Source organism: Macaca mulatta, chromosome 15, assembly GCF_049350105.2.
Source record: "Macaca mulatta isolate MMU2019108-1 chromosome 15, T2T-MMU8v2.0, whole genome shotgun sequence".
Classification (NCBI taxonomy): domain Eukaryota; kingdom Metazoa; phylum Chordata; class Mammalia; order Primates; family Cercopithecidae; genus Macaca; species Macaca mulatta.
Window position 1 is genome coordinate 59,234,605 of NC_133420.1, and position 243,793 is coordinate 59,478,397.

The 243,793-nt window shown below is 44.4% G+C and overlaps 2 protein-coding genes across 5 annotated transcripts; both read right to left on the reverse strand.

The window, feature by feature from the left end:
- Window positions 1–19,389: 19,389 nt before the first annotated feature.
- TGFBR1 (transforming growth factor beta receptor 1) lies at window positions 19,390–68,614 on the reverse strand. 2 transcript variants are annotated; one of them, XM_015117216.3, is made up of 9 exons: window positions 68,409–68,614; window positions 43,773–44,018; window positions 40,133–40,375; window positions 34,859–35,089; window positions 30,271–30,438; window positions 28,080–28,236; window positions 26,460–26,584; window positions 25,277–25,407; window positions 19,390–23,881 (listed from the first exon to the last, which is right to left on the reverse strand). In XM_015117216.3, exons 1-9 carry the CDS (start codon window positions 68,503–68,505, stop codon window positions 23,756–23,758), a joined length of 1,524 nt encoding a protein of 507 aa, XP_014972702.1. In that variant the 5' UTR covers window positions 68,506–68,614; the 3' UTR covers window positions 19,390–23,755. The 2 variants fall into 2 exon arrangements, with proteins under 2 accessions (XP_014972702.1, XP_001112621.1); XM_001112621.5 differs by having other exon boundaries at window positions 40,133–40,363; window positions 68,409–68,597.
- Window positions 68,615–103,035: 34,421 nt separating this feature from the next.
- On the reverse strand, window positions 103,036–230,207 carry COL15A1 (collagen type XV alpha 1 chain). 3 transcript variants are annotated; one of them, XM_077965657.1, is made up of 43 exons: window positions 230,062–230,207; window positions 229,585–229,702; window positions 229,407–229,495; window positions 187,233–187,780; window positions 185,980–186,054; window positions 184,113–184,193; window positions 178,105–178,252; window positions 174,286–174,398; window positions 171,650–171,784; window positions 170,189–170,341; window positions 161,125–161,274; window positions 160,573–160,716; window positions 153,729–153,782; window positions 152,013–152,072; window positions 150,707–150,799; window positions 149,413–149,538; window positions 148,447–148,509; window positions 139,875–139,910; window positions 139,318–139,458; window positions 139,054–139,122; window positions 138,203–138,238; window positions 138,009–138,092; window positions 135,673–135,738; window positions 133,850–133,885; window positions 131,545–131,607; window positions 129,043–129,111; window positions 128,909–128,944; window positions 125,883–125,936; window positions 125,722–125,781; window positions 124,201–124,269; window positions 124,064–124,105; window positions 121,514–121,559; window positions 119,288–119,368; window positions 118,777–118,826; window positions 118,556–118,666; window positions 117,523–117,667; window positions 113,986–114,050; window positions 111,863–111,991; window positions 111,672–111,731; window positions 110,867–110,926; window positions 106,756–106,941; window positions 105,151–105,266; window positions 103,036–104,148 (listed from the first exon to the last, which is right to left on the reverse strand). In XM_077965657.1, exons 2-43 carry the CDS (start codon window positions 229,593–229,595, stop codon window positions 103,935–103,937), a joined length of 4,167 nt encoding a protein of 1,388 aa, XP_077821783.1. In that variant the 5' UTR covers window positions 229,596–229,702; window positions 230,062–230,207; the 3' UTR covers window positions 103,036–103,934. The 3 variants fall into 3 exon arrangements, with proteins under 3 accessions (XP_077821783.1, XP_028690861.2, XP_077821784.1); XM_028835028.2 differs by lacking the exon at window positions 230,062–230,207 and having other exon boundaries at window positions 229,585–230,014; XM_077965658.1 differs by lacking the exons at window positions 229,407–229,495; window positions 229,585–229,702; window positions 230,062–230,207 and adding an exon at window positions 198,488–198,813.
- Window positions 230,208–243,793: the final 13,586 nt, after the last annotated feature.

The window sequence follows — 243,793 nt, forward strand, 5'->3', positions numbered from 1 at the left end:
ACTAGACCATATAGATCCACTGAAAATTAAATACACTCCAGCCTGGGGGACAGAGTGAGACTCTGTCTCAAAAAAATTTAAATAAATCTATTTATTGATGGGAATACATTCATTCTACAGTGCTAATTGAGAATAACTAGTTTCAGAATCGTATGCCTAGTATGATCATCTTTTTGTATGTGCATATGTATGTATAGAGAAAAATCTGAAAGTGTTTATCTACCATGTTACACCTTTAACAGTAGTTACCTCTAGGTGGAAATGTTATGGGTCATTTTAATTTTTTTTTTTTTTTTTTTTTTTTTTTGAGATGGAGTCTCACTCTTATTGCCCAGGCTGGAGTGAAATGGCATGATCTCGGCTCACTGCAACCTCTGCCTCCCAGGTTCAAGTGATTCTCCTGCCTCAGCCTCCTGAGTAGCTGGGATTACAGGCACGCACCGTCACGCCCTGCTAATTTTTTGTATTTTTAGTAGAGATGGGGTTTCACCATGTTGGCCAGGCTGGTCTCAAACTCCTGACCTCATGTGATCCACCTGCCTCAGCCTCCTAAAGTGCTGGGATTACAGGTCTGAACCACCACACTGAGCCCATTTTAATTTTTTGTGTTAGCTTTTCAGTGTTCTCTATTTTTCTTCCATTAGCATGGCTAATGAAGGCCTTCTCACGCAGAGTTGAAGATCAAGGACATTAGAATCAGATACCAAGCGTTCTGGCTGGGTCCTGTCCCAGCTCTGAGAAAAGCTGCATCCTTGCATGGCAGCCGTCAGCTGGAGCTGCCCTTCACCCGGAGGCACCCCAATTCCCATAAAGTCACCCTATGGCAAGATGTCAGCAAGTCCTTTTTCTCTTCTGGAAATCATCCAAAAGCAACAATTTTTACTGAAATGTAGAGACAACCTAAATTCCAGGATGAAAACTATTTGGAAGTGCTGCCCAGAGCAGTGGAAATAAAACAGGAGATAGAACAAGGGGAGCACGTGAGGCCGTGAGGGGCTGCAGGCCTCCGAGAGAGCCAGCAAACATAATTTTCTACACTGAGGGCTATTCCCCCAATGTGCAGAATGAATCACTTGTTCAGAACAGTGAGTTCATAGTAGGGGTTATTGTCTAGCATATGGAGATTTTCCTGGACATGGTTTTCTTCTAAAAAGCAGAGGAAAAGGGGCTATAAATGAGAGCTCACCCAAACTAGCTATATTTGCAGGCAGTAGTTTGGGGAAGCAGCAGATGAGAAGAGTGAATTTGTGTGGCTAAAACAAACAGCACTCCCGAGAAAACAATAAACAAAACCCAGCTTATTTCCACTGGCTTGGGAGCAGTAAAGGCTAAACAAACTCACATGCAATACCTTGCATCATTTCAAAATAAAACAAAACAAAAAACCATTGTGCTGGGGACATAGTGGTGAGGCAACTGGTTATACTTCCTACCCTCGTAGACCTCACAGTCTGGCTGGAGGAGCCAGGTGACAGCCAAATAATTCCACGAACCACGAACTGCAAATGCAGTATGGTGGGTAAGAGCTTGGGCTTTGAAGTGATGTAAACCCAGGCTCTAAACCCCCACTCCTCCACCTAACCTCTCAGAGACACTTTGCTCATCTGCAAAATGGGAAAGTATAATATAATAGCACCTGCCTCCGCGGGTTGTTGTGGGGTTTAGAAGACGTCACATGTGGAAGACACTTAGTGCAGTGCCCAGCACATAGTAGGTGCTCAGTAGATGTTGGCTTTGCTATTGTTAATATCACTGGCATGATCAGTAGCAGCAGCAGCAGTAGTTGTAATAGTATGATAAAGAAAAAGCACAAGTTGTTGTAAGAACTTACAATGTTCTTATAAGGGCCTGGAGGAGGGCATGTTTAGATGGTGGTCATGGAAGCTTCTCTGGGGAAGAGCTAGAGGAAACAAAAAGAACATAAGTCCCCACAATTTGCCATAAGTCACCCTGCATGGAGTCTGCGCAGCCCCCTTCACAGAGACACAATTAACTCTACCCACATTAAAGGAAAATTCCTGCCACCCACCCAACACCCTTCTTTCACAAACACTCCCATTCCAAAGATGTTTGGTTACAATTGTATATAGTTTCAAATGTTTTGCATATTACAAAATGAATACAAATGTTTTCACAACATGGAAAAGAACCGGTCTGATTTCCATTGATGTCTCTCCAAGTGGCGACTTTGATTTTCTGCAAGTCACTTTTGAGGACTGTGCTCTCTCTTTTGTAAAGTGCGGAGCTTGAGTTAAATGATTTTAAAAGTCCCTTCAAATACAAAAGTCGTGGGGATGATCCGGATTCCTCCAGTGCGTGGCAGGGGTATTCCAGCTGAGCTTCACTAGCTCTCAGGGGCCAGGAGACCCCTGCCGCCACTGGAGCCCTACCATAGAGCGGAGGGCCCCTCCCCCCACTCCGTTCAGCCTCTCCTGTCAGCAGGTGCAGCAGACTGGCGGGAGCTAATGAAATGTTTACTGAAAAGATTAGCTTGTCAGTGGAGCCTGGACAGATGGCTATTGATCTTCTGCTCATCTGTCACCCCTGTTCCATCTGAGACAAGGTGCAGGAGCAGGCTCTCTCTGATCCGGAGCTCAGGCAGGGGCTCAAGCCCCAGGTACGCATCCCCAGTGGCACACAGGAAAAGATGTTCACAGTGTGAGAAGGTCTCTTAGATCTGTGGCCTGGTCTGAGCAGTCCCTGGGTCACTGGAAACCCCCACCTCTTCTCTGTTCAATGGTTCAGCTGTGGGATGCTAGCAATAACGTAGGAAATGTCAGACCTGAGTTCAGATCCTACCTCAATTATTTTGTGAGCTTATACCCTCTAAGACTCCATTTTTCTTACCTATAAAACAAGGACAACACCACCTACCTCACAGAAGTATGATGAGACTAAGGAAATTAGGATATCACAGTTCTAAGAACCAACACCATTGAGAGAATGTTTGTTCTATTTGTTAAAATGAAAAAGTTGAGGCCAAGATTAGAACACTTGCAGAGTACAGGAATTTTCCCAGTGTGTCATGGCCCTGAGTGGTCTTGAGGAATCTGGCTTTATGATGTTCTAAGGAGCTTGACCTTACCTCGAGGGCAACGCCATGCCACTGAAGGGCATGGCCTGATGAAATACGAGTTTAGCAAGGTAGCTCTGCCTTTAGGGAGGTAAGACTGGAATGTGTCACAGTTAAAGTAGCGGGAATGGGAATCCAGAGGCTTGCTGGAGATATAAGAAGGTACAAGGCTTGAAGAGTGATTGATTGATTGATTGAACATGAGAGGTGGCAGCAGGAATGACTCCCCTGGGCATGGCAGCACTTTCAATGACAGAGAAGCCCTGAAGTAGAAGCAGTATAGGGGAAGCTAATGAGCTCCTTTTGAGCATGGCGAGCGTGAGACGCCTGCAGCACTCCCGAGTAGGAGGACTCCCAGGCCGTTGATGGAGTCTGAGGCTCAGGAGTCAGATCTGGCCCTGTGTAGAGATTTGGGAGTTGTCATTGTCATCATCTTCCTCCTCTTCCCCTTCTTCCTCATCTAGTTGGTAACAGAGCCACAGAGTGGATGAGGTCACCCATGGAGAATATGTGACCAGAAGAGAAGGGGCCAGCACAGAAAATCCTGTGGGAACCGGCGGAAAGAAACGCCTGGAAAACACAGAGTGCTATCATGGAAGTCAAGAGTTTCGGGGGGAGGGAGGGAGGGAGTGGGCAACAGCAGAAAATCCTAAAAAAAGGTCATATAAAAAAACACAAACAAAAACCTACACAGTGTCTCCTGGACTTAGTAACAAGGAGGTTGTTTTAAACTTGAGAAAGGCAGTTTCTGTGGGCAGTGGAGGGCCAAAGGTCAACTATGGAGAATTGAGAGTGGGTGGGAGGTGAGAAAACGCAACCTGTGGAATGTCCCTTTGGAGAAGCTCCACACCAGCTGGAGGACCATGGGGGAAAGCAGGGCCGGTTTAGGAGGGGCGTCCCCTGAGAGCCCTGTGCTGTGGGAAGGATGCAGGAGAGAGTGAGCGAGTGGAGACCTGCGGAGAGAGAATGAGCCCGAAGGAGCCTGGAGAGGCGCGAGACCAGAGTCCAGATACAGATTAGGGGTTGAGGCCAACTCTACAACCAACTACCACCAACAGGCAGGCCCTGTAGACAGGGCAGGCTGAGCCCCAGAGGGGGGAGGGGAAGCTAAGCAGGCCCCTCCTGGTGGGCTTGAGTTTCTCAGGGAGGGAGGTGAGGTTGTCTGGTGAGGACATTAAGGCAAGTCAGGAGGCTGTGAAACAGTTGCCCTGGGGAATGAAGGGTACTGGCCAGGGGTCCCCAGAGCTGCCAAATGAGGAGGAGACCACGGGTATGCACAAGAAAGGAAGCCTGGGCTCAAGGGACACCCAGGGTCAAATGGGCAGGACCCTCCATTTCTCGGCTGGGGGTGCAGTTGCCACTCAACCCAACTGCACAAGTGGGGAGGGACAATGGAAGAAGGCCTTCGGGGCTGCCTGGAGACACGGCAGCTGCTCTCCATTTGTGAGAGGGAGCCCCCTCCTCTCTGTCGGTCCCTCCCTCTCTTCTCTTAGAAGCATATCCCTTTCTAGTCGCCCCCCCCACCCCCCCACCGTATCCCCCACCCCCCCCACCCCCCCCACCCCCCCACCCCCACCGCCCTCCCCTACCCACCCACCCCCAACCCCCCGGCTTCATGCAAGTCTGCATCCTGAGTGCCTGGCATCAGGCACAGAGACCAAAGAGGACAGCATGTCACACACACACACACACACACACACACACACACACACACACACAGAGGACAGGGTGGACAGGAGTGCCAGCCAGGAGGCCTCCAGCTAGTGTCAGGCCCTGGGACCCTGAGGCCTTTCTCTGCCTGTTTCCCCATCTACACAATAAGAAGGCTGTCCCCAGGAATCCCTAAGTCCCCTGGCCAGTGCAGACATTCTAGAGAGTGAAGATTTCTTTATGAGTGTGTTTTTCATCTGAGCTGCTGGCAAGGGAGGGTAGGGAGGTGTGGTGCAGGGCTGAGCTCAGAAACACAGACACGGAGTTAACCACCAAACTGTCTAAACAAGATCTGAATGGAAACGCTGCCCTGTTAATTAATGGCTGCTTTTGAGGTTATTAAGTTAGACTGGGTAGGTGTGTGGCCTTTCTTTCTACTGCCCTTCCAATTAACAGGCACTTTGCTTGGTAAATGTTAATTTAGAGTAATTGGGCGTGCAGAGGAGGGGAGTGCAGGCAGGGGAAACAATGGTCCCTCTACTGTAGGTTAATTGCTAGTAAACGTTGTTCCCGGCAGCCCTGGTCCCAGATGAGGATGATTAATGGCCATGGAGTACTGGCTGAAACCCTCAGGGGTCAGCAGAACTGCGGCAGGTTTAACCCCTCAGTGACCATGATGAGGGCCAAATCCCAGTGACTCCTACTGGGTTTATGAGCAAGAGACCTTGAGGTGTGCTCCTCACCTGTGAAAGAGGCTATGGGGTCACTTCTTGCAGGTAAGTTAGGAAAGTCAAGCACCAAGTTGGCAAAAAAAAAAAAAAAAAAATGCTTCATTCCACTGATAGACGGAATAACTCGTTGCAGCTGTGATTACCCTGGGGTAGTATCTTCTATGGAAATAACATTGATTTCCAAACAACAACAACAACAAAACTCCAACGCCCCCCACTTAGCCTCTGCTGTCAGACAATCTGTTTCAGCCAAGTCAACCTGTGACAGTCAGTATGATGTGTGAACTCGTGAACAGCCCCATATTCAAGCAAATGCTAGTCTAGGAATTGCTATGAAAGTATATTGTAGATGGCATTAAAGTCAGTTGACTTTGGATAAGGAAGATTGTGTTGGATAACCAGGGTCAGCCTGATTCAATCAGTCGAGCAGGGCCTAGGCCTTCCTGAAGAAGAAATTCGACCTGTAGACTGAGGCCACAGATCCTGTCCCAGAGCCCCAGCCTGCCTTTCCTGATGGCCTGCTGGGTATGGTGGCTCATGCTTGTAATCCCAGCACTTTGGGAGGCCGAGGTGGGCGGATCACCTGAGGTCGGGAGTTCAAGACCAGCCTGGCCAACATGGTGAAACCCATCTTGACGAAAAGTACAAAATTAGGCATGGTGGCGCATGCCCATAATCCCAGCTACTTGGGAGGCTGAGGCATGAGAATTGCTTGAACCTAGGAGGCGGAGGTTGCAGAGAGCCCAGATGGTGCACTCTGTCTCAAAATAAAAAAAAAGAAAAGAAAAAAGAAAAGAAAAAAGTAGATAGGATCACATCAACTGAGAAAGGACAAAGGTAAACCACAGCCCCAAACACCAGGACCAAGAACTTTCCTTCTCCAGGGAGCCCTAGAGAAACCCCAAACTCAGAAACAAGAGACAGAAAGCAAGAGTAGGCCATAGGATAACCATCAGAGTAACTGAGCAAAGAGCTGCATTCACAGTGGCTGGGACATTCGGGGTCCCTCCTTTCTCCCTTCCCCTGCTCAACATATGCTCAACCTGTAAAGGAACAACTAGTGGTAATTTTGCTCTTTGGGTCCCTAGGACCCAATCATTATTCTTAAAAAATGTGAGTGATCTATTGAGGAAGGGATCCTAATACAGGTGTCTAAAGTCAAGAGAGAAGCAGAACAAGAACAGGGTTGGGAGTCTATGTAGGCCTCCCCAACAAATATATATGGCAAGTTGGGGGTGAGAAGGTGTATTACTCCTTTCTCACGCTGCTAATAAAGACATACCCGAGACTGGGTAATTTATAAAGAAAATAGATTTAAATGACTCACAGTTTAGCATGGCTCGGGAGGCCTCAGAAAACTTACAATCATGGCGGAAGCAGAAGAAAGTATGTCCTTCCTCACATGGTGGCAAGAGAGAGAATGAGTGGCAAGTGAAGGGAGAAGCCCCTATAATCATCAGGTCTCATGAGAACTCACTCACTATCACGAGAACAGCAGGGAGGGAAACCGCCCCCGTGATTCAATTACCTCCCACCAGGTACCTCCCAGGACACGAGGGGATTATGGGATTACAATTCAAGGTGAGAATTGGGTGGAGACATAAAGCCAAACCATATCAGAAGGCATGGAGGAGTGGTAGAAAGTCCTCTGTCCAAGAGGAAATTATAGCTAAATACTCCAGTCCCTTATTTAAATACCTCCTTACCTTGGCAGGCGTGGGCATTCCAGGCTGCCTGCTGCAATCTAGAGATGAGCCTGCTGACAACATGGCCCAGCCACTCAAGGGGACCTGAACTGGCCCTCCCCTTCCAGGGAGGCGCCTCTTGTGGAAGCAGGCCACACCAGCTGTCCATACAGAGTAATCTAATCCTTCATTTAGGAAAGTGGATGGAAAGCCATGGAGCCCCAAATATTTGAGGAAAACCAATAGCACAACCAAGTTGAACAAACATGAGTAAGCACAATGAGTTATCCTGGAAAAAATAAGATGCAGTAGGTAATGTTAAAGATAAAACCCTAATTAGTATCTTTGGAGAGATTTGAGAGAATGTGAAATCTCCAAAACAAGAGCCAGCTGCCATAAAAAAGGAGTCATCGGAGAACAAGAAATAATTTCTAGAAATGTAAAATGAGGGTCAAAATTTTAAAAATTCAGCAAACAGGAATAATAGAATGGCCAAGACTAAAAGCCAGATCAGTTGTGTGGAAATCAATGAAATCTCCAGAAATATAGAAAAAAGTCAGTGTAGTAAAAATGAAAAGTCTAGAAACAGAGGAAAGATCCAGGAGACTAACATCCATCAATTCAGTAGGAGTTTCAGAAGGAAAGAAAAAAAATCAGAGAGGTAGTAGGGGATAAAGTCAAAGACATAATAGAAAGTTTCCCTGAGCTGGGAAAAAATACAAGTCCTCAGATTGAAAGAAGTCACTAAGTACCAGGCAGGATAAATGAAAACAAAATCCATACCTAGATACTTGTAGAAATTTCAGAACCCCAAGAAGAGTGAGAAAGTCTTAAAAGCTTGAATATTAGAAATGAGAATTTAATTAATTTCAGACTTCCCACCAGAAATACATTAAAAATCATGCCTTTAAAACTCCAATGGAGGCTGGGTATGGTGGCTCAAGATTGTAATCCCTGCACTTCAGGAGGCCAGGGCGGGCAGGTCACTTAATGCCAGGAGTTCGAGACCAGCCTGAGCAACATGGTGAAACCCCATCTCTACTAAAAGTACAAAAATTAGCCAGGCGTGGTAGCACATGCTTGTAATCCCAGCTACCCAGGAGGCTGAGGCAGAAGAATCACTTGAACCTGGGAGGTGAAGGTTGCAGTTAGCTGAGATTGCACTATTGCACTGCAGCCTAGGAGACAGAGTGAGACTGTCTCAGAAAATAGAAAAGAAAAAAAACTCCAATGGATTATGAATTTGAGCCGAAATTATACTCAGCAATGCAAGGAAAGTTTATCATGTGTGCACTCAAATGTAAAAATTACTCACGGAAGTACTTGTGCAAAACAAAGGGAATGAAAGAATGAGATTTCAAAAAAATGAGACTAAAACAAACAAAAAAAATGATAACTGAATAAAAGTGAGGAAAGTAAAAACTACATTAAAATTTGAATTTGAATTCAAAATAAGATTTGAATGTTGACAGTTGTGTGGCTGGTATTAAATACATGGAATATTCCTTCTTTCTCTATAGATTTTATCACACTTTGTTCTGCAGTGATTAATATTTACATAACCACAATATGGTAAGTGCTATTTTTATTCGGTTTAAGTATTCAGGCCTAGAAGACTTGACTATAGTTCCAGAACAGAATGTAAATGTTATGGGAGGCCGAGGTGGGTGGATCGTTTGAGGTCAGGACTTCAAGACCAGCCTGGCCATCATGGTGAAACCCCGTCTCTACTAAAAATACAAACATTAGCCCGGCATGGTAGCCAACATCTGTAATCCCAGCTACTCGGGAGGCTGAGGCAGCAGAATTGCTTGAGCCTGGGAGGCGGAGGTTGCAGTGAGCAGAGATTGTGCCACTGCACTCCAGCCTGAGCAACACAGTGAGACCCTGTCTCAAAAAAGGAAAAGAAAAAAAAGAATGTAAATGTTATAAGCCATGAAAGTGGGAAGAATGTTGATCATATATGTTGACGTGGAAGAACAAACACTATGTAAAGAAGCAAATGTAACATGCAGAATAACATGGTTAATATGACCCCATATATATGTGTCATATATATGAACATACAGATAAATAACAGTTGTATATATAAACATACAGATATATAATATTTACATATATAAACATACAGATATATAACATTTGATTATAAACATACAGATATATAACTTTTATATAGAGTCATATTATCCACACTATTCTGCATTTATATATATAAATGCCATATATCTATATGTTTTATAACTATATGCATTTTTATATGCATAGCAAAACACCTGGAAAACTTTCATTCACTTTTTACTTTCTACACTTCTGTAGCTTTTGAAATTTTACAACCATGAATAATTATTATAATTAAAAATGTTAAATAATAGAATACTAGCTTGAAGATTTACCAAATTTTTAGCTAGCCTAGGAGATACTGCTTTTGGTAAGGCCTCAAGAAAAATAGTCTGATTGAATAAAGAACTACATTTAGTAGAACTCAATCTAAAGCTAGGTAGAAACCTCAACTCTTTTCTAATATGAAAACAAAACAAACCAAAATACTCCCGCAGACCAGAGACCGAAGAAAGATCAACACTGCCACCTATTGAGGATTTATTGGAGAACAGGCAAAGTTGAGTTTTTATTTTTAAACAAATTTTGAGATCTTTTGAGATCTGCACAGTCCTGAAATCTGGGTTATCTTTCACCAGGCACATGGATTCTTAGCCATAGAAGTGAGGAATCAGGATCATACTGAAGGATGCTTGGGAAGGTATGAGTAACAGTTTAAGATACAGACTCTGCTCAGCCTAGTAAAGAGCCTACCCAAAGGGACTTGGTCTCAGTTTCTCACTTGCTGTGCTAGAGGACAAAGGCTGAGAGTGTGGGACCCCAGCAGACACGTGGGCAGGAGATATGGGCTAACATATGTCACTCTGCTAGAAAGAATGCTTTGTTACTTTCCAAAAATAAGATACTGTTCTGTGAAAACAGTGGATGCACCCTGCTCACTGAATATGTATCAATAGAGGAGCGCTGTGACCCTCCATCCTGGAAGTTACAGAATAACATCTGCATTTCTGAGGGAGTTAGATTACAGTCAGATTATCTGCATGCACTCATGTGTTCGACAAATACTTATTGATGCCCACTCTATGTTAAGTACTATGCAAGGCCCCTTCCACCCAGAGTCACAGATCCCATTCGACTGGCTTTTGGAATGACTCAAACATAGCCAAGGCATGAGATAGTCCAGGGGGAATCAAGCTCTGTATTTGGTGACCCGTCCTGAACCCAGCCTGCAGTTGGCAAGCACCGAATGTCCGTATCAAACTTAACCATGCTTAGGACACGTTCTTTTAAAAGGTAGGCAGTGGCTGGGCATGGTGGCTCCTGTAATCCCAGCACTTTAGGAGGCTGAGGCGGGCAGATCAGGAGGTCAGGAGTTCGAGACCAGCCTGGCCAACATGGTGAAACCCCATCTCTACTAAAAATATGAAAATTAGCTGGGCGTGGTGGTTGGCGCCTGTAATCCCAGCTACTCAGGAGGCTGAGGCAGGAGAATCACTTTAATCTGGAAGGCAGAAGTTGCAGTGAGCCAAGATCTTGCCACTGCACTCTAGCCTGGGCGAAAGACTGAAACTCCATCTCAAACAGAAACAAACAAATAAACAAACAAAAACCGTAGGTAGTGCGATCTGATGAACCAAACTCTTGTTCATTTTTAAAGGTTGACAATGAGACACCATCTCACACCAGTCAGAAAGGCTCTTATCAAAAGTCAAAAACTAATAGACGGTGGGGAGGCTGCAGAGAAAAGGGAATGCTTGCACACTGCTGCTGGGAATATAAAGTAGTTCAACCACTGTGGAAAGCAGTTTGGAGGTTTCTCAAAGCGCTTAAAACAGAACTACCATTCAACCCAGCAGTTCCATTACTCAGATACCCAAGGGAAAATACCTTGTTCTATCAAAAAGACACTCACATGTTTATTGCAGCACTATTCACAATAGCAAAGGCATGGAATCAGACTAGGTGCCCATCCACAGAGGACTGGATAAAGAAAATGTGTTACATATACACCATGAAATACAATGCAACCATAAAAAAAAAAAAAAAAAATCATGTTCTTTGCAGCAACATGGATGCAGCTGGAGGCCATTAACCTAAGCAAACTAACACAGAAACAGAAAACCAAATATGGCCTGTTCTCATTTTATAAGGGGGAGCTAAACACGGGGTACACATGGACACAAAAATGGGAACAACTGACACTGGGGACTGTGGCACGGGGCAGGTAGGAGGGAACAGGGGCTGAAAAACTACCCATTGAGTCTATGCTCACTACCAGAGTGACAGAATCAGTCATATCCCAAACCTCAGCTCACACAATATAACCATGTAAAAAATCTGCACATGTACACCCTGAATCTAAAAAGTTGAAATGTTTTTAAAAATCACATAAAAAGGAACTAACTTGAGAGAATAGATAAATGAATAAAGGTTGAAAATATGAACATTCTAATTTCATTCAATCATTGGTTAAAAAAATAAATGTAAGAACTATATTAGAATCACAAAATAATAGAGCCAGAAAGACTTCCAAAATGACCTGGATCACTCTGCTCATAAGCTGGGCTGAGGTCTAAATTTCTGTGAATAAGAACTCTGGTATTCATTTAGGAGAACAGTACAAGAAAAGAAATATAAAGAGATGAATAATGCGTACAGGATTTATTATACAGCCAATGTGCAATAAAGAGAATGCAAAATTGAGAATAATTATCAAGAATGTAAAAATATTTTTTCACTTTATATAATTCAAATCAGAAGATCCCAAACTTCCATCTTACTAAAAGGTACTGGGTTCTGACTAAGGAGAGCTCATTGTTTTAAAAAGAATGCCATCAAATATGAGAAAAATGTAAATGAATAAAAGGACAATGGAAGTAGTTGATGGAATAAATAAACAGAATAGCAAGGGGAGGCCAGAGATTGGTGGGGCGGTAAGAAATCCCTTTATAAAAAAAAGTCTGTAGGCCTTGCATTTGGGGAGCCCCAGGACGAAGGACTCTCCTTATCTATGAGTAAATATCCATCTCCATTGTGACATTCTGTTAGATTGGTTCATATTCCTTTGGGATTACTTTAATTAGATGTTCGTTCATTCAACAAGTTCCTCTTAGTGCCTGCTCTGAGCCAAGTCCTGGACTAGGCAAGAGCTTCACAGAAATGAATCAGAGTTCCTGTTCTCCAGGCATTCATAGCTAGTTGCAGCAGCAAGCCTTGTAACAGAGACGTAAAATTAATACAAGGGCTTAGAGGGAAGCATGTGTACAAAATGATGCGGCATTGGAAACAGTGTGGTGGGAGTCATTTAGGGAAGACCCCTAAAAGTTTGGACAAAGCACCCCAAACATGCCAGACTCCCGGAGCATCCAAGGACCCAGCAAAGTTAGCACTCAAATAAGTACTGAAACTATTTTGTTAATATTTACGTTAGGTGCTTGGAAAGGGAAAGGCATAGAAACCATCTGCTTCTCTCAAGGGGAAGAGAGGGAGAGCAAGAGTCCTAAACTCCCTAAGGGGATTAAAACAGGAATGAGGCGCAATGAGATGAGGCAAGGGATTTGGAAACGCAGCGGAGGATCAATGATGCGCCAGCAGGCAGGATGCGCAACAATCGTGAAGGAAACGCCTTCCGACCTGAGCTTTGGGGTTGATTCAAGTTAGCAAGGCAGAGGAGAGAGAAAAGTGCAGTTCCAGCGGAGGGCGGAGCCTAGCAGAAAGGCAGGAAACAGGGTGCATCGGGACATGCAGCATGGTGGACACACGGAGTATGGTGGTTGGCAAGAATGGCAAGGTGAGACCTGGTGCAGTGGATCACGCCTGTAATCCCAGCACTTTGGGAGGCTGAGGTGGACGGATCACCTGAGCTCAGGAGTTCAAGACTAGCCTGGGCTACATGCTGAAACCCCATATCTACTAAAAAATACAAAAATTAGCCTGGGGTGCTGGCGGATGCCTATAGTCCCATCTACTCGAGATGCTGATGGGGGAGAATCACTTGAACCCAGGGAAGTCAAGGTTGCCCGGAGCTGTGATTGCACCACTGCACTCCAGCCTGGGCGACAGAGAGAGTCCCTGTGTAAAGAAAAAACAAAAAGCAAACAACAACAACAAAAAAACTGGCAAAGGCGAGTTTTACTTTTTTTTTTTTCTTTAACAGATTTATTGAGGTATAGTTTACACACCATAATATTTAGCATTGCCTGTGCACAATGAATGATGTTTAGTAAATTTACAGAGTTCTGCATCCATCACCAAAATCAAGCTTTGAAACGTTCTGTCACAGGTAGAAGGTCGTAACTGCAAGTTGTCCAGATTCCTGGCGTTTTGAACAAAGAGTTGAACGAAACGCCCAGCAAAGCAAAGAAAGAATGAAGCAACAAAAGAAGGAAAGCAGGGATTTATTGAAAACAAAAGTACACTCCACAGTGTGGGAGCAGCCTGAGCAGCGGCTCAAGGGCCCGAATACAGAATCTTCTTTGCTCCAAATACCCGCTAGAAGTTTCCCATTGGCCACTTCATGCATACTTCGTGTAAATGAAGTGGTAGTCCGCAATCAGTCTGATTGGCTGCAGAAAGCAGCCAACAAGAGGCTGAAGTTACAAAGGTCACACTCCTGTGCAAACATCTGATTGGTAAAGGCAACCAATCAGAGGCTAGGATGAAGTTACAAAGTTATACTTCTGTGCAAATGAAGACTGACTCAGCCCACAATCAGTCTGATTGGTTGTGGACGGCAACCATTCAGAGGCTGGAGTTAAGTCACAAAGTTGCAAAGGAAGACTCCACTGGTACTCAGTCTGATTTGTTGCAGACAGATTTCCCGTCTGCAGCCTCCGTCCTTTTGTTACTTAGGCGTGGAAAGTTAGGGTTTTCCTTTCAACTTAGTTCTAGGAAGTCAGGGTGAAAGAGCCTTAGGTTCCCTGCCTCCAGACCCTATTCTCCTGCCTCAATTTCCATCATCCCAAAAAAGTTCCCTCGTGCCTTTTTGCAACCTTTTCATCCCACTTCTTTCACTTAGCTTGAGGGCTTTGAGGTCATCCACATTGCAACAAGAATCAAGCAGTCTTGTAAACCATGGTATAAATACCCCACTTTTTAAATATCAGTTCACCAGTTGATGGACATTTAGCTTGTTTCCATTTTTGACTAGTAGGAATTATGCTGCTGTGAATATTCACCTACAAGTCTTTGTGTTGACTTATGTTTTAATTTTTCTTGGATTAGAGTTGCAAGATTTAGCAAGTTAAAATACAGGATGCCGAATTAAATTCAAATGTCAGATAAACAATACTGTTTTTAGTATAAACATGTTCCATGCAATATTTTGGACAAACTTATACTAAAAAATTGTTTGTTTTTATCTGACACACAAATTTAACTGGGCCTCCTGTATTTTATCTGGCACCTCTACTGATACCTAGAAATGATATTACTGGGTTACATAATAGGTTTCTATTTAACCTCTTAAGATACTGCAATCTGTTTTCCAAAGGGAGTGTTTACATTCCAGCAATATGTGAGATTCATCTTTTTCTCATCTTTATTTACACTTGGCTATCTGTCTTTTTAAAAACTATAATCATTTGAGTGTGTGAGGAGTGGTTTCTCATTGTGGTTTTAATTTCATCAAGTCTTTATAAAGAATTATGTTTATTAGCCATTCACATATCTTCTTGGGAAAATGTCAAATCTTTTGACCAATTTTTATTTTTACTTTTTTTGTCACAGCCCTACACATAATTCATGGCATTCAGAACCTCACTTTATCAACTGTTGCCAAATTACCATTTAAACATTAATACCCAAATACAGAATTTAGAACATTATTTTACATTTTAACTCTACCATCCCCAATCTCTGAGCAATGAATTTGTTCAACAGTTTTTAATTGGGCCATTTGTATTCTTACTGAATTGTAAGAGTTCTTTATACATTCTGAATACAAATCTCTTATCAGATGTATGATTTGCAAATACTTTATCCCAGTCTTTGGCTCATCTTTTCATTCTCTTGTTTTTTAAAGCCCCAAATATTTTAATTGTTGTGAAGTCCAATTTATCAACTGGTTTTTAATACATTTTGCTTTTGAAGTCCTATTAAAATCATTGCCTAACCTAACATCACAAAGATTTTCTCCTGTTTTCTTCTAGAAGTTGTATAGCTTTAGCTCTTACCTTCAGGTGCATAATGAGCTGAGGGTCTAATTAACTTTCTCCCTTTTTTTCTTCCTTTTAAAATACAGATATCCCATTGTCTCAGCACCATTTATTGAAATGACTGTCTTTTCTCCTGTTGAATTATCTTTGTGCATATCTTGAAAGTCCGTTGGTCGTCTGTGAGGGCTTATTTCTGGACTCTTAATTCTGTCCCATTGCTGTATATGACTGACTGACTGTCCTTGTGTCAATAAACACTGTCTTGATTATTGTGGCTTTACAGTAAGTTTTGAAATTGGGTAAGGTAATTCCTCTAATTTTGTCCATTTCAAAATCATTTAGGCTCTTTTAGACATTTTGCATTTCCATGTAAGTTTTTAGGATCAGCTTATGAATGTAAAGAAAAATATTTCTGGAATATTGCTAGGGATTGAGTTGAATCTATAGAACAATTTGGGGAGAATTGCCATCATAACACTGTTGAATTCTCTAATCCATGAGCATGGAAGTTCTCATTTACTTAGATCCTTTGATTTCTCTCGGCAGTATTTTTTTCAATTAAATAAATGTTTACTATATTCTATTTGACGCTATTCTTAGTTTACTTTCGAAGGTACTGTTTATTGCTAATATAATGTCAATTTTTAAATATTGATCGTGTATCCTACAACCTTGCTGAATTTATTAGGTCTCTTAGCTTTTTTTTTTTTTTTGAGACGGAGTCTCGCTCTGTCACCCAGGCTGGAGTGCAGTGGCGCGATCTGGGCTCACTGCGAGCTCCGCCTCCCGGGTTCACGCCATTCTCCTGCCTCAGCCTCCCTAGTAGCTGGCACTACAGGCGCCCGCCACCTCGCCCGGCTAATTTTTTTGTATTTGCGGTAGAGACGGGGTTTCACAGTGTTAGCCAGGATTGGTCTCCATCTCCTGACCTCGTGATCCGCCTGCCTTGGCCTCCCAAAGTGCTGGGATTACAGGCGTGAGCCACCGCATCCGGCCAGTCTTGCAGCTTTAAAAATTTTTTTTCCAGTGGATTCTTTAGAATCTGACAGGTAATATTACTTAATAAAGACAGTTTTACTTTTTTCCCCAACCTAATGTCTTTCTAGTCTTTTTGTAGGGAGAGGGAATAGGGATTGGATAGAACCTCCATGACAACATTGAATAGAAATGATGAGAGGATGTTCTCGACTTGCTCCTGATTTAAGGAGAAAAGTATTCTGTCTTTCACCATCAAGTAGGTTGGCTGTGAGATTTTTATCGATGCCTTTCACTAGGTTGAGGAAGTTGCCTTCTATTTCTAGTTTTCTGAGTTTTCATCATGAATGGGTGCTGAATTTTGTCAAATGTTCTTTCCTGTGGCTATTTAGTTATCATAATAATAAGGATTTTATTGTTTCTTCTATTAGTATGGTATAATACTTCGATTTTTTGATGTTAAACGAAGCTTACAGTCCTAGGATATGACCCATTTGGTCCTGGTGTACAAATTATTTTATCTGTTGTTGGATTCAGTTTCCTAATATTGTGTTTTAAGGGTTTTTGCATCTATCCCCACTGGCTTTAAATACTTTTAAAGTATAGGTATTTAAAAGTGTAAATTTCCCTTTAAGCAGTGAGTTAGCTGTACACTATAAATTCTGACATGCTGTACTTTCATTTTCATTTAAAATTTTAGAACTTCCTTTGTGACTTCTTCAATACATGGGTTTTTAGAAATGTGTGATTTAATTTCCAAATATTTTGGGATTTGCAATTTTCTTTCTGTTGACTTCTAATTTAATTTAAACATGGTTGGAGAACATACTTTCTACTATTTCAACCCTTTTAAATTCAGTGAGGCTTCTTTTATGAAATAGTATGTGGTTTCCCTTGGAGAATGTTCCATGTGCACTAACAAAGAGGATGCATTCTGTTGGTGGTGGGTGGTGGTGTTAGGACAATTTGGCTGACAGCATTCTTTTATATGCCTGTGATTTTCAATTGAGTCGTTCTATCAATTATAGTAGGTGTCAAAATCTCCAAACATTAAATTGTCCATTTCTCCTCTCAATTCTATCATTTTTCTCATTATTTTGGGGTCCTGTTAGGTGCATATACATAACTGTTACATCTGATACATTGGCTTTTTAAAGTATCCTCATTTCCAGTAACATTTCTTGTCTCAAAGCCCTCTGTATTAATATAGACATTCCAGCTCTCTTACAATTACTGTTTGCATGTTATATATTTTTCCATACTTTCACGTTCCAGCTATTGGTCTTTGAATCTACAGTGTGCCTCTGTGAACACCATGTAGTTCATTTTTCTTTTTAAATCCATCCTGACCATCTCTACCTTTTAACTATTTAGTCCATTCACATTTAATGAAATTATTGGCATGATTACTTATGGCTGCCATTTTGGTATTTGTTTTCCAAACGTCTATCATTTTGCTTCTCTGTCCCTTTCTGCCTTTTGTGTTAAATATTTCTTGGTGTACGATTTTGTTTTTTTAATATATTTTAAAATTGATGCTTTAGTGGTTACTCCAGGGTCTACAGTATGCATTTCAATTTATTACAATCGTCTTCAAATTAGGAATAATTAATTCTACTAAAATACAGCTTTGTCCCAATAGAGCTCCATTTCCTACCTACTCCCTTGTGTTATTAATATACACTGCACCTATACTGTAAACCCAACAGTATGGTGTTATAATTACTATATGGTCTTATGCTATTGAAAGAAAACTTGTATTGTGGTAGGCAAATATTTCCCCAAGATTTCCATTCTCTATTTAATCCAACACTGATCTTGGTACTGCTGTGAATAGACTTCGAAGGTAAAACTGACGTTACTAATTAGGGTAATTATCCTGGATTATCCAGATGGGCCCTGAGTAATCACACGGCCCCTTAAAAGCTGAAGAGGGAAGCAGAAGCATCAGACAGATGCAGTGGAAGAGACAGTGGAGATATGAGGCAGAAGGGGAGATCAGAGAGAAGTGCAAGGATTCAACCCATTGTTGCTGGTTTTGATGATGGAGGAGGGAACCATGAGCCAAGCAATGTGAGTGGCTTCTAGAAACTGACAACCACCCCTGGCCAACCTGTCTTACAACCATATGGAGCTGAATTCTGCCAACAACCTCAATGGGCTTGGAAGCCTATTCATCTCCAGCTTCCAGAAAAGAATGTTGCCCAGCCAATGCCTTCATTTTGACCTTTTAAAATATGGAGCAGAGAACCATCTTGAGCTATGTTATGCCCAGACTTCTGAATTACGGAACTCTGAGATCATAAATGGGTGTTGCTTTAAGCCAGGACAGTTGTAGTAATTTATGGCAGCAATACAATCATAGTCTTTTCTATCTGTACACATATCCACCATTTCTGGTGCTCTTCATTTCATCCTGTGGATTCAGGTTACCATCTGGTGTCATTTATTTTCTGTGTGAAGGATTTAGTATTTCTTGTAAGGTAGATGTCCATAGGCAACAAATTATCTTAATATTTGTCTGGGAACGTCTTTAGTTTCCCTTTTTTTCCAACTTTCAACAAAAGCTCCATATCCTCGTGATGTCTTTATTATAAAGAAAAAAAAAATCCCTAAATCCAGCCTTCAAATTGAAGTAATTATCTTTAATGTGAGAGCAATCCTATTCACAAAGCCCCTCCCCAGAGTCAATCAAGGATTTGGGGACCACATCTCATCATTTTCCCAGTTCTCTTGTCAAGCCAAGTTTTCACCCCCAGGAGACTAACAAATGTGCTGACCCAAAGGCAACAGAGTTCACCTGTAGACAGGTCCATCATGCCCCCCTGGAAGACCCACACCCCTAAGCATGTGGAGAAGAGCCTCCAGGCACAGAGACACACCTGCAGACAGGAGGACACTCCCCAAACATGCTATAATATTGTAACTTGCACTAGGCAGGGTTAGAAAACTTCTAAAGACTCTTGTAACTCAAAGGTTCTAGTTGCCATCTACAGCAGCTACATATGGCATGACTCATTCCAACATACACACTTTATTTTAAAATATGCCACTGGCACTTGGGAAAAATGTAATTTATTTGCACTGCTTCCGTTCTTCTACTGTAGTGTTAGGACTTAACATAAGCATCACTCTTCTATTTCCTATTTACATTTGGAATATTACTACAAATACAATATACAATTTAAAAAACTTATGGGGAAATGCAGCTTATGTTTTTTTCTCCTCTTTACAGGCTTCTCAGTATCATTCGACTTAAATGGAAATTTGTATGTAGATTTTCTGTACATATCTTAAAGGGCAGAGATTACACTGATAAAGCCAAAAGAATTCTGCACAAATACAATACAGAAAACAGAAAGTACAGATGATGTTATTTGGGGTACAAATATAAACAATACAGTACCATTTGAGTAACTGAGCAACATAATACCCATACTTTATAGAAATAAAACTGCAAACCTGGAGAATGCTCTGACAAATATTAAACATTATATACACAATGAGGTAAATGTACCTTGGTCTCTTGAGAGGTAATTTAAGTTTAAAGCAATTGACATTTTGAAGCATCTCCTTGACATATGAAGAAACATCAAACACCCCATTCCGCTGGCACGTGAAAAAGGGATATCAAAACATGGTTCATGATATTCAGTTCACAAACCTTTTTAAAAAATAAAAACAAATTCACTGAAGTTCCTTTTAAGTTGTAAGAAACAGGTTGAATGTTATTAACCATATTTTTAAAAGTTTACATTTACAAACAAGATTGCATAACGGGATTGAAAAGTTTAATGTACTGACAATCATCATAATATCATAATGTCCTAGAAGTCCAGCATTCTTAAGAGAGAGGGCCCATGGGTATTCCAGTAATCCAAAACAGAGACAAGAAGCTGCAGTACATGTCCAGAGATAATCCTTAGTATCTCAAAGTATCTGAGTTGGCATTTTCTGCCGAAGTATTAACAGAACCATTACTTGGAATCACTACCATTTGGAGCCAGAACACTGCCATGGTCAAGAAACAAACAGTTGACTTACGATTCTTCCAGTGCAAGAATAAAAATAAGCTTTGGATGACGTGTCTAATGGGATAGTGATTTTGTTGTGCACTTTAATGATCTCTTTGCCATCTTGTTTTACGAAACAGCCTATATCTGATAGTTCTCAGACACAGAAAAAAAAAGGTAACTCAAGCATGGACTACAAAATCGCCAAGTGATCACTTACATTTTGTAATAAGAAGTGAAATCTGGGATTCTTGATGGCCATGGCACTGTACAGCAACTCAAGGCACTTCTTGAGCACTATCATTATTACAGCAGAATTACAGGCTCAGCTCTTCAGACCTTACCCTGTCTTATAGGGGATACAATTGGCCACTGTTTCTGGCACAACTCCCACTGCAGCAGCCACCTTACTGCCATCCCACTCCTCATCCATGGCTAAAGTCAAAGCAGGGGCATCCGAAGCCTCATCTGCTCAATCTCCAAACTTAGAGATCCCTCCCTGCTACCTCTAATGACTAAAGGAAATGGAAATATGCCCCACAACTTCCATCAGCCATTTTACTCTAGGTCTCCAAAGCTGCTCTTCAGTCAAAAGGCTGTGGGGGAGGCAATGGTCTCTGTGTCAGGGACCAGCAAGCCGGAGAGCAGGTTGCAAGAAACAGCTGGAGACAGAAAGGATGGACCAGGGATGTCTATGCCCCACTAATTCATATTTCCCCCATCCCCATTCCCATTCCTCCTGGCTATTGACAAAATGAACGTGGACACACAATTTACCAGAAGATGTTTTAGCCAAGTTGAATCTTGGAAGGTGAGCATCCTAGGATGGGCAGTATAAGCGACTGTGTTTTTAAATGACAAAATTATTACTCTAATCAAATTTATCTGCAGTTATCGACAGTAATCATGATCCATCCCACCTTTTAAGTTACCTTCATTTTCAATATTAGCCAATTGTGATTTATCAAACCATCCCTAGCCAAAAAAGGAATTAACTGCAATAATATGTAAAGTCAATTTAGAACTAAACTCCAACTTTAAAAAAATTCCCTGATTCATCAAAAGTACATTTTATCCACTTAGGTTAAGAAAAGTATAATTGTAACTCAATCTTTGATTCAGTAAAAAATATCTTCAGCAAAAGTGGATAACCTTACATGAAAGTGAGAAATCATGTATTACAACTTTAAATCAGACAACTTTTGGTATATTCTTAAAATTATATAAAAATAGTTTTAGTGATAAAATGCATTGGTCCCCTGGATTTCATAAAGCAGATCTGGTAGGCTTAGAAATGGCCCCCCTCCCCCCAAAAAAAAACCCACAAAAAAAGTACCTGATCACAGAATTAGAGATTATTATTAAACAAGTAATATAACACAATTATAAAAACAAACCTCTCAAACTCATTCATTTGCTTCAATGAAATATGGTAACTACAGAAAAAACTCAACTTTGTAGTCAAAATAGTAATCTCTAAGCATTTTTCCCATGTTTTTAAACACATGAAATTGATACTAAATTCCTATGTAATATGTCACTCATTCTAAAATTACTTTGGTTTTAAGACCAAATAGTCTTTCAAATTTATTCTACGTATAAGAGATAAGACATTATCAGAATGCAACTCATTCAGTGTAAATGGCCACTTTCTCTTCCTGACCAAAATACTGTATCGGTTATTCTGACCCTGTATTGGGGAACTGATAGCACTATAAAGTCGAAGTCTTGCCTCACAGGTATGATAGTTTTTCCTCCCCTCAGAATAAGATCACAGTGATAAAAGGACTTCGAAAACTGTAAAAGCTCTGCAGAGACTTCACAGCATTAGAATTAAAAACCAGTTATTATAAGCTAGTTTCAACTTAATGTGAGAAGACCATGACAAGTTTGCTTTCAATATTTGACCAAAAACATCTGTAAATGGAGAAGAACCTACACTCAGAATGTTCTTTAGCTACCACCTCTCCCAAATATCAAGGGTGCACTGAATGCATTACATAAATTACATGTAAAGTAAGCAGTTGCAATGTACGCACACATAAGGAAACACTGAATTAAAAGCTGCCTTCCTCAAAGTGTAGTGAGACCTCAAAACCACACTAGCTCTAACCTCAGTTACAAAGACAGAGGATCCACCGAACGTTTACTCCTACATACATAACAAATGTGACTCTCTTGCACATCTGTTACCTATTCAAATTATTAACTACCTTCGCCTTCCTAGAAAAAGGCCTATTATTTAACATTAACCATATTCTAATTTTAAATGTAATTCATTTCTTAAAAAAATAACACTGTCTTTGAACAGATAAAGAAAAAAATGGCTTACAGAATACCACATAACTTTTCACAAGCAGCTAGACAAACTTTCCCTTTTAGAAAAATTAGTCTGTATGCTACAAATATTAAAGTACTGTAAGTATCTAGAGTGCCACTTGATTTTTTAAAAGTATACTTAGACAACACAATTAAAATGCAAAAGCTTGATGTGAGCATATTCAAACATGACCATGCTAACAATTTACTAATTAATGCCACTTCATTTCTTTAGTGGCTTAAGCACATTTTGGTAGGAGAAAGGCATTTTCAAAACAGAATACCAAATGACATATCACAAAAACCCTTCCAAAAAACAAAATAGAGAAAGTTTGGGTTACCAGATAAATAAGCTTTTTGAATTCAAACACTATAGGTTTTTAACATAGAGACTTTCAGCAATTCTACTCATTTCCATTAGAAAGACACAGAAGTGGCACTTACTGGTATAGTACAATCCCATTTTGAAGGCATGTAATGTTCTGAATAAGTGAAAGAACAATAATAGTATACAAAATACCACTGCATAAATTATGTTCCTCACTACTATATGAGGTCATTTTTAGACTCAAGATAAGAGTTTTATAAGTGTTAGTTTTAAGATCCTGAAAAACTATAGAACAGTACATTCAAAGTCTGAATCAAGGAAACACTAGTGGTTCAGAATCCTCTGAGAATGTACTAACCAGGAGCAAATCACTTTCTTTAATAATAAGAAATGTTTCATTATAACTCAGCAATCCAACTCCTTTGCCCTTAAAGATGATCTCCAGCACAGCAGAGTTACCTAAAGTTAAGACCAGCAATCATCTTTTTAAAAAACAAGTTTTGTTAATAAAAAATAAAGGTAGACTACACAACATTTTGTAACTGTCCTGGGAAAGAAGCGTTCATAGTGCACAGAAAGGACCCACACGGCTGTTTCCTGGGTCCGAAGAAATCCTGGGAAGTTTTTAATTGACTTTATTACACTGCTGCAAAAGGAAGCAACATCCTTCTGTTCCCTCTCAGTGAGGTAGAACAATTGACCTCCCAAATTAAAACCCAGGAGCAGATCTGAAGAAAAAAGTAGAGTTCAGGCAAAGTCGTAGAATTACATTTTGATGCCTTCCTGTTGACTGAGTTGTGATAATGTTTTCTTAATCCGCAATGCTGTAAGCCTAGCTGCTCCGTTGGCATACCAACATTCTCTCATAATTTTAGCCATTACTCTCAAGGCCTACAAGAAAATATAATTAAAAAAAAAAATTAATGCATGCACCATTTTCCATTGGTCTGGATAAGAATTTTTACCTGTAAATTTTCTTTTTAAATGACATATACACTTTGTTGTTGTTGTTAAGCATTGTTTGTAATAGCAAATGAGTAGAAATTTCACAAATTTCCATCAATAGGGTACTGGTGTCAGTGCTGGAAAGCAGGTAGACAAAGAGTAACTCACTTAGCAAACCTGAAGAGGTCGAATCCTAAACCAGAGCTGGGCAAAGCAAAGAAGAAATCTGACCTCACACTGAAATTTTAAGTTTGTACTTTGAAGTATCCAGATCAAATTTTTCTTTTTTTTTTTTTTTTGACACAGGGTCTCACTCTGCGGCCCAAAGTGGAATGCAATGGCATGCCCTCAGCTCACTACAGCCTCGACCTCCCAGGCTCCAACAATCCTCCCACCTCAGCCTCCGGAGTAGATCAAATTTCTAAAAGACAAAATCTAGCAGCACTCTCATTTGTTAAAGTATGTCACATGCAAATTCCTTAAGCATGCTGAAATACATTTTATTTGGGCCTGTAGATGTGATTTTGTTGGAGGTAGCAAGCTCTCTTGGTTATCAGAGGTTCTGATGAGTCCTATAATAGTTTAAGATGTAAAACCAACTACTGAACTGAACAGCTTTTTATAGCCTTTTTAAGCTACAAACCTTCAAACCCGGAGGAATATGCCCTGCTTCACCAATACTATAATAGTAACAGCTAGCAACTAAGGAGAGGTTAAATAAAATTCATCTTACGAATCTTTAAATTTACAATTACAAAAACATTTCTAAAACTTTTTGTTAGAGCTGAGGTTGAGAAGCTCAGACACTGCTGGAAAAAAAGCATTTTCCCTAAATTCCTGGTTAATGGTCATCTGGGCAATCAGATGAATAAAATGGAAAATCACTTGAAACAACTTTGTAATCACCTTATCTGAGTTCCTCACCTTACAAAGGGATATTAAGGTTCAGAGAACTAAAGTGATTTGTTCCAAGTCAGACCCTTGAAATGGTAGTCAGGCTGGTCTAGAATACAGGTCTCCTCATTCCTGTCCAGCAACTGTCTATTATTCTGGGTTGCCCTGGCTGAAGGGAGGCATTCACTTAAAAAGTATGTGCTTTAGTTCGCCTGACAGACCTAAACTATGTTCTGATACACTAAAGGCCACTGCAAATGTTCCACGGCCCTTTCAATGTGCTTACAACTGAATATGAAAACCAAATTATTCTGTTTTTACACATTGGTTTGACTGCTATGAAAAAGAAACTTCTTAAAGAAAAGTTTTCCTTAAAGAAAAGCAGCAAACTTTTGCTTACTAAGCAGAAGTTTAGAAAATTGCCTAATATCAAAAAGAAATACTCACTTCGCAGCTCTGCCATCTGTTTGGGATATTTGGCCTTAACTTCTGTTCACAAACAACTTTTCTCATTTCTTCCACTGATGGGTCAGAAGGTACAAGATCATAATAAGGCAGCTGGTAATCTTCATGAATTCCTGTATCAGTTTAAAAAAAAATAATTTTGATAAATGTATTCAGCGAATGCCAAGGCATTAAAAAGGTCACCTGAGAGGCCTATTACAGTGTCTTATTACTAAAGTAGGTAGGTGGAACAGAGATTACAGCTTTCTCTATCTCATCCAAATCTGTATCAACAAGTCACTTCCCTGAGTTGATATTCTGCCCACACCTTGAAACTATTGCCAAGAGATCAATAAAGCCTATTTGAAATGACAGTAAACTGTGAGCTGTGACCACCAGACTGACATTTTCCCCTAGAACCCTATTGTGCAGCAAATGAGATTCTATTCTGTAAGTGCACAGGCTCTCACTTGTACAGGGATATATAGATCCTATCAGTGAGACACAAATCCTATGAGGCAAGTTTAAGGTGCAAGTCCCTTTCTCTACTTGCATCTGTCAATAATATATCCTATTTACTACAATACAGAGAAATACTCTGTCCCTCACTGCTTCAAACACCTAAGGCACTAAGGTCTCAGCCAAGCCTAGGTCCCCAAGCCTAAGAGACTGTTTCCTGAGTAAACATTATAAGTACTCCATCTAAAACGCTAGAAGTTAAGACAAACTAACTCTAGAAAACAACACAATGGTAACATAATTGTATTCTGTGTACGTAATCTATAACTATCAAGTTGGAGAAAATATGCCAAAGAGAAAATATGCCAAAGAAAAAAAATAAATTTGACACCTAGGTACATGCTAGAAACAGCTTCCTAGGTGAGCCTCTCAAGCAGCTGTCCATTCTAAAGAACTATATTCCAGTATAACAAGGGTTTGGGTTCTGATGAGTCTCAAGATTCAAATGGAAACAGGAAGAGAATACACTAGGCTAGAGCTGTGCATGTGCACACCATGGCACTGTCCCCTCCCAAAGGTTTCATCGCCTTTGTTTTCTCTGGCACTCGGTGATGTCCTGTTTCAGATAATGGATTGTGCATAATTTCATTCAATAAAAAAAGAAGACAATTCTCGAACAACTTCTTCTGCTCATGACAAACTGTTGGGGGAGAGGGGAGCAATTTACCACCAATGGAACATCGTCGAGCAATTTCCCAGAATACTAAGCCCATTGCATAGATGTCAGCACGTTTGAAGGATTCAAAATGTTTCATATTTATGGAATCATCAAGAACTTCAGGGGCCATGTACCTAAAAAAAATTTGCAAAAATAACTTTGAAAATCATCCCCTTACTGCCACATTTTGATGAACATCCTTTCAGACATTTCTCTGTACACAGACATATGCACAAAATATTACATAACAAATATTAGACTCAAGAAAAATATTAAATATCCACACTGGTTTGCACATTAATGATGTCAACTAAATCCCACAAAACGCTAAAATAGCAGTTTCACGCTATCTGCCTCATGATCTTGGTTTCCAGTGAAAGACATATGCAACTATTGTGACTGTTAAAGGTGTCCCAATGTACACCACCTATACATGTACTAGGTAGAAACCATGCATTTTAATCTAGAAGTCTTCTCACTGAGGATGAAAGGAAGGGCAGGAATATACTCTAAGGGAAAAAATAATAGGCACAGAAGAATGCCAGTCCTCATACTGAAGCTTCAAAAACCTATGAAAATTATGGGTCAAGACCCACAGAGACCTGCAGCAACCACTGTCAAGGACTCCTTAGCTGGCTGAGAGTGCAGAGTCCCCAGGGAATCCAGAAATCTCAAAATTATACATAAAATTTGAATAGACTAATGCTGCTGGCTCTCCAGCTCTCTCCAAGGCCAAGGAAGTAGTTTGAAGAAATGCTGTGACAGCAAGTGATAAGGGCTTTGGGTCAGAAATGCCCAGGTTCAAATCTCAGCTCTTTGGCTTATCATCCACATGAAGCTGACCATATTATTTAACCTCCTCAAGGTGGTTTCCTCGTCTGTGAATTAAGGGTAACAACACCTACCTAATTAAGTTCTTTTGAAGACCCATGGACTCAACAAATATCTACTGAGGATCTACCATGTATTAGGCACTGTGATGGATGCTGGGAATACAAGGCTGCTCTCAAGCAGCTTGCACCTAATAGAATATACAGGCAAATAAATAAACAGTTACTACATAATGCGTAAGTGCCTCAACGGTCCCAGTTTAGTGTGCTATGACAGCCCCTGGCAGGGACTCCTAAGAATCTTGAGAACTAGAAAAAACTTCCTACAGGAAAGGTGGGTACGAGGCTGAGAAACAGTAAGGTAAAATACGCTCCAGGAGACAGCATGTGCAAAAGTTCTAAGAAAGCAAGAAAGGCATATTTTCAGGAACTGAAATATGAAAATAGCAGGGCTAGCTATAGCACAGTATTTGAGAAGGGATTAAATGAGGTAATACAAGTAAAAGACCTATCAGACGATTGGCACATAGTAGGTGCTCTATAAATGTTAGTTACTACTGTAATTATAATTAACATGCCTACTGATATTTTCTGGAAGGGCAACCTTTCATCAGCAGGCATCTTTTTAAGTCAGGTAACTTTGGCTTCAGAGCAGGCAAGACCATGAGATCTTCTTGCCTGTTGGCAATCTAATAAAGTACAAGTTTAAGCTGAGTTTCAGCAATGGTATGTATATATGAAAGAGAAGGGAAAAAAGGTGATTTCAGAAGATATTAAAAATAGTTGTTCAAAAGTATACCTTTTTGTTCCCACTCTGTGGTTTGGAGCAATATCAATGGTATCTGTGGCTGAATCGTGTCTTACTGCCAGTCCTAAGTCTGCAATACAGCAAGTTCCATTCTTCTTTACCAAGATATTCTTTGATTTCAAATCTCTGTGAGCAATGGCTGGCTTTCCTAAAGAATCAAAAATTAAACATGACTGCTTAAAACGTAATACCAATCACAACTCACACCTTTAGGTTCAAAAATCTCTTCTCCTGACCCAAATTATCAAAGCATTTCAGCCCACATGACCTACAATACCTATGGCATTATTAAACTCAAGTGAATCACTACATCAAAAATCGCTGAAATTGTATTCCTTTAAGGAAAATGTGGACAATAACATGCTTTAAAAGATGAACAACTCAAAGACTGGGGCAAAAAAAGTTATCGGTTTATCTGTTGGTGCCTCAAGAATTCTTTTTAAGAAACTTAGCCATAGACTGATATTCCAGCAGCCCAGGAACCAAGCATGTAGATCATCACTTCCCTATCAACTGGAATGTACTCAGTATTAAGTGTATTACCTTTGAGACTAACCACTAGAAAATGCGCTATTAAAAAATAATAATTATAATGTGGAAAACTTGGAACCTTCATATACACTGCTGGCAGGAATGTAAAATGGTTCAGGCACTTTAAGAAAACAGTACGATAGTTCTTCAAACCATTAAATAGAGTTATCATATGATACAGTAGTTCAACTCCTAGGTATATACCCAAGATAACTGAAAACATGAAACTACATAAAAGTACACAAATGTTCGTTGCAGCATTAGCTACAATGGCCAAAAGAAGAAACAAACCAAATGTCCATCAACGAATGGATACATGACAAGTGGTATATCCATACACTGGAGTATTACTCAGCCATCAAAATGACTGAAGTGCTCATATATGCTACAACATAAATGAACCTTGAAAACATGCTAAGTGAAAGAAGCCAGTCACAAAAGACCACATATTGTATGATTCATTTATATAAAATGTGCAGAATAAGCAAATCTATAGACAAAAAGGAGCAGATGTTGCCTAGGGCTAAGGAGTTTGGGGGGAAAGGGGAGTGACTGCTAGTGGCTACGGGGTTTCTCTTTGGAGTGAAGATATTCTAAAATTGACTGTAGTGTTTGTTGGTTATACAACTCTGAGCATTCTAAAAACCACTGAATTTTATACTTTAAGTGGGTGAATTGTATGATGTGAATTATAACTCAATAAAACTGCTACAATCAATAATAATAATAATTACAAAGATGGAGCTGGCTAATATGTGAACTAGCACTTATGCTGTATGTAAAGTGGGGAGTGGGGAAGCCACTGGGTTGCAAGTGGACAACTGCTAGAGTAGAGAGTTATGCTGGCATCTGAAATCCTACATGGCACAAAAACTATAGCATACAAATGTCATAACTAAAACTTAGTATTTAATTTTTCAACTGTAAAACTATCTCATGCAGTCTCCTTATCTCAAGGTCAAATATAATCATTAGATGGCCAGATAATAGTTACATAGCATGCTGATGTTTACAAAGCACTTTCACATTTCATTTTATACTACATATAAAAATATATTCACTTGGACTTGAATTCTGAAACTGAGACCCTCAAAAATCGTAAGATTGAATGCTACTTTTAAGAACTCAAAAAAAAAATCACAGTTTTGTTAAAATGACAAGAGAATCTCTAAACAAATTTCCAGATTCCTAGCTCTACCTGAAATTTCGAACTGAAAGATAAAATGTTCTCATCTAAAAAATTTGTTTTAAATATCTCCAGTTAGGCCACCTACTGTTTCCTTTTTTTTTTTTTTTTTTCTTTTTCTGAGACAGAGTCTCACCCAGGTTGGAGCGCAGTGGCATGATGTCTGCTCACTGCAGCTTCGACCTCCCAGGCTCAGGTTATCTTCCTACCTCAGTCCCCTGAGGAGCTGGGACTACAGGTGCATGCCACCATGCCCAACTCATTTTTTGTATGTTGGTAGAGATGGGGTTTTGTCATGTTGCCCAGACTGGCTATGAACTGAGATCAGGCGATCTGCCCACCTCAGCCTCCCAAAGTGCTGGGATTATAGGCATGAGCCACCAGGCCCGGCCTCCACTTTCTATTTGCATAGACATTATTCATGGAAATTTAAAGCTTAAATAATAGAACTGCTTATAGGATTACCTTGAGTACCAACAATCTCCATGTGAAGATGGGCAAGACCGCTCGCTGTGGACAGAGCAAGTTTTATCATTCCTTCCACAGTAACTGTGTATCTGTTTAAGTAATCAAAAAGGGATCCATGCTCATGATAATCTGACACCAACCAGAGCTGAGTCCAAGTGCCATTGTCTGTAAAACAGAATTAACATTTCGGTTGGACTATAGACCATTTATGATTTATATGTTCAAAGGTTATCACTTTTTACTCTCAATCCTGAGTCACACACTGCAATATAATGCCACCTTAAGTCTGTATGTATTTCCTTCACATTTTCTTCTACATTCAGTTTGTTTTATACTTTTATGTACACATTCTTTAGTTCCTCAGAGTAAGCCCCTCTTCTTGAGATAAGGCAAGGATAATTAATCCCTTTTTTTCTATGCCTTTCTAGTGCCTAGAAAAATCTCTGGGTCGGGATGGGTGCTCAGTGGCTGTTCCTGGAAGGAGAGAAGTTAAAAAAAAGGAGGGGAACACAGAGGGAAGGAAGGAGGTGAGAAGTCTCCGGAGCCCAGTGTGGCCACAGTGGGAATGGAAGAGTATGGGACAAAACTGGAAGTGAGTTTCAATGAGAAATGACAAGCTTTAGTGACAGATTGTGTACACAGTTCACAAAGACGCAAGACAAGATGATTACGATTCCAAGGTTGCTAGCTTAGAAAAACAGATAGTGATACCTCTAACACATGGGGAAGCTGAAATAGGAACTGAAATGTCAGGAGAAAAGCTGGAAAAGCTGGGACTAAACTCAAACAACTAGGAATGTGGGTTCCAAAACTTCCTCTGTAAGCCAATACACGAGTTTAAAACACGTTTTCTCATAGGAATAATGGTAAAGATACTAGCTAGGCTCCTAGGCTAGACTGGTCCACGACAGTCTAATTTAACCTAGAAGCAGCTGGAAAAACCACATATTTAATTAAGCCATGAACAAAAAAAAAGCATTACAACATTAGGAGACAGTACAATCTAGTAAAAGATGCACGCTTAAGAGTCATTCTGACCTGGCTGGAATCCACAGCCTGCCTGTTACTGATACTTTCTTAGCCAAGGAGCCTCTGTTTCTCCTTTTATACAAGAATAACGTCTTACTTTGTAAGACTGTTAAGGTTTTAAAAAACAGAATACTAGATTCTTTAGGTAAGAAGTACATAAACTGCGCTCTTTCTCTCCCTGCTGGTTGTAAAACAAAAGAAAAAAATCCATATTGACAGTTTGAAACCGCTTCTATTTTGAAGGTATTTAGTTGAAGAAAACCAACTCTGATTAGAAGAGATTAAGAAAGGAATGGAAACTTTTCAGAAGATTCTGGAGGAGATTTCTGGGTACATTTAAAAGGACTTAGTATTAATTTGTTCTTCATGAACTTTATAAACTGATTCTGTCCAAACTCACACCCTGGCTTTTCCTTGATATAGGCACATCACTAGCTTATTTGCATGCCTCTTAACCGTTACTGAATTTTGAAAAGCTCACCAATACAAGAAACAAAGTGGAAGGCAGGCAGATGGAAGAAAGGGAAATCGCAGGTTACAGACAAGGCAGAAGGAAGGTTATATATAAGGGGCCATACATATAAAGGGCTGCCGGGGTGGAATTAACTAAATCAGAAGATAAAGGAACTGGGGTGGAGGGACTAGGCTCAGAGAAAGTACATTAACCGTTGACAAAGAAGAAAGAAGGGGAGTAGGGAAGAGCCAGTAAGGTTGGCTAGTTCCCATGGTGACCACCAGATGACAGCATCAGCTTGGTTAGAAGTTCAGGGCACAAACTCACCAACATTTTGTGCTGCTGTATTTGTAACTTGGAATGTGACAAAATCCAGACCCCGGTTCCCGGTTGAGGTTTAAGCTTTCAAATGGAGATTTGAGACTTGCCAACATGGTAGAGTTTGAAACCATGAATGTGGCTATGTTCTTAAGGAAGAAATTACCACTTACAGAATCAGTACCTTCATATGAACCAGTGAGAAGAGTAAGAGTTGAGAAAACAAAGACAACTATGAAGAAATAAAAGGAACAAAGAAAGTCTAGGGTCACCAAACATAGTAAATAAAGAAAAGGTTGTTTTAAGAGTTGGAGGAGGAAATAAATGGTGTTAGAGGCAGAAACGAAAATGAGAACTAAGGATTTGGTCAGACTGATTGCTATTTTTGTTTTTTGTTTTGTTTTCTGAGACGGAGTCTCTCTCTGTCGCCCAGGCTGGAGTGCAGTGGTGCGATCTCGGCTCACTGCAACCTCCACCTCCCGGGTTCAAGCGATTCTGTGCCTTAGCCTCCTCAGTAGCTGGTATTACAGGCACCAACCACCACGCCTGGCTAATTTTTTTGTATTTTTAGTAGAGATGGAGTTTCATCATCTTGGCCAGGCTGGTCTTGAACTCCTGACCTCGTGATCCACCTGCCTTGGCTTCCCAAAGTGCTGGGATTACAAGCGTGAGCCACTGTGCCCGGCCTGTTTTTTTTTTTTTTTAACTTAAAGGGTATTGCACTGTCAGGTGCCACTGATAATTGCTACCTACATCCATCATATACATCACTGCCACTGTCTTAATCAAACATTATACACCTCCACATATGATGCAACAGGATGTATATAATATCCTTAGTATGTATTTTGAGAAAACCAATAAAACTGCAATTAGGTTTAGCTTCTAAATCTAACTACCAGTTTTTACAAAAGATAGAAAAACAAGTTAAGAGACACTATGGAAATTCAATTAGCAAAATACAGAATATGATAGGCCTTTCAGGACAAACAATCCAATTTCTTCAACAAATAAACTGCAAGAGGAGAAAAAAGATGAAGGGGGAAACCTAAAGATTTTAAGACACATAAGAGAAATATCAACTAAATGCAATATGTGGACTTAGAATCATAATTTGAATAAATATTTTTTTAATAGGAGACAATTATAGAATTTGAACCTAACTGGGTATTTGATAACATTTTAAAAATTGTCAATGGTAGTGTAGTTGTTTCATAAAAACATTTCCTCATCATTTGAAGATACAAATTACATTTTATAAGCGTTTACGGATGAAAACATGTTGTCTGGGACTAGCTTCGAATTAACACAATTAGGGCAGAGTAGGTGGGATGAGACATCAATTATGATTGGCAGTGACCTGACAACTGTTGAAGCTGGACAATGAGGGATCACTGTAACTACTTTGCTTTTCTACATATTGGAAATGTTCTACAAATAAAAGTTAAAAAAAAAAAAAAAAAAAAAGCAGTATATGCTTGTAAATAAATTTGAAAACCCAGAGAAGCTAAAAGAAATATCATAAAAATCACCCATAATTACCTACTGAGGTTAAACACTGTTAACATTTGAATAAATAAATATTGCTGAAGTAAATGGAAGGTGAGAGAAGGAAAAAGATGACTACAGGTCTGGCCAAGCTAAGAGACAATGACAGCATTTTTTTTTTTTAAACAGGAAAGCTTGGAAATATATTTGATTTAAGGGTAGGGATGATAAGAATGGAGCTGAAACACAAGTCTCTGACAGAGGCAGTAAAAATAGGAATCATGGGGGCTGGGTGTGGTGGCTCACACCTGTCATCCCAGCACTTTGGGAAGGTGAGGTGGGTGGATCACGAGGTCAAGAGATGGAGACCATCCTGGCCAACATGGTGAAACCTCATCTCTACTAAAAATACAAACATTAGCTGGGCATGATGGTGCGCACCTGTAGTCCCAGCTACTCCGGAGGCTGCGGCAGGATAACCACTTGAACCCAGGAGGCGGAGGCTGCAGTGAGCTGAGATTGCGCCACTGCACTCCAGCCTGGCTACAGAGCGAGACTCCATCTCAAAAAACAAAACAAAACAAAACAAAAAGTAGGAATCGTGGGCTAAGAAAGTGGCAGCAGCACAGTCTAAGGTCACTGCTTGCAGTCCTCACTCATTCTGACTCCCCACTGACAGGCTTCCTTCCTTCTTCAGCATCTGACCTGATGCTGCTCCTCAGGCAAAAGCATTACAGGCAAAAAAGCGTCCGCACGGTTACCAATGGCAGGGTGGTTGAAGAAACAATTTCTCTCTTTAATTGAGTTTGCCAAAAGATTCATCTATTTAGCCCTTGGCAACTCAGAACACCGACAAGTTATTTTTACTCTCCCCATAAATAAGTTCGATAGTCTATATTGAAACACTCTACTGGTCAGAAAGAGATTAAAAGGAAATGGCTATCTAAGCCCTATTCTCAAAATTTTGAGCAGGTTTATACATCTTTTCCATATCATGACTACTCTTAATAACTAACTGCCCTAAACTAAACCAACAAAGTATATGGCTTTTTAAAATAGCTCTTTTACATTTTATAAAACAATAAGAGATTTTAGGAATGTTATCAAGAGTCAAGAAAATCTTTAAGAAGTTCCTAGTTCTAAAAGTTACTAATATATTGTATTTGACTTAACGGGTCTAATCTACATGACAGACATCTATTTCTCATCTACTTTGATGATGGTTAGTCACCATATCTGAAAAGACTTCAAGAGATCTTGTTATATATAACATAAGGAAAAGCAAATGTTACAGACCTTTATTGTCTGCTGCTATAAATCCCAGGATGTTTTCATGACGTAACATCACAGTTTGATAAATCTCTGCCTCACGGAACCATGAACGTTCTTCTCTAGAAGAGAATATCTTAACAGCAACTTCTTCTCCCCGCCACTTTCCTCGCCACACTTCTCCAAATCGACCTTTGCCAATGCTTTCTTGTAACACAATAGTTCTCGCAATTGTTCTCTGAACAAGCAATGGTAAACCTAAAGGTAAAAATAAATAGTACTCAACACAATCAACAATATTACATGTTTCAAACATCATGATAGGCACTAACAAGTGACCCAGAAAGCTGACACTTTAAGCTATCCCTTTAGGAACTTATCTCACTGGGGAGATATGTATTTTATTTGCAATAAAATAACTAATTAAAAAAGGAAAGTAAGATAATAAATATAATAAAAGAATCCAGAAACTCCTGCTAGAGGGTCAAGGTAGGCTTTGTAAAAGTCAGTTGAATTTTGACTATCCCTTAAGTATGGTGGTTAGGCAGGAAGAATGTACAGGCAAAGGTAGAGGGAAATGAATGACACATGTTTAGTGAAGCAGCCTGGGCAATCAGAGAGAGGATGTATGTGGCAAAGCAGTGAAAGAGAAAGTAAGCTGTCACCAGATGATGAAGAGTACTGAATACCAAGCTCAAGATAACCAATGAGAGCTTTAGGTAAAAGAACCTCTAAATGATTTCTGAGAAAAAGGGCCATGGCTGGAAGCAAGATAATTTTAAAATCTTATTTTAGAAGGATGAAACTAGTAACTGTTTCACTGACGGGAGGAAAAAAGGATGTGAACACAGAAACACAGAAGTAAATTCTGGCTTTTTAATAAACCAGTAAGAATCACCACAGAAGCTATTTCAATGAAAGCAATTTACTTGCTAACAACTGGCTACATAGGCAACACTAGTATCTTGAAGAACAAGGCTAAGTAACTTACCTTGGTAATGGAGCACTGTTTTTCCACTAATTGAACTTGGCTTTCTCCAAAATATGTATTTTTAAGTATTGTCATACTTATTTCATTTAAAAGGGTTTACTAACTTACCTGCAACATTTAAGTGTCACTATATGTGAGACAGTAACTTAATATCCTATCCCCCATCTGGTAAGTGTCATTTTAAATTACACTGACACTAACAAAGAAAATGCCAGTGTACATCATGTTCCTCACTAGTATCTTATTTATACAATCTATGTATACATAAATTGGTGTCATTTATAATCTATACTCAAAGCTACTTGCTAGATCAAATTAACCCAATGACAGTAAATGAAATTATCTGCTCTCTTTGGTTCCCTGATGTGAAATGCTTATAAATCCAAACGTTAAATCTTTAAAGCGATCAGCTCTTCTTCTTAAGTGTCTCAAATGGGTCCATTCTTCCTCTTGCTCTACCCTCCCCACCTCCTATAAAGTAGTTAGCAGTCTAACTATAAATAACTGTTTGTGTTTACAAGGAGGCTGCCAGTGAGAAACAGATCTGTCCGAAATCCTTATTTAAATCATAGAGCTCTTTCACACTATGAATAATCAATTCTAATTATGTCGTTTAGTGTAGATACTAATTTATTACATTTTATGAAGCCTTGTAGAGGGCCACACCACAGACGTAAAAGTACATTTAAGAGTTAATTTCAGGAGACTAATCTGGAAATTGCAAAGGCAAGTAATAAAAAAGAAAAAGGAATCACAAACACGAATTCTGAAAACACCTGACAGGTTCAGGACTTGTGTAAATGGTATGGTCAAGAAAGGCCAACAGGACGAGGAAAGTTTTTGTCTTCCTCTTTATAACTGGATTCTAGATGTCAATTAAAATTAAAAAGCAAATCTTGATCCACTGTATTATCTATATTGGGTTACTTCACATGAATAGTTGAGCATTTTTAAAAAGTTAACAATTGGCCAGCACAGTGACTCACAACTCTAATCCCAGCACTTTGGGAGGCTAAGGTGGTTGGATCGCTAGAGGTCAGGAGTTTGAGACCAGCCTGGCCAACATGGTGAAACCTGGTCTCCACTAAATATACAAAAATTAGCTGGGTATGGTGGTACACGCCTGTAATCCCAGCTACTCAGGAGGCTGAGGCAGGAGAACTGCTTGAACCCGGGAGGTGAAGACTGCAGAGAGCTGAGATCACCCCCCGCTGCACTTCAGCCTGGGCAAGAGAGTGAGACTCCGTCTCAAAAACAAACAAACAAAAAAAGTAGCAATTTTCTTCTAAAGACAAAACGGAATAGGCCTAATTTAGATCTCTATATTCTCTGCTCTACTCTTCTGTACCTTTAGTACTGTTTGAGAGAAAACTTCAAAAGGGAAACAGGGACTCCACAGCTTCACATGCAGTGAACCGGAAATAAGACCTGAACAACATGCATATATTACAAGAGCTCGTAAGCTGCACAAGCTATAACGACACTGGCCTAGAAGACTCACTATCAAAAGCTGGCACATATGCACATGTGCACATTCACACACTTGGGATACAGCTGCCAGAACCCAACTCTTCATTGTATTCCCTGAAGTACCCAAGTTAAAAGCACTGTCTTTAGAGGTAGAGATAGGGCCTTTCCTTAATTATGGTCACGGTACTGAGTAATGAACACATGAATTCAGAATGTGAAACGCTTATACCTTTTCCTCAATTAACAAAAGAACTAAAACCAAGTATTATAAACACACAGTTTACTTACTCACAGGCACTACTCTCATGCCTAAGGTGGCATTAAGGATTTATAATGAATAGAAGGGAAACAGATGGCATTTTCTGCTATTATTCACCAGAAGATGGCTTCTGCCTAGATAGGTTTGTAGAGAATTCAGTACACAATGAACTATGACAGGTAAAGGAGGCCTTAAACTAAGTTTTGTACAATGTAGTCAACTGATAATGTATGTTAGATTTTTCTTCCAAGTATGTTTTCAATAAGAGCAACACTTGTCATTTGGACATAACTTCACAATTTACCAAGCGCTTTCATGCCAACATTTTGTCTTGCTTGAACTCACAACAACCCAATGATGTGCACAAAGCAGACTCCATCACTTTCATTTTAAAGATGAAATAACTCAAGCATGAGACATTGGTTAACTGCCCAAAGCTACAGAGCTAGCAAGCAATGCAGACAAGTTTTTGCAGGGTAAGTCATAAAAAGAGGGAGAGAAGCTTTCAGAGAACAGAGAGCTATGGTCCCTCATGGATCTAGAAATATATATATATATATATATAATGGAAACAGAATTATTCTGTTCTTTTTCATGTTTATCTCTTAAAAGGTTAATGAAGATATTCTTATTCAGTAATCAACTATCACCCACCCACCAATTCCTTTAATCAATTAGGTGGGCTTATTCCACTGTGGCAAGTGGCATGAGCTGCTCTCTTTCCGGAGTGTAAGTTTAGAAACAAGACAACAGGTCTGAGGCATTAATTCCAAATGATCTGAAGCCATCCTGATTTTCTGTGACTCTGGTCCTTGATTATCACAGTCTTGAGCAGGATTACTTCTAGAATGAACAAAATCTTTTTGAAGATCTGAACTGAGAATAAATGGGAAGTCCCAGGAAAGCTCTAAAATAACCTCCGTCCACCACTCCTGCCCAAAGACTATCACACCTTCAGTACTAAGATGGCTCCATCTAAGTCCGAACTCTCATTGTCTTCCTTACACAACTGTTTCAGGAATCCCTAAGCTTGCCTTCTGATCTGAGCTCCAGTGCAAGCCTGTATGTGTCCTAGTAGTCAAAGAGAGAGTTCTCTTATTGAATACATACGGCCAAATTCTACAGAAGAATAATTCAGGTAATAAAATCAGTTTCTTAAATGAATAGATATGCATACATAACAATATATATTCATTTCCTTAAAATAAATAGACATTTGTCATTATATGAGCTTTCTGCAACATTAGATGTGATTTTATGCTCAATTTCTGCTTTAATATTCCTTTAATATCACTCAGTTATAAAATTAGTGAATTTTTTTTTTGAGATGGAGTCTCACTCTATTGCCCAGGCTGGAGTGCAGTGGCACGATCTCAGCTAATTGCAACCTCCACCTCCCAGGTTCAGGCGAGTCTCCTGCCTCAGCCTCCCGAGTAGCTGGGACTACAGGCGCATGCCACTATGCCCGGCTAATTTTTTTGTATTCTTAGTAGAGATGGGGTTTCACCAAAATTAGTGAAATTTTCACTATATACGCTTTCCAAATTTTCACTTTATTCATGAATTTAGCCCTTATTTAAAGACGACTCATACTTTTCAAAGGATAGTATATCTCATTTAAAAGTCTTAACAAACCACTTGAAGTGTTTTTATCAGCAGTATGGGTTCCATATTTTTGATGAGGAAACAGAAGCCCAAAGAGGAAACATGTTTTAACCAAGGTTATACAGCCAATCAGCAACAAAACTTGCCTTGGAACCTAGATCTATTTATCCTTAGCCAAGTGTCAAATTCTAAAAACACAGGGGATAGGAGTGTTCCTCTCTTAATACTTTTCCAAACCATATACAAAAAAAAGTAGAAGATAACGCCCCTTCAGTTTAAACATGAAGCACTGCTATGCCAAAATCCACCTTGGGATGACTCTGACAATTAGCTCATCTACTTCTGATGCCACAAATATCAACAAATAGAACTGGGAAAAGCAAATCTCATTAGGGGCCAAAACTACATTAAATAAGAAGGTGATTAGACATTTTTCTGAAGTGAGAAAATGACGTAAGAGTTCATTAGTTTAATTTTAAAAAACCAGGCCTATACAAAAGACAATTTCATATAATGTTTAAAAAGCAAATAACCTTCACAATTCTGAATAAATTTTTATCATGCCTGTTTTCAAATATAAACATCAGGCTGCTAAACAATCCTGAATAGAACGGGTTAGTTGCAGATCATTTGAACATCTTTGAACTTCGGTTTCATCCATATGAGAATAATTGTTCTTATCCTTTCTACCTCACAGTGATGAAAAGCAAATTAGATCATACAAGTGAGAACGCTTTGAAATTTATACCACCGGAGCTGACTGACTTGCTTTATCAGTTAAAGTAAGTTCCAATCTATTTTAAACCAGCCACAGTCATATACACATCAAGCTTAAAGATTTTTATTAGTTTCAAACCTGGAATATTATTTATATTATCTCACATTCTAACAAGTTGGCTTATTAGCAAACTAATAAAATAAGTATCACTTAATTTTAAAAAGACGTCTTAGGAAAAAGGAGAAACAATTACATTACCTGAGCCAGAACCTGATGTTGTCATATCATAAATTAAGTCTTTCAACGTAGTACCCTCTGAAATAAAAGGACGATCTAATGAAGGGTCCTCTTCATTTGGCACTCGATGGTGAATGACAGTGCGGTTGTGGCAGATATACACCATCAACATGAGTGAGATGCAGACAAAGCACACTGGTCCAGCAATGACAGCTGCCAGTTCCACGGGACCAAGGCCAGGTGATGACTTTACTGAAAAAGGGCCTTGAGTGAAATAAACATCAACAACAACAAAAACACTGTAGGTGGCAACCCCCATTTTCCTAATCCTACACAATTGCTGCAGCTGGCCACTGCCACCACATAGCCAAAGAGCCTCATTACAGCAGTTTATAGGGCTCAAACCCAGAACAAGTGAATCATTCAGTCTTCTCCTACTAGGCCTCCTTTCATGCACACCAGCTCTGTCAGCACCCACTTACTCCTTCTGTACTCTTCAGCCATCATTACAAGGCCAGCTGCTACCAATATCATAGTACCTTCCCCACTTATCACATCAGGTCAGTAATACCAATAACTTGTAACAATACCCATTAACGTCTCCTTAAAAATCATATATATTTTTAAAAGTGTGTTTGACTTGTCTTCTTGTTCCAAGGCCAGTACATGCTCATAGCAGGAAAAACAAACAAAAATATCAAAACAAACAAACAAACACACACATACATCTTCATCACTCCCAAACAACTCACATTTTAGTATTTATATCTCCACCAATTTTTTTTTTTTTTTTTTTGAGACAGAGTTTCACTCTTGTTGCCCAGGTTGGAGTATAGTGGTATGATGTTGGCTCACTGCAACCTCCGCCTCCCGGGTTCAAGCAGTTCTCCTGCCTGAGCCTCTCAGGTAGCTGGGATTACAGGCATGTGCCACCATACCTGGTTAATTTTTGTATCTTAGTAGAGACAGGTTTCACCATGTTGCTCAAGGCTAGTCTCGAACTCCTGACCTCAAGTGATTCACTCACTTTGGCTTCCCAAAGTGCTGGGATTACAGGCATGAGCCGTGCCCAGCCAATAGCTCCACCAATTTTTTAAAGGCAGAACATATCTTTTTTTTTTTTTTTTTTAACAGAGTTTGCATACTTTTTATTCTATCTTAACCTGAACTTTTAAGTCCAGATCATTTTCTTGTAACTTCCATTAATAATTAAAATTTTCTGGTTGTTTCAGAAAATTACAATTATTCTGACATTCATCCTGAGCCTTGCTGGTTTACTACTTACCACCATTTCTTTCATACCACATCTTTCCCATTCTTGAGATCTTCAGTAGATTAATCTCTTATCATACAGAGTCCTATTTCTAGTAATTTCCTTCAGGAACAGTCCATGCGTCCTTGTACACTGAACTTGTGGCAAGAAGGCTGTTGCCTTTGTATATGAAAAATCTTGGCCTATTTAAAGAATTTTAGGTGACTACAAAAATGTTCCATTTGCCCTCTGATATTTAAGCAGAAAATCTGAACTTTTTTTTTTTTTTTGCCTTTTATAGGTAACCAATGTTTATGTGTGTTAAATGCTTATATAATTCTTTTATTTTTGAAACTGATACTTTTTATTACATGTGTTTGGATTAATATTTTTTCATTAATTTTGCCTGGTATTCTGTCTTCTTTCTAGTCTCATGCCTTTTTCTGGAATTCTGATAATAAGCATATTGGATCATCTAAATCTGTTCCCTATATCTCTTAATATGCTCACCAACTGTCTTTTCTCTGAATTGTAACACAATTTCTTAAGCTTGTCCCAAACTTGACTATAAAATTATGGCATCCAGTCTGTTGTTCGCTCTCAATAGTGCATTTTTAAAAACATTCATCAGTTGGGCTTTTCTTCTGAAAGCAACCTTTAACAACCGTGAAATGTTCTCATTTCATAGTGAATAACTGAAAATAGACCCTGGACTGTTTGAAAGTTCCTCCCTATCATGTGGTAAACCTATTTCATAGGATGACATCTAATCTATCTAGTTCAGACTACTTCTTTTGAGCTCCTAACTCTTCACTGGTAATGTTTTGCTGTTTGCTTATCTTAGAGCTGGAAATGAGAAGTTTATATATGGTAATTAGAAACATGAGAAATGAGGTGACTTCTTCACAAGGTTTTATAAATCTCTATTCAGATATTTCAAGCTCAAATGATGGAAATGGGAAATTCTGGAATTATCCTTTTCTTTGTCACATTATAACTGCAGATGCTTTCATCAAAGTCAAAGACATAGTAGTCTAACCAACCCTTACCACGGGAGAGCTGCATTATCATGCTGAACAGGTGGAGGACTGGCCTTTTCCTTCTGCGCTACAGCAGTGCTTCCTCCTTTAATTAGCACAAGGCCTGGACCAACTCTGAGTGGAAAGTGAGCAACTGTGTCTGCTCCTCTGAGCACTGAAGCCAGGTGCTTCCTAAAAGGGAACTGAGAGTTCGCCCCGTACCCTCACTCACCCCCAATCCCTCGTCTAAGTTATTGGTCGGACTTTTCAATGACTAACCTTTCTTATTAGTTATTGATCCTATTCTTTACCAGTCTGGTGTCATCTGTACTGTAAATTGCAGAACTGCAGAAGTTCCTCACAAGTGTTGGCATGTGGGTGGCATTCTACCATTAATTCCACTAGTATTAACATAGGTTGCCCTCATTTTTATATTCCTTTGGGATCTGGGGAAAGAGGTAAGAGTTAAATACATGTGCTCAGACTTCCATATTAAACCGGAATCTTAAAATTAAAAAGTTTATTAAGCCTTCAAACTACTGGTTCTGCCAGGAAATTTTATTTATTTACTTATTTAATTATCTTTTTTTTTTTTTTGAGACAGAGCCTCACTCTGTCACCCAGGCTGGAGTGCAGTGGCACAATCTCGGCTCACTGCAACCTCTGCCTCCCAGGTTCAAAGATTCTTGTGCCTCAGCCGCCCAAGTAGCTGGGATTACAAGCATGTGCCACCATGCCCAGCTAATTTTTGTGATTTTAGTAGAGATAGGGTTTCGCCAGGTTGCCCAGGCTGGTCTCAAACTTCTGGCCTCAAGTGATCTGCCCACCTTAGGCTTTCCAAAGTGCTGGGATTACAGGCATGAGTCACCAGCCCCGGGAAATTTTAAATGTAAACTACAGGTGAAGGACCAAAATTCTAGAAATCATGTATAATTAATTTATGCATAAAGATAATAAAACAAGCTGAGATTACAAAATGAAAACATCTAGACTACTTAGTGCTGCTCTGAATTACCACTCATTAAGACTGTTGACTGCTGTAAAAGATAGGAGCATTATATAAGGAAGAAGAAATTCACTCTGAGAACAAAGTAGAGACAATCTGAAGATGTTGTTGGGGCTTTGTCAGAATTTGCTTTTATCTATCCTTTTAGGTATAACAGACCTCAGAGGAAGTCCACCCTGGAACAACCTTCTTAAACAACACACACCCAGGAGGCAGGATCTTGGCTACTCTTATAAGTTTGTAACAGTGGACAAGCCACTTCTTGCCTCTAAACGGAATGAGTTGGATTAGACAACTTCTATGATCCCTTCCACTTCTAAAGTCACAGAGTGTGAAGGGTTTTTCTTGTAGTATCTAGGAAAAAAATTTTATAGAACAACTTACCAGTAGTTGGAAGTTCTATTTTATTGCAATGGTCCTGATTGCAGCAATATGTTGTAGTCACAGACCCAGTTTTTGAAGAGGGTGCACATACAAATGGCCTATCTCGAGGAATTAAGTCAATTTCAGCTATACACATGCTGTTGTGTATAACTTTGTCTGTGGTCTCTGTGACAGAGACAAAGCAGAGCCCATCTGTCACACAAGTAAAATTGTCTTTTGTACAGAGGTGGCAGAAACACTGTAATGCTGGAAAAAGAGAAAGATTCTATTAGAAAAAAATCTCAAGGTTAACAGTTTGGAATTATCCAATATTCACTCTAACAATACATTCTTGATCCTATTATCACACAACTTCTATGCACTGTTCAAAAAAACAACTATTCGTTGCTCTTAGAAGTTTCAAATTATATTAAGAACCACACACATGTGGAAGCCCAAGGAAATGTAGTAACACTTGGATCCAGGTTTTTTCCTGAAGTTTTTTGCTTCCAAGTATAGAAAAATTTTGTTATGTTCAATTTCATCAAAGCAAGGCAAGCATTTGCCTTCCCATTAGAAACAAAGTACATTTAAATTTGTAATGGTTATACTTTTTTTTGTTTTGTTTTGTTTTTAACCAGCCCCAAACTAAACATTCACATACTCCTCCTTTGAGAAGCAATGCGTGAAAACACTACCACCCATTAACTGTAGGCTAATGCCATTTCAGGGGCTTTCTGGGTAATGGAGTAACAGAAACAGATTTGTACTGAGCCAGACACTCCCTATTCCCCTTGATGCAAACCCTAAAAAAGACATGTGTATTCTGGCCAGGACTGGGGCATTCTCTTAGTGAAGCAAAGCAGACTACACCCATAACAATACATACATGCTCCAACCACACAGGCAACCTAACTACAGAAATGATTGGCGGCAAAACACTAGCTTCATGCCCACTTGTATCTACTTGATCTTTACGGCTCAACCCCAGGAGTGACCTCTTGAGGGAAGTCTTCTAATTATCACCAACACCTTCTCATACACACAGATACACCTTCAACCATGCTCTCTGATGAAGTTAAGTGCTCTCCAAAACACACACTGCTTACCAGAATTGCTAGTTTTTTCTTTCTCCTATGAAACTGTAAACTCCTTGAGGCCAGATACCTGTATTAGTCATTCCTGTCAATCTGCCATCTAACACCATGCCTCATGCACAGCAGCACTCAAAAAATACTTGTTGAATCACAATGATAGAATTGGTGCATAATTTCACCATGGTCACGTGAAACTGCAAAGCAGACATGTTCTTAAATCCAAACATTCCAATTACTTGTTAGCAAGGTAAAAAAAAGTCTAAGTACACGGAATGGCCATCTATGACGAGAGCAGAGAGGTCCACTCTATCTAGAAAAGGAGTGGCTAGGCAGACGGGGCAGGATAGACAGAGCTAACTCCCTGAACAGCTAACTTGCTGTACAAGAAAGGGTTAACTCAGCAGGACTGAGTTACTCAAACCCTGCATATTCCCAAGACTTGTCTTCAAAACTAGCCTTGGCTGGCTCTTGGTAGATGAGTTCCGAACCTTTGGAATATTCTCCCTGATAAGATTTCTGTATGCCTGAGGCCTTGGGTCGCATGGTACCAATGCCATCAGACAGCTTATTCTAACAATGTGATTTACAGTGAACGCCTATTACTTCTAGGGGCAGGGTGGGAAAAGTCTGAGGGGCTAAAGCCCGTCATGCAGGTGCTGCAAGCCTAAGTGACTGACCAACAGTAACAACCCTGGACACCAAGGCTCAAGTGAACTTCCCTGGTTGACAACTTCGTGCATGTTGTCACACATTGTTGTTGAATTAAGGCCATCTATGTTATGCCACTGGAATGGGACACCTGGAAACTTGTGCCTGAATTCTCCTAGACTTCACCCCAGGTGCCTTTTCCTTTTGCTGATGTTAATCTGTATGATTTTGCTGTAATTAACTATAACCACGACTCTAACAGCTTTTCTGAGTCTGTGAGACCTTCTAGCAAATCAAGTCTGAGCGTGGCCCTGCAGACTTCCAACTCACTTGCTAAACTCAAATTCAGGAATGTCAGGTTCTCCTCAAGTGGCTGTTTCTTGGTTGCCGGCTTAATTCACATACTTGTCTATTATCTTTACAGACCAGTAAAGTTTTACCTTAATCATTAAAAATGCTTTCTTTATTCATAGACAGGTCAGCTATTTGCTTCCTAAATATGAAAGAAACTCAAGAAAATTACAAGAAAGAGACACAATCGTGCTATATACTTTTTTTTCCTTTGAGACGGAGTCTCGCTCTTTAACCCAGGCTGGAGTGCAATGGCACGACCTCGGCTCGCTGCAAGCTCGTCCTCCCGGGTTCATGCGATTCTCCTGCCTCAGTCTCCCTAGTAGCTGGGACGACAGGTGCCCCTCACCACACCCGGCTAATTTTTTAGTAGAGACGGGGTTTCACCGTGTTAGCCAGGATGGTCTCCATCTCTTGACCTCATGATCCTCCCGCCTCAGCCTCCCAAAGTGCTGGGATTACATGCACGAGCCACCACACCCAGCCTTGTAATACATTTAAAGACTGCTAAAAGAGATAGTAATTATTCATGACAATGTGTGATGGTGATGGCTGTCTGGGTATAATTTCCTAAGGAGGAATTCTGAACCAGGAATTCATGGACTGGCTTCAGAGGTACATGAATCCCATAAAACTATAAGCCAAATGTTATATGTATTTACATTTTCAAGGAAAAGCTTTCAAAATCACTCACAAAGGAGTCTGTGACCCACAAAGCACTAAAACTACCACCATAGGAGATTGTCATAATTCTCTCCTAAATCCTCTTTACTCATGATTAGTCATTCAACCCATGTTTTCTAAGCATTACTTTCATCGGTTACTCTACCAAAAGCTTAGTACACAAAGATTAATAACTAATGCTCACAGCCCTTGAAGAGCTCCAATGACAAGTGAAGGAGAACACTGTAATACAATGTGGTAACCACTATATATAAAAAATATTGCCCTGAATACTCTCCCAGTTCTCAGATCACTGTGGCTCGCCTATGTTGATGAGATAAGGGCTAAACACCTAGTCTAACAAGACTTTTAGTTTGGGGTTCCAACTTACTTCTCACACAACAAATGCTATCTAGGGCCACACACCTCTCACCATTATAATAATCATGTCTTTCATGACCTTGGTCTTTACATATAACATCTCTCTGTCTAGTTTAAACCTATCTTCTTATCTGACTCATCCTTTAAGACCCTATTTCAACAGGATCTTTTCCATGATGTGCTCTAAACCTCGCCCTTACCTTCACAATAATTGGTAGCTCCTTTCGATATGTTCCATAGTGCTCTTTGCATACCACCTTTAGAACAGCGCAAATCAATCTATTTACAGCTTGCTGTTAAAGTGTCTTTCATTGCCTTAGGAAGGGCCAAGCTTGTTTTGTTTTTCACATCTCTGAATCCTGGTTCCTTAGGTAGTGATCAGAAAAATACTTGCTAAAATAATGTTTCCCAAACATACTGGGAGAGAAAAGGATGTGTAAGTTGGGTACAAGTTTTGAAAAAATATTTTCGTTTCAAAAGATAATCTAAAAACAAGAATAAACATTCAAGATCATGAGTAGCCACTGTCTCAACACTGGCACTAGGCTTTTACTGCTGCTGCTTCAGTTGTGTGAAGATCCCCTTCAGGCCAAATGTTCTTGCGGCACACTACACACAGCATAAGTTTCATAGTCATTGTAAAAGAAAGAGTAAAAAATAAAGGGAATTTGAATCGAGCACATGGCAATACAGGCATGGCATGCATATTCAAAAACCAATAGCCTAACAGCCAATACCATATATGCACTTTATTATACGCAAGTGTTATATGGGTCCTGTATGTGTAGTACAATTTGCAAACATTTGTTAGCAGTAAATACAATTGTAGATATGTCATGTTTTTCCATTCTCATTTCCAGCAATAACTGGTTTAGAAAATCATGTAATGAAAATTTCAATAACGTCAAAATATTAACCTTATCTTCCAATGAACAAAATGGATGACATCTCAGTAAAACTTATAAGCCTGTATTTGAGGAATGCTTGCTGGCAGGTGTTTTGGTTAGGTATGATGTCTCCTCCCAAACTTACCAACAAGGCCTTGAAGTCATTAATACCCTCCTGCATAACATTACTGATGAGAAGAGGCACTACTCACAGCTTTTATTATCACTGAAGTTAAAATACAGAAACAGATTTAAAATGGAATTAGACCTAAAGCTATTTTTTTCTACTGAGAAACCTAAACATCATCTGTCACATGGAATAAATGTATTCATTTGAATTTGTTTTTTTTTTTTTTGTAGTTGTCTTTGTATTTAATTTGCAGATTTGGTTTATAGTGGTGTATGAGCCAAGAACATAAGGGTTTTATATCTAGTTTCATGTCTACAGAATTTAAGTAACATTATGAAAAATACACTCTGTACTTCTCCTTTCAAAGAGGTCATTACATTATGGTAAATTTGAAAAAGTCAGTGCTAAAGGGTTTCTCTTAACTAGTCTTTCAATAAGAAGAGGTCACTAGACAAATAAAAACACCACAATAACATAAAGCTTAACTAGGCAAATATTTCTCTCTCCAGGGAATTAAAAAATTCCATTTCACCACTTGAAATCAGTCTTGATTGACAAGACTGCTGTTATGTGATACGGCAAAATCATTTAGGGAAAAACTAAAACAGGAACTTAATTTTTTCCATGAACATATGAGTTTTAATTGCCATTTGTTAAAAAAAAATTCAAATTTATTTTATTGATAGATTTGGCCCCTGGCTCCCCACCCACCCCCCTTTTATTCAACTAGGTTTTTAATTTTTAAATGCATATACAGGGCAAAATTTCAATCTAAAAAATGTATACGATGACATCTCCTTCCACCAGTCCAAAGCCCAAGTTCTCCTCACTCCGCAACACATCACCTTGACTCTTTCATTTGACTCTGCAATTATTCACTAAGCATCTCTATATGCCAGGAACAGTGTGGGCTATGAGGTGTAGAGATGAATAAGACAAGGTATTAGAACTTGAGTAGTTCACTAGGGTGGAAGAGAAAGGCATTAAACAGATCATTAAAATCCTGAGTCCTGAGGAGAATGATCAAAGTGTTTCTACTCAGGTGTCGTAGAAGAGATTATCAAGAAAAGCTGCACCAGCATTCAAGTCAGAACTTGGAGAATATGTACAATTTGTTAGACAGATGAGGGTGAGAAAGCTTTCCTCACTGGGTTTTCTTTCTCAGCGGCAGGATTTCATCCTTAGTGGCTGGCATACCAAGTAAGATGATCAAATTTAAATTGTTCAAGATGCTAACCACTATGTTTTATTTCATCAGGAAAATGAACATAATACCTTTCTGACCTATTTCATCACCTGATTGAGCTAATCAAATGAGATACTGTACATTATTAACACATTTGGAAACTAACATAAACGATTACATAAACACAAAATTATCCCATATGATAAATGGCATTGTTCCCATGTGGTTTTTATTCACAGCCACCAAAGGTAAACTTCTTCCCAAAAGGAGTGACAAAATTCCACTGTAGAATCCCAGACTAACAGAACCACATGAAACTTTGAATATCATCTAGGTAATTCAGTTCTGTCATTTTATTAATGAAGAAACCAAAACTTAAGAATACCAAAACGATTTTTAAAATTTTTTAAAGAAAACCAAAAAACCAAAATGATTTACACAAATATTCTACCCAGATTACAGGTAGATGTGAATCCTCACTATATTCTCACCAGCCCACAGGTAAAATCTATGCAACTATTCGCTGTACCACTATCCCCATGCTAAGTAACCCTAAACTTTAAAGACTCCCAGGTGGACCTGATATGGTTTAGACTCCTCCTACAGTTTTGAGTCTTCTGCTTGATAGCAAAAATAAGAGCCAAATCCCCTGTTTAGGACCTTTCTACTACACTGTCCAACTTTGCCCCCAATCTCTAACAGAGGGCACAGCTTTCTTAATTTTGAGATGCACATTTCTCTAAGTTTTACATTTCTAAAATCCGAATACAATTTACAACCAAAGTAAAAAGAAAACTCCGGCCTCCAGACTGAAAGGTTAAGACATGATGAGTTGTAACCTATGCATGTGCAAACTTGGCTATACACAGAAAATATTACAAATTGTGTATCCCTCATGCAAAATGCTCAGGACCAGAAGTGTTTTGGATTTAGGATTTTTTTCAGATTTTGGAATATTTGCATATACATAATGAGACATCTTGGGAATGGGACCCAAGTCTAAATATAAAATTCATTCATGTTTCATATATGCTTTACATATATAGCCCGAAGGTAATTTAAAATAATATTTGAAATAATTTTGAGCATGAAACAAAGTTCACGTTAAGTACTTATGTGTAGAATTTTCCACTTGTGGCATCATGTTGGTGTGCTCAAAAGGTTTTGAATTTCAGATTGGGGTGTTTGACCTGTATTCATTTCACCATCACTGTAATTACTTGTCTTGATAGCTCCCTTGCAACTATACTTTAACTTAGGGTGAACAAGGATTTCACTATGATTCAGCACTAAAAGGAAAAGCTACTGTGTACACAGAAAATTATAGCAGAACCATGCCAGGAAATACAATTACGAGCAGTGAAATTTCCAAATATTGCAGAATAGATCAGAATTTTCAAAGTTTGCAGATGTTAGTATGGTGACATGTAGACGTCAAAGGAAGTGACATGAGGAAAAAGAGACGACAGAACCCTTGGGGTTATTATTCACGGTATTATAGTATCAGGATAACAACTCTGGGGTAACATATCCCAAGTTGAGATCTTGGCTCTTGGGCCCAATATAAAGGATTTCCTTGGTTGCCTCATTTCAGTACGTCTCGAGGTCACACATGGAAGCACTATTACTTCTATCTACTGCCAGGGCTACCCAGGGTTAATTCACAAGCCCTATATCTTGCTAGAAAAGCTAAGAGGTAAACAGCTGTGTATAGTATTAATATATGGAACAGACACTTCTATCACCCTTGTTAAAGAAATAAAAATTAGCACCAGAAACCTTGTCTTCCCAGGCTTAGTGTGTCATCATCTATACAACCTACTCACAGTCTTTTTATGCATATGTTTGAATACTCTTTCCTTTTTCAACCCTTGTTACTGGCCCTCTCCAGCCTTCCATCACCATCTTCCTCCAATTCAGAGTTCAACTGAAATCTCTCTTTGAAATTCACTAGCAAGGCCCTTATGGTCAAATTCAATATTCTTTTCAAAACGTTTCAGGATATGAGACAGAGTGCCACCCTTTCTTTATTAGTTTTTATATGACATTACAGTTCCCAAACTTTGCATTTGGCCCTTTGGTACATCTCAGATCTACATCTCCAAGCCTCTTGGCCTTTTACCTGTGCTCCAAACTTGTATTTTAACTACACCCAGGAAACACTCTGCTTGGCTTCCTTATCTATGCAAAGTCAAGCAGAGAGTTTAAAATCCAGTTTTTTCATCACTCTGACTTTGCTGGTGATGACCCTTATGTTCCTCACTCTACCCACTACAGCACAACTATACTTTTCTTCGCAGTGAGAGTATTTCCAAATATTACAAACATGTACCAACAGGAAAGTAAAAAACCTAACATGCACAATGTGCTTTATTCAGTTTGCTTCACTACAGCTGAAAGCAGAGCTCATCACTGCTGGCAAAGATGAAGGCAAAAGTTAGAAGTTATTTTAAAAAACCCTTTCAGGGACTAATGTCAGCCCCTTTTATCATCCAACCTATTCTACCCCAGTTCTTCTGAGTAATCTGCCTTATCCCTTTTCTCCATTCTCAACACCACGCCCCCTTCTCAAGATGTGCCCTCTCTTCTCCCTCATCCACCTCTGGAGTAAAGCATACTATACAGATTTTCCTCTTCTTTTTATTAAATATGTTGCTTTATCTCTATATACATGGCTAAAACCCTGACCTCCAACACCCTCCAGCCTACTATCCTAGGTTTTGTTCCTCAAAATACTCAGTTCTCAATTCAACCCTCCTGGGTCTACCCTGCAGCAGTAATATCAAAGTAAGCTTGTCAAAATAGAGAACACCATACAATGTACACAAAATTTTCCTCTAGTCCAGATAATATTTCACCCGTGAATTTAGGGCATCAGAATAAACATCTGATTTTTTTCCAGATAAATTCCATTTACTTCTGCCACTTTTAAAGAATTTAAGATGTATTGTTTATCATTTAACCCACATCACATCTTAAAATAGGGCACTCCCAAATTCACAAGCTCTTGTTTTTCCACATTATCTTCATTTTCCAGTCTCCTAGTCTCAATGGAATTAGCCAGTATAATGTTAACTGGTATCAGAGAAAACACACTAAGAACAGGCTGCCCAAATGGCAAGATGAGATTTAACAGGGCAACTAATACAAAGGCTTTCACTAATATTCGAAATAAATCACACAAGTACAGCATAAAGATCTGGTTAGCAGATTTGAGGAGTTTAACAACACATTTGAAAAGAGTCAGAGCCTTTATCTTTTAGTCCATTAATTGTACTATTTAGAGTTGTCTGAGGAAACAATAGGTGAAAGCAAAAATCCAAACTTGCAGATGTTCATTACAGTATTTTATGATTGAAAACCACCTATGTGAATGACAATACAATGACAGAATGAATCCTGATCCAATCATAAGTGAAAAACTATACAGCCATTAAAACTGGTATTTCAGAAGCATGTTTAAGGACAAGGAAATCGTCCTACTACTAAAGGGAAGGAAGTAAAGCTGTATAGTGTGATGACAATTATAGTCCTTTCAAGTGACCTTGTTTTTGTCCCACTTCAATGAGATGAGGGGATATTCTAATATACAGAGCAGATGCGTGCACTTTGCCTTACCCCAGGCCCTGAAAAGAAATGGAGAAACTTCTATGTCTAATGGTGAGTGGTAAAACAATAACCGAATTTCTTATTTGCTCTCAATCTAAGTATGCTATTACACAGTTTCTTACTAGATTTTAATTTGACTAGTGGGTAGGTATTATAAGGATATGGTAGTTAAGCTGATGGAACTCAGAGACAGAAAAACAAGTTAAAATCCTATCTTTGCCAGTCAGGCACTGAGTAATCCTGAGGAAGTCACTTAACTCATTTGAACTTAAATTTCTTCAACTTACTTCCTAAATTCATAACATGCTAACAGTACCAATCTCAGAAGGTTTGAGGGTTAATGAAACAGCATACATAGAATACTTAGCACAGTGCCCAGCACATAAAAAAATGCTCAAAAATTACTTTATGCACTTTTTCAGCAACTATTTCTTTAGTGCTCCTACTATGTGCCAGTCTCTGGTCTAGATGCTAGACAGAGAATCAGAGCTAACGCTGAGACAGCTCTGGGAGGCAATACTGACACAGAACACAACATAAACCATATGTACATAAAACAGTGAATGTTCATGGTACCTCTATCGTCTCTTTCTCCTTCATAAATATTCATATAGTTTTTCAACAACATGACTGAACAGACCTGGCTCAAGAACTTCACTGTAGTAGCATTAGGCACACACAGAAAGTATATTTTCAGTTCCAACCCAAATTAACAGTGTAGGGACACATCCAATGTATGTATGTAATATCCCTAACTAATAAACAAGTTAATGTCTACTTAGCCATAAAATGTTCATGCTGGAAGGAAAGTGAACAGAAGTATCAGATCCCAGTTCCTTTAGAGATGAAGAAACAGAAATGTCCTAATAGTTACATCAACATAATCTAGATTTACTCCAAAAGTACACAAAGAAAAAAAGGATTACTTGATAATCTACGGTGATTTCCACCCCTACTCCCCACAACCCCTCACGTAGAACAAAATGAAAAATTCAAATTTTCCCTTTGGAAAGCACAAGTGGCTGTAGGAGACACTGGCTTGGCTGCACAGATAATAAGGCGTAATAATGAACGTAAATGAAAGTGGCAGATCATCCTGGGCTAGGGGAATGACATACAAAACAGAACTGTGGCAGAGAAGGAACTGTGGTAAGAGAACTGTGGTAACCACTCCCAGCTGCCATTGACTCGGGGCAGAGGAGAGCAATACCTGGGCCAGCAAACAGCGAAAGATCTGCTGAAGCCACAGTTGAAGAAATGAACTGATGGTCCTGTGCAGTTAGTAATTTTAGAAGCAGAAAGCAAGGCCTGAACACCTTTTTCTCAGAACACGACAGTGAATGTAACCTGTGTAGCAAGAAAGAAAAAAACCTTTACGAGGACAGAGATAATCAGGATAAGATTCCTCCCCTCAAGTTTACAATGCAGAGAACACGCCACTGATAAACAGTGATGCAAACAAAGCGCACAGATCAGAGGACAGAAAACGGAGATTTCTCTGAAAGACGACACCTAAACTAAGACTTAAGGAAAGCTAGTGAAGAAAGGAAAGTCATTTTAGGTAGAGGATATACAAAAACATCGTACAAAAGATGCCAAAATCGGCCAGGTGCGGTGGCTCATGCCGGCAATCCGAGCACTTTGGGAGACGGAGGTGGGTGGATCACGAGATCAGGAGATTGAGACCATCCTGGCTAACACGGTGAAACCCCGTCTTTAGTAAAAATACAAAAAATTAGCCGGGCGAGGTGGCGGGCGCCTGTAGTCCCAGCTACTAGGGAGGCTGAGGCGGGAGAATGGCGTGAACCCGGGAGGCGGAGCTTGCAGTGAGCTAAGATCCTGCCACTGCACTCCAGCCTGGGCGACTGTGAGACTCGGTCTCAAAAAAAAAAAAAAAAAAAGCAGCCAAAATAAAAACTTGAGCCAGGCATGATGGCATGCACCTGTAGTCCCAGCTACTTGGGAGACTGCGGCAGGAGGATCACTTGAGCCCCAGCAGTGTGAGGCTGCAGTGAGCCATGATCAGGCTACAGCACTCCAGCTTGGACAACAGAGTGAGATCCTGTCTCAAAAAAAAAAAAAAAAAGAAAAGAAAACAATAAGGGAGTTTGGCAGTTTAGGTGATGTAAACAAAAACCAAAAAAATTGATAAAATTCAACAGCTGTTCATGATTTTTAAAAATCTTAGCAAACTGATAAAATTCAACAGCTCTTCATGATTTTTAAAAATCTCAGTAAACTGCAGTATTTAAAAAAAAATCTGAAACAAACAGATTAAAGAAAAGGCATAAAAGCAGGCATTACATTTAATGTTGCATGATTGTTCGTTTTCCCCTGAAATCACAAATAAGAAAGGGATATCTATCACTACTTCTCAACATTATATTACAGGTCTGAGTGTAATAAGAAACAAAAGAAAGACAGACTAGACAGAAACAGAACTACCATTACTTGCTGAGAACAACTATGTACATGGAAAATCCAAAAGTGACCTACAGATCAACTATTAGAATCAATTAGTAAATCTAGCAAGGTCACTAATACAAGGTTACTCACTATATCAAAAAAAAATTAAGTTTAATTTAAAAATCATTCTTAAACCAGCAACAAATAGAAAACATTTTTTTAAAAATCTAAAAACTAGGAATAAACCTAACAAAAGACAGGTAAGACCTCTGCAGAGAAAGCTTAAAAAACATTACTCATTAATAGAAATTACGAAGGAGATAAAATAAAATTTTAAAATGTATTTATAAATGGAGAAAAATGACAAGCTCCTAACTGGAAGATTCAATACTGTAAAGAGGTCAATATTCCATAAAGTGATCTGTAGATTCAATAAAATCAAATCAGAATCCCCACAGGGTTTTTATTCAGTGGGAACTGACAAGTTGATTCTGAAATTTATATGGAAAAACAACATCCCAAGAATGACCAAAGTAATCTCTGGAAGACTTACACTACTAGATATCAAGACTCATAACATCATAATAATTAAGACAGTATTGTAATGGCACAAGGACAAATAGGCAAACAGAACAGAGATTCCAGAGAAACAGACCCTCACATGTACAACCTCTTGATTTATGATGAAGATGATACTATTGTACACTGGGGGAAAGAAGGTATTACCAATAAATGGTTCTGAGTCAACCAGGTATCCATATTTTAAAAATAATAAAAATCTCATACCATAATAAATAACCAACTCCAGATGGACTACACATCTCAATGTGAAAGGTAAAACAAACCCTTTAAATGAAAACACAAAAACATTTTTAAAACATTTGGGTCAGAAAGAGGAAGCAAACAGGATTCAAAAAGCACTTAACCTTAATGAAAAAAATTGAAGGCTGGGCACAGTGGCTCACGTCAATAGTCCCAGCACTTTGGGAGGCCGAGGCAGGCGGATCACCGGAGGTCAGGAATTCAAGACCAGCCTGGCCAACACAGTGAAACCCCGTCTCTACTAAAAATACAAAAAAAATTAGCCAGGCGTGGTGGCGGATGCCTGTAATCCCAGCTACACATGAGGCTGAGACAGGAGAATCGCTTGAACCCAGGAGACAGAGTTTGCAGTGAGCTGAGATCGTGCCACCGCACTCCAGCTTGGGTGACATAGTAAGGCTCCGTCTCATCTGAAATGTTCATCTTCCTTGTCAAACAAAACGCCAAAGCAAGCAGTTAAATTGCAGTTGCAGTCTCCTAGAAGAACACAGCTGAATTAAACCAAGCAAGGACAGAAAAGCCTGCCAAAATGAAAGAGCTTTTGTATTATTTATATAATATTTGTATTTTTATAATATCTCTAATCATTAAATTTTGGACTCCCTTGGGGCATAAAGATATAAGCATCTAGTGTTGACTGAACTTCGTTCAGGGGAACATTTGCCCTTTGAGACTAAACTATATGTATATGAAAACTTAGGCATGAGATGTACTGCAATCAAGCTAATAAAGTTTTCAGACCTCAAAATCTACATGCCGAGGCTTGGCATTAGGATATGGGTTTCCAACTGCTGGTAGCATTGATACAGTAGCATCTTCGCTAATGAAGAAAGCGGTGGGTTGGTTATTAAAAGATAAGGATCTGCCAGGCTCAGAGGCATAAGGGTCTTGATGTCATTTATTCCTTGGAGAACTGAAGATACAACACAGAAGACTATCTTGCAGAATTGTGAAATCTATATACAAGACAAAAATTACTAGGCTCTAGATAATAATTTAGAATGGTTCACAGGTGATTATCCTCATTTCTTCCATGAGACTTTCCTTTTTCCCAGTTACAGAGACTAAGCTAAATCAGATGGAAGCACCCAATTGCTTAGGGCAACGACACTATTTCCTCAGGGACACACCATCTGTTTGCAATGCACAGCTAATTCTGAGCCTGGTGGTCCTTGCAGTTTCCCTTAAGACTTCTGCCTGATGCCTAAAATCCCTTAAAACTCCTCCCTCCTTTCCCTTCTCCCATGGTAAGGCAAGAGCAGGCCGGATCTGACAAAACTTAAATGATAGATGAGATCTAGATAAAATACTTATGTGGCCTTATTATTATTATTAAGAATAAAGAGGAAGAAACAATTATGATCATGGGGAGAAAGAGAATGTGAGAGCAGAAAGGCTCAAGTTTATATATGCATCGAAATAAGAAGGAAGAAAACAAAAGGACAATGTACCATGGAAAGAAGGAAAGGAAAATAATGGAAAGGGAGAAAAAAAGAGCATCTCTTCCTAGGAAAGTAATCTACGATGCTGTGTTAATCTGCCAGTGCTCTGGTGGGACTGGCAATCAGAAACTGTCTTTCCTCACTGACAAATATGACCAGACTCTGGTCCCTGGTTTGTAATTTTTTTCCCAAATGTAAAATGAGACAAAATAACTAAAACTACTTTAACTTGTTTATTTTGATAAAATAATTACATATAATTATTGTTGAAGGAAATCTACAATACACAATCTTGGGTATTTTTATTTAAATCTATTGCACATTGAATAACAAAATTAAAATGTCAGTTTTTCAACTGGAGAAAGTACTCAAATCAACAACCACGTGCTGAACAAAGAGACCCAATTAGAGCACATTATAGTTTGATTTGGAAATGAATACATCAAGGAAAAACATAAAAAACCCATACGTATATCGTGTGCATGCATACAAATGAAAGGGCAGTTACTGCTTTTCTATCTCTGTATTTCTCTTCAAGTTTAACTCTATCCTCCATGTTCAGTGCTCCCAAATATCTGTATTAGTCCTAGTTTCTCGCAGAAAAAGCCATTTGTTTTTGCCTTTTCCCAGGGGACCTATTTGTAATTCAATGCATATTTAAGAATCGTATAATGTAGAAATGTAACAGGATGCCTGAACAAGGTGTCCTAGAACTATAAATATACACTATTATGTAATCAGTGAGGTTTACACCTAGGAAATCTAGATGGAATGGTTTTCCTGAAGCAAATGAACAAAAATAAGGAGGTTCAGTCTCGGTGGTGAGAACAAGGAAACACTGGAACAGACCTGAAGTAGCTCTGCAACTGCAGAAAAAAGGAAAAGTGAATCCTTACAAATTATGGAGAGTGATAAACCCGAACTGTTCACTTTATTTCTCAATGGCCCATGTACAAAGACTTCTATAAAAGCTTCTGCTCAACAACAGAGACAAGCTTGTTTTTCCCAATGAAATCAGAATGCTTCCAACCAAAGAATGCCCTCATGCTAATGTACATGCCTATCTTTTCTATGAATACTGGGATTACTGTGAGACCAGTACAGCAGGGCCACACTCTCAGATAAGTGTGGTCTCTCCTAAAGTAATAATTCCCAACGTCCATTACTCAGGAATGAAGCAGTTCTTCAAACAAGAAACCCAAGCAAAGACACTCTGGATCTTGCTGACTGGCACGTGTTTGAAGGTAAACGTCTGGCTCTGCCTTTGGTGGCAGTACTCAGATGAAGTGTACCAAATGGAGACACACCAAAAGATAAGGGCATGAGAAAAATGTCTTTGTAAGCCAGACTGAATAGTTTCATGTTGCTCTCTATTTATTATCCTCTAGCTTTTAGCAAAGCTTGATTTAAATGTCCTAGCCTCACATCAGCTGTTCCACTGGCATTAGAGAAAGACTAATGTGTTCATACTTGGATCAGGGACTTAAACTGGAGAAGAAAGATGGAGGCAGCAGCACTAAATTGAATCCTCAATACGTGTCAAAGGGGAAGCCTCGGAACAAGAATCAGATTATTGCCAGATCCAGTAATAACCTCTTACCACTTGGAGATTCTCCCTGTATTATAATCTTGGCGTGTGGGGTTCCACTTTATTAAGGAAGGTGGCAACCTCCTCATGAATTCTCGATAGGCAATGAGATCTATGCAAATTATCAGTCTTCCTTACTTGCTTTGGTTACCAGAAAACTCAGAGCTAAATAAGTACTGTGTTCAACTTCTAAAGCTTTCCTCAGCTAAACTTACGGATAATTGTTGTATTTCTCTTTGCCTTTTTAACTTACTGATTCTTATCTTTTGTGGTCAGATTTGGTCTTACTGAATTTGGTATTATTTCAAGCTTCCAAAATCCTTTTTTGGAAAATGACCGGAATACAAGCCAATCAATGGATAAACTAACTTTTCTCATATAATACAGGAGTTACAAGATACTGCTCATCTTGAAGCCATGAATCCTAGGGATATTTAGACTATATTTGGCTAAAATTGGTAAGCAAGGAAGCTTGGACTTTGCCCAAAAGTACAGAATTCTAGAGGAGAAACAGAACTTAGAGATAAATAAGTCCAACCTCCCACCTAATGTAAGAAATTCCTTCTACAATTTCTCAGACAGGTTATCTAGCCTCTGCCTGAATAGTTCCAGTGTGACAGGGAACATACTACCTTACAATGTTCCATTTTGACAGCTATGGTAGATAGTCATTCCTTACATTGAGTTGAATTCTGCCTTTCAGTCTACCAATTAATTCTAGTTCTTCATTACACTGACATGTACTTCTTCTTTCCGAAGACATTCTTTCACTTATTTAAATATATAATAATTCCCCTTCATTGAATACCTACTGGTGTCAGGCTATGTACTAAGTGTAAATACTACTGTACACTATCTTCACAACGATCAGGTAAATTAGGAAGTATCCTCTTTGAAAAGCGAGTCACAGATACACCGATTAGACTCTAATTACAGCCAGGTATGTTGGGGCTTATATACTACTCCTATAAACAAAGATTTCATTAAATTTCTGACAACCAAGTCACATGAATTGAATCTGCCTTCAAAACTGAAAGAAAAATTTAAGTCAGATCAATCCAAACAGAAAAGGAGAGATGGTCTAGGGATACAATGGCACCAGTGTTTGGTTCATTGGGAAAAACAACAGGAAAAGCATTTAAAAGGATAGCCATCAGGGAGCTCCAGGAAATAGTAAAGCTGACACCTGTAACATCAGCAACCATGACCGGAGGCCTAGGCCGCAAGCAGGAAACTTCCTCTCTTTTATCTCAGCCAAGAACCACACTCGCAAGAGATCAAACGCATTACTGCAGAGAAAGCTGCACCGTCTGAAGATTAATTTCAATACAACCAGAAGATCACGAGTAATTCTGATTATATACGTCTTTACTAAGAGAGGTGGGAGAAAAACAGAAAGCGTGAACCTGCAAAACAGGAGAGAACTATATCCCAGCAAACGGACCAGGACTCCAGATACAGGCTAGGACTAAATAAAAACTCCATTTAAGGTAGCGTTTTAGGACACTAGAATCCTCCCACCCTCAAAAGAGAAAAAGAGAGAGAAAGAATATGAGGTGAATGCTAGATGCTAGTAGCCACTTCTTTGCTTAAGGTTCTCTCCCATTTCCAACTAGGTTCCATTTTTTACCTTTGCTGACTACTGAGCAATTTTATTTGGCTACCTTCACCTCAAACTCAACATGCTTAAACCAGAATTCATCTCCCCTTAATCCTCGTGCCAAATTACTCATTAAGTTAAAGGCATTATCCAGCCTTAAAAAGCTTGGAGTCATTCTTTTTTTCTTTCATGGAGTCATTTCTGTACTCTACCTCTTTACAGCTAAAACCTACTGCCACTCAACAAATATTTACTGAGTGCCTAGGATGCACCAGGCACTTTCTACACACTTGAGATACGTTAGTGAACAAAACGAAGACATTCACTTTCACAAAGTTTAGAATGATAGGAAAGAGACAATAAACAGTAAATAAGTATATATGATAAGTAAATACAGTATGTTAGAAGGTATTGTTACAGAGAAGGAAAGCACTGTAGGATGATGACACCATTTTAAAAGGTGGCAGGATAAGCCTCACTGAGAAAAAGGTGCCATCTGAGCAACGACTTGCAGGAGGTGAGGGAGGAAGCCATGCAGGTATGTGAGGGAAGAGCACACAAGCAAGGGAACAGTCACACACAGGCCCTACTACCAATTCCTCTGATTTCTTTGTTTCAAATGTCATACAGTCACCATTTCACCCCGTTCCCAATGCCATCAAACCAACTCCAAAATCTCCCTGGGTAGCCACCCTGACCCATTCCCTCTGTGGCACAATTAGACATTCTTTTTCCACATTAAAACACTCACCTGATTTTCAAGGCCCATAATTCTCTGCGCCCAACCTTTACACCATGAACTTCCATTTCTCCCCTTAGAATTCTTGAAACTTAGAATGTTGTTTCTCCACATACGCCATCCTTTCCAGCTAAGAGGTGCCTCCTTTCCACCACACATCCACTCAAAGCCCTATCCTCCTGCAAGGCAGAGAGATCAAGTCCTACCTCCTCTGTAAAGCAGTCCCTGTGGTTGCTAGTACTGAGTCTGTAGTCATATTTCCTCAGCATCAATTTTTTAACAAGCAAGACTGCCTCTCACTTTTCCTATATTTCTCATCATGTTGATCACTACTAAATATTTGCTAAGAATAGATGAGCTATTTCCTCTGTAAACTGAAGCTCTTTGTCAATTTAAACACTTTTATTAGCTTTCATAAACTGCTGAAATAGAATGATTAAAGAATGGTTTGTTGTTGGTTTTTTGGGGGGTTTTTTTGTTTGTTTTTTTGAGATGGAGTTTCACTCTGTCGCCCAGGCTGGAGTGCAGTGGCGCGATCTCAGCTCACTGCAAACTCTGCCTCCCGGGTTCAAATGATTCTCCTGCCTCAGCCTCCCAAGTAGCTGGGATTACAGGTGCATGCCACTACGTCCAGCCAATGTTTTGTATTTTTAGTAGAGACGGTTTTTTAATTTTTTGAGACGGAGTCTTGCTTGGTCGCCCAGGCTGGAGTGCAGTGGCGCAATCTTGGCTCACTGCAAGCTCCGCCTCCCAGGTTCATGCCATTCTCCTGCCTCAGCCTCCCGAGTAGCTGGGACTACGGGCGCCCACCACCATGCCCGGCTAATTTTTTGTATTTTTTAGTAGAGACAGGGTTTCACCATATTAACCAGGATGGTCTCGATCTCCTGACCTCGTGATCCGCCCGCCTCGGCCTCCCAAAGTGCTGGGATTACAGGCCTGAGAGACGGGGTTTCATCATGTTGGCCAGGCTGGTCTTGAATTCCTGACCTTGTGATTCACCCACTTCGGCCTCCCAAAGTGCTAGGATTACAGGTGTGAGCCACCGTGCCCAACCCAAGAATGGTTTTTTATACTTAAAAAAAAAAAAAAAAAAAGGGGTGCGAGATTTGCTAAAATGTTAATAATGGCTGGTGATGGCTTTTTTGTTTTCTTTAACACAAATTTTAAATCCTGTGCTTATGTTACTTTTAGAGGAAAAGAATTTGCTATGAATATATGTATAAATCAATACTAATAATAAGTAATCAACTATCACTGGACTTGTCAGGGAGACTCAAATTACCTAAAAATATAATGTTAAAAAAAGACTGTTAGTATCTGAATAGCCCGCAGTTGCAAAGAAATAGTAAAACTGTAATCAAGACAATCTGAAGCAAATTCTCATGGTTTGCAAAAAAGAAAAAGGAAACTTTCCTGCTGAAGTGGCTCTAACAATGTATTTACTCTATACGAAAGCAGCATGGACACACGTGACCCCATCATAAGTAGAGGAGCATTTGCATAGGAAAAGAGCACATACCCTGGAGTGCTCACATGCAGGCTCCACCTTCCATTAACAGCATAACTTCAGTTTCCTGGTCCATAAAATGGAAACAAAAAGGGTCTTCTTTCATAGACATGAACTAGGTTCCAACCTGAGTAAAATTATGTCAATTCTGCCTACCCAGGCAGATGGGGTTTATGGTAATACAAAATCATTTGAGTCTCAGTGGTGGAACTACTGTTAGTCTACATCTGTGCCATTCAAAGCAGTGTCTTCCTTTTATATATGTATTTACGATTAGAGGATGAAAAACAAAATGCTAACACCTTTGGATAATGTTTAAGAGAGCTGAAAAGAATCTTGGGGTAGAGCCAATGTTATCAAAACCTACAGTTATCTTCTGAGCACTGGTCACCTGTATCTGGGAAAAAATGGACTTAAGAGTTTGGAAATTAACCAGCAAATAAATAAGTTTTGGTACTCTATACAACTACCATTCAAGTTTGGTTATGAGAATTAAATGATGGCATATTAGCCATGGTCAAAGAAAAAAAAAGACAGAAGAGAGAATTAAACGAGACGGGTAGAATACGTAGCACATTCTTGTAACCCTTCAAGAAATTTCAAAGCAACCTGTGTGTATACTCTGCAAATCAATTTTTTTTTAAAGTTAGATTAGAAATCATTCCTTGAGGGAGCAGCTTTACAAAAGACTTGATCTGATCTATAAAATTGGACCATAAAACCAACTGGACTTCGTCCACTAGTATTTAAGAAAGTGATGTCTGAGATAAATAATTACAAGCCTACCAACCAATTTTCTTCATGATGAAGAAGGGTAGCCACAAGAAACTTACCTGGAAAGCAAACAAAACACATAAAATTGGATCTAATTCAGAGCAGCAAACCATTTTAATGTTTATGGAGACTGCCTGAATTTGACATTGAGAAAATTCAGTTAAGAATGGTACTAAATATTATCCTAAGTATTGCAGTTAGGCTGGGCCAAAACAAACCATAAATTTTGAGAAGACTCCAAAAATTTCCTCAAGCTAGTTCTATGGGACAAAGCATAAAAAAATCCCTGAGAAATATGCCAGCATCTGCCCTCAATTTCAGAAGCAGGAAGCAAAGATGTGACCCAATCACATGATATCAAACCACAGTCCATCTGTTCAGAGAACTCTGTGTTACATAAGCCATGATCAAGGAAGAACTGCAAAAGGCAAGAGGTTTGTCGACATTTGCAAGGGGCTCTGTGGTTTGAAGAGACACGTTCTCACATTAGAAGGGCCATCCATAGGACAACAGCATTTTCAAAATTCCACTTATTACACATGAACATATTTGGTGCAATAAAATGACACTACAAGAATGGTGATGAGTCCCTGTAACTGTTCAACTAAGGCCTAGAACCTTTCAACAGGGGTCTTCCTCACATGAGCGGCCCTCCTCACAGGAACAAGATTTATCTTCCTCTTGATTATTTTTAATGTCAATTCCTCTCTTAATTTCAACAACAAAGCAGATCATCTAATATTCTAAACCAAGGCCTTTTAATTACACCCCAATTCAATTAACCGTACTTACTCAAGACCATCTTCCAAACTACTATAGGCCTACTTTTCTCAATCAATAAGTATTATACCAGGTCCTTTTATCAGCAATTAAAAAAAAAAAAAAAAAAAAACTGACCTTTCTTCCCTTGAGGACTTTAAGGCTTTAATCATTCCCTCTCTCCTCTACCTTTAGAATTTACTTTTCATAAATTCTGTGAAGTTCAGGGCCTACTTCACTTAAGTAAGTCACTCATCCTTCCACGGATGCCAACACCTACCCCAACCCTGTCCCATCCCCACCTCCAAGTCCTTCACATTTTAAAGCACCATACAGGGCACGAGATGTGGAATCAGAAAATCAAAGTTCCTTCTCTGTTCTGCCCCTGTGTCACCCTAACAAATTCACCTGAGTCGTTTTTTAATCTGTAAATTGAAGTGATAATATACTTAGGACTTCCAACATTTGACTGCCTAGCCCTAGTGGCCATCCCATAATGTTATTCTCCCTCACTCATTCCACTTTGATTACTTTTGTTTTGTTTCCAGCTATGTACTATAGCTTTTAGGATTGGGGAAAAAATGATAGAAGTTAATACATCCAAATTCCGCAGTACAGAATAAGGAACCTAACTCGGAACAGTAACTTGCCAGTCAGTAAAAGCCTTGTTTCCTCCTTTGGAGTAGACCCCGGGACAGTTGGAGACACAACTTTAAGAGAACTTTCACACTCATCAAATCCCCCTCTGAATTCTACCCACCCTTCAAAGTCAGTTTAAGTTCTAAAGTGTCCAGGAAGCTTCCCCCATTCATTCCAGCCTACACTAATCATTTCCCTTTTTGAATACTAATGCCTCCCTACAAGAATTATATTAAAAATATTTAACAACTGGCACTACAAGGGTACCAACCAATAAGAAAGGATGTTTAACCAAAACACACATGGCCCAGTGGGAACTACTTGAACATCAGTCCTGCTCATCAGTAACAACACAGAATAGCAACCTCAAACTCAAATACCACTTTCTCATGTGATCCTCACAATCTCATGAATTAGGCAAAAGCAGGTATTGGCCCTATTTTCTGCATAACTGCTGGTGAAGGTGGGACTAATAACCAATTGCTTTCAACACACCATACAACTTTTCCTGATTATTTATACGGAATTATAAGTTAATATTGCATAAACCGGACTTACATAAAACAGTATAAATACTAAAGGAATGCTCAAATAGAAATCAACAAGCATTTATGTGGAATAGAATATAAAACACAGTGCTAAGTTCTGAGGCCATAAAATAAAGAAATGGCATGAATCTTGTCCTCTGGGTACCTATAACACAGTCAAGTATTGTTAAGTAGCAGCACAGGCAGTAGAAATGGACAACACAAACTGTTAAGTGTTGCAGAGTTCTGGAAGACAAAGAATTCAAGAACTAAACCAGCACAGGAAGTCAGGGCTGAGAACTTCTCACACTCCCATAACAGGGGCAAAACTAAACGTGTAGTGAAAAGGCTGAACAGTCAGGAGTCAGTGAGAAAGAGAAATTGTTTGAAGGTCTGCAGTCATGGGAAATGAGATCCCTGGTAAGATACTCAGAGATGGCCCCAATCATAAGCTGCTCAAGTGTGGTTCTAAGTGCTGAATACAAATGGGAAATCTTATAAACCTTCATGGGGATGGCTGAGGAAGATTAGTTTGGCAGTAGCCCATAGAAAAGCCTAGATGAGAGAAACATGGGAAAGCAACTAGATTTGGAGGATAACAGGCAGGATTAAGCTGAAGGCTGCATACCAAGAAAGGAGGAGACATTCAAGAGGCATTCATAGAAAGAAGAGTTGGATTGGGGGCATGTTTTCAAACAAAAAAAGTTATGAAATGGCAGAAAGGAAGCAAACAGCATTCTCAGATGGGATATAAATATAGACATAGTGGTACTAAACTGTGTACTAGGGACAAGGAATCCATTTCCCTAGAGAAATCTATGTTGGAGAGAGAAGTTGGGCAGACAACAATAAAACATACTCAGAACATAAAAAAGTGCAAGTCTTTAAAAGAGAAGCCAAATTACTGAGGGGGAAAAAAAAGCATTTGACCTTTTTCAGAATGTCTTTTAAGGGTGGACTGAGGCATCATCATAACCAACAAGGAAGGCAGACAAGCTGAGGCAGTCTGGGCTTACAGTAATAAGCACCTGGACAGCTTTGTATTGTGTGCACGCCAAGGAGACTGTAAACTTCTCCAGGACATGGACTGAGCAATGTTCTGTATATTCAACTAAGTCCACTACTGTTACTTGAATACATGAACACTTCTTATGCTACTTCTGGTGGAAAAGAATGCACTGTGCTATTCAAGTTAATAGTGGTGTGGAAATGTTACCTGTGTTTCATGCCTAACTATACTGATTCTCCCAAATGTCCACACAGTTATCTTGCCTTCCTCCCTAGGCCAATATCAAAAATCCATTGTTTCCTCTAATGCAGGAGGCCCACGTGAAGGGACTCAGGAATGTGCTAAGAGTCGGAATGAAGCCTATCTGATATTCAAATCATGAGGACAGAATCTAAAGTGAATAATAAAGACCAATTGCTCAGCAGACGACTGAAGAAGAAAAATGGGCTACGCCAGATAGTATGATGTATATATATTAATATATAAGATATACAGGTTTTGAAAACTGAGATCTGAGTGAAAATCCTAGCTTTAGCACTTAGTTATTGGGTACTTAATGTGTCTGCACCCCACTTTTCACATCTGTAAAGTGGGGCAAATGCCACTACTCCTGAAAGTTTAGTTGTGGTGATTAAATAACGTACTTATACAATTGTGTACTTTATGCATTTACATCGCAGTAATGCATAATACATAGACGGTAGCTATTACGACTAATTATAATCGTCAGTCTTGATTTTTTTAAAAAAAAATTCAACATCTTGTGTCCAGTTTCAGAAACAGAAATGTACTTTCACTGCATTTTAGTCGCTAACACTGAGGCTCTCTGTATTTTAGCTTCTAGTGCCTCAGTTCAGCTGCTAACAAAGTTTTTCACTCATCCCTTCGAGGATGCCAACCACCTACCCCAACCTGATTTAATATTTTGAAAAATTCAGCGAACATTCTTCCTTGAAAACCAGCTACACAGATGTCTGATTCAAACTATTAACTGTCACTCAAGAACAGGAATATCGCGAGTGATGGTCTTTCGAGGAAATAAAAAGCGTTTAATCAATTCACAGTCATTCCCAAAATTTCCAAACCCCGCAGAACGAGCAAACGTTCAAGTTTCCACTACGAAAACAATCCGTAGCCTTCTGGTTACTGGACTCACTTCAACACTCCCCAGACGCACGAAAGAAGAAACATTCCGCGCATCTCCGCGCTTCCTTCTTCTCACACAAAGCCCCCCTGGCTGGAAGAGCAGCCCCTTCCAGCAGGGTCGGGTCGGGTCGGGTCGAGCCGGGCGGGAGTTACGGCGGCCTGTGGACCCGGGGGGTCTCACCACACTTCGCCCCCGACTCCCACTGGCCGAAGCCCTAGCGGCTCGGAGCTCACACCCCGCCCAGCAGCCGCCTTCCACCCCAACCTCAAACCCCGCCCCGGGCCCGGCAGCCTTGGGCACGGACCCTCTTGGGGCGGGGGTCCCCGGAACAAGGTCACGCCGTGCCGAGGGGGCGGCGGCGGGCAGCCACCGCTCTGCCAGTCCCCGCCGGCCTCACACTCTCCGCCCCTGACCCTCGCCCACTCACACCCCAGAGGGCAGCCCCGGACCTCGGACGACTCCGCCCGACTCCACCTCCCCGGGGAGTCCCGAGCGGGGCGGCCTCGGGCAGCAGGACACGTCCGCCCGCGCCCGGACACACGCCCCTGCCCCGCCTCCGCTCCCCGCTTGCGGTTCGCACGGCGGCCGCCGAGCCCCGCGAGGCCACGAGAGCCCGGCCGGGCCCCGGCGCAGCCACCTGCGCCCCCGGCCCCGCGCCATGTTTGAGAAAGAGCAGGAGCGAGCCAGAGGCCGGGCCCGGCCCGCGCGCCCCGCAGTCGCCCGCCCGCCGTGCCGCCGCTCACCCGTCGCCCCCGGGAGCAGCGCCGCCGCCGCCGCCGCCGTCGCCGCCAGCACGAGGAGGAGCAGCCGGGGACGCGGAGCAGCGGCCGCCGCCTCCATGGTCCCGCCGCCACCGCTTGTGGCCCGGCCCGGCCCGGCCGCCGCCTCACCCCAGCAAGCCTCGCCTCGCCCCACCTCCCCCGCCGCCGCGGCGGCCTCGCTCCGGCCCTTTGTAACTGCTCGGGGGACGCGCGTCCATTGGCTGCCGGGCTCCCGCCGGCCCCGCCTCCCCGCCGCCGCGAGCGGCCGAGCGGGACCCAGCCGGGAGCCCCGCCTGCGGGACCGCCGGGCAGCCAATCCACAGCCGCGGGTGCCGGTTTCTGGCCACGCCCCATGCTCCCCGGGGGCCGGGCCGCCAGACCGCGGCCCCGGCCGGATCCGCTGTTGGCTCCCGGCTTCCAGCTCCCAGAGGCCGCGTGGGGGCGGGATCTGCCAGCCAGAGCACCGCTGAGCCGCTAGTCCCGGAGGGCCGGGTAGAGCGATGGGTGTGTCTGTGTGAGTCTCTTTCGGAAAAAGGCTGTGGCCGCTCGAGGCTCTTTTCTTCTAACCTCCTCTAGGCGCGGAAGATCTGGTACTGCCTCAGCCCCACCCTGACCCCATTCACAGCCCCGCACCGGCAATCCCAGCACATGCCACTCCGATCCGCTGCAGCGCCAGGCCCCAGCATCCACTTCAACTTCCCCTCTCCAAGTCCACGCATCAACTTCAGCTTTCCCCCGAAGATCCCTCTTCAGTGCCCTTCACATGCGACTCACTCTCCTATTTCCTCCTGCGCCCAGCGGTCACCCCAAACCTAGCTCCCCCACCCAATTCCAAACCTAGAAAGTCCTCAGATCCCAGCCTCAGACCCAGATCCTGAGCCGAAACACACCTCCAAATAGCCTCCCGCCTCCCTCCAGCACAGACCCAGGATGGGGATCCAAACCGCTCTCCTCTCATCCCCATTCCCGATCCAGGTTGGAAAGGGAGGGTCCCCACCCCAAACCCTCAAAGGAGAGGTTCCCCCTTCTTAGCACCCAGCCCCCGTGGGGCGGAGGGGGAGCAGTCATCATTACTTTGAGCTGTGTCTGACACTCCTGTATAATAATCCTGAGGTGTCACTAAAAACCCAAATAAACTCTACGTTTTCATTCTGAATTCCTAATTTACTGCGAGACGCTCCACCCACCTTCCCTCTGCGACGCCAAAATGAGCTCCAGATTTGTAATTCTTCCTGTCAGACTAGTCCTTTCTTCAGACACAAACACAGCCAAGTAGGCTGTTACGTAGAACAGAGAATATTTTTCCGCAGAACCTTTTAAGGAGGAAGTTTTATTTTCTGTGTTATTTGAGCTTGGAATTAAATAAACCTTGATAGCAGGAATCAGAACCAGCCTCTAATGCCAATTTGTGCACTACTTTAGAATCACTGGGTGAGCATTTTCCGCACCTGTGAAGGCTTCCTTCCGGGAGATGAAAAGGGAAAGGGCGTGGATTTTGGAGCTAGGATCTGAGACCCGCGCACTTTCTCCCTCCTGTCTAGGACACTTACTTAAGCAAGTCAGCTAACCTTTCTCAACCTCCAACAGACTCAGAGGCCTGCAACTTGCTCTAGACCGCAGCTCCAGCAGCCTCAGCAACAAACATCCCTCTTGCTCAGGCTGAGGGATTCCAGAGAGACGGCTTCTGGCAGGCTCCAGTCCCAATTTGCCCTCTCAGTTCCAGTTTCTTCAATGGAGATTTGGTGGGCTTTGTGCCACCTGAGGTCCCTAGACTGCCTTTTTGCTGCCCTATTTGCAATGTCTTGCGTAAGATAAAAGCTAATGAGATTTTTATTGTATGAATGAATAAATGATCTCAGAAAGTGACTGTTTTTCTCTGGCCATTAGCTTCCTCATCTCTAAAACGTAAATAATAATAGTACTTACCCCGTTTATAAATAAAAGGGATTGAATCACTTGTCTTGGGCCCCTTAAATGACGTAATGTGTCTGGTACAGTGTCTGGAACATAGTAAATATTTAGCTAATGCCATTTTTTTGCCCATCCCCTTCCAGCTCTGTATGATTCTAATCAGCATGTATGTTCATGTTCGTCTGTGCCTTTGACGTACGGAGCCTAGATTAATCAGTGTTAATCACACCTCCAGTTCCTTAACATTTTCCATGGAATTGAGTGGATTCAATAGGAAGGAAAAACAGACTATTTTTAAGTTGTATCTTCCTGATACTAGGAGGAAATTTCCATGAGCCACAGATTCATAAATAAACCACACTAGAATGGAACACTAAATTATTAGTTTAAAATCATAGTTCCCAAATTGTAAAGTCTCTCCAATTACCTGGAGAGCTTGTAATAATGCAGGTTCCTGGGTCTCACTGGGCCCTAGCAAGTCTGCTTCAGTTCATCTGGAGAAGGTTCAGGAATCTGCATTTGTAATAGACATCCCAGGTGATTCTGCTGCAGGTGGCACCAGGCCTGCTTCAAAAGACACTGCTTTACTTAAAATTCAGTAAATAAAAATGCATGACCTTATTTGCCTTTTGAGAAAGGTTGGATGGGCAGTAGAAAGAAGCCTCTGGCTTTGGAGGCCTACAGATCCTACTTGAAATTTTGGCTCTGCCATTCACTAGATGTGGGTCTGGGTCAGACTGCTCTGAAATTTAGCATCCCCCAGGGTAAAGGGAGATATTGTTGTGAGGTCTAAATGAGCTATTGCACATTAAGGAATCTGTCATAAATGTTAATTCCCTTCAGTTTTTGCAGACTTACTTCTTGTTTAAAAGGCTTACATGTTATTTACTCCAATGTCTTGATTTAAAGGGGAAGAAACTGAGGATCAGTTCCCCAGCAAGTCAGCTGCAGAGCCAGGACTAGGAGTCTCACTCCAGTGCCTTCTACCCTGTGTAATGTTGTCTCTTAATCTTTATGCCAAGGACATTGTTTGCTTTTCCTGTTGGATTATTCCCTTAAGTAAGAGGATTTCTCCAAAATAGAGAGCAGAGACTGCTAGTCATTTAAACTACTCCCATTCTTACATTTGCTTTATAACTGAGTCCTGATTTTCTTTGGGAAAGCAGTTCACCTAGAAAAAATTATGTATCAATTTCCCAGGCTCCTTGTACCTAGGTATGGCCAAGTGACAGAGTTCTGGCCAGTGACATGTAAACAGAAATCTACTTTCCACGAGGTGGAGCCTGTACAAAAGATCCTTCCCAGTTAAAAAAAGAAGAGACTCATATTCTGTCTTTCTCCCTGGAACATGGTTGCAATGCCTGGAGGTACAGCAGCCATTTTGTAAACATAAGGGTGATAGCCAAAACTGAGGATTGTAGAGAGAAAAAATGGAGAGAGTCTAGGTTTTTGATAAATTTCCTGAACAGCTGCACCAGCTCTATAATGCTTATTTCTTATTATATGAGAAAAATAAATCTATTTTTTATTTACCTTAGAACACTTCTATTCTACTCATTTGCCCATCCTATTTATTGTTGCATATTTTATTTCTATCTTATTTTCTAACCTACAAGACATTATTGACTTATACCATTATTAGCTATTGCTAATTCTTGGTGCGCCTAACTGAAAAACAAGCTACCTCAAAATTTAGTGGCTTAGAATGATAACCATGTATCATTTTTCATGAGACTATAGGTAGGCCAGACAGTTTTTCAGGTTTAGGCCAATTTATGCTGATTTCCGCTGAGCTCACCTATGAGTCGGCTGTCGGGTGGAAGAGGGTAATGAGCTGGATCAGCTCCTCCATGTGGTTTTTCATCCTCCAGCAGGCTAGCCTAGGCTTGTTAACATGACAGTTCAGAGGTCCAAGATAATGAATGAAAGTGTGCAAGGGCCTTGAGTCTAGGTTTAGAACTGGCACCGGCCAGGCATGGTGGCCCATGCCTGTAATCCTAGCACTTTGGGAGGCCAAGGTAGGGCGATGGCTTGAGCCCAGGAGTTTGAGTCCAGCCTGGGTAACATGGCAAAACCTCTTATCTACAAAAAATACAAAAATTAGCCAGGCATGGTGGTTCATACCTGTAGTCCCAGCTACTCAAGAAGCTGAGAGGTTGGAGGATCACTTGAGCCCAGAAGGTCAACACTGCAGTGAGCCATGATTACACCACTGCACTCCAGCCTGGGCGACAGAGTGAAACCCTATCTCAAAAATAAGACAAAACAAAAAAACACCCACTGGCACAACATCTCTTCTACCATATCCCATTGGTTTGGGCATGAACTGGGGCTGAGCCCAAATTCAAAGGGTGGGGAAAAAGACTCCATTCTTTTTTTATAAAAAGGAACTGCAAAATCACATTGCAAAGAGGCAAGGATATCAAGAGAAAATAAGTGTGTACATGTTTACAAACACTTCTTTTTTCCACCCCCATGACCCATACACCTTCTGCTAGGCCCACTTCCAACATTGGAGGTCACATTTCTTTCTTTCTTTTCTTTTCTTTCTTTCTTTCTTTCTTTCTTTCTTTCTTTCTTTCTTTCTTTCTTTCTTTCTTTCTTTCCTTCCTTCCTTCCTTCCTTCCTTCCTTCCTTCCTTCCTTCCTTCCTTCCTTCTTTCTTTCTTTCTTTCTTTCTTTCTTTCTTTTAATTATACTTTAAGTTCTGGACTACATGGGCAGAACATGCAGGTTTGTTACATAGATATACAGGTGCCATGTGGTTTGCTGCATCCATCAACCCGTCATCTACACTAGGTATTTCTCCTAATGCTATCCCTCCCCTAGCTCCCCACCCCCCGACAGGCCCCAGTGTGTGATGCTCCCCTCCCTGTGTCCATGTGTTCTCATTGTTCAACTCCCATTATGAATGAGAACACTTGATGTTTGGTTTTCTGTTCTTGTGTTAGTTGCTGAGAATGATGGTTTTCAGTGTCATCCATGTCCCTGCAAAGGACGTGAGCTCATCCTTTTTTATGACTGCATAGTATTCCATGGTGTATATGTGCCACATTTTCTTTATCCAATCTACCATTGATGGGCATTTGGGGTGGTTCCAAGTTTTGCTGTTGTGAACAGTGCCACAATAAACGTACATGTGCATGTGTCTTTATAGTAGAATGATTTATAATCCTTTGGGTACATACCCAGTAATGGGATTGCTGGGTCAAATGGTATTTCTGATTCTAGATCCTTGAGGAATCACCACACTGTCTTCCACAATGGTTGAACTAATTTACACTCCCAACAACAGTGTAAAAGCATTCCTATTTCTCCACATCCTCTCCAGCATCTGTTGTTTCCTGACTTTTTAATGATCGCTATTCTAACTGGCATGAGATGGTATCTCATTGAGGTATTGATTTGCATTTCTCTAATGACCGGTGATAATGAGCTTTTTTTCATATGTACAAACACTTTTTAACCACTTTCTCTGATCTTCGTTTCTTTTTACCTCTCAGACTTTCTACTTCAAATCACTGTCATTATTCTTGAAGTTTATCTTTTAAAATTTCTTTTAGCGAGAGTCTACCAGTGGCAAATAATCTGTTGTTTGACTGAAAATGTTTTATTTAACCTTCATTTTTGAACAATGTTTTCACTGAACATAGCATTCTAGGTTGATAATTGTTTTCTCTCAACAATTGAATGTATCATTTCACTGTCTCTGCCTTCCATTGTTATTTATGTGAAATTAGATGGTAGTCTAATGGTTTTCCCTTTGTAAGTAATCTGTCTTTTCTCTCTCTTTTTTTTAATAGACTTCATTTTTTAGAGCAGTTTTAGGTTCACAGCAAAATTGATGTGAAATTACATAGAGTTTTCATATATTCCCTGACTTCACCCACACTAACAGCCTTTCCCTCTGTCAACATCTCCTACCAGAGTGGTACATTTGTTACAATCAATGTACACTGTACAATGTAAAAAATTACACTGTCACATCATCCAAAGTTCACCTTTGGATTCACTCTTATTGTCTGTGGGTTTTGATGAATATACAGTGACAATATCATGCAGAATATTTTCACTGCCCCACCTTCAATCACAAAGATTTCCTCCTATATGTTCTTCTAATTATTTTATAGCTTTAGCTTCTCCATCTAAGTCTTTAAGCCATCTTAAATTAACTCTTACGTATGATGTGAGGTATGAATCAAAGTTCAGTTTGTTCTATACTGACATCCAGTTGATCCAGCATAATTTGTTAAGATTTGTTAAGAAAATTTCCCCAACGAACTACACTGGTGACTTTATAAAAAATCATTTGTTGTAATCCCAGCACTTTGGGAGGCCGAGACGGGCGGATCACGAGGTCAGGAGATCGAGACCATCCTGGCTAACACGGTGAAACCCCATCTCTACTAAAAAATACAAAAAACTAGCTGGGCAAAGTGGCGGGCGCCTGTGGTCCCAGCTACTCGGGAGGCTGAGGCAGGAGAATGGCGGGAACCCGGGAGGCGGAGCTTGCAGTGAGCTGAGATCCGGCCACTGCACTCCAGCCTGGGCGACAGATCCAGACTCAGTCTCAAAAAAAAAAAAAAAAAAAAATCATTTGTATATTTGTGGATCTATTTATGGGCTCTCTTTTCTCCCCATTAGTCTATCTGTTTATTTTAATGCCAACATCACTGACTTGATTACTGTACTTTATGGTAAGTCTCAAAATCAGGTAGAACAAGTTCTCCAGATTTGTTCTTCTTCAATATTGTTTTGCCTATGCTAAGATATTTATAGTTCCAAGTAAGTTTTAGTGATAGTTTGTCAATATCTACAAAAAAGCCTGCTATGCTTTTTATTGGAACTGCAATATATAAATCAATGTGTGGAGAATTGACATCTTTACAAGATGAGTCTTCTTATCCATGAGCATGGTATATTTCTTCATCTATTTTGATCTTTAATTTTTCTCAACAATGTTTTATAGTTTTTATTGGTAGGGGTCTTTCATAACATTTGTTAAATTTATTTCTAAGTAAGTTTTATCAAGGATTTGCATTTATTTTTGCCACCTGGACCACTACCAGTCTTTTATTACTCTAAATTATTGACTTGAGTTGTGTTATTGTTTGAGACAGAGTCTCACTATGTCCCCCAGGTTGGAGTGCAGTGGCACTATCTCGGCACACTGCAACCTCTGCCTCCCAGGTTCAAGCAATTCTCATGTCTCGGCCTCCTGAGTAGCTGGGATTACAGTCCTGAGCCAGCACGCCCAGATAATTTTTGTTTGTTTGTTTCTTTTTTTAGTAGAGATGGGATTTCACCATGTTAGCCAGGCTGGTCTTGAACTCCTGACCTGAGGTGATCCACCCGCCTCAGCCTCCCAGACTTGAGTTTTTTAATTGTTTATTGTTTGGACCATATAGGTAATATGAATTTGGGTTTTAAGCAACATGAGGGACAGAGAGCTTGTGGTTCCAAATTCTCAGTGATGACATTATTTCTCCTCTTCTGCTAGGCACCTGGGTTTTTACACCCTCCCAGCAGTTGATGGGACTAGTAGTTGTTTCTGGTTCACCCTTTCATTGGAAATGTAAACCCTGGGAGTCTCATCTTTGTGGGGGAAGTGTCCAGGGGCCTTGGATGGCCCTTGATCTTTGTCTCCCATTTCCTGTGCCCTGTGAGACCAGACAACAGAAGCTCAAGTTCATCTGGTTCAATAAATGCTGTAAGAACAACAGGCAGTTGCAGTGCTCCTGAGTTCTTTCTTTCACTTAGAATTTCGGCCTGAGAGTCTCCTATTTTCTTGCCATCTCATAAATGCATTTAGAAAGATACACTTCCCCTGTATTTTTACTTTTTGTCTACGGAAAGGTCAATCAACTAATGACCAGGAACAAAACGACTACTACCTAACCTCCTCCATTATACAGATAAACTTAAAAATCACTACCAAGTTCTCTGCGGTAGCAGAACACAATTGTAACTGGCATAGGTATCAAAGACGATTGAAACAAAAGCTATTTTTCCAATACAGTACCAGAGAAATTCAACTTCTGGCATTGTCTCTGCAACTTCTCAAACATTAAAAATATGCTCACAGGCTGTCTATCCCCATCCCCGTCTTTCAAGCTGGTTTCCCCAAATGCTTGGGTTACTTTAGGAAAATGTTTTATTTTGTTTTGTGTTTTGTATTGTTTTGTTTTCACACAGATTTTTGTTGTTAATGTCTAATTTAAAATACACTATGGATATAGAATTTGACCTGTGGATAAATACTTTTTTTCTTTTTTTTTTTTTGGCTTTGGGAAATGTATTTCTTATTTTAGTATTAATTTTTATAAATGTCCTATGCATACCAGAAAACAGAAGTGGACTCTATTTTTTGTGTACATTAACTTGTGTGTGTTTGTGTATTTCATTTGTGTGTGAATGTGTATGTGTGTGTTTATTTAATCCTAGTAGCTAATCCTTGCTAATTTTTTGACTGCTTGATCTGCCAAAGATGGAAAGAGGTGCATTAAGCTCTCCCTGCTGCTTTACCTGTTTCCCTAGAGACACATCCTCTGGCCTTCAGGACCCTCCCTTCCTCATCAGAGAACTAAAATGGGATTCAGACTTTCTGGACCCTGAGTTAGGGCTTGGGCCAGCAGGCTTGAGCATCTTCTCTCTTGTCCTGAGAGGCAATGTGGCTCCGTTTGCAGCAGTTCTCAGCACTAGTCCTGTCCTCAGACACCTGGACATTAAACAGTCTCTGCCTGCCTTCCTGCAACACAGCCTCCACTAGGCTTCTGCCTGTGTCCTATGCTTCTGCTGTGATCCCTTGTGTTATCCACAATTCCACCAAGTTTGGCCCAACCTCCCTCTTACCGTTCCCTCTCTAAGACTGGAATCCCAGGCCCAAATTGCACCCAGTAGGGGAGTTTTTGCTCCATGCAGACCAACCTCCCTCATGTGCTTTTCAAATACCCACTGCCACTCTCTTTTTGTCTGTTGAAACGTCGTGCTTTCTTGGTAGAGTTTCAGAGCTGACGGCCTACATGTCCTGTGTCAATCTGCCCTTGTCTGCTGCCTGCCTGGCTAGGTGCATGGCTTCACTATTGTCCTCTACTCTTCCTCCCTGTCAGTCGGCCCTATTCAGTTGCATTGTCTCAGGGAGAGCCTGGTTTTTCCTTTGGTCAGTCAGGAAGATTCCCTTGTGGTCAAGACAAATTGAGGATTTTCAATAGGTTGCCACTACCCCTTCCTCTTGGCTCAAATTTCTGTTTAATCACATGTTCTGAAAAAGTGTAAAGAAAGAAAACAAAAACAACAAAGGCCATAAGACACGGGGCACATGGCCATGTGGCCTCTTTGTAGGAGACCTGAACAAGTTTAATTCTACAAACATACACTCACATATTCACTTGCATGTTTAAAACTATACATCCAAACAACAGCATTCACATTGGATGAGAGAATTCAACAGAAGCACAGCAGTACAGCAGAGAGCTTAATACAACTCTGTTCAGCAACTCAAGCACTAAAAAAGAAAGAATAACTACCAAGATTAAATGTACACACATATATACACAACTCTTCACACACAAATTCACAACCACAAAAAAACAGAATCTTCCCCCTTTTTCCAGTATCCATCGGACACATACAAAATTGATCATAAACTAAGAAACCTCAAGAAGTCCCTCTGAGGCAGAGAACAGAGGATAAACCCATGGTTCCTAGTGCATTGAAAGTTGGACATTCATAACAAAAGTTCAACTGAAAACAAAGCAAAACAAAATATTCGAAAACACTAAAAAAATTTCCTGTAGGAACCCAAGCATTTGGAGAAATCAATTGAAAAAGGGAAGAGGAAAGAGAGCCTGTGAGCGTATTTTGGAATTTAGAGATGGGGAGATAACGTCAGAAGCTGAATTTCTTTGTACTGTGTTGTCAGATAGCTTTAGTTTGAACCCCTTCCATACCTATAACAATTAAGACTTTATTCTCCTGCAACAAATACCTGACAGTGACTTTTGTCTGTGTAACGGGGAGGGGGAAGGCAGGCAGGGCTGCTGAATAGTGGGCATGCCAGAGGATCCAGGAGCTCTGACAGTTTAGTATCAGAAAAGCACTTAAAGGTGAGCAGGTTCCCCGCTTTCTGCAGCACAGCCTCCCCCCTATCTAAGTCAGGCAAGTACCAGCCTTTCATAAATCCTTCCAACTTAACGGTAAGGGCAGAAGATCCCGCCTTCATCTAATTATAGAGTCCTGGCCATCGAGACCAGCCTGGCCAACATGGTGGGAAACCTAGTCTCTACTAAAAATATACAAAAAAAAGTCAGCCAGGCATCGTGGCGCATGCCTGTAATCCCAGCTACTAGGGAGGCTGAGGCAAGAGAATCTCTCGAACCTAGGAGGCAGAGGTTGCAGTGAGCCGAGATCACGCCACTGCACTCCAGCCTGGGCAACAGAGTGAGACTCCGTCTCCAAAAAAATAAACAAAATAGAGTCCTGGCCACAAGGTACCTCTGAGAATGCTCTGGGCCAAAGAGTGATGCCAACTATCTCTTGATGGTCTTCTGTGGAGGAAATGGGAGGTCTCAGAGAGCAGTTTCACTACCTCACCTGGAAAACCCAGGAAAAGGAGGGTGAACTGCAGCAGGCTTGAAATTCCCTGCCCTTTAGTTTGAGCATCCTGTGTTCCCAGTTTCATCTGAATATCCCACTTTTTAAGCCAAATCAACAGGATCTGGGCAGCAGTCATGGCCCCAACCAGCTTGAAAGCTCCTAGGGGACCCAGACAAAGTTTTTGTTTATCTTCCCCTGAATGCCAAATGGAGTATTAAGGACAGAGTTGCACCCTGACCCCAATGACAGGAGCTTACATTTGATTTTAGTAAACAAGAGTAGTGCGTTTGTTCTGAGCTCCGAGGCAAGAGACCTGGCTTCCAATATGATCTCTGCCACTAGTTTGCTGTGCAATCCTTCCCTTTAGCTGTTTCCTGCTTGTAGACAGTGTGGAGGGAGGTTTGGGAGAATATAGAGAGCTGAAGCTGCCTTCTAAAATTTGTATTTCCTACATCCATCACCAGAGAGAAGGAACATTGCTTCCTGAAGCCTCGGAATTATTAGGATTCTTTTTAAATTTTTTTTTAATTTATTTTTTTAAATTTCGAGACAAGATCTCTCTCTGTCATCCAGACTGGAGTGAAGTGGCACAGTCACAGCTCGCTGCAGGCTCAACCTCCTGGGCTCAAGCCATCCTCCCAGGTAAGCCTCCCAAGTAGTTGAGACTACAAGTGCATGCCACCACATCCAGCTAATTTTTTGTGTGTTCTTTGTAGAGACGGGGTTTCACCATGTTGCCCAGGCTGGTCTTGAACTCCTGGGCTCAAGTGATATGCCCACCTTGGCCTCCCAAATTGCTGGGATTACAGGTGTGAGCCATCGCACCCAGCCATGGGACTGGACTAACCCATTCTTTGCGTTGCAAGAGAAAGGAACCTGACTCAAAAGAGAAAAAAAAAATGTTTTGGCTGTCATAACAGAAAAGGACAAGGGCGGATGATGTCACTGGCTGTCTCACACTCTTGTCTCCATCTCTCATCCCAGCCTTTCTCTGTGTTGGCCTTGTTTTCTCCTTCAGACATCTTCCTGTGTGCATTACAGGGCAGAGGGAAGGGCCAAGGTGCTTCAGGCTCCCCTTGAGCTGAGGAACCCAAAGAAAGAGGCCTTTTCTTGCCAGACATTCTTAGACAAAACCCAAGGGAAAGACTTGGGTCCAGTTGGGACCAGGGCCCCATCCTTTAGGTGAAGGTTTTTCAGCAAAGTGTATTGGCCTTTGGAGTAGGACAATTCTTTGTTATAAGACACTGTCCTGGGTGCTGCTGATGTTTGACACCCTGGCCACTAAATGTCAGACACGCTCCCCAATCTAATAACAACAAAAATACAACTGCCACCCTGTTTTGCCAGCACCAGAGGTGTGGGGTTCAGTACAGTCTTATGTTGCGAAGCACTGCCCTGTATCAGTCGCCGAAGCCAGGGTCTTGAGGCACTGTGATTGGCTGAACTGGGGTCATCTGTTTTCTACCATGGTGGAAGTCAGATTGGACATGACACTGTGTTTGGCAGCCCCACCAGACCCATACGGTGTGGGTGGTTGAGGTGGAGTCATTTTTCAAAGGAACCCACACCAGGTTTCTATTCCCGGAAGGGATGCTAAGACCAGCAGCTGTTGATTGCGCCATCCCAGAGGGGAAAAGTGAGTGCTCCCACAGGGAGGGAGAGACGATTACCCTCCTCTTACCAGCTGTCCTCCATGCCTCAGCCACTCTACATGCCAAATCCTGGAACTCCAGCTCAAAACCACACCTCCTTACTGAGGCATTTGAGGCCCCCCGATCGCTTTTGTTTTGGACCCCTCCACGTGTTCCCTGGTCTATAATCTCCAAGAGGGTTGAGGCCCACTACGTCTCCAGTGCTCAGCACCAGGGGTAGGGTGGCAGGGGGGTCAGCTCAGAAATGCTGGAACAAACGAGAGCCAGAAGGGAGGTTCTGTAGACTCATCACATCCAAGGCAAACGTCATTTTCCACGTGAGCCCATCAGAACTAGGCCATATGGTGTTTCCAGGAAAGACTGGAGAGGCCCAGAGCCCCGGCCATCTCTGCATTCTGAGAAAAGAAGGCGGGGTTTCTTTTTGAAGAGCCCTGGTGTCTTCCTGGCACCACAGCTGTGTTGAGCTGAACCTAGCTGGGGAAGATCGTGGCTGCAGGAGCGGGACTCCGGGAAACATCTCACCCACGTCAAAAACAGAGGCCAGGATGAATTTTTAGGAGAGATTTCAGAGAGCCTGGGTGAAGGCTGAGCACTACTCAGATAAGGCAGACCATGCCAGCATCTCCAACTCTGCCCTGGCGTCATTATACCCAGCCCCTCAAAGCACAACTCCTGACTCCTCCTTCAGGCCCCAGAATGAAACCAGAACCCCTTCCTCATTTCTGGTAAGACAGTGAGACAATGAGGTACTTTCCAAAGAAACTTAACTGTGAAGCTAAGGGAAATGAAAGAAGAAAATGCTAGGAATCCACCATCCTTATAGAATGTGTGTCTGAGTTCCTGGAAGGTTCTGTTCCACACCTGATCTTAGCGTTCCATTTACAGAGGACTCCATGTTATTTCTGAGGTGGGTTCCTGCCTCTGATTCTACAGGCCCTGGGGCTGCACTGTTGTCTCTCTCCCAGCCCTTCTACGTAGGGTTAGGTGGGAAGGGCAGGTGCCCCTGGAGGGACTGGACTAAATAAAGCAGATCTTTTCCACTCATCTTTTCTTCCTTCCTCCCTCAAGCATTGCTAGATCCCCTGCTCTCAGCTCAACTCCTTTTTTTTTTTTCCTAGGCACTCAGTTTGGTGAGGGAGATGGCTACATACAATTAATTACCTACATGCAATTAATACAATTAATTACCTACTCTAGCATACGTACTCATAGCTCTAGTATAGCTGATCACCCCGAGCCCTCTCATCATAATGTTTCATCAAAAGAAACAACAGTCTGACTCCTTCCACCACACACCAAAACGTTGCTTCAGTTTTTATTGAAAATAACATTATTTATTTATTGATTTTTTTGAGATGGAGTCTCACTCGCCCAGATTGGAGTGCAGTGGCGAGATCTCGGCTCACTGAAACCTCTGCCTTCTGGGTTCAGGCGATTCTCCTGTCTCAGCCTTCCAAGTAGCTGGAACTACAGGTGTGTGCCACCAGGCCCGGCTAATTTTTCTATTTTTAGTAGAGATGGGGTTTCACCGTATTGGCCAGGCTGGTCCTCGAATTCCTGACCTTAGGTGATCCACCCACTTTGGCCTCCCAAAGTGTTGGAATTACAGGCGTGAGCCACCACACTCGGCTAAAAAGAATATTTTTAATGATGCCAGGGGATTTACATTTAAACCTTCTTTCAAAATGTGGTTTATGCCACCCCATCCTCTTTCCCGGATGTCTTCTTTCCTTCAAGAGGTTGTCTGCCCATTAGAAAGTGTATCCAGTTAGCCTTCTCCCTTGACTTCTCCCACTGCCCAGCTGTCCATCGCGAGGGCCCTGGAAGTCTGGCATGCTGTGTAGACCAGGTCTTGGTAGACTAACAGAGGGGAACAGGAGGAAACACTGTTCTCATCTGTATCCACCATGCTGCAAAAGGACAAGCACCGTAGTATCTGTCTTCTCTCTGACCACCTTTTTCTTTGTCCACTCAAGGCACTATTGCTCCCCAGGGTCTGCCCCAGCTCTTTTCCCTTTGGCCAGAACCTCTCCCTGGACAGCCTCAAATGTGCCCCTGCCTTCCCTGGCATGGACATACTGATGATTCTCAAATCTGTTTCCTTAGGCATTCAGCCTCCTAAGTACCCAGTCTTTTCCATGTGTAAACTACTCCTTGAGGGAACCCAGTGCTTGAGAAGGACCTGTGGTCACCTACAAAGCTCTCTTTAAGGTAGCAAAACCATGACTTTTATAAGTAGGTTATTAATGGTGTCACTTAAAATTATCCTGTGTCTTATTTGTTTGTTTTTTGGTCTTTTCTTCTCCCTCCCCAGCAGGCTCTGGTCTGACGGTGGGATGGGGTGGACAGTGAATAGCCTTTTTGTGTTTCAGACAAGACAGGGCCTCTCCAAAGCATGTCTTTGTAAGATTTCCAGGCCCATCAAAGGATGTGGTTGGATTCCTGGAAGATGGATCCCTGGATCCAACTGTGGCCAGGGAATGACATGTCCTAGTTGGTCTAGGCATTGGATTGCTGACCAACCCTGAACCGATCCTGGTAGCAATTGGGTTGAAATTATGGTAATTGGTTCAGGCTGTTCATGGCCACTCCTACAGCCCATCCAAACCACAGAATTAGCCTACCATAGGGAGAGGTGGAATAGTGGGTAGATGAGCAAGCAACCAATGTCCCTGGCAAGGTTCCTCGAGGAGTGGCTTAAAAACATTTTTTGAATATAATTTATAGAAAGAAATACATTTTACATTGTGACCCAGGACACACACACACACACACACACACACACACACACACTTCTCACAAAATAACATTTACCCCTTGCTACCTTGCTACTGGGAGCACATTTTGATGTTTTTGTAATCCTGGCTGTTTGATAAGGTAACGCCCAGTTCTATTTCAGTTTTTAAAAATCCTGGTCTGAACCCACTAAGTTGGCTTTACAACTCATTAATGGGTCATGCATGACCTACAGTTTGAAAAATGTCATTCTTAAGACTTGCACAAATCTCCTGCATTGTTGAAATGATTGTTAAAATGTGGCATAAATTCTCCAAGAATTTGACAGGGAAACATGTAAGGAAATGGAAATTAGGTTAATGGTAGATCATTAAGGGTTGGGGGGATGGGGGTGCTTGTCACCAGCGACTCAGAAGCAAGGGCCAGAAAGAAAAGATTTTTGAGCTCCACAAGTAAGGCAGTCACTAGGACTTCCCTCTGAATCAATGTGACTTGTGGCTACAAAGTAAAACTGCCTTTGTAAAAATCATGACAGCAAGAAAAGTCTAGCATGGCCAACTCCATCTTGCTTCTAGCCTCACAACCTGGCCGTTCTCACTCATTCCTGGGTGTAGGTCAAGCTAACCATGGGAATAATTGGTTTCTAGTTTAACTTGGAAACAAAGAATGATAATCGTCCCTCCCTAAAATTAACCTCCTCCTTGCTCAGGGACCAAAGCCACTTTTGTAAAACAAATGAAAGTCCATGATATTAGGATTATGGGAGGAGCCTGAATTCTGCTAAAATGTAGGTGTAGCTTCTACAATCTCTTACTGCTCAGGAGTCATGAGGCCAGAAGTCACAAGATATATGACTTCCAAACTGACTCCTAGAGGTAACATCCCTATTGTAGAACCTAAAATTGGTGTTTTGAGATGGTTTTTAGACTTTTTCATTCTGGCAACCAACTTATTCCTCCTTGACCTGTGACTCATGAGTGAACTGGTCCTATGGCCCCCACCCAGAGGAGGATTCCATGCAAGAGGATTGTTTTTCATACCCCTAGGATTTCAACCCCAACCAATCAGCAACACCTATTCCCTAGCCCCCGCCCACAAAATTGTCCATGAAAACCTTTAGTGCAATAATGCTCTGTCTGTGAACTGGCTTTATTTGTGCAGCAGGCAAGAAGAACCTGTTGAACAATTACAAAAGGACTCCACTGGAGTAGCAGCATGGGCATGCAGTGTAGCTAGGTGCTCCAAGATGCCGTGTTCCCATGATTTTTGTTCCCCAGAACCCAATGCCAAACTTTGACCAGACTTCTTCATGCCCTTAGAAATGATGGTGGGCAGTCAGATGCTTTCTGGTGGTGCAAGAGCCAGGCCAGGCCAAGGACCTACTGTATGTAGGACACTGTGTATGTACGTGGAGGCTGTGTAGGGACAGGGGATGGTGGTGAGGATAAATAAACCATTTACCCATTTATTTAAACTTAAACTACATACTCATTTAAATAATATGATACATTAATATAATAAAGACGAAATTCAGAAAAGTGGTTGGAGGTTAAGATACAGGGAAGGGGCACAGAGAAGCCTTGGACAGTATAGTAAAATTCTATTTCCTAATTTAATTGGTGGATACATGACTGGTTGTTTTGGTATTCAGTAAACATTAAAGATGCATTGTATACACACATATACATATGCACACATTTGTTGGAATATAGGACAAAAAATATAAGCCATGGACTCTGTGTTTAACGAGCTCACAGACTCAAGTGGAAGGTAGACATATTCAGAATGAATATATTACACAATGAGGTCATATGAAATCTAAAGAGACAATTCATTCTGAATTGTTATATTACCTTGGGTAAGCCATTTTCTTTTTTGAAGCCTTGTACTTCTGACACATTATATAGAGAGATACAAAAATTTTATATATGTTAAATAAGTCTATTATATACAATAGGCACACACATATATATACATATGTATAACAGATTTATTGTGAGAATTAACTGATATATAATACATGAGAAAATGACAAACTGTGAAGCACTTTGAAAAAAATGTGATATAATGTGAACACTTTGGGCATCTTTGCAACTATTTCTTCTGTGAAACTGCCATCCCACACAGTTTTGGGCTCAAGTGGCAGTCTGTAGCAAGCAGGTTGTAAGTGACTGTAAACTATTCTTAAGCTAACATATTTTGTGTCTAGCACAATGAGGGATAGAAATAAAGAAGACACTGGCTATTATTGAATAGCTCGTGATTGTCAGAACAGGGACTTGGAGCTTAAGAGACCCATGGGATGGCTCAGCTAGGGGGTGTAGGAGTTTGAACCAGTGGGCTATTTGCAGGGGGCGGGGTAGTGGTTAATGCTGAGAGGAGAGTACTGTGCTTTTACCTTCCCTGGGGGCTCTCTCAGTCCAGTTAGCAGAGCCTCACTGCCATCATTACACTTGGCCCTGGCAGGTGCTCCCCTCCTAGTGCTCTGGCCTAAGCAGGGACACAAATCTCTCCCCCTAGTTCTCATCAGCCCAAATGTAAGGAACACTCTGGCTTCCAACATTGCCAGAGTAGGCTCTCTAAGATCCCCAGACCCCCTCTTTTTGCCCCTCTGTTATATGAGACACCTAACGTCATCCCAGACAGCCAGCACAGCTCTCCAGCCTCCTCACTCAAGGGCCTGATTTTCCAGCCTCTTGCCATCTCCATGTGAGAGATTCTACTGTAAGTTCTTGGGGGCTTGTTCTCAGGAGGAAGGTGAGAATTTGCAATTCAGACTTAGGAGTTCAGGTTCAAGGAACTTGCAGACACACTGACTCCTGAAAGTAGTCTCCAAATATTCTCCTTCTTGGGACAGAATATGTTCCAGAGACTGGGGGAGGTGGAGTCTCAGGTTGGAGTCAGGTAGTATATCAGTCAGAGTCCCAGGTGAACAGGTGGCACACTCAAATGGGGTAACTTGAGGTGAGTTTAATAAAGGGATTATTTTTAAAAGGGATAGCAGGGTATGGGGAAACCACAAGAGACAATGCAGAACCCCAAAGGGCTCATCAAAGCGTGAGTAACAGCAGGTGCTGTTACCTGCCCAGGCCTGAACAGGCAACTGGAAGGAGAGGCTACTGGTACCTGGAGAGAGAGTCCTGTGATGGGAGGAGCCACTTGGTGGGAGCTGAGGTTTTTAATGGAGGGATGCAGCCAGCCCTTGGAAATCCCACGAAGAGGGAACCGGGCAATAAGTACCTCAACCTCACCCTCGCCCTCTTCTTTTCCACCTCTGGTCAGTTGGCTGAACCCAACTGCAAGCTGTAGCATTATATTCCAGACAGGCCAGGTTGTAGGGCACAGAGAAAGGTGGGTGTGGAGGAGAAAATGGCCCCACACAGCCTTGCTGTGATGACGAAGGTCCACAGGGATCAGACTTGAGCAGCATAGCCTGACCATCAAGATGGAAAACGAGGAAGGTACCAGAGACGACAACAACACGGTCAAGTAGTCTCCTCGGTAAGACGAATTCAAAGGCCACTGGAAGGCAAAGGTACTATGAGCAAAGCCATGACCTTGATGTCTGAATCCAGTTGCCCACAGTGTTTAAACCAAGACAAACTCATATCTTTGTAGAGATATTCTTGGCATGCAAGAATCAAATTCATTTAGCAATTTCACTAGCAGCACCAGGTTGAATTTTCCAATCAACTGCTTTCAGGGACATTTAGAAGCAAATCTGTAGCAGACACTCCATTATTTACTTTATTAAGCATCCTTGAATGAGTTAATGGAAAGATCCTTGTCCAGTGATTTAAAAGACCTCAGTATTAGGTTCTGCACTTCCTCTAACTCACTAGGTCCTTTAAGTGACTCCATTTTCCTCTTTGGGTCTCAGTTTCCTTCTCTGTAGCATGAGAGGGTTGGCCATGATCTCTTCTGATCCCTTCTGATTCTGGCATGGTAAGATTCTAATGGACACTGTTCAGAACAAGTCATGATATTTCAGCACAGCCGACTTGGCGGTCACTACATGATCCCATTTTTTTGTAAATTACAATATTGTTTCTTTGAAATCCCTCTTTAAAATTGCTCCATTTCTCTGATGCAGCAAAGAAACAAGAGAAAATAATTGCTTTCCCGTGGACTCACGCCCATGAAAATAAACCCAAGTGTCCTGCTACTAAAAAGAATCCGTCTGCCACATTTCCTATTTATTTGGCTTTGGAGAATTGGACAGAGCAGAATTGAGGGAGGCGTGATCCACCACATTGAGTCATCACCTGCAATGGCTTCCCTCTCCAAGAGCCTCCAAGAGCCCAGTGAACAAAGGTAGGGCCTGTTCTTACAACCTCCTGCCTCAGTACACTTCTCCACAAAGGAAGAAATGCTCACTTCCTCATTACGATTCCTGCCCACCAACTTCGTTTTTTGTTTAAGTTAGGAAAGAAAACCAAAACAAGCCTTTGAATGCTCGCTCTTTTTTTGGGTCCTGGCATTAAATCTGACTCACTGTAAGAGGGATCTGTTGTCTTTGCCTGAGCAGCTTCTCTCTCCTTTCTTAATGACGACAACCATCCTCCCCTTCTTCCCTTAGATATCTGCTCCTCCCCTAGTCCAACCACGGGGTTGATTTTGGTGGGAGCGCCACTCACAGATTCTTAGCACCTGGCCACAAAGACTATGACCTGACCTAGGCATGACCATCCCCCAGCCACTGAGATTGAATGAGGAAACTGATCAAAGCTGGGATAATCGGCTGGAACTTATGTCCAGTAAAGCATGGGGAAAAGAGAGAAGCCCTCTTCTTGCTTTGGCAGAGCTGAGCTACATAACATGAACCAGGAGATTAAGCCCTGCCCTTGCCAAGATGAAGCCATCTGCAGTCAGATAAAATGAACCCCAAGCACAAAGAAAAGTTGAAAGCAGTTATGGAAGGAAAGGGATGGGAGAAGGGAGGAGAAAGACTTGACAGTATTATTTGTTTATCTGGATGCAGTGATCCAGATTCCAGACCCATTTGGGTTTTTTGTTTTTTTTGTTTTTTTTTTACAAGAGTCATTAACTGTGCTTTGTTAGTTAAGCTAATTTTACTTGGATGTTTGTTCCATAACTAAAGAAGCCTGAATAATGCAGAAACTGATGTCTGCAAATGAGGACTTGTAGGTAATGGTCCCTGAAATGTGGAACTGGATGAGGCAAGGTAGTGAGGAGCTGCTTCCAAAACAGTTTGGTCTCTCCAAAACAATGACCAGTTCATACACTATTAACCTAATAGAGCTGTGGAGAGCAAAGCTCTAGATCGTTGTATCCATCTCAACAATAAAATGAACGTTAGCCAGAAGAGGTGAATTATGCCTTCAAGAGATCTAAGGTCAAAAGATGTCAAAATGGGTTGACTATTTCTTATGCCCTTTAATGAAGCACTGCCAAAAAGGATGTCTCCATCTAAGCTGGGCTGTTTGGAAGCAGAAGAGGAACAGCAGGCAGATAAAAGAAAGGCTCCTCCTATTTGCAGCAAGATTCCAATACTGCAGAGTTTGATGGTCTTTTTCCTTAAAGAATTGCAAAAGCAAATTCTGTAACTGGGAAGAGGGATCCCTGAGGGATCTGGAGTAAAGAGGGAGCACCTTATCTTGAAGCAACATTGACAGCAACACTGCTCAGGCCTGTGTTCATCACACAGCTCTCCCTCATCACTCAGAGCATCAAGGCAGCTGAGGCCAGGAAGCTGAGTCCCTGAGGAATGAACACTTTTCTAGGCCTGTGCTGAGGAGCAGAAATCCTTCTACAATGGTGGCTATTTTACTGCTGCTCAGTGGAATTCACACAAATTCTCTAAGGGGCAGGACCCATAGGAGGGCAGAAAGAACTTGCTCCTCTGGCAGCAAAGTAAGTCTGTACTGTCCCTATCCAGAAGGATGGGCCATAGGTTCTTAGCTGATGGCAACTGGAATTGCTTCCCCGTTCCTCCTTATTTTATTTTATTTTTTGAGAAAGAGTTTTGCTCTTATTGCCCATGATGGAGTGCAATGGCGCAATCTTGGCTCACTGCAACCTTTGCCTCCCAGGTTCAAGTTATTTTCCTGCCTCAGCCTCCCAAGTAACTGGGATTACAGGCATGCACCACCATGCCCAGCTAATTTTTTGTATTTAGTAGAGACGGGGTTTCACCATGTTGGTCAGGCTGGTCTTGAACTCCTGACTTCAGGTGATCCACCCACCTCAGCCTCCCAAAGTGCCAGAATTACAGGCGTAAGCCACTGTGCCCAGCCCATTTCTCCTTTTTAAGTGGAAATCTTGCAAACATACATAGGTGTTCCTCAACATACACTGGGGTAATGTCCTGATAAACCCATTGCAAGTTGAATATATCATGTCAAAAGTGCATTTAATACCTAACCTAACATAACCTAACATGGCTTAGCCTAGCCTACCTTAAATGTGCTCAGAATGCTTCCATTAGCCTACAGTTGAGCAAAATCATCTAATACAAAGCTTATTTTAGAATAAAGTATTAAATATTTCATGGTGGTTTGCCACTGTGATTGTGTGGCTGACTGGGAGCTGTGGCTACTACAGCTGCCCAGCATCACAAGAGAGTATCATACCACATATCACTAGCCTGAGGAAAGGTCAAAATTCAAACTTTGAAATACATTTTCTACATTTCTACTCAATGTGTATCAGGTCTACAGCATCATAAAGTCAAAAATCATAACTTGAACCATCCTAAGTTGGGACCATCTGTATAGAGTGGTTACATGCATCATTTTGTCCTAGGTGGCAAGAGCATGAATATAGGCTTCTCAATGACTACCTGATAAACGATTGCTTTTGCATTTATTCAACACATATTTGTGGGGTACCTACAAGGTAGCAGACACTCTTATAGACCCTGGGGCTATAATCATGAAGAAAAAAAGCACGACAACTATAAATGAATCTTGCCTTTACAGAGTCATTCTCATCCCAGGAGGGAGCATCATTCTCCAGGCAGTCAGCCAGCCAGGTCCAAATACCAGAAATCATTCTTTCACAGCTGAGACCTTTCAGCAAGGCTTCTCCTCCTAAATTCATCCCAAATCTACCCACTTCTCACCACCTCCACTGCTTCAACCAGCGCCCAGGACATGATCATCTCTCAGCTGAATCACTGCATCAGTTTATTAACTGGTCTACTTGCCTGTAGCTTTGTCCCCACAGTCTATTCCACACACAGAACAGTCACAGTGGTCTCTCCAAAACAATGACCAGTTCATACACTATTAACCTAATAGAGCTGTGGAGAGCAAAGCTCTAGATCGTTGTATCCATCTCAACAATAAAATGAACGTTAGCCAGAAGAGGTGAATTATGCCTTCGTCAGACTCTCTTTGTGTAAGCAGTCAATGTTGGTTTTATTTTTTCTGACAGTGGAAAATGTCGTAATGATCCATCCACTTACAGAATTGCTGCCTTGAAAAAGTAAAATCTGTCCAATTACATAAGCTACATCCATTAGCTTCTCAGAGCAACCAGACATAAAATCTAAGCCCCTTACCTTACTCTACAAAAGCCTAAGTATCCGCAGCCACCTACCCATTCTCCCTTATTTTTCTGTCTCCTCCCACGCATACTCTTGCTCCAGCTTCTACCAGCGCCCTTCTACCCCTCAGCCACAGCAAGCTGCTTTGCATTTAAGGCTTTTACATTTGCTGTTCCTCCTTCTTGGGGATCTTCCCCAAGAAGGGAAGATCTTTGCAAGATCACCTCCTTTCCATTGTTCAAATGCAACAGGATGTTTGATGAGACTTTTCCTTTTTGGGAATTCCAGCTAAAGGCCAGATGTGACAACAAAGAGGCTCTAAGCATGCCACCTTCTCAAGACAGCTACCCATCATGGCACCAGATTCCTCTCCCAGGGCTTATCATGAGAAGTGGCTATGCCTACCAGATCTATCCCTACCAGGCTTCCCCCAGCGCTCCTTCCCAATCTTCATGAGATGACTGTGAAGGCGGAAGGAGGGGAGTTAGTGTCAGAAGCATCAGTCTCGTGGAAGTGCAGTGTTTGTGATGAGAAGTGACTCCTCCCCGCTAAGCTAACTACTGGGGAGACTCCAGAGAACTAGACATAAAGCAGGAGATCCCTAAAAGAAGGGGCAATGTGTATACTCTTCCATCTGCCCTTGGACTTATCTGGTTAAGCAGGAGATAACGGGAATTATTTCAAGGTGAAAATAGGGGCAGAAGGGGAGCTGCCTATACATAGTCCTACAGTTGCTCTGGCTCAGGGAACGTTGCAGAAGGTGGTTGGACTTGGTCCCATGAGTCCTCCAGAGGACTGACCAGCATTTGAATGCCTGCCACAGTGAGGTTATCTGTGGCCAGCATTAGCCAGAGAAGCAGTACCCGCCAACCCAGAAAGAACTGCAGCTGTGGCCAGATGAGTAAGACTTTTTTCCAGTTTCTTCTCCTTCGGCCCACCTGAAATACACAGGAAGGGCTGGGCCTTGAAGAAGGAAGGGGAGCAGATATCTCAGACCCAGATCATACCCTTTTTCCACTTTCATATCTAGAAGTCAATATCCCAGCTCAAGAATGCTCCATGTGAGGGCAAGAGAAGGGAAAAAAGATTTCAATGGAGTTTGAGACTGAAGCCTTAAAGAAGACTGGACTTTTAATAATCAGAAAGTTATGGAATCCTCCTGTGCCTGCCCTGGATCTGTTTGCCCTCCCCCTTTCCCACCCCTGCTATGTACTGGGGCTGGGACCTGATCCCTGCACGCTGTGCTTCCCTGGGTCAGTTACTTTTGGTTATGTGGTGAAAGGCAGGCACAGGTGAGGGACTGGAAAACAGGAGGAAGGAAAACAATCAAGGTATTCATTGTCCACCTCTCTGTCTCCAGGGGAGTTTCTGACTGTGGGCTGTTTCTCTTGTATGACTCTAGACCTCACACGGTCTAGCTTTCACTCTTTTTTCATAGTTTCTGGGCTCTGGTCACACATCCTCCTCCATTTGTCCCTCTTCTGATAATATCTGGGTAGTCTTACTGTCCTCTGTTCAGTTTCTCACCTTTTCCATCACCCGTGTAACTAGTTGTCTGCATAAAATTCTCTCTGTTTCAGATACTTTTTTTTTTCCTTATACACAGGGTCTCATTCTGTCACCCAGGCTGGAGTGCAGTGGTGCCATCATAGCTTATTGCAGCCTTGAGCTCCTGTGCTCAAGCAATCCTCCTGCCTGAGCCTCCTGAGCACCTGGGACTACAGGCACGTGCCTCCACACCCAGTTAATTTTTTTTTAATTTTAAAAATTTTTTGTAGAGATGCAGGTCTCACAATGTTGCCCAGACTGATCCTGAACTCCTGGCTTCAAGTGATCCCCCTCTTCAGTCCCCCAAAATGCTGGGATTATAGGTGTGAGCTACTGTGCCCAGCCCTGTTTCAAATACTGATAGTGCTGTTTGTCTTTTGGATGGACCTTAACTCATATACTTCACCACAGTCTATAAAGGTCTATGCTCTGAGGGACTATGCTATAGGGATAGCATAGTTGAGATAGCAATGGCAAGAAATCAAATGATTTCATATTTATACCTCAATCAAGACATCTTAATAAACCAATGACAAACATCTCAACTCAAGTGTCATCTCTTCAGAAGGGACTCTTCACAAGAGCAAAGGCAGCACGTCCATCTCCCAATCATATTCAGCCCTGTTACCTTTACCTTCTTTTGGCAGTTTTCAGTACCTGAATTCATCTTATCTATTTATTTGCTTGCATGTTTACTATCTGTCTCCTCCCACTGGAATGTAAGATCTTGGAGGACAGTTACACGTCCTTTTTGTACTCTTATGTCCTCAATACATAATTACTAACTGACCGGCGTCAGGGTCTGATTGAATGGAATGTATCTCACCCAGCAACCGTTGACTTGCAGCTGGATGTGATAGTTGGATGTTGCTTTGGTTGTCAACCCTTAAGGACGAGGTGAGTGCATTGTATTATGTTTGCCTTCTTGGAATTGTATACGTGGAAGAGCATACGTGGCGTTGTCTCTTTTACTCAAAGGGCAGAATGCCATGAGCATCATTTATTTTCACTTTCCTGTTACTATTTCTTTCTTCTGTAGCATTGTCCTTTCTTTCAGGAACTGTTCCTGTCTCACCCATGAAACTATCTAAGAATGCAAAACTGGGTGAGGTGAGCAGATTTTCCATAGTCTTTTAAATTTCGTTTGTGGTTAGTAAGCAATTCAGATATTTTCTTTATTTTTCTTTTTTGTATTGGTTTTTGTCATTACATTTTCGTAGCACATTATCCATTATATCTATATTTTAAAATTCATATTAGTAAATTGTATAAGTCTCTTTTAATTTTTAAAACATCTTCTGTGTCAGTGGTTTCTAGCTTTTTCATTACAGTTTTGTATATGCGTGTTTTTCTTTCTTTTGCCAGAAGTCTGCTTCTCAGACTTGCCAGAGGTTTCCTTATTTTCTGTTTTCAAATAACCAAATTTATCTCTTTTTAAAGTTTATCAGGTATACTGTGTTTTATACACTTCGGTTAATTCATTTTTGCTTTTTCTTTTGCTGACAGAGGATCAAATATGTTAAAACATGTCATATCCACTGTCGTTGCTCTAATGGGACCCAAAAAGCAATACAGAACTATGTGGAAGATGGGGTCATGATTGAAACTGATGATGAGGAGTGGGAAGGCTGGACTGCTAAGTGGGATTGTAGTTGTTGCCTCCTGTGTCTGTGTCACACCCATTTAGCCCATCTCTGATTTCATTCATACCTGTGATAGACAGTCTGACTCACCTTCTGCTGCTGGTGCTCTACCTCCAGACTCACACCTCTTGTCTTTCTTCATTCTGTGCTAGGGCCTTCTCCTAATGTCAGGAAGCTTTCCAGGCTGGCCCAACTCAGAAGTACCGAGGAATTCGTACCCTATGGGCAACCCTCAAACAATGCACAATGTTGGCCAATGAACAAATGCTCCATCCTCTTCTCCATTGGGTAGACACTTGTGGGGAACATTCTGCATACTTCTCAGAGGTCCTGGTGGAACTGAGCTCTTGTTGCTGACAATAGTGACCTCACAGTGTGTCTGTTGATGGACTTTTCCTCTTTCTCTGTTTTACTCTCCCTATCTCCTTGCTCCTACTTCCTGGGATCGCCTGCACTAAGTCCTTGTCTCAGGCTCTGCTTTGCAGGACACCAAAGCACTCATCACCATAGTCTGAGAAATGTTTGAGGTGAACACATAGGATTAATTGTACAACTTCTCAGCTGGCTTCTCTCCTGCTTGGAGAGATGTCTTGAAGAAAACTACAGTGCACAGATGAACAGAAAATGCTGTGCTATTTAAGAGCTGTAACACTGAGACCAGGCAGTTTTACTGTGGGCATCTTAAATAAGCACAGCACTGTGAGAAGAGGCAAACATTCTTGAACTACAAGAAAGCACTGTGGAATCGATTGGCAGAGAACTGTATCAGTGGCAGCTGACATGGTTTGGGTGACAGGACCACAAGAACATCTCTTCAAGATCTCCATGACTTTAGCGGTCTGCCCCAAAACACCAGCTGGGCACTACTGCCAATGGAGTGTTGACACCAAGGAAGTAAATCTGGCCACAGGGGACATCCTGGAATTCCCTTTTCCCAGAAGGTACCCACAGATAAACAATGAGCTGAACTAATTCCTGGGCAAATAGAAGCAAGCCTAGAATATTTGAAGGAATAATTTTTGAAGAATATTTGAGAAAGAAGAAGATGACCTTGTGCTAATTTTGTACCTAGGGCATCAGCCCTGTAATTAAGTTTTAGAAGAAATGCAAACCTGTTTTATCGTCACAGTTGGGTAAAGTCTGGAATGTATTTTACAACCACGTTATTGACAATTATTCGGCTCAACATTTCCAAAAATTCAGTCAGTTGTCTATCACCTTGACAATGTATCATTTGTACTATTAGTTACCTAATACTTTCCTTTCAACCAGCCCACTTTTTAAAACTTAAATACTTACTTTATATTAAACACAAATAAATGTGAAATTATGGATTTAGTATGTATCTATATTTTTCTAACAGCTATTGAAATAAATATATAACTGTTAAAGTAAAAACCGTCTCAATCCATATGTGGTATATATACTACACATTGGGAAAAATTGATTTGGATACAACCATAAGTTATCCTGACTTTGTTTCTCATTAGATTTCTATCATCACATCCTCTGCTTTGTGAAATACTAATTCTCGGTTAATTTCCATTTGGTTATAATCCTTCCACAAAGTCTGTTTTTCAGAAAAGGTACCTGGATGCTCTAATTTTGAGTTTTGACACTTCTGAAAATGTCTCTCTTTGTTCCCATACATGAAAGTTTGGTTGGCTGTGAAATTTTAATATAATTCTTAATCCACAGAATTATTTACACTTTACCCCATTGTTTTCTAATTTTTGATATTGCAAATAAGAAGTCCAATGCCAATCTGAATTGCTGTCTATATAGAAGTGTACAGGATTTTACGTTATTACTGAAATGCATAAATTTTACCAGAAATGTACACAGGTGGATATTTTGCAACAATTCTGCCCAGACCTCAGTGAATCATTTCAATCTATAGATTATGCTCCTTCTTTAGCTCAGGAAATTTTCTTTCATTTATTTATTTATTTATATTTACATTTTGATGGGGATAGTGTCTCATTATGTTGCTCTGCTGGTCTTGAACCTGCAGGCTTCAGTGATCCTCCTGCCTCAGCCTCCCAAGTAGCTGGGACTACAGGCTTGAGCCACCACACCCAACTTCTTTTGTTCACTGATACTTCTCTTCCATCTAATATTCTCTTTTATTCTGTGACTCCTGTTATATAAATATTGAAACATTAAGTCTATCTACTTCCCTCATCTTTTATTTAGTGAATTTATCTTTTTGTCTGTGTCTTCTGAGCAATTATATCAATTCTTTTGATTTGATCTAACAATTCATTAAATCAGGTTTCAGTAGCATATATGCTGTAGTTCTATTTTATTCTGGTGGTACAGTCATTCTTTTATTTTCAAGGGCTGTTCTTATTCTCCCAGTATTTCATTTCATGCTTCTTTTACTTTCTGAAATTTTACTGAGAATACCAATTTACTTTTTTTTTTTTAATTCCTTGTTTCCAGTAGAGTGGGATGAAAATAAAAATTTGAATCTTTAAAAGTTATCTCCTGTTTTCTGTAATCATTCTTTCAAAATAGAAGCCATTGGCTCTGATTGACTGTTGGTTCCTTTTGGAGGCTGCTAGATCTCCTCAGATGACTAATTGGTGCTTGTTGTTCTGTACTGATGTTCATAAATATGAAAGCCCACATTGGAAGGACTGATAGGTCTTCTTGGTGCTGTCAGTAACTGCACAGGTCTCTATGAGCTTCCCCCTAGCCTTTTCCCAGCTTATTTCTGTTTCCAGCCCCTGCTGGCACTTTCCTGTGGCTATCAGCCTCAGGAGGGACTTGAACACAGGCCCTGCCTTTGCTGCTGTGGCTATAGGATAGCCAATCATAGCGGATTTCTATCTTCCAGAAAGTTCTCAAAGTTTCTGCCAGGTTGATATAACTCTTCCTTTTTTAACATGGGGTTGCAGATTTTTTTTTTGTTTTTTGTTTTTTTCCTCTCTCTGTTTGTTGTTTTTATCATTTCAATAAGGTTTGAGGAAGGTTTTGTAAGCTCAAAGAGTTATCTTGTAGTAAACCCTGAGTGACTTCCTGCTAGATTGGGCCTGATACTGCAGCCTCTGGGGTGCCCCACCCATAAACCTCCAAGTTCCCACTGCCAGCATCCACGTGTCTGCCTGAGAGCGTTCTGTGGCAGCTGAGCCCACCCTGCCTGTGTGCGGCAGGCCGGAAGTCCTGGACTCTCATCCAGTGCCCCGCCCTCCTGCTTTTCAAAGACTGAGAGGGGTTGGTGTATGAATACCATAACATCCTTGCCCCTTTGGTTGGAAACTCCGAGGTGCCAGACTGCACTGGCTCCCAGAATTCCTAAGAGGACAGTGTGATGTAATCACTCACAGTGGGAACTAGATGCACCCTTTAAAATCTTCCTTCCCATCCCTGTCTCATTTCTCGGCTCTCTTACCTTGTTTCTTGGGATCGCCTTGCAGAGAAACTAAATGAATCCTCCTCTAAAGGGAAACTCAAATCAAAACATGGACTGAGTATGGCAGGTTTTCTAGAAAGCTCTCTCCCCTGGTGTGGAGAATGAACTGAGGAGATGGAACTGTGGAGGCCAGGAGATGTGAGCAGCAGTCCTAGGGAAGATAAGAAAAGAGCCAGTACCACATTACCTTAAGGGAAGACCGCCATGTGCAGTGCTTTAAAAGGCCGAGGCAGGAGAATTTTGTGAGGCCAGGAGTTCAAGACCAGCCTGAGCAACATTGCAAGACCTTGTCTCTACAAATATATATATGTACTAAACATACATATATTAGTACATATACGTGTGTGTGTGTGTGTGTGTGTGTGTGTGTGTGTGTGTATGTACTAAAAATTAGCCAGGTCTGGTGGTACGCACCTGTAGTTCCAGCTACTCAGGAGGCTGAGGTGGGAGAATCACCTGAGCCCAGGAATTAAGGCTGCAATAAGCCATGATCACACCATTGTACTCTAGCCTGGGTTAAAGAGTAAGATCCTGTCTCCAAAAAAAAAAAAAGAAAAGTAAAATGAAAGTAGTCATCATAACAATATCCCAACTTTGCTGAGCTTCCTAGCACTTATTTTATGGTTCATTGCTGTTGTTATTTTTATTACTGAGGAGACACCTAGTCCATATTGTTGAATAAATAAATGATTCCTTGGCCACTGACTGGATGGTGGAGCCACTCAATGAGAGAAGGACCAGAGGAAAAGGCATAAGTTTAGAAGGAGAGGAGAGGGAGGCAATTTCCTCCCACAAACATATCAGATAAAAGGGTGCTCTGGGTCCTTCTTGGAACTCAGGGTCCCCAGCAGACTCATGCAGGGGGATAACGAGAAATCTTAACAGTCGATGTGGTACGTGTGACTGTCTATCAGAAAGAATTCAGCCCTCTTGTTAGCAGCCCATCATGAGCCAGATGATAACATTTTAGTTGTTGGATTATGAAGGGCAGGTGCAGAGGGGCAGGATATTCAAGACATTTGGGGTCGTGGGACAATGGATATTTACTAACAGCAGGCAGAGCTGTACCGCTATGTATACATGGAGTCCCAGCCCCGTGCCTGAAGACAGGCAGAGAAGACAGGCAGATTGGAAGACACCAGCTAGGATGGCTGAAGGAGAGATCTCTACCGAGAGACAACTGGAACAGGCCAAAGATTGCAAACACTGATTGGATGCTCACACAGGGCCAGAATGCTGTTTCCAGTGCTTCCTGTAAATTAACTGAAAGGAGAGTAGTTTCCATGAATATCCTTTTACAGATTAAGAAACTGAGCTGCAGGGAAAGATCGAGTGTGGAGCATTATTTTCAGTAACTTGGAGGTTTTCAGTAGCTTGGCTGTGATTACATGGTTAGTAGGTGGCAGGACCAAAATTCAGACACAGACAAAGGCATCTCTCTACTTACCTGCCCTATAAATTGGAGTAGAAGGTGGAAAGCAAAAGGAGAAAATCAGCTAGTGGCTACCAAAGAGGTTTGAGGACGCTCAGTGGTGTTTTGATGGACCAGGAGCTCAAGGGGTAACCAGAAAAGTACTTCTCCAGCTGTTGGGATAGTGTGCTTGTCTCCCACTGGTAGGGTTTCTGAGGAGTTGGAGAGCAAGCGGCAGGAAATATACATGAGATTTGAAACAGTCTGTGGCATTAGAATGGACTTAGTAGATTTGAAAAGTGGGTGCCTCATTTATCTTTGGACTCCCAAGTCCAAACATGATCCTGGGTACAAATTATTATTCAAGAAATATTTCTGAATGAGTGCACGAATAAACAAAAAACTTGCTTGATCTTTCTCAAACATAGATCCGATACCACCTCTTATCTCATTTAAATATTCCCAAGGTGTCCTACCAGTTGTGAAGTGGCATCATTGTCTCGGTAAATACCCGGAGTTTGTCATCTTGCACCAAGAAGATTAAGGACAGGGACACATGTGGGAGGGTCAAAGAGCAGAAAGTTTAATAGGCAATAGAAAGGCAAGAGGAAAGCAGCCTTCTCTCTCCTGAGGGAGAAATGACTGAAAAGGAAAAACTGCAGCAGATTTTATACACACTCAGGCTTGAGGAGGTGCTGTCTGACTTAAGTAGGGCCCACAGATTGGTTTGACCAGGTGTGACATTTACATAGCATGTGGGGAAGGCTGGGCACCCCACCCTAATCTTATTATGCAAATGGGCTTTCCACTTGGCCAGCACCATCTTGTCTGCTCCTTACTGTACACGTGGCTGGCAAAGAGAAGGGAAGATGGAGTCATCATTTTGATCATGCCTAGTCCCAGGTAGCCTTTTCCTATTGGCACAACTGCCAGCATTCACTCGTGCAAGCTTCCAGCTTGCTTGTCTATGTCTGCAGATCAATTTTACAGGCTGCTCTTTGTTGGAAAAGAACATGATTGGCTGGGTGCAGTGGCTCACACCTGTAATCCCAGCACTTTGGGAGGCCGAGGCAGGCAGATCATGAGGTCAGGAGATCGAGACCATCCTGGTCAACATGGTGAAACCCCATCTCTACTAAAAATACAAAAATTACCTGGGCCTGGTGCCATGCTCCTACAGTCCCAGCTACTCAGGAGGCTGAGGCAGGAGAATTACTTGAACCTGGGAGGCAGAGGTTGCAGTGAGCTGAGATTGTGCCACTGCACTCCAGCCTGGTGACAGAGTGAGACTCCATCTCAAAAAAAAAAAAAAAAAAAAAAAAGAGAATATGATTCTGGGGCTGCTTTTCATTAAAAGGAAAACCTTACCAAGGATTCCTGTACCCTCACGATCTGCCTAAGTACTTTCTTCTTAACTGCTACATCAGTTGCAGGATAGTCTAAATGCCTCTTCCTGGATTTCAAGGCCAGCACGATCTCACCTCTGTCTATTATTTCACTGCAACGTCCCCCACACTTGATCTTCCCTGCTGCTGTGTGTGATAGAATCTATTTTGTTGGCCTTCTCAACCTTCTATCCCTCATTTTCAGGTCATTGCAAACCCCCATGCATTTTGAATAGAGGAATTTTCCTTCTGCACAACTCATCTCTGAGATGGGGGCTGCCAAACACACTCATGGGCGTGTGACACAATTGGAACCAATCAGAGTCCTTTCCACAAATTCATATCATCCCAGTGGAAGAGGAAGTCTTCTCTTTCCTCTGGAGCCACTCTCTGGGGTGGTGGAATAATATAAGCCCAGAGCTGTTTGCAGACATCTCTGCCACATGAATCTTGTCCTCACTTGGAGGCAAGGAGCCATATTTACAGAAAAAAAGAAGCAAGACAGACAGACATAGACTCACACACACACACACACAAACACACGGAGAGAGAGAACAGAGTGAGTGACCGCATTGTCATGCCACATTTCTTGAGTCTCTGCATCCCCTGTCCTACCTGGTTTCATGAGCCAATACATTTCTTTAAAAAAAAAAAGTGTAAATTTGAGTTGTGTTTCCTTTATGGGCTAATACAGTGTCTTGACTGCTATTCAGCTGTACTGGATTGCTGATGGCTCCCAGAATTCCACGCTGTCTCTGACTTACACCCTTTACAGGTTCGAGAGACACCATGTTAGCCACATGAAGTCCAGGAGGGAAATGCAAGGATGGCTCCTGCGACCCATTCTCCTTGTTCCCTGGGTTTTTCTTCGGGCTACTCTGTGTGGCCATGTTCAGGTTGCCAGGGGGGTTCTCCTGGACCATCTCCTTTGTGCTCTCCCCCTATATCTGCTCAGACCCTCTGCTCCTTTGCACTCTCCAGAGTCTGCCTCCTTATGGAGCCTGACCCCTGACATGGGTTGGCAGCCATTTCTCTCCCTCTGGTTCTGTTGCTGGGTAGGGGCTTTGGTTGCAGCAGGCTTCAGACCCTGAGGGTGTGCAGTATGGACTCACAGCAAGTCTCCAAAAGACCTCTAGCACGATGAATTACTCGTGACAATTCTTCCCTCCCTTATCATGCTTGAGACTGTTCATTGGCTTCCCAGCCTTCAGGCACATTTCAGACAGCCAGGCATGAGACAGAGTGAAGGCTTACAGGCCCTTCCACCATTGCGTTTCAACTGTGTAACAAGACTCAGATGCTACACATGTCAGGTGTTCAGAGGAGGAAGTATGAGGAAAGGCAGGTAGGTTTGGGAGTTGGGGGATGTCACAGATGTGCCGGCCATTGGCAGAAGGGCCAGGCTAGGCCTGGAGTGTTTAAGGCTTTCCCGAGATGGGGTGGGGCTCTGATGACACAGCCTGCAGAGGAGCCTCTGTGGCTTGCCTGATTGACCTTGAGGATACTGGATTGACAGTTTTCAACATGTGACGGGAAAGCTTGGGCAAGGGCTGGTGTTTAGTGAATGTCAGTCCCAGGATTTTGACACTCATTCTCCGAGTCTGAATGGGGCTGGGGCTGACTCAGGGCCTCCTTCTGGGTCAGCCGGTTATTCCTCCTCTGGTGCATGGAGAGGCCTGAACGGCAACGCCATAAGCCTCAATACTTTTTCCATGGTTAGCAAACGAGGTCTCCTTGACTTTGGGCTCCTCCCCAAAACCCCAACCCACCTTGCCTCTTCTGTAACCCTGGGCCAGGTGGGCTATGACAGAAATGAACAGTGTCTACGCTTCATCACCTCGGGAGCCTCCTGCCCACCTTCCCCTTGCAGTTCCTGTCCATGCCAAGCACCCCTAGCCCTCCTCACTCAACAGATGAGCTGGTCCTCAACAAGCCACCTCTGGGGCTTTCCGGCCTCAAACTGTCTTCATTCTGTGACTCATTAGGAAGATTCTCACCGCTCATGTATTTATGAAGCCCCTGCATGGAGATTCTGGGCTGCCTTTTTTTTCTTTGTTTTTCCTCTTTGATTTCCTTCCTACTTCAAGGAGTCTGAGGGTGGATTCACTTTGCTGAGCTTCTGGGCCAGCCCAGCTGAATAGGAGGAAATATCCCAGCATACTTCTTGCCTGGTGATTATGTTTCTCCTAGAGGGTCAGACCAAGAGCCAGAGAATCACATGCTTGCAGCTGGGAGGGAGCAGAGAGGCAGTCTTGCATAGGGGTTCCTTGGGAAGATGATGGGCCCTGACGTGAGACAGACCCTGAGTCTGAAACCAGTCCTGCCACTCACCAGTGTATGACCTGGAACAAGTAACTCCCTGAGCTTTGACTTTTTTTTTTTTTTTTTTTTACATTGTAAAGTAGAGATTAAAAAACTACTTTGCAGGGTTATTATGAAAATTAAATGGGGTATATCAGAAGTCTGATATTTAATGACCAGTAGCCAATACTACGCTTGTCTTATCCCAATCTCCTTTAGAGACAGAGGCCGACTTGCCCAAAGTCATGCCCTGAGACGGCGGCAGAATCACAGCTCATCCTGTTTCCCACTCTGAGGCTCTACACAACCTACACTGGCCCTACTAGGTGGGAGACAACAGCCAGGGCAGATGAGCATGATGGGAAAACCTTTCAGTTCTCTGATCATCGCCCAGGGGCAGCACCAGTGGCAGGATTAGCAAACCCACCCCAGGTCCGCTTCCACATCAGCGATGGAGAATACAGGAACTAGCAGGAAAAAGTCAAATGAAGAAAGCACCCGGAAAAGATGTTTTTATGTTCACTTACATGGAAAAAAAAAAAAATCCAAGTATACAACATGTAGATATGTTTCTCAGAAAATTCATCTCTATGAACCTGTTTGTTTCAGTCGCAGTTATAATTCAAGAATTGCCAAATGGAAGTCATAAAATTGTGGGGTGGGGGTTGGGGAGGACAGCAGCCAAGGGGAAGGTAGTAATTATGTGCTATTTCTTTTCTAGTTTCAGATAATTTGGAGTTTCAACTTTTCCAGCAAGTCAGTTACATAAACAGACAACATACTAAAATATGATTGTGTAAAAATATAAAATTCCTAAAGCATGATGGCAATAATATTTTAGGGAAAAAAACATTAAAGTCTGATAGCATCAGAAAATACAAATAGGATCATTTAAGCAGTCCTGTTTCTGTGTACGAATGGCAGTTGCAAATGATGGATGTATGTGAAAGAAAAAAGCATTTGATCTGTATATAACTTAGAAAGCATAACCTTTCTAAACACTGACTTTGTAAGAAAACATGAAGGACATCTTACACTCAACAACAATGGTTTAAAAGGAGGATATAAGTGTCTGAAGGATGCAGTGGCACAATGCCATGGCCTTTGTTTTCAACTTGCTCTTAACCTATGTTGGGATGCGTTCACACTGCTGGGTTTCCCGCAGAATCTAGCACCAATATATGGATCAGATTTTGTCTTTGATCTGAGTCCTCTATGTCTTCAGTTTTGAGTGTATTGAGGTATGTTTTCTTTGGTTGCTGTTGTAACGAATGTGTAGTAAAAAAAAAAAAAAAAAAAAAAAAACCTATAATATTTACAACAATTAAACATTTTAGATCTCAGTGTCAACTCTTCACATAAGAAAACATTGAAAACTTTAAGAATCATTGGAAGGCCATTACTTTCTAGCGTCTGTCATGAAACTGTTTTCGATACACAGAACAATTAGCCGATTAGCACAGCTGTATGCTTTCTGGTCCAGAATCTTCCCCGTGCTCAGCGGGGAGGCAAGTCCCGTGACCGCCGTGTCCGTGGTTCGCCACGCTTCACAGTAGTTATCCACAAGGCGGACACCATGGGGGCTGGAGCCGTGCCAAATGACCTTCTGGGGCCTAAAAAGTAATTTTGTCGTGTTATTTTTCAAAATGACACTTCTTTGTGGTATTTTTTGGTAAGCAAATTGGCATAAGTTTAGTGAATCAAGTTAAACTCCTTAACCCTGATGCCAGATCACCTCTCTATCCTCATTGCCCTTGCTAGCTTTCTTAACACACTGGATTCCAGCCATACCCAGGTTGCAGTTGTTTTCAAATCACACCCTCTTCTTTTGTGAATATAAACCTTTGCTCATGGGGTCCCTTAGTCTGGAGGGCTTCTCTTTCATTTTCAGACCAGTGACTCCTTCTCCTCTTTCAAAGGCCAATAAATAACTTCCTCCTGCAGGAAGCCATCTCTAATTCTCACCCCTAAGTAAAAATGAAAACACACATTTCCTGTATATCCTATGGTACCTGTTTCTCCACTTACAATTATAATATTCTGTCTAGAGTCACAGTTAGTGTGTATCTATTTCCTCTGTAGACTGTGAGCCCTGTAAAAGTAGGAGCCGTGTAGGTTTATTACTGTGCCTTCCAGGCCTGGCCTCAGGTCTAGTATAGACTAGGCACTGAGGAGAGGTTTGCTGAGTTGTTCTATTCTGAAAAACACACATAATTCTCAAGATTTAGAGTGCAAATCACAGTGTAGAGTTACAAGATCACCAGGAGTTGCATTGCTTACCACTTGTGATGTGCCCACTGTGTGCTACATGTTTTCATATATATTCATTTTATTCTCACAATGCTATGACATAGACATGGTTATCTTGCCCATTTGACAGGTAAGGCAGCTGAGGTTCAGAGAGTGGAAATGTCTTGCCCAGGATTCCATATTGAGTTACTGGATCTGGGTCTTCTGACTCCAAGGACAAGGCTTTCTCTGAGGCCCTCAGTTGCCTCACTGTGGCTTTATGTTGGCAATATCCTAGAGAAGCAGCTGATAAAGGCATCCCATTGTTAGCATGCCCCCTAAAACTGTCTATCACACCATATCTGAGAACTTCCAGCCTCACTTACCATGAAGGATCTGTCATTACGTCTCGACCATCAAAGGAGTATATTGGAATATGCATATTGAACTGACCTCCATGGCCAGAAAAAATTGAGTCCCAATTATTAAAAAGTACTTGGCCCTATAGAGAAAAAATACCACAATAGAATAATTATACCATCAGCCTACAAATGAATTAGATTTTTACTTTTTTTTTTTTTTAGAGACAGTTTCAGTTTTGTCATCCAGCCAGGCTAGAGTGCAATGGCGGGATCTTGGCTCACTGCAATCTCCGCCTCCCAGGTTCAAGCAATTCTCCTACCTCAGCCTCCTGAGTAGCTGGGATTACAGGCATGCACCACTACACCCAGCTAATTTTGTATTTTTAGTAGAGGTGGGGTTTCTTCATGTTGGTTAGGCTGGTCTCGAACTTCTGACCTCAAGTGATCCACCCACCTCGGCCTCCCAAAGTGCTGGGATTACAGGCATGCACCACCACACCTGGCCTATTTTTACTCACTCTTCAAGGCCCAGATGCTCCCTCACACTAGAGTCTCCATCCCCAATCCTAGAGCATGGACAGAGTGAAAACTCAAGAAATGTTTGTGGTTTGATTTTATAATCCATTCATGAACCCTTTTGCTTTTACTGTCTTATGTCTTGAGGCAATTTCTCTCATTACATGTGTGTACAAGACTCCTTCCCATCAAAAGTGTGTTTTACGTCTTTATTTTATTATTGTTATTTTGAAAATATTACACATATGTACTAAGCTTCAAATTTGTGGCAGATCTTGTGCCAGTCTACGCTGTGGGTAAGTCTACACTGTGGGTGAGATGAAGATGAACTTCTTAGTCCTTTCCCTGAAAGAGCCTGATCCCTTGTAGAGAGATCCAAGAATAAAAATAATTTCAGTGGGTGAAGGTGCTGGAACAGAATTCTGGGAGAGGAGGTGGAAAGTTCTGGGTATGGGGTTAGGATGGAACTTGCTAGCCTCAAGGTTTCAAATTGGAGTACTGGGGTTGCAGAGATTAAAGGGTCTTGAAGTACCTTTAAGAAACAGTCATCAGGACCCAGAGCTTCTCCAGGGTGTGTGTGAGTGGCAACGAGCTTTCTCGTTGTTGAAGGAGTCTGCTATTTCTGTGGAATAATCGAGGGATCCCACAGGCCCTGTCTTACCCACAAATGGGGCAGAGAAATATCTGCTTAAATGCTCAGAGAACACCAAACCAGGGTTCAGGACAAAGTGCTCTAGTTTGCAGTGATTTTAAGCAAACTGTTTTCTTCTTCTGAGCCTCAGTTTTCTCATCTGACCAACTAAAAAATGAATAATTCTCATGTTTGTTAGAAGTACCTATTAAGATAATGAGGTACTTTGTAAACAAACAAGAAAACCCTGTATCACCTAAAGAAGTTATCATTCTTTCTCTTGTATGCTCCAAGGGTCACACAAGCATAAAGAAAACTGAGGTTCAGGGAAGGCAAAGAACCCGCCCAAAGTGACATAGCCAGTCAGGCAGAGAACGGACTTAAGTCAACAGTCTTCTGTTGATGTCAGGAATGAAAAGTGCCTCCAGCCCCTGTGGCAACCAATGCATGCAGAAGGCAATGGGAACCATATTTATTTTTACCTTGAGGTTCACTATGGGAAGGCTGTATCTCTCTGCTTTCCTCACAATGGTGGACAGATCTTGCAAATGGGAAGATAAGAATGCTCGGTAGGTGGACAACAGCCCTGCAGCTCTGGCCTGCTTGAAGCACTGAAAATCAGCTCGAATGTCCCCAGAAAATGGCATGTTCAGAGCAGCCAAATGCAGCTGAAAAATGTGAGACAAAAGAGAGCAGTCAGAATCAAAGGCAAACTCCAGTCCTCAGAACCATCTCACATTCCTGCAAAGATTCCAGACTTCTTAGGCTGGAGGGCACGTTGAAGGTCATTTTATTCAATCCCTCCCTGACATTGGAATTACAGTCTCTGCCTGACCATCTCCAGGAAAGGAGAGCTATGGTCTCCCAAGCAGCCTGTTTCAGCTCTCTGAACAGCTCTAAGTGGTAGAAATATCTTCCTTAGGTGAAAACAAAAACAAACAAACAAAAACAGAACAAAATATTGCTTGGACCAAATAAAGCACTTCAGGGATCTGAATCCACCTGCAGGCCATAAGTTTGAGACCTCTGGGTCTGTGCAGGGGTTTTAAGCTGGCTTTGGCCCTGGATCCCAGAGCTTTTCCCAGCTATCCGCCTGCTGCCCTTTCTTCCATCTCCTGGATAAGCCTGGGGCTAATCACAGGAGGGGTCTGGGGGAAAGCCACTGAAAGAAGGACATGGCACCTATGACTAAGACTGCTGAGATAGGCCGTTCTGGAAACTAGGGGTCTTATAGTAATTCCAGTCTCACATCCCTGCTATCTTGGTCAGCAGCCCAAATAAAAACCAATCCACAGTCTATTTCTCCCACACTTTGTCTCCCAAAACCCAGCCTCCTACTACTGTCCTCTCTCTCAGCCTTTCTACCATACCCTCTGAAATGCATTCCATAATCAAGGAACACTCATCTCCCTGCCTCCCATCAGTCTCATCTCGGGGGTAACTTTTATCTCATCAACTTAGAGCTGGAAGGCTGGTGTAGGACCTGGGTCCAAGTTACCAAAAAGGAAAATATTTTTAAATATCTTAAGCCAAAGGACATGAAATGAGGCTCAAGCGGTGGGGCAGGAGGCGGCCAGTGTTTCTCTCCTGGTTTCTACCCTGCCTCTCAGATCTAAACAAAGCCTCTCTGTGTCCCAGTGACCAGGATTGCCATGGTGGTTTTCTGCTTCTCCAGCTTCCAGCCAGTTGGCCACAACTGGCCATGAGCTACAGTGAGTGTCCAGACTGCCCCAAGCAGCCCTTGCACGTCTCTGGATATTTTTCTCCATTCACCACCCCTTTCGTTCCCGCAGAGGACAGACCCCAAGGCTGCCACCTGCTCCAGTCTCTCTCTTTTTATTCATCCTGGTTCTGTCTTGACCACTATGCTGGATGGAGGTCCAGGTCAAGCAGCATCACATCCCATCCCCATCTCCTTCCTGCCCTGCACTGAGCCAAGACTTCCCCAGCAGGCGTCCCGGTGGCTAGCATTTTATGCTCTACATTCCCAGCATTAGGATAAGAGGGAGCTTTAGCATGCTACCCACCCACCACAATCACAGGCCTGTGATTGATGGAATGAGGCTTCCCCAATGCCAGGGGCCACCTAAGAAAGGCACAGGCAGGGGTTTCCTTGCCACACCTCTAATTCCACCAAGCCCTATTCTCCTTTAGAGAGACACAGAGAAATGTCTGAAATTACAGTTGTTTCTGAATGACAGGATTGGGGGTTTTTGTGTTCTCATGTTTGTATTTCTTTAATTGTTGGAACATTTTTATAAAACAACATTTTTATATTGACAGTATATTATATTTTATTAAGACAGTAATGTTACAACACTCAAAATGTTAAAATTATTATTTTGTGGATGGTTGTAGTTTTAATAAAATTGTAGGTGTGTTACTATTTTCTTCTCCATTCTTTTCATGCATTGTTAACATCTTCTGCAATGAATACGTATTAGTTCTGAATTTATAAAATACCATTTAAAAAATCCTTTAGCTACTACCCTAACTTTGGGGCTTTTTGAAGGGTTACTGATACTCACATCTCTCTTCCTTCACTTCCCACTGACTCTTCAACCAACTAGAGTCTTTTTGGCTACTAAATGCTTTGCTCTAGTTTCTAAATTTGAAGGACACCTTTTGGTTCTTCTTCTGAATTTCCTGGCAGCCTTTGACACTGTTGGCTACTACCTTGCTTGGCTTGCTTTCTTCCTCTCTGGCTATGGCTTCTCAGTTTCCTTCTCATATTTCTCCCATCAGGTCCTTTTCAGTTTTGCTCCTCATAGTCGGATCCCTTCTGACTACACAGATTCTCTTTTGGGAATCCAACCAGCCCCACAATAATGAGACGGCTCATCTCCAGCCATGATTCTACTGTGGGGTTTCAGACCTTCAGAACCTATTCTCTCTTGGTAGTCTCCACTCAGGTTTCCTCCAGGCACCTCAGACTCACCACGCTCCAAATTAGTTCCTCCTTGGTCAATGGCAGCACGATAGGAAATGCTCACCTCTGTTGTTAGAAAGTGCCCCCACAATCCTTGCTACAAGAAATGGCCTTAGACCTTCAACCTCATTCTCCTGATAACTCCTGATTGGGCTGGGAGTGGGCAATTGACCCAAGACAGACCATATAAACTATCTCTTCCAAGACTCTGAACTGAGTCAGTAGTACTGGGGTCAGCAGCTATAAGATCACACAGAGTTGGGGCAAGAATCAGTGCCAGGGTAATCCAAAGCTGTGTGCAAGCTCATGTCACCTATGTATGTGTGCTGGGGTGAGGTTGGGAGGAAGAACGACCCTTTCAGAAGGTGGTCTGTAGAGATAGCAAAGCAGACTAGTAGAGACAAGAGTCCCAGGCCTGGCTGTTCTTCCTGTGATGGAGTTCCATGAGGTTTCTTCTTTTTTTTTTTTTTTTTTTTTTGAGATGGAGTCTTGCTCTGTCACCCAGGCTCCAGTGCAGTGGCGTGATCTCGGCTCACTGCAAGCTCCCTCTCCTGGGTTCATGCCATTCTCCTGCCTCAGCCTCCCGAGTAGCTGGGACTACAGGCGCCTGCCACCACGCCCGGCTAATTTTTTTGTATTTTTAGTAGAGTCGGGGTTTCACCGTGTTAGCCAGGATGGTCTCGATCTCCTGACCTTGTGATCCACCCGCCTTGGCCTCCCAAAGTGCTGGGATTACAGGCATGAGCCACCACGCCCAGCCTTCCATGAGGTTTCTATGCTGAGTTAAACAAGATCTTTACTTAACCTAGCAAAGGAATAGAGAGAGAGTTTCTAATCCCAGCAATGAAACAATCCCTGGAAAGGAAACTGTCACCACTCAATCATCCAAGCAGAAACCTGGGCATCATTCTTGACCTCTCTCATCCTTAATGTGCCATATTCAGTCAATGACCCCATTAGTCACTCCTACTTCCTTCATGTCTCTCAAATTGCCTACTAGTCTATGTGCTTACTGCTGTGATTCTAGTTCCGGTAACACAGGAGCCACCTAACTGGCCTTTGGACCCCTGCTCCTGTCCCTTCTGATTCATCTGCACACTGTAACCAAGGTAATTTCTGAAACACCAGTCTTATCATACCTGTTTCTTGCTTTAAACCCTTCTGTAGCTCCCCATTGCCCACAGAAAATGGTCAAATTCTTTGGCTTGACTTGCGGGCAGGCCCTTGAAATCTAGCCCTTGCTTTTGCTGACTTCCGCAGACTAAACATCTCCCTTTTCTGCCTTGAACTCTACTTTTTTGCCTGTAATTTAATACTAGCAATTACAGGAATGTACAGCCCTTCCCCTTGCCTCCCTCTGTTTCATCTTCCCTTTGCCTCTTTCTTCCACCTGGCTCACCCCTGACCTCAGCTGTCCTTTGGGTCTTAGTTTGGAGGTAACCTCCTCCAGGCAGACTTCTCTGCCCTTCCTCATACCCCCAGCACCCTGTGTTTGGCTTGCCCAAACAAGTTACCACACTGTATTGTACTTCTCTGTTTTTTGTTTGCCTCTCTCACTAGTCTATAAGCATCATGATGGTAGGAACTGTGTACTAAGCATGAGACCTAGCACCTAGTAGATACACACTCAGTAGTAGAAGATTAAATGTATAAATTGTACTTACAGCAGGCTTCTCGTAATTGGTACTTGAAATGGGGTTTGGTGGAGGCAGAAGCTGATGTGGCTGTTATGAAAAGGAGGAAAAGAAACAGTTCTGAATATGCATTCAATCTGTTCTTCAGCGTGTACTGAGGTGCGAGTGCAATGTTTCTTGAGAAGATGCTTTAAATAGTTTGCCATTGTCTGTAACTGTGACTCTTAACTGTAAAGAGTTTCATGACCTGCTGAAGAAATCATCTTCAGAAAGGGAGAAAATGTTCTCAAGACTTTTAAAAAGAGCACTGAATCAAGGAAGAGCATTCTTTTTGATAAACCCATGTCTAATCGCCAACTCTTTCACTTAATAGAGAAAGCTACCTCTTCAGAGCCTCAGTTTCATCATCTGCAAAATGGGGATGATAGTACCCACCTCAAAGCATTGCTCTAGGGCTAAAAGATGGACAATGCCAGTTGCCCATGTTCTTATAAGGCAGATGGTGCCAAAAATTAAAGGAATCTTCTAGATTGCTTATACCAACCAATGACTCCACAGATGAACAAACTGAGGCCAAGAGAGAGGAAGCCCTCTGCAGAAGAGGATTTGGCTATTACATGGGGGCAGCAGGTCTCCAGCCTCTGGATCTAGTTATTCCTCCACTCCATTGTGGGAACCTTCTGTTAGCATCCATTAATTTCTAGGACTTCTCCAGATACTAAACTGTGCACAGCTGACTCTCCAGAGTTTAGAGAGCTTGGTGCTAGATACCAAGCAGGACTCAGGAAATACTGATAAATGAATGCATGAGCAGTGCAACAGGGTAACTACTCACGTTGCTGGAAAGCGCAGGGGGTGGAGGGCTGTCAGCAGGAATGGGGATCAGTTCTCCTAGCTTTAAGAAAAACAGTACATTGAAATGAAAGATCAATTACAAACTTCTAGAAAAAATGGCATTTATGGGAGTAGATTATTATTTTTAGAGGGTATTTGAAGGCAGTGTGTTAAAGGGAGTTTAGAAATTACCTGTAATTTTTTCCAGCCATCTCTAACGCGAATGAAAAACTCAGTGCTGTCCCTCAGGTAGATGAATGTTCCTTCTATAACCAAATGCGCTTTCTGCAGCATGTCATCCATGTTGCTGAATGCTGTGACCTGTCGGATCATTTAAATTCCAAACACTGCCATTATCATTAGAGCAATGGCACCATCTGATAACCCGGCCTTTCTGTAAAGTCAACTAGGAGCTATCTCCAGATACTCAATAAAAAGACTTGTTAACATGCCAGATAGAGATATACACCTTCATTAATAACCAAAGGGCATTCTTCTTGATAAAACAAAAACATGTATACTTTGAAACATAAATCTAACCTATAATAAATGAATTAAAACAAAAACGATAATATTCTGTGAGTATAAACACATTTACAAATTGTCAATGGAGTTATCTTTGTTTTGGTTTGGGCATTAGCAAAAGCATTGGTAAGTTTTGCCACTTCTATTTTTTCAAGCTACTTGGTGGCACTAACATGGTTAAATGGTGTTACTTCATGCTAGTCCTTGAAGAGTTTCAAATTTTTCATTTGGAATAAGAAAGGCAAGCAAGTGAGCAACTATACTTAAGGTCTTAAATCTTTTTTGTCTAGCCTGGTAGTTACATTAAATGCATGATATAAAATGGAGGTCTGTAATTTCTCTGCCTAGAAAAGTGCCAAAGATTAGACAGCCATTTGGCATATCTAGAAGCACATATAGAAGCTACAAAAATCTATTGAATAGCATCAAATCTCAAAGAAACATCAGCCAAGAGAGTTTTTATTTTTCATTGTAACTGAGAAAGATGATAAAATATTAATTTTCACCTAGCCTTGAAGATAATGGCTTTGTGCATCAAAATGACTTAGATATCCCCCAAGGGAACTAAATATCAAAATTCCATCATATGCAGGACAGTTCTTTCTTTTGGCAGCCAAATTTTGCAACTAATATCCAGCAAAGATCAAAGAACATTCTTAGGACTCCTGACATCCTTGTGAAGTATTTGTCCATTTTTCTGTGAATTACAATAATCTTGGAGTGCTATGTCTTGTTCCAATGAACTGCAGAGTAACGAATGTGCCAGAGATGTTCTTTGGCAGAATGGGGAAGACTGAATTATGCAACTAAATCTGACCAGCTCAAGGATCTGCTGTAACATTGTTTATGTTCTTGGGCTTTTGTTGTTTTGTTTTTTCTTTTTTTTCTAGAGATGGGGTCTTGATTTTTCACCCAGGCTGGAGTGCAGTGGTACAGTCATGGTTCACTGGAGTCTCGACTTCCCAGGCTCAAGTGATCCTCCCACCTTAGCCTCTCAAGTAGCTGGGACTACAGGTATGCACCACCACACCCAGCTAATTTTTACATTTTTCTGTAGAGGCAGGATCTCACTATGTTGCCCAGGCTAGTCTTGAACTCCTAGACTCGAGCGATCCTCCTGCCTCAGCCTCTCAAAGCGCTGGGATTACAGGAGTGAGTCACTGCACCCGAGCAGTGTTTACGCTTTTTGAAATACTGTGATTGGTGGCCAGGCATGGTGGCTCGTGTCTGTAATCCCAGCACTTTAGGAGGCCAAGATGGGAGAATCACTTGAGCCCACGAGTTCAAGACCAGCCTGGGCAACGTGACAAAAACCGTCTCTACAAAAACAAAAACAAAAATTAGCCAGGTGTGGTAGTGTGCATCTGTAGTCCCAGCTACTCTGGAGGCTAAGGTGAGAGGATTACCTGAGCTCAGGGAGGTTGAGGCTACAGTTAGCTGTGATCTCAGCATTGCACTCCAGCTTGGGTGACAGAGGGAGACCCTGTCCACCCCTCATCCCGCAAATAAATAAATAAATAAATAATATGATTGGTTCTTGTTATAACTTAGTCAATTAAGGATTCGAATGGTGGAACTTACATATAAATGATTTTGTTTTTCATGTCTTTTTACTTAATAAGTCATCCAAATAGATAATAAATCCCTTCTACTATTTATGGAATTGCACCAAACCTACTGTCATGAAGGCCTGATTCCAAAGTGATGTCAGACACAGGAGATTGTAGCCAGAGTTTTAAGTAAATCCACCCCAAATGGAATGGTGATGACACATTGATAATAATACTGACCAGGTTTCTGGATCCTGGAAGCCCTGGCTGTCCTGGAGGGCCAGGGGGACCTGGAAGGGCCACAGCTAAGACAAAACAGAAAAGAGAAGTTATACAAAAACCACCCTGTGAAAAATGTCTGAGGTATCATCTGATTCCCAGAGAAAAGTGTGTTCAACCCCATTCACAGTGCCACAAAGCATCCCAACTTCCACCTGTATCTTGGGTGCTCTGCCTGCAACGTATGACTTAGGCCACATTGACTGGTTCAGGGAAAAGCTGGAATCTTCATTGTTACCCTGGATGAAGCCATGGCTAGTGCTTTTCCATTTCAAAAGTGAATGAATTCCTTTTGTGGTTGTTTTATAAAAGCCAGTTTAAGTTGAATATTTTGTCACTTGCATTCAAAAATATCCTGACTCATACAACTTACTTCACCCAACAGACAAGCATGTGACACTGAACAGAGGAAGTAGGCTCAGAAAGAGGAAGAGAAGGCTCTAGGGAGTGGGAGGAGACCAGGGTTGTGCAGTGACAGCAACCCTGGCCTTGAGGCCAGAGACATGGACTCAAGTCCTTAGTTTGTCCATTCCTAGCTGTGTGATCTCGAGGAAACAGCAAGCTCTCTGAAGCTTTTTCCTCTTATGCAAAATGTAAAATAGGCATTTCTTCTTCCCTGGGCTGTGGTGAGAACTGAGTGCTTTGCAAATTGTACCCGTACAACATTCATTTGACCAAGGGCTCTTAGCTTTTGAAGAGTCACAGTGCCCTTAAAAATCAGATCAAGGTTATTGCCCTCTTTCCCAGAAAAATGCACACAACAATTCTACAAAAAAAAAAAAAAAAAAAAAAATTACTGGGATGACAAATCCTGGAGGTATATCCTTGGACTCTCTAGGAGTCTATGATTCCTCAACTGAAAAGCCCTTACTTTAGGCTAACATAAAGTAGTATTATTACAACTATTCCTTGGCTGTTCTTCTACCTCTCTCATCTTCTGCTCACCCTACTGCCGACACCTCCTTCAAATGTGCCAAGCTCTTGGCAGAATTAAGGGTGTTTTTACAAGTCCCAGTAAAATTATACAATTCTTCAGGTCGTTGCAAGCACATGTTCAGTTCCAACATAGGACTTGAACATCCACACATAGGTGGCAAATGTCTAGTGGATAGAGGGCCAGTGGGCTCGGATTTGGATCCCAGCCATGCCTCTTAATAGAATTTGTGACCTCGAGTAAGTCCCTTCACCTCTGTGGAGCTTCAGTGTCTTCATCCGTGAGATGAATTTTATAATAATACCTGTTTTATCTTCCTCCCAGGGTTGCTGTGAAGATTAAATGGGATAATGGCCATGAAAGTGTTTTGTAAACTGAATTGCTATACATTATGTGAGAAGCAATCCTTGCTCAATGCAGCAAGGCATCCCAGGAGCCCTAATGTAGTGTTGCCGTGGACAACAGATTTTCTCCACCTTGCACTCACCCTGTAATATGCCTCCACCTCCTGCAGTCCTACTCCTCCCTCATGGCTGTGTGGGCACCTATGGTTCCACTCACTCAGCACCTTCTTCCTTTGTAGGACCAATGTCCTCATCTCCTTCTCTTGGGACCTTCCCTTCACCTCTACAACCATTTGGTTCCAGAAAGAGCTACCATGTTCTCATGTAATCTGACTGACTGGTCATAGGGTCCAAGATTGGGTACCTTGCCCAAGTCAGGCCCATCAGGACCCTTCTCTAGGACTTCCCCATCCCAGGACTTTTCAAACTAAAATAGTAAAAGAAGTTCAAGATTTCTAGCTGACAGTGGAAGCTGTAAGTTGTCAGTAACCATATTTCCCGCTGTGCAGAGGATGTGGTTTGTGGTGAGGAAGTATGAAATTGCATGCAGAGAGAAGCGGAGACAAGAGATGGCCAGAAAATCCTTGCAGGGGTTGAGTCCCTGGCTCTGGCTGTTCCTGAGGTCCAGCTGCTTATCTACCTCTCCCACAAGTTGATTGTTCATTCCCTCCTTCACACCCAGTACATTTCCCCTTTGCTTGAGCTACTTTGAGTTAGGTTTCTATCACTTGCAGCCAAATGATCCAAGGCTAAGTCAAAGCTCCAGCCCCAAAGTCACCTCCTGTGTAAGGCTCCCCTTATGCCAAGGACTCTGTATGCTTCCACCATACCTGGCTCCTGCCAAGCCAAACAACAAAAAAGTATGCCTTCATGCTATTATTGCTGCTATTATTGTCTCCTACAACAGACATAGTAGAAATAACACAGGCTTTGGAGCTACACTGCTCTGGGTCTGAATCCTGTTGGTGTCATTTATTAGCTGTGTGACCTTGGAAAAGTTCCTAAATGTCTCTGGGCCTCACTTTCCTTACCTGTAAAATGGGGATGTTAATGCTTTTTTTAAAGGGCTGCTGTGAGGTTTCAATAAAATACCATAGTAAAGTGATTAGCAAAATGCCTGGCATCTGATACATGCTTAGTACATAGAGATTTTCTTTAATTTCGCCCATTTTGCATTTGAGGAGGTGAGGCTCTAAGGGATGAATAGATTTTTAAATAGAGTTCCAGTCACTGCTGGTCATTAAGGCAGGTTCTGAGGCACCTAAGGCATTGACAAAGCAGCCAGGAAGTTTCCACTCACACGTGAAAAGACGCTCAATATCATCAGTCATCAGGGAAATGCAAACCAAAACCACAGATATCACTTCATACCCCGTAGGATGGCTATAATCAAAAAGATACAATGAGGATACCATAATACGGGAGGACAAATTGGAACCCCCTCATACACTGCCACTGCTGGTGGGAATGCGAAATGTTGTGACTCCTTCTGAAAACAGTCTGGCAGTTCCCAAAAAGTTAAACATAGAGTTACCATATGACCCAGCAATTTCTCCTACGTATATACCGAAGAGAACGGAAAACATGTTCACATAAAAACCTGTACATGAAAGTTCATAGCAGCGTATTCATAATAGCCAAAAAGTAGAAACAACCCAAATGTCCATGAACAGATGAATGAATAAACAAAATGTATATCCTATACAATGCAATATTATTTGGCCACAGTAAGGAATGAACTGCTGATCCGTGCTGCAACGTGGGTGAACCTTGAAAACACTGTGTTAAGTGAAAGAAGTCAGACTCAAAGAGCCATATATTATATGATTCCATTTATGTGAAATGTCCAGAACAGGCAAATCCAGAGGCAGAAGTAGATTCATGGTTGCCCAGATCTGGTAGAGGAGAGGGAAAGAGAGAAAAGGTACAACTGCTAATCGGTACAAAATTTCTTTTTGGTGTGATGAAAATGGTCTAGAATTAGACAGTGGTAATGACTGCATAACTTTGTGAATATATTAAAAACTACTGGATTAGACACTATAAGTGGGTGAACTTTATGATGTGCAAATTATATCTCAATCTTAAAAAAAGGAAAGAAGGCTGTATCCAGGAAAGCCCTGTGTTAGGCAGTGCAGCTGTGACAAGCCACCCAGATGAGGTGAACTTGAGCACAATGGTAGGGACGGCGTGAACAAGGGCACTGCTTCCAGCACTAACCTGCTCCCAGGATAGCCGGAGGTCCTGGTGGCCCTGGGGGTCCCGGTGGCCCAGGATCACCAGGTCTTCCAAAGCCAGGTGGCCCAGGCAGACCAGGAGCACCTGGGGGTCCTTGGGGCCCAACGACTGTCTCCCCTTTCTGGCCCTGTCAAGGCAAGCACACAGTAACAGAGAGAAAGAATCATTCATCACTAGAAGTCCCATCTAGTCCTTTTATGAGAATATTTAAAAGAAATCAATAAACACCAGCTATTGTTATTACTATCCTCAATCCTGGGCACAATTCAAGGTGGGGTAAGGCCTCCAAGATGGCAGCCCAGTCATTATGTTGAATAACTCTACAGAGAACCCCAGAGAGCCCTGGAGGCAGAAGGGACCTTGGAGATCATGTAGTCCAGCCTTTGCATTTCACAGATGGAGAAACTGAAGCCCAGAGAAGTGAAAGGACTTGCCCAAGATCATGAAGCAAATTAGAGGCACAGCTAGAGGCAGAACTCTGATCTCTGGCTTTGCTGGTTCTACCCTCACGGTGAGCTCTGGGACCAAAGGTCAATGATCTGGTCATATTCTTGTCGGGGGCACAGCTTGACTTTCTCTCCTTTCACCTGGAAAAACCTCTCATCCTAGGAAAACCACACCTCTCTAGGAGCTCCTCTGATAAAATTTCAGAAGAATCAAATAGCTCCTCTAAAAATGTCTCCCTTACCTTCCATTCTGCTTCTGTTATCTGATGCATTCACCATTAATCATTCTTTGTGTGGAGTAAATTTTCCACACATTTCATGAATAAGGCAGTGTGACTAATGGCCTAGAAGTTACCTACCTTCATGTGGCCTTGGCCAGCTACCTTCTCTCCAGGGACCTCAGCCAACCTCCCCATCAATCAACAAGGATGGGGAAAGAGCTGGCTGATCCCCAAGCTCTGCCTCCAGCTTACAGTACAATGACTAGCCCTAACTGCTTAGTCCCATTGGGAGCTTCCGGGAAAGCTGTAAGGCCTTGGGGAAAATGACTTGCAGGGGTCTCTACTCACAGCCAGGCCTGGATTTCCGGGCAGGCCTGGAGGCCCAGACATAAGGAAGCCGTCGTTAATGTCTCCTTTTTCTCCTTTTTCACCTTTGAACCCCTTGTCTCCATTCTCCCCCTGGAAGCAGAGAACATAGGAATATTTCAGTAAGAGTGGGATGAACTCAGTCTCTGACATAAACCAAAACATGAAAAACACACTCCAAATATTGGTAGAGAAACACTCACCTTCAAGTTGTTCAGAAAGTGTCTCAGGTAAGCTAGATCAAGTGGAGGACCTGAAAAAGAAATGCTTCGTAAAATTCACGATTGTAATTTAAGAAATTTAAAATAAAAGTCTCTAAGTTGGCAACCACAGTTACGTCTTAGTGGACATGACCCTGCACTGGGTTGGCTAACAGAGTCTGCTTGCAAGCTAACAGAGTCTGCTTGCAAGCAAAAACAGGTGCTACTGTGGGCCCATCAATCCAGACACTGTGGGATCCCAGGTAGGTCCCTGGCCCTCTTTGGACCTTGTTTTGCATATAAAAGATGAATGATTGGATTTTCTGGTCTCTCTTAACAATGTTCCATATTGGATACACCAGGCCCATGCTTGGGTCTCACTAGAAACCAGTGGAGCCTGTGGTCAGGGTGGAATGTCATTAGTCTTACCCTCTGGCTAGGTCACATTTCTCAGTTGCATTTGTTCTCAGGAGCAAAAAATCAAAGGCAAGATTGAGAACAAGAGCTGGAATACCTGGTGGTCCCTGGGCTCCCTGGTCGCCTTTTTCTCCCTTTGAGCCAGGAAGGCCCCAGGATCCTTTCTCTCCTTTAACACCTGCAACAAAACACATACATGTTAAAAAAAAAAAAAATCGAAAATCACCTTCATTCCACATAAAACCTTTCTGAGACAGTTTTTCAAACCGAGCTCATTTAGCAAAGTCCACTCAAACAAGGCCCTCCTGAGAAATCAGCAAGTGTAAAATCATAAAGAGGGCACAGGTAGATGCTTCAGACACATTCTCAACCTTGAAAAGCTCGGTCTACTGGGAGACAGACACAGCTCACAGTAACGCAAGGCAAGATGAAATATGTGCTCTCACTGAGGTTCCAGCAGCGCATTCCAGGAGTGCAGCAGAGCCTGCAGCTAACCCTGGCTTGGACAGTGCCACAAATGAAGACAGAGGCTCAGCACCATGTCAATCTTCCAGACTCATCTCATCTAGGCCTGTGCAGCATGGGGGTGTGAGGGAAGGAAAGGGTTCTCCCAAGAGTGCCCGCACAGGACAACCAAGGGCGCTAAGTTTTCTACTTACAAAGTTGTGAGAATGCCCACCATGCAGTGTTGTACATCCCCACAGGACTAGTGAGAAACACCTTTTCTGCAGAACTGGCATTCCATCCCTACCTTTCCCCTCAACTCTTTATATGGGAGGGGGCATGGAAGAAAGCCTTTTGGGAGATCACTGCTTGGGAAGGGAAGTGGTTCCCTTTCTCCACCTTGATGGGTAGCGTGGACGCTAGGTCTTTGAATTCCTCATTCCCAAGAGGTGTGGCAGATCAACCCGCCAATGCTCTTGAGCCTAGAGATGGGGCCACAAAGTGTAGATGAGGGTAGGGGCTCAGGCTTTCTCAATGAAGGGGAGGGAATATGAGCATCACAGTCATGATGGTGTCAGCAGGGGGTCAGTAGGGAGCGGCAACTACATCTATCAAGGCCTCTCCAACCCTGGGAATGCTGTGTGAGACCCATGACCTGGGCAGTGGGGCCCATGGGGCCTCCCTCACCCACACTGAGCCCACAGACAGCAGTGATCAGAAGAGCAGACAGCAAGTGCACAAGTACCGACTGGAGCAATAGTGGCTGCACACAGTAAGCAGGATGATTGCCCACTAGGAGCTGTCACATCCAGAAAGATCTGTTCCCTCCTCCTCCTTCCAGGGGAGGCTCACAGGGAAGAGAAACAGTTGGAGATCTGAGAAAACAAATCTGGCTCCATCCCCTGCTCCCTAAAGTCCAACTTGCACCAGGGGAAAGGGGTGCCTTGAACTGAATCTAAGCATAGATTTTAGAAACAGGCTGGGCTTGGTAAGCAGAAGTGACAGAAAAACCATGGGGTCAGATAACATCAGGGAGACCACCACCTGGTGGGCTGGGGTGACGCAGCCAAGCTGAAGGTGAATATTGAAGAAAAGAGATCTTCCCCTATTTAAGCCCCAAGTGGCATGACAGGGTGTGTGGGACAGGGGCACCAGAGTGACTGCTCACCTTCAGGCCCCGTCCCCTGGCCTGTCCCTCTCTGATGTGCCAAAGCAAAGCTCCTTGCATGTGGCTATGAACATGCTGACATTTACTAATGAAACCCTCTGAGCCAGCATTTCTCACACTTTGCTGTGCACACGCCTCACCTGGGAGATGGTTAAAACACGGGTTCTGATTCAGCAGGTCTAGGGTGGGGCCTGAAGTCCTGCATTTCTAACAAGCTCCCAGAAGATGCTTACAAAGTTGCATGGACACTGAGGCAAGGGTCTCCTGAACTCCCACGGCCCTTCCCTGATCAGTTCTTGGTATACTGCACTTAATTGTTTTTAAAATAGTTTGACTTATCAGGTTCCAAGAGCCTGAGAGGCAGGAACAGTGCTTCCCAGGTTCTTGGAATCTCTCTCAGCCCAGTGTGGATCATACCAAGTAAGGAACAGGCATCAGTGAATGTTTTATGAATAAATGAACAATTGAAAGAACAGAGTGCTTGTTGCCAACTAGGAGGCTCAGCTAAGATAAGCAGAATAGACACATGTGTGACCAAACCAAAGAGAGGTGCACAGCCCCACAGCCTTGGCTCAGCTGCCACCTCCAACCCTACAGCATCCAGTTAGACCTTCCTGACCACCTAGTCTGTGCCCAGCACGGGGCAAAGAAAAACCACCTTCCTCAAGGAGATGGCCCAGAGAAACAAATGATGAAGAAGGGAGTGTATACCGTGAAAGGTGATGAGCTCTGGACTCCCGGGATGAGCAGTATCAACCTGGAAAGAGAGGAAGTCCAGGTCAGGCACTGCAAGTTCTGCCGTGGTGTTTGCAGACACAGGCAGCCACTGTCCCGGGGGCATGTGACAAAAGAGGCAATGCCTCAGAGCCAGGCCTTCCTTTGGCTCTGGAGTCCCCCAAAGCCCTGAATCCCCAGCAGTTCTCAATGCACAGACATCCCAGGCTTTCAGCTGGGAGACCTATGATGTAGTTGGGCTGGGGAGACAGAGCTGAGACCTACTGGCCAAAAAACTCAGTTGTAGGGAAGCCCAAAGCTTTAAGACAACAAATTGTGGCAGTGTTGGTTTGGCCAACTATAAGCATTCTTGTCTTCCTTTCTTATCACTTGGGATTGATTCATATATGAGATCAAGCATCCGAGCAAGTGACAGGCCCAGCCGTGAAGCTGGGTCAGCCATTAGCTTTGCTATTGCACCTAATCAAAGATGAGCGTCATGAGCAGGTAATTAGCAAAGGGGGTTATCATTAGATTGGGAGTGGCTATTCTGGACTCCTCATTAGGTTCCAGGGGTCTAGAGTCCAAGCTGTTCTGGATAATATTCCTTCCCAGTTTTCCCCAGATTCCTGCATTTCCTTCTCTGTTAAGACAAGGCCACTTGTAACCCGGCTGCTTCCCAGCTGATGTGTGGAATCAAAGTCATCCGTCTGGTGCCAAAATCCTTCTATGCTTAGGGTGGAGGGTCACAAGCTGCTCAGGGGCCACCAAGAAAAGATGGGAGTGGGGAGGAAATATTCCATTAAAAACATTTATAAGTTAACGATGAAGTTTGCAGCTCCAAGCTGTTATCTTACAGGCTATGCTGATAAAGTTTCTCCACTACAGACATGAGCTATAAATGATTAGGGTGTTGGAAGGAGCTGAAACTATAAGGGGTTCATGAAATGCTGACTGTAAGAGGAAGCATTTCTGTCTCAAAATGCCCATTTTGAGAGTTGGACAAGAAATGTCCATGACCCAGCTCCTATAGTATCTAGCCAGGCAATATGAAGTAAAAAATCTTACTAAAAATGCTTTGAGCCTATCTTTTCCTTCTTTTAGGTATCCCACGACCCCCAAAGACCATGGTTACTGCAAGAGTTCCTGGAGCAGGTCATGATCATTGCAGTAGTATTTTTATAGCACTCTAAAATTTGTCAAGTGCTGTTCTGTGGCTGGCTCATTTGAGGCCTGAAATCATGTTAGTTGGGAGGGGCTTCGGCACTAACTCACTGTGTGACCTGGAGCCAGCCCTTTGCTTCTCTGGGCTGTGGTCTCTCCTGTGTGATAAGGAGGTGGGATGCAGCGACTGCCCAGGAAGGTCACTCCAGCACTGATATTTTATGTTTCTCTTCAGGCCATGGATATAAACACATACTGGGTTGCTGTTGTCTCCACGTAGAGCCTGGGGCCCCTTAGTCACCTGACATAGGTAGGTCCTGCCCTCTAGGCCAGAGTTCCCAGGCCCTGGGCTGCAGACTTGGATGCCTCAGTGTGTAGACTTAGCCAGATGTCTGGGCAAATATGCAGCCAAACTGTGTCATTTTGTAGCCTCTGACCCAAGTCTTAGCATCACCTCCAACAGGGATCAATTATGAACTCACGTCAAAGAATATTTCTAAATTGTAATTTGCAAGCTCCTGAGAGCGGAGACCACACCCGTCTAGTTCACCCTTGTGTCCCCAGGGCCTACCTGGGGTAGTACTTGGTACTGCATAAGTGCTCAATAAATATTTGTTGAATGAATGAGAGAATGATTATGTATGGTTCTGTGACTAATGCCTGTGCACAAGGCCCACCCTCCCCTCTGGGTTTTCTCACAGAAATCTGACTCTCTTCCTATGGGTAAAACATCAGGGACAGAGCGGCTCAATAGTTGAGGGCCCAGGCAAGTGCCTGACTCCTCCGAATCCCAGTGTCTGCACCTGCTGCCTGGTGGTTAGGAGACTTGAGGTACAGTCCCAGCTCAGTCAAGTCCTGTGACCTTGGACAAGCCAGTGAGCTTCTCTGAGTCACAGTTCGTTTCCTTATTATAAAGTGGGAGAGAGAAGCCCTGCCTGTCAGTGTTGTGCGCTGTGCAGTGATGTGATCATTGGAAAAGGGCAATATAGTTAGTTACAGATTTTAGCCCAAAGTTCCCAATGCAAAGACCATGGGTTGGCATGGCTTGTTTTCTCATCTATGTTTTCTAAGGGGTCTATTTTTCCCAATTTTATACTACTCCAAGCATGAAGCTAATATGATCGCAATAACAAAAGACATTGCTTTTTAGATTGTATGAAAAGAAGCACCTCACCGTGTGTGCACCCTTAGAAGATGCAGTATATTTCACTGCCACAATCTGTTATCTAAAAGCTTCTAGTCACTTGAGGGTCTACACTTAGGGGACAGAAGACATTCAAGAGGACATTTGAGGATAGAAAGGGCCCAAGACAAAGACTGATTTTTTCTCTGAGTTGCTATGTATTGCAAAGCCTGCTCTTTAAGGCGGTGATTGCTACTTACTGGCATTTTGCAGTGTGGTCGGATGGGTATTGGGAAAATGGCCTGTGGGTAACGAGAATGAGAGAGGTGAGGTCACCAGGACACCTGACTCCAGCTTAGACCAATCAGGAAGGTCTTCCCACCCCGTGCCAACTTACTCCTTTGATGTTAATCACAGCTCCAGGTGGCCCAGGGGGGCCTGGAGGGCCAGGTAAGCCAGGTGGGCCCTGAAGGAAGAAAAAAAGGCCATTCCATTAGTTCAGGTTGTTGTGAGTGCAGGGGCAGCTGCAGGACATTTCCTCCAGAGGAAGAAAAGGAGGGTCCACTGAAGCCAACCAACTTCTCTCTCAGGTTGCCCAGGGAGCCACAGAGCACTTCTATGTCCCTGTCCTCCCTGTATCTTCACAACAAACCATAGGGAGGACGGCAGAGCAACAAGTATTGTCTCTGGTTAACACATGCAGCTGATGAGCCTCAGAGAGGGGAGGTCACCTGCTCAAGACCACACAGCAGCTTACAGCAGAACGAGATTGCAACTCAGATTCTGACTCCCAGTTGATACTGAGCCTAAGGCCTCCCTATCAGTGCATTCCCAGTATAGGAGTGGGAATGGACTGTGCGGGTCCCTCATGTGATATATTGCCAGAGGGAATGTGTCTCAGAAATGCAAGCATAAATGCAAAACTCTTGTTAGATAGTTTTTTCAAAGTGAGGCCAGCTTGGCCTTAATACCATGCAACAGTTTCTCCTCTAAGCCTAGACGCAGGAGCTTGCAGCAGGAGAGGTGCAGCTCTGAGGGCAGGCATGAAGAGTTTAGCCCATGTGGAAGGTGTATTGATGACTCTAAATGAAGGCATCAGTACCTGGTTTACCTTCCAGTTCCAGTTGGCTTGGTGAGTGAGAGTCAACCCCTAATGCTTCAGGAAAATAGTATTTCTGGATTTCTGGGCATACAAAGCAGAAGCAGTATAGCACAAACCGAAGCAGCAATAGACTTAGAGCTGTGTTTACATCTCGGTTTGGGGATTATTAGCTGGGTCACCTTGGCTGGGTGCCTTGACTTCTATAGGCCCCAGTATCCTCTTATGTAAAACAAGACCCCTGCATAGTGTCTCATGCAATAGTTATCACCAAGACTAAATGAGAAACTCTCCTTAAAATCACTTTGCACAGTGTCTGGTACATAGCAGCTGCTGAATAAACATTGGCTTTTTTCTCCTAGACCAGGGTCCCTGCTGCTGCCCAGTGTTTGCTAACCTGGGAGGCCCCACTGAAGTAGCCGATCCGCCTTTGATACTGACTTCCAGCACTCACTGAGCCCCTAGTGACGTGAGTGAACCCTGGGACTGTGTAAAGGAGGGGAGAGGTGACATTACTGTAGAATTAGAGGCCCTGGGGTTTGGAACCACATTTTCTGAGCATGACCAGATCCCTTTCTCCCCTACTCCCTCTGAGTCCTACATAAGGAAGTCTACTCTCCACTGAGGTGTTTTAGGTGGCAGGACCCTCCTGAGAGGGAGCTGAAGGACAGGACTGGGTGGGAGGACCTTTGGCAGTGGCAATGAAGGAATAAGAACAACATTCCTGAATATTCAGTCCACAGGCCCTGCTCTGTGGACCCCACACTCTCTCACCCTCTCTGGACACCAACCTCCGGCTCCATCCTCAGGATGACTCACCTGCATAATGACCCCTGGATCTCCTTTGGCACCCTTGAGGCCATTCAGTCCTGGGCGACCCTGGAACCCACAGCAGACACCTTAGTAAACCCTCCGCCCATAGACCAGCCTGGCCCATGTGTCCTCCCCCTCCAGCCTGTCCAATGAACGCTGATACCTACAGGTCGTCCGGGGAGACCAAATTCTCCTTTATGTCCCGGTGGTCCTTTGGGACCCTAGAGGCAAAACAAATGCCAGATTAGAAAAGAACAGAAAGTCTGGGTTCAGGGAAATGAGGGGTGCAAGCCTGCTTTTGCAGGCAGTGGTGACGATGATCCACCGACAGGAGAAAGAAGGGCAGGGAGCCAGGTCGAAGCCCCCTCCCGCAGCCTCTTTGTCTCCAGCCTCTCCGCTCTCGGCTAGAAGCACCTGCTCAGCCCACTTCATCGCCTGCTTTCCTGCAGGCTCCAGCCCACCCCAGACTCTGGACCCATCCTCTTGCAGTCAGGGCTAACTAAGGAGCAAGAGGTCAGTAGCTCAGGGCCTCAACTCCCTGGTAGCCAGGCACTAGGCCAGCCCAGAACATGAATCTCTGCCCTAGGTCTTATGTCCCAGGGCTTACCGCATCCCGCATTCTGAATAATGCAACCTTGCCTCGCCCACCACTGGCCTGATAACCCACTCTAGGATTTGGTTCCTTCCTTGCTCTAACTTGCCCCTAGGAACCAGAGTCTTGGTCTGACACCCCAGTCCTCCAGCTGAGTTCCTGACCATGGGCCCTATTTCAGTGCTGGCTTTCCAGGACCACAGGCCTCTAGAGCCACTGTTCTGTTGCAATCTTCAGGAACCCTCCTGCCTTCTAGTGTCTGGGATGCAACCCACTTGGTTGACAACACCATTGAAGATGTACCTCTTCCTAGAACACATTCTACCCTCGGTCTGTGCCTTTCCAACCCTGCAGCTGGGTCTGCTGTGTCTCCCAGAGGAATGACTGGTTTAAGCCTGGGGCACTCCAAGTTCCTTTTCCTCCTACCATTAACATACATAACCATGATCTGAAAAATGGCAAATAAAAACTGAGTTGAAACAGGGTCAGTAGGTAAAGTACCTAGTCTGTATTACTCTTAGGGAAAGACAAGCAAAGACAGATGGGGTTGACAGGGCACAGGCCACTTGGTTGGTATGTTCTAGTGCAACACTTCCTGATATGGTTTGCCTTTGTGTGCCCACCCAAATCTCATCTTGAATTGTAATTCCATAACCCCCGCATGTCATGGGAGGGACCTGGTGGGAGGTCATTGAATCATGGAGGCAGTTAAACCCTGCTGTTCTCATGACAGTGAATGAGTTCTCCCTAGATCTGATGGTTTTATAGGTGTCTGGTGTTTCCCCTGCTGGCACTCATTCTCTCTCCTGCTGCCCTGTGAAGAGATGCCTCCCACCATGATTGTAAGTTTCCTGAGGACTCCTAGGCATGTGGTACTATGAGTCAATTAAACTTCTTTTCTTTATAAATTATCCAGTCTCGGTATTTCTTTATAGCAGCATGAGAATGGACTAATATACTTCCCAAACATCAATGTGCATTAAGAATCACCTGGATCTTGTTAAAAATGCAGATCCAGTATGTCTTGGGTGGGGCCTGAGGTTCTACAGTTCTAAGAAGTTCCCAAGTGATATCAGTGATGCTGGTGCATGGTCTACACTTTGTGTAAGAGGACACCAGTGAATTTGAGGAGTTATAAGCTACACTGGTCACTAAGGCCACAGCTAGCCCATACAGCACCTTCATGCAAATTAGAAGAAGGTGCCACTTACTGCCTATGTTTGGCAAGCTGTGCCCAAGCTGGGCTTCAGTAGGAACCACTGCCATGGCATCTGCAGCAGCCTGCTGGCCCCCACCACTAACTATTGTATTTTCCACAGTATTGGAGGTTAGTAGGTGGTTAACCAGTAGTTAACACAAGAATCTCTCAGTTTGTCTTAGCTACTTGACTTTCGGTGCCCACTCTTCCTGACTTCAGAAGGTCTTTTGAAGAATTCACCTCAAAAGTTACAGGCCATTCTTCAAGGATACAAGTCTGTTACAGAAATGTGAGGTCCTTTCTCCCCACAACTGAGATCCAGCTTCAACCAAATAAAACTGTAGACAATTCTGCAGCCCAAAATGTTTCAAATGTTCAGTGTTTCAAATATTCATTAGAGGCAGTGAGGTTCATTTGAGAAGAGACTGGACCTAGAGCCTGACAGGCTGGCCTCAAATCCCCACTCTGCCACTTACAAGCTGTGTCACATGGGCAGATTACTTAACCTCTTTGAGCCTGAGTTTCCCCCTCTATAAAATGGGGATTCTGAGAGTCACTTCCTGGGGTTGTGAAGATGAAATGAGATGGCCTATGTGAAGCATCAATACAGTCTGACCCAGAGAGAAAGTTCTACACAGGGAAGGAAGTTTAGGGTTCACCTTTGGAGAAACAGGGAGAGCTGCTCAGAAGCCCAGATGGGTTATGGATTCCCAGAGCCATAAGGCCAGAAGGGCCCTAATACCATTTAGTACTAATTCAATCCCTTCAATGTGCAGATGGGAAAACAGGAGCCCAGAGAGAGAGGAGGGCTTGCACAAGGTCTCACAGCAAATGAGTGGCATATTCACAACCAAAATCAAAAATCCCAGAGAGGTTTTGTGGGGTTCCTTTGAGGGTTTCCTGGGAAATTGGTCATCTTCAGCTGGCAAGTTCTGTGGTATAACTGCAAGTGCACCTCTCCTTCCTGGACACACAGCTAAACTACACTCTGAGGCCACAGGCCTCTGAGTTTTGGCTTATGGAATGTGCCAGAAGTGATGTTTATTATCTTCCACAATCTCTTCCCCCTCCCCAACTTCAGCCTGCCAGCTCCTGTGCGACCTTGAATCCACAAGATGGCAGAGTCACAGAATGGAAGCATCCTGGGTCCCTGAGTCACTTCTTGGAGGAGAGATGCCAAGCTGAGAACCACCACAGTGGACTTTGCAAGAGCGAGAAATAAGCTGCTGTTGTGTTAAATCACTGAAAAGTTTATTTAATTGTAGTTAGCCTTACCCTAGTATATGCACACTTTGCCACATCTTTGCATTTTCATAACTGGGATGACTAAATTTAACCAAATCAAAGTATGAAAAATGCTTCAAATCCCAGTCCAGATCCAGCTGAGAGATGCTCTGGCTTACCATTGGTCCTGGGGCTCCATGCATTCCCGGTTCACCCTAAAACAGGAAGAGATGTACTTGTCACTGTTTGGAACAGAAACAAAGATGGGAAGCTGGGGCAGATATGTGCCTGCAGGGTCTGGTGACATAATTACCTTTTTCCCCATCAGCCTTTCCAGAGGAATGTCCCCTGTCAGGATGGCACCTGGCTCTCCCTTCTCGCCCTGTAATTCAGAAAACATCTTGATGAAGTCAGGACTCCTCCTTGACACCTTGCCCAGAGAGCTTTGTACAGAGAATCCTCCTTGCCACCTTGTACAGAGTCCTCTCAGTCCTACAGCCATGATTTATTTATTTTGCCTTCATCCTACTTGAAACCCCACTGCTCCAAAATTACCTCTTGCTAGAGTATTGCAACAGTCTCCTAAATGAATGCATGTTCTCTCAGCCATTCCCTCTATGTACCATCAGAGTTACTGTCCTAAGGCACAGGACAGTCCTGTCTTCCATGTCCCTTCAGGGCTCCCACTGATAACAGATTTGCATCCTTACTCTCAACCCTCCAGGATCCAGCCTCAGTGTGGTCCTGTCTATCTCCTGCCACATGGTGCCCTCAAGGAACCTCTGGCTCCCAATGTATTTGATAGCTTGCTTTCCTAGCAACTCAACCTGAGATCTGTTCCCACCAAGAATACTTATTCTTGTTAAAACACTTGAAATTAGGAAAGAGATGAAGGTATAAAAACTAGAGGCCTCTGTCAACATGGAGGCCTTGTGTCTCCACATGTAACATTGCATCCAAACTCTAAGCTCCTGTGCAAACACTTAGTTAGGCAAAGCTATCTCAGATATTGGGAAATGGGTGATGGGTAGACTGGTGGCAAGAACACAGGATCCTGCCCCCAATCCTGTCCTCAGCAGAGCCATCTACTACGCTAGAGGCTGCTGAGAAGATACTTGTCCAGAGAACAAGGCCAGATGCAGAAACCTTCTATTTGACTCTGAGGCTTTGGCCCTAAACTTCAATGCTGGCCCCTGGGGAGCAGGGCTGAGCCACACAGAAGTCTCCTTTTAATGGGGCTGGGAGTAGCTAGGACAGTGGCATCAAAGCAAGCAGAGCAGCCTCTTTCTTCCATCCCCCTAAGCCCACACCTGGTATGTAGATCTTACCACTCCGCTGGTGAGGAAAGGTAGTCCTGAGCACGCCAGCAGGGAGAAGAAGCAAGCACAAAAGCATTAGAGGCAGAGTGAGAGAAAGCGTGTTTGCTGCAATGGCCGGAGCAGAGCCGCCTGGCTGCCTGTGCCAGTCATTCAAGGTGGCAGGAGGTTAGGGTGCGGATGTCACATCGTCCCTCCAGATCCATCTGACCTCACCACATAGGAAACAGAGTGTTTAAAGCAAGAGGTGCTCTTGCTTCACTGGGCCTCCTCCCAAGCCTGAGCTGGCCAGCCCTGGTCCATCTCCACAGGCCTGTGGCAGCAAAAGCATCCCAAGACACATTCCCATGTGATGCCAAACCTTCACCCAGCATACCGAGCCCTCCATGCCCTGGAGCAGTGGCCCACTAGATATTGGAGGCCCTCTCCTCCTTGGAGATCATTATAGAATGGTGGGGGTAGAGAAGAACGAGAGGAGCTTAAGTTCCCCCCTCCCGGAAAGCACACCCACCCTCCTTGACTCCCCATGGCAGGCTCAGGGGGTTGCACAGTGCTCCCACTGGCTTTGCACAGAGCTCCATTCCAGCTGTAAACATGTGCTCTGTTAGCTCTTTGCATAGCTCTTCCTCATCTTATTTCTATATCCCTAGTGCCTAGCACAGGAAACTGCCTGGCACACGGCAGGGGTCAGTGGATGAAAGATGGATGAGTGTATACATGGACAGGTGAATACATTAATCTGTTTATGGACGTCACTCTCCCCCTTATCTATAAAAACCAACTGGAAAGTTAATTCTAAGAGGCAACCACAAAAGAATACAAGCACAACAATAGGTTTGGTACCCTGGGAGTTCTCAGGAAGTTTTCTGTGTGCTAAATATTTATTCCAGAGATTCTGGAGCAAGACTGTTGTTCAACTGCAGAATGCCCAACTTATAACTTATAAATATTAACATTTGTTCTATTCATTAATTATACATGCTTCTGCCCACAAGTGTATTCAGTACCATTTGTATACCAGGCCCCATATTAGTATTGGAGCTATGAAAAAGAAGCTGGCAGGATGCCTGCCCTCAGGCAGTGCATGTTCTAATGGGATGCCCAGCAGGTGATTAGACAAAGCACAGTGTGTGTGAGAACAAAGGAGTGTTGAGTTGAGTTCTCTTTCCAAATTATGATAAAAATCAATTTCACTACCCACTTCGTACCTTCTCGTCTCATAGAGAACCTGGAGATTAAAACCGTTAACAGTGGGACAGTGACTGCTAATAAGTATGGGGTTTCTTTCTGGCATGATGAAAATGTTCTAGAATTACCAAGTAGATCAGGAGGTTGTACAACCTTATGAGCCCGCCAAAAATCACTGAATTGTATAATTTAAAGGGGTGAATTTTATGGTATGTGAATTTTATCTCAAAGAAGAGAAAAGTTAATAGCTACTTTCAGCCAATCTGAAATATTTAGCAAATTCCAAAGCCAGATACATGGGCCCCTCTTACCTGTTCTCCTTTTAGTCCTGGAAAGCCAGGCAAACCAGTGTCACCTTTTGGTCCTCTAGGGCCCTGGAAGGAATTGTTATATAGTATTTGGTTGTTTGTTAAGATTAAAATGCATAAATCAATCAGAAATATATATATTTTTTCCAAACAGTAGAATAGACACTGCCATCCCCCAGGCAGGTGGAAGTCAGGATTATCTATGACATTTTCTTAACCTTAAGTGGTCCAGAAATTGTGGTCTGGTAGAAAGAAGATAGCACTGAGTGTTGAGGCTTCACACTTCTTTAAACATTGGTTTCCTCCAACTGGGTACTACTGAGCCAGTCCATCATCTGGGCCTGCTGCCTCTGCTTGCCCCCGGCTCCTCCAGGCCACCTTGCAGCCCGCCTCCTCCACTATTCCCTTCCACGACTCCCACCTCTTCTCTGGATCCCCACTACCTATGAGATGGGACACAGGTACCTTAGCCTGGCACCCCAGCCCATCCCAGCCAGGCATCAATATCTCATCTCCCACACCATCAGGCTGACTCCTTTCCTGCAGCCTCTCTGCACTCCCTCATTGCCTCTGCACCAGCACTGATGCCATCCCCCCATAGGAATGCCCACCCACCCCTCTGCAGAGCCAAATCCACACACGCAGCCAGAGGCAACCTCTTCTCAACTCCAACAGACACTGAATGCCTGTGACAATGACTCACACAGCCACATTTGCCTCAAAAAGGCATTTCAACACTTTCTTGCTATTTTAACTTTTCACAGGTTCCTGTCTTGTCTGGATGAAAGAGTGAATTACCCATTACAGCAGTGGCTTTCAACTCTTTGTTATTATTGTTTAGCAGTGAAACTCCTTTCTTTCCTTTTTTTTCGCCAAATAAAGTCTTAAATGAAAGCCTAATATATACAAATATGTCCAGTGAAGTTTCCCTTATTGCAGGTCAGTGGCCTGGTATATGCCTATTTGGCCCCCTCCCTACTCCCTGCAGTGGAGGTCCTGGACTCCCTCAGGAACACAGGACCACTCATTTAGAGGAGAATGTGCTCTGAAACGTGCCCCAGGTCTTGGAGCAGCCAAGCCAGGGCTGGAGCTCAGGGGTTTGGCCTTTTCTTCTGCTAACCAAGAGTCATGGTCACAGTCATGGCCATGGTCACCATTCTCTCTTTTGTTTTTTAATGTCTAGTTAGCAGTATTTTTAGTGTTATCATATGATACGTGCCTTTAGAAAATGTAAAAAGTTCAGAAAATCAGCCAGGCTTAGTGGCTCATGCTTGTAATCCCAGCACTTTGGGAGGCTGAGGCAGATGGATTGTTTGAGCTCAGGAGTTTCAGACCAGCCTGGGCAACATGGTAAATCCCCATGTCTATCAAAAATACAAAAAATTAGCCAGGCATGGTGGCACATGACTGTAGTCCCAGCTGCTTGGGAGGCTGAGGTGGGAGGATCACTTGAGCTTGGGAGGCAGAGGTTGCAGTGAGCCACTGCACTCCAGCCTGGATGACCAGAGTGAGGACCCGTCTCAAAATAAATAAGTAAATAAATAAATAAAACATTCAGAAAATTATAAAGAAATAGAAAAGGAGGCCACTGATCATTCCACCATCAAGAACAAATTTCTATTACATTTGTGATACATTTCCTTCATTCATCCAGAAGCAATGCATGTCACACATTGGCATTAGGCCTTTCAGAGCTGCAGTGCTTTGGAGAAATCACCCAGGTCCCACACTGAAGCCACGCCTTACTTTTAGACAGGCTCAAACTTTTAGACAAAACTAATCTCTTTCCACACAGAAGCATGTTTTCACCTTCCATGGTGAAAGCCCCATAGTGGTGCACACAGATGATTACTTATTAGATGTCTAGTCCATGGTTCCCTCCTTTGCACCCCCTCCATCGCCATCATCCTCTCTCTTTAGGGATTTATCTACTTGAAATACTTGACTCGTCCACTTTCATTCATAGCAAGCCAACTGCTATTTCAGGTTTCGATTGGTCCTGGATAGAGAGAGATAAGTAAAACCCAACCCTCCACAAGTTGTTCACAGGATGGTCAAGAAAAAAAAAGGCAAGGGCACAAATAACTGTTATTTAAGGCAGAAAAGAACCACAGGAGTGGTGACAATAAAGCCTTATGGGACTTAAAGAAGGGGACACTTCCAAGTGGGAGCACCAAGAAAAAGCTAACGAACAAGATGCCACTGGAGCTCAGTCATGCAGACATGGAGGAAATGTCATTCCACGTGGAAGGAACAGAATGATCGCTGCCACAGGGCACAGATAGAAGAGGGCGAGGGTTGTACTTACCGGAAATCCTGGCAGCCCAGGCAACCCGTCCGGCCCCTGTGACATGCCAAAGACAGAGCACGCTGGATTAGGAGCAGCATTTCCAGAGTCAGCAGGACCCCCTCCCTCCCAGCCCCTTCCAAAGGCCTCAGCATGCTCCCACAGCTGGGAAGACAGATTGACACAGCATTAGGGATGAAGGGGCCCTGTGAGGGTCTGGATTTGCCAAGGGGAGGACAGCGACTGGAAAGAAAGCAAGGAAAAGAGAGAAGGGGTGGAGGCATGGTAATGCAGGCAGACAAGGCCCAGGGACTGTGAGGACAGGGATGCCCAATCTCTGGTTTTAGTCTGTCTGTGTTTTGCTTCAGTATCCACCCACCTAATACCCGAAACCTCCAATAGCTTGGGGAAAACAAAGACCTCTTGGGAAGAAACTTTCACTTGTTATCTGGTTTGCTCTAGGGTTTCATTATTGAGGTATTTTGGATTATTTGTTTTCATGGAAATCAAATGGATGCAGTACAGAGGAGACAGGAAGGTAGCTCACATTGAGAGGTCACTCAGCAGGGGAGAAACCTGGTGCCAGAAGAGTCTGCAGATATTTGCAGGAATCTTGGGGCAGCACTAGATTTTCCCCTGGATGAATGGGCTTCAGGGCAACCTCACGGGGATCTGCAGGAGAGGCTGGGACATCTGCATTGCACAGCTGTGAAGGTATAAACCTGTCTCCACAATGACTTGCACAGAGCGTCACAGTGTGCTAAGCAGTTTCACATCCCTCATTTCTTACAAGTTGCCTCAAAGGCTGGTGAAGTGTCATCAGAGAAGAGAATCAGGGGCTTAGAGTGGTGTGTGGAGAAGATGGGGCTGGAACCCCAAGGCTCCCAAAGCCAGAGCTCCTTCCTTTCCCTGCTGCTGACCAGCAGATGCTGGGAGATGCAATGAGGATTTATTCTACAGGCTGTAGGAGGAAGCTTCCTTCGTCTAAGGGCCATTGTGCCATGAGTCAACTCTGCCAACATGCAGAAATAATGCATATTTCGGGTTTTTTGTTTGTTTGTTTTGAGACAGAGTCTCGCTGTCACCCAGGCTGGGGTGCCGTGGTGCAATATTGGCTCACTGCAACTCCCGCCTGCCAGGTTCCAGTGATTCTCGTGCCCCAGCCTCCCGAGTAGCTAGGATTATAGGCACACGCCACCACGCCCAGCTAATTGTTGTATTTTTAGTAGAGACAGGGTTTCAACATGTTGGCCAGGCTGGTCTCAAACTCCTGATCTCGTGATCTGCCTGCCTCAGCCTCCCAAAGTGCTGGGATTACAGGCGTGAGCCACCACGTCTGGCCAAAAATAATGTATGTTTCTTACACACATTATAGCCCCATTTTAGAGATCTGGAAATTAACACACAGATAATTTCCAGATTTCTAAAATGGGGCTATAAAGACTAGAATGAGTCCATTTCCTCCTCACGCTCCAGTTTCCCTTGAGCACAAGGAAAGATGTCTCCAGGCTCCTCCTATTCTGTGAAATAAGATAATGTAAATAAAAGCAGGCCAAACGTGTGCAACAGACATTATTTGTTTGTTACTTGGCATTCTCTGATTTCCAGGACACATATTTCTGGTGCACAGGACTGGAAGCTTCCACTGCTTTGGACACAACTTTCCACACGATCAAATTAATGTGAAAGCAACTTTTCAAAAAGTGCAAAGCTTTCTTTCCATTCTATTTGATATATCCTAGCTCTGTGCTTCAGGAGCTAAAGGGATTCCAGAGCACCCCGACTTTGTTTCAACAGGGGCGTCTGGGGAAAAGCCACATTCTGAGGCAGCTGTAGATACCAACCGGAGGCCCCACCAGCTCAGGAATGTCCGAGAAATTCATGAATCCATGGGTGATATTGATCAAGGACTGAAAAGAGAAAAATCAGACAATGAGGACAAAGGATGTCATGTGTTCTGCCTTGTTCCTGGCAACAAAGCTTTAATTAAAGTCACCCAGCATAGCAGAACACCGCAGACACTGAGAACGCCCTCAGCCCACTGCCAAACACAGCTCTCCCGCCCCCTTCCTATAAAACAGCTCCAAGCCGCCTTCGCACTTTCCTCCTTTACTTAATTTTTACATCACACAATATCCGAATGTCTTCTCTTTTTAGAATTTAAACATATACATATTACATGCACCCACAGAAAACACAGTGTTGGGGTGTGTGTGTTTGTCCATGTGGTTATTTTACATAAATGGCATCAGGCTCTATTACTCCTCAACTTGCTTTTTTCACTCGGCCATATTGTGTGGAGATCTTTCCATGTGGAATTTTGGAATATGGATATTTTTAGCTTTAAAAGACTGCCAAAGAGCCATCCAAAGGGGCCAATTTACACTTCCACCAGAAGTACACGAGATTACCTTTTTCCCCGCACACTTACACATATTTGATTTTTAAAAATCATGTTTTTTTTTTTTCTTCTAACTTTAGTCATCCTTTTTCCAGTTATTTGGGGCTTGTCTTTCTGTGGTCTACCAGCATGATGTTATTTCTCTCTGAAGGGCCAGGATTTTTCATGATGTGATGTCTTAATATCAAAAGGACATGATCTGGTCCCAGCCCACATTCCAGCCTTCTCTCCAATTTCCATCATTCTCCACACACGACCATACACACTATCCCCTGCCAGTCAGCTCCCTGGGCCTGGAGCACACACCACATTGTCCTACTCTCTGCTTTGGCTCAGGGCGTCCCTGCCACTAGAACTTTGGAAGTTCTATCCTCCATGCCTACCTGGTAAACTCCTTCTCAGCTTTCCAGTCCCTGCTCAAAGATACTTCCTCCGGGAAGTCTTCCTTGATTCCTCATATCCCAAACAGTCTTTTCTCCCTTGTTCCTGTCTTTATGTTCCTTTGCCTCTCAGTTACAGCTCTGTTACAGCCTTTCTCCTGACTTCACTGGAGGCTCCTTGAAGGTAGGAACTCTGTCTTACTTATCTGTATTTTTAATTTTTTTAATTAGAAACTTTTTTAATATCAGAGACAGGGTCTTGCTATGTTGCCCAGGCTGGTCTTGAGCTCTTGGGCTCAAGCAGTCCTCCTGCCTCAGTCTCTCAAAGTGCTGAGATTACAGGTGTGAGCCACTGCGCCTGGCCTTACTTATCTTTACACCCACAGAGCCTAGCATGGACCCGATGCAGAGTGCATGCTCATGAGTGCTTATGCCAGAGTATTTAAATAGGAATAGATAATTCAATGACACCCAACATTTCATCCAGCAAACACTGATTAAACCAGCACTATGAGGCCAGTGGTGGGGATACAGAGAAGAAAAAAAACCCCAGAGGGCAGGTGGAGGAGTCAGACATGTAAATAGGCCATTGCTGTACCATGACGGGGGTTTGAAGGATGAAGTTACTGTCTTCCTTGTTGAGGAGAGTTGGGAAGAAGATGCTTTCCTCCATTTGTGTGGACATCTTCCCATGTGGGATTTTAGAGAATGGGTATTTTTAGCTTTAGTTTTAACAGACTATCAAAGAGCCATCTAAAGGTAGCACACAAAGATGTTTCCTGTGACATGAAAGATGTAATCCTTGGCTTCTCTTGGCTTCTGTACCCTCTCCGTGGTGAGGTGGAGGGACCTTCCTGATGGGCAGTTTGGGAAGCATCAAGGGGCATGCCCAGCTCAGTCACACTTCTTTCCTTCAGATCTCCTTGCCTCTGGGAAGCACATCCATCAACCCATGGATAAGTCCGTCTGATTGGCGGGAACATGTGGCTCTCCCACTGGGTGAAGTCCCTCCACCTAACCTCCATCAGTAATCAAGGTAGTATCTGGGCCTACCTCCTCATCTTTGGCTTTATTTCTCAATGTGCTCTGCACTTGGCTGGGGAAGGCGTGCACTGCTTATCTGGGGCTTTTTCAAGACCCCAACATGTCTAATACTCCTAGCCTGTTTTTTCAATTGACCCCAAATGCTAATCAGAAGAGACAAATCTGGAAGCACCATGTGAGAGAACAGCAGAACTGGGGGAGGAACAGACAGGTGCTGGCAGGTGGAAGTTCTAACACCAGGCACTGGCTACATGCCCCCTGCATAGCCAGCAGCTCTGAAGTCATGGACAACCTTCTCTTCCCTTTGGCAAAGTTGGAAAATATGTAGACAAGCTCTGACCTGGATGATACTCACACTAGACAAGACCTCGATGCGCCCAGGTGGCCCTCTCGGCCCAGGGGGTCCCACAATACTGGCTCCATCCGTCCCCCTTTCTCCCTGGTCAAAGCAGCGAGAAGTGAGAAAAAATTCACTGTACAGGGATGATGCTCCTAGAACCAGGCGGGAAAGCCTTCCCGCCCCTACCTCTGTGATCTCTGTAATCTCACCTTGGGTCCCCGGTCTCCTTTCTCTCCTTTGGGACCCTGGAAAAATAAACAAACATAAATATTCTTCTAGTCACTTTGCTCACCTCCATCTAGCCTCTCATCTTGCTATCTCCTCCTAAGTTTTTATGCTTATTTTGTCTCAGGCAATGGGAACCAAGGATAAGCGAAAAATACCCCTTCTGGAGTCAGAAGGAAGCAACACCCCACAGAGTGAGAGAATCAGAGGCCCTCTCCCAGCACTGGGTGAGGGTCCTCTTGACCCTGAATCTTAGGGCCCTTTGCCTCTGGGGAATGAGGGAGGTCTGCTCATTCAGTCATGGGAGGGGCCGTGCTGCTCCCTCCTAGACTAAAAGGCTCAGCTCTGGGTCCCATTTAACAAAGAGAATGATATCCAGGGGATTGGTCCTCCTGAGAGCCCGCATCACATCATGGTAGGAGATGGACAACACCTGCCAGGGGCTGGAGGCAGTAGGGAGGGGCACCTGTCAGGAGCGCAGGGCTTTGACCTGGGGCAAAGTGTGTGCATTGAATGGCGCAAACGGAGGGAGGAATAAGTCGAGATGCTTAGTGGTAAGAGACTGAAGTGGGAGAGGGAGAGAGAGAAATAGATGAAGAGAGATAAAAATGATTTTCACGTTCTCTTTCCACATCATGTTTTCTGCAAAACTTCTACGCTGCTCCTCAAAGACACAAGCTGTAAAGAGCATCTCATTTCCCTATTGCACAGCTGGGGGCTGGAGGCATAGAGGTGAGTTATTGAGAGTGGCAGAGCCGGGATGCAGCCCACAGCTTCCTCACTGTAGCGTGACAGTGTGACAACCCTCATAATGAAGGTTTCAGAGGTGACCTACGATTGCAGCCGTTGGTCTGGAGAGTTTAGGTTCACTCAATAGCTGGGTGCTTCCAGAGCCTTCGGTATCCTGGGGAACGAGCAAGAATGAGAATTTCAGATCCAGTTCCTGAGCACCTACTTGTGCCAGGTGTGGTGTTGGGAGCTGGCAGCTCACAGGGGAATCTGCACAGCCTCTGCCCTGAAACCAGGGTTTAGCTAGCTGGTCTTTCCAGGAGCTCTTAGTACACATCATTTTTATAACCACAGAAAAGGCGAAAAGTACCTCGAATCCAAGTCCCATTGTGCATCCAGGGCCTGGGGGCCCAGGGGGTCCAGGAGGCCCTGGGGGTCCCATGGCCCCAGGGGGGCCAGCTTGTCCCTTTTTCCCCGGGGGTCCAGGTAAGCCTCTGTTGCCAGGGTCACCCTGTAGGAAAGAGGGCAGGCTGATTATCCAGCCCTGGGTTCACTCATGGAAGGAACAACACGCATGTCTGAATCAGAAAATCACTCTTTGAAGTTAATTAGGTTGATGAATTCTCCGGTCGGTACTGCTTAATGGTATAGAAACAGCTGTCTTGTTAATTGACATTTCACTTGGAGATAAGCTGATGCACTCATCTGAATGCATTTGGAGGGAGGGGTGAGGAAGGAGAAAACATCAAAGGGTGTTTACTCCCCACCATCCCCAGCTGTTCTGCCTTCTCTGAGCAATTCCTTTGAGATGTGTTCCTCTCTGTTCCTTGACATTTATATGTTCAATATTCCAGACCAGCAGTCCAATTATAGTAAACTCAAAGAAAGGGAAGGAGGGAGAAGAAAGCTCTTTTTTTTTTATTTTACCTTTTCACCAACTGAGCCATTAGGCCCTCTTGCTCCCTGAAAAAAACAAAAACAAAAACAAGGAACAATTAATGCATATCTCATTGGGTATGTTCTGAAGTCAATGCACAATTATGGGCTCTTAGGTAATAGGATATTAAAATAGGACTCCTTCTGTCTCAGACTTTTGGTGTCTCCAAACCAAATACATTACAATAGGGGCCAGTCTGTTGGGCAGGTCCTGCTGAAAGCTTGTGAAACCCAATTTTCAGCCATCAGCTCATCACCTACCTCAAGAGTAAACCAGAGAAGTTAAAGATTAACGAGGGAGAGATCATAGAAGACTTCGCTTGGAGAGCTCCCAGTGGACTGGAGTGGTCCCCTTCCCGTGACGGAGGTAGAGGGTACTTCACCCACTCTAAAGCGAGGGAAGGGGCTTCAAGATCTGAAATGTATCCCCTAGATTTTTGGAAATATGGGGGATGATGACTGGCTGTCTTCTGGAAATAACTAAAGACCCAAAGCTGGCTGGAGTAGTCCCCAGAAGACGGAATCAGGGAGGAGGTTGCATTAGAGCAGATTGCATGGCCATGCCCAGTGGGGACCACACTACAGTTTCCCGGGGGTTAGATGCAGATCTCACAGAAAGGAGTCTGCTGTGAGCTCCAAGCAGAGGGGAGGACCAAAGGGCATGGGTGGTCATGAGTGGTCAGCTATGGGGACGCTGGCCTACATCAGAGGACTGCGGTAGGGGGGCCCCAGATGGAGAATCTCTGAGAAAACCACAAATGCAGCTGCAAGAGATGAAGTCAGCAATTGCATGGCCACACAGGAGATCCTGAGAGCGATGCTGATGTACCAGCCATCAAAGACTATGTCTTTCCCCCAGTCATTATTGTTTCTGGGCTACAGTCTCCTTCTTATATCAAATCCATGGAAATGAGAGAATGGATAGTTCTAAAATAGCCATGCTCAAAAATAAGATGGGGAGTGGCATTAGATCCAAAATAGAAATGGCAAAGGGAAAACAGGGAATTTGAAGACAGGGGCCTCAGCCATCAAGAGAAACCAAAGGGAGAAAAGTCTGCTGCAAAGCCGTGATGGAAGTCAGGTGCATGATGTGGCCCCTGGGCCCCAGAAGGGAGACAGGCTGAAATTCTGCAGGAAGCTAGCTGTCCGGCCCTGCCCATCTCCCCTCCCCTCCCACCCTCACTCCTGCCAAGGAGAAAATATGGGTACCTTAATTTCAGAAAAATAAGAGTTGCTTATTGGGCCAAAGACATAGGGCAGAGCCCCAGATGACTAGGAAACTCTGTGAGGTCCAGGAGCACCCTACACACGGAAGATGAGCCACTGAGGTGCCCTGCTTGATGGCACATCTTATTCCTTCCACCCCCTTCCTGAACCCTGCATGTCTCAGAAGGGGCTACTGCCTACCTCCCAACAGTCTGCACCAACAGAGGCAGAAAACAGGCTAAGGCAGGATCCCAATTTCACAAGTAAACACACAAGAGAGAAACACAAACATCTGAGGCAAGGCAACACTGTGAGAAACAACTAATTCAACTATAGAATTACATCCAAGGAAATGGAGTTAAGAAAACAATCCAATAGGACATTGAGTGTAAGACATACGTTCTCACAGAGAAAAGGGAGGATAACATAGCCATGAAACAAAGACACACCATTATGAAATAAAAACAGTGGTTATGAAAAAGAACCAGTTAGAGATCTTGGAAATTATAAATAGAAAACTGTCGAAATGCAGAACTCTGCAGAAGGACTGCATAACAGAATAGACCCACCTGAAGAGAGAATTAATACAGAGATCAGGCTACAGAATTCTCCCAGAAAGCAACAGGAGAGGGTAAAAAGACCTAGACAGAATGACAAAGTAGTAAGAGAGACGGAAGCCACAATTGGAAGTTCCAACATTGGTTTAATTGGAGTGGCAGAGGAGAGAATAAAGAGATAGAAGGAATGCAGTGTTTAAATTTTCTGAAAAAACACAGAAGTCTCCAGATTAAAAGGCACCCCCCAAACCCCACCCCCCCAAAAAAAGTCCATAGAGTACCAAGAAGGATAAATGAAATAATACATTTAAAAAATAATTCACATTGGCCGGGCGCAGTGGCTCAGGCCTATAATCCCAGCACTTTGGGATGCTGAGGCGGGTGGATCACAAGGTCAGCGTTTGAGACCTGGCCAACATGGTGAAACCCTGTCTCTGCTAAAAATACAAAAATTAGCTGGGTGTGGTGGTGTGCATCTGTAATCCCAGGTACTCAGGAGGCTGAGGCAGGAGAATCGTTTGAACCTGGGAGGAGGTTGCAGTGAGCCAAGATCGCACCACTGCATGACTTTGTCTCAAAATAATAATAATAATGATAATAAATAAATAAAAATAAGAATCCACGTTTAGTAACAATGCAGAGGAATTTTTAAACACCAAGAATAAAGAAAAATAAATCCCCAAATTTGCCAAAGAGAAAAATCAGACGACCTCCAATAGAGTGACAATCAGAGTGAATCTGACTTTGTGTTGACAACACTGGATGTTGGAAGATGATGGTGATCATCTTCAAATCATCAAGGGCAAATGACTTTCAACCCAGAATTCTATACTCAACCAAATGAGAAGAAAATAAAAACATTTAAAAAAATCCAGGGTCTCAGAAAATTTGCCATCTACAGACAGTCTGTGAAAATATGACTGGAGGACCTACTCTAACAAAAATAATTAAAGAGGAAATAGGACACAGGAGGCAATGAAAACTATATTCATATATTACTTTTATAATTAAAATTTAATTTTAATAAATGCTTGAAGTAGAGTTGCTCTGTCGCTCACCTACCAGCCCTAAGGCACTTCCACAAAGTCCCATGGCTCTGCCAGGGCACAGAAAAAAAGGGACTAAAGCAATCTGCAGGTTCCTTCCAGTTCTGAAACTCTGGGACTCTAGTTGAGTATGAGCCTAAGCAAAGCTCTCAGGGTAGATGAGAAAGATGAGGCCATGGTGTGTCCAGCAAAACTGCCTGCACACAACAGGCAACACCACGCAACAATCTCCCCCTTTCTCCTTCACAGACCTGGGCCCATGCCGTTTGCTTGGTAGCTGTGATAACCTTCCCCAGGGAACTGGCTGCTCCCATGGGTGAGGTTCGTGGATTTGCTAGGTGAGGGCTTCTGCCTGATGCTGGAGGAAGACAAATGCCTCACGTCTGGGAGCATGCGGGGGGCAAGGGAAAGGTCCCATCTCTTGCAGTGTTTTCCTATTGCGACATGCTACCCAGTTCTTGGCCTAGGAATGGGGATCACAGGGGCTGAGGGTGGGCTGGGCTTCCAGGTGAGGCACCAGGCTCTGGAGGCAGGCTCTGAGGCTGGACTGGCAAGGAATTTCTGCAATCAAAGCCCTCCATAAGGTCTCCCAGGGCAGCCTCATAGAACCTTGGTGCCTCTCTTGCAAAGGAGCCAGCAGGGACACTCTGGCCATTCTGGGGAGGTGGGAGGAGAAGGTGTGCTCGGTGAAGGAAGTGACAGTGACTGGGCTCTGTCACCTCCCTGGTGGCCAGCCTCACCAGGGGGAAACTAAGCGTGGCCTTCCACCTGCAGTGGAAACATGACTGCAATAACTGGATGCCCATTTTACTGCCTAACCCAGAGCTGCAGTTGCTATGTCTGCTTCTCTTGGGTATGACTGGCTTGTTGCTGGCTGCCCATTGCAATCTGTCTTCAATGAAAGTGACAATCTTGTGCATCTTTTCAGTAACAAGTCAAACTACCATCAGGATTGTTGTGAAACAGAAACTAAAATAGCCTCCCTCTAAAAACCTTGTAGCTGCGTTGCCAGCTGATCTTGTTACAGAAAATTATGTCCATAAAGTGAAAAACTGAGTTGTTTCAGTTGGCTTCCTCATTCCTCTCCAATCAAGAGTGCATCTTACAGAGTTTCAAAGGAAGTTCTAGAAGATATCATGGGCCTTGGTTTATGGTCTTGGATGATTTTATCCAGCTTAGACATGGTAAAAAGAGAGTATTCAAATCCATTCCATTGACCCACAGATAAGATGGCCATCAGCTGGGAACATGAGTAGATTAACTTGTGGGTAGAAGAGCCCACCTGACTGGAATTTATGTGAACAGGCAGGGCGAAAAGGAGGAGCTCCAATGAACAGGCTGAGGGAAGGCTCCTATTCCCAAAATGGTGATGTTGGAGTTGTACATTATTTCTTAATGAGAGAATTTTTGTGCAGTGAGGGCATGCATGCAATCCTGGAATTCCAAATAGCAGAGCTGCAAGTATGGTTTTAAAAGTGATGAAATATGGAGATATCAGTTCACTAATGGAAACATTGCAAAGGAATGAGGTACAGTAGTGCTGTGTGTTACAACATCGTGGTTTAGAATTGATTCAAAATGTTGGCTTACTGTGGTGAATTGGATTTTCTAAGGACATTACTCAATTTCAGCACACAGGAACCTCAAAGAACCTAATGGAGACGAGAATTCTTTTTTCCCTTGTGGCTTCTGAGACAGCACATCTTACCGCCTTGAGGATGTCTGTTGGTTTTCCTTCTGCTGTTTGTAATACTGATAACCAGTTTCTTTTCTGTTACAATTGACTATGGTCTATTTGATTTTTTTTTTTTTTTTTTTGAGGTGGAGTTTTGCTCTTCTTGCCCAGGCTGGAGTGCAATGACATGATCTCTGCTCACTGCAACGCCGGCCTCCCGGATTCAAGCGATTCTCCTGCCTCAGCCTCTCGAGTAGCTGGGATAATAGATGCCCGCCACCACGCCCAGCTAATTTTTTGTATTTTTAGTAGAGATGGGGTTTTGCCATGTTGACCAGGCTGGTCTCGAACTCCTGACCTCAGGTGATCCACCAACCTCGGCTTACCAAAGTGCTGGGATTACAGGTGTGAACCACTGCACCCAGCCATCTATTTAATTTTATGGAGGCCTATAATCCAGATATTGAACCAAACACTTCTGATAATGAAAGAAGATATAAAATAGGAAATTAGGCAACTATTTCAGTGTTTCTTTTAAACATGTTGTTAGAAGGTCTAAACCCATTACTGGGTCCTAGGCAAAAGCAGCTTACTTCTCTATCCTTTCTTATACAAGGTTTAGAGAATTGTTCAGAGACCAACTGGGATTGCTTGGAGAAAGGGAAGGTGATGATGATTTAATTGTATTTCTCTTACATCAGTGGAAAAGACAGAAGCTGATTTTACAATGACAGTTTGGCAGCTCAGTGAAATTACTCAAAGGCAATTACTGGCAATTCAGCATTCCTTAGTAATTTCGGACACTGAAGAAAATTTCCAAGCACAAACTCTTTCCTGCCTGGGTGTCCCAGTACCTTTTGAGACTGCAGAATAACATGAATGACTTAGATTCTGAAAATAGAAAATCAACAACTGTTAACAGTGTCAGGTGTGTTCCAAAGAACTGAATGGCAGAATCTGCGGGGCAAAAGCAGAAAGAAATGATTTTTCAGAGATCTGTCTTCTCCAGCAAGTTCTTCTGCATTCTTTCTAGAAACATTCTACCGCTGAGAAAGCAGGCTACTCCTCACCTATTCCTTCTTGGGCTAAAGATCTTAGAGTTAGTTGCTCATCTTGATTTGGGAAAAATAAAGTAAGGAATATTTCTATCATCGAACTCAGCATAGAATAATCTATTTGATAAATTTTTTTGAGGTACCATTTAAAAATACTTTAATTTTTGTAATTTCAATAGGGTTTTTTTGGGAACAGATGGTGTTTGGTTACATGAGTAAGTTCTTTAGTGGTGATTTCTGAGATTTTGGTGCACCTATCACCTGAGCAGGGTATACTGTACCCAATCTGTACTCTTTTATCCCTCACCCCCTCCCACCTTTTCCCCAAGTCCCCAAAGTCTGTTGTATCAATCTTTTTTAAATTTTTCTTGGAGATGGAGTCTTACCCTGTCACCCAGGCTGAAGTGCAATGACACGATATTGACCCACTGCAACCTCCGGCTTCTGGGTTCAAGCGATTCTCCTGCCTCAGCCTCCCAAGCAGCTGGGATTATAGGTGTGTGCCACCACACCTGGCTAATTTTTGTATTTTTAGTAGAGATGAAGTTTCACTATGTTGGTTAGGCTGGTCTCCTGACCTCATTATCTGCCCACCTCAGCCTCCCAAAGTGCTGGGATTACAGGTGTGAGCCATCGCACCCAGCCTGTTATATCATTCTTATGACTTTGTGTCCTCATAGCTTAGCTCATACTTAAGATGTTTGATGAATTCTTAATGAGCATCATATTTTGATCTCAATCTCATATTTTATAATAATAATTATTATATACAAAACATTTTTTTCCAGCTAAATAACCTGAACCTTACTCTTTGTAGGGAAAACTCCATTTTAGGTAACTGCCTAGATTGGTCTATGTGCTGTGCTAAAGAGAAGGGAGGCTGATTTCACCACAGCAAATGGAAAGACTTCCCTACAAGTGGATCCATCCAACGGTGCAAGGCACTCCCTGGGCAGGAGATGAGTTCCTTGTCACTAGAGGTATGCAAGTTGAAGGAAAGATACTGTTGATGGGGAGTCATTGGATCTTACGATCTATTACAGCCCTGAAGTTATTCATTTCCTTTAACACATTTTTTGTCATTTTTACATACTGAATATGTACCTTGGTTTATTGGGTTTTTTTGGTTTTGTTTTGTTTTGTTTTTAAGGTAAATATCATGTGCAAGGTTTCCCACCAGGTCTCCAAATGCACATTTCCAAGTTCTTTCCAAGTCTGCTTTTACTTGTCAGAAAACCTCATATGTGCACAGTGCAACAAATTGAGATGCATAGCAAATTTCAGAAACAAATATGATTGATCTCCAACATTCACCCTAGGCAAGCCTGCTGCTTTGTGCACTGCTGATTCTTCAAGCAGCTGCAGAGTGTGTGTGCAAGGGTGTTTTGTATGCAGTTGTGGGTGTGGGTATCTTTAAGTTTGAGACAGAGTATGGGAGGGATGTGTGTGGGTGGGTGGGGGAAGCCTGGAAGAAGAACAGGTAAGAAGAGTGTAGGTCTGTGGTGCTTCCTGCAAAATTTAATTTCTTATGAATCCGTTGGTACACGTAAAATGAGTTCTATAAAGCTTGACAATTGTTTCTTTTTCTGAGAAATAAGCTTTCCACGAAAATTGAGTTATGGCTCCAATTAAAATAAACATACTCCAGAGCTGACGGAAACTAGAAATTCAGTTCAGCAATAATGGCGGTGTCTACAGAGTCAGCATTTTCCACGTCTTTATCCATGAGAGGTTCACAGAAGGCCCCACTTCCGATCCCAGCTGAGAGGGACTCTTCCTCCTCTAGGCCCCAGTAAAACCCATTGATCGCATCCCTAGCCCAGGGCTCACCTTGTCTTTATTGCCTTCCTTTGACAGACATGGCTTATCTCATCAAGCTGTGAACACTGCAGAGGCAGGAACCACCCCCTACACACACACGCCCCAGGTAGCACCAGCACAGGCTTGCAGACAGGAGGCAGGACCAGCTTACAGACAGAGAATGAAGAGGATGAAGGCAGGCCAGACTCTGGCAAAAGCGGACAAACGGTGTCCAAAGGAAATTTCATTCATGCATCAAACACTAATAGAGGCCTGTGCTAGGTTCTAAGGAGAGAGAGGCAGTACTACATGCTCTATGTCAGGGTGGCAGTGAGGAGCAGACAGGTTAGCTAACACCTTTAGTGTCACTGTCAGTAGCATGGGAACTTCCTATGATGCTCATAGAAAGCGGAGGAAGGAAGGGTGCTTTCTGCTCATGAGTCAGGGAGAGCTCCCCACAGGATGTATCTGAACTGGGTCTTGGAGGATGAGAAAAGGAAAAGGATATCCCAAACAGGGAGAAAACCATGTGCAAAGGCCAGGAGGCCAGAAGGGAAAAGCATGCCCAGAGCATTTGGGCAGAACCAGCCCACCGGCCAAGAGGCCATGTGAGGAGTTGGGGGATGCGCTAGAGTGGCAGCTCGTGAGAATCAGGAAGGGCCAGTGGTCTGCACAGAGCTAGGGTGTGTCCTGCAGGCAGTGGAGCCCTTGATCTTTTCTCAGTAGCCAGGGCAGGGGCTGACGAGAGCTTACTACAAGAAGGTGAACTGGGCAGGAGGCTGGAGGGTGGGTGGAGAGAATGGGACAGCGACGGGGAGCCCAAGGCCACCGTAAGAGTGAGAAGAGATGAGTCCAGCTCAGTGGGGAGAGAAAGGTGAGAGATGTGGGGGTCAGACTGGGCCATCTTGGCACTGACCAATCATAGTAGGAAAGGGAGGGAAGGAGGAGTTAGAGAAGATTCCATTTCTGGCTCTAGGTGACCAGGTAGATGGCAATGCCATTCACTGAGGCTAAGGACACACAAGAGTGGGCAGGGAAGGTGCTGAGTTCAGGCTTGGGCATGATGAGTCCCCTGATGGGGACATTCAGCAGAAGTGGCCAGCAGGGGATTTCAGAAGGCCAGGGGGTCAGTCACATAAGAGGCAAGGTCAGGCTTAGGGGTCAGAGAGAATAGTGTGGGCCCGGTGACACCCATGTGTTAGGACCCTCCCGTGTTCCCCGTACCTTCTCCCCTTTCATCCCAGGAAGGCCAGTGGCTCCATCAACTCCAGGCTGTCCCTCAGGGCCCTGGGGAACATCAGTGAAAATCAACCCACAACATTTCTGCTGAGAATCATGTATATATGCTTGCTAGAAAAGGAGGGCAGGGTTGGGAGGCAGGTGAGGATGGTGGGCCCAAGGCCTCATGTCAGGTGCAAGGCAGGAACCTAGTCCTTGGCCCAGGCTGGGTCACTGCTGACTGTGCACCTGCGGTTAACAGTCCTTCACTCTCTGGATCACATTCCTCCTCTATGGGGAAGTTAGAGGCAGGGTTGGACCACATGGTCTCCAAGGGTCTCCTACCCCAGGCCCAGCCCTGATGGCCTATGATTCCAAGATTCTTTATGAATCTGTGTCTCCTGTACAGATGCTTCTCGACTTACAATGGGGCTATATCTGATAAACCAATTGTAAGCTGAAAATATCTTAAGTCCAAAATGCATTTAATACACCTAAACTACTGAACATCATAGCTTAGCCTAGCCTACCTTAAACATACTCAGAACACTTCCATTAGCCTATAGTTGGGCAAAGTCATCAAACACAAAGCCTATTTTATAATAAAGTGTTGAAAGTGAAAACAGAATGGCTGCATGGGTACTCAAGGTACAGTCTCTACTGAATGTGTATCACTTTGCACCATTGTAAAGTCAAAAACATCTTAAGTTGAACCATTTGTAAGTAGGGGACCATCTGTACTGATTATGATAAAGCAGCAAAACAATATGTAGGATGATGATTTTCTTGGCTGCTGCTTCTTTTGAATCTCAGCAATGATTCAGATGAGGAGGATTTCTGTTTACAAACAGCTAGCTGCTCTCTCCTCATCGCGAAACTTGGACAGTGCTGGGTATTGCCATCTGTACACCCCTCCCTGGCTAAAGGAAGTCCCACAGTCGCAGAGATGGGGAGAAGACTTCAGTTGCTCACCGGGGGCCCAGGTTCACCAGCACGTCCATCCTCTCCAGGAGATCCAGGGGGTCCCATGAAAACATCAGTTCCTGGTTTTCCTGGAATCCCAGGTAAGCCAGGTGGCCCTGGGGGCCCTGGAGGACCCTAAAAACACAGAGACTCTGTTAGAAACAGTGGGGGAATACCGAATGAGATACTGAATATATGTGCTTCCTACATTCTCTCAAATTCTTACAACAATCCTACAAGTAGGGTTTGGTGTTCCCACTGAGCAGATGCGGAAACTGAGGCTCAGTGAGACCATGCGACTCAAGGGCTCTCAGACACACAGCTAGTTAATAGGAGAACTGGGATTTGAATCTCGGTCTTTCTGAGCCCATCATAGTGTGTTTCCTCCCAAAAGTCTGAATACAAGAAAGACCCAATTAGCTGGAATACTGAGAGGTGCCCTGGCGAACTTAGTTTTCTGATTAACTGTGAGGTCAGTCAAAAACTGCTTGTTGTGTAGCCTTGTTGTTAAAACTCTTTCTGAAGCGCACTAGTGTTTTTAGACCATTGCTGGGCTGGCTGATCCCACCAGGCTGGGAGATTCATTTGACTCCCATTCCATTTACCCACAGAGTCCAGAACCCTTCTAGCCCTGGCCATGAGGAGTAGGCAGAGGAGCAGCCAAGTGGAGCTTTCAACCAGGGATTCAGCACAGGCGCTCAGGGACAGAGGCACCAGCTGCAGCTAGAGAAGGAAAAAGCTCCCCAGGGGGCAATTTCAGAAAGGGCTGGTGGAGCCCCAGCCTTGGCAGGAGGCCAGGGGAGCAAGAGGCACCAAAGAGAAAGAGTAGTCTGGAAAGGGAGGCAGGGAGAGGGTGCATAAGGGAAGGATATTTCAGGAAGGTTCTGGAAGCTGAAGTAGAATATGCCACCCAGAGACAAGGCCAGCAGTTCTCTTTAATGAATAGGGTAAGAGGAGGGGGAGGGAGGATCGAAAGCCAATTGGCAGAGGTGTAGGGCACTGGGCACACCTGCTGCGGGGCAGCCTACTCCAGAAGCCCACTGGGAAAAGGAAGAAGGTGGGGCGAGGAGGTCCTGAAGATAAATGTAGGCTCATACTCACTTACGATGCAACTGACAAAGTGGACAATTTCAAACATATATACAAGTACAGGGAAAAGCAGAATGAACCCCCATGAGCTCACTGCCAACAACCCCAGAGGCGGCCAATCCGGTTTCATCTGTCCCCCGCCCCAACGTCCCTCCCTCTGGGGTTATTTTGAAGGCAGTCCCAGACACCAGGTCGTGTTCTCCTTCACACTCACTCTCAGCAACTCCTCACTGCCCACCAGGTCACCAGAGCCAGAGCCGACGTCCAAGCCCCAGCCCAGGCCAGAGCCCTCTGCCTCTGCTGCCGCCTGGAGAGAGAAGAAATTTCCACAACTTGCATTTAACTGCCAGACTCCAAGGACAGCCACATCGCTGAAAGTTTTCTCCAAAATGGGGAAATTTTTCCTATATCCTATAGCCCGATAACTTCTGCTCCCCATTTTCTCTCTGACTTTTCTCCCACTCCCCTCTACAGCTACTCTTCTCCCTTGCCGCCTCCCAGCTGTGCAGCCCATTCATATCCTCAGCCTCCTTTCCTGCCTTTCAATTCCCGACTCATCCTTCAAGGCCCGATTCCACAGTCTCCTCCTCCACGAAGCCCTCCCTACCCGTTTCCAGGCAGAATTCTTCTCTCCCTCCTTGGTGCTCCCACTAGCCTCTGTCAAGTTCTCAATGAGATGCTAGGATCACTTGACTTGAAGCTTAGTTGTGCGTGTGTCTGTCAGCTCCTCTAAACTAGGGCTCCTCAAGAGCCAGCCCAAACCTGGGCCACATTGGGTGTCCAGAGTCCAGCAGGAGGCTGAGCACCCAGAGAGCCCTCAGTGCATACTTGAATGGCATCAAATGTATCTGAAGAACAAGGGGAATCTCCAAAACACCTTTCCGGTACTTAACTCCTGAAGACGGGAACCAGGCAGGGCCTAATTTATTCATTGAATGTGTGTGTACTGAGCACCCCCGAGAGGCACCAAGGAAGACCTGGGTTTCGGGGTTACAGCTGTGTTTAGGAAGGTCACAGTGGTGGGCACATGTGTGTGGGGGAAGGGAAGTGGTGATATGGAGGCAGAGAGACCAGTTAGGAGGCTGGTGCCATTGCCCAAGAGAAGAGGAGGAGGCGCTACACAGCTAGACTCAGGGGGACTTGGGGACACACTGGACAGGGCCGGGGAAGGGAGATGACTATTCAAGGATGTTTCTCTCTTGCTGACCAGGTAGATGGGGTGCCATTCCCAGAGATGGGGAACCCAGGAGGAGAAGCAGGTCTGGGGCATGGGTCATGAGTCCAGTTTGGGAAGTGTTGAGTTTGGAGAACTTCTGGGACACTCAAGGTACAGGATTTAAACTGGATAGAAATCAGTTCTGCTGCTGCACACTGCAGAGTCCTAGCAGAGGCAGAAAGCCCTGGGGTCTGACTGCAAGATACTTTGGGGGCCAAAAAGGAGAGTCCTCAGCCTGTGGCTGTTTTGGCTGCATCCCTGGTCTTACACCTGTGTGTGTGACAAGCCTGGATGGAAATCTCACCGTGGGTCCAACAGGCCCAGAAGGTTCAGGCGGGCCAGGAATCTCCTCCCCAGCATCACCCTAAAGAGAACAAAATGTTCAGTGAAGTGCTGTAACCCTGTTCCTTCCATCTCCCCATCTTTCTGTAGAAATCATGCTCATCTTTAAAATCAGGATCACACCGGGATGAAAAATGGCATTGTCCTTCGCAGAGACAGCTCGAGGGAACGCCTTGTCCCACCCCAGGGCTCAGAAGCCCTTTGTTTCTGAGCCATACTTGGACAGCACCGGCTGTGGTGGAAAGAGGTGACCAGCATGAGCATGCATCGCACACACCCTCCCTTCCTCCAGGATTTATCTCCACCCTCTGGTCTGGGCCCTGCTAGAGCACCGGTGCCCAGGCCCAATCTGGACTCCCCTGAAGCCTGCCCTGTCCACCTGCTCCTCCCACCAGGGCCTGTGACCTTTACAGCAACATCATTGCTCGCAGCCTGCCCCTCTGGGACCATGTGCCCCTCAAGGGCAGGCACAGTGCCTGAATCACCTCCAGGTCCCAGCAACTGGCACAAGGCTGGTGCCCCAGAAAATGCTTTTCAAATGACAGAAGCACACATTTGGAAAGGAGGCAGATGAAAGAAAATGACAGAGTGGCATCCCAGGAGGTTTTGGCTGTCAAAAAGTGCCCGGAGAAGTGGCTTCTTTGACAAAGTGACAGGATGGCCAGATCCGCCAAAAGGAGAGTGGAAATGTCCACAGTAAAGTCCCCAAATTTGTCTGTTGTGAGGCCTCCTCCCAGAGCCTTCTGCTACACCCCAGAGCCCTGCTGGCATCTGAAGTCCACTGAGATGGCCAGAGGCAGAGATAAGTGAGGACACCGCCCTCCCTAGCCCCGGCCCTCCCTTCCCCATACCCCCGTAGGCACTCAGGAGGTCCCAGGACGGGAGCATCATCTGCCACAAGGAATGGCCTCCATGCAGCCTGGAGGGAGGCGAGGCAGGCAGAGGACCAGGGTCACGGTGGGGATGAGAAGGCTCCCAGAGGCAGCCAAGTTGCTGCCTATGGCCAGAGCAGGCTCCTTGGGCAGGATCTCTTGACTGGGGTCACTGTCGACACATCGCCTTGGGAACAGCTTAGCACCAGCAGGTGTTTTGGTAAGAGGAATTTGTTATTCCTGCAGTGACTGACACCAGCTAAAGCACTTCCATAAACATCCCCTCATGTCATCCCACAGAGGGTCATCATGACCACCCCCATTTTACAGATGGAGAAACTGGAGCAAAGAAATAGTAAAGAACTTTCAGGAGATCCCACAGCTACAAAAAGGCAAACCTAGGCCTGTGGTCCTCAGAAGCTCTTGTCTGCCCAACATTTTCCCAGGAAGAAAATCAGGGACAGAGCCCACAGCTCGGACACAGAAGTGAAGAAAACTGGTCGCAGATGTGTGGCAGAGCCAGGTTTGGAATCATAGGACCCTTTGATACTCGATAGAGAAGCCAAGGCCCACGGAGGTCAAGGGACTTGGCCACAGCCACCAGGTGGTGAGAAGAGACTCGGCCAGAACTGCCCAGTGCCCTTTTCATGATTCTCCCAGACCTACAAGTCCATTTCTTTTGGGGTTAGCCCTCTTGCTGCTTCTGCGATCCGCTTGATCAGAGTGGACTAAGTCAAACCCAAATAACATGCTTAGGACACTTGATCAGGAGCCAAAGTGTTCCCCAGGATGGTCACAGCACAAACCTTTTCTCCTTTGGGCTCAGCCTGTCCTTTCATTCCCACATGTTCTCTCTGAGCCTAAAACAAGAAGATTTTGTTAAAACATGGCCACAACATATTTGGGACATGGGGCTGCTGAGTTCTGACGACATTCCCTGGTCCTGGTCAGTGAGCTGTGCATGAGCTAGGGCTTGCACTGGGCTGAAGTCAGTGAGCCCCGTGAAGACAGAGGCTGCCTGATCACTGCAGCATCCCCTGCACTGGCAGATAATAGGCTCTCAGTACCTATTTGCCAAATGACAAGTGGGAAGAGCCTGGCATTTGACACACCTGACAATCAGTCTTCTCTCTCACTTGTGTTCCACAACACAGATTTTTAAATATATTACTTCATTTCCAGGGCAACATTCTCCGTATATTTGCTAAGATCTATTAGTCAGTCCTTAGAAATGTAATGACATCATTGTGACCAGTGTGGACTTTGCTAATCAGCTTCTGGCTCTCGTCTGAAGACAGTGGTTGTAGACAGTGCAGAAAACCAAAGCACCAAAAAGTCCAGAGACAAAGGCTCTCACTCCTACTGGACCCCTAGGAGCTACATGATCTTGAGCAAAGCTCTAATCCTTTTTGGGCCTCATCTGCAAAATAATTCTAGACAGCTAATTTATTGAGCATGTACTATGTGCTGGGTCATGTTTCCCATGTATAAACTCATTTAATCCTCACAAATCAAGAGGTAGGTTCTATGATTATGATTCCCATTTTATGCATGAGTCAACTGAGACAGAGAGAAGTGAAGAAAATTGGCCACAGATATGTGGCAGAGCCAGGCAAGCTATACTGCCATGGTGACTCTGGGATTCAAACTGACCTAGAGTCACCATGGCAGTATAGCTTGCCTGGCTCTGTCACATATCTGCCAATACTGATCCTAGAGGCCAGGTGCAGCGGCTCACGCCTGTAATCCCAGCACTTTGGGAGGCTGAGGCAGCTGAATCATCTGAGGTCAGGAGTTCAAGACCAGCATGGCCAACATGGTGAAATCCTGTCTCTACTAAAAACAAACAAACAAGCAAACAAAAAAATTAGCCGGGCCGTAGCAGCGCATGCCTGTAATTCCAGCTACTCTGCAGGATGAGGCAGGAGAATCGCTTGAGCCTGAGAGGCGGAGGTTGTGGTGAGCCGAGATCACGCCACAGCACTCTTGTCTGGGCAAGAGAGTGAGGCCCTGTCTCAAGAAAAAAACAAACAAACAACAACAAAAAGACACAAAAAAAACTGATCCTGGAGATATCCCAGGGTGGGTGCCTTCTTGACAATCTTGTGCTTTTAGACTCTGCTCAGGAATCAGGGCATTCATCTGAGTTCATTGCAGATCCCTAACGTGGGAACTTAGCAGGAATTTGTCTTCATCAGACATCAACCATGTCTCTGTTTCTCTCTCTCTTTCTGTCTCTCATTCTATCTCTAACTCTCTCTGTGTCTGTCTGTCTCTCTCTCTCTTCCTTCTCAGAGCTTTAAAAAATCTATCATAAAAATTGTAAGCCACCATAGTGGAAAATGTATTAAACCACAATGTACTAAAAAACTAACAACCTTCCACAGTTCCACCACTTTGAGGCAACAACTGCCAACATTTACAAAGGGTATTTCCTTCTAGTGTTTTTGCAAGTGTGTATTTTTAAATAGTTAACCACACAATATAGTCAGATTTATAACCAGCTTCTTTCACTTAACATTATATGCTAAGTGTTTCCCTCATCATTAAATATTTCTAACAAGTATAATTTTATTAGCTACATAATGTTCCATTGTTTGAATATACTTTTTTTTTAAGCTCATTATTATTATTATTATTATTTTATCATACTTTATGTTCTAGGGTACATGTGCACAATGTGCAAGTTTGTTACATATGTATACATGTGCCATGTTGGTGTGCTGCACCCATTAACTCATCATTTACATTAGGTATATCTCCTAATGCTATCCCTCCCCAGTCCCCCCACCCCACAAAAGGCCCCGGTGTGTGATGTTCCCCTTCCTGTGTCCAAGTGTTCTTATTGTTCAATTCCCACCTATGAGTGACAACATGCGGTGTTTGGTTTTCTGTTCTTGCGATAGCTTGCTGAGAATGATGGTTTCCAGCTGCATCCATGTCCCTACAAAGGACATGAACTCATCCTTTTTTATGGCTGCATAGTATTCCATATAAAATTTGGCTCCACAGTATTCCATATAAAAATTCCATTTTTAGATTTTCAATAACAAAAAATAAAAAAAATGGCCATACTGCCCAAGGTAATTTATAGATTCAAAGCCATCTCCATTAAGCTACCAAAGACTTTCTTCACAGAATTGGAAAAAACTACTTTAAAGTTCATATGGAATCAAAAAAAGACCCTGCATTGCCAAGACAATATGTGCCACATTTTCTTAATCTAGTCTGTCATTGATGGACATTTGGGTTGGTTCCAAGGCTTTGCTATTGTGAATAGTGCCACAATAAACATACGTGTGCATGTATCTTTATAGTAGCATTATTTATAACCCTTTGGGTATATACCCAGTAATGGGATGGCTGGGTCAAATGGTATTTCTAGTTCTAGACCCTTGAGGAATCGCCACACTATCTTCCACAATGGTTGAACTAGTTTACAGTCCCGCCAACAGTGTAAAAGTGTTCCTATTTCTCCACATCCTCTCCAGCACCTGTTGTTTCCTGACTTTTTAATGATCACCATTCTAACTGGTGTGAGATGGTATCTCATTGTGGTTTTGATTTGCATTTCTCTGACGGCTAGTGATGATGAGCATTTTTTCATGTGTCTGTTGGCTGTATAAATGTCTTCTTTTGAGAAGTGTCTGTTCATATCCTTTGCCCACTTTTTGATGGGGTTGTTTGTTTTTTTCTTGTAAATTCGTTGGAGTTCTTTGTAGGTTCTGGATATTAGCCCTTATATGCAAAACAATAAACGTAATCCAGCATATAAACAGAACCAAAGACAAAAAACACATGATTATCTCAATAGATGCAGAAAAGGCCTTTGACAAAATTCAACAGCCCTTCATGCTAAAAACGCTCAATAAATTCAGTATTGATGGAACATACCTCAAAATAATAAGAGCTATTTATGACAAACCCACAGCCAATATCATACTGAATGGGCAAAAACTGGAAGCATTCCCTTTGAAAACTGGCACAAGACAGGGATGCCCTCTCTCACCACTCCTATTCAACATAGTGTTGGAAGTTCTGGCCAGGGCAATCAGGCAGGAGAAAGAAATAAGGGGTATTCAATTAGGAAAAGAGGAAGTCAAGTTGTCCCTGTTTGCAGATGACATGATTGTATATTTAGAAAACCCCATTGTCTCAGCCCAAAATCTCCTTAAGCTGAGAAGCAACTTCAGCAAAGTCTCAGGATACAAAATCAATGGGCAAAAATCACAAGCATTCTTATACACCAATAACAGACAGAGAGCCAAATCATGAGTGAATTCCCATTAACAATTGCTTCAAAGAGAATAAAACACCTAGGAATCCAACTTACAAGGGATGTAAAGGACCTCTTCAAGGAGAACTACAAACCACTGCTCAGTGAAATAAAAGAGGACACAAACAAATGGAAGAACATTCCATGCTCATGGATAGGAAGAATCAATATTGTGAAAATGGCCATACTGTCCAAGGTAATTTATAGATTCAATGCCATCCCCATTAAGCTACCAATGACTTTCTTCACAGAATTGGAAAAAACTACTTAAAAGTTCATATGGAACCAAAAAAAGAGCCCACATTGCCAAGACAATCCTAAGCCAAAAGAATGAAGCTGGAGGCATCATGCTACCTGACTTCAACCTATACTACAAGGCTACAGTAACCAAAACAGCATGGTACTGGTACCAAAACAGAGATACAGACCAATGGAACAGAACAGAGCCCTCAGAAATAATACCACACATCCACTGCCATCTGATCTTTGACAAACCTGACAAAAACAAGAAATGGGGAAAGGATTCCCTATTTAATAAATGGTGCTGGGAAAACTGGCTACCCATAAGTAGAAAGCTAAAACTGGATCCCTTCCTTACACCTTATACAAAAATTAATTCAAGATGGATTAGAGAGTTAAATGTTAGACCTAAAACCATAAAAACCCTAGAAGAAAACCTAGGTGATACCATTCAGGACATAGGCATGGGAAAGGACTTCATGTCTAAAACACCAAAAGCAATGGCAACAAAAGCCAAAATTGACAAATAGGATCTAATTAAACTAAAGAGCTTTTGCACAGCAAAAGAAACTACCATCAGAGTGAACAGATAACCTACAGAATGGGTGAATATACTTTAATTCAATTAATCTTCTATTGCTAGCTAATTAAATTATGCCCAATTTTTCTCTATTATGGACAATACCGAGATTAGCATCCTGGTAAACAAAACCTTTTTTTTTTTTTAAAAAAAAAAAAAAACAGCGACAACAAAGGTTATCAGACTATCTCCACTAGAATCAATTCCTAGAAGAGAAGTTTCTGGGTCAGCAATATGCACTCTTACGGTTGTTAATACATGTGGACAAAGAGCTCCCCAGGAGCAGTAACCCTCACACTCCCATGAGCACAGCCAGCCTTACCAGACCAACTTTTCAAAGCTGAAAACACAAAGGGTCTAAGGAAGAAACTGACCCAGTTTCTTCAACAAAGTAATGGCAAAAGGGAAAAAGAAGGCGGGGGACAATGAGAGATTAAGAGACACTTAAGAGATGTATCAACCAAATGCAATGTGTAGACCTTGTTTGGATTCAGATTCAAACAAACTAACTGGAAAGAGGCATTTTAAAACAAAATAATCAGGGCATTAGATAATATGAAGGAACCACTGTTAATTTTGTTAGATGCATTGTGACACTGTGGCTATGACCAAAAAAAAGGTACCAGATCACTCTATCAGCTGTACACATTGAATTGTTTATCAGTTAAATAAATGATAGGATGTTTGGGGTTCATTTTTGAATATTCCAGTATTCCCCTTCCCTCCAAAAAAGATGGTGGTAGGAGGTGAAACAGATGAAGCAAGATTGGCAGTGTTGATAATTATCCAAACTGAGTGATGGGTATGTGGGGGTTAATTATACTATTCTAAGCTCCTTTGTGACATTTTTAGATTTTCAATAACAAAAAGTTTAAAAGAGAAAGAAAAAGGAGAACTGGCTCTATCTGTGCCTGATGAGGCATAACTAGGGAGATTTGAACTTGGTGCTTTGTGTACACCTTGGGGTGAGGTGCAGAAGAGGAGGGGGACATTGTTTGGGAAGTCACAGTGCATGAGCAGGTCGATCCAGAGCTGGATGCCCACTAGGATGCCCTGCAAGCCCAAAGCCCCAGCCCCAGTGTTAGTTACTTGGTCTAGCACTGGACTCAGACACCTGCATTGTTTTAAGCTAGCAGCCATCTCTAATGTGTGACCAGAGTTAAAAACCAGAGTGGTTGTTCGCCTTTTTCCTTTTATAGATGATGACAAGGAGGCCCAGGGCCCACCACAAGTCAATGGCATCCCTGGAAGCAGAACCTCAACCTCCTGGCCCCCAGTCCAGGATCTTCCCACCACACCACACTCTCACAAATGAGGACTTCAGCCAGGTGAAGCTCGAGAGCTTCAGCTCTGCAGGCCAGCATGCAGGTTCAAACCCCAGCTCCACCTCTTAGAGGCAGGCAACAGTGGCAGGTGACTACCTCTCCACATCTTACCTCCTATTCGCCTTATACTGAAGAGGGGTGTGGTGAAGGGAATCAGATACACTTGGAGCACAGAGTGATTAATCAATGTCAGTTCAGATGGCTTATTTCCTGCCCCTTGATTGTGAATTCATTGGGGACAGGAGTGAGGTCACATTCATCTCTATTTACAAGTGTCCTGACTGAGGGCCCAGAGCCGCTATGTGTCCAGTCAATGAGTGAATCAATGAACGAATGCAAGACAACTCTAAAGAGACAGGAAGCAGTGTGATAACCACTAGAAAAGGCCCCGGAACAAGGGGCATTCAGGACCTTAGGTGTTCTCCTGATCTCCTGTCCCACAGCCCCACCCTCACAGGTCAGTCCTGCCACACCGTGGCCAATGGACCACATGACTGTAGCTTGAATGGTGGCTTTCAAAGTGTGCACGATCAAGTGGTGTTTGGGGAACTGACAAGCCTGTGCTGGTCACCAAGGAGATGTTTTCCTTTAAAAATGTGTTCACATTGGAAGAGCAGTCCCTCTTCACACAAGCCCAAGCTGAGGGCCAGCTTTGGGTTTCCTATTTCTAAAAGACAGTTATAGCCCTTAAGTGGTGACAACCCCAGGTGTGTGTACAGAGCTTTGTAAACGTTCTCCAACCTGCATTCTCTGACTTGGCCTTGCAGTCACTCATTTTTACAGATGAGGAAACGGAGGGCCAAAGAGATCAAAGGATTTGCTTAAGGTCACACAGTTGCAGCCAAGAGTGATAAAAACTCATGTTGGCAAGGACTTGGAGGTCACCCCCCAACACAAACACAGCGCTGATGTTCTCCCCTCTACAGACCTGCCACATCTTACTGTCAGCTTTGTCCCCAGAAGAGCACTGTTAGATCTCATTTCAATCCAAAGATCAGTTTGGAACACAAAGCCAGGTCCCCTTGATTTTAATTTCTTGCTTTTGCTCTACAAGCTGGAGTTTCCTCAAGTGTTCCCCAGGTTAAAGCTCCTCAAATGCCCAAATTTGCAAACCAATGTGAAAACCTACCTCTGAGAAAGCTGGGGGCCAACCCTCCCACAACTTTGGCCTTTCTTTCTCTCCCATGTAAGGTCTGCCAAGTCAAATCTTACAGCTCTATGCCACTTACTGGAGTGACCCTTCTTTCAGGAGCCAGTGTGGGCAGGGGCAGCGGTGGCCCATCGGGGGGAGGGCTGCCGGACTCTTCACCGCGAGCTGTGATGAGGGGCTCCTCTGTTGTGGCTGCTGCCAAGTCTTCTTCATCACCAGGACCCTGAAAACAAAACCAGCATTGAGGCACCACCTCACCTCGCTCACGAGGCTGCCGGGGAGTTGTGGTCACTGTCGTTTCTGTGGTGCCAGCCCAGTTTCAAAACACATTCTTCCCTATGATCATCGTTGCCCCCAGCACACCCCCTCTGAAATATGCATCTCCTCTAAGCCTCAGTGCCAACTGTGGACCACTTGACTCTGAGTAAATTCTTGGGCAAGGCTAGGAGGGAGCAGGGCTGTGGCCCCTGCCACACTCCGGCATTGCGTCCTGCCTCCCTCCAGCCGCTGCCCACCCAGATGCTCATAACCAAGCTGCAGGTGCCCCTGCCAAGGCCAAGGACGGCTGTTGTCTCACAATGCAGACCTGTCTCTCCCCTGTAAGCCAGAGAGGACGCCAGATGACACTTACAGAAGTGACTGCCTGCTCAGGGGTCATGGTGGCTGTGAGGGGGGCCAGGCCATCTGTGGGGACCCCACTGGCTTCCTCATCCTCAAAAGTACTGAGGGACACTTCGGTTGCAGCTGCAGCTGTTGTTAAACTTCCTTCACTGCTTGGACCCTGAAATGAAATTGGCATGAGGAGCTGTGCCCCTTCGCCCATACCCCTGGTTCAGTGGGTATGAGGCTGGGGGGTGGAAAGCGCTGGGGCCTCAGATAACTGGAGGCTCCATGATTCCCTTTCCTTTGCTCCTTCAGGACCACACCTTCGCCTGGAGCTCCAGTGTTAGAACGCACCTCTCAGGGCATCCCCCCACCCACCCCAGAGTCCCCTCTAGCACATCTCTGCCAAGCGCTTCTCTGGCCTTAGCTTTGTGAAAGGAAAATAAATCTCAGGATCCCCAAATCACTAAGCAGAAGGGGAAAAAAAATCAAGCTGGGAACTACTTAGGGCAAACCTATCTCCCATTGTATTCCTTAAAAAGATAGCTACTAAGATAAAAAAGCTACATTCCTTCCTAATAATTTGTCCTTAAGGAAATTCCTTGCAGACAAAGGACGGACAGAACTCAAGGTCATCCCTCTGCTCCGTGGGATAAATGTATATCTGATTGCTTCCTTTGGAAAGGCTAATCAGAAACTCAGAAGAATGCAACCATTTGTCTCTTATCTACCTATGACATGGAAGCCCCCTCCCCGCTTTGAGTTGTCCTGCCTTTCCGGACAGCACAAATGCACACCTTATATATATTGATTGATGTCTCATGTCTCCCTAAAATCCATAAAACCAAGCTGTGCTCCAACCACCTTGGGCACATGTTGTCAGGATCTCCTGAGGCTGTGTCACGGGCATGTCCTTAACCTTTGCAGAATAAACTTCCTAACTTTCCTGAGATCTGTCTCAGATATTTGGGGTTCACATTTTGGCAACGAAGAAGGGATTCTGAGTGGAGGTGCCACTGACCTTTGACAAATCTCATATTGGTGCTTGCTACCAGCTTGAGCTTTCTTTATGGTTCAAACCAATAGGACAATTTGCTGAGGCCTCGGAGCCTCCTCCAGAGAATCCCTGATCTCCCAAAATTTGGTCAAGATCTAAAGTTTATTTTGCTGTACAGTTCTTTTTCTGGAGTCTTACTTACTTCCAACAAGGAATGCAAGTTTTCTTGCTTCTAGGATGATGGAAGGCACGTAACTCCTTTCTGGAGTTTGAGCTCATTTCTAACAGGGAAGGCAAATTTAAATTCTTTCCTGCTTCTAGGATGGTAGAGAGCAATCTTCCGCCTAAGACCTATCTCTAGTAAGTAGCTGAATTGGGGTTTTTTCTTGGCTGAAGTTAAGATGAACAACCAGCTGTTCTTAATTTCTCCTTACTATTAGAGTACTCAGTAATCATATTGTTAGGGGGTTTTTTTGGTTGTTGTTCTAGTCTTTCTCCCATCAGATTTGCCCAACTCTACCTGACTTGGTCAAATCTAAATGAGAATTCTAAGTTATGGGTAACAAGGCCTCTCTGAATTGGCTAAAATTTCTCACAGCTGAAACAGAGGGGGGAGAAAACCAAAACATGCACATGTTTGCTGTCTTTGCTTCCTGTCTTAAAATTTTTTTTCTTTCATTTACTTTTCTTCCACCCTATATCTCTTTCCCCCTTCGCTGTCTTTAGTACCAACAAAAACCTAGAGGAGGCTTCTAATGACTCAAACCCCTTAAAGCACTCAGAACAAAGGCACCACCTGCCCCTTTTTGGGGTGTTCCATTTTCTTTGTGGAGTTTCAAGAGTCATGAGCAGATTCTTCTTAGGTCTAAAGCTCTGCTCTCCTGTATCGTAAGACCTGACCTCTGTGGCTTTAGGGGGTACCAGAGATTACCTTGTACTGGGAGAGGATTTAACCTTGTGTGTATAATGGTGCATGAGAGTACAAAGTTAGAGGTGGCTGAGGACAATTTACAGGAAGTGGTCTTAGCTGTTTTTTGGGTTTTTTTTTTCCTTCTAGGAAGTTATTATTTAGACCCTAATTCTAGTTCAGAGGTGCATTCTAAAGGGTGTCTTCTCCATTGCCTTTCCTGCTGAAATTAATCTTGATTGGCTAGTATGACCATTTTGCATGAGGAACTGAACTATCGTTTTCACAGATAAATGGGAGAATGAGTTTCCTCAGCTCCAAAGAGAAAGGGCATTTTGCTCCTCCCAGCTGAAAGGTGCCCCTGGGTCACTGGAGGCCAACTGGGAGTGTCTGGGGGTTGACCCCCCCCATGACATGCTGCAACCCTACAGGGAACCCCCAATGAAATTAGTTTAAAAAGCCTCATTCAGGGCCGGGCGCAGTGGCTCAAGCCTGTAATCCCAGCACTTTGGGAGGCCGAGACGGGCGGATCACGAGGTCAGGAGATCAAGACCATCATCCTGGCTAACCCGGTGAAACCCCGTCTCTACTAAAAACATACAAAAAACTAGCCGGGCGAGGTGGCGGGCGCCTGTAGTTCCAGCTACTTGGGAGGCTGAGGCAGGAGAATGGCGTAAACCCGGGAGGCAGAGCTTGCAGTGAGCTGAGATCCGGCCACTGCACTCCAGCCCGGGAGACACAGCGAGACTCTGTCTCAAAAAAAAAAAAAAAAAAAAAGCCTCATTCAGGAAGGGCATATAGGAGCTGGTCACTCTGCATTTTGATTTTGAGCCTTCTTGGAGGTGCTAGAACTACAGAGAGAGAAACTGAGACATGTAAGAGTGTGGAAATGGCTAAGTGGTGACACACTGTGGAGCCTCACCTGCAACCAGCACACTTTGACCCACTCCACTAAAATACTAGGCCACAGCTCAGTTCCTACCTTAAAATAAAAAATAAATAAATAAAAATGGCCGGGCACGGTGGTTCACACCTGTAATCCCAGCACTTTGGGAGGCCGAGGCAGGTGGATCATGAAGTCAGGAACTCAAGACCAGCCTGGCCAATATGGTGAAACCCCATCTCTACTAAAAATACAAGAAAACTAGCCGGGCATGGTGGTGCACACCTGTAGACCCAGCTACTCGAGAGGCTGAGGTAGGAGAATCACTTGAACCTAGGAGGTGGAGGTAGCAGTGAGCCGAGATTGTACCATTGCACTCCAGCCTGGGCAATAGAGGGAGACTCTGTCTCAAAAAAAAAAAAAAAAAAAAAAAAAAAAAAAAAAAAGTGGAGTGGGAAACAATCTAAGAATAAGGGAAAACAACGAGAATGACCCTCTTTCAGGCACTCCGTTGGTTTTATGGTCCCTCTTCTTGCAAGTGTTTTTGTAAAATGGACATACCTGACATTTTCGTGCACAATTATAGCAAGAAAAATTCAGAGCCCAAAAGTCGATCTGCAACTATAAAGTTCCTAAGTTCTCTAACTCTCGGCTTTCTTCTCTGCCTCTGCTTGCTTTAAGTCTGCTGTTACATGTCTCCTGAAATAAAATCCACTGTTTGCATCCAGACATTTATTTTTGTTATTGTTTCTGCAAACCAATGAGTTTGTATCAGTATTTCATGGCTAGAGTTTTGAAGTAAAAGCTATAGGATTTTTGGTTGTATGAGTGTGTATGTGTGTGTTTATGTGTACATACACATATTTTGTTGTGTTTTTGGCTACAAGGTATGACATTGGCTTAAAGAGCACTCATAAATTAAATAATAAACCCAAATGCTTTTCACGTTCACATGACCTAAGTAAAGTCTTTAATAAGCTAGCTTTAAAATTATTGCTAAAGCAAATTAAAAATGTCTTAAGAATTGCCAGCATACATTTTTGTTTGCATTTATTGATCAAGCAATTTCATATTTATCCCTGCCAAATACTATAAGGTGTTAAAATTTGGCATAAGGGTTAAAAAACTATAAACTCAGCCCAAAACAGGATAACCTTTGCTTGTGTACTTTCTGATAAATAAGACACGAACATTAGTTTAATGAAAATACCTAAATCTTGATTTAGTAAAACAACCTCATATTTAATCTTAAGGTTCTCCTCAGGTAAACACCTGAAATTCACAGGCTATAAAATGGTTGGCAGGGAAATAACTTTAAATAATGACTATCGCAGTTTTCATAAATACAGTAATCTAGGTACACTATTAAAAACAACTAGGTAAATGTAATGGGATAAATACAGACAAATGTGTCATAATTTAGAATCTAAAGTTAAATTAAATAATAGATATCTCATTAGTTGGGTATTTTCCATTTAAAAAATATATTGTAAGAAAACATTCTTTCTAAAAAAACTGTGTTTTTTTAAAAAGGTGAATAATTTTTTGTCTCATTTAAAGCTTATTTAAAAGTTATGTATAAAACAAGGTGAAGGGAATCAGGAAATGAGAGAAATGTAAAGAAAGTTATAGAAATAAAGAGGTAATTTGGGTAAGAAAGCTTAAAGAAAAATAATTTTATGTGAGAAAGGATCTTTTATGGTAAATTTTGTCCTAGAATAAAATGACTGTTTTTTTAAGAAAGGGATGCTCAGGAAAACTAGAAAGTCCAAGCATGTCAGAAATGGTCTGTTTACATCATAATAAGAAGATTGATGAAAAAAAACTTTCATATAACCAAGCTGTGTACAATTAAAGGGAAATTATTTAAAATGGTCTTTCCAGATACTGGGTTTTGATTAAAAAAAAAAAAAACCACTTATACACTAAAGAATTGGTTTGAACTACAAAATTTTCTTAAGGTATTGCTTTACTCTTAATAAAGTACAAGGCATTATAATTTTTTTTACGCAAAGTTCGACTTTTATTGCACCTTGCTGTTTTCTGTTTTCTCTCCCCTTTTAAAAGGCCTGAAATAATAACTAACCTTCAACTCATTTTCAGCTGCTGTAAGATTTTTTTTCCCTCTGGTTCTAACTGTTGTGGCGTGACACTAAAAAGATGTTTCATCTTAGAGATCTAAAAGGAATATTTTCTTCCAACATAATATTCCCCATAGGGAACAGCAGTCACACTGCAGAAGGTCTTTTCTTTTGCCTTTGGGTAACTGGCCTAATAAACGGATCTTACACTTTATCTAAATAATTCCTATGTCATTATTACTAAGTTTTAGTTTGCTTAGAAAAGACCTAGATTAACAAAAAGAATATATTTTTAAATTAAGGTTATTACATCCATATAACTTTCCATGCAGGGAACTGAAGGCCCATGGGACGTGACCAACTCAGCATTCCACTGGAGACTAGATGATCAAACAGCAAACTGTTTATCATGAATGCAGGATGTGAGCAAACTCACGACTGCTTCTGCTGACAGAAGGTTTGCTGGAGGCAATCACTCCCTGGTGCCAAGGTTATCTACTGTGACATCTAGAGTCTGTTGTTTGAGGAATGCAGTCTTGCAAGCCTACTCTGGACTAAGCAGTTGATCCCTTCTTCCACCTCGCTTTTCACTGTCTCTTTTACCTAATAAATATGGAGGGCTGTGTAAAGCTCAGGGCCCTTGTCCACTAGAGGCAAGGTTCCCCCAACCCCTTCTTCCAAATATACTCTTTTGTCTCCTGTCTTTTATTTCCACATTTGCCCCCATTTGTTCACTCCACCAGGGATCATGGCAGGTTACATAGTGGCACCTGGAACAGCAACAGTATCAGGTGCTCTACATTGCTGTATGTGCTTTTAAAGTACTTGTGCCATTAAGTTACAGGGCTTTGATTCTTGGGTTTAAGAAGGACACCAAGTCCTGCTAAATCTTCAACACTGACAGCAGTTAAAGCCTCACCTACAGATCTGGTAGAAGATGTCAACCAAAATAAACTGTGTTCGTGAGACATAGGGCCAAAAATTAAAGCTATTCAACTCCTCAAGGTCCAAAGACTATTGCGGAAGAGGTGGGCACATGAGATTATAAGGGCAGATTTTGAGAGATAAAGTAAGTTTAGTTTCTCTGTAAATTAACCATTAATGTCAAAGGCATGCTGATGCGAGACCAGCATATGGGCCCCTGTGTCAGATTGACAAGGTTTTCTTGGAGCATTAACCCACTCCTTAATAAAGGTTATAAAGGTTATAAAAAGGCTTATGGAAATTATATCTTATGGTCAAGATGATTAAAATTTTATAGATTGTTTAAAAATTTTTGAAAAACAAATTTAATTGGCCTTCTGTTGTTTTTATTAGGGCTGTTTGAGAAATCAATCTCCTCTCTCAAAGAATAAATATTTTTGCCTTTTTTTTTTTTGAAATCTTTGCGGTATCACTTTGGCTAAATGAATGACTTATTTTACAACGACCTGTGATCCTATTTTGCGATCTCTCCAAAAATTTGGTAATTAGTTGTGAGTATTCTTAACTTACAACAATATAGTTATTTGTGTAAGTGTGATAACAATCTGTTTTCTTTTGTAACAGAGCACAACTGGAGACGCTGGTTATTTTACCATGGTTTTGACTGGAGTGGCATGCTATCAGATACAGACTCCTTTAAGGAACCAAAGTTGATTTACAGAGCCAATAAAAGTCCCTTAGGAAAGCTGGCCTCATACCTTGTCTACACAATCTCTGACCTGTGGTAAGTAAAGAATGTCACTTTCTGACAGGCCCAGGAGCCCCAAGTTTTCTTGAGACCTCAAGGTGAGGACTTCACCCAATTAATACAGGTATTTGCAGGCATGGGCTGTCCTTAAGGCATTAAAGTCAAATCTGAGATTCTTTACGGAATAAAGTTCCAGCAAAGTCAATTAAAAAAAAAAAAAAAAAAAAAGAAGAGCCTATATGGCAAATAACTATTCTTGCTGACTTTATGCAAATACTCAGGCCAAGTATAATAAGACTAAAACTTAATTTGCAAATGAAATTGTCCTATGATTTTTTCTTTAGTGAAAATGAGACTGGAAAGAGAAAATTATGTTTTAAAATAAACTATAGAACATCTGTTGTTAGATTTTGATCTTGCCTAATGTTTTTCAATTTTTATTATTTTCTATAGTTTGGACTGAATTCTAACATTTGTCCTGGCTACAAGTCTCCAAAATAATGTTTTCAACTTTTTTTCTTCTTCCTTTCCTTTTTTTCCCCATTTTTGAAATCAGTAAAATTAAGCCATGCTTTCTTAAAGCCCTGCAAACTGAAGCTAGACAACTTAAACTTCAGAGGAAAATAACAGCGACCTATTTACATAATAAGCCACTTTCATACCTGCCTACTGATGTATGGACCTCAGAGTAATATGACCTATATCAATTTTCCAGGATAGTTCTTCTTTTTTTATTTGTTGTTTTTCTCCCTTCCTCCCCCTATTTTCTCTTGTAGGGCATGCATGAGACTTCACAACCTGCTAAAAATGAACTTTCCTAATAACATGGGACTTACCTGTCTAGGAATAAACCATCCTAGCCATAAGAAATCAACAAAACCTGAGACTAGAGACTCATTTTCTTTAAAATGTTTTATCTAAAAGATTTTAAAAAGAAAAGGGGGGAATGTGAAAGGAAAATAAATCTCAGGACCCCAAAATCACTAAGCCAGATGGAAAAATGAAAATGGAAATTGCTTAGGGCAAATCTGCCTCCCATTCTATTCCTTTAAAAGATACATACTAAGATAAGAAAGGTACATACCTCCCTCACAATTTGTCCTTAAAGAAATTCCTTACAGACAAAGGACAGACAGAACTCAAGGTCATCCCTCTGCTCTGTGGGATAAATGCATATCTGATTGCTTCCTTTAGAAAGGCTAATCAGAAACTCAGAAGAATGCAACCGTTTGTCTCTTATCTACCTATGACATGGAAGCCCCCTCCCCACTTTGAGTTGTCCCGCCTTTCTGGACGGAACCAATGTACAACTTACATATATTGATTGAGGTCTCATGTCTCCCTAAAATGCATAAAACCAAGCTATGCCCCAACCACCTTGGGCACATGTCATCAGGACCTCCTGAGGCTGTGTCACGGGTGCATCCTTAACCCTGGCAAAATAAACTTCCCAAACTGACTGAGACTTGTTTCATATACTCTTTGGTTTACAGCTTATACACCTCCAGTAACTAGGATCTCACCACCTCTACAGAAAGCTCTTCTATTTTCAGACAATCCTACTGGTCAAATTCTAGTTTCTATTAAGCTAAGACTTGGTAGAACTGGGATCGGATCCATGGCTTTCCCAATGTGTCATAAGTGCCTAGACACTAAAGAAAGAGGAGGACACGGAAAGGGAGGGGAGGCGGAGAAGAGGAGGAGGAGAAAGGAAAGGACAACTGGAAGAGGAAGAAGAAGGAGAAGGAGAAGACCACTTTGTTCACTGAAAGAATCCACATAACTGCCAGACAGGGCCCTTAGCAATTGCCTGGGCTGGGGACACAGCAGCTCAGTGCAGGGGCCAGCACTGGAGAAGGACAGAGCTGACGATTCACGATGTGTATGGGCAGAAAAGTTAACAAGACTTGATGCTTGATGGGATGTAGAACTTAAGGAAGAGAGAAGACAATTCTGGATTAGGTGACTGGAGGGTGATGGTCCCATTCATTTGAGGTGTGAACATAGGAGGAATGGAAAGGAGGAGTTCACGTTTGAGTCAGCTGAGCTGGAAGAACTTGAGGGCACCCACAGTAGAGACAGCACAGGGACAGACCGGCTGAGTGCCTTGGGATGATGTGCCCTGCCTTCAGGAGCCGGACAGTGTCTGTGCGCTGCACAAGAAGAGGGCTGGGAAGGCCTGCTCATGACCTCTGACCCCTGCTGGGGCCTGCCGCCTGCAGCCTGACCCCCACCGCCCTCCAGGAGCCCGCCACTCTTCCATTCTGGCTCCTGCCTCCTGTGGGTGGAGGCAGCAGGGTCCTGCACACAGCCCTGGGACATACCCTACCTCTCCAACTCACCCATCCCCAGAGCCCGGCTGCCCACTGACTTCCAGGGGCTTCATCACACTCACCCAGGCCTTGGCAAACTCCACCCCCAAGTGAGTATTTGGTCAGAGATCCCCCTGCCTCAGGCTCCCATGGGTTTGCTGAGCAGGAGCCCCACACTCTGAGAAGGCCAGGAGCTGCTCCCACCATGACCTCGACCTCTGGGCACCACACAATCCTTACCACAGCGGCCTCTTCCCCGAGGCTCTGTGGGGACATGGAGAGGTCCGGCTCCCCCGGGGACACACCACTGGCCTCTGCTTCCCAAGGTGTGCTGGCGAGTGCCTCGGCCTCCCCTGCTGCTGTTGCTGCTAAAGTCTCTTCATTATCTGGACCCTGAATAGAAAGTCAGCAGGAACCACATCAGTGACCCATGATGCTGATCCACCACACTGTGGTGAGGAACAGATGGCCGGGGCCCCTCACAGCACCTGTACACCAAGACCTCACCTCACCTGGAAACCCACAGTGAGACATCAGACAGAAATACACAGGCCTGGCTTCCTCACACCACCCAAGCTGCGAGACCACCCCAGCATCCCACCTGTGTGGTGTGCCATCAGCCCTCCCTGCCAACCCCGAGGGGCATGTGCTCACCAGTAGCCCTTCCAAGCTCTGTCCCCTAATCAGAGAGTGCAGCTTCTACTGCTGCTTAAGTCACTGTGTTGAAACAAAACTCTAGGTCCTCGGACTCCACAGCTTTCTTCTTGAAGCAGTAGTCTACCCTCGTGGACCACTCCCTGTCCCACTCTCTCCCTAGCCCAGTGCCATCTGGCTTCCATCGCTCTGACAGCCCTGAAGCTGCTCTCCCCAAGGCCACTCACTGTGAATGGACAAATTCAACGGATGTTTCTCAGTCCCTTGCTTACTGGGACTTCTGCGAGGATCTGACATTGTTGGCCACACCCCAGAGCAGGCTGGCACCACCACTCACCCAAACTCCAACACAGCCCCCAAGCCCGGCCTCTTTCTCCAAGTTTGCTTCCCTACCCTTTCTCCTCTCAGTAGTCAGTGTGATCTTTCTGGAATTCTAATCTGACTACATCCATTCCTTGTTTCTTACCCTTCAGTGACCCCCTATTACTGCTAATCTTCTCTGTGTCCTTAGAGCCTCTCCAGACACTTCTCCCTGACCCCTGGCTCACGCCTCACCTGCAGGTATGCTGCCCTTCTTCAGGCTCCAGTTCTTTGCTCCTGCCTGCCCACCTTGCTGAAATATCTGTTTCACCCCCTCTGCTAGGCGACTTCTACTTACCCTCTCAGGCCTGCTTTCAGCATCCTTTCCCGAGGGCACTTCTGTGCCCCCCAGTCTGGGCTCTAGGACCCTTTTTCAGTGCTCCCAGAACATCCTATGCTTCACCTACCACTGACCACAGCCCCTCTTACCACGCTGTCTTCAGGAATCAGGTCTATCCTATTTACTATCCATCCCTGAAACCAGGCCTAGTGCCCATCACAGTGTAGCGCTCTGCACACCGCCACTGAATGGGTCAATGCTATTTAGTGCTTACTCCGACAGACCTGCCCCATGAGATTGTCACTGTGTTTCGCAGACAGATAGGGAAAGCCAGTGACTGCTCCCACCCAACACAACCCCCAAACCCAGACACAGGTGAAGGGGAGCTTGCACTCTGAGCTACTTACTGGAGTGACCCCTTCCTCTGGGTTCTGGGTGGACACAGAGAGGGTCGGTCCCCTGGTGGGCACACTGCCGGCCTCTGCTTCTCCAGCAGTGCTGATGGGCGCCTCGGCCAGCCCCACGGCTGTTGCTGCTAAATTCTGAAAACAAAGGCATCACAAGAGACCATGTCTCTGGGCTCCCATCAACATGCCTGTGGCTGGAGAGAACAGACTGCCTAGCCTCCTCCAGCCACCTGCATTTCTGTAGCTTCTTTCCCTCCAGGACTTTCACATCTATGGTTTCATAAATCCAGGGATGGGAAAGACAGCCTAGGCACCTATGTCTGGTGTGTGATTCTGTGTTTGTACCTCCACTAACACGGAAATCACTGCTCCTGAGTCAGCCTGGTCTAGCTCTAGATACTTCTACTGAGACCCATTGCCTCCCTGTGACCTCCCCATATACCCATCCAGAAGGCATTAGACAATGTCTTCGCCCATGACAGTGCTTCAGAAATGTGTAGGCAGCACCTCTGTCCTCCTCAGCCTTCTCTAGGCTGGGAGACAGAGACATTCCTGCTTCTTCTCTCTCCCTGTGACTCAGTTTCCTTTGGGAATGCACAGGCAGATTCTCTGAAGGTTTCATAGCAATGGGGGAAATGGAAAGAGAGAGCAGCTTTGGAGCTGGTGACAGCAAATATGTCCTATCTTCATTTCCCAATGTTTGTTTACTTATCTATTGCAAAAATATGGTTATTTTGGTTACAAAAAACACTAGGCTAATCAAAGTTAAAAAGATTTCCTTGCTGCAGGATTTCTCAGAATCTATAAAAAGAAGAATGTAGAATACAGCTTTTCCCAAAGTCATTTGACCACAGAGCCCCTTTTTCATAAAACATAATAAATCCTTGCAGAATTACTGTCCCAAAAAACAGTGAGAGGAAAGTTGAGGTCCTGGGATGTTAAAATGAGACTCTTTGTGACTCAGCGTCAGCTAAACCCCCAAAGGGCAAGTGCAAGTTCACAGGCATCAGGTAATCTCCCCATGCTAAGACAAGGAAATGGCACCCGTTCTACCAGCTCCTGCCCATCTCCTACCTCCAGGCTGTGTAAGAAATTTCACGGGACTCATTTTGGGGATGGGTGCCTGGAGAGCAAGAATTCCTTTGGAAAGAATTTCCAGTGTACTGTGGCTCTTCTCCTCCCCTCTCCTCACTCCAAACCATTTGGTGAGCTGGGTATTTGGTGAGCTGGGTATTTGGTGAGCTCCATGTATTTCCTGGAATGTGGGAGGCTCAGGGACTGGTGTGTGATTTTCTCCAGGGTGACAAAATAGAGGAAGCCGTTTAGATTCAGAGTTGGGAGAGAGGGACAAAGGAAGAGAGGGGAAAGGGAGAGGAGAGGAGGGGGAGGTGAGGGAGAACGAGAAGAGGAGGGAAGTGGGAAGAGAAGGGGAGGGGAGGAAAGGGGAGAGGAGGGGAGAAAATAAAAGCGGAGAGGAGGGAAAGAGGAGGTGAGAGGGAAAGGGGAGAGGAGAGGAGGGGGATGGAGAAGGGAGGGGTATTTGTCCTGCAGTTGCTTTGCTGGAGATAGACAAGATAAAATCTCTTCAAAGGTTGCTGGCTGAAATGGGCTGTAGTCAAAGGGACACGCAGAAGATCCGGGCACCCTGTATGGGGTGGAGGCCCGGGCAGAAGTTACAAGGCCAACTATGGAATTTTGATCCTAGATCCCCTGCAGGAAGACCTCCTAGGAACCACAAAAGCCCCCATAAGAGAGAGTTCCAACAATCAGGCATCTTCCACACCAAAAGCCCAGATCACAATTTCACCAGCCAAATATGACTGTGCCCATTTCTCCAGGTGGGCCAGCCCCTGCAGATGTTAAAAATAGCTCTAGAGGATGGGGAGGTCATGAGGATAAGGAGGAGAAAGAAGAAAGAAAATAGAGAGGAAACCCCTAACCATGCTTCCCTTTCCTGGCAGGTTCCTAGTCTACAGCAGGCCTGAGTGTAGAAGAGGGGAAACTGTGCTTGTAATTTTGTTGAATTTTTGATATTATGCTGGGCTTGACTTTTAAATATCTGTGAAAATTGACTGTTACCAGATAGTGACTGAGAGAGCTGTGAGAACTGTCTGAAGTTTTCATCCCAGGAGAAGGGAAGGAATGAGCTGGCATTGTGGGTTTTCAGCAGGAGCCATTGTGAGAAAACTATTTATGCTTTAATTTTGCACCCTAGGGAGCTCAGCATTTCAAAACTGGCTTCGCAGGTGTAAAAGCCAATTACCAAACAATAGCATGAATGCACCTGCAGTTAATCTGATTCTGTCTTGAAGGGGACTCAGAGGGTTGATAAAGCTATGTGTCTTCACAAATGAGCAGGAGGGCGGGAGTGCACTGGTGAGGCCTGGACACTCGTCACAGTCAAGTGTGAGGACAAGCTTGCACCGCATATCCCCCACCAGTTCTGTGCATCCCTGGAGAGCCTCTGTGGCCCTGGGACTCTGATCTCCTCTGTACCATGAGGACAGAAGCAATCTTGATGCTGTTCAACCAAAATCCTGTGGTTCTCTCTGGTGCCCAATAAAATCATCATCAAGTTTGAAATAAGCAAACAAGTCTATTACTGACTAATCAAATGAAATTTACCATCTACTCACCTTTTCTTCAGCTATGTCAAGGAAGGCCCCAGACCCTGAGCCGCTGTCAGTAATGGGGTCACCATCCACAGAATGAATCCCCTCCAGTGTGTCATTCAGGATCTCACCAGACCCTACAGGAAGCAGGCATTCTGCTATCAATAACTACATTTTGCAGTTTTGGAAAAGAACGAGGTATCTCTTCACCAACTAACTTGGAAAGATGTTCAGATACCATGACACAGAGTCAAGTGGCAGAAAAAAAAAAAAAAACAAGTTGCAGAACAACATACATGGCAAGGCATGTGTGGTTTTCATTCCAAGCTCTGGCACCACCTGCAGGCAAGTCGCTCAACCTCTGCCTCATGTTCCTTATCTAGAAATGGGGAATTACAATAATTCCTACCTCATAGGGTTGCTTTGAGTACTATGTGTCACAAGAACTAAGTAAGCTAATGCAAATAAAGCATTGAGGACAGCCCCTGGCATATAGTAAGCAATTGACAAATGTTCATTGTTGATATGATTTTATGTGTGTAAAATAGAATGAGTATAGATGTCTTATCATTATTATATATATAATATTCATGTTATGTAATGATTACTATATGACGTATATAATATATACATATATATGTATATGTATGTGCTTATATATTTATATACTTGGCTAAACCACAGTGTTTAGTACTGATATTTTCCAGAAGATAGGAGTTTAAGAAGAGGAAACTATTATTTTTCCGGTTTATACAACCGAGCATTAATTTAATCGTTCCCACATGCATATATTTCCTTTGCAATTTAAAAAGCAGCCTGGAATCAGAGGCCGAGGTGGGCAGATCACTTGAGGTCAGGAGTTCGAGACCAGCCTGAGCAACACGGAGAAATCCCATCTCTACTGAAAATACAAAAATTAGCCAGGTGTGATAGCACATGCCTGTAATCCCAGCTACTTGGGAGGCCGAGGCAGGAGAATCACTTGAACCCAGGAGGCAGAGGTTGCAGTGGGCAGAGGTTGTAGACCTGAGATTGCACCACTGCACTCCAGCCTGGGTAACAGAGTGAGATTCCATCTCAAAAAAAAAAAAAAAAAAAAGAAGAAGAAGAAGAAGAAGCAAACGGAGTTTTGAAACAAAGAAAATTATTCATTGGCCAGGCATGGTGGCTCATGCCTGTAATCCCAGTATTTTGGGAGGCTGAGGCAGGAGGATCATTTGAGCTCAGGAGTTCAAGACCAGCCTTGGCAACATAGCAAGACCCCATCTCTACTAAAATTAAAAAAAAAAATTAGCCAGGCATTGTGGCATGTGGCTGTAGACCCAGCTGCTCAGGAGCCTGAGGAGGGAGCTCATGTCTGGGAGGTTAAGGCTGCAGTGAGCCATGATTGTGCCACTGCACTCCAGTCTGGGTGACAGAGCAAGACCCTGTCTCAAAAAAAAAAAAAAAATGCGCTACCATAACTGCATGCCTATTATGGCTGGGCCAATGCCAAGATTGTCCCATGCAACCCTCCTGCTGGCCCACCTGTCCTGCCCACCGGGACCCCTCCCACCACCTTCCTGCAGGTGGGCAGATCCCACTATCACCCTGTAACAGGTGTTAGTGGAAATCCCACTATCACCCTGTAACAGGTGTGTCCTGCCAGACCCACACATTAACACCTCAGTATTATTAACCCTGGGAATGAGACTGAGGCTGGGAAGGGCCCTGAAGCCAGGTCAGCCTGTCCCCGGGCCAGGCCCTTCCCACACACGCTGTGCTCACGCAGGTCCCATGGTCACAATAACTCTGGGGGAGGTGTGAAATCCTCCAAAGGACTCTGCCCTGCTACCCACTCCTGTCCCATCCTGTGATGGAAGCGTGGTCGAGCACGCTCGTCCTCCCCGCTCTGACCACCAGGGGGTGCCGTGCAAGCAGCCGATTGCCTGGTCTCCACCGCCTGACCCCTGGGACGAAGGAGGTGGGGTGGCCCCTTCCACGGGCCAAAATGGCGTCAGGGAAGCTCCGAATGCAAATATTAGGGGCTTTGCTTAGCCAGGGCTTTCTCCCACCGTCCGGGCTGTCTACACATCAAGAAGAAAAGGACAATTTGGCTAGCTCCGTTGCTTTCGACTGAGTGTGGCTGATACCGGGAACAGGCGAGCTGCATTGGGATTAGAGCCCAGTCCCCACGTGGACCTCATCTCCTCAGTCTAGGAAAGTCCTCGCCCCAGCCCCTTCGCCTTACCCCCTTGCTCAGAGATCCTAATTCCACCCCTGAGAAAAGCATTCGCAATTCAGAAACCACTTCCACAACCGCGGCCAGATTCAGCCCTCTCATCCACCCGGTAGCGGGGATTGTTCACGCTCCCAGAGGATGGCTAAGGAATCTGAAGCTTGGAAACTGATCAGCAACTTGCCCCAGGCCGACAGCAAATAGGGAGCTAGGCAGGGCCTCCTTCCAAGCTGTCTGACTCTCCCCAGCAGGCAGTATTTCCACAGCAACACCCAGCCTCCTTGGCTCTGTCATGACGTTATTAAATTATCCTACAATGTTTTCTCTTCAGTTCTCTATACCTTCTCTGACCCACAGACTCCCCAAATTTAGTTGTTAAAATAACACTCATTAACTGATGACCGAACCAAAAAGAATAGTGATACATATTATTGTAGAAGACTTGTATTAATAAAATACAGAAGTACAATAAAGTAAAAACCATCCATAATCCTACCACTCAGAGATAACTGCTTATAACATTTTGATGAATATTACGTCTAATATGTGATGTATCTAATACATACACACATCACTCTACATAGCTATATGTAAATAGATATAAATAACATATTCAAAATTAGGGTCATAGACACATAGTTTTGGAATTTGCTTTTTTGGTGGACTATACCACGAGCATGTCCCTGGGTCATTAAATCAGATCTGTATCACCAATGTCAGGGCTGTATGTATGAATGAAATAGAATTTGCTCGACCAATCCCTACTGTGGGCAGTTTGGGTTGTTTTTGTTCCTGAGAACAGTGCTGCCAGGAATGACCGTGTACTTACATCTTCAGTCTGAAGTGACGGCCCCTCTGAGAAATGACAGTAACCACAAGCGATCTCAGGGCTTGGGCATATGCCAAGCTAGTGCTTGGGGATAGTGTTCGATGCCTGGGCTTTTGCCAGTGCTCCTCCGCATGGGTAGGGGGACAAGAGACAGGGGCCAGAACCCTGGATGGGCAGCCAGGGGACCAGCTCTTCTCCTAGGGACTGCTGCTGCCTTGCTGAGTAACCAGCCCCTCTCTGGCCATCAGTTTCTCACTTGTGCCACACAGGAGTTTAGCTGATCCTCTGAGAGTTGGGGAGTTTGTGGCAAAAGTCAGAAAGGGTTGGGACTCTGGACTTAGCTTTTCCAAGTGTTGGTTTTTCCACCTATAAAATAGTGGCTAGTGCTATTGAGTAGGCGGTATGCTGTCAGTGTTGGAGACAAAATATCCAAACACTTGGCACACCGTAGGTATTCAACAAACAGCAAGGATTATTACAAACTTTTCTGTTAAACCCCAGAAGGGGTAGAGTCTGGGAGTCAGAAGCTCCAGATCTGGGGGTTAGAAGCTCTGCTATCTGAGATCAAATGCCAGCTCTGCCATCCACAAGCCGTTTGCTCCTGGCTGGGTTACTTAACTTCTCTGTGGCTCAATTTCCTCATCTTGCCTGTAAAATGAGGGTGGTTCTCACCCTTTCTTAAAGGGTTGAGGGGAAGGTTAAATGAGATTCTGTATGTTACATATGTGGCCCCGGCTGGACACATAGTAATCACCCAATAAAAGGCCACTATGTAGGCATGTGCATCCGGACTTGCCTTGTTCGGGGCTGCTGTGCTGGATGATGCTCATGTTGGTGGTTTCCGGGGTCCCCTCAGGTACAGGTTCACCGGAAAGTTCCATGTCCTCAAAGGGGGAGGATGGAGTTGGAGGTGTGTTTATGGGTTCAACTTTTGCTTCTTTGGGCTGAAGGGAGGAAAAATGAGACGCAAAATGATGTACTTGGCAGTAAAGCAGAAGAAGTGACAGTGAATATCATTGGAGAAAATAATATAGCCACAAGATGCTGAATAAACCAAGGGGAAAGCTTGGCCCCGCTTGGTGTCTACCTGGGCAATGGCTGTACCTCCCAGGGCCTGAAAGAGGTGCCTACTAGAGGTCATTAGATTCTGTTCAGTTGACAGTCAGACTATTCATCTCAGCCAAAACTCTCTGAGCACAGGGATCATATTTCCATGATTCCCAAATCCCAGATCAGCCAGAGGAGGTGCCCATTAAAGATCTGTTAGATGAGGGAATGATTAAATGAATTAGTGAACAAATGAATGAACCAGGCTGCACTCAATAAACTGCATATAAATTCGATGCCAGATGTGCACTAGTCATAAACACCTATGAAAATGAAAGATGGGTATGGTTCCTTCCAAGGAAACTTCAGCATCTACATAGTTTTCCCAAAGCCAGTCAGTGTCTCAACCAACGTTACCAACTAGAGAAAAACAAACAAACAAAAACCCAACAGAAACACAGAGTGCTTCAGTGATCTAGGCAGAAATCCTGGCATGGGCTCTGAAAGTCACGACATCACCCCTGGACCCAAGCAGCAGCTCACGGGACCCAGGGCTCGTCAGCATTCAGATAGCCTCATCACCTTCTAAGCTCAAGGGGCTGGGGATGCATGGAAGAATCCTGTGGATCAGTGTTGAACTCGTGGTATGAACAAGAAACCAATCTTTGTTTTGTAAAGCACTAAGATTTTAAGGTTAATTTGTTACTGCAGCATCACTTACCTATCCTGACTAATAACAGAAGGTTGTTTCCTTAATTCAGAATCTAGTAAATCAATAAATTTCTGGTCCATGGAACAAGGAGGATTCTTAGAAGCTCCATAATTTAGAATGTAATAGTTCAGTTCTTACAGTCAGACCTGGATCAAATCCCAGCTCTCCACTTATAAGCTCAGTTATGTTGGGCAAGTCATGGACCTTCACTGAGACTCAGCTTCCTCCTCTGTAAAAATGAGGACAATAAAGAACTACTTGAAGGCAGGAAATAGAAAATGCATGGAAGGGATAAGCACACCTTTATGTTTAGTACAGAAATATTCCATATTCATTACTGAAAACACTGTAAGTGCAGATGAGCAAAAAGAGAAATCACCTTGAGTCCTAACACCCAGAGACAATCACCATGGATTCTACTGTACTGTAAAATCTTCAGGGTGGAGGTGGGAGGAAAGGCTTTAAGGAGTTGGGCCTTGGAGAATGAGCAGGGTTTCAGAGCACAGGGGTGGAGGGTTGATGGAAGTCAGGGCCTGGCAACTTGAGCGTGGCAAGAGCCCAGGGCTTGAGGAGGGAAGCAGTGGAACAGAGCCCAGGGAGGCAGGGAGAGGGAGGGTCTGGTTCTATGGGGAGAAGAATGGGCTTGAACCCAAGGGTCACAGACAGCCACTGGGAAGCATTGGGTGAGGAAGTGGTGGGGGCAGCTGTGTGTTTTAGAGAGTCCTCGCTGGTGGCAGTGTGATCATGGACTAGGGGAGCTGAGCTTATGCCAGGTGACTGGGAGGTGGCGCTAAAGAAGTCCACAAGGCAGGAACCAGGGCAGCAGTAGGAGCACAGAGCAGGTACCTCCCCAGGGAAGGTTGTGAACAAGACCAGGTGGGATGTCCCCATTTCACTCAGATGGATGTTCATCTAGCAGGGTAGATAAAGACCCCTACCCAGGAGGTTTCTCTCCTCTCCCTGTGAGGGATCAAGGCAAAAGCCACTCCATCACTGGTTCAGGAACCAATGCTCAAGCCCCTGAATGCTCATCTCTAGTCTGGAGTGAGGCTGCTGGTGGCTGGTAGCAAAGGTGCTCTATAAGGCATTTGGGCTTTGGGATGAGGCAGGCAGGGCAGGTGAGGGTTCGGGAAACACAGGAAGACAACGGGATGGGGGTTGAGCTCTGTAACTCAGGGTGGCTGAAGTTGGAATCCATCCCATCAGCCAAAAACTTCTTTTGTCAAACTCCCAACAAGGCATCCCAAGCCCCCTGCAAGGACAGGGCATGGTTCTGGTGAGCTGACCCTCAGGAGTGAGGGTCACAGGACCTGCCTCAAGTAGGTAGCTTTGGTTTTCAGAGGTCAACGTGGATGGGGATCCAGTGTGGCCTGTGACAAAATAGGAATCTCAAGTCCGAAGAACTGTTATTAAAAGTGTTGCAATTTGCTGAGCCCAGGCTCACGTACACACAATCAGATTTACTCATTCTGCACATATTTCCAGAGGCCCTACTGTGTGCCAGGTCCTTGGCTGAGCCCTGGGGACACAGAAATGGATAACTAAGACAGAATGTCTGTCCTCAAGTTGTCAGGCAATGGAGAAGCCCCAGACCTAGACCAGACGCAACAAACCACGATTCGGTGTGATGCATGGGATGGCGGGAGTGAGAGCCAAGAGGGAGGAGGGGGCTTAGCTAAACAATGGCCTCCAAGGAGAGGATGTGGACTGGAGCCTGAAGGCTAAGTAGGAACTTGCCACGCAGAAAGAGGAGCTGGGAGGGGCCCTCCAGGCAAACAGAACCGCAGGAACTAAGGCGCCATGGAGGAGAGAAAGTGCTTGGTCTGTCCAGAGAACTGTGAGCATCTGGGTGTGGTTGGGAAAGAGGCCCTGGCTGAGGACCAGAATCACCTGCGGAGCTTTTTGTCAATACAGATTCTAGGGATCTTTCACTCCAGATCTACTGAAGTTGAACATCCAGGTCTGCAGCCCAGGCAAGAATCTGCTTTTAAAGACCAAGCCCCACCCACAGTGCCTCCCCAAACCCCCATGCCACCCCCACCCCCGACACACACTTACAACAAATGACCCTGATGCACAGCCAGGGCTGAGAACCATAGGGATGTTCATTCCAACAGCATAGAACTTTCTGAAAATGCAAAGAATTGGATAGCAAGGACCCCGACCCTAAATGGGAAAGAGAGCAAGGAGGGGCGGACTTTCTAGTCCCTGTCCACTCAGAAAGTCTGCAATTCAGTTCACTGGCGATGGCTCATGTCTCAAAGGGTGGCAGGCTGGAAAGGCTGAGGATGGGGAAGTGATATTCATTCCAAGAAAGAAGCCAGACAGACAAGGGAGGGGGGGACTGTCTGAGCTGAAGAGGGAAATTCCCCGTCCTAGAGGGTGGCGGCTGAAAAAAGCCATAAAGCCCTTCCAGGAGATGTTAAAAGGGGGAAGTCCCCAGCTCAGGGGTGGCATGACTGAGTGCACTCTGGACCCTGGGCTGGAGACCTGGCTCTGCCACCTTCAGGCTGGGTGGCCTCCAGCAATCATCTCCATGACCTCAGTGCCCTCCTATGGAGAAGAGACTCCAAACACCTCCCTGCAAATGAGACTAAAGGAAATGGAAGCACACGGAAGCGCGTGAACTGTGGCGCAGACAGACGGGCGCACAGGGAAGGCATTCTGACCATCGGGAACAGACAGGTTAAGTCAGGACCGCCAGGCCTCGAGGCACAGCCCAGGGGAATCCCCTTAATAACTGAAGGCAGCCACGGGGGTTTGGCATGCCTGTCAGCCCCAGCCACCGGCCAACCAGGAGGCCCCAAGGGGAACAAGGCATCTGCACTATGCGCGGTGCTGAGTCCAGCCCTGAGCTGCTCTCTGACACATCACATCACCTCCCTTAATCCTCACAACCAATGGGTTTCATTGGTCAACAGTAGCAACAACAGACACTGTCCAAGCATTTTGCACAGGGCAATTCGTCTAATTCTCACACTAACCCTGTGAGGCAGGTCCGCTGTATTGTAACCAAGGAGGAAACTGAGCCTTGGAGAGCTTAAGTCACTTGCTCAAGGTCAAGAGTCAGTAAGTGGCAGAGCTGGGATTCACGCTTGGTGGAACTCTGATTTGCACCAGTTCCCATAAAACCACTGAGAAAAGTGGGGCTAGGGAAGCATGGAAAGAAAGTGTTTGAGGTTCCCCAGAGGCCACCAAGTCCATCAAATCACCAACAACTTTTTCTTTTTCACTTTTCCAGAGAGTCTGGGGATTGATTTCATAGCCTCCCTTAGCTGACACGTGCCCCACATCTGCCCCAGTGCCTGCAGTGCCATGGTCCTGGGGAGGGTCCAAGGCTGGGGAGTCAGTGGGGCCTGGCTTGAGTCCTGACTTCACTACCCTGTGACCCTGGCAGAGCCACCCCACCTCCTGGGCATTCATTTCTGAATCTGCACAATGGGGCTGATGCCACCTACCTTCAGGGTGGCAAGAAACAAAAGTGAAATCATGTATACAGTAGCACCAAGTACACAGTGGTATCAAGAAATGCCAATTCTCTTCCTTCCCCTCCCACTTCTCTACCTCTGTCCAAAGTTGCCCAGCTCCGGTGCCCCATCCCAAGCTTCTCTGCCTTACTCCTCTCCCTATGCTGAGGTGATCACCTCAGGCTCAAACCCCACTCTCCTTTGCTGTCCCTCTCTCAGGGCCACCTTGGGCTGTGGCACCTCTGCCCAAGTTGGCCTCACTGTGAATTGTGAACTGGTGCACAGGGCAGCATCAGATGTGAAGGCCACTCTGTGCCCTGCTGCCCCACGTTGGGACATGCCAGTGGGATGGCCAAGGGCTGATGGGCACACAGGATAGCCACACTACCCAAAGCAGTTGCCCTCCCCAATCACTAGGTAGGCAAGCAACTTGGACCCTTGACTTCCTTCATCCCAGCTGGCCAAGAGTTGGCTGCCATCCTGGGGATGGACTTTTGCAATACTACCCGGGCCATGACCCCATGGATGGTCATCAGGAGACTCATGCTGTTAACCCAGTCCTGCCCACACACCCTTGAGTCAGTGTCTTCCCCTCTCTGGGCCTTGGTTTGCTCAGTTTGTATACAAAGGGCAGTTTTCTGTACACCTCTGTACAGAAAGAGATGTACAGAAGGACTTTTAGGTCCTTCCAGTGCTAACAGACTCTAGTTCTATTCTGCTGCATCCACAGCTCTGCTGCATCCACAGCCCTGCTGCTGCCCAAGGTCTGTAATCTCCAGCCACTGCCTTATTTCCATTTCCCTGATTTCTATTAGAGATGAGTTTACAAAGTAGCCCAACCAGGCAAGGAGACGGCTGAAGCTCTGCTGTATTTAGTGACTCCGCTGCTGCTTGCTGTTTTCATTAAAAACAGGCTCCTGGGTGTCCCCATAGTCCCCACAGTCTGACTCAGTGCTTTCAAAACCACTTCCACGTCTCAGCCACAGGGTGCATCCCCAGGAGGGAAGAGGTCTAGGACACTGGAAGTTAGGATTGCCTTTCCCATGCGTCAGAAATGAGCTCCCTGGAGGACTCTGTGACTCACAAGACTAGGGTCCTGACTGTGCTTTCACAGCTGGAGCCCTGAGCAAATGTAACAAGAGCCATCGTTCAGGGCCGTTTCTCTTATGCCAGATGCTGGGCTGGGGCTTGTCCCTGTACTTCATCATCTAACCCTGGAAACAACCCTATGAGATAGGGCTATTAGAATCACCATTCTTGGAAGAGGAGTTGAGGTTCAGAATGGTTGAGTAAGTTACCCAAGGCCACAGGCTTTTTACCCAAGGTTCCAAAGCAATAGAGCACAGCGTTTGCCCTTGACAGCCCTCTGATGGTCACGAACGCAGGGTGGCACTGAGGGAGCTGGTGTTTTGCAAAGTGCCCATTGGTTGGCTTTCCTGACCTTCCCAGATGAGTCAACGATTAAGCTCACAGGTCTGAAAACAAAGAGGTCAGACCCAGGGCTCTGGGGTCCCTCTAGTAATTCTCAGTCTGCTAAAAGCTGACCAAGATCACATGGCACAGCATCCCAGTACTCACCGGGGCTTGAGTGTAGGTGACGGCTTCTAAGATCTCAGCTACTCCGTCTGCCTCCTGCAGCCCACTGGTCTCTCCAGATGCCTGTGTGGAGACAAACTGTGCCACATACTGGGCAGAGTGGGCAGGGCCCATAAGAGTTGGACAACTGGGAAAGTCACAGAAACTGACAAACCGACTCTCCTACAGAGGAACTGTGTGTGTATGTGTGTGTGTGTCTATCAGAGACAGAGTGGGGTTAAGGAGACAGCAGGTGTGCAGTGTGCATGGTTGGTTATTTGTTTTATTTATTTATTTTATTATTTTATTTTTTTGAGACAGGGTCCCTCTTACTCTGTCACCCAGGCTGGAATGCAGTGGTGCAATCTCGGCTCACTGAAAACTCTGCCTCCTGGGTTCAAATGATTCGCCTGCCTCAGCCTCCCGAGTAGCTGGGATTACAGGCACGCACCACCACACCTGGCTAATTTTTGTATTTTTAGTAGAGATGGGGTTTCACCATGTTGGCCAGGCTGGTCTCGAACTCCTGACCACAAGTGATCCACCCACCTCGGCCTCCCAAAGTGCTGGGATTACAGGCGTGAGCTACTGCACCCAGCCTGGTTGTTCATTATATTTCTTTCCACATTTTATTGCTCAAACAAAATACACAATCATTTTACACTCTAACATACGGTCTTTCATTCTATCCAGGTCCCCACCACTCTCCCAACCTTTGTGAGGCTGTCATTAGAATCTTGCGCTGGGAACCATTACAGCCGAATCATGACTTCCTAGCGTTACCTAATCTTTCTAATTAGCCTCCTAAAGGCAGACAAGGAGCCCGAGTGCTGTGATTTTGTGACCAGTCCTTTGTTCTTGGACCCTTGGGTTGTTTCTACTTTTTCAGTATTACTGGTAATGCAGAGACGAACACGAGACTACACTAATCAGCATCACATGACTGTCAGGCTGGGACCACTGGCCCATGGAACACAGGCATTCTCACGGGCCCAAATGCCACTTCTCAGGGGCTTTCCAACAGAATCCACAGCATTTTGTTTTTCATAAAGTTAACGAGATCAATTTATGTTCTGTTGCAGGGTTGACGCCACCCAAAGAGCAACAGGAATTGTAGGAATGTGCTACCTTCTGCTCGCCTGACTGCATCCTGGGACCCCTTCTCCTTGGGAGGCCTCACCCTTGCCATTGTTCAGGCATCACCTGCTCCCTAACTTGTTTCAAGTTCCGCCTCTTTCCTCTTCCTGCTCCCACCTGACACGTTGAGTTTGGGTTTGAGGATCTCCCCGTGTTCCCATCACACTGCGCTCTGCCACTGTATTTTGGTATGGAAGTGCATATGAGCAGCTTATTAAACAGTTCCCAGTTATCCCTTTATCTCCAGCACCTACCCAGGGCTGTCACCCAGCAGGTGCTCAGTCAATCCTTAGAGGAAGGGAAGGAGGGAAGGAGGAAGGAGTCATCTTTTTTTTTTCCTGCCCACCAGCTTAGGAATGAAATCATTTGCCAAGCATAAAAGCAAAGTTGAGGATCGTTTTTTATGGGACTTTACTCCCAGAATATCTCAGTTTTAACTTTGATTTTAGAATCCTGACACCATTTCTTGGCAAGAAGGCAGGAAAGCAGGCCATTGACGGCCACAGCCATGGAGGATCCTGACACCTTATAAGAAACACAGCTCCCCGCACCAGAGATGGCTGACGCTCTTTAAAAAGTGAAATCACGCCAAAAGCCCAAAATAGGACTTGAGGCAGCACTTGCCAAAATGAGAGGTTTCAGAAACTCCACGCCACTGTCTGGGCATCCAGCCCTCCCCAGGCCCCAGCTGCTGGGGTTGCAGGGCCCTCTGTGGGATGGTAGGGGAGCTCACCGAGGACTCTTCGGGGTCGCACAGCTCCTCGGGAGTCCTGGGGTCAGGGTGCACGGTGAGCTGCTGGAGGGAGCCCTGGGGAAAAGAGAGGGATCAGAAGCCATGGTTTGCATGTTCACAGCATGACTGCCAGTGGAAGACTTGATTGTTTTTGTAATGGAGAAGCACAGGTAAAAGCACGGGAGTGAGGATGTATGGCCTGTGGCCTCAACCACAAAGCCAGGCCACCTCTTGGCCCACTCTCACTTATGGGGGGATTCTCCTTGGGCCAGTATCATACTGACCCCTGGGCCAGAGAGGTCCTTGGGGAGCATAGTGTTCAAGTATGGGCACTACAGCAGCCTCCTGTCTCCAGGTCCCCAGCTTGTCAGTGGCAGGCCCTGAAACACACATCTCCCGTTCCCAGAAAGCTCTTTCCCCTGCAGCTCAACGCTTCTGGGTTTGAAGGCCCATCCCAAGAAGGGCTGCTGCAGCCTCCATGCCTCCACTCTCAGCCCCTCTCCCCACACCTGACAGCTTCCTCTCCACGAGGCTCCCAAAGTGAGCATTTAAAAATTGCCCATCGGATTTTAACTTCTTAACATTCTCCAGTGTCTTTCACTCTACTCCAGATAAACCCAGACTCCAGCCCATGGTGCTGTCCTGTTCACCAATGAGACATCAGTAAATATGTGGGCTGACTAAATGAGTACCTACAATAACTTAGTGATCTTTAGAATGCTTTATACATAACAGCCCATTTTGATAGTAAAGTCAGTTTAATTTTTCTAAGTGCACATTGCCTAGAAGGAGGGAAAAGCTACCTCTCACTCTGGTATTCTAGTGTATCCCACCTTTTCAGAAATTACTTAAGTGCAATTGCCACCCATATCCAAAGATCAAACCATTTAGGGCTATAACAAACCTTGCTCTTTTATATAAAATCTTAAAACGTACAAAGTGTTTTCACACAGGTTATCTTATTTGACCTACAAGCCTGTGGGGTAGGCTTTCTTATCTCCACTTACAGATAAGGAAACAGAGAGGATCAGAGAATCCAGATAACTGTCTCAAATCTACAAGATAAGTTGAAAACTGAGGATGAAAATCTAGGTTTTGGGGTTCCAGGCCTAGTGTTATTTCCTGTCATAACACGCATGCCTCTTTGAGGACATAAGAATAAAATACTAACAATAATAGTTGCTCCATTTATTGCATGGTGAGTCTCTGACCATCCACCTCCCTGGTCTACCTGAAGTGGGACTTTGACTCACAGTGAATCTCTCAAGTCCTGTAGCTCCTGCATTGCCCACGAAGATTCCAGCGCTGGACTCGAAGGTCAAAGCCTGGGGGGACCGCTGGAAGGGGATGCGGCTGTGCTCCTCACAGTCCACGAGGAGGGCCACTTCCTCACCCTGGACAATCACGGCGAAGCGGTTCCACCTGTGGGTCATCACGGGCACCGAGAAGGCAGCAGCCTCTTGGGACACGTGGGAGCCCGGCTCCGTGTAGTAGAGGATGACCCGCTGGTGGCCATCCTCCACACCTGAGAGCCGCAGGCCCAGGTAGATGACCTTCTGGAAGGCATCAGTGATGGCAAAGAGCACACCGCCGTGGGTGCTGCTGGGCTTCACCATGACGCTGATGGCGAAGTCCCTGAAGAAGGTGGATGGGATGAGAGTCCTGGCTGGGCGGCCGACATTGGCACCAGGGCCAAAGCTGTAGGCCGGGAAGCCACCATAGCCTGTGACAAAGGATACAGACGAGGGCAGCGGGACACCGATGAGCTGCGTGAGGTCCAGGTGACCCTGGGAAGCAGACTCTGCAGGGAGGGAGAGAGAGACCATGCCTTACAGGTATATTCCACTCTGCTTGAAAATGAGGAAGAAATGCAGTCACAAGTGAAACGGGATCACTCAGGAACCCCACTGAAACTGTAGTCCCTAAATGGTTGTTTTTCAAACGTTTTTGACAATGACTCACAATAAGAAATGCATTTACATTGCAACCCAATATACACACGTGTAGACAGATATCTGTAACACTGAAACAAAAGTTTCATAGAACATGATAGGCTTTTAATACTCACCAGGCACTCAAATATTTTTCTTTCCATTTAATTATTCTTTTTCTGTTTCATTTTATTAAAAACATGCTGGTAATGAACTACTAAACTGATTTTGTAACCCACTAAAAGTTCATGACCTGCAGTTTAGAAAATGCTTATGAGTAATCCCTAGAATATACAATGTTCCCCCATCAACTTGGAGATTTTTTTTCCCCACTATAAAACTGAACAGGGGCCAGGCATGGTGGCTCACACCTGTAATCCCAGTATTTTGGGAGGCCTAGGCGGGTGGATCACTTGAGGTCAGGAGTTCGAGGCCAGCATGGCCAACATGGTAAAGCCTCGACTCTACTAAAAATACAAAAATTAGCCAGGTGTGCTGGCACATGCCTGTAATCTCAGCTACTTTGGAGACTGAGGCATGAAATTCACTTGAACCCTGGAGGTGGCAGTTCTAGTGAGCTGAGATTGCACCACTGCACTCTAGCCTCAGTGACAGAGGGAGAGTCCATCTCAAAAAAAAAAAAAAAAGAAAGAAAAAAAAAAAAAACCTGATAGGTTTGTTTTGTTTTGAGGTCTATTGTTTAAGTCCCTCCAGTGTGAGGGGAAAATCAGGGACAGAATGAAGTGTTCCCAGGCCTCAGAGCAATTGAAATTTGCATCATTGTCATTGCCTTTGACATCACCACCATCATCATCATCATCATCATCACCACCATCATCATCACCATCATCATCATCCACATTCCCCACGCTCTCTCTGTACCAGGCCCTGCTCTAAGCTCTCTACATACATTAGCTCATGTAATCCTCACAACAAGCCTACGAGGTTAGGTACTGTTATCCCCATCTTACTTCTGAGAAAACTGAGGCTTAGAGAAATTAACAAATTTGCTCAAGGTAAGTTGCATGCAGGTTTCAAACCCAGAGCATCTGACCCCAGAGGCTATGCCACCACACCTTGCAGGGAGAAATTATGGGGCTCCATTATGGTGTCCTGAAAAAGACCCCAGGCTCAAGAATGTTGGCCCATCCAACTATTTTCCCCACGAGAAGGCTGCAGCCTGGCTTGCAGCAACATGCACCCACTCCTGGAGTTGATAACCAAGGTACCAGCAGTGAGACAGGAAGGCAGGTCCCAGAGAGAGGGGGACAAGACGACTGCAGCCAGGACAATGGACAAGTAACACCCTTTGGCCTTGGAAGTGAAACCAGATCCTGAGGATTCAACCAGATGAGGAGGCCTGGAATGAGTGAGGATCAGAATCAAGAGGTGTCCTCCTCCGGAGGCCAGAGGGCAGGGCAGACTCACCTGATGGCTGTCCGGGCTATGGCCAAAGGCCAGAGGCCATTGAGACCCTGAGTGATTTCTGGGGACTTGGCAGGTTGGTCTCCAGAAAAAAACCCCAAACACTAGAGGGGCCCTCTGAGGAAAGCCCTACCTGAGGAATCAGCCTGATTTCCAGTTTACCCAACTTGTCACCGCTTATTAGACACAACTACGTAGCTCTGTGACCTCCAGTGAGTCACTGAACCACTCCAAGTCTGAGTGTCTTCCTCTACCATACAGGCACTAGAATGGGCTCCAAAAGAATGACTAAATAAGACCGTCCATTGTAAGCCCTGGTTAATAATGGTAGCAATGCAACAAACATTCACTATTCTTCATTTTTATTATATCCACTGAACAACCTCAAGAGGTCAATGGACAGGGATAATCAGTCCTGCAGCACTGACCAGGAAAGCAAGGCTGACATGGGAGCCTGCCTGTGTGCCCTTGAGCTCCCTTATAAAGAATAATAACAATGTGGTTTTCATGCATAGTTTTACTTAGTCCTCACAGCAGCCCTGGAAATTAACTGCTCTTATCCCTTGGGAAGATGAGATGACTGGCCCGAGGTTACCCAGCTAGTAAGTGGCAGGACATTTTCGAGCCACGGCTGGTGTGATTTCTGGCTGATTCACTGCTGCAGCCTCACTGAGATGGGGGAGTCTCTACCAGGGTGGTGGGTGGGGCTCCACCTAGTCTGCCTACTGTATCAATGACCCTTCAGCAGCAAGAAGGATGGAGTCAAGACTCCAGGTGGTCCAGGAACTCAAACTTCCCATGAATGGGTACGTGTACTCGGTGGCTGGGAGAGGGAGACGCCCTGACTGCCGTGCCCCAACCCCGACTCCACAACACTCACAGAGAAGGCTGCTCACGGCCAGTACTAACCTCAATTATTATGAAATATCTAGGTTACACAAAAAAATACAGTATAAAGAACAATACGAGGCACTTGGTTGTTAAATGGTTAAAATGCCAAAGTTTATGCTATGTATGTTTAACCACAATTTTTAAAAACATGAGTAATTAGCCCATAGGTTTGTTGTGAGGGTTAAAGGATATAATACAAAGTGCTGGCACATGGCAAATGCCTAAAAAGTGGTGGATATCATGGCTGGACACACTGTGGCTCACAACCATAATCCCACCACTTTGGGAGGACAACGAGTGCAGATTGCTTGAGCCCAGGAGTTCAAGGCCAGCCTGGGCAACATAGTGAGACCTCATCTCCACAAAACAACAAAAAAGCCAGGTGGTACACACCTGTAGTCCCCACGACCCAGGAGGCTGAGGTGGGAGGATTGCTTGAACCCAGGTGGTCAAGGCTGCAGTGAGCCATGATCATGCCACTGCACTCCAGCCTGGGTGACAAAGAGAAACCCTGTCTAAAAAAAAAAAAGAAAAAAAGTAGCCATCATCATCATCATCATCATCGTTGTCATCATCTAGACTTGCTCATTTAGAAAAGAACCGCAGAGGTCACCTAACACAACTCTATCTGTGGATAAGGTTGTATCAGGTTGTAACTGGTGACTTCTAGGGTTCTATCATACCAGACCCTGCCCTGTCTGGTATGATAACCAGTAGCCACATACGGCTATTGGGCACTAGAAATATGGGTCTTCCCAACTGAGATGTGTCATAAATGTAAACTACAAACTAAATTTCAAAGACTTAGTTTGGAAAAAAATCTCAATACTATTTATAGTGATTATATGTCAAAATCATTTTGAAAAACAATGGATAAATAAAATACATTACACATTAATGGGTGTGGTCATGTGTGCCTCTAGTCTCAGCTATTTGGGAGGCGGAAGTGGTAGGATCACTTGAACCCAAGAGTTTGAGGCTGCAGTGAACTACGATCGTGCCACTGCACTTCAGCCTGGGCGACAAAGAAAGACCCTGTCTCTCTCTCTATATATATCATTTTTAAAAATTTTAAAATAGGGTCAGGTATGGTGGCTCATACCTGTAATTCCAGTGTTTTAAGAGGCCAAGGTAGGAAGAATGGTGAGGCCAGGAGTTTGAGACCAGCCTGGGCAACATAGAAAGACCTCATCTCTACAAAAAAAAATTTAAAAATTAGCAGAATGTGGTGGTGTGTGCCTGTAATCTGCTACTCTGGAAGTTGGGCCGGGAGGATCACTTGAGCCTAGGAGTTTGAGGCTACAGTGAGCTATGATCACCCCACTGCACTCCAGCCTGGGTGGCAGAGTGAGAACTGTCTTTAAAAAAAATAATTATAATATTATGAGGAACAAGTATGTGCCCGCTGCTGCACTTAAGACAGACAATATCAATTCAGCCGAAGCTCTCATCAACTCTCTTCGGTCCTTTTCCTCTGCCCATGCCCTGGCAGGAGCCATTCTTGTGAATTTGGTGTTTATCACTCCCACGCATTTGTATGTTCACTCGATATGTGTTTCCAACAGAATGTAGAACCATGGTGTGTGTATGAAACCTCATGTAAATGGTGGCATGATGCATGCATTCTTCTGGAACTTGCTTTTATTTTTCACTCAGCATTGTATTTTTTAGATTTATCCCTGCTGATACATGTGACTCTGGTCTTATATTTTCTTTTCTTTTTTTTGAGACGGAGTCTTGCTCTTGTTGCCCAGGCTGGAGTGCAATGGAGCAATCTCTGCTCACTGCACCCTCTGACTCCCGGGTTCAAGTGATTCTCCTGCCTCAGCCTCCTGAGTAGCTGGGATGACAGGTGTCCACCACCACACCTAGCTAATTTTTATACTTTTAGTAGAGACAGGGTTTCACCATGTTGGCCAGGCTGGTCTCGAACTCCTGACCTCAGGTGATCCGCCCACCTTGACTTCCCAAAGTGCTGGGATTACAGGCGTGAGAAAGCCACCACGCCTGGCCTGGCCTTATATTTTCACAACAGTACTCTATGGTATAAATAAGCTACAATGGGTTGATTCACATTTCTGTTGGTGGAAAGCGAGGTTTCCATCAATATTACAAACGATACTACCATAGACTCCCTTAAATACATCTCCTCCTGCTTGCCTGTGCAGGTAATTCCACAGCTGGAAGTGGAATCATTGGATAATATGGGTATGTGCACCTACAACTTCCCTGAATGTTGCAAAATTGTTCTCTGAAACAACTGTGTCATGTCACAGACCCACCAGCAGCATATTCTTGCCAACATTTAGGGGAGGCAGAGAGACACAATTTGGGAGAGGTCCACAGGGCTTTTCAACTGTAGTAATAGCGTTAATTGTTTAGGTGGTATTCAAAAGAAGTATTCATTATATTTTTCTTCATCGCTAATTTCATGGAAAATATTTCATACAATTTTTATAAAAATGATTAACCCCTCCGTGACAAAAGAGCACATCTGATCCTGTTGCTGCCCTGCTTAGAAAATCTTCTATAAAATATGATTATTCATGGCCCTCAGGGCCAGGGCTGACCAGGCTGCTGCCACCTGGCTCAAGAGGCCCTCTGTGGTCAGGACCAAGCTGCACTCCCTACTCTGTGACATGCCTGACACAGCCCCGGAGCGCCCCACACTGTCCCAGGGACTCCCACCCCTGCCAGGAATGCTTTCCTGTGTGCCATCTGCCCCAGCCCAGCCCAGTTATTTTCACTGAATGACTCCTGCTCATCAGCCCAGGCCTTGCTTCCCCTGAAATCTCGCTTCACCTCCCGCACCAACACCCTCCCCTCTGGTGGCTGTGTTAGAAGCCCTCTCTGTACACACTGGGGTCCTCTATCATAGCCCCTGCGTGTCACTATTGGGTCACTTGTTTCTCTTCCCACTGGGCCATCTGTGTTCCCAGTAACCAACCCAGGGCTGATGAGTGAATGAACAAACAAATGAATGAATGTGTACATATTATCAAATCCCCTCTTTTTTTTTTTTTTTTTTTTTGAGACAGAGTCTTGCTCTGTTGCCCAGGTGGGAATGCAGTGGCATGATCACAGCTCACTGCAGCCTCCACCTCCCAGGCTCAAATGACCCTTCCACCTCTCAGCCTCCCAAATGGCTGAGACTACAAGCATGCAGCACCACACTCAGCTAATTTTTTCATTTTTTTGTAGAGACAGGTTCTTGCTATGTTGCCTACATTGGTCTCGAACTCCTGGACTCAGTAATTCTGCTGTCTCGGCCTCCCAAAGTGCTGGGATTACAGGTGTGAGCCCCTTCGCCCAGCCTCCAATCCCCTCATTTTAGAAAAGACTAAACTAAGGTTAACAGAGAGGAAGTGTTTGCTGGCCATGAACTCAGATTTGATTCTCAATTGAATGTTTATCCTCTCCAGTTCACGACTTGCTTTAAAACAGAAATTAATTTTAGTTAAAATATTGGTAAATTTGGTTAAATTTGACCACATAGAAATAAAAAAGTTCTGCATAGCAAATAATAATAATAATGATAATCCCCACAATGTCAAAGAAAATCCCCAAACCATGAAATGATATTTGCTACAAAAATCACAGTAACAAACTCATTTCTCTAACATGCAAAGCAAATGAATACCCAAAAGAAAAATGGGCAAAGAATAGGAAATTCTAGACACAGTAAAAGAAATTAAAATCTTAAACATATGAAAAATACTCCACCTCATTCATAATGAGAAAATGACAAGTTAAGATTACGAAGAGATACCATTTTCCCTATCAAACTGGCAAAGATCAGAACACGCTGTGTTGGCAAGGGTTTAAGGCAGCAGGCCTCCTGCGTTGCTGGCAGGAACATAAATTGGTATAATGTGGTGGGAAGCAATTTGATAACATTTATCAAAATGGCAAATGCACATGTACTTGTTGACCCAGCAGTCATACTTTTATGAATTTTTTAACAGATAAAGTTCATACGTGAAATATAGAGTACATACAAAAATATTCACTGCATCGTGGTTTAAATTTACCTAACATTCCCATCTTTGGGAATGATGAATATAATAAATTATGATAGGTTCACACAATGAAATCCACGGCAGCATTTCAAAAGATGTGGTTCCTTAAGTGCTAACATGAAAAAATCAAGAAGATGTATTATGTAAAAACAAACAGACAAAATAACAAGGTGCAGAATTGAATTGCTATCATTTGGAAATATATGTACTAATACAAAGTAAATATATAAGAGATATTTAAATATATATGGTATATTACAATATCTCTAGAAGAATACACAAGAAACTGGGGGCAGCGGTTGTCTCCAGGGAAGGAAGCTGGTGACTGGGGGCTGGGAGACTTGCTTTTCACTGGACATCCTTTTATACTTTTTCTTATTTTATGGCATATACATGGTATGAAAAGTAAAGACATTTACATATTTTTAAAGAGATTAACTCCTTGAATCCACTTTTAGAAATCATAAAACCTATTCTTCTTGCTTTTCCTCCCTCAGATTCAGCTTATCTTTGTACAGAAAGAAAGAAAAAAAAAAAGGAAAAGAAACAAAGAAAACTAAACATCCCACTAAGATTTCTTTTCTCTCCTCCACGGTTTAAAGATAAAAACAAAACAAAACCACAAACACCCTACTGATAGCTCTGCTTTCTTCTTCCCTTGTCCAATCCAGTAAAAAGCTATTCCTCTACTTCCTCTCTCTCTCCTGCTGGGAACAGGAGGGGGAAGCCTCTTTCTGCTGGGAAAATTCCTGGTGCCACAGACAGTAAAAGCGCCAGAGCTTCACATCCTGTGGCTTGTTTCCAACTGGTGTCTCTGAGGGATCCAGGGCCAGGTAGGGGTTCAGGGGACACAGGGAGACGGGCCTCAGAGGCTCCCACTCAGAAAGCTCATTGCTTAAACCAGCCCAGTGCTTCCCATGGCCAGTAGATCCATGCTTGCGCGTGGCAATTCTGGGAATTCTTATGCCCAGGAGTCTGAGTAAAAACAAAAATTCATGAATCTATCCAACATCCTTGTTTTCTAGATAGGGAAATTGATGTTCAGGGAGACTTCCATGACCAGGAGGCACAGCCAGGAAGCGACAGATGGGGCAGCAAAGCAAGGGGGGCAGAGTCTTGTTACCATGAGTCCCAGAGCCCTCCCACAGCCCCCGACCACTCCAGGCCCTGGCCGGTGGTTGGTCAGCTGGAGAGGGGGCAAAGGAGGCAGCCTGCAGCAGACAACATCCTCCTCTTTGGACACAGCTGTGATGAGATCCTGCCTTTGCTCTTTACCAAACACAAAGCCTTTGGGCGATGAATTCCTGCTATCAGGGGAGGTCCCTGCCCACTTCCCATGTGGGGATTCAGTGAGACGACAGATGGGAAATGCAAGGTATAAACTTAACAAAAACCAAAGTCTGCAAAAAAGATCCCTTCCTAACCCTCCCGCCCTCCATCCCCCTAGGCCTCAGCCATTCAAGACAGGACACATGGATAGGCGCTGGCCCGCAGGCCTTGTTTCCACTGGGTCCGCCAAGAGGGAGCCCAGCCATGAATCTAGAGCAAGCCCAAGTCAGCCCCAGCAGCCCAGCCCTGCTCTCAGCAACCCCCACCACATCCCTCCACATCCACTGTCCCATGGCATGGCATGGTGGGGGACGACCCCGGCCTGGAGTGACCCACACTCACTCGTGGCTGCGCCTGGGCCTGCTGGCTCATTTCCCCTTGGCCTCCAGCAGGAGGGCCACCTGCTCAGGCAGCCACCAGGGAGCAGAGGAGAAGCCAGGGAGCCAAGACAAACAAGCCCAGCAACTGGGTCCATGGGCTTGACCTGGGATGGCTTGGAGCTGGGCAGGAAGGGAGGAGGGTGGAGATCACAGCTGGTGGGAAGACATCCCACCATTCTGGAGGGGATTGGGGACTGGCGCAGAGCATGCCGATGGGGGCTGATCATGGAACTCTGCAGCCTGAGGATTCTTGGAAGTGGCCCACACTTATCCCCAGATAATAATACCTCTCTTAGAGGACAATTGTGTGACTTAAATAAAATAATATACCTAAAATGTTTGGAACACTGTTTAGCACACAGAGTGCTTAATAAATGGTAGCTGCCATTTCTTTCACTATTATTATTACCCTGCTATTTCCCCATGCAATTGTCATACTGGAAATCTCAAGGTATCCTGAATGGGTCCTACCTTTTACACCTCTGAGCCTTTGTATATGCTGTTCCCTACACCTGAGGAACTGCTCCACATATCTCAGGACCCAACTTCAATGTCATCACCTCCTCCATGAAGTCCTCTTGGATTCCCCCACCAGGTAGTCTGGGCATTCCTGCTCCTGCACTTGGCCTTGACTCTATGTAGCATATATGGCATTATATTACAGAGGTGTCAGACCCTACCATCTTGGAACCTCCTTAAGTATAGGAACTGGGGTCCACTTCTCCCTGTCCCCCCCACACCCAGGCTCTGTCCCTGAGCAGGTCCTCAGGAAGTGTTTGTTGGCTGAACTAAATCCTAGGCATTCCACATCCCATTACTGGGCATATACCCAAAGGATTATAAATCATGCTGCTATAAAGACACATGCACACGTATGTTTATTGCAGCACTATTCACAATAGCAAAGACTTGGAACCAACCCAAATGTCCATCAATGATAGACTGGATTAAGAAAATGTGGCACATATACACCATGGGAATACTATGCAGCCGTAAAAAAGGATGAGTTCATGTCCTGTGTAGGGACATGGATGAAGCTAGAAACCATTATTCTGAGCAAACTATCACAAGGACAGAAAACCAAACACCACATGTTGTCACTCATTGGTGGGAATTGAACAATGAGAACACTTGGACACAGGGTGGGGAACATCACACACCAGGGCCTGTCATGAGGTGGGGGGAGGGGGGAAGGATAGCATTAGGAGATACACCTAATGTAAATGACGAGCTAACGGGTGCAGCACACCAACATGGCGCATGTATACATATGTAACAAACCTGCATGTTGTGCACATGTACCCTAGAACTCAAAGTATATACATATATAAAAAATCCTAGGCACTCCAGAATTGAAGGTGCCAGGCTCACAGTCTGAGGCCCTGGTGAGAGTCACTGGGGTTGGGCTCCAGTCCAATATCCAACAATGACCTCACTGCATGCCCATACATCACCTGAAAAGTCCAGGCTCCCTCCCACCTCCACAACGCTGGGTCCACTGACCCAGGGAGCCCATGTGGGAGGCAGGAATCCATGGGGCAATGAGAGACCCAGGGAGGGGAGGAAGGACTCAGGTTCAAGACTCTGTCTGTGACCTTGGGCCAGCTGCTCCCCATCCTTGATCTCAGTTTCTCCATCAGAGAGTTAGACCAGATGGACTCTCAGAGCCACATCCACTGTGATTTATTCTATGTATTTTCACTGCCTTCAAACACCTCCTGGGGCTACATCTGACCAGTCTTATTCTCTCACTTCATAAATGCTTAGAGACAGCTTCATTTCCAATGGGGGTTTTTCAACTTACTTTTCCAATTCATGAATTTGATCATATTTCTAAAGCCCCCACATTGTGCCTTGCGTAGCGTTGGAGACATGGAGCTAAGCCTGGAACATGTGCGCTCAAGCAGCTCACTATCTAGGTGACCATTAGCAGTCATCTGCTCCTATTACAAGCTCCAAAGCCTTCAATGGCTCCCCAGTGCCATCAGCATAAAAGCAAAATTCCATTCAAGACACCTTCTGCTTCATCTCTTCATTCTCCCCCTCTGTCTTTGCCTTCACTCATGCTATTCCTTCTAGTGACATCACTCTTCCCCATCTTCTCACATCTAACTCTTTCCAGTCTGGCTCAGCAGCACCCCAACACACGCGGGCCCCAATCTTACTCTGCAAAAAGGGCCAAAGTCATCCCCCCTCCTCTAAACATCCACAGAGCCAAGGAGATGAAGGAACGGACACAGGGAGACACAGCCTGAGCCTTCCTCCCTCAAATCTAGCTCACACTCCAAAGTGCAGTTTTAGGGTGGCCCCTCCTCAGGGCGCAGAGAGGAGAAATCAGACGGCTTCAGAGGCAGAGGGAAATCTGAGCAGTCAGGGCAGGGTGCGACTTTCCTCCCAAGGGCCCAAAGCCAGTTTCCATGGAAACCAGGCGGAATCCCAGCCATGAAGAAACAAACAGAGCAGGGTTCAGGTTTTCCTTCCACACAGATGACAGCGATTTGGCCAGAGATGAAGAACAGGAGCGAACCCTCACCTCTCCTCCTCCTCTCTGCCACAGGCTCGGGGACATCATCTGGCACCTCCCCTACCCCGCTGGGCCTCGGTCTCCCCTTCCGTGCGATGGGATGGAATCAGTCCTTGCATCTGTGGGGTCCTGAAGCAGTGCCCGGGACTAGCCTCCGGGAGCCTTGCCTCCCTAGAGAACTGTAGCTGGCTTTGCAAAGCTCCCTCTCACAGATGATCATCCGGGACCTGAGCCCAGCGCTCGCGATAGTTAGTATTTAAGGCCGCAGGAGGCTAAGGAGCGTTCCTCGCTCCGCTCCGGGTGAAGGAACGCTACGGAGATGTCCCGACAGAGGCGCGAGGGAGGCTGAGGACGCCCCGGACTGTGCGCGGCAGCGGCCCCTGGCGGTCTCTACGGGAACTGCGCTTCCACCAACTGCAAGGAAGGCTTTTCACCTGGGCTGTGAACTGGGATCCCAATAACAGACTCAAACCGAGAGGTCTGTAAGGGACCCAAGAGAGCAGGTCTGAGGTCATGCAGTGAGTGTGGCCAAGCCAGGCCTAGAACCCATAACGCCTCCCTTCCTTCCTCGACTGTTTCCCTGCACCGAGTGCTGGGGAAGGCCGAAGGTGCCCCTCCTGCGTCTCTACCATTCCCACACACGTCTCTAAAGACCAATGGCACACTTCAGTCTGCTTAAACGGGGCCACGGTGACTCCTGCAAGCGGATCCGTGTATTCCCACTGTGGGGCCGGGGCTCAGAGGGTCCAGATGACCCTATACTGCCTGTGGCCTGGGGCTGGACCAGTAGGATGAGGGTATGTAGGGTAAGGTGGGGGGACTGCCCTTGGGACCCCAGAAGGGCTCCTCTCGCCTGAGTTTCCTGGCACTCAGCCCCTGGGGAGAAGAGGTGTTCAATGCCCCTCCTCTGCGCCTGCAGCATGGGGGCAGACCCTCGGAGAAGCCACGTGTCCCTCTTCCTTGCCCTTTGTCAGCTTGTCCTGCCAGAGAGTTGGGAGGGTGGGGGTTCCTGCATCTTCTAGGACTGGTCTTTCCCTGCCCTTTGGACACCCCTACAGAGAGGTGGCCCCCAAGGACCCTGGGTATGTCTAAATCACACCTTCTGGCATGTGACTTCCCTTTCTCCCACCTCCCTGGAGGGACAGGAGTTCAGCAACCGCAGACTATGTGGGACAGTGCAGCTCACCATCTGGGGAGGAGCCTCCTACGATGCTCACCCATCCAAAGCCACCTGGCTTCCACCTGCTCATCTCCACTCACGGCCACCTGACCACTGCTGCACAATTCGAAGTCTTCAGAAGTCCTTTCTCATGTTGAACTGAGGCAACTCTCCCTGCAACTCCCACCCACCTGGCTGGGCCTAGCTCTACCCCTCTGAGACCACACACAAGTCGGCCTCAACTTCTACATCCTGACCTCTCAGATGTTGCATGGGGTGGTGGAAAGGGCCTCAGCCTGCAAGGTGGACTCTGCCACCAACTTGGCATATGACTTTGAGCAGTCCCTTCCTTTCTCTGAGTCTCAGGTTCAATATCTGTCAAACTGGAGCCTTGGACTAAATATTTTCCAAAGGCCCTTGCCAGGTCTGACAACCTCATCGTCTGCCTCCTCCTTGTCTCCCGCCTGTGTTTCAGTTTTTCTAACCACCCCTAACTGCCGGTTCTTTCAGTCCACAGCCTTCAGGCCTGGAAGGAATGACTCCAACAGGGGCCGGGACAAACCCAGCCCTCCCCATAGACTTCCTTGTCTTTGGCCAGCAAGGCCTGGCCAGAGGCAAGGAGCACTGTGCTCAGGAAAATGTCACAGCTCTCTGCCTGTGTGGAAACTCAGCCCCACCCAGGCTGGAGTCTCCGGGGGCTCCTGGTTCCACCTGACTCCCTTTCTGAGGAAAATGAACACAACACAACTCACGGTGCCTGAGGGTCCATCTGCACCCAGCAAAGATGCGAGAGGTTCTTAGAAAAACCTATCACCCGATGCATTTCTTAGAAAAAGAACTGTTTCCCTGCCAAGGAAAAAATCCTGGATCAACTTAGAAAGGAGACCTGGCTCGGTCACAATCAAAGACTCTATTTTTCTGAATTACAGAAGAGCATTTTTCTACATATAAACTTAGAACGCCTCCTTCTCTTTTCCGGTTTTCATATATAGCATAGGAATTTTCCTGCTCAATGAAGTTACTGTATACGCTCTCCTCCCTCTCTGTCTCTCCCTCTCTCTCTTTCTCTCTTGTTCTCTCGTTCTTGCTTTCTTGAGCCTCTGACCTAAACTGAGGAGAAGACGATTTGAGGAGGCCTGGAGCTGGGGTCCTGGCTGAAGCTTGCTTTTCCTGGCCAGCAGCTGAAAAGCACTTAGCCCAGCAGGAAGTAGTCCTCACCTGTCCAGTATCCTCTCCTGTTTCCAAATCATCCTCTCACCTGTTCCTTCTGCCAGGAGGGAAGCAACGCAGGGATCACTCTCTCATTTTGCAGAGGAGGGAATCAAGCCCCAGAGACAGGAAGTCACTCACTCAGAATCCTCAGTGCAGCAGCCAGCACTGAAGATGTGAAGCTGGGCTCTGCCTGTTACAGCCCATTGCCTTCTAAGCTTTCCTTGTGGCTCTCCCAGGCACAGCTGCACACCTCTGTGTTCCCACGGTCCCCCTCCATCCTTCCTCCCAGACACCCTCATCCGTCTGCAGTCCAGTGGCCAGTACCCCTTGCTCTCATATGCTTCGACATGGGCCCTGGGCATGGGCCATGCCAACTCATCTCTCGGTCCTTGGCAACCAGCACAGAGCCTGGCAGAGGGGACTCTCAATGAACAGAATGCCAAGAAACAACAGTATCAGCAGCTAAAATGTTCTGCAGGCTTGCTGCATACCAAGTGCTGTTCAAAGGGCTTTCCACAAATCACTTCATCCTTACACTTGATTATGAGATGGATGACATTATTATCCCCATTTTACAGGTTAGAAAACTGAGGCTTAAATTACTGTTCCAAGTCCATGAGGTTAATAAGCAGTTGGAGTCAAGATTCAAATGGGACTAGGTAGGGTGGCACGGTGTGAAGGTTGCAGCCCTAGTCACATATCAGAGTCACCCTGGGAGCTTTTAAAAGTCAGAGGTCTGCCCCCCTTGCTTGTGCCTATGGAATCAGAGTCTTTCAGGGTCTGGCCTGCATCGATCTGATGCCCACTCTCAAGTGACAGCCACAAGTAAGGGCTAACTGCCTGGGCTTTGGCATCAGACAGACCTAGGCTTAGTCCTGGGTCTGCCACTCATGGGCCTTCCGCAGGTCACCTCACCTCCCTGTAGCCTCCTAATCTGTAGAGTGGGGCAGCACTAGGACCTGGCTCACAGAGCCATCGCGAGAACAGACAACACAGTGAGAACCCTACTTAGCACAGGGCCTGGTGTGTAGTGAGCATTTGGGAAACACTGGGAGTTCTCGCTCGTTGGGTTGGGTGCTGACCAGGGCTGGGCACTCTCAAGCTGTCAGTGCACAGCATCTCCGTTCAGCCTCAAAACCATCTGCTAGCCACAAGAGAATTAGCAACATAATTGATGAACAGGCCCAGCAGATAAGGAACTGAGGAGAGCAGCCCGGAGGCAGAGAGCGTGGGGTGGCTCCCCCATCCTGTGACCTGGCTTTGCTGAGAGCGTGGGATGCCTCCCCCATTTGGTGACCCGGCTCTGCTGAGAGCATGGGGTGACTCCCCTATCCTGTGACCCGGCTCTGCTCACCACTGCTCCCTTCACACATGTGCACGTGCACGCACACACACGCAGACCCTTCAGTCGTGGCAGCAGTTAGCCACAGTGCAAGAGCCACATCCAACCTCAGGAAGAAGCAGTGGTTCCTGCTGTCTTGCTGTGGTGGGGGTCTTTACATCTCTTCCTTACCCCCTTCCCTCAACCTCTGGTTCCTGGATCCTGGGCACAGAGCCAGCCCAGGGACCATGTGGACCAGGTGGCACAGTGAAGGCTGGCAGGTGCGGGCAGGCATGAGCAGCCATGGGTATCTGGGAAGAGTTTCGTACTCAGCTCTTCTTGGCGTATGGACTTTCCTTTTCCATTTGGGGAACAAAGACTCTTTGAGTGCATTGAGGGCCTTGAATCCTGAGGATGACATCAACTGAAATGAGTCATCACCCCCACCCAGCAGGCAGCTCTGGAGGGCTCAGCTCAGGGTTCTGGGAGGAAAACACATGGAAAATGGCACGGAGAAGAAGGGGCCTGTCGGGGGCACGTGAGGGGCAGGGGATGGGAGCATGCAGTGATCTTCTGGACACCGATGCTCTACAGCCCACGGCTCCTGGAGGCCATCAGGCCCAGCATTCCAAGGGGACACAGGACTGCTGGCAGGGCCAGTGTAGACACATAGACCAGGGGGTTTCAAGCAGTATTTTCCAGGGCTGGGGATGAGAGAGGGAGGGGGATCGAGGAGGCCTTAACAGGAGAATTCCTGCCCCTTGGCCCCCTGACACACAGGCACACATGGATACATCCACACATACACAGAACAAATCTGTTATTCCTACCACTCTGTCATACACACGCATAGGTTCACATACTCATAACACACACGCATACACACACTTTCAAAGGTTCATGCCACACAAACACACAGATATACAAACACACACACATTTATATACTCCAATATACACCGACTCATGCACCTCCACCGACACTCATCCCAAACTCATACAAGCACACACTGACACATGCACACACTTACCTACTCACACACTCACAATCTATTCATAGACCCTCTCTCACACACTAACCCATGTCCACGTCCACACACACTCACCTACACTCATATACACACACCCAAGCAATTCAGACTTCATTTGTTTAATAATTTGGGTTCCATTAAGTCTCATTTGAATGAAGAGTTCTGCGGCTAAAAACAATCAAACCAATCATTGAAAGCCCTTCCACATCACAGCTGTGGAAACTGGGGTATTGTAGGGGCAGGTATTTACAGAGGAGCCCACAGAAAGTCTGAAGCCCACACCATCTTCTCCTGCTACCTCCTTAAAGGCCCGGAGATCTCAGACTGCTCTTTCCACACACAGGGCTTGGTTTCTCTGATTTGGGCACATTTTCTGCATTTCCCTCCTTTCCTTGCTGTCAGTAAAACCTTCTCCCCAGCATTATGGACTTGGGGTTCTGGCTTCACAAAGCACTGAACCCCGTGATCCCTCTATTGGAAGCTATGCTAGAAATAGTCCATAAATAAATTCAGACAGCTGCTGTGAACAGGTGATGCCTGGCATGTAATCCAGAGCCCGGCATAGGTAAGTGCTCAATAAATGTTTGTTTTGTGCATGAGTGAATGGGCAATAGCTCCTGTATACGGAGCCCTACTATGTTCTGGGCAGGAAGTGCTTTACTTGAATAGCAGTGGTTCTCAACCCTGGCTGCACAGTAGAATCACCTGGGCAGACTTTTTTTTTTTTTTTTACTAATACCTATGCCTCACTCCCAAAGATGTTGATTGAGTTGATTCAGGTGTGGCTTGGGCATGGGGAGGTTTTACAAACTTCCCAGGTGATGCTAATTACAGCCCCTGAATTCTTCACAACAACCCCACTCTTATTGTTCCCAATTTACAGACGAAAGAATGAGGCACTGGGAAGTTAAATAACTTGCCCAAGGGCACCCAGCTATCGAATCCCAGACTGGAGATTTTAAGCCCTCATCTGTCTGATGCGAGACGTTGAGTCTCTCTCTGCTGCTCTCCAGGGATGTTACTTCAACCCAAGGCTGACCCACTCTAGAAAGCACACCCTGATTGTTGTCCCAGCCCTCAGTGACCTTGGGCCCATCTGCCTCTCTATTCCCATTGCCCTGACTCCCTCCCCATGGCTGGGGGCATCAACACTGGGCACCTCCCTACCAGCTATCAGGAACAGGAGTCTGCTGACAACAGGAGAGGGGGTCTCTCACGGGCTTTGTCTTCTGACCAGTTCTGGGAGGGCAGGAGGCTCTAGTCCTGCTGGCCACTGGGCAGCTGCTATTCTCATCTTGCCTGCCCTGACATTTTTTCAGAGTTGAGAAATGGATCTCTGAGCAACCTGATATTAGGGAGAAAGACTCAACCTCGAGTCTGCATTTAAAAGATGGGCAACTTTGGATAAGATGCTTCACCTTTCTGAGCCACAGTTTCTAGATCTGCAGCAGAGGAATGCCACCTACTTCAGGAGAGAGATTTGAGAATGACCTGAGATAATAGACATAAAACACTGAGCAGAGGGCCAAGCAAAGGCACACGATGAATGAAGCATAGCGGTGGGGGTAGTTAGTATTATCAGTGACATTAGTCTTCTTTTCTCTCCCATGAATTACTGTGTTAGAATTGCCATGAAAGGCAGTTTTGTGCAATTTTCCCCCTAGGCCTCAGTTTTCTCATCTGCAAAATAGGGTGATACAATCTCTCTCACGAGAGTGCAGTGAGGATCCAGTAGGGTTTTGAATGAGAAAATGCTTTGCCAAGTACAACTTGCCAGGGTATAAGGAACAATTAACAGGGACAAAGGGCTCCAGACAGGAGTCTAGGGGGCTGGGAGTGGCGTTTTTTCTCAGATCAGTGAAGTCCAAACATGCTGAAATGCTATAACATAGCCAGTATAGCTTAATAGGCAGAATTCTCTGCCCCAGCCTGAAAATGGGTTGTCTTGAATAAAGTGGAGCTGACCAGAATCAGTTTACTTCTCCTCCCTGCCCCTGCCCCCCGCCCCCCGGGCAGGAAGCTATAGGCCAGGCCCAACTGCAGGAGTTGCAAGAAACAACTTAATAATGATAATAGCCTGTGTTCCCCAAAGTGGGCTCAGTGGTGACTGCCAAAAAAGATACGTCCATGTCCTCATTCCTAAACATGTTCATTACATTTAGAGTCTTTGAGACGTAATTAAGTTAAGGATCTTGAGACAAAGAGATCATCCTGGATTATCAGGGTGGGCACTAGATCCAATGATGGGTGTTCTTATAAGACACACATGGAGGGGGCTTGACAGACAGAAGAGGAAGAGGCAATGTGGCCACAGAGGCAAAGATTAAAATGATGCAGACACAAGCCAAGGATTGCTGGCAACCACCAGAAGCTGAAAGTGGCAAGGAATAGATTCCCTGCTAGAGCCCTGGGAGGAGTTCCACCCAGCCCACACACCTCCACACTTCTGGCCTCCAGAACTGGACAAGACTAAGTTACTGCTGTTTTAAGCCACGCAGTTTGTGGTCGTTTGTTACTGCAGCCCTAGGAAACTCACACATTCACTGAATGCTTATTTACGGCGTGCTGTGTCCAAGCACGATTGCAAGTGAGTCACCCGGACTGGGTCATCCAATACTCACAGTAACAATGAGGAGGGCGTTCTTATTACCTCTGTTTTATAGATGAGGAGGCCGAGGTGCAGAGGGATTAGGTCACACGGCTAGTAAGTGGCTGGGCCAGGTTTTGGACCCAGACAACCTGGGTTCAAACTCCATAGCCCATCTGCTTATCCATGACACCAGGGGTTGTCAAAGTGTGGTTTCTGGACCAGCAGCAGCAGCAGCAGCAGTAGCAGCAGTATCTGGAGACTTATTAGAGGTGCAGATTCTCAGGACCTACTCCAGACCTACAAAATCAGAAACTCTGGCCTGAGGCCCAGCACCCTGTGTTTTAACCAGCCCCCAGGTGTCTCTGATGCACACTCTAGTTTGAGACCTGCTGTGCTGTTGAGGCAAACATGGCATCCTACTACCTGAATGGAGGCCAGTCATGGGCAGTCATGGACCTGGAGACAAAAGCAGGCAGCCAGCAGCACAGATGTCTGGTGCAGGGGCCAGAGACCCAGGCACAGGGTTCAGGGGCAGGACTGTAGCTTCTTCCACCATGGACTGACCCAGGCAGGGCCCCAGTACTAGACGGTAGAGATGGCGCTTTTCTGTGATCACAGCACAGCATTCAAGCCACCTCCCAGCCAGGCTGATGGGATGCTAAGTACCCTGAATCACTAGATCCCACTGATGGAAAACAGGAATGTCCTAGGGCCTGGGGTGATGCAGCCAAGTGGCCCCAGCTGTGGGGGAAGAAGGCTGGCCAGCAGGAAGCCTGTCCAAGTCAGACCCTGGAGGTCAATGGATGCAGAGAGGCTTGGGCACTCTAGCCCCCTGGGGCAGGGCCTGTCAGGAGAGGGTTCTGCAGGCAGGGAAAATGTGGTTCTGACAGAGCCGCGGCTCCCCAGGGAAAGTCCGGACACAGCAGGGCGGCACACGCCTTCCAGGAGGGGCCTGCGGTGGCCACTTCCTGGCTTCAGCCCCACTTCCCCTGGCCGCATGTGGCCCTCAGGGGTCTGAAAACATCCAGGGAAGGCCACTCTAGCTACACTGTTAAGCTGGGCCTGGTGGTCCCCCATTCTCCAGGGGAATCTCTCTGGATGTCTACAAGTGAGTCATACTATCTCCCTAGGAACCGCCGCTCCACCCCAGGATCAGTTTCACAGAAAGCTCCCAATTTCTCACTACTCTGTTATCTGTTCCCTTGCCTGTGTCCCTCAGCAGCCCGTGAGCCCTTCAGGAGGCAGGCAGCATGTTCTGTTTCATCTCCATATCTCCCAGCGTCACCCTCACCTCCCTAACGTGAGACCTTGCCTAGAGTAGGCATAAATTGAGCATTTGATGAATGAATGAATGAACAAATAACACACATGTGCGTGAATGAATGAGCTTAATGGACTCTGGACAAGCATGATTTTATGCCCGTCTCAACACATCACATTTATCATCAATCATAAAGAATTCTAATGAATGCCAATAGTTGTCACAGTAATCCCACTAGCACTGTTTAGCTTAATATGCACTTAATAGCTTAGCTCTCACCTGATCCCCACTGTTGAGGTGTAATATAATATTAATAACCACACAGAGTCTTGATTGTAGCTTTACTGGGGGTTGCAGTCTCCTCTCCCTAAGCAGGAGGCTTTGAACGAGCAGCCTTCTGCAAAATGGCTGTCCTCAGCTCTCCCCCACTGAGATGAGAGTGACTCTTTTAAACACCCTGGCTTCTCAGACTTCAGACTCAATTCCAGTTGCCTCCATCTTCCTCCCCCATACAACACGGTCTGGGTGGAGAATGTGAACAACAGTGCTTCCCCTTCTCTGTTATATGCTGTTAGCGTCCTTGAGGTTTGCCTAGAGGCCTCAGGGAGGCTGCTCGTGGCCTATCTGGGTGTCAGAGCATGAGGTGGGGCCATGGGGCAAGGTAGGATGGGACAGGCCAGTCCTGGAGATCCCAGGAGCAGAATGGTAAGATCCCTGGTCCTCCAGCGTGGAGAAGGCTCCCCACCTCCTCCATGGGGGTGTAGCATTGGGTTGGGAGGAGCCTTGAATGACAGGAGGAGCTTGAAAGAGTATTTTAATTCTGAGCTTTCTAAGTCTCTCTCTGAAACACAAGGCCTGGGGTGTTTCTTGATTTCTTTGACATGATTGTTACTATGTGGTCAGTGATCTCTTAAGAGTTGTTATCCACAGGCCTCAAGGCCCCCATAATTTACATCTCCCTAGGGGAGAATGGTCCGCTCTCTCCCCTCCCAGAAGGAGAGTCAGGAGGGGACTTCACTATCATTCACTCTCTCCTGGGCCCAGTCTGGCCTTGTCCACAACCAGCATCCACCTTCCAACCCTGTCTGGACTTGGCCCTGGTCTGGGCTTTGGGGGATCAAGAGGACAAGGAATTGGGTCCCCTGGAAAAAAAGGACCAGACACCAACACAGGTCCCTGATACAGGTGACCTGAGCTTGGAGCCATGAGCAAAGGACAGGAAAGTCCTGCAGGGGCTTAAAGAGGGAGCTGTCCCTGCCCACCGGGGGACACTGGGAAGGGGACCTGAAGGAGGGGCCAATGGAGATAGGCCTGGGAGGCTTCGCACAGGTGAACACTGTGGAGTGAGCAGAGCATGAGCAAACCCACACAATTAGGAAAACAAGGGCCAAGTGAGTGATTCCAAGGATGGGAGAAATGGGACCCCGAGATATCCTCCAGCACTGGAGCAAAAAGGAGAGCATTGTGGATCCAGAGAGATTCAGACTTAGAAATGTTAATCTCACAACAGGCCAACCCTGAGCTCAGCACTTAGATGCATTAGCTCACCTAACCTCAGGATAGTCTGATGAGGTGGAGACTGTGGCTATGCCATTTTCAGATGATAGGACTGAAGCTGAAGGAGCTTGAGACTGCAGGCCTTAACTGCAGTGTTGGGACTTCCCAGCTCTTGCTACTCTCAATTACTTTTCCCTTTAGGAGACTGGAGTCAGAGAGCCTCGAATGTCCAGCCAAGGAGACTAAAATTTATGCAACAGGCAACCGGGTGCCTTGGCAGATTCCTGAGGAAGGTTCCAGCTGACCATTTTAGGAGAAATCCTCATTTCACCCCAAGCTGCTGCCCTAGGCAATTGGGTGCCCTTTCTTTTTCTTGCCAAGAGGAGGGTGGAATTGGGCGATTTGGAATGTGGCGCGAAGGCGATAGTTTGGCAACAGCAGGAGACATACTCCTGCAGCCTCTCAGCACTTGGCATGTTATGCCCTGGGCAAAATCAAGCTGCCCTGGGAACAGCCCAGGGCGTCCCAACAGATGAGCTTGTGTGAATTCAGTCAGGGCAGACAAGCAGCGCAGTCAGAACACACTCATAGCTTCAGTGGACACCGTGAAATCTCGCCTACATTGGCCAAGGCGCCAATGAAGAATCAGGGTAACCTTTAGAGCTGGGAAGGACCTCAGAAAATACCCAGTCCAATGTCCCCAACATGAGAAAACTGATGCCCAGACTGATGGTGTGACTGCCCGAGCAGCTTCGGCATGTTGTGTTCCCCCCACTGTAAGATCCAGGCCACTCTCTCCCATGGCCCTGAAGATGGCATGGGAAAGGGCCTCATCCAGAGCCCGGTACACACTAGGTCCCCAGTATAGAAAGGAATGCATTTGAATCTGTGGTGGGGACCTGTGGTCCACATGCAATGACGTTGATGCTGCTGAGTGGGGAAAAGAAACAACCGGAGAAATTTGTCCGAGGGTTGTTATCAAACACACTGCGTCTTTCTACAGACTTTCCTGCTCCGTTGTGCAAAGAGACACACTCTCTGTGGGATGCTGGAGCCCCATTTGGCTCCGAAATGGGATTTGAGTTTAAGGGAACAGCCAGAACAGATGGTGACCCTGAAGTCATATTTTGAAACAGGCTGACTCTTGTTTAATTTAGATGAAAGTACAGCTTGACAGTCTCCAAATGTTTGCTGGAGGAACAGCCTGTGGACCGCCAGAATAATGGAAGAGGGAATCAGACCTTCCAAGATGAAAACCCAGTGGACACCTCCTAACTAGAGACCAGAAATGGGGGGGTTGGGAGGGGAGGTGACCTCAGGGGAACCCCAGGAGGACCAGCCTCCCCCAGAATGGTGCAGGACAAAGCACATGGAATTCGATGCCAGAGAAACTTGTATGAAAGTCCCTGCTCAGTCACATACTAGCCAAGTGATCTTGGGCATGTTCTTTAACTTCTCTGAGCCTTAGCTTCCTTTTCTGGAAATAGAAATGGCAATACCTAGCTCTCAGGGTGGTGGTACAGGGTAAATGTCAGGAGCTAAGCATATTCTGTCCCTTTTGTTCATTCATGTGTTCATTCACAAATGGCTATCAAGCACACACCGTCACATGCCTGGCACTGCAAGTGCTGGAGATTTGGGGTGAACGGGACAGGCATGACCTGAACTTCATGGGATGGATGACCCAGCACTGGGTTCCCCATCCCTGGCCCTGAGCACTCCTGGGCATTACCTGCTGAGTAGCTCATGTAGCCCCAGGAGGTAAGACTCCTATGCCCACCACCCACCACCACTATCCAGATGAGGAAACCCGTGCTGTTTCTGAGCAACGTGCCCAAGTCACATAGTAAAAAAAAGTGCTGAACTAGCATTTAACGTTCATGTGATGTTTCCAAAGCTCAGCTCTGACCACACACTACTGTCAGGCACATCCTTGAGGATGGTACAGATATGATCAAGCAGCATTGGGGAATTTCAAAACGGAGCGATGGCACCCACCTGGATATCAGAAGACCTAGTTCCAGACCTGGTTCTAGAACAAGGAACCCGTTGGGAGTCACATAGCTAAAATGTGTGTGACTCCCAGAAAGTTCCTTGTTCTCTTTGAACCTCCATCTTCCCATCTGCAATTTGGGGGAGCTGAAACAGCTGATCCCCAAAGTCCAGCATTTTCTGAAGCCTCAGGTTCCCAGTGGGTTCTGATGGGAGTAAGTTGTTTGAGGGGACTTGCAGGCCTTGTGAGAAGTGAGGCCCAGAGGGTCCTAGCTACCCAAGGTGCATAAATGGTGAACTGTGCCTTCTCCCACAAGGAGCCTACGCTATGCAGCATGGACCACGCTGGGTGGAAGGCTGCCTCTAAAGAATGATTCTTAGAAATCTTGAACTGGGGCAGGGCTGGCCAGCCTCCCACATGCATATGCATGACAGCATTCTTCACATTCCACCCAAGATCTCCATGCTAAAGCAGCCCCACACACTATTCCTGGAAAGGTAAATGTGGATGGAGAAACGAAAGCTTCTAATGGCCATCAACACACACATTTCTATTCATTCCAGAAGCATTTATTGAGCACCCTCTGTATAGCAGGCACTATTCTAAGTGCCAGAGATCCAGCAGTGATGGACAAGTTCATTCCCTCTTAGAGTTGACAGTTCTAATCCAAAGCTTTGGAGGGCAGTGACCATCTCCATCTTGTCAATATCAAAGCATTAATGGCCCCCTCCACACACGGGTGTTAGGTGTCTGTAGACAGAAAATGTCCAAGTATCCTTTGCAATAATTCTAAATATCCCCCACAAGTTGGGGACCTCAAGTCTAAATATAACATCATCTCTGCTAAAGCACTCTGCCATCAGATATACCTGAGGGCCTGAGTCTAGCCAAAGAGCCCCCCAGGACCTTGAAAATTTAATTCTCCTGCTTTATCTTTAAAAGCACTTAAGTTTTGAATTCCACTCCAAACATGTGTGTTTGTTTGTTTTAATAATATAAAAATGTTCCAAATTATTCCCCAGTTGTTACTGTCTCCTCACCACAAATTACCAACCACGGAGTAAAATGCTCCAGGAAATAAACAATGTGGCTCTTCGCATGCCACTGTCACACAGCCAAGGACTGTGAGCACACCCGTTTGAAAAGCAGGTCTCCAAAGGAATGGCTTGGACAGGAGGGGCGTAACGCATCCCCCATGTCTCACGAGTACAGCCATGTCTGAAGGAATTGGTCCCCTGAGTGAAAACATCTAAAAACCTCCCACCCGAGTTATTCCTCCCCAAACTGCATTTCTGTTCCCTGGCAAGAGAATTATTCCTATGTTCACAGATGCACGTTCTCAATACAGAGATCCAGAGAGAGATGAAAAATAAAAAGACATCGTGTCAGACCTGGATGACTTTAGCGCTGGTCTGACCTCTTCGTCGTATAGATGGGAGGAAGCTTTGCAAAGCCAGGACTGACTGGAGTCTAACCACAGACCGCAATTGTTAGAAACCTTTCTCACTTACCTCCACCACCTCTTTGCCGGACAGCTGCCATGGCCTGGGAGGCCCTGAGAGGCCAAAGTGGACCAGGGGCTCTTTGTGCTGGCTCAGGGCTCTCTTCTGACTCTGCTTTCCTGGCATTTTACTGCAAGTCTCTTAGATTCTGTTCTCTTATGCTATATAAAGGTAGAGACCCTTTGCCCCCACCCTGAAGCAATTCACTGTCTGATAAGCAGAGGCAGGAGCAAGGCAGGTAGTAGAATCCAGGACTTGACTGCACTCTACCTAGACAAAGGCCCTTACCCCGGGTGGCCCTGGGCGGTAGTTCTGCAGGACTGAGGGACGGTAGGAAGCCAAGATGCTCCCCCAGGGCCAGGCTAGGAAAAGCAGCTCCTGGGCGAAGGTCCTGCTTTCATCCCAGAGACCTCACCCTGCCTTCCTCCCTCAACGTGTTACGTGTTCGAGTCACACTCAGGCTGTCTCTTCCATCCTCTCTTCATTGTGTTCCTCTGTATCTGGAACATTCCACGCATCTTGCTGCCCATCAGCCCTACCTCCTTTCCTGGCTAAATCTGTTCACCCCTCAGATCCCACCTTAAATCTCATTCCTTGGGGAGACTCTCCTGACACCCTGGTACAGAAGAGAGTGTCCCGGCATGTGCTTTCATAGCTCTCATTGTGCTTTCTAACATTTTCTACCATTTATAAACATAAAGAGTCTTTTTGTACAATCCTTTATTTAGCATCAATGTCCCCCACTAGACTATAGGATCCTAGAGGGCAAGCAGCAAGCCTATCTTGCTTTTCATTTTCTGCCCAGGATATCATACATTGCTTGTACTCAGAAGACAGTCAATACATATTACCTAAAAGTGGGGTGAACAAATGGATGAATGGATGAATGAGAAAGCTCCCAGGTTACAACAGGCAGAATGACCATTTCTACCAAGGGCAGAAACTCTGGAATGAATTCGATCCCACCCACTTTGCAAAGTCCTTGTTTAGCTATGTTTCACTTTCCCCACATCGGATTACGATTGTTTATCTCCCTCCACTGGATGGTCAATGATTCTAAACTCCAAACATGAATGACATGCTCCTGGCCCTCCCCATCCTCAGCGAGATGGACTTGCAAATAAGTTCTCACCCCTGATGGAATAAACCCGACACAAGCAATGCTGAGAGAGGATGCAGGACAGCTTAGGCACAACATCAGCTAGCACTGCAATGGAACCTTGTTACTGGTCACTGGCTCTTCCATGTGCCAGGCACTATGCTAAGAGCTTGGGACATTATTTCATTTATAGTTTCCTTGCTCTACAGATGAGGAAACTGAGGTTTCAAAAGGATTAGTACATTGTCCAAGGTCACCAACTGATACATGCAGAGCCTGGAACCAGGCCAGCTGTCTGACTGCCCAGCTCCAGCATTTGTCCACCAAACTACACAGCACTGCAGCTTACACTTGAGCACCACACACATCACCTGGGGGTCTGGTTAAAGTACAGATCTGATGTTGTGGGTCTAGATCTGGTGCTGTGGGTCTAGATCTGGTGCTGTGGGTCTGAGGCAGGATTTGGGATCCTGAATTTCTTTTCTTTTTTTTCTTTTTTCTTTTTGAGACAGAGTCTCCCTTTGTCACCCAGGCTGGGGTTCAGAGGTGTGACCTCAGCTCACTGCAGCCTCAACCTCCTGGGCTCAAGCGATCCTCCCACCTCAGGCTTCCAAGTAGCTGGGACTACAGGCACATGTCACCACATCAGGCTAATTTTTTCATTTTTTATAGAGATGGGGTCTCACTATGGTGCCCAGGCTGATCTCAAACTCCTGGCCTCAAGCAATCACCCTGCCTTGGCCTCCCAAAGTGCTGGGATTACAAGTGTGAGCCACCGTGCCCGGCCGTGGGACTCTGTTTCTAATGAGCTCCCGGATGATGCCCATGTGGCTGGTCCAGGGACCACAGTTTGAGCAGCAAGTCTATCAAGGTGAAAATGCAAAGGAGGATTTCCATAGGGTAGGCTGAGGAACAGCCCAAGCAAAGGCTTGGAGAAGGGAACATGGATGGTCAATTCAGAGACCAGCAAGCAGTTCAGGGTGGTAGAGCCACGGCATGGGGAAGGACGTGAGAGGAGAAGAGGCCTTGAACTGCAACCCAAGGAGTATGGAATGTATTGTGCGTCACGGAAAGCATGGAAGGGTTTTGAGAGGGGATGTGACAGTGATGGGACCTGTGTTTTAGACAAATTACTCTGACTCACAGTGAGAAGCTGTGCTAGAGGACAGAGAGATGGGAGATCCTGCTGGCCAGGGAGCTGCTGTAGCAACCCATCAGAAAGAAGTAACACAGGCCTGAAGCCAGGTAGGGCAAGAAGATAGAAGGAGAGGTTGCATGCAACCAGACATTGCAGGGGCAGAATTAATTTTTTTTTTTTTTTTTTTTTGGCAAGGTCTCGCTCTGTTGCCCAGGCTGAAGTGCGCTGGCACAATCCCAGCTCACTGCAGCCTTGGACTCCTGGGCTCAACTGATTTATCCTCCTGCCTCAGCCTCCTGAATAGCTGGGACTGCAGGTGCATGCCACCACACCCAGATCGTTTTATTTTTATTAATGTTATTATTATTATTATTTTGTAGAGACAGAGACTCACTATGTTGCCTAGGCTGGTCTCAAACTCCTGGCTTCAAGAGATCCTCCCACCTCAGCTTCCCGAAGTGCTGGGATTACAGGTGTGAGCCACTGTGCCCGGCCAGAATTAATTTCTTTAAAACAAAGCTACAGTACTCTTTCCAGGTATGAAAAATTTCTCAGCCATTCCATGAACTAAAGCAACAGTGCAGAGATGACAGGAGCTGCGCACAGACATAAACTGAGATGCATACTATTCCAACACAGTCTCAAATGGAACCACTCTTAGAAGCGGGGCGCATCAGCCACGGCTTCCAATCCAGCCACCCTATCTCCGTGATGAGCCAGCCTTTTCCTCACTTTGTGGATTGAGTATCTGAGTCCAGAGAATGGAAGGGACTTGGCCAAGCTCCTGTGACCGGGCCTAGAACCAAGGAATCCAAGCCACTAAACCAGTGCGGGGCATCTTAGAGAACTTCCCCCAGCAGAGAAAATGAAGACATTCAGTTGCAATTTGATATCAACCCACACTTGCAAATATTAAACAAATAAAGCCATTTCATTCCTTAATGAAAGTTCATATCCTAAAAGGGGAGGGGATATGGAACCATCTACTGTAGACAGTTAGACCTGAAATAAAATTAGAAAATATGTCACATGGAAAAACTCTGCAGTGAGAAATGGTTTCTTCCCCCCCGCTCCTTTTTTCTTTCTGTGGGAGAGTGAGTAATTTGGCATTTTAACTAGACAGGGGGAATGCGCAGCTGTAGTCTCTGTTTTGTACCAAATACATTCAGTTGCTGTGCAGTTTTGTATCCCACTTTGTGAATGGGATGACAGTGAAGGATGTGCTCAGCAGTGGGATGAACAGGGCTGAGCAGAGCTGAGCCGAATCACTGTCCCCAACTGCCACAAAATGCGGCCAAACTGAACTCAGATATCCTAGAATGTTCATGCTAACGATGCTTTTAGAATTGCCTTTCCAACCCCTTCATTTCTCAGATGGGGAAAAGGAGGCCCAGAGAGGTACAGTGATTTGCCCACAGCAGAAGAAGAGCAAAGGATTGTTAATCCTGAGGCTCTGGGAGTCTCCACTGTGTCCTGCGCCGTTGCCATAGTTGCCTCAGGCATGTCATGGGCTCCTCCGTGGCTGGTGGTGACCTGAACATAATAGGGTTCCACTGGGTTATTCCTTCAAAGGGCATTGCCTGAGTACTGGCCACGGGCCAGGCACAGGGCTAGGTGCTGGTGGTACAGAGAATAACCCCAGCCAGGTGTGATGGTGCCTGTAATCCCAGCACTTTGGGAGGTCAAGGCAGGTGGATCACTTGAGCCAGGAGTTTGAGACCAGCCTGGGCAACATAGTGAGACCCCATCTCTTAAAAAAAAAAAAAAAAAAGGGAAGGTTGAAAAATTATCCAGGTATGGTGGTGCACACCTGCAGTCCCCGCTACTCGAGAGGCTGAGCTGGAGGACCACTTAAGCCCAGGGAGGTCAAAGCTGCAGTGAGCTGTGATTGCGCCACTGCACCCCAGCCTGGGCAACAGAGTGAGAACCTGTCACACACACACACACACACACACACACACACACACAGAGAGAGAGAGAGAGAAAGAGAGAGAGAGAGAGAGAGAGAGAGAGAGAGAGAAATAACCAGAGTGTCCCTTCCCATATTCTAGCTACTCTGGAGGCTCTGTTGGTTTGAGATCAGGGTGTGGGAAGGGGTATTCTGGGAGATGAGGCCAAGACAGCACTTGGTGGAACTTCAGAGGGCCTCAAATGCCACACTAAGGGGTAGAAGGCCGTATTTATTTTCCAATGCTGCTATAACAAACTACCACAAACTTAGTGGCTTACATCAACACAAGTTTTTTTTATCTTACAGTTCTGGAGATGAGAAGTCCAACACAGGTCTTACTGAGATAAAAAATTAAGGTATCAGCAGACCATGCTTCTTTCTGGAAGCTTTAAGGGAAAATCAGTTTCCTTGCTTTTTGCAGCTTCCAGAGGCTGTCTGCATTCCTTGGCTTGTGGCCCCTTCCTCTGTTTTCAAAGCCAGCAAAGAAGGATGCTCAAGTCCTCTCACATCACACCACTCTGATTTCCTCTGCCTCCCTTTTCCACTTTTGAGGACCCTTGTGATTACATTGGGCCCAACCAGGTAATCTGGGACAATCTCCCTCATTTCAGGTCAGCTGATCATCAACCTTAATTCCATCTGCAGCCTAACTCCCCTTTGCCATAGAACCTGATAGAGTCACACATCCTGGGGGTTAGGGTGTGGGTCCTTCAGAAGGCCATGACCCTGCCTACCACAGGCAGTAATCGTGGGAAGATGACACAGCGTTCTAAATAGGGAGCAACACAATGAGAGCTGGTTTAGAGTATTGCTCAAATATTAAAAGTGCACGTGAATCACTGGGAATCTTGTTAAAATGTGATCCTCTGTCCCCTAGATGGTATGATTCTGATTTATGAGTTCTGGGGGTGAAGCCAGAGATTCTGCATTTCTGCCAAGTTCCCAGGTCATGCTGATGCTGCTGGTCCATGGACCACAAGTAGCAAGAAGCTAGAAGCAAGAAGATTGAGTAGCAAGAAGCTGGAAGATTACTATGGCTGCAGCGTGGAGGATGGGTTCTAGGGTGGAGAGGATGGAGGCTGGGAGACAGACCTGTGTGCTGATGTCAAGTTGTAATTAAATTTCTTCATTTCGCAAGGCTGTGGTGAGAATTTCATATATTAAATACACACACAGATACACATACATATGTGTATATATAAATGTATATATAAAATTTATATTATATGAAACACACACATATATATGTACGTGGATATATGTGCGTGTATATATAACAAATATATATATCCTATATATTAAAACTTAAAACAGCACCTGGCACATGAAAAGCACTATATAATTATTAGCACAGATCATACTGTTTTTTGGTTGTTGTTGTTTTTTGTTTCTTTGTTTGTTTTTGTTTTTGAGATGGAGCCTTGTTCTCTCACCCAGGCTGAAATGTAGTGGTGTGATTTTGGCTCACTGCCACCTCTGCCTCCTGGGCTCATGAGATTCTCCTGCCTCAGCCTCCCAAGTAGCTGGGACCACAGGCGTGTACCACTACACCCGGCTAATTTTTGTACTTTTAGTAGAGGCGGGATTTTGTCACGTTGGCCAGGCTGGTCTCAAACTCCTGACCTCAGGGTGATCCATCTGCCTTGGCCTCCCAAAGTCCTGGGATTACAGGCATGAGCCACTGTGCCCCAGCCATACTCTTGGTATTTTCTTAGGTTCATGTGAAGCACCAGAGCACTGGCCTGGGAGTCAGGATACCTGGTTCTAGACCTGGCTCTCCTGCCAACTTGAACTGTGACCATGAGCTACTCACTTTCCCTCTCTGAGCTAGACAATCAAGTTAGAACTAGCCAGCCACTAAGATGGTAGTTGGAGGGGAGAAACAGCTGGCTGGGCCTATTTCAGAAGTTCTGTGTGTAATGCTGTTGAACTTGCAAGAACTTGGGTTCAGCTTGTCATCAGTTAGGATCTCTACTCATTTTCTGTGGGATAAAATGGTTGTAACTTTCCTATGCCGAAAAAAGCACAGTTTAACTTTTCTTTCATGAAACATTCTATTCTTGACATATATACTATAGGCAATGCCTACTCTCACCCTGCTCCAGCACCATCATCCTGCAGTGGATGGCTGCAGGGTGGTCTTTCAGTGTGGCTGGAGGCGCACATAGACTTTGCTGGTCAAGGGTTCATAATGCTGGGTTTTCACTAAGATCTCCACAGTCCCAGGCTTTGAATGATTCATTCATTAACTTATTCAAATGCTCATTGTGTCCGTTTAGTGCCATGTCAGATGCTGGGGAAACATGGATAAATAAAAACGGCTTCCTGCCCTCAAGGAACCCACAGTGATGTGGGAGCAGTGAAGTAAGGAGGCATGGAACTGATCACCAGTGACAGGCCTGATGCTCACTAATCCTTAGAGTAGGAATTGCCCTAATTTACAGATATAGAAGACAAGAAGTCCCTCTCTAGACTCAGCATCACCACCTTTGAAAGGAAGCAGTTGGACTGCATTGGTTGTTCTCAGCCCTGGCTGCACCTTAGACTCCAACCAGGAGATTTTTCAAACCTGCTGGTGTCTGGATCTCACCTCAGATATATGAAGAATCCCTGAAGAGCTGGAGGACTGGGCACCAGGTCCCCTTGGAATCCTCAAAATGATTCCAAGGTACTGGAGGGCTGATGACCACCAAGGTCCTTATGACATGAGCTCTCACATTCTAATTTCCTGAAAAACCCTCTTCTAGCTCTTCCATAGACACGTGCAAAATGGATGAATGAAGGAGAAGGGTGGAGAGGGAGTGTGGGAGGGGCCCTAAGCTCTTTCGAGTAAGGCCACCATTTGGAGAAGGATGCTGGCACTGTTCCTTTACCTGTTGCCATTTGCTCCTTTTGGGTTAGAAACAGCAGTAGTAGACAAGGCAGGGGGGACTTGGCGTTCTCATATGATGTTGCAGGAAGTATAAATTATTATTGCCTTTCTGAACAATGCAACAAAAGCCTTAAAAATGGGCATGCACTAGACCCAACTATTTGTTTTAGGAAATTGTGTTGTGCTAGGAAATAATTGCAGAAGTAGTCAAATACGAAGCTATGAGACCATGATCGTCACAATAGTGTTCATAATAGTGAGCAATGAGAAACAGCCTAAAAGTTTACAGGACAACCAAACAATGAAATACTATTACAAACACAAAAAATATTAGAGAAGAATATTTAATGTTCCAGAGAAGGTGTCTAGATGATTGTTACGGGGGAAAAAAGCCATCAACTAAATGCAATGTACGGAATGTTCTGTTCATATTATGATCTATGTGCATACTTAGGGGTGGAAAATAAACTTGAAACATAGTTCATCAAATGCTAGCAGGGTTTATCTTTGAGTCACAAATAATATGTGATCTTTTTAAACCCCTCTTTTTGGCCCTAGTTTTGATAATAACTATGTATTATTTTTATTACCAATTTTTTTAATGTTATTGAAGAAATGAACCTCTTACAAACACTTCTCACATCCCTCTGCCTCTCCCATCTCCTGGTGGAAATGGACATCCCTACTTTGGTAGTGCAGATGCTTGCTTGCACTGTGTTAGGAAACTCAGGACAAGCTCCTTAACATGCAAGCCAGCTTCTGTACACTGTCTCTATTACTGGACTATGAGTCCCTCCAGGATGGGCACTGAGTCTAACGCGGCTCTTCAGCCATCCTGCCACCCACTCCAGAGAGTGCCTGGGACAGCAGGAAGCCAGAAATAATAGGAGGAAGACAGACATCTGTAAGAGTAGCCATAATACAGAACAGACAGACCGTTTTGAAGACTTCAACAGAAATTCCCTTTGGGAGGAAGCTAGTCACAAAAGACTGCCTAGATGGGAGGGGGGTTTTAAGTTGGACCCCATTTGAGTCCCTCAGTGATGGGAGGAGTAAATCCTAGAGAGGCCTAAGGCCAGGCTGTTGCCTGTAAGCCAGACTCCAGCCGAGCTCTCCAAACCCAGAAAGGGGGTCCTGGCATCTAAGGTCAAGGGTCCTGGTCACTTGAGAGAGATACCAGAGCCCTCAGAGCAGTTTTTTGTCCTGTTCAGTCCTTGAAATCATCCATGGCATGCAACAAATATGAACTGGATTGGATTGGATTTGGTTGGGTTGGGTTGGATTGGGTTGGATTGGATTAGGTTGGGTTGGGTTGGATTGGGTTGAGTTTGATTTAGTTGTATTGGATTAGATGGGTTGAATTGGATTAGGTTGAGTTGGGTTGGATAGGGTTAGGTTGGGTTGAGTTTGGTTATAATGGGGATAAAGAGTGGGCTGCACTCATTTCGTGAACCGGGCCACCTGTCTCTCCCATTAGATGTTGACCGGGAGGAGGGCTGGACCTTCTCCCAGGATCTGCTCTAACCCTAGACTTTTCCTCTCTGTAGTTTGGATAGAGCAGAAGAAGGTAATCAGTCAGCAAACCTGGCTCCTTCCAACGCCTCTGATACCACCTCAGCTCCCCTGGGCTCTGTGTTGATAGCAATAGGTCATAACTCACAATCAGATGCTCTGACTTTGAGGTCTTATTTGCTTATCCATTCTCCACACCAGACATTAATGCCTTAAACTGAGTCTTATTGTAAGATTGCCTCCTTTTTACAACCCTCACCTACCCAGTACCACTGCTATACTCCCAGTATCTGATTATATTATGCAGAAATTATGGAATAAGCCAACCTATATTAAAGAATTGATGGCTCAATGAAGGAGGCAGGCACGGGTAACTTATCTTACCAGACTGTAAAACATACCACAAAGTAACAATCATCAAAATTGTATGGATTTAAAATGACATACACACATTAACACAAGAAAGTGACCAGTGGTACAGAGATACCAGAAAAAAAAGTATATCATTAAAAGAAAAAATATTGTGTAATAAGATATCACACAACAATGATGGGCAGTACAATGATGGTACAATAGCTCACACTTTAATTAGTACTTTGGGGAAACCTGGGGACCACTTTGGAAAAGAACTGGCTTTAGATTATGCAGTAATCTGGCCAGGTGTGGTGGCTCATGCCTGTAATCCCAACACTTTGGGAGGCTGAGTTGGGAGAATTGCTTGAGCCCAGGAGTTCAAGACCAGCCTGGGCAACATGGTGAGACCCTATCTAAAAAAAGAGAGACTATATCCTAATCTATGGTTCCTTTTAAGTGATCAAGCTGTAGATATTAAAAGAAAACTGGAAAATCAACTTACATATTTAGCTAGAAGAAAAAAGATAAATGCACAACTTTTGACAAACTGAGAAGTCAGGAATAAGATGAGTAGAGAGAAGCTGGAAAATAAATTTTATCCAATTAATGTAATAAGAAAGATAAAGAACAAAGTAACATTAGTGTGAATTCCAGCCTAACTAGTTATTACACTATTGAAGAAAACGACAGCCCTATAATGTTCCCTGAGTACTCAGTCAAGGTCACCCTACAGCTGACAAAGCCATGGAAGAATTGGGATGACTTACGCACCACAGAGGACATAGTAAGTTGATGCATTAGACCACAGACTAGACTAACTCCTTCATTCCTTCTTTGATTCCTTGAAAAAGTATGCTGAGTACCCACTTCATGCCAGTCCCTGTGCCGGGGATCCCTGTTCCAGGATTCAGAGTTGGACAGGCCCATCCCTGCCTCATAGAACTTCCCATGTAGCAGGGGAGGCAGGCAACTAATGTGTGGTCACGGTACAGTCTGAGGAGCCCTGAGACCAAGAGATGCTCATGATGCCTGGGAGAGGAGAGACAGCTTCCCAGAGCAGAATCTTAAAAGGATGATTTGGGGATCGCCAGGTACTGTGGGGGAAAGGCATTTTTAAAATGGTACTGGTAGCCAGGTGGAGTGGCTCACCCCTGTAATCCCAGCACTTTGGGAGGTCAAGAAGGGTGAATTGCTTGAAGCCAGGAGTTTTGGATCAGCCTGGGCAACACAGCAAAACTCTATGTCTACAAAAATTTTTAAATTAGCTGGGTATGAGGGTATGTAATCCAGCTACTCAGGAGGCTGAGGAAGGAGGATCCCTTGAGCCCAGGACTTTGAGGCTGCGATGAGCTAAGATTGTACCACTGCACTACAGCCTAGGCAACAGAGAAGACCCTGTCTCAAAAAAAAATAGTAAAATTAAAACGGCACTAGCCTATGCAAAAGCACAGACGTGGGACGTTGCATGTCCCATTCAGAAGCCTGCCAGTGATTTGATGTGAGCTGAACTCCATAGGGACTTAGTGTTAGTGGAGGAAGGCAGGGTCCTCTGGGGCCAGGAGCATGACTCCAACCCAGGTACAATGAGAACCCAGCGAGGGCAATTGAACTAGGAAGCATCATGATTAAATAAGAAAAATCCATCTAAATACATAGTAAGAACTATCCAACCAGTTCTGTTCTTTGATGGGTGAGTTCATTGAGGGGAAATATTGCCAAAGGAAATAATCCAAAAGAAAAAGGCCATTTGTCTGAAGATGTCCCAGCAGCACTATTTATAATAATGACAAATGGCTAAAGTCCCGTTCTGGACAAAGTGGCCAGCTCTGGACAATTGTCTTTTGGGAGATGGAGACTGGAGGCCAATGAGGCAAAACTTCAGGTGTGACTCCTACCCACATCTCTCTCACTCAGAAAAGCATGTCAGACTGCCAGGGAGCAAGAGTGGTGTGGTTAAAGGGAAGTTCTGCGCTGCTCTAATTCATATGCTTCCCATTCATATCAGGATTTCTCCAGAGAAGATAGTGGCCAAGAAGCACTTGAAAAGATGCTCAAGGTAATTTGTCATTAGAAAATTGCAAATAGGCCAGGCACAGTGGCTCACGCCTGTAATCCCAGCACTTTGGGAGGCCGAGGCAGGCGGATCATGAGGTCAGGAGTTCGAGACCAGCCTGGCCAATATGGTGAAACTCCCGTCTCTACTAAAAATACAAAAATAAGCCGGGCGCACCTGTAGTCTCAGCTACTTGGGAGGCTGAGACAGGAGAATTGCTTGAACCTGGGAGGTGGAGGTTGCAGTCAGCCAAGATGCACCACCAACTCCAGTCTGGATGACAGAGTGAGACTCCATCAAAAAAAAAAAGAAAAGAAAGAAAGAAAGAAAGAAAGAAGGAAAGAAAGAAAGAGAGAGAGAGAGGAAGGAAGGAAGGAAGGAAGGAAGGAAGGAAGGAAGGAAGGAAGGAAAAAGAAAAAGAAAGAACGAACGAAAGAACGAAAGAGAGAAAGAAAGAAAGAAAGAAAGAAAGAAAGAAAGAAAGAAAGAAAGAAAGAAAGAAAGAAAGAAAGATTGCAAATAAAAACCACAAGGAGATGCCATTTTATATCCACTAAAATGGCTATAATTTTAAAAACTGAAAACAATCATTGGCGACGATGTGCAAAATTAAAGCCCTCATACATTGCTGGTGGGGATGTAAACATGGTGCAGCCACTGTGGAAAATAGTTTGGGGGTTCCTCATACTTGAAACACAGAATTATCACGTGACCAGAAATTCTGCTCCTAGATATAAAGAAGTAGAAACAGGCTGTCAAACGTCTGGATACTTGTATGCAAATGTTCAGAGCAGCACTATTCACAAAAACCAAAAGGTAGAAATAGCCCAAATGTCCATCAACAAATGAACAGAGAAACAAAATGTGGTATATATATATATATATACACAATGGAATATTAGTCATAAAAAGGCATGAAGTACTGACACATGACACAACATGAGTGAACCATGAAAACTTTATACTAAGTGGAAGGAGTCAGATGCAATAGATCATATACTGTGTGATTCCATTTTCATGAAATATCCAGAATAGGCAAGTCCATAGAGGCAGAAAGTAGTTTAGTGACTGCCAGAAGCTGGGAAAAGAGGGGAATGGGGAGCGATTGATTAATGCGCATAGAGATTTCTTTTGGGGTGATGAAAATGTTTTGGAACTTCATAGAGACGTTGATTGCACAGTATTGTGAAGGTAGTAAATGACACTGAGTTGTACACTTTAAAATGGTTAATGTTATATAATGTAAATTTCACCTCAATAAAAAGTAAGTCTGGATATCTAAATGGTCAATAAACATATGAAAAGGTCATTCACTTAATTAATAATCAGGAAAATGGAAATTAAGGCTACTGTAAGATTCAAATATGCACCCGTTAGAAATGTTGAAGTTAAGTTCAGTGACAAGACCAAGTGCTGGTGAGGATGTGAAGAAATGAAGGTCCTCATTTCTTGGTAGCTGTGTAGATCTGGACAACCATTTAGAAGACATGCTGGCATTGTCTACTCTGTTGGGGGATATGCACACTCTGATTCAGCACTCCACCTCTAAGTATAGAACCAACAGAAATTCATGCACATGTGCACCGAAAGAAATGTACAAGAATGTTCAGAGCAACACTATTACGTTAGCCCCAAATGGAAACAATCCAAATGTTGGAGGAGAATGGATAAGTAATATATGCTATGCTAATGCAATGGAATATTACACAGCAATGGCAATGAACTACAGCCACATACAGCAGCATGAATAAACCTCAAAACTTATTATTTATTGAAAGAATCAGACACCAAGGAATAGATTCTGCCTGTAAAACGTTCAAAATCAAGTAAAACAGAACTTCAGAATTTCGGGATACACACTTAGATAGTAAAACTATTTTTAAAAAGCAAGAAAGTGATGACTATTAATGTCAAGGTAATGGTTACCTCAGACAGGAAGAATGGAAAATAAAACCACAGCAAAGGGGTTCAGGAGAGCTTCTGTGGATTATCCTATATCTTCATCTGGATTACATAAATATTTGCTCTGTGATAAATCATTGTACTATACTGTAACTTTAGCATGCACTTTTCTGAATGGATGTTGTATTTCACAATAAAACATTTTAAAGACAAGTAAATAATTTGCAACCATCAACACTTTATTAGCAAGAGCAAATTACTTGTGACACCACCATCTCTACCTAGACAATAGCCCCCTTATCTTCTAAAATATTGGGTATTCCAATGACACTGAAATTTTACCAGGAAAAGGAAGGATTGGTGCTGTCCTCTAGCTCAACCCTGACCACTGGAGGCACGAGAGGCCATGTGGGTGACACCCACTGACAAGTGTCTCTTTAAACAGGATGGTGTAGGAGGATGGGGTTGGCTGCACATGGGACATTCTGAATAGTAGATGAGAAGAGCTCAGGAAAAATGGCATTACAGTTGTCTGTGGCCCTTTCTTTCTTCCTGTGAACTATGACCCCCTTGGGGCAGCTGTGTACCCAAATCCTTTCTGTACCCAGCCAGCATGAGGACCAGCACAGAATGGGTTTGTTGAACTGAACTATGTGAAATAATCAAACCTCAAACTAGAAAAATATTATTTTGTTTTGTTTCCCAACATTTTAAATGAGGACTACAGAGATGAGTGAATCTTGCCTCTCTACTTCATAGATGGGAAAAATGAGGTTCAGAGTGGGAAAAGCAACTCATCTAACTTCATGGAGGAAGTCAGTGATTGGAACCCAGGTTTTCCAATACCTGAACTTGTGCTGTTTTAGGGCGTGAGGGCTATCAGGAAGTTTACAAAGACCCATTTTTTAACAGATCAATGATCTGCAAAAAACCATATGCCTGTGTTCTACCCCTAGCCAAGGAGCCCTGTCCTGGGCCCACAATGGCATTCAGGGATGGGAGGGAGAGTCGATCCAGAGGCTTGGAGGTGCAGGAGGAACTCGGGACCCATTTTCTGAGAGAATCAATGCCCTAAGAAGCCAGCAGCTTTTAAGTTGTGAGCTGTGTGCCAGCTCTGTACCAGGCTGGCTATGAACCCCACTGTGAAGCCCCACCAGATTTGGTGCCTAGATGCTCTGGGAAAATGCATTCTTTTATTTAATAAGCAGCTTTATTGAGGCATAGCTTACATTCCATAAAATACACCCATTTTAAATGTATAGTTAGATGATTTTAGTAAATTTATAGAGTTGCACAACTACCAGCACAATCCGGTTTTAGAACATTCCCTCAAAAGTTTCCTCATCCCCATTTGCAGTCATTCTCTGCTTCTGTTTTCTGTCTCTGTAGTTTTACCTTTACAGAAATCTCATATATAGGGACTCTTACAATGTATTGCTTTTTAATGTCTGGCTTCTTTCACTTAGCTTAATGGTATTAAGTTGTATCCATGTTGTTGTAGCATTGATCAATACTTCATTCCTTTTTATTGCTGAGTAGTATTCCATTAAATGGATACACCTCATTTTGTTTTTCTATTCACCAGCTAAAGGATCAGTTTATTTCCAGTTTTGGCCATTATCAATAATGCTGCTATGAATATACATATGAGTTTTTGGGTGGACATATGCTTTCCTTTCCCTTAAGTAGATACTTAGGAGTGGGAAGTGCTGGATTGTAGGGTAAGCATTTATTTAACATTTTAAGAAACTGCCAAATCGTTGGGAACATGCGTTTCTGCTCATAACAGCCCACTTACAAACATGCTTTCAGAAGCCACGCTACTTAAGCATACAGCATAGTGGTTAAGAGTACAGATTCTCGAGTCAGACCCTCTGGGCTCAAATTGTGCTTATATTACTGAAGGCTATATGCCCTTGGGCAAATGACTGTGCTTTAGTTTCCTCATCTGTAAAAGGGGACAAGACATGGGGTTGTTGTGATGATTGAGTGAGTTCATTCACGGCAGAGCACTTAGAACACTGCTGGTTCGTAGTACTATCAAGTCTTGGCAATTGTTTTTCATACCCAGTTGAGCAGTGGCCCTATGGAAGGAACAGCACCAGCCCTGAAGTTCACAGATGTGGGAGGGCTATTATGGATCTACCCAGTTACAGTCATGTGGCCTTGAGGAAGTCACATCCTCTCTGTAAGATACGGCCTCATTTACTTCTCAGCACTGCTGTGTGGTGATTCCAGGAACTTGGTGAAGGTGACATGGTGCTTTGAAGACTGCACAATGCCATGCAGATGCAATGGACTCATGTTACCATTGTGACATTCAGATTGTAGGGCTCATTGGAGACCATGAAGCCCCTAAAGCCTTCTTCATCCGTGAAGCTCCTCTAACTGCACACTAGGATGGTTAAGAGCAAGGACTCTGTAGTCAGACTGTCTGGTTCAAATCCCACCCCAGCCACTTAGAAGTCTTGTGACTTTGGACCTCTGCTTCTTCATTTGAAAAACAGAGATAATAACTGTTCTCAGTTCCCACCTCCTGGAGTGGTTATAAGGACTGCATGAATGAAATATGAACATGTTCACACCTCCACCTGGACACAGGAAGTGTTTTATAAGTATCAGCAATATTAAGTTGCCTTAAAAATTCAGTTTGCAGGAGGACAGTTCACATTTTTAGGAATAGTTTCATATCCCCAAAGGGGCACTGAAAACCCATCAGCTGCAAATGGCTCTCCCTAGACCCTTTCTCAACTCCTGAAGGTTTGCTGGCCTCTCTTTTTATGTTATAAATGGGAATAGGACTTCCTTTGTGAGAAACAACAGCCCTGACACTGAGGGATCCTAGAGACACACACAGGAGGAGAAAAAAACACCAAAGTTCCTATCCCCAGATCCCTCTTCCTTTTGGGAAACTGGAAGTTGCAGCAAAGTTCACAAAAGACCATGGAACCCAAAGCTGGCCTCTGCCACTGAGTTGGCATGGCCCTATATCATATGCAAAATTGCAACTTTCTGACATGAGCCATGGGGCTGAGAAGCTAAAACTATACCCCAGCTGCCCTTTGATCTGCAATAAATGCCAGGCTGGACGCTCTGGCAGGAAAAGCTATCATCGGATTTGGGTGTTGTTGCCCAGGAGACAGTCGGCTGTCTTGGGCTTCTTCAGGCAAACAAAGAGTTAACCAAGGCCACCTTCTCAATCCCATTTCTTTGGGCAGACTACAGGTTGTTTCCTAGACTTTCTCTCCCTTATTAAATTGGGGCTGTGTACTAATCCTCCAAATTCAAAGGGGAAGGGGTCAGATGCTACAGAAATCATGGTTCTTCTGCAAAACTGCACAGAGAAAGAGCTGAGCAAGGGCAAGAGCCTGCAGACCTGGATTCAAGTCCTGGATTTGGACTGGCCATTTTCTAAGCTTGTCTCAACCTCAGTGTTATAGAAATACCTGCATTGTGATGGGATTAATAGAAGCCCAAATCTCAGCACCATGCAACATACCTTTGTAAAAAACCACACATGACCACCTCCTGAATCTAAAATAAAAATAAAAATACCTGCATTGCTTTCCAACACATAGTTACCGCAAGAATCAAGCAGTAATTTCTACCACTTATTTTGTGCCTAGTATGTACCGGAATCATGGAAAGCACATTATTTCTAGTTTATCTAATCTTCACAGCATTTCTAGGAAGGTAAAATGGTCTAATTAGTCGCCTTTTTCAGATGGGGAAACTGAGGCACAGAGCGATGAAATCCATTGCCCAAGATCACCCAGCCAGCCACAGTTCAAACCCAGACAGTCTGACCTTAACTGAGGCCCATTTTAACTTAGGTCTGCTTTAACTTAGATCTTACTATTCAGCCAACCGCCTGAGTTCTGCTGGAGAAACTGAGGTCCGGAGAACGGAAGGGATCAGATCACTGGCTCCCAGGCCACAGCTCTTTCCATCAACGGTGGAGCCACTGCCCATGATAGCGTGACCGCTTAAGTAACTCAGAGCTGGGTTAAGCGTCCGAGCAATTCAGTTCCGTTATTTCTTGCGCAGCAAAAGCCCCAGATGTCCCTGCTAGTGTTCATGCTTCGCACCTGTGTGCGGAGAGGCACCAGACCTGCCCTTTCCAGAAGCCAACCAGCGCGCACAACCTAAGCGCTGGCGCTGCGTGCGCTGAGGCTGTTGGCGCTGGCGCTGTTTCCAAACTCCCTCTCTGCCTAAGATTGGAGGCTCCGCGCCCAGCTCAGACATCTCGGGTGCTCAGACAGCGCTCCACCCGCCCAAGTTGCCCAGCGATCCCATTCACAGCTATAATCCCTGCACTGCCAGGAGGTAGGCGCCCGCGGGACCGCCAGTGCGCACAGAGTGGCGAGGACTCCCTTTTATGTCCAGGAATGAGGCGCGCATGGCAGCCGCGTCCGCCGCCAAAACCAGCTTCCCCCACGGGTGCGGGGGCAGCCGGTGCCACCCTCAGGCCGGGTTGCTTACCTGTCGCAGCGCGGGTCTGGGTGACTGCAGGGAGGGGCGTGGAGACCGAGAGTAGCATCAGCAGACACCAGCACTGCCCGTTGTTCCTCCTGCAAGAAGTGTCCGAGGGAGAAAAGGTGAGGCGGGCAAGAGGATTGGAGGGGCCCGGGACCCGAGGAAGCAGAGAAGCGGGTCTTACCTTGGTGCCATCTCGCGGGTCTGCGGAGCCCCGGAAGGCGCGCGGCGAGTCGAGTACAGCGCTGGAGCTCAGCGGAGGACGAAGGGGCGCTGAGCGCTGGCCGCCGCGCTCGCCCTTCCTGCAGGGAACAAAGGCGGCGCTCGGCAGCGGCGGCGGCGGCGGCGGCGGTCAGAATCCCGGCTCCCGGCCCGCGCCCTGAGTCACCCGCGCTCTGAAACCCGACTCCGCCGCGCCCTGCGCTCCCCCGCGCGCTGCGCCCCACCTCGGGCAGCGGCGGCGCACTCACGCCCCGGGGATACTGGCCTCCCTGGCCGCCTCCCCACGCCCCTTTCCCCCTCGAGCGACGTGCGCTCCCCTCTGTTGCCTCCAACCGTGACTGCCTTATGTAACCTGCGAGGAAAGCCCCGCGCCCGCGTTCGTTGGGGCAAACAGGATGCGGCTCCCTCCAGCCCTTAAGTCTGTCCTGTTGGGACTGACCCTCAGAGAAAGCACTCATTCACAGCCGCCGAGGGAATCCTCTCCACAGCCCAGGGAGGCTGGAATCAGTGATTTCCTTATATGATGGACAAGGAGACTGAGGCTCAGAGAGGTGGAGCGAATGTCCCAAAGTCCCAAGCTGCACTGAGTTCCTAGCTGCTGTGACCCACCCTGCACGCCTGACACATGGACCGACTTGAATGCCCAGGAATGGACGTGCCTGGGGCCATAAGTGATACATACAACTAAATGCATCAGAGATAGCCCTAATAAAAGTTTTTAATGTACTGGATTCCAGGGCTTTCCTCCTTGTCTATACCTTGCCTGCCCCCTTCATCAGAATGTGAGCTCCAGGAGAGCTTATCTTTGCTTTGTTCCCTGCCTAAAACAGCTCAGGTAGTAGGAGACGCCAATAAACGCTGGATGAATGAAGGAGCACAGTCTTGGATGAGGCATCACACCAGGCCCTGTGATGAGATGTGGGGGTCATGAACCAGGCTCAGCCTCCAAAAGCCCTCAGTGGGAGTGAGGAGGTGCAGGGCAGACTAACCCATTTGTTCAGAGCTTATCGCAGGGCACTAGGTAAAAGCGATCTCAATGGTCGCTTTTTATTATTAACACCCGGCACATAGCGTGAGATCTTCGGGTGAGAAGAGGCACCGCTGAAGTTAGCAGAGACCTGGACAGCTCTGAAGCCAGAGAAACGCTAGGAACCTACCTCTCTTCCTGACACATCAAGTAGCCACCGTGGGCCGTGGCTTTGTGGTCAGTTCCTGTGTTTCATTCAGTTCCACTCTCTAGAGGACGGGTCACCTCTTGCCAAGTGAGTTAGCCTTGCAGAGAAGATGGCATGGGAATGGAGATAGCAACTAATGCTTACTTGGTGTGGATTATGTCCCAAGCCCTGTGCTAAATGCTTCAGCTGTGTTATCTCGTTTAATACCCACAACAGCCATGGAAGGTGGTACTGTCATGATCCCCATTTCACAGACAAGAAAGCTGAGGTTCAAAACATTCCAAGGCTAAAGCATGGCAGATGCAACACCCATGCTCCTCACCACTCAGCCATGCTGCCTGCCGGTAAGCAAGAGGATCAGACTCACTCTCTACCCTCAAGAGCAAAATCACAGGGAGACACAGAGCACTCGGACATGAAAGGGTTCATGCCAGCCTGGGTGGTGAGGGCTCAGAGGAGGGATGGCAGGGTTGGAGATCGGGAGTCTGGGTTCCAGTCCAATGCTGGCCCTGGCTGCAGGGTGAAGTTGGGCAAATCTTGCCCTTGGTCTGATTTTTAAATTTCTCCACCTGTATAATGGACACAACTACCTTGATTTGAATGGTGGCTGTGAGCCCCTTGTTGGGACCACCTACTGGTAAACCACAGTGCTCTCTGTCCATTGGATTTTGGCTTCTATTATTAGAGGTTGTGGATATTCTTCTCACTGGTACTGCAGCCTGTGGAGGGGAACAACTGGCAAGACGGAAGGAGGACCCTAGATGAACCTCTTAAGGGACTGAGTCTCCAGTAGCCAAAGCAGCTCGAGAACCAGGTTGGCCCCATGTGGAGCTAACACATAAGGCAAAGTGCATCCCAACAAAATTGTCCACTTGAGGCCTCTTTCCTAATCTGTTCACATTCCCCGTGAATGTAAATTCTCTCCCACTTGCAGCCACTCTGTAATGGGCCTAACCTTATTTTATTATGATTCAGTAAACATAGGGAATTTGCTTTCATAATTCTATGGTTCTCTATTGTTTGTAAAGTACCACATTAACTAGGAATATAATTGACTTTCTTAGAACTTATTTCTATACTGCTTAGAAAAACCACATCAGTTATGGCTACATAATAGATCTAGGGTTCTGTTTGACACTTTTAAAACCAGAGATTGTGAACTGGCAGCCATGGGCTCAATTTTGTTTTGTTTTTTGTTTTTGTTTTTGTTTTTGTTTGAGACTGAGTGTCGCTTTGTCACCTAGGATGGAGTGCAATGGCGCAATGGCAGCTCACCGCAACCTCTGTCTCCTGGGTTCAAGTGATTCTTCTCCCCAGCCTTCCGAGTAGCTGGGACTATAGGCGTCCATCACCACGCTCAGCTAATTTTTGTATTTTTAGTAGAGACAGGGTTTCACCATGTTGGCCAGGCTGGTCTCAAACTCCTGACCTCAAATTGATCCACCCACCTCAGCCTCCTAAAGTGCTGGGATTAAAGGCATAAGCCACCATGCCCAGCGTTCAACTTTGCCCATAGATATGTTTTATCCAGTCTCCTGGGTGTCAACCTCTAGATTAAATTAGCTAGCAATATTTGATAATTAGAAAATTGCACATTAAAATTGAGACTTCTGGATTCTTTTTGAAAGTTTGGAAAACCTGGCGACATAGGGCCTGCATTCTCTGTGCCAACAATTGATTGGCACTGAATAGAGGCTGCTGCCTTCAGCTAAGGCAGTACTGTCCAGTTTGCCATAGTTCCCACCACCGCCTATTGTCCCCCAAACCAAAGCTAAGAATCAGTTGCCCCTTATTACAGCTGCACTCTGCCTTAGCATATAAGAAAAAATGGAATAGGTTGAATGCTTATGTTCCCATTAAAAATGGGTACACAGAAGATATATAGGGAGAATACCATGCTTAAAGAAAGATGGGGAAGAGCATATTTCTACATGTTTAATATACAAATAAAGTGTGTACATTGAAAAAAACAAAAATGAAGGTGCCATTATGAAACAAACCTGACCTGCTCAGTTACATATACAACCTGAAGGGTGAAGGCTTGATTGTGATCCAATTTATCAGTCCAAGACACATATGCATAAGGCAACAGATTCCTTTACTACTCTTGCAGAGAAGTCCTATGTGCACATTTCATATTTTGTTGGTTCTGTGTAACTGATAATACCCAGTTCACTGGAATCTAAAAATGAAGTTCCCCAAAGCACACCTCTCCTCTACAAATGACTGGAAATAGACTCATGTTAAGGTTGTTGATTTTGCACCTATTTCTCCTGGGGAGCCAGAATATGTTCATATTCAAGAAGGGCTCTCAGTTTGCAGCTTGTCCCTGAACTCAGACAGATGAAGAACAGGGAGGGTCTTGGGCCTGGGAGCTGAAGTGGGGGCCAAATGGTCCCAGCTGTGGGTGTGGGAGGGATGGGGCAGGAAGCCAAGCAAGACATTTTACCTCCTGCCAGACCGTGTTTTTAGGGCTTAAGTGATTTCCTTCCATTCAATGTTAAGTTGTAGAAATGGCCAAGAGGAAGCTTTGTGTCATACCCAAGCTGATCTAAATTGTTTACCACCGTTGAGTGTAATCTGTGAGATTGGGATGTATGAAGACTGGGGATCTTATGTCCCAACTCTTGCAGGACTCAACTAAATTAATAGGCTGTTCCATTTTCCCATAATCTACCCAATGTCCCTGATAACTCAGTATCCAAAAGCATTCTCCATACTGTCTTAAGCAGTTGGAAGGGGCACAAAAATCTGTGGAAATCATCCAAAACTTTGGTTTTGGAAGAAGTTACCAAGAATATAGTACATGTCATTTTAGACCTCAGTATATTCACTACATGGGTATAAGGCCTCCCTTGTGGAGTTGTGGTAAGAACGTCTATAGGAGGTAGTTAGAGCTTCCGTGTCATCTGATTTAATGTGCAGAAAAAGTGCAATAGATTTAACTAGCTAACTAGAATAGAATTTGCTAGAAAAACTGAAGAGATAGCTGCCTTTTGGATACCCAAGAGAAAATAATGACTGTTTAAACCCACAACTACCTTCCAAGGAGGACCCATTTGTTCTGCTGAGCATCTTGATATGTTTGGTTATGCAAAGAGGGACCACGGGCTGAGACTAGAGTCATTGGTTCAACATAATAGAAAATGATGGATTTGAAAATCTGACAATCCAAGAGGAAAAGAAAAAGGGGGGAGAATGTATCAGACACCTCTTACGTGCCACTGCAACATCCTGTCCAGATCCCCTCCATCTTGATCATGTATGTGCCGGGTGGTTGTCTTCCAAATGCCTGCACCTGCATCCCTTCACCTGAGCACTTTCTGTGGTCCCTGGAGCCTGCTCTGCCCACAAGCACAGAGGACCAAAAGTGCTGGGAAATTAATGGAGCAACCCCCTTCCCCAAGCAGCTCTCAATCAGTGATGGTCAGGAGCTGGTGGATGAGAATCTCAGCCCCCTTACCCAGTTGGTGGGAACACCTGGGCAGGCATACATTCTACACTTCTATCCAGAGTTTACACAGGACTGAGCTCCGGTTTCCCACTGGGGTATTGTGCACTCACTCTTTATTGGCTGCCTCATTCCCCGTTCCCCTTCCAGTGCTTCTTAAGAAAACTGACCAAGTGAACTGCTGGCAGTGGAATCCTTGCCTCCAAGTCTACTGCTGGGAGAATCCAAATTAAGACAGCTGCTTGAAATTCCTTTAGTCTCACCTGTCTCCAGGGTCTTTGGACACTTGTTCTAGCAGCAGTCCCCTCTGTGGAGACCAACTCTACCTGGACTTTCACCAACTTCAGGCAGGTACAACCCACAGCCCCTGGCCTCATGTCCACATTGAGCACCTTTCACTTCCACCACAGGGCTTCCTTGTTGATGCTAAGGCATGACATCCTCAGCACTATCCTTAGTGCCTGCAACGAGCAACCTGGAAGTACAGTGCAAATAACATCCTATGGGGCAAAATTTCAGCCAATGGAAGCCAGTAGATATATTTTTCTCCCCTCCTCTTCCAGATGCACTGTGCCAAGAAAGTAATTTATAAGGCATCTCAGAAGAGGGTCTCACAATGCTTGTGGAGTAATCCATCATGTTTAATGCCTCCTATGGGGCTCTTCCTCCTACATTGCCTCCCTTTCCTTTTCACTTCTGCTCCCTAAGATCACACTCCCTAATGCCACAGAGGCGCACAAGACTTAGCTTCAGATGCTACTGTCTGAATAACCCAGGATGAGACAGGTGATGGAGCTTATCTCTCACCTTCCGATGCACTCATGCATCTTAACAGAGTATCTAAGACACTTGTCCCTTCCTGCTCACTATCTTCAGTTAGCATGATGTCACCAGTATAAGGGACCAGCAGGATAGTCCATGGCATGTTGGAATAACAAGGTCCTTATGGACTATATTATAACGAAGAGCTGTTATGACACTCCTGGGGCAAAACAGTGAATATATACTACTGAATTTGCCATGTAAAAGTAAACTGGTTTTTATCTTCCTTGTGATTCCACTTTGCCAGGTCACGTTGTATCCCACATGGCAAAGGCTATGTTGGTATATTCCAGTAAAGATACCCTATTTGGCATGGCAGCTGCAATGGATGCTACCATCTGGCCAAGTTTACAGAAATCCACTATCATCTGCCACAGTAGATTTGGCTTTCGCAGGAGCCTATGCAAGCCAATTAATGGAACTGTAATAGGACCTACCACACCTGCCTCATTTAAGTCGTGATAGGGGTTCTAATCGCTGCGATAGTTCCTGAGAGGTGATTTTGCTTTTGATCTACTATCTTGAAGTGGGGGAAAGGGAGTAGTTTCAAGGACTTCCACCTGACTTTTCCTACCAGACTCTACAAGTCAGGTTGTTAATGTAAGTGTTCTGCCAGGAGCTAAGACTATCTATGCCAATTCTATATTTGAGATCAGGCCTAAAAAGGTCTAGAAAGCACAAGTAAATTATGTGAAAAGGTAGCCCAGAGTCCCAGGTCACCTACTGCTTTGCACCAACACCCCTTCTTCAGTTCACACTTAGGGCTTCATAGGTGGTTTCCTACAACCAGTAATCAGCTTAGGAAAGAACCCAGGCTGCTTCACGCATAAGCCTGTGTGATATGTCAGTGCTAGTTGAAATTAGCTGTTGCTACATTGCAGCCCTCTCAAGGGTGGCCCCAAAGGACAATGGCGAAGAGAACTCCTCCCAGGGGGTAGAACCATGAGTGGGGCACTTGGTCAACCTCTTTGAAAGAGAGGTGGTATAGTATTATGATGTATGTAGATGCCTGGACAGTGGGCAAATGTCTTGGATGTTGGCCAGAAGCCTGAAAGACAAGACTGGATGATCTGGAACCAGGAGATCTAGGGAACTATAATGTAGACTGACCTACAGAAATGAGCACATGTGTTGGTCTTTGTATCTCAATGCTCACAAGAAACCATCCACCACAGAGGAGATATTCAACTGCCAGGTGACAGGGTGACTGACCCTGTGGATGTCAGTCAGTCTCTCTCCTTGACTATCCCAAGGCTAACAGGGAGGAGTCTTAAACAGTGACAATGATGGCAGCGGTAAATGCTAAGCACAGGCCCAGCAGCATGGGCCCCATCCCTCTAAAGTAGATATAGCTGCTGACATTGATGAATGCCTAGCCTGCTAGCTGCAAAGACTGACTCTGAGCCCTCAATATGGCACCATTCCTCAGAAAGACCAGCCAACTCCTTGGTGATAAGTTGATCCCCTCAGTCTCCGTCCTGAGTAAGTCCTTCCTCTTCACCATCAGTACCCAAATGGAAATGGGTTTGCCCTCCCTGACCAAGTGCTTTTGCCAGCACTGCCATTCAAAGACTTGCAGAATGTTGGATTTATCAGCATGGTGTCTGCACAAGATTGCCTCAAATGAAGGGACTCATTTTATGGCAAAAGCAGTGTGACAACGAGTGAATGATCAAGGAATCCATTGACTTGATTATGTAGCACATACCCCACAAACATCTAGATTAATACAATGGTGGAAAGGCCTGTTAAAGGCTCAGCTAAGGCACCAGCTTAGGGACAACCTGGGGCTGAGCTGTGGGACTCTCCTCCAGAATGTGGTTGGGATAGTCACTGAATTAATGGCCAATACATATTGTTGTTCTCCAAAAACTAGAGTACTGGTGGAATTAAGTCCTTTTCCTCTTCCAGTGATCCACTGAAACATTAAGCTCTAGTGGGGTAAAGGTGCTGGTGTTCAGCAGAAGAACTCCTCCAAAAGATACAATAAGGCCACTAAACTTGAAGCTGTGACCACTATCTGGTTACCTTGAGCTCCTCATGCCAGTGGGCAAGCAGGCAAAAAAAGAGTGACTGCATAAGTGGGGCTATTGAGCCCTGATGGCCACCGGGAGCCAGAGTAGCAGCTACTTTATGGGGCAGAGAAGATTTATCTACAATCCAGGGAATGTCCTGGTGTATTTCTTGGTGCATGCATATCCTGTAATGATAGCAAATGGGCACATGAAGCAATCAAGGCGGCTGAGAGGTCAGACCCTTAAAGGATAAAGGTCTAGGTCACCTCACTAGGCTAGCAAGCCAGATCATCCAAAGTGTGGGCTGAGAATAAAGGAAATCAGACTGGGTGGGGGAGGAGGGACATGACACTAGCTACAGCTGAGGGGACTTTGGCTTGTTTCACTGTCCTGGCTAAAATCTTCTCAGAGATCTCAGTTGGCTATGATCTTGAAAGGGATTCTGTGACTGACTGGACTTGTACCCCTCTTCTTAGAAAATAAGTGATGGGAGGCCAAGATGGGATCACTTGAGCCCAGGAGTTCAAAACCAGCCTGGGCAACATGGCAAGACCCTGCCCCCCCCCCACCCCACCCCACACACACACACATGCATACAAGGAAAATAAGTGAGAGCATCATATTATTTCAAAATTGAAGATCCTATATGATAGCATAGGAGCTAGATCTATTGGGAAGGCAAACCTAAGCAGTGCAGGGAGTAAACTAGGCTACACATCTCTAATGCACTACTTCAAATCCTTCAGATTTCCTGTCTCCAAGTGGTCATTCATTCCAGCCACAGCCATTGCTGCAGAGATCAACTCACCAGGGACTCCAGTTACGGGTAAACCTGGCAGTGCCTTCATTTATGCCCAAAGTGTATAACTCTTGCCTCCTACTTTGGGACTTCTATATTAATCCTGAGACATGAGATGCTGCAGGGTTCATTTATTGCCCATGCATAAGTAACTTGGAAATGCAAAGGAAATAATATGTGGCCAGCTTCTGAACAATGAGAGATGGAAACCAGTGAATGGCTATTTCTCCCTCCCTCTCCCATATCAGTCACGCTGAGTAGCAGCTTCTCCAAAAAAAAGTCCCACAAGACTGAGGACTCATTTATATATAAGACCTGTTATTTGCTCTTCCTTCTTCCCTGCTTCTTTTCCCCCTCCCTCTTTCCTGGGACTGAACTTCATAAAGTGGCACAGAAGTCTTTGCCTCAGGCTCTGCGTTTTGGGAAACCCAGCTAAAGGATGATAAGCACCATCAAGATAGTGTGAGGCCAGAAGTTCTGTGTGATGAAGCAGCCAGTGAAATATTTCCAGCATGGGGGCGCCCCCAGAACATTTGCAAAATCCTATGTCTAATGCTTGGTTTGCAGCTGTTTGCATTCCAGTAAATGGAAAGCACTCCTGCAATGACCCTTCCCCCAGCAACAACAGCCTTCACTCAAGTTTACCCGACGCACGAATGCTTTATAAAAATGGACTTTCATGGATATCAACTGAGACATTAATACAATGTCTTGGTCAATAGAACAGAACAAAGGCTGCACACGTGGGATGCTGTGATGAGTTATAAGCAGAGCTTAGAAACAAGAGCCCAGCATCAGAGGTGAACATAAGAAGATTAGTTTTCTGGGAATGTGCTTAAATATTGAAAATGACTATGGGCTTCCAAAAACCACAGAATAGGGGGAGATAGAGGCCATTCCCAAGGGACAAAGAAGATCTCCCCCCCCCATCCAACATCTGACAAATGAGCAATATAAAGTATCCAAAATCAGACTGCAGGGGTTTAAATCCAGAGACCGTTCTTTACCAGCTGGAGCTGTACCCCTCTTCTTAGAAAATAGGTGATGGGAGGCTGAGATGGGAGGATCACTTGAGCCCAGGAGTTCAGAACCAGCCTGGGCAACACAGAAAATGGCTCAGTCTCTGTGCCTCAAGTTTCATGAATTAAAAAATAGTAATAACAATAGAAAATTGTTGAAAGTGTGAAATTAAATGATTCTGGCATATAACCCATCACTAAACATTTTTTAATTTTATCATTATTTAATGTTTCTGTCTAATACAAATAAAAGGCCCAGATATACAGTCATAGAATATCAGATCTAGGCTGGGCATGGTGGCTCACACCTGTAATCCCAGCACTTTGGAGGTCAAGGTGGGCAGATCACTTGAGGTCAGGAGTTCGAGACCAGGCTGGCCAACATGGTGAAACCCCATCTCTATTTAAAAAACACAAAAATTAGCCAGGCATGGTGGTGTGTGCCTGTAGTCCCAGCTACTCAGGAGGCTGAGACATGAGAATCGCTTGAATATGGGAGGTGGAGGTTGCATTACAGTGAGCTGAGATCATGCCACCACACTCCAGCCTGGGCTACAGAGTGAGACTCTGTCTCAAAAACAAAAAAAGAAAAAAATATCAGATCTAGAAGTGAGCTCAGAGATCTTCAAGCCTAGCTTCCACTCATGCTCAGAGAGAAGGGGATTGCCCAGGACTACTGTTAATCCAGGGCAAAGCCAGAGCCAAATGTCCTGACTCCTATCCAAAGCTCTTTTCTGTGCCTTTTGGGCCTCCTGCTCAGTTTCCCCCGGTGTTCAGGGTAAAGACCATTACAAATAAGAAGTACAAATGGAAATGCATATTCCATGTTCATCATGTGCCTTCAAGTCTCTGTATGCTCTGCTAAGCACTGCCCTAGAGGGTGTCACTCCACCAAACAGCATTGGTCAGCCACGTCCACAGACTAGTGTTTTTCACCTGTGGCCCACCTGCATCAGAATCATTCTGTGGAAAGTATGTTAAAAGTACAGATTCCTAGTCTCTACACAAAACCTATTAAATCAGAATGTCTATAGCTGCGGGCTCGAGAATGGCAATTTTAAGAAGCTCCCTGGTCTTTCTTATGCACACTGCAACTTCACTGTCATTGACCTAAAGTTTCACACTTCTATTTCTCATGGCACCTGGTTCCCGAATTCTATCTTGGAATTTTTTGCATTAGAAAGAAACAGTATTCCAGCGTGGTGGTGGCCCCAGAACGTTTGAGACATTGTAAGTCTAACGCTCTGTTTGGAGTTTTTTGTTTTTTGTTTTTTTTAAGGAGTTTCGGTCTTGTTGCCCAGGCTGGAGTGCAATGGCGCGATCTTGGCTCACCGTAACATCGGCTTCCTGGGTTCAAGCAATTCTCCTGCCTCAGCCTCCCAAGTACCTGGGATTACAGACACCCACCACCACACCCAGCTAATTTTGTATTTTTAGTAGAGATGGGATTTCCCCAGGTTGGTCAGGCTGGTCTGGAACTCCTGGCCTCAGGTGATCCGCCCACCTCAGCCTCCCAAAGTGCTGTGATTACAGGCGTGGGCCACCACGCCCAGCCTGTTTGGAGTTTTAAATACTATCTCCTACGATGATGCATTTGCACTTTTTAGCTCAGAAAAACTGCCAAGACCTCTCTTAGATGGATTTTCCCATTTGCCACACCCTTGGAAAAGCAAGAAAAAAATGTATTCTGTTGAGTTAAGGCCTTTAGGATCCAAGATTTTGGAGAGAAAGCAGCCAAGAGCTAGAAGGGACCTTGTACCTGATACCAGGCCCAATTCAACCAGAGGCTTGCTGTACAAATTTATTTAATTTAAAGAAATAAAACAACTAAGGAATCTTCTAGGTACCATTTGATTATACAAGGAGGCCTATCAAAGAGTTTGTGAGCAAAATGCCACATGTGTGGGCTGCTTGCCTTCCATTCTACTTTAGCTCCCTCATCAATGCACTAGACAATGGTTGCCACTTCCACAGTATCTGTAAAGAAGGATAGGGCAAATGTAAAAAGCACTACATTTAACTGCTATTTTTGTCTCAAGGAGGATGGAGTTGATAAATGTGTCCTTGAGATAAGCCAGAGAAGGCAGGACATAAAATCTGTCCGAAGTGATAGTATTTTTTGGCTTTTTTTTTTTTTTTTTTTGAGACAAGGTCTTACTCTGTCACCCAGGTTGGAGTGCAGTGGGGTGATCACAGCTCACTAAAGCCTTAACTGCTGGGGCTTAAGCAATCCTCCCACCTCAGCCTCTCAAGTAGCTGGAACTGCAAGCACACGCCACCATGCCCAGCTAATTTTTAAATTTTCTTGTAGAGATGGGGCCTCCTTATGTTGCCCAGGTTGGTCTCAAACTCCTGGGCTCAAGCCCTCCACCTATCTTGCCCTCCCAAAGTGCTGGGATAACAGACATGAGCTACTGCACCTGGCCCTGATAGAAGTTTTATCACAGATTAAGCCTCCGTGTTCCCATATGGCAGGGCCACACCTTACTCTTGAGAGTGGCCAGTGGTACAGCTGACAAAAAATACAGCCCTTCTCTGTTCCCCTTTATCTGCCTCACTGCCTTCTGCCCATCAACTGTTGGAAACAGCTCTGCTGGACATGACTGTGAAGTGTGGTCACTCGGAGCTGCCACAGGTTGTCGCTTCCTCTTCCTTCAAGCCTAGGGGCTCCAGAGTTTGCAATGGGTCAGTAGCACTTCTAGGGAGCAGTTGGAAATATAAGGGTATGGGAAGTTTCTCTTGTCACAGTGAATGCAGATGTTACTGGCATTTGGCAGGCCAAGGATGCTAAATTCTGCAATGTAAGAGGCAGACTACCTAACAAAGAACTAGCCCAGCAAAAATGCCAACTGTGCTCCACTGAGAAATGCTACCAGATTGTGGCTCTTAATCTTTCTTGACCGAGACCCTTGGTGTCGCAATCTCAAAAACACACATCTGAAACAAAGGTTTTGTGTAGCAATATTTGCCCATACTACATGTAACGCATTCAGATATTTTATACTCTATTCTGCTCTGTTATATATTTTTTAAAAGGCTGATCAAAATCCATTCAATAGATTTCATGACGCACAAATAGGCCACAACCCATATTAGGATGTGATGATTTCAAAACTCTTCATCAGCCTGAGAGGGTGGGAATATATGGAGTGAAACTCACCATAGCAATCGTTTGTCTGCTCTCATGCACACTACCTGACCTAAAAAAATCTCAGGGCTAAAGTGAGAGCCCCAGTGACTTCTAATGAGCTAAACCTGACTTGCTGTATCTCCCACAACCAGATGGCCAAAGAGAGACGAACAACCGTGCATTGCTGAGGCCCGTGGTTCTTTCAGGGCTCTGCTCTCTAAAGCAGGTGGCCCATGTGTTTTGTGTTTCCCTGCAGTGGGAAGGGATGGATCTGACCCATTCAGAGGCTCTTGCATCACAGTGGACGGTGAAGCTAGCCACCGTGGGAGTGGGGGCAGGGGTGGGGCTGAGAACTCTGAATTAAGCCAAAAGGTCTTAAGCGAGTATTTCTCAGCAACACTGAGCCACAGCACCTTATGCCAGATGGGCAGCCCCGTTCTCCAAACCCATTCAAAGTTCCCTACCCCCCAGGCAAGCTAACCGGGTCCTAAAGAGACAGAAACAGCCCAGGAATAGATGCTGCCGAGGAGGCTGAGGGCGGGGCCAGGTTCAAGGGGTGGAGCCTGTGACACTGGTTGGTGGAAGAACCAGCCACACTTTGACCATGTCAAAGGCTTCATCACAAATTAAGTTAAGCTGATCCCTTCTTCCAACTGCTTCCTCCTGATAGTTTTACCATGCTCTTAACCACCGTATCAACAAGTTATTGTTAAAGGGTTTACAGACACCATGCTCAGAAAACGTGGTCCTCCCCATACCCTTCCATGGTTATTCCTCCCTAGCTTGGCTTATGCTTTTTCTGCTTCTCGGATTTTGTGGCTCAGTGTTCCCACATGTAGAGCCCTCGTGTAAAGTGCCCCACATTCCCTCTGCCAGCAGCCTGGTGTCACCAAGGAGCCAGACCCACCCCCCCATTTCAAACCCTACTCCCACCACTCCAGGCCCTGAGGAACCCAGCCCTATCAGGGTTCCCGTTCTTAATGACTCATGAGATTTCGTAGGTTTCCCATCCAAAATGCTGACAAAATACAACCTTGATGCGCACTGGCCTCTGTTCTTACAATCTAAACAAGATGCCGCTGACCCACATCTGTCTGGACCTTTACTGTTCGCTCACTACTTACGTCACATGATTATCACAACAGCCCTGGGGGTGTGGAAACAGATTCAGGGGTTAAGCAGCACACGCAAGGTCAGTTGGTTGATAAAGAGCAGAGCTGCAGCTGGAACTTGGGTCGCCTGGCCTCACATCCCATTTCACCTACACTTCAGGAAGGCACGCGGGCTTTATTCACTTCAGCCACCTAACCTTGCTCTCTGGCTGATCCAGGGAAAGCCACCTGAAGGTTTTTCACATTCGCATGAGCCCATGCAGGAGTACTGGGGGACTTCTCTGAGAGGTGAAAGTTTCTAGCCGCCAGGTGAGACCAGAGTAATCCCCACACATCGTTGCTCATGTGGATGCCTGGCTGTTTGGTTGGGATCAGCTCCTCAGACCCCCAATGCCAGTAGTTGCCTGTGGTCCATAAATAAAGAGGAAAGATCAGAGCTGGCTTTGTGGATTCTTTCTAGAAAAGCTCAGAAGTGTAGAACGTCCCAGAAAAGACTTCTCAAAAACAAATAAAGTGAAAAATAACTTTTTATATTTGTTTAATTTAAAAAGGCAAGCTTTAATTACTTAGAAAAGTATCAGAACAGCTCTATGACAACATTTTAATGTACATGTGTTACAAGGGAGTTTTTGAAGCCAAATTTCCTCT

Excerpts from the sequence above, each read along its gene's own strand:
- TGFBR1 (XM_015117216.3), bottom strand. The coding sequence starts at position 68,505 with ATGGAGGCGGCGGCCGCTGCTCCGCGTCCCCGGCTGCTCCTCCTCGTG. Across the intron at positions 44,019-68,408 it reads GCTGCTCCCGGGGGCGACGG|CATTACAGTGTTTCTGCCAC; the intron begins GTGAGCGGCGGC and ends CTCTTTTTCCAG. Across the intron at positions 26,585-28,079 it reads CACAGAGTGGGAACAAAAAG|GTACATGGCCCCTGAAGTTC; the intron begins GTATACTTTTGA and ends AATTTTTTTTAG.
- COL15A1 (XM_077965657.1), bottom strand. Across the intron at positions 174,399-178,104 it reads GCACAGCAGCCCCGAACAAG|GGTCTGGTGAGATCCTGAAT; the intron begins GCAAGTCCGGAT and ends TGCTTCCTGTAG. Across the intron at positions 133,886-135,672 it reads CTGAGCTGGTGGGGCCTCCG|GGGCCGGACGGGTTGCCTGG; the intron begins GTTGGTATCTAC and ends GGCATGTCACAG.